Raw genomic sequence first — 288,358 nt, 5'->3', positions numbered from 1 at the left:
TTGATGGTCTGCATCATCTCTACCTCTCATTGGCTTCCTATGAGCACAAGGAAAAGCCACCTAACTACAGATTTCTGCCTCTATCATCCTATAAAGTGAACACTTTAAAATGTGTTTATTTATTTACTGTTTTGTGGACAACTTCCATATGGGTCTGGGTACTAAACTCAGCATCAGGCTTGGTGGCAGATGTTTTTACCATTTAAGCCATCCTGTCTACTCAGTCACACTCCCTTGAGTCTCTTGGGCTCCTTGCCTAGAGTTTTATTTCAAAGTGGGACTTGTCCTGACATTGTGCTCATGGTTATTTAGTACTGATCACCTTTCTGCCTGAGGGCAGGGACTCTTAGCTGTTTACATCCCTGCCCTCTGTCCAGCCCTGAGAACAGTCTCAGCATAAAGAAGCTGTAGGAAGTAAGTAAGTTGGACAGCCTTTGACTGTTTTTTTTGTTTTTGTTTTTGTTTTTTTGTTTTTGTTTTTTGTTTTTGTTTTTGTTTTTTTGACAGGGTCTTACTGTGGGTCCCTAGCTGACCTGGAACTAGGGCTGTAGAACTCATAGGGATCCACCTGCCCCTGTCTCCTGAGTGCTGGAATTAAAGGTGTGTGCCACCAAGACTGGCTGGTTATGAGCCTTGTAGAGCAGTTAAGTGATCTGAGTCACTCTACATAGCCCTGGCTGGCTTTAAATCTAGAAATCTGCCTGCCTTTCCCTCTCTCATGTTGGGATCATAGGTGCGTGTTACCATGCCTAGTCTCTTTTTAGAAAAAATTTCCAGAAGCCCAGTGTGGTGGCTCACACCTGTGTAATCCCTGCATTTGGGAGGCAGAGGCCAGAAGGTCATTGGAAGTTTAGGGCCATCTTGGACTACATAGTGAGTTCTAGGACAGTCTGAGCTACAGAGTAAGCCTCTATCTTAATACCCCACTGCACCCCTAAAAGAAAAAAAAAACAGGGAATGAGTTTTCGGAAACTGTTAAAGACAGGAACACAGGAGCTGAGGTCGAGCATTGTGAGGCAGGGCATCTGCTGTCCTCTTCATGAACGGCTTCCACTCTTTCTATACATAGAAATGGATGCTGGCACTGAAGAGAGACTCAGTGGCAAAGAGCCCTTGCTATGGTGTTATGAGAACTGAAGATTTGATTCTAGCACCCATGTCAGGTGGATCATAAATGCCTCTAACTTCAGCTCCAAGAGTTTGACACCCTGTTCTGGCCTCTGTGGGCACCTACACACACACACACACACACACACACACACACACACACACACACACACACACACACGGATATCTACGAATACACACATGTACACACAAAATTTAAAAAGAAAGAAGTTGATGTTGAAGTGACATCTCACCTTTCCCTTCCTTCCCCTGTTCTTCCCAGGTCTTCTTCTTTCTTCCCCTTATCAGTTCTATCATGCTCAACATTCCTCCATCCAGGCCCAGTGGAGCTATGAACTCACTAGTGGACTCATTCATCCTTATAGGTAGCACACTTGTGATCCAGTCGTCTCTCAGTAGTGCCAACAGCTAAGAACGAAGTCTTCAACACACAAGTGGGGCCATATTCTATCTCAGTCACAACAGGGGCATTTTACTAATGCTGCACACAGAGAATGTGAGAGCATGGAGAGAGCCAGAAACAAGCAAGTAGAGAAGGCATAGCCATTTCTCCCATCACCAGAACTTGTCACAGGGGGAGGTGGCAAAAGTGGATTTGTTTGGAGTTGTTCAGGAACAAACAAGGAGAATTTCTGATAGAAAAAGGCCCAGAGGGAGGACACAGAAGAATCCCAACTTGCAGAGGGCAAGGTGTTCTCCACGGAAGGGTTAGAAGTCTGGGCAGTGAAGTCTTAGCTGACCTACTCTTGTGGGGTATCCACCACAGGAGATTTCTCAGGCACATGTTCAAGCCAATAGAAAGTCTTTATTAGTGGCCTGGGGACTACACTGGGTATTCAGGATCCCAGGATAGCACTGTTTTAGTTGAAGTTTTTACTGCTGTGAACAGACACCATGAACATGGCAACTCTTATAAAGGAAAGTCTTTAATTGGGAACTTGCTTGCAGTTCAGAGGTTTAGTCCAAGATAGACGGGAAGCATGGCGGCATGCAGGTAGACACGGTGCTGGAGAGATAGCTGAGAGTTTTACATCTGTATCCAAGGACACCAAGAAGAGATAGTGAGCCACTAGGCCTGACTTGAGATTCTGAAACCTCAAAGCCCACCTCTCCCCAGGGACATACTTCCTCTAGTAAGACCACACCTACTATAAGAAGGCCACACCTCCTAATAGTGCCACTCCCTATGAGCCTATGGGGGCTATTTTCCTTCAATTACCACAAGCCTTTGTCAGGGTGAGATTTAAGCACAAAAACCATGTTCTGGCTTGTTATACTTCAGTTAACAAGGACAGTTAGCCAGAAGCAGAACTATAGAAGCAAAAAAGCAAGATTGGTATCTTTAGAAACTTTCCAAGAACTATGTGCTTTGATGGATTAGATCTTGAAGGGACCAGCCTCCTGCTTTAGCAGCCATGACGAAGGGACCAGCTCCCCTTTCTGCAGTCGTAGCGGCAGAACACATGCTTGTATGACCTTGTCCTGGACACTAGAAAGTCAGATGCCTGCCTCATGACAAGGAACCAATCAGAAGTTAGCTGGTGGCACTATGCTTTACGCCCCTGGGTGTACTTTACGGACAAGCACACAGCAATGACGCAAAGCATAGCAACCACCCTGGGAGGACCTATGGACCATAACAACCAGTTGACCAATTAACACAGGGCAAGCCTTCCAAGGCTGGAGGCACACCAATAGTGAGCCTGTGCTTACCCCTAGACACTCCCCTTATGCTGCCCTACAAGATTGGTACGAAGCGGGTTCGAGCTGTCTTTTGCGAGCCATCCGCCATGGCGGGTGGGTGAAAGACCCGAGCTAACATGGGGTTAACTCGTTAAATTAAAATAAAGCATCATGTAGTTTGCATCAAGCTCTCGAATCTGCCTGGTGATTGGGGTGACCGTGGTCGTGGCCTGGGACCCCAGATACCTGAGTTTTCCGGGGGTCTAACAATGACAGGCTATAGAAAAGACTCAGCATGTGCTTGCCTGATCTTGCTGGGCCTGCCCCAGTCACTAGGAGATCAGATACCTTCCCCATGGCAAGGAACCAATCAGAAGTTAGCTGGCAGGGCTGTGCTTTTGTTAGACCCCCGGAAAACTCAGGTATCCAGGGTCCCAGGCCACTACCGTGGTCACCCCAATTACCAGGCAGATTCGAGAGCTTGCTGCAAACTGCATGAGGCTTTATTGTAATTTAACGAGCTAACCCCATATTAGCTCGGGTCTTTTGTCCACCCACCATGGCAGTTGGCTACATAAGACAGTTTTAACTGGCTGCCTAGAGATCTTGTAGGGCAGCGTAAGTGGAGTGTCTAGGGGTACGCACAGGCTCACGATTTGTGTGCCTCCAGGCTTGGAGGGCTTGCCCTGTGTCGATTGGTCAACTGGTTGTTATGGCCCATAGGCCCTCCCAGGGTGGTTGCTATGCTCTGTGTGTCATTGTTGTGCGCTTGTCTGTAAAGTATACCCAGGGTCGTAAAACATAGCGCCACCAGCTAACTACTGATTGGTTCCTTGTCACGAGGCAGACACCTAACCTCTAGTGACTAAGACAAGGTCATAGCGAGCATGTGTTACTGTCAAGGCTGCCGAAATGGGGAGCTGGTCCCTTCACTTTACAGCTCTGGGTGTGCTTTATAGTAGAAGTGCACAACAGTGATATGCAGAGCATAGCAACCACCCTGGGAGGGCCTATAGGCCATAACAACCAGTTGACCAATCAACACAGAACAGGTTGTCTAAACCCTGAAACGCACCAATCCTGAGACTGTTGTGGACCCCTAGACACTCCCCGTACTCTACCCAATATATTTCCCACCTTGCGGCCCCTTGGGGTCCTTCTCTAAGCATCCGCTGCCATGAATGGACGAAGGGCCTGAGCTAATGGGGTTAACTTGTTAAACAACAATAAAAGACTCTTTGCTTTCGCATCGGATGGGTATCTTGGTGGTTTTGGGGGTTCAGAATTTGGGTACAACAGTCTTTGCTATTCCTGTTCTTATCCCATTCCTTGTTTGAACTGGTAACAGTCACAGTCACTCTAGCCTTTATCATGAGACATACAAACTTTAGAAACTAAGTAGGCAGCTTGATTGAAACCTAGAGGCATTAAAAATTTTCATTCCTAAATTAAAAGGACAGTTAGATTCCCTCACAGAAAGTGGTCCTACAAAATCAGAGAGCCTTCTAATTACCTCTCAGGAAATAAGGAGGGCTGTGAATGGCTTTGGGGAAAACCTGTTGCTTCTATGCTAATTAACCAGGAATTAATTAGAGAAAATCTTGCCATGGTTGGGCAAAACCTCAAAAAGAGAAAGAGACAAAGAGGTAAATCAGATAACTGATACCAATCTCTGTTCTCTAGGTCCCCCTGGCTGACTACTCTGAGATCAACACTGACTGGGCCTTTAATTCTCATTCTGATTGATTAACGGAGGGCCCTACATCTTAAACTATTTGGCCAATTGTGTGAAGGATGAATCATGATTTGACTCATTCACTAACACCAGTGGGGAATGTAACAGGGCCTGAGACCTTAGCACAACTGACTCCATGATGGAAATTCAGTTCATAAAACTCAGCAAAAACTCAGCTGCTAAAACAAAATCAAACACCTAACCCATAAAAGTCTATAGTTCTTGGAAAGTCTCTAAATGTACTAACCTTGCTTTTTTACTTCTGTAGTCCGACTTCTGGCTAATTGTTCTTATTAACTGAACTGTGCCAACCTAAAACATGGTTTTTGTGCTTAAAAGCTCACAATGAGAAAGGATCAGCTAGTAAAGACTTTCTATTGGCTTAAACTTGTGTCACGCAGTCTGCTTTGATCGCTACCCCACAAGTTTTGCTTTTGTAGGATATTTTATCACAGCAGCAGAAAGGAAGCTATCCCAGAATTTATAGACAATGACATCATGTCACAATGTCAAAACATTGGGTACCTTTGTCTGACAGCACTGCTGCTTGTGGGAGGCAAGAGGACAAGTTATAGTTTTTGCAAACAGGGCTTGGCACTTTTGGAGACCTGGCTCACCCTTAATTTCTATTCCCCTCTCATGCCCTCTCAACTATTTTCAAAAATCTTAAAATGCCACATATGAGAGTCTAGCTTTTCCCTTCATAAAATATTTGATGTGATTTCATAATTTGCTTTCTAGCTGCAATTAAAAAAATCTGTTGCTGCCTTTCTTCATAAGAATGCTTGTTTGCAGCAATTCCACTCCCAAAAGAAGCACATTCATAAAACAAAGACATCTGTTCAACCATGTTCATAGCAGCATTATTTGTAACAGCCAGAAACTGGAAGCAGCCTAGATACAACTCAACCAAAGAATGGATGGAGAAAATGTGGTACATTTACACAATGGAGTACTACTCAGCAGAAAAAAAAATGGAATCTTGAAATTTGCAGGAAAATGGATGGAATTCGAAGAAACCATTCTGAGCAAGGTAACCCAATCACAAAAAGACAAAGATGATATGTACTCACTCATATGTGGACCTGCTTTATGACACATAGTAGTGACCGTGCTTTATCAGAGCTGTTTTTAATGATGCTGCTCAGAATGGTTTCCTTCCAGATGATAATTGAGAAGCTAATTAAAAAAAATGGTGCCAGGTACCACAAGAGTAATAGAACTGTGCTATTTTCTAGGATTTTGTTTTTTACTTTTTTTTTTTTTAAATGGAGAGTGCTGGATGTCTCTACAATTTTGTTCAAATGACTGCAGAACCTGGAAAAGCTATTGCTGCTATTGATGCATAACATACTGCCATTATTGGTATATATATATATATATATATATATATATATATATATATAATTTGAATTTTTGGAAACTTTAGATGTGCTGTCAACTTTGGAAAAAAGTATTCCAGTTTACTGTGTTGAGTTGGCAATTAACTGCCATATTGGTCTAGAAATGTTGAACTTAATTTTTTTTTCATTTGTACAGGGGTAACGCACTGTATTAAATATGTAAGGTCTTAAAAAAAAAAGAAGGGATTTTGAGAGCCCATCCTATGTGAAGGGATGCTCTCTTGACCTGGACACATGCGGAAGGGCCTAGGCCTGGCCCAGGATGATGTGGTAGACTTTGGGGAGCCCCTTTTGAGGGCCTTACCCTGCCTGGGGAGTGGAGGGGGGATGGCTAGGGGCAGGTGGGATGTTGGGGGGGAGGGGAGGGAGAGGAAGAAGGGATTGACATGTGAAACAAGCTTGTTCCTAATTTGAACTAATAAAAGAATAAAAAAAAGAATGCCTGTTTGCAACTGCCTGCAAAGTGAGAAAAATATCTGATCTGTGGTTTTTTTCAGATGCAAAAATATTTATGAATATTAAATTTGGTAACAGATGAGCCCAGCATAAGATATTTGGTAGAACATTTAATTAGACATTTATTGACTTCATATCCATAATTTTATTTTTAGTTTAAAGCTAAGCATTTTCCATGCCTGGGTCTATTTTAAGTGTTTTTTTTCCAGATACCGTGGTCCTGCCTCTTTGGCTCTGGGCCCTGTTCCTATGGTACCTAGTGGATGAAGCAGCTTTCTCACAGACCGCTGACTTGATGGCTGGGCTGCTCCCTGGAACTGTCAAGCAAATGCTTCCTACGCCTTTGTGAGAATTCAGGGCAGTGTCCATCCAGGAAAGACAATATGGTGGGAGGAGGCAGCTTTCTTTCCATCATTCTTGGGCTATGGACATTTTCATTAGTCTACAAAACTCCTAAGTAAAATGTAAAATGGGAAGGCTGAAGAAAGGGTTCAATGTTTAAGAGCACTTGCTGCTCTTACAGAGGACCCGGGTTTGGTTCCTGGCACCTACATGGCAACTCAAAGCCATCTGTAATTCCATTCTGACGCCTTGGTCTGTCCTCTGTGGGCATTGCATGAATGTAGTGCACATGCATACATACATGTAAAATAAAAACCAGTAAAACTGACTTTTTGATAACATTTATGTATTTTTTGTGTATATATATTTCCATGTGCAGCACATCATGCGTGTGGAGGTCATAGAACAACTTGTGGGAGTCCACTCTGTTCTTCTACCATGTGGGACCCAGGGACCCATCTCAGGTTGGTCAAGTTGGCAGTGAGAACCTTTACCCTGCTGAGCCATCTCACCAGCCTCAGACCTCAAAATTTTGGTTCCTTCTCAGAATAATTTTTGTTGTTTTTTGAGACAGGGATTCTCTGTGTTGCTCTGGCTCTCCTGGAACTTGCTCTGGAGACCAGGCTGGCTTCAAACTCAAAGATCCTCCTGCCTCTGCTTCCTGAGTGCTGGGATAAAAGGCATGCACCATTACATTTGGCTTAGCTTATTTCATTATTTTGTTCATACTAAACCACCAGTGGACTTCCTTTTTGTCCACCACACAAGCATGTAGCTACACACTTAATAAAGAGGCCGTGGAGTGAAGGTAAGGGTGGAACACAGTGCTTACCACTCACTTACCCTTCTCCCAGAAGGGAGAATCAGCCATTTACCATTCTCCTCAGAGGGGGAACAGTCATGCCATTGTAAAGGATCACTGATGGCCAAGCTAGTCTTGGGAATTTCTAGCACAATTGGAGCACATCAAGTCATTTCCCTGTGCAGAAGAATTTGTTTTGGGGCTAACTTGAGAAACGGTCAGGTTGTATTTGGTTTGTGTCTCTTAGATGGAGAATGTTTAATTCTAACCAGTTTCTTCTCCCATGTGTAACTGTGGGCACAGTTCACATGGCTGCTTGTGTCTCATTCCTTTTCTTCCCTTTCAGATATAGATAAGAGTCATGATCTATATTTCCTATTCCTTCTGAAAAACATGAAGGTGGAATCATTTGTGTCTGATGTGGGATTCCTCTATTGTGTTCTAGGCCCGGGTATAACGTTTTGCAATGTACTTCTGAGTGGCCAGTTCTGGGCTTAAATGAGGACATTAGAACTTGGAGGAAGTGTTGTTCTTTCTCTTTCTCTTTGTATAATACCTGCTTTGAAACACATTTCAAATCCTGCACCCCTTTGCCTTGTGGCCCCTCAATAAAGCCATTACCTTCAGGACCCAGCATCCAACTTGGAACTTGCCACAGTGCAAGAATCACAGACACGGAGTTACTGACTCCTCAGGGATCCATGGTGTCCTCCTAGGGGCTTTGATTCCTGTGTATCATCATGGTGAGGGCCCGAAAAGTTGAGAGTTCATGACATAATCTCCAGTGCCTGATTTCTTGGTGTGGGCACAGTGTGCAGCTCAGAATGGTGGGCTCTCCTCACTCCAGGAGCTCCTGGGAAATCTTGAGAAAACTAGGTTGTCTGGGGCTGGGGACATAGCTCAGTGAACAAAGCCTTGTAAGTCTGAGAACCTGAGTTTCATCTCAAGAGCCTATGCGTTGTAGTTTGAATGAAGTTGGCCCCATAAACTCTTAAGGAGTGGCACTACTAGGAGGTTTGGCTTTGTTGGAGGAGTTACGTCCTTGTTGGAGGAAGCGCATTACTGTGGGGGCAGGCTTTGAGTTCTCAGATGCTCAGAATACCTCAGTTCATTTCCTGTTGTCTACTGATCAAGATGTAGCCAGCGTTATGTCTGCTTGCATGCTGCCATGCTCCCTGCCATGATGATAATGGATGGAACCTCTGAAATTGTAAGCAGCCACCTCAGTGAAATGTTTTCATTTGTAAGAGCTGCCGTGGTCATGGTGTCTCTTTGCAACAATAGAAACCTTAATTAAGACAGATGTTGGTACTAGGGACTGGTATTGCTGTGATAGGCTGGACCATGTTTTTGTTTGCAGGAATTTGGACTTTGGTACTTTGGGTTAGGAAAGCAATGGAATGCTTTAAGCACTGCTTAATGGGCCATATTATGAAAGCCTTTAGAGATGCCTATGCCAAAGAAAATAGAGAGTAAAAAACAGTGTCTCAGTCCTGGAGGAATTGCAGAAGTGAGTGCTACCATCAAGGACTTGAAAGATGCAGTAGTGGTGGTTCCCACCACATCTCCCTTTAGCTCTCCTATCCGGCCAGTGCAGAAGACAGATGGCTCATGGAGAATGACAGTTGACTATCAAAAACTCAGTCAAGTAATGTCTCCAATTACAGCTGTTGTACCAGATGTGGTATCCTTACTTGAGCAGATTAATGAATCTCCAGGTACATGGTATGCAGCTATTGATCTAGCAAATGCTTTTTTCTCAGTACCTGTCCATAAGGATCACCAGAAGCTATTTGCTTTCAGTTGGCAAGGCTAGCGTATACCTTTACAGTTTTGTCTTAGGGATGTATTAACTCCCCATCCTGGGGTCATAACTTAGTTTGAAATGTCTCTTTCATAAGGTACCACATCAGTGTGCTATATGGATGACATTATGCTGACTGGACCAAATGACCAGGAGGTATTGACCACTTTAAACTCACTGGTGACACATATGCATATCAAAGGATGGGAAATAAATCCAACCAAAATTCAAGATCCTTCTACCTCAATGAAATTCTTAGGAGTCCAGTGGGGTGGGGCATGCAGGGATATTCCTTCTAAGATGATGGCTGAGTTATCACACCTGGCCCCTCCCACCATCAAGAAAGAAGCACAATGGTTAGTGGGTCTATTTGGATTCTGGATTTTTTTTTTCCTTTTCAATAATCTCTGTGGTTCAGGTGACCCAGGCAAATCATTGTGAGTTAATAGCAGAGTCAAGACCCAGGAGGAAGAAACACTGCGCTTCTTCCAAACTCTGTATGCTGTCATCTAGTGGGCTTCCTTGTGTGAGAATAGCTGCTGTGACAATAATGGCCTCGGTTGCCCCACTGTAGAAACATACATTAGTGCCTGCCTTCACATCCTCACATGACAGCCTAGTCAGGTGTTGTGTGTCGCCTGTTTTCTTTCTGTTGTGGCACTGTCATAATGTCACTTCCACATACTTGGAAATGTATTTGTCTCTGCAGCACATCTAGGTCAGGGTTTCTTAAACTGTTTTATCTAGAAAGTTATTTGTGCCTGAGAAAATTTTACCTGACCCTGGCTAGATAGGCATGTGAAATAAGCATACAAATTAAATAGTCACTGATATTAAGTGATGAATTTATTTTAAGCTGGTTGTAGTGGCACTGTCTTTGATTGTTTCCTGAGACAAGGTTTCTCTGTGTAACCTTATTTGTCCTAGAACTTGCTTTTAGACCAGGCTTTGTAATCCCAGCTGCTTGGGAGGCTGAGTCAGGAGGATCACAGATTCTGGGCCAGTCTGTACCTCAGAGCAAACTGAGGACAGCTTGGGAAACTCAGTGAGATCCTTATCTTAAAACAAAAAAGTGAAGAGCCTGGGGTGCACTCGGTAGTGACAGCTCACCTAGCATACACGAAGCCCTGGGCTGAATCTCCATTACCACAAAAACTGTTTTGGAAAAACTATTAGGTATGCGTAAGATGTTACCATTTATTGAAGACTAAAACAAATTTGCATCCTAATGAGATGGATGCATTTGTTTGAATAACACCATCCAATATATAGAGGTACTAGTTTGATGCTTTTACATTGAAGAATAATAGTGAGAAAATATTCAACATATTTCATAATAAAACCTTCATGTTTCTGTATGAGCAAAAAACAGTACTGTTTTTGCTGTTAAGCCTGATGACCTGAGTTTGATCCCCAGAGAGAACTAATTCCTGCAAGTTGTGCTTTGACCTCTACATACAGTTAAAAAGTAATGAGCATTAGGTTCAAATTTGAGTGGAGGTGTTCCGGCAGAGTTCACTGGTGTGACCTGAGCAGTGCAAAGTGCCTGTACTGTGTGTTCAGAATGAAACCTGCAGTGAAGACACAAGGCAGTATGGATAAGTGCTTCCAGAAAATATCTCAACTTCATTATACACCTGATTTAGAAAAAAATGTTGGTCGGTGTATGTTCAGAAACATTTTACTGTTGCTCATTTTTAACCTGTCTGTCTGTCTGTCTGTCTGTCTATCTATCTATCTATCTATCTATCTATCTATCTATCTATCTATCTATCTATCTTCCTCCCTCCTGTCTTCCCCGTGCCCCCTCCCACTCCTGTCCCAATTTACTCCTTCTCTGTTTCTGTTTCGGAAAGGACAGGCCTCCCATGGATATCAACGAAACAAGGCATATCAAGTTGCAGTAAGACCAAGCACCTCCCTGTGTATTAAGACTTGGCAAAGCAACCCAGTATGAGGAATAGGGTCTCAAAAGCTAGGAAAAAAATCAGACACAGCCCCTGCCCCCATTGTTAGAAGTCCCACAAGAAGACCAAGTTATACAATTGTCACATATATGCAGAGTGCCTAGGTCAGATCCATGCAGGCTCCGAGGTTGTTGGTTCAGTCTCTGTGAAGCCCTATGAGCACAGATTAGTTGATTTTGTGGGTTTTCTTGTGGTGCCCTTGCCTTTCTCCCCCTCTTCTGCAGGATTTCCCCAGCTCCACCTAAAGTTTGGCTGTGGGTCTGCATCTGATCCCATCAGTTGCTGGGTGATGCCTCTCTGATGATAATTGGGCTAGGCACCAATCCCAGTCCATCCCACAAGCAGGACAGACTGTAGGTGGAAAGTCATGTGGCTGGGTTGGCCTCTCACTCTCTCCCCTTGAAGTCACAGGAGACTGCCAGTTCAGACTATCTGCTGTTGCTAGGAGTCTTAGCTGGGGTCACCTTTGTAGATTCTTGGGAGATTCCCTTGCACCAGGTTTTTTTTACCTGGGCCCCAAACGCCCCCCTTTCCAGTAGTCTCTTTTAGTACTCTCCTCCTCTGCCCTTAACATGCTCTCTCATGTCTCTATCCCCACCCACCACCAGTCCACATGCAATCTCTTCTATTTCCCCTTCCCAGGGAGATCTGGGCATCTTCCCATGAACCCTCCTTGTTTCAGTCTCTCTGAATATATAGATTGTAGTGTAGTTATCCTTTATTTTACAGCTAATATCCACTTATGAGTAAGTACATACCATATTAGTCTTTCTCAGTATGGGTTATCTCACACAGGATGATTTTTTTTCTAGTTCCATTTGCCTTCAAATTTCATGATGTTATTGTTTTTAACAGCTAAGTAATACTCCGTTGTGTAAATGTACCACATTCTTTTATACACTCCTTGGCTGAGGCACATCTAGGTTGCTTCCAGGTTCTGGCTATTACTAATAATGCCACTATGAACATAGATGAGCAAATGTCCTTGTGGTACGATTGAGCATCCTTTGGGTGTGTGCCCAAGAGTGGTATAGCTGGGTGTTATAGATTGATTCCCAGTTTTTTGAGAACCACCATATTGATTTCCAAAGTGGCTGTACAAGTTTGCACCCCCACCAGCAGTGGAGAAGTGTTCCCCTTGTTCCACATTCTGACAGGTGTAAGATAGAATCTCAGAGTCATTTTGATTTGCATTTCCTTGATAGCTAAGGATGCTGTGCATTTCATTAAGCATTTCTTGGCCATTTGAGATTCTTCTGTTGAAAATTCTGTTTAGATCTATACCCCATTTTTTAAAAAAAGATTTTATTTATTTATTATGTATACAGTCTTCTGCCCGCATGCCAGCAGAGGGTACCAGATCTCATTCAAGTTGGTTGTGAGCCACCATGTGGTTGCCGGGAATTGAACTCAAGACCTCTGGAAGAGCAGTCAGTGCTCCTAACTGCTGAGCCATCTCTCCAGTCCTATACCCCATTTTTAATCTGATTATTTGGTTTGTTGATGTCTAGTATTTGAGTTCTTTGTATATTTTGGAAATCAGCCCTCTGTCAGATGCAGGATTGGTGAAGATTTTTTCCCATTTTGTAGGCTGCCATTTTGTCCTATTGACAGTGTCCTTTGCCTTACAGAAATGTCATAGTTTCCTGAGGTCCCATTTATTAAGTGTTGTTCTTGTGTCTATGCTATTAGTGTCATGTTCAGGAAGTTGTCTCCTGTGCCAATGTGGTCAAGGTTATTTCCCACTTTCTCTGTGAATGTTGAAGATGCTTTCTTTTCTCCATAGTATATCTTTGGCTTCTTCTTCTTCTTCTTTTTATTTTTTATTTTTTGGGTTTTTTGAGACAGGGTTTCTCTGTGTAGCTTTAGAGCCTATCATGGCACTCTGGCTTCTTTGTCAAAAATCAGATGTTCATAGGTGTATGGGTTTATGTCAAGGTCTTTGATTCGATTCCATTGATCCATGTGTCTGTTTTTATGCCCATACCAAACTGTTTTTATTACTATATCTCTATAGTAGAGCTTGAAGTCAGGGATGGTGTTCCTTTATTGTACATGATTGCTTTAGGTATCCTCAATTTTTTGTTTTTCAATATGAAGTTGAGTATTGTACTTTAGAGGTCTGTCAAGAATTGTGTTGGAATTTTTATGGGGATTTCATTGAATCTGTAGATTGCTTTTTGTAAGATTGTCATTTTTTTCTTTTACTATGTTAATCCTACCTATCCATGAGCATGGGAGATCTTTCCATTTTCTGATCTCTTCTCCAGTTTCTTTCTTCAAAGACTTAAAATTCTTGTTATATAGGTCTTTCACTTGTTTGGTTACAGTTACCCCAAGATATTTTATATTATTTGTGGCTACTATAAAGGGTGTTGTTTCTCTGATTTCTTTCTCAGCCCATTTATCTTTGTATATAGGAGGGCAACTGAATTTTTTTTGAGTTAATCTTGTATTCAGCCACATTACTGAAGGTGTTTTTCAGTTGTAGGAGTTCCCTGCTAGAATTTTTGGGGTCAGTTATGTATACTATCATATCATCTGCAAATAATGAAAGTCTGACTTCCTCCTTTCCAATTTGTATCCTCTTGATCTCCTTTTGTTGTCTTATTGCTCTAGCTAGAACCTCAAGTACTATATTGAGTAGGTATGGAGAGAGTGGACAGCCTTGTCTTGTCCCTGATTTTAGTGAAATCACTTTTGAGTTTCTTTTTATTTTAATTTGATGTTGACTGTCGGCTTGCTGTATATTGCCTTTATTGTGTTTAGGTATGTTCCTTGTATTCCCATTCTCTCCAGAACCTTTATCATGAAGTGGTCTTGGGATTTTTGTCAAAGGCTTTCCAGCATCTAATATGTGGTCTTTTTCCTTCAGTTTGTTTATATGGAGGATTACATTAACAGATTTTCTTATGTTGAACCATCCCTGCATCTCTGGGATGAAACCTACTTGATCATGGTGGATGGTTTTTCTGATGTGTTCTTGGATTTGGTTTGCCAGTATTTTATTGAGTATTTTTGTATCAATGTTCAGGAGGGAGATTGCTCTCTCTCTCTCTCTCTCTCTCTCTCTCTCTCTCTCTCTCTCATCTTTGTTTGGTTTGGGTATCAGGATAATTGTTGCCTCATAAAAAGAATTTGGCAATGTTCCTTCTGTTTCTATTGTGTGGAACAATTTGAGGAGTATTGGTATTAGCACTTCTTTGAAATTTGGATAGAATTCTACACTGAAACCATCTGGCCCTAGACACTTTTTTTTTGGCAGGGACGGGTAGTTGGGAGACTTTTAATGACTGTTTCTATTTCCTTAGGGGTTATAGGTCTGTTTAAATATATACATATGCACAAAAACTGTAATTAAAAAATTAAAAGGCAGAAGAACTGCAACAAAGACAGACAAACAGGCCAATTTTTGTTCCTTAAAACTCTATAAAAAGTTATTGTCCATATATATCATATTTTCTTTGTAGATTAATCTGTTGATGGGCATGTGGTCTGATTCCATGAGCTTGCTATTGCGTGGAGACACAATAAACATGAATGTGAAGGGGTTTCTACTGTATGCTAACAGTATACAGTATTGTGGGTTTATTCCCAAGTTGGCATAGCTAGATCATACAGTAGTTTTACTTTTAGTTTCAAGAAACAATCTATGGAGCCTCGTGTGACAAACTTCTCTAATCCCAGAATCTAGGAGGTGAAGGCAGAAGGATCACGAGTGTAAGGTCATTCTATTTATGTAACAAGATTGAGGGCAATATAGACTACAAGAGGCACTGTCTCAAAAACCTTAACACAAGCAATGAACAGTTGAAAGAAACATCAGAATTGGACTCAGACATGACAAGAATATTGGAATTATTAGAGCAGTAATTTAAAATAACCACAATGAATATACTAAACACTATAATAGATAACACGCACAACCTAGAAAAGCAGAGGGTGACATGAGAAGAGAGATGGGAATTTTAATAAAACAGAAATGGATTTCCTTGGAGTTCTTACCCTTGAGCTGGACACAAGAAAAAAAAAGCCCAAATCAATATCTAGATGTATCATTTTGAAGCCACAGGCAACAGGTGAAGGAACCTGGGTGTGATTGTGTATACCTGTAGTGGTAGTACTGAGAACTGAATACAGGAACTTAGGAAGATGTGTTTAGGGAGAGATCCTGCTGTAACAGGGCCCCAGACCTTAGTAGGCCTTGAGACCTTAGCACAACCGACTCCATGTGCAAGTGGCATTTAAGCTTTAAAACGCAGCACATAGATAGTACTATCTGTCAAAACTAAATGACCTAATCTACCAAAGTCTATAATTATGGGATTTTTTGGGGGAGGGTTTAGAGACAGGGTTTCTCTGTGGCTTTTGGAAGTTGTCCTGGAACTAGCTCTTGTAGACCAGGCTGGTCTTGAACTCACAGAGATCTGCCTGCTTCTGCCTCCCAAGTGCTGGGATTAAAGACGAGCACCACCACCCGGCTTAATTATGGGAAAGTTTTTAAATGTACCAATTTTGCTTTTTTATTTTTATAGTTCTGCTTCTGGCTAGCTGTTCTTGTTAACTGAAGTATGTCAACTGAGGATATGGTTTTTCTGCTTAGAAGCTCACCCCAAGAAAGGCTTGGGGCTACACTGAGATCCTAAACACCTAGTGTAGTCACTGGCTACCTAACAAAGACTTCCTATTGGCTTAAACTTGTGTCTGAGCAGTCTTCTCTACTGAATATGTCACATTTCTGGAGGCCCCAGTGAGATCCCAGAGACCAGACCTTGAGGCATTGGAGGTCTCAGAGCCCCTTGGAGGGAGGAAGAATGCAGTGGGCAGGGAACTCCTGGGGGATGTAAAATATTTGATGTTATTGGTCCCCAGGGCCCCTTTTTATCAACCACTGCCTAATTCTTCAGAAGGGTCTGAAGAATTCCTCCACTCAAAGGAAACAAATTAGAATGTTGCCTGGTCTGTCACCTCCAGAGGTGAATCTGGTTAAGGTGCCTTCTATTTGGACACATAGGAGAGGTTGAATGTAGCTGCAGATCCAGTGTTCGGGATCCATGTGAGACATCACTGGATCACTCTGTTCAGGTGTATGAATGTGTAGTGGCCACCCCTGGTTGTTTTACCGCATGTAAAACATGCGGTGTTTCTCTCTCTCTCTCTCTCTCTCTCTCTCTCTCTCTCTCTCTCTCTCTCTCTCTTTCTCTCTCTCTCTCTCTCTCTCTCTGTGACTTTCTATGTGTCTCTGTCAGTTTTATTTACCTGTATTGACCAATGGCTTTCTCTGGTGTAAGTCTTTCCCCCCACTTGGCTTAAGACCTATGCTCCTTCATGATGGGGATCCAAATCCTTTTGGCTTTACCAGGTTGCCCAGAGAAACCCCAAATCCTCCATCTGTCCCACTCCAGGGCAGAGACATGTTTTTGGTTTGTTGCTTGACTCCTGCTCATAGTCAGGGTTGGTCCCTGTGTAGAGGTGCAGAGGAGCCGGACCTCTCTCATTCTTAGCCCAGCCATCTAAGTGGAATGTACACCAGGAGGTGGAAATAGTTTCCCCAGGACAGCATTCACTCTGCTCTGCTCCATGCCTGCTCTAAGGGGTCCCAGGGAAGGGGGTGGTTTGGCCTGGGCTTAGTCAGAAGGAAAAGAGGTGGCTGAACTTGTTAGTTGAGTAATTACAGGAGCTTGCTATTGGGACAGTCCTGAGGCATTGGTTTCTTCTGACAGAGGGTGAATGCCTTGTTGGGTATCTGTAATTCTTTTTTTTTTGGGGGGGGGGTACCTGTAATTCTAACTACATTGCATCATCGGAGAAGGAGATGGAGGCTTTCAGTTTATGCAAAAGTTCTCGTCTCTCAATCAGTTCTGTGTTGTTAAGCCCCCTCAATCTACCTGCAGCACCTGGGACCTATTTATACCTTTTTGTTTTTTAAACTTTCCTAACTTTCTTCCCTTCCTTCCTTCCTTCCTTCCTTCCTTCCTTCCTTCCTTCCTTCCTTCCTTCTTTCCTTCCTTCTTTCTTTCCTTCCTTTCTTTTCTCTCTCTTTCTTTCTTTTTGTTTTCTTTCTGGGACTGACTGCGTAACAAAGGAAATCTTTATAGCAGCTGTCTTTAATCCTTTAAAAAGTACTAGCAGAGATGTTTAAAACATCTTCAGTCAGTGTTGGACAGAAGAGAAAATCCATTCTGTCCAGGCTACATTGTCTGAAAGTGATCCCCCACATAGCCCTGGTAGATTCACAGTGACACACTTCTTCCAACTGGAACAAGGCCATACTTCCTAATAGTGCCATTCCCTTTTGTGGACATTTTCTTTCAAACCACCACATTTCATTCCCTGGCCTCCAAAGGCTTGTAACCATATCATAAGGTAAAAATGCATTCAGTCCATCTTCAAAAGTCCCCATAGTCTATAACAGTCTCAAACTTATTTAAAGTCTAAAGTTCAAAGTCTCGTCTGAGATTCATTCAATCTGTTAACTGTAATTCCCTGTAAAATCAAAATCAAAAAGCAAATCACATACTTCCAACATATAATAGCACAGGATATACATTAATATTCCACAACTTAGAGAAGAGAGTTTAGTGACGAAATACTGGACCAAAGCAAAACCCAAAACTAGCTGGGCTAACTCCAAACTCTGCATCTCTATGTCTGATGTCAAAACAGTCTTCAGATTTCCAATTCCTTTCATCTTTGTTGACTGCAACACGCTTCTTTCTCTTGGGCTGGTTCCACTTGCCATTAGCAGCTTTCCTCAGCAGGTATACCACTCTGGCATCTCCAACATTTTGGGTTCTCCAAGGCAATCCAGGCTTCAACTTCACAGATTTACACAATGACCTCTCTAGGCCTCCATTCAGAAGAACACCTGTCACATGCCTGGCCTCGGCAGCTTTCCTTAGTTGTGGAGGCAAATTCCATAGCTCCTTTCATCTCTCCTTTACTGTAGAACGATGTGTCTAAAGTTGCCAAGTTCTGCTTCCTGAGGCTGGAACATGGCCCCCTTGTTCAATTGCATCTTCACCAAAGTTCTGTTTTTGATGATTTTTTTTCCTCCACTGGCTAAGCTTAACTGTTTTGGAACTTGCTCTGTAGACTGGGTTGGCCTCAAACTCAGAGATGCATTAGCATCTGCCTTCTGAGTGCTGGGATTAAAGGCATGCACAGGGGCTCTAAGATTTTCTTTTTTTGAAACAATCTTATTTTACATACCAATTCCAGTTCCCTCTCCCTCTCTTCCTCCCTCCCACCATCCCTACCTCCCTCTCATTCTTGCCACCATCTCCCCATCCACTCCTCACAGAGGGTAAGGCCTTCCATGGGGATTCATCAAAGTCTGTCACATCATTGGGGCAGAACTGAGGCCTTCCCCCCTGTATCTAGACTGAGCAAAGTATCCCTCCATAGGTAATGGGCTCCAAAAAGCTAGTTAATGCGCTAAGGTTAAATACTGGCTCCACTGCCAGAGGCCCCATAGACTTCCCAAGCCTCTCAACTGACACCCACGTTCAGGAGGCCTAGTTCAGTCTTATTCAGGCTCCCTAGCTGTTAGTCTGGATTCCTTTTCACAAGTTGGAAATTTAGCTGGGTAGGATCTTGCCTTGAGGCCACCACTTCCTTTATTCCTTTTCTTAATCTATTTATCTCCTTGAACACAGGATTCCATTCCATTCCCAGGTGCTTCTTTTCTCCTCAAATCTTACATTTTGTAATTTACCCTGATCTGCTTGCTCCTTTTCATTGTAAATCATCATTAGAGTTACCACTAATAACCACATGACAGAGTCTATCAGGATGTTTTGAGATTTCCTCTGTCAAGGGAATTAATTCAAAACTCTTCACTTTGGCCTCAGGCAGACTGTTTGGACAAGGCCAAAAGGCAGACACATTTTTCAACAAAATATCATAAGACCAGTCTCATACTAACATTCTTCTCCTCTGAAACCTCTTGAACCAGCCATCCACTGTTCAAATCACACTCAGCACCACTGTCTTCCATGCTCCTCCTAGGATGGCCCATTAAGCAGCATTTAAAATGTTCAACTGCTTTTCTAATCCATAATTCCAAGGTCCATATTCCTTCAAACAAAAACATGGTCAGGCCTATCACAGCAATACCTCACTCCTGGTACTAACTTCTGACTTAGTTAGGGGTTTTTATTGCTGTGAAGAGACACCATGACCATAAAAACTCTTATAGAAGAAAACTATTAGGATTAATAACTAATATATAGCCTGTGATGGTCAGGATATATATTTATTAGGTAGCCAACCAGCAGGCAAGCAGAACAATCCAAAACAGCAGGGAAAAAGAGAGCTACCATGTGCATTCCCTAGCCCTTTAAACCTTTCCCACATCATCCTGACATCACCTTGACCACACCCTGACTGGCATGGTTGGGGACACCTGTAGCCAGCCCTTAGGAGGTGTGGTTCAGGTGTCTCCCTACAGAAAACATTTAATTGTGGTGGCTTACAGTTCAGAGGTTTAGTTTATTATTGTTATGGCAGGAAGCAAGCCAGCACCCAGCAGACATGGTCCTGGAGAAGTATCTGAGACTTCTTACATCTTGACTCACAGGCAGCAGAAAGTGGGCTGAGATACTGGGTGTGGCTTGAGCATATATGAGACCTCAAAGCCCACCTCCATAGTGACACACTTCCTCCAACAAGGCTACACCTACTCCTACAAGGCCGCACCTCCTAATAGTGCCACTCCCTTTGGGGACCACTTTCTTTTAAACCACCACACCTCTCAATTAATAGCTAAAGCTTTTAGATTTAGATTAACAACTTCATTTTTTGCATTTAGACCTCAGAGATCTGGCCAGGTTAAAAAAATAAATAAGACATTAAAAAAAACTTCAACAAAATTCTCAATAGTGTCTACAAAAGATGAAAAGGCCTCCCTCCTTTGCTATGGGCCCACTTCACCCATATAGGGAGGGATTTGCTCTACTATGAGATTATGTGTGAAAGACCAAAATTGCTTCCCTGGCTCAGAGATATGTAGTTGGAAAAACTTTCTAGCTATTCCTTTTTCAAGTAACTACAGACCCTCCAGTTATCCACACAGTCTATTCATTAAACTATCTGAGAGACTCACCACCAGTTTCCACTTATTAAGTGATATAATCTGGGTCAAGAGAATAGCTAAAAGGATGCTGGAACTAACCTGGAAAGAACCCAACAAGGTGATTCTCTCTACTCCTACAGTGGTGAAGATATACCATGGTTCCACCATACCCAGGTCATGAAAGTGGAAGCCACAGACACTGATGCCAAAAGGCTGTTTCTGGATTATGGACACATTGAAATTAAGGTTTCATTGGACCCAGGGTTCTTCCACTCCCTGGCCCTCTTGCTCCCCCTGACTCTTGTGTTTTGTACTGTGGATATGAATACAAGGTTTTGGTCCAGTCCCTACTACCCTCAGGAATGGTCAGGAACCTGAGAAAGACAGACACAGGGAAGGTATTAGCTAGTGTGACTACAGGCCATCAAACCATATCCATCTTGATCTTTACTTACTGGTGCCCTCTTTGAGTGTCTGGTTGTATGGGAAAAAAAGCTATAAAAGTTTATCTTTAGAGATAAGAATATAAAGTTTATAATTCTATGCATGCCCTGTGACTGGGCCCCCTAGTTGCCAGAAACAAGGAAGTTTCCATTGCAAAAACTGGTGTTGTAAAACTGAGGCTTCCTGAAAAATTCCTTTAAAATATTCTGGCCTTTGAAACCCAGAAACAAACAACAAACAAAACAAAACAAAAACTAAAAAATACAAATAAACCAAAACACAAAAACCTAAGGAATCAGACTCTATGCCACAGGAAGGGACCCTGGGCATAGAGTTAATCATTCCCTACCAAAAATCAGCCAGGATTGCTGGGTATGCTTAGACACCTGGCCCCTGTACTATATACGGATAGGAACTAATCAGACTATCTGCCCACTATTAGTCCATCTGGCAAATAATGCTTTTCTTTTGACTTAAATCTACATCCGAACAATCTTCTCTGGTGACTGCCCCATAGGACCTGCCTAGAATGAATAGACCAAAAGTAATAGAGGAGGACATCTGTGTCCCCTTCTGGGCTTGTGTGAGCAGAGGCATACACACCTTCCCCCTCATGTGTGCCTTCATAGATGTGCAAACAAACAAGCAAATACTTTATCAAAACACAGGAATGGGGATGGAGAGATGGTTTCATGGTTAAAAGCATTGGTTACTCTTCCAGAGGACACTGTTGCAATCCCAGCCCTATATGCTGGCCAACAACCATCTGTAACTCTAGTCCCAGGGGACCTGGTACCCTCTTCTTGCCTCTGCAAGGGACACCTGTGGTGCAGAGACAAACATGCAGGAAAATACTCATACCTGTAAACTATAATAAGTAAATCTAAAAATAAAACCGAGTGATGCTTCTTCCAGACATTTGCAAGCTTGAACTGCAGGGGCATTTAGCTGAACTTGCCTTTGAGGAGTCAATTTCTATTTAAAAAAAAGATTTATTCTATTACCTGAAATATTATGTGTATTTGTATGTTTTCTGTGTGGTATTTGTTCACATGAGTGCAAGTGCCCATGGAGTTCAGACAATAGCATCGGATCCTAGGGAGCTGAAGTTGCAGGCCGTGTTAAGCTGGGAACTGAATTCTGGTCGTCTACAAGAGTCCAGTTAAAAACATCCAGTTTTTAACCACTGAACAATCCTTCCAGTCCCCAAATCCCCCTAGCAGTTCTGTGAAGTAGACAACCAACAAAGAAGCAGGCTGTACTGTTACTCTTTTGGACCAGTAACCAACAGCACTCCAGACTGTAGATGTTCACAGTAACAAGACATCAGCTGAGCTAGACCAGAGTCTCCCAGGAATCCTATTGTCCCAGGAATCCTATTGTGCTGGTTGGAGGAAACTGCAACCTGGTCTGATGGAGGCATGAATCATTTGTTTTGTAGGCTTTCTGTCTGCAGAAGCACAGATGTTAGAAGTGGGGTCACCTGTGTAGGGCTAGAATTTTGCCTCTCAATCTCAGTCAGCTGACTTCTTGATGAGCTACTCCTGGTCCTTGGATGTTTCTGAGAATCAAAGATAGAGGTCATTAAAGGAAGAAGAATTTCTCTAGTTAACTTGTCAGATGGCTGCAATGCCAGCTCTGGCCTGGCTGTCCAGCCTGCTGGGTCCTGCTGATGCAGACTTTGGATAAGCTGGCAATCTCTGTGGGCACGTGGGGTCAACTCCTCAAAGTAAGTCTGTTGCCCTCTGGGTATTTATATACTCTGGTGGTTCTACCCTTCTGAAGCACCCTGGCAAATTAGAAACAAGCCATGTTTTGAGAATTTTGTAAAAGATGGTACTCGAAGGGAGAGGCTCAGAAAAACCTTCATGAAAAATGTGCCTGACTGATCAGCATCAGGCAGTATAGACAGACTGGGCCTCTCTCTCATGCATGCTTTTGCTGTCTAGTTGATTGTGCATTTGTGTTCTCAACACAAGGACTTCTATAATCACCCATTCTTTGCCTTTTCTCCATATCTATGAAGTCTAAGTGCATATATACATGTATATGTGCATTCACAAATGTATATATAGAGAGGGATGGAGGGAGCCCCTCAATAGAATTTCATGAAGAGCTGGTATTAGGAAATTCATGTCATAACTTGCTATCCTTGTTTTTGATTGAGAATCACATAGCCCAGGTTGACCCCAAGCCCGCTATGTAGTAGTGCATGACATTGAACTTCTGATCCTTCCATTTCTACCTGAGTTCAGGGATCACAGGTTATACCACAGCCCCCTGGTTTTATGTAGCACTGGGGATTGAACCCAGGGCTTCATGTCTGGGTTCTACCAACTGAACTAGAGACCCAGCCTACAACTTGCACTTTCTTTTGGTTTTGTTTTGTTTTAGAGACAGGGTTTCTCTGTGGCTTTTGGAAGTTGTCCTGGAACTAGCTCTTGTAGACCAGGCTGGTCTAGAACTCACAGAGATCTGCCTTCCTCTGCCTCCCAAGTGCTGGGATTAAAGGTGTGCACCACTATCGCCTGGCCAACTTGCACTTTTTTAAAAGGGAGAATCAGATAAAGAAAGTCACGGAAATATTTTGAGTCCTGTTGTTGCACTTTTGTAGTAGCTCCTGCAGAATCCTTTCTGCCCTCGTGGTTTGCAACATTCAGGTCTAGAATGTCGCCCTCTTCCATTGCTGTGTGAATCATGTTTCTGAGAGAAACCTGTTTTCCTGGTGGCTTCAGGGGATTTCCCAGTGACCTATAAATTTTATGATCCTAACACCAGGGTCCCAGTTGATGATGTTGCCTCAGGAGAAATGAAGACCACACTTGGACCAGCAGCAGGGGCAGAACCAGCTTCAAATGCCGGATGAAGCTTGGGAAGGCTCTCTGGGGACAGGATGTACAAGATGATGGTATTTGGAGGGAAGCTGTATCCCCTCCCCACCCATGTACATAAGTAATGCTATGCAGTAGAGTTTGATTGAAACCCCAGGATGGAAGAGAATACAGAAACCATCCATCTAGTGCAGGTAGAATACAGCTTTTGCAGTTGGATCCAGCAGTGCCTTGTTGACTTTCTACGAGACACCTCCTCGGAACTGGGTCAAACCCTGTGATTAGAGTGGAAAACAGACTCCCCTGTCCCAGGGATGGCTGCTTCCTGCTCTTCCTGCTGCTCTTCTCCTATTTCCAAATGACAGCTGTCTGTCCTGATGCATAGAGTGCAGTTAAGTGTTTCAGGCCCACATGGCAGCTTGGAAAGCCAGATGTTCATACTTTGGTCATACTCTAAAGGTTCTCACTTTATCTTTCTTTCCTTAAAAAAATAGTTGAGGCACTAACAGAAAACATCCTGCTGCATGATGAGTTTTGAAGCTAAATTTGAGACTTATAATAGTAGGGGATTATTTAGTCTTTGCTTTTGTATATTTAGGTTAATTTCAAGAAAACACATGGCAACTTATTGCTTCATTATCATTTATTACAAAATTAGAATTAGCTATGGAATTTTTTGTTTTTTTTATAGTTTTTGTTAAAATATTTCTGAAGACCTCCTATGGAAGGCCTCACCCTCCCTGGGAAGCAGAAAGGGTATGGGAAAGGTAGGGTTTTAGTTGGGGGTGGCGGGGGAGGGAGAGGGAACTGGGATTGACATGTAAAACAAATCTCATTTCTAATTCAAATAAAAATGGAAAAAATATTTCTGAAATGTTTTTGCAAATAAATGTTTTGTAATCTTGTATGCACTAAAATATTCTAAAAATTTTAATAAACAACCCATTGAAATAAAAAAACAAAAAACAAAAAAATAATTGATTTCTATGTATATGACTGTTTGCCTGCATAGATGGCCATGCACCACATGTGTGTACCTGGTGCCTGCAGAGGCCAGGAGAGGGCATCACAGGCCTGGAACTGGAATTACAGACAATTGTGATTCCACACGTGAGACACCTGGGCTCTTTGAGGAGGAACCAGTCCTCTTAACTGCCAAGGCATCTCTCCAGCCTCCCCACTTTATTTTTCCTTGAAGAGTCATTATTAGTCCACGGAGGTGATAGAAATGTCAGTGTAGCCAAGGCAGGGTAAACTATGTTTGTGTATGTAGAGTTGGGGATCAAACTCAGGGCCTCGTAAATGCTAGGCAAGGGCTCTGCTGCTGAAGCACATGTCCTACCCCAAAGAGATAATTTTGTGTTCAAGCTTCAAGTCAGAGGTGTTGGCAAGGCCACATATGATCTCTGATATCATCTATTCTTGGAAAATTGTTCCTCCAGTTATCATCCTATGTAGTCTTGCTATGGAAACATCCTTATTTCCATGTATGTGACCCTTCAGGGTGGGTACAGCTTCTGGCCTCACAGGAGTTATTCCCTTCATTCCTGCTTCCTTCTGTATTGTGACTCCTTGTGTCTTTAACCAGGAAACAGGTTATTTAATTCAGGCCTTAATAAACCATCGTTAGCATCTCAGGAAGACAGTGAGAGATTGAGTCACGTGTGTGTGTGTGTGTGTGTGTGTGTGTGTGTGTGTGTGTGTGTGTGTGTGTGGGCGCGCACACTTACGATCAAACTCTTGTGCATTCTAGGCAAGCACCCCACCACCAAGCTCCATCTATCTTCATACCTACCTTTTGGTTTTGTTTTATGGTACTAGGACTGAATCTAGGGTTTGTGTATGGTGGGCAAGTACTGTGTTGCTGAGTCACCCCAGCTTATGATTTATTGTCACTACATATGTAGCTCAGGTGGGCTTTGAACTCATTATCCTCCTGTCTGAGCATCCTGAGGGCTGGGATTATAGGAATGCACATGGTTCTCAGCCTACATCTACTGTTTTTAAAGTCTTCCATTTAAGCCTTGTCTTAATCTTAGAGAGTAGGGATGGTCTGCTCATATTCAAAAAGGATCCTCCTGGACTGGGGAAATGGCTCAGTCAGTAAAGTGCTCATTGTGAAAACACGGGGGTTTGAATCCGAATGCACAGTACCTGCCAGGTATGGTGGTACACATCTGTAACCACAGCACTGAGGGAACAGGATAGGCAGGTTCTTAGAGATCACTGACTAACCAAGCTAGCTGAATTGATGAGCTCTGGGTTCAGTGAGAGACCCTGTCTCACAAAAATAAGATGAAAAGCATCAATACTTGATGTCAACCTCTGGCTTCACTCATACACTCACATGAACATGTGCATCACACACACACACACACACACACACACACACACACACACACACACGCACAACAGAAGCATCATCCTGAGTCCTTTGTCTAGGCCACATATCATTTTGTAGCCTTTCAATCAATGCGGAATGGACAAAAAGACTAAATTAGAAAAGGGAAATTAAAAAAAGAAAAAAATGCTTAAAAATTATTCTGTATTAATCAGATGAAACCCTGGGGACTCCAAATGTTGTCTCCAAAGAGTAGAAGTTATTCCAGGAACAAAAGAAAATATTAGATAGACTGGAGAGAAGGGTTAGAAACATTGTATTAGAAGACCGTTGAGCATAGCATAAAACTGTCCTTTTAGTTCAACTCCCATCTGAGTTTGTCTTTGAGAACCTTCAGGAGTAAGACACTTCACTATTTTGCTATTTCATATCTGAATGCCAAATATGTCCATTTCTGTGTAAATCAATAGATCTAGTTGCAGACTGTCAATAAAGTTTTATTAAATCAGTAACTGGTAAGAGTCAGTAGAGAGAACTGGCTATATCAACATAGGCTCTCTGGATGGAAGGAACTTGATAAATGTTCATTATTGCAACAAAGATATTCATTTGGTATATGTAGTTATTTATTTTCATATATTCCAGGCTGGTCTTGAACTTCAGATCTTCCTGCCTTTACCTACTGAGTCTTGAGGTTACAAGTATACACTACCATGCCTGGTTTATGTGGGGGTGGGGATTGACCCTATGTCTCATGCATGCCAGACAAGCATGCTACCAACTGACTCACACCTCCAACCTAGTGTGTGTGTGTGTGTGTGTGTGTGTGTGTATGTGTACACATATATGTTTCTTTTTGCTCAAGTGGTGTTCAGCAATGCAGTATTTATACATTAGCGAATATATCCCAGTGACAGGTTTTGGCAATTCAATGTTGGCACAGTAAAGAGAGAGAAAAAAGAGGCGTGTTAGTGGCCCTGGACTTTACCTCCTTGATTGGAAGTTACTATAGTAGCAAGATGGCTTGAGAGATGGATCATTAACACTAGGATCAAAGGCCGGAAGTTATGATGTTTAGCTTTTAAAAGTCAGCTCTGCCATGACTGTCGTAGCTTGCAACTTTCAGCTGAAAGCCACAGAATGGATGCCTGGCATCGGCCTTGGTTCCTGGTTTTTGCCACATTCCTCCTGGTTTCTGGCTTGGTAAGAAAATTAGGAAAATTGGGGGCCCACTGATATCAATCATGTTTTGTTTTATGTATTTCTAAATGTTCATCTTAAATGAGCATTTCTTTCTGGTGGACAGGAGTCAGCAAGATATTGGGCAGAAGTCACTCTGCCAGAGAGGTCAGAAGATTGTGACTGAAAATTATATTTTCCTTTCAGTTTCTCTGTTGTGTGACAGGTTTTCTTTTCAAAAGACAGAGAATGTGAGCTTTGAAAGCCATTTTTGTTGCTGAGTGACATATTGATTGCTACTAGAGTAACTTGACAGGGGTCAAGACTGACAACTGTCAGATGCAATGTCCGCACTTACAAAGCTTAAACAATATGGGGTTTCTCTCCTGCATCTTTGTCAATCTAAACTATTCTTCCAGCAGTGATGGGTAGTTTGTACCCCAAGCTAATTCAAGGTCTTATACAAAATGTCTAATGGCCAAGGAAACCTTTAATTGGAACTTAAAATACATTATATTGAGCTGATGGTGAACAGATAAGAACTACTGAATTAAGATGTGAGGTGCTGCTTCACCATGTTCAACTGTGGCTTAGAGTAGCTCGTAAATCTCTTCTTCCATGCATGCCGGGATCATCTGTGAATGTGTGCTGTGTGATTACTGTGTGAAGAAACTAGGGTGCTTGCCGTAACAAGAGCCACCTGACCAGTTCATCCCCATGTCTTGTCAAACATTTCAGAGTATTCTTTATTTCAGCTCTTAGCTTGTCGTTGAATGAAATTCTACTTTACACCAGTGTGACACAGATTTCATTTTTACAACACGTTTTTTCCATGGCCTCATATAAACTCATGATATTCATCAATTCAGGTGGTGACCATGTCACACAGATCATTCGAGACCCAGGACGGTGAACTAAATTGACTTAGAGAACCCACGTATAACCCACACAGACTGTCTACCAGTCCTGCTGATTTCTTTCTAGATTAAGATTAAGGAATAAGTGATTAAGGAATTTCTCAGAAGGCCTGGGGGAGACAGCCTTCAGTAAAGCTCTTGCCACTGCAGGCAAGAGGACTTGAGTTTCACTCCTAGAATACATGTAAGAAGCCAGGTATGATCGCCTGTGCCTGTAATGCCAGTGCTGGGGAGGACAGAAACACAGGGCTTCTTGAGGCTCGTTGCTCAGCCCTCGTAGCCTAATTGGTGAGCAATGGGTTCCAGTGAGAGACTCTGTCAAAAAGTAGGTAGATGACTCCTGAAGAATGACACTTATGGTTGATTTCTGACCTCTTTAAGCATATCCTCAAACACACATGTACCTGTGCATAACCCACCCCAAAATAAATTTATGATGTTGATTTCACGTTTTGATTTAGGCATTGGGTATGTAACTCAGTTTTTTTTTTTTACTACCCACTTGAAATATATATGTAGTTTAACCAGGTGGTAGTGGCACATGCCTTTAATACCAGCACTTGGGAGGCAGAGGTAGGTGGATCTGAGTTCAAGGGCAGCCTGGTGTACAGGACAGCCAGAGCTACACAGAGAGACCTTGTCTCAAAAGCAAGAAAGCAAGCAAGCAAACAAAAAACATAAAAGGAAAAGAGAAATGTATATATTTTTAAAAAATCACAAAATCTACTCATTGGTCATTTGCTTGGATATTTGGTATTGCAATTTGAATGTAGAGTTCTGGGAGAGACATAAAGTAAACATGGTTATAATGAGGTATTGGGGAAAGTTTATGTTATTAATTGGAAATAAAATTTTAGCTTTTCCAAGCATTGCTCCACGAGTCTTATAGGAGCTTGTGTATAAAGTGAGAGCTCATACGAGGGCTGGAGTCTCGTGCACTGCCTTCTTTTCAAGCTTTGAAGTAGATTATTTTTGGTCTCTACCTTTAAACTCATTGAACAGGAAGGTTCTATATGAAATAAGAATAATCTGTATGGTCAAGATGTCATGTAAGCTCCAGCTTCCTTGTCTGGAACACATGGAAGAAAATGATATATCATTAATAAAAAGAACTGCCTGGTTGTGAATTAGAACCACTATGATTCATGCTGAGGCAGGAGGATTGTAGCAAGTTCAAGGTTAGACTTAGTCTACAATGTGAGTTCCAGCTTAAACAAGGGAGAGACCTTGTGTTCAAAAATAAACACAAAATTGGGGCCAGTGAGATGGCTCAGCAGGCGACTCAGCACTGGCTACCAGGCTTGATGACCTCAGGTCAGTCCTAGGAACTCACACAGGACACAGAGAGACTGACCACAAGTTCTCTGTCCACTACACATGGACACCATATAAATAAGTAAATAAACAAAGAAAAAAACCTTAAAAATGATTATCAAAGGAATCCAAAATTGCAACAAAAATGCTATTTATACTATGGGCATCATAATAATATCTTTTGTGTGTGTTTTTGTTTTACAGCCAGCTCCAGAAATGTTGGGTGAGTCTATTTTGAGTTTTACTCTAGATTTCAGGCCAAAGAATTTATGTGGTAAATCAAAAGGATAGAAGCACTGAGGGTATACTGATGGTGAGTGGAAGGCAACCAGCGCAATGAACTTTGATCAAACACTGGCTGCTTTGTTCACCAGGGAACATTCCAGAACCCATCTGCCCATCTGAAAAATAGAAATACAAGAAAGGCTAATATGGTGGCTTTCTGGGTTGAACAATTTTAGACATTCATTTCCTATTTAGTCACCTAGTCCCACCTTCCAAGCTATATTTACTGACATACTGAGTGACCAATGTCTTATTCCCAAAGTCAACTGACACTCAAGGTGTGGAGAGGACAGAGTGCACATCAGAAGTCCTCTGTCTAGTCCTTAGTCTGGCTCACAGGAGGCTCTCAATTGATTAGAGTCCCAATCAATTAATCTATGCAAATTAAATTAGAATCTGAGGCAACAACTTGTTTCCTTCTGATTGTTTGATTAATGAGATTATTTTTCCTCTCATGAACATAATGGTCAATGTTGGTTTTTTTTTGTTATTTCAGTCAAAGATATAGATGAGGGAATTGAACGAGACATATTTGATATCAATGAAGGTTTGTGGATTTTTCTTCATTCTTTTTTATTACCATATTTAGATAATTTTAGTATTTGTATGTGTGTGTGTGAGGGGGGGGGAGAAAAAGAGGGAGAGGGAGAAGGAGAGGGAGAGGGAGCAGGAGAGAGAGAGGGAGAGAGAGAGAGAGAGAGAGAGAGAGAGAGAGAGAGAGAGTGATTGTGGAGGTCAGAAGAGGCCAAACTTGGGTTGTCAGGGCTTGGTGGCAGGCGACTTTTACTACCTGAGCTATCTTGCAGGACACTTCTTAATTTGTTTTATTATCATGTTTTACTTATATATGATGATGACTTTCATTATGGCATTTCCCGCATGTATGTAATGTATTTGGTCATAATGTAATGGGTCATATTGTCCCACTGCCCTCTTTACCCCCCTCCAATTTCCCTAGACTCCCATCCATCTCTACCTCTTCTCAACTAGTCCCATCTCTACTCTCATGTTTGGTTTTGCCTCCTGTGAATAGATGAGTGTTGTTAGGGTTGCTTACAAAGCCTGGGTGGGGGGTCAAGAGCACGGGCAACTTAACAGTGGCTAATCCACTGAAGAAAATGTCTCCCCCACCCTAAGCAATCATTAAACTGCCCATAGATCTTTGGGGGTGGGACCTCGTGAGCCCCTCTTCCTTTGGAATTTTCAAAGCATCCTCCATTATGTGGCATGGGAACCCAATGTAATAACAGGCATTTAATTCTTCTTTTAGCTTTGGGACTGGACCTTTTTGAGGGAGACATCAGACTAGAGGTGAGTTGCAATGAGGCTTGCGTGATGAATCACAAGTTCAGTGGTGAGTAGCTGAGGATGAATGGGCAAAGGCTTCTTGTTGAGACACTGTCTCTGAACTCATTCAGTGAGCATGCTGTCCTGAAGGACTCATGTATCTGCATCTTCATCTTGCATCGCTCAGGTTTCTGTGTGGTAAAGTCCACCATCACTTAACATATGTGTGGTGCTCTAACTGATTCTATGATTGCAGCAATAAGGAAAATGTTCATTTAAAAACAGCCTCACTGTCCCACCACCCAGCCCAAAGTGTGTGTGTTGGGGGCAGCTTCACTGGTTTAATCTAGTTGAAGTAAAATAAAACTGAATTTGTAAAGCTCACCAATTTTTTATCATCATCATAATAATGTTATTATTATTTTGCCCCACCCCCACATCAGCTATAAATAGTAATGTCAAGGAGGTGTTCTCCCAAACCAGTTTTTAGAGTGCAGATCCTGACCTAGCTGTCATGACATACAGATGAACATATGTGTAGGTGTATATGTGGATTAAGGAGGTATAAAATGTCACTGTCTTACTGGACATGGTGTCTTGTTACACACCTTTGATCCCAGCACTCAGCAGGCAGAGGCAAGTGGATCTCTGATGTCAGGGCCAGCATGGTCTACATGGTAAGTTCCAGGACAGCCAGGGCTCCTCAGTGAGACCCTGTCTCAAAAAAAAAAAAAAGCAAAAAAACAGACAAACAAAAGTGAAGTGAAGTATCCTAGGCACTTTTTAAAAGAAAATCAAGATATGGTTTCTTTTTTGTTTACCATATTTTTAAAAATTTAAGAACTTACCATCTTTTTGTAGGTGTTAGAGACAAACAGAGATACTCAATAAGATGTTTGTGATTCTTATGTTGAGAAGTTTATGTAAACTTAAAAAACAGAGAAATTAACAAGATCACTCATAATTTAAGATGAATTGGATAATGCCCTTGGAAAAGGACATTATCCAGTAGAACTTTTTGATCTACAGAATTCCACAATTCCACAATTTCCCTACCACACTTACTTCCTTACACTCTACACGTCAGAGGCTCACCTCTCAAACCCTCCTTGAAGAAGCAGAGCTGTGAGATAGGACTTGTGGTCTGCTATGTGGCTGAAGCAAGAGAGCTACAGGTTCAAAGCCTGCCTGGGCTACAGAGGAAGCCCCAATCTCAAGATGAAAACTCAAAGAGAAGCTGGGAATGCAGTGTAATAATGAGGGTCTTGTTGGGTCTTATCCTAATAGCACAAAGACAAGGGGAGGGGAAAGGCAGAATAGGACAAGGAGAGGGGAAGAGGAGAAGGGGGGGAAGGCAGAGAAAGTGTAGGGAAAGGGAGAGAAAAAGGAAGGAAGAGAAGAAGAAAAGAGAGGGAGAGGTTCGGGACCCAGACGGATGAAGGAAGGAGGAGAGAGGGAGAAGGGGGAGGAAAGAGAAAAGGAGTAATTGAAGGAAGGGATGAAGAGGATGGGGAGAGGTAGGGAGAGGGATACAAGGGTAGGAAGGAGAGAAGAAAGGGAAGAGGGGGAGGAGTTACCATCGAAGGCTTCTCCTGGTCCCGGAGCCTTCTTTCTCTCTGCCTCCCCGTCTCACCTGAGCCAGGGTGAGACACCTCCTCTGTACCAAGGACTGCCAGTGGGTGCCTCTAGTCCTGCCTTGTCCCCAAACCACAGGCTCCATTTGTACACTGCATGTAAGTGTCTACAAGACACTGCAAATCTGAGGCATCCTCTGACTCTTCCCACTAGCCCTCCCCACCAGAGCCCTCCCCTAGAGCCGTCCTCTCCAGCTGTTCATTGTTGCTTCACTTATTTCATCTCAAGGAAATGCATAAAAATGTCAGGTGTCACCTTTGCTCCTAACCTGTCCCCACCCTTTGCCAACCCATTAATGTACCTGCCATCCTCTCTCCAGCAGTCCTGAGTCATACACTTCTCCCCAGCATCATAATTCAAGCCCTGTCACTTGGTTCTTTGTATGTTTCTAATTCGTCCTTCAAATATTGCATTTCTTTCTCCAGAATCTTTCTACCCAGAAGCCCATTTCCCATAGCAAAGTCATCCTGTCGAGAGGTGACTGTGGGCTGAGAGATGGCCTTGGGGATAAAGCACCTGCTTTTCGTGTTTTTAATACTTAGACATCTACCAGTATTTATAGTGTTGTTTCCAGAAATCTTTTTTTTTTAGTATCATTTCTTCTTTTACTTCATGTTAACTATAGAAATTAATTATTTATTTCTGTAAACTTTATTAATTTATGGTCAAAATTCAGACCCATGCCACATTGGTTTGAGCTAGCAAGAATAACTGTAAACTTCACTTATTTCCAGATTGACTATTGATTGGTTTTGACGAGTTCACTTAACTGGTCCTTTTCACATTTATTTTTGACAGACACAAGGGAAGAATTCCATCATTGGAGACAACTATAGATGGCCACATACCATTCCATATGTTCTAGAAGATAGCTTGGGTTAGTACACACTTTGGAGTGTCCACAGCTACTGTGTGTTCCTGAGATGATAGATTAACGTGTACCAGAATGGCCTTGTGCCGTGTTAAGGATTTTTGTTGTTGTTCCTCTGTGTGGCTATGTATGTTTACTTAAAAAAAGCAAAATGAAGAATTAAAGATCTTATATAATTCAGCCTGAATATATGTTGGGTTTTGACCAATATAAGGTCAATTCCGTCAACCTTGATGGAGAGCTTGCTTGGTGTGGAATTCTCAGGGCATAAACGTTAGGGAGACACTCTTGGTTCTAATAAGGTTTGTTCTAGACTTTATTGCTTATTTTTAATCCATAGTCTCTTTCTCCTTCACTTCCCCTTCCCTCTCATTATCCCCACCCCCATGTGTCTGTGAGAGCAGTGCCTGTGGTAGACAGAGAAGAGTGCTGGATCCTCTGGAGTTGGAGTTACAGTCAGTTGTGAGCCACCTGACATGGTGCTGGGAGCTCAGGTTGGGTCCTCTGGGAGACCAGCAGACTATTGGGGCTGGTCATCTCTCCAGCTCCAATAGTCTTTATTTTAAAGTAGCATTTCTTCATGTTTAGTTACTTATTTATTTCTTGCAGAGCTGATGATGGAATCCAGGGCCTTGGGCATGCTAGGACATGGAGCACCTCTGATCATTTACAGACTGTAAACAGTCTGTGATTAAACAAAAAAGGATTCATTTTTATTATTTTTAGCTTTGTGTATGTGTGCATGTCTGATGAGTGAGTACTACATGTGTGCAATGCCTGCAGAGGCCACATGAGACATAGAGTGCCCTGGAGCTGTTTGGAGTCATTGCATGTGGGTTCTAGGAACTGAATTCCAGTCCTCCAGAAGAGCAATATAATAACTTAACTACTGAAACATCTCCACAACCCTAGCCCCAGCACAGGGTGTAAATAGGAACAAATCCCACAAAATAACCAATCAAACCGATTTATAGAAAATGGCATTGCTTTGCCAAGATTTTATTTTGCCAGGTCCAGATGCTAACAAGAGTCCTCTATCTTTTATTTTTTCAGGAAACAAATAAAATTCCTAGTTTAGTATTAAATCATTAAGAATTCAGAAGAGAGTTGTGGAGACTGCGAGCATTAGGATGAAATTCAGATCTTTAGGACCCACATAAATGCTGTCTGGTGTGGGAGGCAGCTGTAATTCCATCCTCCTTGGTGATAAGGATCCCCAGAGCAAGCTGGCTATGGAGACTAGCCATATCGGAAAACTCGGAGTGTTCGAGAGACCTTCCCTTAATGAGTAAGGTAGAAGAGCCAGGGAGGACGAGACCTGATATCATCCCCAGATTCCACATGTTGTGCACATATGTGCATGTGTACCAGTGAAAGTGCACCCTCATGCACACATATGCCACATGCGACACACAGCACACACACATGCCACATGCACACACATGTGTCACATGCACACACACATGCCATATGCACACACATGTGTCACATGCACACACACATGCCATATGCACACACATGTGCCACATGCACACACACATGCCACATGCACACACACACATGCCACATGCACACACACATGCCACATGCACACACACGTGCACACACACAAAGGAAAAGGGTGGGAGTAGTCAAAATAACCTAATAAAAAACTAAGAAAAGCTCCTCATGTAGAACAAATTTAGACTGGGTGTTTGTTGGTAGTACACACCTTTAATCCCAACACTTGGGAGGCAGAGGCAGGCAGACCTCTGTGAGTTCGAGACCATCCTCCAGGTCCAGAACAGCCTCCAAAGCCACAGAGAAACCCTGTGTCGAAAAACCAAAAAAAAAAAAAAAAAAAGAAATTTAGTTATGAGCTAGGTATAGTGGTGCACATGTCTTATCCCAGCAGTCCTCTGGAAAGAAAGGCAGCATGACCCTGAGCCCTGGGCCTGACCAAGCTATGAGAGAGAGGGAGGAAGAGGGAGAGAGAGACAGAGAAAGACAAAGACAGAGAGAAGGGGAGAGAGACAGAGAGAGGGAGGGAGAGACAAAGACAGAGAGACAGAGACAGAGAAAGACACAGAGACACAGACACACACACACACAGAGACAGAGACAGAGAATACAAGCCAGCCTGGCTCATTTGGGAAGAGCTCATTTCTCTGTGGACTGGTGAAGCAGTGCCTCTGACAAGCATCAGTTTGAAAAATATCCTTTGGGGGAAATATGAAAAATAATGTCTCCTTAAGAATCAAGCATATCTTGGGCTGGGGATGTGCCTCATTTGGTAGAGCGCTTGTCTGGCATGCATGCAGCCCTCCACGTCACACACATCATGGCTCTCCATAGACAACTGGCTCTTAGTGAGTCATCAAGAAGAAGGTATTGAGTGAGGAGATGGCCAAGGATGCAGCTCAGGTTTGAGGAACAACTGTTTTGAGAACATGATAGGCTAAGAATTCAGCCTATATTCTCCAATTCAGATTATCAGATTTTTATATAATTGTAATTATGGTGTTCTAAATTTTTCTGTTTCTTTCATTTAATGGATTGCATTTTCAGGTTGTGTCTTTAAACTACATTAATAATTTATTGTGTGTTTGCACATGTGCCATGGTGTGAAGGTGCAGTCAGAGGACCTCTCCACATGTAGGTCCCAGGAACTGTACCACTGTTGGCTGAGATCCTGGCATTTTCAGCCACTTCCCTCATCCTTAAGGTGACAAGGATGACTCGCATGAGCCAGGCCAAGATTTCTACAAACGACCCTGTGGTAGTAAGGCCTGTGGTAGTAAAGGCACATGGTAAACAGATAGCTTAACTCGGCAGAGGTCTCTACCATTTGTGATACTTTTACTCATAGTCTGCTTCTCCTCAGAAGGATGAAAAGTCTCCTCTCAAGACTTTACAAACAGGTCCCAATCCATCCCACTCTAAGGCAGTCATGTGGTGGCCACAGTGTCTTGCCTAACTAAGGATGTGTTAGGCTTGAAACAGAGATCTCAATGCACACTTTTGTCTTCTGTCAGAGCTGAATGCTAAGGGAGTTATCCTCAACGCGTTCGAACGCTACCGTCTTAAAACATGCATTGACTTCAAGCCGTGGTCTGGAGAAGCTAACTATATATCAGTGTTCAAGGGCAGTGGGTAAGTTCAAGGGTTATCTGATAAGGTTCAGAGGAGACTATTGTTCCCCAGGGCATCACACCACAGCAATGGTCCATGCTCTGTCCTTTGCTATTTGTGCAGATCATGACCTTTAGACCTGGTTTCTCTGGCCATAAAATAATGTTTTCACAGTAGTAGAGGGTCTGTCTGGTATGTGCAAGTCCCTGGTTAGGTCCACTGTACTATGAAAAGGAGAGAGTGGGAAGGAATAAAGAAAAGGAGAAGGAAGGAGGAGAGGGAGGAGGAAGGGGAGAAAGAAAAAAGGAAGGAAGGAAGGGAGGGAGAGAGGGAGGGAAGGAGGAAGGAAGGAAGGGGCAGCCAACTTGGTGCTGGAAAGATGGCTCAGTCGCTGAGATTCTTGCTGTATAAATACGAAGACCACCTGAGTTCACATCCCCAGCACCATTTGAGAAAAAAATTGGTGAGACCGATTTTCACTCAGGGAGGTAGGGGAAGATTCTTGGATGTTACTGAACAGCTTGCCTAACCAAATTGCTAAGCTTCAGGCTTTGTTAAGAGACTCTGTCTCAAAAGGTAAGGCAGAGGGCAACTGAGGAAGACACTTTTCTGGCCTCCACATGTGTGCACACCTACATAAACATGTATACACAAATGCAAATACACTAAAATAAATAAGAAAATAGAAAATGTTTTCATGCTTGCAATGGTGCTGCATGCCTTTAATTCCAGCACTCAGGAGGCAGAGGCCAGCAGATCTCTGTGAGTTGGAGGCCAGCCAGCCTGATCTACAGAGTGAGTGCCAGGACAGATTCCAAAGCTACACAGAGAAACCCTGTCTCAAAAAACCAAAAAAAGAAAAAATTGTTTTCTTACACATATTTCATACACAACCAGACTACCAATGTCAACATATAGTAAGCATGAATGGATGTCATTTATGCTATAGCCTTGTGAATTTCATCTTGTTTACAACTGAATACTCTTTATTCTCCCTTCAAGTAAAATGTATTGTAGATTGTGTGTGAATTCATTTTTAACTCAGTAAGTCTTATTACTCGAAAGGTGGCAGTGTCATTGACCTTAACACAGTGATTCTGAGTGATTGCTGTCCCTATAAAACTCTTGTTTGGTAATTGAGAGATAACTCAACTGTTAAGGCACAAGCTGGTCTTGTAGAGGAACCATACTGTTCCCAGCATCCAAGTTGGATGACTCACAACCACCTGTGATTCCAATTCCAGGGGTTCAGATCCCTCTTCTGACTTCTGGGATATCCAAACACATGCTTGTACCCAGACAGACACACAGAGATAAACAATGAAATCACAAAACAAAACAACTCCTGGTGATGGGCATATCAATGACTATTTAAAAAAGGTTGTGATTCCCAGGGATGAGCATGGGTGACTTGTCACTGTGCATTTTATGGTGCCAAGGTAAGTTCTCTAAAAATTCTCTGTCCTGCATGGTTTTTATGCTGAGAGCAGTTTCGTGTCCAGGCACAACAGAAGGACATATGCAGTTAAACAAGTGGGCTAAGCAGCAAGGTCTCTGTCTTATGACCTTGACATTCCTCATGCAAATGTCCTGTTCCTGGTCTGCAAACTCTCCATCAGGTGCTGGTCTTCAGTGGGAAACAGGCATGTTGGGAAGCAAGAGCTGTCCATTGGGGCAAACTGTGATAGAATAGCGACAGTTCAACATGAATTCCTCCATGCCCTGGGATTCTGGCATGAGCAGTCACGTTCTGACCGGGATGACTATGTCACTATAGTTTGGGACAGGATTCTGTCAGGTATGTTTCTCTTACATCCTTAATTACAGGTCAAATTATGGAGGAGCCTTGCATCAGTACCAGCCTGGTAATGGGTGTCTGTACTTTGAGACCAGATATACTTGTTTGTGTCTACAAATTCATCTGATATCAAGTTGCTATCAGTTGTCCAGTAGCAGGGTACTAAGCAGCCTGGTGTCTTCTCTAAATACACTCAATTTAATGTTTTAAAATGATTGTCGTTGGGGCTCATGATGGCTCAAAAAATAACATTTTAAATTTACAATTGTAATGATACATATTTATGGGCAACAAGGTGATATTTTTCTATGTGCACATTAATAAACTAGCACATTTATCACCTCATTTAAAATAAACTCGATCAGCATACCTGTCACCTTATGCAGCTTTTTTTGTGATAAGACATTGTTAATAAGACACAATCTTATTTGTAATTTTAAAATACAGAATACACTACCATAAAATATAGTCAATGTGATTTAAATGCATGTACAAGAATCCCAGTAACCTTTGGGTCCTCAACTATGTCCTTTTCCAATGACTCTTGTTCATGTTATCAACGCAGGGTCCCATTTTAGCGAACTCCCTAAAGTCCCGCTTTTTACCTGATTTTCTGAGTTTGTGAAACCTTTACCATTGTTGGTCGGTGACTCTGAATGTTTCCACATTGCTTTGTAGAACTTTCCTTTAGCAGTTGGTGGAACCTTAGACTTGTGGCAGTACTGGAAGTGCCGATGTGCTAGTTTGATTGTTGTTATCATAGTTATGAATGGCACCAGCAGGTTCAAAGACTGGAACACGTATCTGGAACACGTGACATTCAGTAGAGAACTCATACAAAGTTTGCTCTATTACACTTTGTATTTTTCATTTAACAGTGTTTAGTAAGAACAACTTAATTTTGTGAAGATAAAATAATTAAAGTTTTAAAATTTATCTAGGCAGGGAACACAATTTCAACATCTACGATGACAGTAGTTCAGATTCCCTGAATGTTCCCTATGACTACACCTCGGTCATGCACTACAGTAAGACAGCTTTTCAAAATGGAACAGAGCCCACCATCGTCACAAGGATCTCCGACTTTGAAGATGTGATTGGCCAAAGAATGGACTTCAGTGACTATGACCTGATGAAGCTGAACCGGCTGTACAACTGTTGTATGTGATGGGTACCTTGATGACCTGTATTTCCCTTTGCCTTGCAGGAAAAGGGATGCTCTGGACACCTTTGGGGTTTCTGAGATTATGGAAGTTTGATTTAAAAAAAAAAGAGCAGAGTAGCACCCAGGTCCCAATCTACTAGCCACTTGGAGCACTTTTCTTCTTACAAAGTTTGCCTTGAGATTTAGTAAAGCAATCCGAGTTCTTGCAGAAATGTGCCCCGTACAGATTTTTGAAGGCTTTACTAATTGCAATGTAGACCATTTCTATATTCAAACATCTCTTAGGGTATAATGAAATGTGCAGTTGAACTGTGAGACAAAATAACCTTTGCTGTGGCATTAAGGTTTAACTAACAGGAGGAATATTGACTCAGGTTTCCACAAATATATGAGAAAAAAGGAGTTGGTGTAGACTGTGAATTCGCACGCACAACGCTAAGTTTATATTGGGCTTCTGCAGACAGAGAAGTAAGTGTCTTCCCATCAGCCAGTGACACAGCCAGACAGATGTTGCCTTTCCAGCGATGCTCCCCAGAGCTCTGTGATCACAGGTTTCTCCCTTATGCCATCCTGTTGTATGAGTGCTCATGTCTTTTTCATCTCTGCTTTCGTAGCTTCTTCCTTTAGTTTTATGGACTCCTGCGATTTTGAGTTGGAAAATATCTGTGGCATGATCCAAAGTCCAGGGGATTCTGCTGACTGGCAACGGGTTTCACAGGTTCTGGGGGGTCCAGAGAATGATCACTCCAATATGGGCCAGTGCAAAGGTAACAAGTTTTATGATCAGTGGCTCCAGCCCTCTTGTTTGGTCTGAAAGACCAGTGTTTTTCTCTCTCTCTCTCTCTCTCTCTCTCTCTCTCTCTCTCTCTCTCTCTCTCTCTCTCTCTCTCTCTCTCATAATTATTATTGGTTTAAAAATAATCTAGTTTTATTATTCCAAATTATGTATATGTAGGGGTGGGGGTATGTACACGTGTATATGGATGCCCTTGGGTGGGGGCATGCACATGTGAGTAGACATGTTCTCAGAGGCCTTAGATCCTTTGGAGTTACAAGCAATTGTGAGCTGCCTGACATGGGTTCTGGGAATGAACTCTGATCCTTTGCAAGAACATTAGGTGTGTTAATCACTGAGCAACCTCTCCATCTCCTTTATCAGAATTATTAATGATAGCCCATTCAGTTTTTCAAAGGAATGAGACTTACACACAATAAAGGAGTGCCATTTCCTTGTTTTTCTTCACTCAATGTTTTTTCTTCTACAGATCACAGCTTGGTTCTGTGAGAACTCCATCAGTATGTTTGCAGAGCAGGATAGAATGAACCTCTCAGAAGGACTTAGATTTGAGGGGCCATTTGTCTTTCCTAGCACTTCACAGAATGTAGGAAACTAGTGAGCATCTCTGGGCTGTTAGTTACTTTATTCTGGAATCGTAGCTGGATATAATTGTGTGTTCCTGGTACCAAAATACCTACAATGAAGACAGGAAGTTCCCGCCTAGGCATTTCCAAGTTCTTCCTAATTTTGGAAACTGTAGTAAGAGAAAGGGTGCCTAAGTATGTCTCATTTATGAACTCCCTGGTTATAGAACTGTGTCTTAATGCCCAGTGCAATATCATGCTTGGCTTTTTTTTTCTGTTGCTATAACTTGGCACTTTGTTTTTTAATATTACTGACACTTGGAAGTTTAAGAGCGGGGTACCTGGTCTGCTTGTCATCTGCAGAGTGACATTCTCTTCATCACAGGGCAAGAATCACCACATGGTCACATAGAACTTTCTACTGTCTCATCTCTTCTAAAAAGGCCACAAATACTTAGATGAGGGCTTCACACTCATGACTTCATGTTTTCCTAATCACCTCCAAGGGTCTTAACATATAAATTTAGAAGTTATTTCCAATGCATGAACTTTGGGGGCCACAACTAGACTATAGCATTTGTGTATGGTGGGAACTAAGCAAACACTAAAGAAAGCAGCCATATGATCAGAGCTCTGCTGTCTCTTGGTTCTGCTTCTGTGCCCTGAACAGATTCCGGCTTCTTCATGTATTTCAACACCAGCTCTGTAAATGAGGGGGACACAGCAATGCTGGAGAGCAGAATGCTGTACCCCAAGAGAGGATTCCAGTGTTTGGAATTTTATCTGTACAACAGTGGAAATGAAAGTGACCAAGTGAACATCTATACCCGGGTGTACACCGCAGGCAATCCAGATGGTGTTTTAACCCTTCAGAGAGAAATAAAAGGTATGGTATCTAAATTCTTACAGTTTGAATGCAGGTGAGGCATTCTCTTCAATTAATGTGGCAACCGGCAGTAGAGCAGGGGCCGATGACACATGACTTCCAAATAGAACTTGATCTGTCTTATTCAATTAGGAAGTTAAAATGAGGGTCTTTTATTATGTGATACTTACTTAGAAAACATAGCTGGTCTCTGGAACTGTGGATTTCAGTTTGTATTCAGTAATAAAAGTACACTGTAAACTATGGGCAGCACAGGGAGGGTTAATGCATAAAGAAACTAAACTAGGGGATAGATGAAGGAAGGACCGGCATCAGGGAGGAGTGGGCTTGTCCCTACATAAACACCGTTGGGACATTCATTTTATCTCACTATGGCCTGATCTTACCAAAGTGCTATTCAAGTGGAAAGGGAACTCTACCTAACTTCCAGCTTAAATCCCTGTGAAGGCGTCTGCTACGGTTTGAAGTAAATGCGACTGAGAGAGCTTTTTTTGTGTGTGTGTGGGGAGGGGGGTTCCACATTGCACGTCAGCAGGTATTAGAGAGGTAGCCAACTGACCACATATTGAGGCAGATGGGAAAGGAAGGGATGTGGGCCATTGTACTAGTTACTTTCCTCAGTGTTAGGACAAAATACCTGACAAAAGCAAGTTAAGGAGGGATTCATTTTGGACCAGTTTGAGGGCACAGTCCATCATGGCAGGGAAGGCATGGGAGCAAGAGTGTGAGGTAGCTGCTCACATGGCATCTGTAGCCAGGAAGCATAGAGACCAGAGTAAAAGTGGTTGGCTCATTTTCTTTTTTGGTGCAGTCCAGGACTCTAGCCCAAGCAATGGCTAGAGTCCTGGACTGCACCAAAAAAGAAAATGCATGTTTAGGATGATCTTTCTATTTTAATTGACCTCATTTAGAAAATCTCTCACAGATGTGCACAGGGTCTGGTCTCCATAGTGGTTCTAAACCCCACCAAGTTGACACTCATGATTAACTAGCATCAGCAAACAGACTACTCTTTCTTGTTGTACACACTGACCCCTTAATTTAATGGACAAAAACAAACACACTATGAACTGAGTACACACTGCCCTATATGTCACCACACCCCTCATTCATGACAGCCTCTGAAATACAAGTGCTGCTTGAGTTTGTGAGCACCCATGCATAGTGAGGTTTTTAATCTCAGAAAAAATCTGCATGCATTATATATATATATATATGTATGTATATATATATTCCATATAATTCTCTAAGATAGATATTAAATTGTATCTTACCTTTGTTAGTATGTATTATGCATCAATACGTATATTAATGCAAATATTAAAGTATGTATATGCCATTGTCCATGTTTGGGATGGAGATCTGCCCCATGAACAACCTGTGAGTCTATTATAGACAGTAAGTAACACAAGATTCTCAGGAACCCGCTTATGAGTCCATCTGGGTTTCATGGGTAGGAAGGACCATAATGAGGTCAGATCTGCAAATGCAGATGGAAAGTTTTTGTTCAGTGTGTAACCTACCCACGGACAGTAGCATGTTGTATAATCTGAATATTTATCATTTATTCCCAGGCAATTTCAATTCCCATGAAGTGCTGATATAGTCAAATTTCTGGTCAGTGTTAACTGACTGTTTGACTGTTTTCTGCCTTGTTGTCATGGGGGCTCCAGAGGAATTTTCAATGCCGTTTCTCACTGGAGTAGGGGGTATATGGTGGTTTGACTTTCCCTTCCCGGCTTAGCTCTTACCAAAGACACCATAGACTAAAAGAGAGACTCTCCCCTCATTTCCAGCTTAAATGAGCTGAAAAGTCTCCCATATGCAGTGAGCTGGATGTGAATGACAGGAAGGAAGTGGGTTGTAGGAGAGAGGGTACCACTGTCAGGTAAGTACTTTGAACACTGAGTTCCTGGGAGTGGACACGATGTGGTTTCCTGGGTTTGTAGATTCCTGGTTAATACTGCTAAAATTCCACTGAACTTCAAGTATTCCAGTTATGTTATACATATATAAAGAAGTCTTATTGTGAGTGCTAACAAATGGAAGGTGATAGTATTGCTCTGCTGTTAACCAATACAGAATGCCAGGTAACTCATAAGCAGAACATAGCACTAAGAGATTGGGTGCTTACCCATCTCTGAGAAAGGGTGAGCTATCTGAGAAGCAGGTATGTAAACATTAAACATCCCTGCGAACAGTCCAACTTCAGCAATGCCCTGGGATAAATAACTGAAAAGACCCCACATCCAGAAGGATCAGGGACTATTGTTGTCTTTGAAGGACAGAACTCTAATGCTGACCATGTCAGCACAGCATTCCTAGTCTTCATCACCCTTGAAACAGTGACTCTTTCTACAGAAATACCCACTGGGAGATGGCAACTTTACTACGTAACACTGCAAGTGACTGAAAAATTCCGAGTGGCATTTGAAGGACTGAGAAGCCCTGGTTCATCATCGGGTGGTCTGTCTATCGATGACATCAATCTGTCAGAAACCAGATGTCCACATCATATCTGGCATATACAGAATTTCACACAGCTTCTTGTCAGCCAGAATGCAGAAATACACAGTCCTCCATATTATTCTCCCAAAGGCTATGCTTATCAGATTTACTTGAAATTGAATTCCTTGCCTAATGTAGGGATTTATTTCCACCTGATCTCTGGTGCCAATGACGATCAATTACAGTGGCCGTGTCCCTGGCAACAAGCTACAATGACACTCTTGGATCAAAATCCTGACATCAGACAGCGTATGTCAAACCAGCTGAGTATAACTACAGACCCAACGATGACCAACGGTTTGTAGCTTGTTTTCTTTATGGCTAGGGACAGGATTACTTTTCAAGGAGGATGGTAATTTGGGAGTGAGAGATTGCACAGTTGGTTACTTAGGGCATGTTCAGCCTTGAAGTGAAGATAGTCAGCTTCAGGGAAAGGATTCAATTGTGGAAGACACAGTTCCTGAGCAGAAGGCTGTTAGACATGTCAGCAAGGACCGGGACACTGGGAATTAATCAACTTCGAATTCTAGGTATTGGCTAAAGAGTGTTGGCTTTGGAGGCTGGCATGCTTGGGTTCAAATATAATATTTGCTTCTCACTAGCTATGTGATCCTGTATAAAAACCTTCTTCAAGCCCCACTGTCCTTGGCTGTTAAACCAAGGCAGGGAACAATAATGCCACAGATGTGTTAAAAGAATTAGAAGAGATCAATACAGAAGCCTGTGGAGAGGGAGAGCCCCTCTGATGTTGAGTTTCTTTTGCCCATGCTGCCCTGTCACACTACTGACATTATGGGAAACAATCAGCTTTTGAGATGAGGGCTTCCAGTCAGAGTGGAGATGCTGGGATACTGGTGGCAACAGCATGGAAGTGGATGTGACATCTTATTAATGAATCTTAGAGGGTTTACCCATGGAAACAGCATTCCAAGTCTCAAAAAGAGCCATCACCCAGGGAGCTTCAATAGCCTTTTGTCCCTGGAAACTGACTAGAGGGAAAAATAGAATTATGGGAAGCTGAATATCACCAAAGGAATTTTATAAATGGCAAGGATGGACCAAAGTGACATAGGAAAAATAGAGACTGAATCTGATGGAGAAAAAAACTATCACAGAAACTGGAGGGTTTAAACATTCAGATACTTCATCCTTTTCCACCATGTTCCTTGGGGTAACATCGAAATATCACTAAGTTCAGTTTATGAGAGAAATTGTTCTTTGCTCGTATTGAAAACTCTCAGCAACTTACTGCCTTAGCTCAGTTAAAAGGGCCAATTGCAACTCAGAAGGCTGTTGAGGCTTGACCTCACCAGACAGAAGGGTTTTTGTAAAAGGCAGTGTTCATAGGGGTGATATCCCTACCTGGCAGCACCCCATTCATTGTCTAGAGCAATAGTTCTCAATCTGTGGCTCTCAACCCTTGTGTGGGGGGTCGAATGACCCTTTCACAGGGGTCACCTAAGACCATCAGAAAACACAGATATTTACATTATGATTCAAATAGCAGAAAATTACAGTTATGAAGTAGCAATGAAAATGATTTTATGATTAACAAGAAGAACTGTATTACATTAGGAGGGTTGAGAACCACTGCTCCGGAGTTTGGGCCTCACTGGCAAGCAATCTCATTTCCTTTAGGACTGTGTGAGTGAGCAAGCTCCAGCGACTTGCCTAGGAATACATCATAGATCAATAGCATCAATTAATCCTCTTCAGCTTCATCCTAATTGCGTCTCACTGTCTGAGTTTTCCTACCACTGAAAGCTACAATGATGCTAAACACAGACCATCAATATAAATTGCTTTTTCAGATGATGGAAGTTATTTTTGGGACAGGCCTTCCAAGGTGGGAAATGTGGCTCTTTTCCCTAATGGAACTCAGTTTAGAAGAGGCAGAGGCTATGGAACCAGTGCCTTCATAACCCACAAGAGGCTGACCAGCAGGGAGTTCATCAAAGGAGATGATGCTTACATCCTACTGACTGTTGAAGGTATAGAAAAAATAGTAGTTTTATGTGAGCTTGCTCCTTGTTGTGGCCATTGGTTGTCTGCCATGTCCTTCTGGGTTTTGTTTTTAGATATGTTATAGGATATGGGAGGAACTGGACACAAATGGCAATTTTTTGTATGAATGATTAGAAATATGAAAGTAGTTTAATTTGAAACATCAAAAGTGCTAACATAACATAAAATAAAAGTTAAACATTTATTTAGTCTATTGTGGGACAACAGCAGAAACCTTGAGGCTGGAAATCTGTTATCTTACTTCATCACCCAGGAAACACAAGCCTGGGTAGGAGATTAGTGGGTGTGGCCCTCAGAGCTCCAACTGCCAGTCAAGCATGGTGATTGTCACCCAGTGCCCCCACCGTGTGTGTGAGTATACAAGTGTGTGTTTTGTGTGTGAGTGTGTGTATGTGTATTTGAGTGTGTATTTGTGTGTGAGTGTGTGTATGTATATTTGAGTGTGTGTGTGTGTGTGTGTGTGTGTGTGTGTGTGTGTATGTAAACCAGTGGACAACTCTGGCTGCCTTAGGCACCACCTGCTATGTTTTTTGAGATAATCTCTCACTTTTGCCTAGTAGGCTGGCTGGCTGGTCTCTGAGCCTGTTACCAGCCTGTCTTTCCAGCTCTCCAGTGCTGAGATTATAGGCAGGCACCACTTCATATGGCTTTTTTTTTTTTTTTAAACACAGGTTCTGGAGAGTGAAGTCAAGTTCTTAGCCGGTAGCCATCTCCTCATCTTTGTCCAATTGTTATTTGACTGCCCATGAATGCTGCTCCATCATGCACCAAGATACATGCTTTAGTCTTAAGCCTGAACTCTGAGTATTATCTGCCTCCAATGGCAAGTAATGCAAAATCTGACTTCCACCATGCTCTCTCTTTCCCTCTGCAGACATATCTCACCTCAACTCTACAGGGATCATCCCAGATCCTGTCCCCCCCTCGACCAGCATTGTCCCAGATCCTGTCCCCACCTCAACGGTCCAAAATGCCTGTTCTGAGGTTGAGTGTCAGAATGGAGGCATCTGCACTGTCCATGATGATAGAGCTGAGTGCAAGTGAGGGCTCACTTGGGATCTTCCACTGTCTTACTCTCTCATTAGATATGTTCTTGTTCTGCTGGCAGTTAGATGCTGATAATTCACATGGATGAGATTGATCAAGTCTTGTTAGGGTTTCTATTGCTATGATGAAACACTGTGACCAAAAGCAGATTGGGAAGTTAAGGGTATATTTGGCTTATGATTTCACATCGTAGTCCATTTGACTGAAGGAAGTCAGGACAGGAACTCAAACATGGCAGGAACCTGGAGCTGATGCAGAGGCTATGGAAGGGTGCCGCTTACTGGCTTGCTTCCCCTGCCTTGCTCAGCCTACTTTCTCATAGCACCTAGGATCACCACCCCAAGGATGGCACCTCCCACAGTGCGCTGGGCCCCCCAGCATCAGTCACCAATAAAGAAAATGTGATACAGGCTTGAGTGCAGCCCAATCTTACGGAGGTATTTTCTTAATTGAGGCTCCCTCCTCTCAGATGACTAGCTTGTGTCAATCTGATACAGAACTATGCAGCACAATTACTCTTTTGAACTCCATCTGGGTCTTTGGCTAGCCACCATAACAATTATTTGTGAAGAAATAGTGTACTACAGTCTAATTGCAAAATTATATATCTTATTATATTATATATCTTATTAAATCCTCACAGCAGTCCTGTCCCTTGACTCTGCTGGTCCCCATTTTCTAGATGACTATGCTGAATTGCTGAGTCCTTAGCCAAGGTGTGGTGCTCACAATGGTGGACCAGATACCCACTTGGCTTTCTCCCTACTCCTGGAGCTGCTGTCTTGGTATCAGATTAGTTATCATGGTCTCCCTACCTTGCCACCTGGTGCTATTTTCACAGCTTCAGGTAGTCTAGGGTCAAATAGTTATGAACTTCAGCCAGTGTTCAAATATGCTAGAGGTGACCGGGTCCTTTAATGATGAACATGTCCACAGTTAAATGTCACCATCTCTCTTCATGTAGGTGTCCTGCAGGGGAAGACTGGTGGTACATGGGAAAAAGGTGTGAGAAGAGAGGGTCCACCCAAGACACCATAGTCATTGCTGTTGCTTCCACTGTCACTGTGTTTGCGGTGATGTTGATCATCACTCTTGTCAGTGTCTACTGTACCCGGAGGAAATATCGTAAGAAGACTAGTTCAAACACGGCAGCCTTGAGTCTAGAAAATGTAAGTCCAATGTAATGTTTGGTCATTCAAAGTTTTGAGAGGCAGCCACATGAAGAAGAGATGACATTTTAGTAGACTTCTTCATTTTTAACCTTTTTGTGTCTTGAGCTAAGTTAACTGACTTGAGACTATTTTGCACTCCTGTTATCACCACTGTGAATTTGAGAGTCTGAATTTTGGGTCTGCAGAGGCTTATTTGAGGGGCCTCATTATACTCTGGGAGTTATATCTGGTTGTTCATGCTTTTCTGGGGTGAACCACTTAGCTCAACCTCACAGCTGACTTTGCCTGTAAGTGTCCACCTCCCTAGCAAAGGGGACATGGTTTATCAACGTCTTTGTTCTGAGGGTTTTGCATGGCTGGGTTCGGGAAGTGGGTGGAAGTATGTTTGGGAAAGTGTCTCCCTTAAAAAAGGCTCCAGTGAGAAACTCATGCCACAAAGGCCAGGACATCTTCCCGAGGACAGAGCAGACACTGCATGCCAGTCAGGAGGGATGCTGGGAGACTGTGATGAGGGCTTCATTTGAAACCTGGACTGTTGCATTGTGATCCACTGAAGTGGCAGCTTTCATATTTTGGAATTATGTCATCAATTGTTCTTTCTCCTTTCAGCAACATGCTTTTTGAACATCAACTCAATCAGACAGCCAGCAAGTGAGACGAAAGGGACTCTTCATCACGGAAGGATATTTCACCTGAGCCGTATGACATTTACAGCTTTCCAAAAAAAGACAATATCTGTAAATAGCTGAATTATAATAAATCATTATTTTGGCAAAAGTCAAATTGGTGATCTCTCTCCCTCCCTGCTTCTCTCAGCAGTTCAGGACTTTTTAGGTTTATAAGAATGACATTAAAAGGGAGGAAAACAGAGGCAGCTTTCCAAATTATTGTCCCTTCTAATCAGGGACAAAATATTGGACCTCACAGCAATTACCCAGTATCATCACAGAAAATACACTGTGGGAATGACCCCGGGCTAGCATCTCAGCTGTTTCAGTGTTGTCCTGTCTCAAAGTAGGGATGGACAGTTGGCATGTCCTTCCTGGCTTCCCTCACATGTTCTTCCAAACTGGCTCCTTCCTTGTTTTCTCCTGTGGTCTTTGGGGGACTTGAGCCTGCCTTAATGTAAAACTGAAGCCATTAGGAAAACTTTTAGCTCATAATCTAGAGGCAGAGGAACCTTGGGAGCTTTACATTATTAAACATTACTAAGGATTGTTAAACCTGAGACTTGTGAGACAAAAAACTGTTCCATAATTGTGAGCCAAATTTGAAGTATGCTTTAATTAAATACTGGCTAGGATAATGGACTCTGGCCAGGCCCATCTCTGAGTTCCCAGGAAATGGCCACAAGTCACATTTTGCAGAGGCTTAAAAAGGCAAAAACCATAGAGCCTCTGTTTTTTCCTTCAGGTCCAACCGAGGGCAAGCATATATCCTGATACACTGCCTACATCCAATCATGGGCAAGCATACAGCTTGACAAGTATTTCCTGCTGATGTGCCTCCCACCCACAAGTGATCAAACGTATCTGGTTATTGATCAAACAAATTTGTTTAGGGAAATGAAAACATGTGGCTTGTTACCTCCTATAAGCAATAGCCTCCAGCATTTCAGGAAGTATGCATCCTTGGGCCAGGAGCTTACAGGTTACTGTTGGGATAATCTTTTTATATACTGTGTGAAGATGTGTCTCTGTCCTTTCTTGCCTGTCTAAGGCACCTTCTGATTGGTTTAATAAAGAGCCAACAGCTAGGCAAGAGAGGATAGGTGGGACTTTTGGGCTGAGATACGAACACTGGGAAAGAGTCTGATGTAGGATATTCACCAGCCCAAAGTGGAGGAAGTCCGACATACAGTACTGAGGAAAGACGGCACAACATAGATGAATATTAAACTGGTTAATTTAAATTTTAAGAGCTAGCTGGGAACAAGACTGAGCTAAGGTTGTTGGAGGTGATAGTGTGCTGACCGCTAGCCCTGATGCTATGAACAAAGATGAGCTGTCCCCATTACTCATCTGACATGTGGTAGCATGGGCATCAGAGAGATACCCTCTCATCCACACCCCCTCCACTGCCACCCATCAATGCCTGGGACAGGTGGGGTCATAGAGCAGGGGGGCTGTCCTTACCCCTCACTCAGAAGAATGGCCCCTGTAACTCATCTGGGCAACCAAACAGAGCTGGCCCTAATGGTGCAGGTAAGGGAGAGCTGCCCCTGAGGGTGTGAAAGAAGGAGAACTGGCCCCACTCCTTGCTCATTGCTGCAAGAGGTGAATTTACTGGGGCAAAGCTAGAGCTCATGTTGGTGGTGAGGACAGGTGAGACCTGGCTGGAAGACCAACCCTAGAGCTGATCTAGGGTCCCAACATCCAACCAATCTATGATCTGCTGGGGCATGTGAAGTGACCGGTCCTGCAGACCCAAAACACAGGACAACAACAACCTATCCAGGAAGAGTCCTACTGAGGGTCCAGCATCAATAGTGTAGCAGAAACCAGAGGCCTCTAACCAGACCAATGACTCTCTGCAATGAACACTTGCAAGTAAAGATATATGGACAGGACAAAGGGGTTTACTGCATCACACTGTCACACTGCAGCTTCCATGATGAGATTTTTAAATTTTTCCCTTTTTTTCTTAAATTTTGCTTTATTTGAGGGGGGTTCAGGGGCAGAGGTCAGATGTGAAGAGATGGGGAAATAAATGGAATCAAGGTACATGATATAAAAGATGCATAGAATAAGTAAAAAGAAAGAAAGAAGACAGCTGATTTCTTGCTTGCTTATAGCTGGATCTTATGGAGGACTTTTGTCAGTTGAGGTCCTCTCCTCTTCAATGACTCCAATTTGTGTCAAGCTGACATAAAAGTAGCCACCACATCCTCCACAGGCTCACATATTTAAACTCTTGGTCCCCAGCTGGTGACACTGTTTTGGAAGGTATGGAAACTTAGGAGATATACCACAGCTGGTGACTTCCTGTCCCCATTCTGTTGCCTGACTGCAATGTGGGTGGCCACCTCACACTCCCATTACCATGCCTTTCTTGCCACGATGGGCAGTATCACTTCCAACTACACCAAAAAGAAAAAAAAAAAAACTTTCCTCCCTTATGTTCTTCTTATCAGATATTTGGTCATAGCAACAAAATATGTAGCTGACATGCCAGGCAAAGTGACACTGTTCTGTGAGAATGGCACAACCTTAGTTTTCAATTAGTATGAATTACTAAAATGATGCGATTCTTAAGGAATTTTAAATGTAAGGTATTGCACATTATTTAAAATGTTGCACATGGGTACTTCATGGATGTATTCAATACTATGCTATTTCAAGTTAAAAATGGTTACATTTTACGTAGGATTTAATCACAACATGTTTCCCAGGCAAAATCCTTCTGTTATAGTTAGATATTCAAGGGAATCACACACACTTTCAGTCCCTCTTCCAAGTCTCCCAGCTCCTGCAGAAACAAAGCTAGTGTGCTTTTGTAAGGAAGAGACTGAGTATGATTCAATCCAAGGCTCAAGATAATCTTAAAATTCTTGTGTTTGTTCTAACAATATCACCAGCCTGTGGGCCCTGCAAAGAATGGGGTTCCATTCGGATGATTTCAGCTCCCCAATCTATGTTCAAATGAGAATGTGGAATGTGGACAGAGGAAAAACAGGTGTTGACATCTTGAATTTTCACATAAAACTAAATTTTACCACCTAAGTCAAGTCTGACTGCTAAGGCCATTAGGTTAACACTATATATGTGTGTATGTATGTTGAAGGACATTTGTTTACACTGTGTGAAGATGCGTTGTTGGGAATGGTTTAATAAAAAGTGGAATGGCCAATAGCTAGGCAGGAAAGAATAGATGGGACTTTCAGGGAGACAGAGAAACTGGGAAGGAGAGACGTGGAGAGGTGTCAGTGAGACACAGAAGTCAAACATACAGAATGATCAGGTAAGAATGACAATTCCCCCGTTTTTGTCTAAATAACAAGAAAAGGTTTTAACTCTAACACAGTAAACCTATATATAATAAGAACAATTATCAGGTAAGAATTGCATTCACAATGTGCAGTTCAATTAATTGCCAATTAGTATTTGGCAAATTCAGACAAAATACTCTATTATCTATTCTATCTTGATGAGTTTGAAGTTTTATACACACGCCACTTTCTATTTTAAGTTGTATTACCAACCTAAAAATATCTTTTTAGACTTTAAGACATTTTCTTAGATAAACAACTTAAGCTTTTATGTTTCCCAATATTATAAACTTTACACCTCTTATGTAAGTTCCTTTTCTGAATTTGGTAACAAGGAAAACTAAGAAATTATATCTAGTCTTCAACCCCATCAGAGACCCAGAAGGATATAGTATTACCAGAGTATATAGGAGGTGCAGAGCCAACAACTTCCAAAACTATAGACATGATGGAGTCCCCAGGAGTGGCAGCCAGCTGTCGTGACTGCTCATGGAGAGGCCCTGGTGGTGGCTGCAGCAACACCAGCTGGCATCACTCCTCTGTCCATGTGGTCGTGCCACGTGTCAGATACCAAATGTAGCTAGACTTTCTTCTGGGACTACCAGCCCCCCCAATAATGACATGGAGACTTACTATTAATTATGAAAGCTTGACCTTAGCTTAGATTTGTTCCCAAGTAGCTCTTATACCTCAATCTAATCTGTTTCTATTAGTCTATGTTCCATCAAGTGGCTTTTGCCCCTCTTTCATTTGAATGTTCGACTTCTTCTGTGTCTCACTGGCATCCCTCCACCTCTCTCCTTTCCAGAGTTCCTCTCTCCTGCCTATTCTCTCCTGCCTAGCTTCTCTCTCTCTCTCTCTCTCTCTCTCTCTCTCTCTGCTTTGGAGTCTGTTCTGGAACTTTCTCTGTAGACCAGGTTGGCCTTGAACTCACAGAGATCTGCCTGCTTCTGCCTCCCGAGTGCTATGATTAAAGACATGTGCCACCACCACCCTGCTCAGCTTTTTCTTAACAAATAACAATGACACATCTTCACACAGTGTAAACAAATATCCTGTTTTGTATATATGTACATAATTCTGCATGTATGTGTGTATTATGATCAACATGGACACGTGTGGAGATGTATCACACATGGGACAGGTGAGACTTGCTATCAGGAAAGCAACAGGTTACAGGAAGTTGTGCTTAGAACTCTCAGGCGATTGGCAAAAACTGTTTTAGAAAGATCTAACTAACCATTGACTAACCAGCCATGAGATTTATTCCACTGTAGCCTGAGAGGTGGGAGCAGACCACATGAGATGGATAGTGCGCTAACTGTGGGACACAGAGGAATATCCCTAGGGAGCTAATGCTCTGTTGGCAAGAGGCGGCACTTGTCCGCTCAAGTCTAGGCTCCCTGTGAGTAATCTTAGGTGTTATTGAATTTTCTTTGATCTTTTTGTGGTAGGTCATAGCTTGTCTTGAGTTTCACCATCACGTGTGTAGTATCCCAGGCAGGGAAGGCCACCCTACTGAGGGCGGCAGATGGGACCATTTGCCTGTCTTTTCAGTACAACTTGTATGGAACTTACATGAAGGTTTTGTGATGGTCAATTATCGAGCAGGGCCAAGCCAGGATAACAGGAAGGGATGGTGTGATGTCCACATAGGAAGAGAGGTGAAGCACCTGCCTGGCTGTCTGTGGAAACTACAAGGACAGCTTCTAGCAGGGCATTTGCTTTGCTAAGGGGCTCACTTAAACTGCCGATTGGAAGCCTAGGCCTTCAATCTAGGGCCTTCCTTGTTTCTGCTTCTAACGGCTATTGTAGAATGTCATCTTAATCATAATAGCAGTGCCTACTTGCAGAGATCTCCAAGATCAGGCTTTCTGACTGTAGACAGTCCCTCACAGAAGAAAGGGGTGGAAAGGGTCATCGAACCTTTACCTGTGACTCACAAGTTCCCTCCTGCACCTGCCACCCATATGTACATAATGGTGCCCTATTTCCATGTGGCATTGTGGTCTCAGGAGTTGCTGGAGTACAAGGGTTGTGGAGGGTTAGCTGAAGTGGAGAACTCCAGGAGATGGTCATGAGTGCTGGGGTGAGACCTACCAGTGGTGTGGGCACTATAGGGTCCCCCTCGGTCTTGTAAATAAATCTCTTTTCGTGCTCTGTAAGTGAGCCTAATAAACTCATTGGTTTTCCAGGCAGGACTTTGGTAGACTTGGACTTTGGTTTATTGTTGGTGCCCTATAAGGAAGGGGTATAAGTTTGCTTTCATCTCCCCAGGGGACATAACAGTCTTTGACTTCCTTAAGACCTAAGTTGAACATTAATGCTATAAAATCAGCAAACTTCGTCCCCATTCTGATGACCGTTCCCACAGGATATCTTGTTACCTGCCCACCCATATATTAGTACACATAGTACTCTGAGGGCTTAGGGACTCCAGATTCCCATATGGACATAAAAGAAAAAGCAAGAAGGGGGCAATACTTCCTTGTTAGTTTTTTTTAAGGTGTTTTACATGACTAAATTTATTACTTATTTCCTATAGCCATCTAGGACAACTAAGCTGGGAAGAGGCGTTGTTGTAAGAAATCCTACTTGTACGTCATGTATCAAATTTGTATTTCAAGTATGCACAGGTTAGATAACATGTAGAGCTAGCTAGCTAGCTACCTGGTTTGTTTGCTTTAAAAAAGGGTCTTGCTACATAGCCCAGGCTAGCCTCAAATTCACCCTCTCCCTGTCTCTGCCTCCCAAGTTCTGGTGTTACAAGTGCTCCTACCCCAGCTGGCTGCTGGTTTAAAAACAAGTGTTTCTTTTTCTGGTATTTCTAGTATGGCATGCTCTTTTGGGGTTTACTCTACTGATTATATGAAGAGGTTTTGTATCTGACTCCTTCCTGATCATTGTCCGTGAAACAAAATAAAACTCATTCCAGGTCCTACCTCCCTTTAGGTCCAAGGTGGCCCCTCCCTGAAAGTGACTCAGGCGGTCCTCAGCCTGAATAAATATGACTTGGTAAATCCCGGAGAACCTAGGATGGTGATGTTTTTCATTTTAGACCATCCTGGAAAACTCAAGAGCAATGGGACTATGTTGACTATGCTGTCATTGAGAAGGTAGAGTCATTACTGGTTATGACCTCGCAAAGCTTCCGGGCCAGGATCGGAGCAAACAGGAAACAGAAAGAGGAATGACTTCTCTACTTTGGTCAGTTCAAGGAGATCAGCTATTTTCTAGTTGTTGCTGTTTGGAGACTTACCCAGGCTAGCTCTAACTGACAGCCATCCTGCTGCCTCAGCCTCTCAAGAGCTGGGATTATAGGTGTGTGCCACTGTGCCCAGCTTTGAATTTCCTCCTCCCCTCTCTTCCTAGACAAGGACTTGCTATGTCCTATGCAAGCCTTGCACTTGGTATTCCCAAAGCTAATCTTCCTGAATGCTGGGGTTTTGTCCTTGTGTTAACACAGCAATCCTTCAGCCTTTGCTTCCTCCATCGGGTCATGCCTTTCCTGGAGACTGAACTGGATTATGAAACCTTCCAGGCAAGCACTGTACCACTGACTCACACTTGGGCTATTTTCTCCCCTTCATCTCTCTCTAAGTAGCTTCTTTTGGTTGATGCTGCCTCTGCGTTATTCTATCCTTAGGTTTTAACTTGGATCATTATTTAATGACAGTATAAGCAGGATGGGGAAGGAAGGACACATTAAAGCCCGGAGGTCTTGACAACAGGAATGCTTTTGAATCCCATAATGGGTGACATTTATAAACTGTGATATGCCAACCCTCTCACAGCCCACAAGAGAGAGAAACACGGCTCTTCAGGATTCACCCACAGAAGCCACTTCCTCCAGGTGTTACAGGCAGCTTTTATCACCCAGCTAGTGACAGCTGGCACTGGGATTTGACAGGGGATTTTAGACTCTGTCTATTCATTTATAACCACTGCTTCCCAGCAGAATGATAAGAAATAAGAGAGAAAACACAGATGACTTTAAGGGAAGTGTGAACACTTCTGGATGGGACCCAGAAAAGCGAGAAGAGAATATGGAATGATGCAATTAAAACTGGACTCAGGGTTGTAAAATTCAGGAACCTTTGGATCATAGATGAAGAATTTACAAACTTGCATAAATAGGCGGACACTTTATTGACTTCAGATCTGAACTTTGAGAAGGCTGGGATCCACCAGTGCTGACAGGAAGCACAAATAGCCATGTCATCAGGTCACCCGGGGTCCTGTCCTCTGATCTCCCTTCTTGTCCCTCTCCATCAAACCGGCTCCATCTCTGAGCCAGAGCTTATGGCTTCTGGTGGGACCAGACTGAGGTCCCAACGGCTCTGCCACAAACAGGACCTGGTTCTTCCTCCTAGCTCCTGGTTGAAACTGTGTAGGGTAAGATTTGCTTGTCCTGGCTTAGGTTATGTGCACTTGTGAAAAGGGGTGTGGCATTGTGAGTGGTATAGTTTGGCCAAGAAGGGGAATGGAGACAATGCCCTTGGGAAAAATCACTGTGGAAATAACTGTTTTGTTTGTTGTAAATAACTGATCTTGGAGTGACTTTTAAATGATACTTTAGGGGTTGTCTCAGTCAGTAAAATGCTTGTTGTGCCTGTGCAAGGACCCAAGTTTGATCCCTCAGTTCATACATTAAAAGACAACAAGAAGTTGCAAAGTTGGCTCAGCATTTAAGAACTCTTGTTGCTCTTCCAGAGGACCTGAGTTCAGTTCCCAGCACCTAAGGCCAGCAGGTTACAATTGCCTGTAACTCCAGCTGGCTTCCAAGGACACCTGTACACACATGGCATTCATGTACACAGACACACGAACATAAATAAAAATAAAATAAATCTTGAACAAACAAATCTAGGTGCGGTGTAATTCCAGTTCTGGGAAGATGTAGGCTGGCAGATCTCTGGTTCTCACTGGCCAGTCAGCCTAGCTTAATTAGTGAGTCCTGGGTCAGCAAGAGACTCTTCTCATAAAGCAACATGGATGGCAACTGAAGAATGACACCCAACTTTGACCTCTGGCCTCCACATATGTGCATGCACACACACTGTCACCTGCTGGATCCCACCTGCACACACATTCACACCTGCATGCTCCCACCTGTATATACACTCACACCTGTGTACACACACACATATGCGCACACAAATAAAAATGATTTTTTAAAAAAGCGAGATGACCGTGTTTTTCAAATTGTTACGCGATAAGAGATTCCATTCTTAACCTGCCATGGCACCTCACTAAACTTTCATCTTCTCTATGTCAACACCACAGTCTCCAGGGTGGGAATAGAAGGTGATTTTCTGTTCCCTGTTCTTCCACTGGGTGCAATGAGCCCTGACCACCAAGTCCTGGTGACCACTCTTCTGTATGACATCAGGTAGAGAAAACAGCTAATGACTCAAAGCTGGCCCATGTTAAAATTTATGGAAATCAAAAAATATTGCTTAATTTAGCTTTAGAGACAGTTGAAGAGAAAACAAGCTGTCACTTAAGGATTCTCATGGTTGTTGAGAAGAAACACAGTTATGGGTGGAGTCAAAGAGTCCATATTTCACTTTTTGTGGGTGTTACCATTTGGAAAGTCAAAGGGATATATAAAAAATTACCAGATGCAATAGCTTCTAATTATAAATCTGAAATGAATCTGTGAGATTTATTGTTATTTATATATGTGAATACCATAATGCTGAAATATGGAAGAATAGTGAGTCCCTTTTGGGTTTGTGCCAATATTGAATTGCTGAGAGTTAAATCAGAATATGCAATATTTAAGAAGCTCATAAAATACATGAAAGGTAAGAGGATGAGATAAATAAGGAAATATATACCATTGCCTGCTGAGAATTTTGAATAAAGAAGACTGTAATTGTCAACTAACTATACAACACAGAGGCACAAATTGCTGATGACTTATCAGTTGATTCAGAGCCTAATACAAAGTAGACCTTGACAATTTGACAGTCACCCAGGGACTCAGGCACCAGATATGAAATCATAAATATGTATATGCTTACATTAAATTTCTCTCTGTCATGCCTGAACTATTTTAGGAAGAAACCAAAAGATTACCCACGCTTGTTGTGCCCAGATTTTGGAACCCCAAAAAAACCCGCCAACAAGGAGATGACTCACCGAATGCAAGGATAAAGGTTTCTTTATTGACTCAAGGATGCAAGCTGCAGCAAGGACCCCATTCATTCGGGAACAAATGGAGTACCCACTTTTGACTGAGGGGTGTTTTTATAAGGGAAAATTGTAGGGCTGGAAGCCCCAAGATGACAAAACTTCTGTGGTTACACAGACAGGACAAAGATTGTATGCTTCAGGCAAGGTGAAATTAAGCAGGATGCTGCAGAGGAGATGAGTTTGTTAATTGTCTCCTGGGCTGGGAACTTCTACAACTGATAACTATCTGATCCTCTTTGGACCAGAGGAATGTAGACACGTGGGGAGGGAGATGATGGTGTTGGTGGCTCTGCTCTGGTGGCCTCTGCTGCTGGGTGTGAATCTCTCCACATACTTGGGCGGTGTGTACTCAGGCCTGCCAGCTGTCTTTTTTTCCTCCGCACACACATCTAAGGTGTAGACTGTTTCATAATACATTGGCTTAAAAAAATAGCATTAGCTTAGGATTTGGGTGTTGCTCGGGTCATATAGGGGTGGAAGGGATTGTAATTTCTTCCTGAAAGTCAGGGTCTTTAAAATCAACCCCCATCCTGTTTGCGTACCTACTCAGACACACACAAACACATACACACATACACACACACACACACACACACACACACACACACACACACACACACACGTGTGCACCATGGAGTGTGTGTAGAGACCAGAGGACACATGCTCAGTGTTGGTTCTAGCCTTTCACCTTGTTTGCAACAGGGTCTCTTGTTTTCAGATGCATACACTGGGCTAGTGGTGTGTCTCCCCACCCCTCCCTCTCTTAGTTCCTGGGGACCCACTGTCTCTCTCTTCCTCCCATCTCATTCTAAGAACTCTATGATTATGGATGCATACTACTGACTTACTTGGGTCCTGGGACTCCAAACTCATTCATGTGTGGCAAGTCCTTTACCTACTGAGTATCTCTTCAGCCCATAGTTTAGGTCCCAGTTGTGTGCTCTAGCCCAATGACCCTGAACTCTTGATCCTAATGCCTCCACCTGTCCAGTGCAGAGTTTAAAGGTGTGCACCATCACACTGGATTTATGTGTGCTGGGCACTGGTCTCTGCACACACCAGGCAAGCACACTACCAACTGAGCCGCATCCTCTCCCCCAAAGTGATATTTTCTTATTTTCTATTTCTTTCAAATTTTTCACGAGTCTCAGACAGATGGAGCGGAATGTGGCTAAGGGAGCCATCCAGTTTTATTTTAATGTAATATTTGACACCTTCATACATGTCTATTCCCTCCCCATTGTCCTCTTCCACACCAATCTTCCCACTTTGTTCATGTCTTTCGTGTATACATTTAGTTAGTTAGCGTTGCTTGCATGAGCATGAGTGGGAGGTTATTTACTGGCTCGTGGGCAACTTACCAGTGGCTACATTACTGGAGAAAGTGAGCCCACCCTACCAGCAGCCATAACTGCCTACTGCCCCTTAGGAAATGGTGGGCCCTTATGAACCCTTCCCCCACCCATGATGGATTATTGGGAAGGTATCTTGTGTTTTTGAGGCAACTCTCACTGGGATCTGGGGCTCACCCAGGTTAGGTTAGGCTAGGCACGGCACATTGTAGGAACCCTGTCGCGACCTCCCCAGCACTGGGATTATGTTTGTTTTCATACTGGTGCTTTGGATTGAACTTTATGCTTTCTAGTCTTCATGCATGCATGGTAAGCATTTTACCAGCTGAACAATCTCCCCAGCCCTTCACCTGCACAATCTTATCTGTGTCATTTTACCAGAAGCCTAATCTCTTTTTGTAACATAGTAAACTTAAGGTCTGTGACATGGCTCAGTGGGTAACAGCACTTGCCACCAAGACTTACCTTGGATCCACATGGAGGGAGGAGAGAACTGATTCCTGTTAAGTCATTCCCTGATTTCTACACATGTGCACAGACACACATGCATACAGACACACAGATACACATATACGTGTTTGCACACACAGATACACACACACACACACACACACACACACAGATGAATGCATAAATGTGAAAAAATCAACAGAAAAGACTTAGATAATCTTCAGAAAGAGTCCATAAAAATATAGGTTACTGATGTCCTTAGACATGAAACTGCCTAAGACTTCCCTCTCTTCCTTCTGTTCCAAACCAAGTGTCCATCTCTTTCGCATTCCCTGCTTCCTGCAGCTCACTTTGCACCTTTCCTAACTTATTAGTCCTTGTCATTCAGGCATCTGTTCTTTCTGATCAGTTGTGTGAAGGACTAGCTTAATAGCAAAATGGCTGGCTATTCCTCTGGCTTCCAGGCTGCCTAATGTGAGCAGTCTGAAGCCTTCTGGCTAGTTACTTTAATTCCATCTTTCTGCGGATTTATCTCCAGAAGTAGCAGAAGATGTTTCTGTTTTGGGGCGCCAAGAAATGGATGATCACCCAGTTTTCCCACAGAGAAGGAAGCAGGTGGAGCAGCCTTGGTGGGTGGGGGTTAGATAAGGTTCCGTGGGCAGCAACAGTAGCTAGTGCTTTTGAGCCCGAGTGCAGCTCTTCTGATCTCAATTCCATTTTGACTATTGGGAAACACACAGTGAAGAAGACAGTTCTGCCTTTAGATATCCTAAGGCAGGGGTAGAGCACTTTCCTCACATGTACAAGGTCCTGGCTCTCATCCTCAGCACCCCAATAAAAAAGAAGGAAACCCAGCATGATGGTGAATGCCTGTAATGCCGGCACTTGGGAAAAATGAGGCAGGAGGATTGCTGAAGGTTGGAGACCAGACCGGGCTCTAATCTTGGTCAGTGTTCTATTGCTGGGAAGAGACACCATGACATAGCAACTCTTATGAAAGAAAGCTGGCTTTTAGTTTCAAAGGTTTAGTCTATTGTCATCATGACAGAAGCATGGCTGTACACATGTTGCTGGAGAAGTAGCTGAGAGTTCCATATCTGATCTGTAGGCAGCAGGATGAGAAAGGGATGCTTTTTGAAATCTCAAAGCCCATCCCCAGTGACCCACTCCAACAAGGCCATACCTCCTAATCCTTTGAAATAGTGCCACTCTTTGGTGACCAAGCATTCAAGCCTATGAGCACACGAGGCCATTCTCATTCAAATCAGCATAAAGGAATACAGTACCTAGTCAGTCAGGGATACATAACAAGACCTTGACTGACAAAGCCAAGAATAAACAACAACAAACAAGTTAAATTAATTATCTGTAGGTAATCATTCAAGAACAGACACAAAGATGCTAGGTTTTAGTATTTTTTTAAAAGTTTCTTATTCATGTTTACATTCCTAATGTCCACAACTCCTCCACCCCTCTTCCCACACTTCCAGGTACCCCAAGTGCCTGGGGTGGTCATGTTTACAGAAGCGAACTGAATGGTGCACAGAGGAAGGCATGGTAAAAATAAAACGTATATCGCAAAGAATGACTTTTTAGAAAGAAGGTTTAAAGCAGAGGTAGTATCTCACTTGAATTCTTAATTATGTTATCATGCTATTGACTTAAGTAATAGTCAAAGGAAGGGCTGGGGAGAGGGCTCAGTGGGTAAGGGTGTCTGCTGTCAATCCTGATCTGAGTGTAGTCACTGGGACCCACCTGGTGGGATGAAAGAACCAACTCCCACAAGTTGTTCTCTACATGGTGCTGTGAAAGCCATGCATCTCCACCTCCATCCATACCCATTACTCCATACACACAAATAATTTTTAGTAAAAAAATAAAAACAACCCAAATAACAAAACGGGGACTACTTCGTTCCTGGAACTTTTTGTTCATGCTTCCCGTTAGTGTCTGCTTATCCTTCTCCCTTGACACGTGACTCATTCCTACGAACTGACTTGTGTCCCTGTTTATCCCCTTTCTCTTCCTTGAGCCCCTTGAGGACAAGCTGGAGGTCCATACAAAAAATACAGCTGTCCCCTCAAGGAGTAGAAGAGACAGTTTATTCTGCAGTGACCATGACCCTGAACAGATTCCATATTCCAACCTGGTAACAGAGTCATGAAGTGTTTATAGTAACAGAACAAAGAAGTCATAAATCAATATTATCTTTCAATTATGTTGGCAAAAACATCAGGCAGGTGAGTGGGTCACAGCAGGGTGGGGCAATCTTTGCTGGAAGTCTCAGGTGCCATCAGGTGACATTCTTAGCCTTTGGGCTGGTGGAAGCTTGGGTTGTGTTTGTAGAGTACAAGAGGACTTCCCTAAGGATGTGTGGTCACACACAGAGGTGGCTGTTTAGGGGGCAGCAGAGAGCTGAAAAAAAAAAAAAAAAGACCACAAACAAAAACAAAAAACCAAAAACTTGGCTACCACACTGTAACAATCCAGCTGTCTACAATCACAGGTTTTAATCTGTCGATCATCTTTAAATGCAGATGTGCCCTTCACTCCTGTAACTTTAGTCCACAGTGTCTCTCACTTCCTGTTTTGTCAGTAGCAGGTGGTACCTGGCCTGCAGTATTTCATTACTGCATGTGACTATATTTGATTTGTTCCTACAACTAAGCAGAATTAATCACATGTTCTTTTTATCTTTCTCCTAGCCCCTTAGAGTGCCCAGCATTGAGGACCGAGTAAGCGGCAGGTAGAGATTTGACGGTTACAAGTTCTTAGATGAAAGTGCCCCAAGTCTTCAATGAAGCTCTGCTTGCCTTGGGAAACCTCTGCTCAAGGGTAACTAGGAAGACTGGAAATCCTCCCAGTTAGAAAAAGACTCTGACCACAAATCCAGCTGTTAGAATTTTCAGTAGATCAATAGTCAGATTTGGTGCAAGATAATGGTGGGAGCAAGGGACCAAGTGGAGGAATTTGGGGTACCTGGATGATGTATAGGACATGACATATTTATGCAAAAGGTCAAAGGATGTCCTCACAGATAAAAGACATCTCCAATAAAAAGCAAACACATCTTTATGCTAGAAAATGATGACACAGTAATTGTGCTAGTTTGGCCTTTTGTTTTTTTGCTAATATTACATCACTGAACCACACAAGCATGGTGAGGAGGGGACAATAAAAATAAGTTATCAATGCACTATTAACTCAGCGTGCTCTTACCTATTAATAAGACATTGATGTCTCCTCTTAAGCGTGTCCCATTGAGAAGCACTTTCTCATTACCTCCAAGCAGCATACACAAAATGGCTTTTTTAATATACTCACGTCTGTGGATGCTTGGTGCTAAAGACTTGCTTAAATGGTCAAAGATATCCTATTTAAGAAACAGGAAACACTTACATTGCACATTATCAACATTAGAATAGAATCTCATTATCCATTAGCTGGTATTTGTGCGATTTACAACTCTCTTTAGATTGAGTTTTGCAGAATTTCATGATCTTTGCCACATCACCAGCTGAACACGTAGGTGTGATGTCTTTGCTCATCAGTTTGGTATTATTAGCCAGGATTATGGCTGGAGAAATCTTTTAAGAGATGCTTCTAATTAACTATTAAATAAATGCATGGGTGACGTTATCTTCATAACAGATAAGTTACTTGGAAATTGCTTTCCATAAAACAGAATGAGTTAATTTTTTTTCTTTGTGTTTTCCTTAACCTTTGCCTGTCTCCTCTCAATCTTGGGCAGAACACACTATGATGTATTGTTTCTAGATATGGATTCTCTTAAAAGTTTTCAAAGAAAAAAAACTGGAAAGAGAAACTCTGAAGTGGCCTTTGCGAATTAAAGATGCACCAAATGACTTCTGCGTTCCTTCTGCTTTGAGGCGATCCAGTAGACAGCATCTGCTTGTTCACACAGGGAAAGAAGGAAACCTAATAGAGGCAAACCTTTCAAACCATAAAAAGTAAATCACATTACAATTTAGAGAGAATTATATATCCATTAAGTTGAAAACTTTTTTGTATCATTTTGAATGAGAAAGGATGAATACAAATGAAAAGAATCTAGAAGTGGCTGTCTTGTGTCTTTGAAAGCAGACATTGGATTGAAAACTAATTGTAGACTTCAATTTTGGGCACAAAAAGAAATTTTAAAGTAAGTACAGATATTTCAACAGACTTAGGATTTAATAAATATTAATCTCCCCACAAAGAAGACAAAACACTGAAAGAATAATTTATTTTCATAAGCAGAATTTAAAGCATACTTAAATCTACCAACCTAATGATGAAAACCTTTGCTGACTATTTCCTATGGGGATAGACTGGACACCAGGAAGATGGAAACATGACTTACCATCTGGTATTTAGATGTTTAGATCTACTGTTTATGGAAGGGCATGGACCTGTGGTACTGATGAGGGTGATGGTGATGGCTGCCTGGCAAGGCATCCTGCCATGGGGGCCAGGAGGAAAAGGCTGCTATAAAGGGGAGAAGAAAAATTACTTGCTTGCTGCATTTAAATTCACCAGGGCTGGAGATTGCTCAGTGGTTAAGAACACTTAGTGCTCTTCTAGAGGACCTGAGTTTGGTTCCCAGCATCCAGTAACTCCCAGCATCTTCCCTGTAATTCCAATTCCAGGGGGTCCAATGCCTCTGTGCTCACACTCACAAGTACATACTGCCTCCCAATTTAAAATGTAAGGTGGATGTTTTAAAAACCCACCAACACAGTCATTCACCCACTTATCAGCCCACCCACTAAACAGTCAACAGATGTTAAATTGTCCATCACGAAGTGAGGCATTAGTTGTGGAGGAGCATAAAGCCCAGATAGACTAGTTCCTGATCTCAGAAAGAGAATCTAAAGGCTAGCTCATTCTTGCCATCTAAAGGCTGACGTCTCATTACCTTGCCAGCTTACAGGACAATGACAAAGAGCCCCTTTCCTTCCTCTGCTGACTTGTAAGCCTCCCTTGCTTTTGTTTTTCCTTTGAGATTCCATTTCCCTTTTCAAAGGAAATGAAGTCTTGCTTTTATTTCCTGAAGGCTATTTTATTCCTTCCACACTACTCCAAAGACTGTGAGCTTGTCAAAGTTAGGGTCAGAGAATAAACTATTCTAGGTTGAGAGATCCTTTGTGGAATTTATTCCAGTTTTTTGTTTGTTTGTTTGTTTGTTTGCTTGTTTTGTTTTCAAGAAAGGTCTGCAATATCTTTGTGTTCCACTCATGGGTTGTAGGGATGTCCTAATTTATTTTCTGGTACTGTGATAACACATGCTGACCAAAAACAGCTTGCAGAGGAGAGGGTTTATTTAGCTTACACCTCTGGGTCACAGTCCATTATCGAGAGAAGTCAAGGCAGGAACTCAAGCAGGGCAGGAACCCGGAGGCAGCCACTGAAGCAGAGACCATGGGGAGCTGGTCACTGTCTCACTCAGCCTGCTTTCTTGTACACCTGGGGACCATGTGCCCAGGGGTGGCACCAACAAGGGGCTGGGCCCTTCACATACGTCATTAATCAAGGATATTCTCCCTACAGGTATTCTCATAGGCCAATCTAAGGGAGGCAATTCCTCAACTGAGGGTTCCTCTTCCCAGATGACTCTAGTTTGTGTCAAGTTGACGAAAAAACCAACCAACCCACCAACTACAAACAACGAACCACCCAGCCCAGACAATAATGGTTGGCAGTAAGTGTATAGTTTATGCTGAACGTGGCAGAATGGTGAGGAAGGACATGTAACTCTATTCGATATTCTTAGCACTATAGGCAAAGAAACAAGTTTTGCTCTATTTGCTTCAGAGTCAATCTTGTGGGAAAGTATGTGTTTTCATCTTTTTTTTGTTGTTGTTGTTGCTGTAACACAATACCTCAGGCTGAGTAATATACAAAGAACAAAAGTTTGTTTTGGTTCATGATTGTCAGACTGAAGTATCCAAGAGCATAGCTGCAGGATCTTCCTGGTTTCTTGTAGGCAGAGTTTCTCTGTGTCCCAGTAGTAACTCCCAAATAACTACACAGAGACTTAATATTAATTACAAATGCTCGACTGATATCTTAGGCTTGTCTCCAGTCAGCTCTTACAAATTAAATAAACCCATTTATATTAATCTATGTGCTGTCCTGAGGCTTCATCACCTCATCTATGAACGCCCATGTTGCTTCTTCCACATCTGGCTCCATACTCCTCAGACTCCACCCTTTTTCCTCGCATTCTCTCTGCCTGAAAAATCCTGCCTAGCTATCAGCCAATCAGCTTTTTGTTATCAATGAGAGAAACATATCTTCATAGTATACATAAGGATTTCTGGTGAGAGTTTCTCACTGCTCACGGTAGAAAGAGAAAGGTGTGTATGTATGTGTGTGTGCATGCATGTGTGTATACGTGTGTGTGTGTGTGTGTGTGTGTGTGTGTGTGTGTGTGTGTGTGTGTACAGTCTTTGTAGCACACTTGGGCCACCATGAACTGAAGTGCTCAGCTGTACCTTTTCAACCACAATGGATGAAAACCTTCTGAAACTGTAAGCCCAACAAACCTTTCTTCCTTCATGTTGTTCCTGGCGGTGTTGTTACAGCAGTGCTAAAAGTATTGGATACTGAGGCTGTGGGTGGGGAGTCCTTTGTGGTCACAAATTATCTCCTAGTTGTGGGCATGGGTTTAAATCCCCAAGTAAATTTTCTGAAGAGATTGGTGGGAGTTATAAATTCAGGTTCTGGTGTTCTCCAGAACACATGGCAGGTGGCTATGTGCCATTTGGAAGCTTTTCACTAATCTTCAGGAAGATCTTGTCAAATTTCCGTCAGGCAACTGGGCACTTACTGTAAATCAGATCTTGAACTGTATGTTCAACATACATAAAGCAATAAACATGATTCTCTTCTCGAAGATACTTTGATCATTCTGCTAAAAGAATCATTTCAAAATCTTTCCCTCCCAACTGTGATAGCAAAGTAGAAACCACCTGATAAATACATCTTGCTGAGAGAACACTCCTGAGAGATCTTTATGCAGTATATGTTGATAAGATTCCCATGTCATGGGCTGGAGAAATGGCTCAGAGGTTAAGAGCACCGGCTGCTCTTCCAGAGGTCCTGAGTTTAATTCCCAGCAACCACATGGTGGCTTACAGCCATCCGTTATGAGATCTGGTGCCCTCTTCTGGTGTGCAGATATACATGGAAGCAGAATGTTGTATACATAATAAATAAAATCTTAAAAAAAAAAAACATTCCCATGTCATTCCTGAACTCAGAGGTCAGGATTTGGCATCGATTCTGACCTGAGGAAAGTCTGTTTGAGCAGCTAGAACAAAATGCCATAGACTGGATTCTTTATCAATGTCTTGGAAGTTGGGAGTCCACATACGGAAGACTAGATGTCTGTGAAGGCCTGTCTTCTCACAGATGTTGCCTTCTTAATCATGTCTTCCACATGGAGAATGTGGCTAGTTAGCTCTCTGAGGTATCTTTTTTTTTTTTTTTTTGTAGTTTTTCGAGACAGGGTTTCTCTGTATTGCCCTAACCCTGAAACCTTTTTTTCCTTTCTTTTAAGAAAAAAGATACCTCAGAGAAGCCGGGCATTGGTGGCGCTCACCTTTAATCCCAGCACTCAGAGGCAGAGGCAGGAGGATCTCTGTGAGTTGGAAGCCAGCCTGGTCTACAGAGCGAGTTCCAGGACAGGCTCCAAAACAATACAGAGAAAGGCAACATCAATTGCGTGTGAGGGGTGGGGTGTGGGAGATACACAAGTGAGTACAGGTGTTAGTGAAATCCTGAAGAGGTCAATGGATCTTCTGGGGCTGGAACTATGTGAAGTTGTAAGCAGCATGGTATTGTAGAGTACTACTTAAAGATGAGTTACATTTGTTTATGCTGTGGAAAATGTGTTTAATAATGCAAAGATTTGTTGAATTCTCTCATGTTTCATCTGTTTAACTCTGTGAAGCTGTGTTACTTTGCCTGTCTAGAACCCGATTGGTCTAACACAAAGCTGAATGGCCAATAGCAAGGCAAGAGAAAGGATAGGTGGGGCTGGCAGGCAGAGAGAATAAATAGGAGGAGAACTCTGGAAGGAAGAGATGAGGAGGAAAGAAGGAGAGGAGGATATTAGGGGCCAGCCACCTAGCCATAGAATAAGAAGGAAAGAAAAGATATACAGAACCAGAGAAAGGTAAAAGCCCAGAGGCAAATGATAGAGGGGATAATTTAAGAAAAGCTGGCTAGAAACAAACCAAGCTAAGACTGGGCATTTATATGAAAGAATAAGTCCCTGTGTGATTTATTTGGGAGCTGGGTAGTGCCCCCACCCCCCACCCCAAAGAGCAAAGAGTATAAGAACAACCAACTACAGCCTGGTGTGCATTCTGGAAACTGCACTTTGGTCCTCTGGAGAGCAGTAGGGTGATGAGTCATCTGAGATGGAGATGAAGTCACTCCTGCCTCCCTTTAAATGACTTTTCAGGTATTTGTCACAGAAACAAACAACAAACAAACAAACAGACAACCTGGTCGGTTTACCTCCCTGACAGAGAGTCACAGTCAGGAAGGCTCAATGCCTGTTGAATGGAAGATGGGCTCTGTGAGTACTGGCAGCATGCTGAGGCAATAAAGAAATAATCCATGCCTGTCAAAGAAGCTGCCAGGGCTACTCACAGCGCATGTCCCTTGGGTGATAGTTCTGAGAGATAACAGAATAACAGGAAGCACTTCATTTTCCTACCGCTCATCTGCAAGAGAGAAATTAGCTGTCTCCATGTTCCAAATTCGACTTTATCAGGGATTAACTGAGTGGCAGGTGGATCACAGTTCTTCACATGTGGCCATCACAGTGAGTTCCAGGACAGTCAGAGCTACAAAGAGAAACACTATCTCGAAAACCCAAAAATAAATAAACAAAATTTAAAAAAAAGTAGTGGAGCAAGCCAGCCAGCAGCATTGCTCCATGGTCTCTACTGCTCCACACTTCTGCCTTGGCTGTGCCCATGATGGACTGTCACCCGTAAGCCAAATAAATGCTTTTCTCTCCAAGATGGTCTTGGTCAGCCTTTATCACAGCAACAGAAAAACTAGGGCAATAGGGGTACTGTGGAAAAGGCACATGAACTCAGCAGCCCTCGGTGTGAGCTGTGGGTTCCTCAGAGCAGTCAGGTTCTTCTATGACCCTCAAACCCAGATCGCCAAAGTTCAGAAAAACTAGTTAAGTGTGACTATTCCAAAACATGAATCATCAATCACACCATTTAAAGACAGAAATCTAAACTATGAAAAAGCAAATGGTTTGTAGTTTTATAAAAGTCACTCAACCTCTGCAAGAGTTGTTTTTTTATTATCTTTCTATTTTTTATTATTATTTTTTTTTATTTCTAATTGTCTGCATTATGTGGGTATATACATGTGAGTGCAGGCTAGTGGAGGGCAGAAGGGGGCAGTAGATCCCTGGAGCAAGAAGGAGCAGGCCCCGTGACAAATCAGCTTTGTGTTTTGAAATCCTTGGCTTGTCATTGAAGTCAGGAACTGGCTGGTACCATCCTGGGGCAATCAAGGGTGGAAGAGTCTTCCACCTAGTGGCCATATTTGGTATTACAGTTTCTCTCTCCATAAGCTCTTTCTAGTAGATAGCTGGGACACAGCCAGATGAAGTGTGTGTACAGGTTGGTTATCTGAAAACTGTTTACATTTTAATGTTTCCTCTGTCTTATTTAGTATCTCCACTGAGCCATCACTTTGGATAAAGTAGCAGAAGATGTGCTCAGAGCCTTTTTAGAGAAAAAAAGAATTTTGACTTGTGTGTATATGTCTACTGTGGAAGCCAGGAGGGTGTTGAGTGCCCTGGAGCTGTTACAGGTGGTGTGAGCTGCCCAACATGGGTACTGGGCACTGAACTCAGATTGTCTGGAATAGTAACAAGCATTCTTATTGGCTCAAACACCTCTTTAGCCCAGAGTTTCTGTTTTATAAGCAGACGTTTCCATTTTCCTTTCTTTTCTTTTTGGATGCAGCGTCTTTGGTGTGCAGTACAGGCTGGCACTGAACACAGAAAACCTCCTGCCTCAGCCTCTCAAGTGCTGGGATTACAGGTGTGCACCATCAAGCCCAGTTGGCAGTTTCCTCCATTCTAGCTAGCATCACGTGGGGAGGGCGGCTTGAGTATTGTCTTCTGTTGACTTCCAGCCTCAGAGCAGAAGGTAGAGGATGTGCACAGGGCTTGCCACATGTACTTCACAAAGCCACTCCGTCACTTGCGGAAGGTAATGGCAGGGGAAACTGGGATACAGTTGGGATGAGTACAAGATGGAAGGCCAATTTCTAGTTCTATCCTTCATTTTAGTACAGCCCAGGTGTGTAGGGGAAGCTGTAGCCAGCCCCTAAGTAGGCGTGGCTATGTCACTTAGGATAGTGTATATACCTAGTTAGGGATAGCTTCCTATTGTTTATGGTTGGGATTGGAAGGAGGTGTTCAGGCTTGGATACCTCTCTCAGATGACTTTAGGGTTTAGTTAACATAGATAGTTAGAATGTGACATAAGCAGATTGTTGTATCTTCTTATATTTTACCTTTATGATTGTTAATTTTGGATACTTTAAACTGTTAAGTTTTAATCCTCTTTTAGACTAAAAGGGGAATTGTAGGGAAGCTGTAGCCACGCCTACTTAGGGGCTGGCTACAGGTGTGCCTGACCACGCCCTCGAAAGCTTTCGTGGGCGTGGTCAGGGGATGTAGGGTGACTGCGTTTTCGCTTTCGGTTTCTCTTTTTGGGCTTGCTTACAGACTGCTGCCACTCCGGCTGGCTAGGTCACTCTGTAAGTAAGGCTTTTCCCTATTAAATACACTTATATTTCTACCTGACTCCGTATTGGTAATTTCCCACTATACAGGTGTGCTCTAGAAGGATTGACACCATGCAAGGTTTATTTCTAGGAAGTTTAGAGAGTGGCCTTCTAAAGTCCCATTTTTAAAGCTCTGTTGTGCCATGTCTACAGGGTCATTGCATCTTGGAGGACACAAGCGTGTTATCTTCCCCCACTAACTCTGGCCAGAGCACACCTGTAGCTTAAACATTCCACCACATGTACTATCTTTCAAGGGCCTGTATCTCTTGGAGCTAATATTTGTGGCCACTTGTGGCACACACTGCTCTTGGTTCAGTTTTACATCTATCCATCACTAAGGGGAAATCACTGCCTCAAGTTGTAAGAAAAATGTACTTGTAAGAAATTCTCAATACATCTATCAGCAGTCATGACACAAACTCAACCTGGGATCACCAAACAGGTGTATGTCTCACTCTTACAGCCTGCTCTTCTGTTTTACAGTGTGAGCGCCAATGAGGTCATTGGCCTTTGATTTTGGGTGCTGAAGATTGAACTGAGGGTCTCACGCATGCTGAACCGGTGCTCTCACACTGAGCTGCATCCCTTGCACCTCATTTGACTCAACTTCATCCTGTTATTCTGTGACTGATGTCTTGATCCTCATGTCACAGTAACCGGCCACCACCAGGAATGTCAGGGTGTTTACACTGCTGTTCAACATCTACTCAAGTATCCTGACTTTGAAGACTCTGGAAGCCAAGGACTGGGTAGCTCACAAAGGGTGGTTGCTATCTCATCACAAAGAGCAAAATGTACACAGCCTGGGGATGCTGCTTAGCAGCTCCCAAAGCATATGGATGAACTATCTAAACAAGAAGGGGCCGAGGTGAGCCAAGCATCATAAGAGGAAACCAACTGGGCAGAAGTAGGCTATATTCTGTACTTAATATTTTTAGCAGATAATGTGTTTTCACCCATTACACATCAATCAAAGGACATGTGATCCTAACAATTTATTTCTAGGTTCAAATTTCTTAGCAATATCCAGTTTGCACAGTGTCCTAGTATTCCTGAGGTAGGCATTCTTAGGACCCTGACTTAGGGCTTTGGAAATTTTAGTCATGTGTTTGGTTCTTCTAGTGTCTGGCTCTGCAATGCAGGGGAGCAGACACTTGTCCCCGTGGAATGGGAGAGTGGGACCGAAGGCTTAGGAAGTGGTGGCATGAATGACTCTGGGACTTGTCTGATTGAGAAATAAGATGCTGGAAGTGATTTTATGATAAGTTGAGGACAACAGAAACTCCAGTCAAACTCTGCCTGCCTGTGAGGCATACTGACACAGCAGGGTGGACATGCCTGCCTCTTCTCCAGCACCTGGGAACACCTCTCTGGATCTTCATTGCATCAGCGCAACAACACGGACACCAAAGACAGGAGTTTGCATTAGTTCCCTTCTCACTGGAACATGTATACTCTCTCTTCAAATTAAAAGACATCTGCACTTGTCCTCACCTTTTGACCACACAGGTACTGGGTCCTCTTTGAATGTCATGGGGTTGCCTGGTTACCAGATTCTATGAAACTTCAGGTTGTGTCTTAAATCTCTCAATTCTGAACGGGGTTTACAGTATTAGGAATCCCTATGCCTGAGGGGCTAGAGAACGAGGCCTTTGAAAAGTCAGTACTAGGTCTGACTCTCTCAGGAAAAACTGCAAGAACAACCTTGAAAATTTCTTTATTTATAGACATTTCAGAACCATTTAAATCAACAGAGAATGGATTTTTTTGACATAACATACGGTGTTTATCTTGAGGTACACATTGGGCCCACTAGATAATGATCTGGAAAGCAACTAACTGCTGACGTCTACTTAGCAGCCCACTGTTTCCCCAGCCAAGAAACTGTACAGACACTTGCAAAAGTCTTAGGAAACACAATTTCCATTTAAGTGAAGGAAAACTCGCCAGGTTCTTGAGTTTCAATTTTGTTTGAGTCACAGATGAAACAATATTCCAAATGGAGCATCATATGAAGACAGGAGGGCAAGTTTATGGCTAGGGGATTATCTAAGCCCTATCCTACAGGAGACTGGAAACCAAGGGACCTCATGACCACTAAGCTCTGTTACAAACCCATGGCTTCCAAGTTGGACAGAGGAGCACAACTCCAAAGGAGGTTTGCACCTAGCTTGAAACACATGTTTACTCGTTCCTTATTATCACAATGAGGCAAATGGTAAAACAAATCTTGAAAACTCAAAAAAGTGACGACATGATACGGTCACAAGAATCCTATATTACAAACCCACAGTATAATAAAAGTCCTGTTTCCCCCATTTGCTCTCTGGACTTGATTCTTAGCAGCTTCAGATTTCCAGAAAAGCAATGGAAATTGATGTGATGGACATGTTTCTGAAAGCCTCAGGTGTCCAACAGATCTAAGTTTTTGGTAGACTGCAACTCAAATTGACTGGGTTCTTTGGAGAAGTACTTTGTTTCCCAGTTTGCTATTTAGGGTATACACTTCTAGATGTCAGGCACGAAGAAAGCACTGGGAAAATGAAGGGCTCTCCATCAATCCACCCCCACCCCCTGAACTTCTCGAGGAGGCACACAGAGACACAGAGGCTATGCAGGTGGCTCGGCAATGTGACTGGGGGTTGTTTATGCATGTATCTGATCAGCTGGAATGGACTGTCACATTTCCCATAAGGTTGTGGCATTTCTGTAAGATAAGAATAAACACTGCAATTTAGCTGAATGGGCAGTTTGGTACAACTTCATAAATTTGGATGGTGTATGTGGGCTGAGAGAGAGTATACACGGACATTTCACAGTTCATAAACTTGAGCAGTTCAACTTAAAGACAGAACGTGCAGGCGGTTAGGAGACTGTGGGCAGGATTGGTGGGTGAGTGCTTGAGTTTTCTCTCCGAATTGACTTTGTATTTTACATTTCAGCTGCTTGGCTTGGTTTATTGCTGATGCTCTTTCCCGACGGGGAGGGGGCAGGAAGATTTTAGGCATGAGTTTACGGATCCCCCATAGATCCTGTGTAGACAGTACTTCTCCACAAGTCCCACAGCCACTCACTGGGTTGTAGGGAGTCTGCCACAAAAGGAGGTATTGTCTTGACCTGGCTGGTTGGAAGAGGTTCTGCTGTGAGATGTGGCAGGCGAGGGCTGTTGCTACCTTCTGTTCTTTCTTTCTGCTGGTTTATGAATTCCTTGTCTAGCCAGCATCCTCCACAGACAGGTGTTCAGCTCAGAAGTGGCAATTATACTTATTTGTGGCTTTCAGAAATGCCAGTACTGATTATCATTAAAAAAATTCCAAGTCAGTATCAGAAAACAGGAGACAGTGAAAGACAGATGCATTTTTTTTTTTTCCCGTTAACACATTCCAAGCGTTAGTATCTTGGGGTGTTTACTGTATGTTTAGAGGAGGCTGTCATTGTTTCCATCTGTGGGCTCTTAAAGATGGGACACTACTCTCCACAAACCCACCTTCCAGGAAAATTTCATAGTCTCGCATGCACACATACAGTGTTAGCAACTGTGATTAAGTGGGCAGGGGTGAGGTCTTTCCTCAGCCTTGGGTCTGACATACAGAAAGTGCACAGTGAATGTCCGAAGAAAGCATGACTCCAAGGCCTATCCTTGCTCTCAGGGAGGTTCCAGGATCCCGATCAATACAGACTTGGCATGAGTATGCCAGTACCAAAGCAAACGAACTAAAAGCAGATGGACGATCCTATTTTGTTAAGGTTCTTGCAAAAGATGGATGAAGGCGGTTGTTTATATGGGGCAATCTTCATAGTAAACGCAAGCCAACCCTGCAGCTTGCAGCTGAGTTTGAGAATCATGGTCAAGCGCTGGTGCTGAAGAATGGATGACCTGCAGCGTCTCTACTGCAGGCTGTCTGTTTTTATTCTCTAGGGAAGTTAATGTTCTCAGGCTAGGTTAACTTTCTAAGGAGTTAATTCCTCTCAGAGAGGACTGTTTCTGAAACAGACTCCATGAGTCTTGGCTGTGAGAGGGCAGTAGGGAACGTTACGCATTCATGACTGACTCCAGCTGCCCATTTTAGAGGGGGTTCTTTTGACTTACAGTGCAGTATTTACATCTAGGACGCATGTTAGGCAGGGATAAAAGCTTTTTCTTCTTTGAATGAGATCAGAGACGAGAAACTAGACTAGGCATCAATTCATCTCAGCTCTAAATCACAAGATAGAATTAGGTAGCTTCCTAATGGCAAGAAACAGTGACATACTTCACAGGACAGCAAGCCCTAGCTGTTGGCTCTTGCCTTTAACAGTTATTTCTTTTTTGGTGAACAGGAAGACATGATAAAATATGGTCAATCCTTCAGGATACTCTGTCTCCTGGTGACCAGACAACCTCACCTGAGAGGCTCAGATGTGCATCTTGCTAACAGGATGTCTGCCAAGTTAGAATCTGGGGACAGACTAAGGGACTGTTTGGAGGATATACTTGTTGCTTAGAAAAAAACAGAAACTCTTTGAGGTTATATGCCTTCAAAGAGTCAAGAGTTAGGGCATGATTCTATATTTTGGAGTATTTAATCACATTTAGCAAAATTCTTAGACATGTTCTGGAATTCTCAGAATAACAGTATGGTAGTTATTATTATTATTAATAATTATTATTATTTTAGAGGTATAGGCACGTACTCTTATGGACATTTTAGGTATCAGTGCAGAGATGTGGCGTATATAACAGAGAGGTGGTCTGTTTGAGTCACAAGCTTTCCTAATGCAAGAGGCATGGTGAGAAGAACTCACATGTGGAGAAACGCTTTTCAGATCTCTCATTGGGACACACAGTGTCAGCATAGGTACGCAGGAATCAAAGCAGCTGTCATTTCCCCCAGTGTCAGCATGGACATGCAGGAATCAGCCTTCACATGGGTTGGGTTGAAACATTAAATTCTTCACTTGACTCTTGACTGATCGCTTTTCTGAGTTTTCAGTGGTGGAGTCTATGAGGCCGAGCTTCAAAGGTTCTGAGACTCTGGAATCATTCTGCCAACTGTTCTTGAGAAAACCCACTCAGTTAAAGGCCCCTAAACCCTGACATTAGAAAGGAAACATGTTATTTAAAATATAAGATTCAAAAATTACATTTAAACATATCCGTGTGTGCTTCGTACACACACATACATACCGATTTTTTCCCCCTCTGCTCAATAAAACTAGCAGCAGTTACAGATCCAATGTAATGGTCACGATTTGTGTCATTTCTGAGGATGTCAGGTATCTTCCATCGAAACATGATTTTTGGAAAATGCCTTTTGATAAAGAGATCTCCCCCAAGCATATAACATTAAAGTGTCATGTCACACTACTAACATTGTCAGGCACAAGAGTTAAACAATTGGCATGAAGCGAAGCAAGCCGCAGAACACAATTAACTGCCGGACGCCGGCTCCCCGAGGAAGGGAACTGCTCACAAGTGTTTATGTCTTTCAGCTTTGGCTGTTTTGTAATAAATACCAGGCCTTCTTGAAAACCTACTGGGGTAAAAATTAGTTCTCTGAACATGCCTTTAGTTCTTTTAGCAGCTGTTGAATGTTGAGTGACGTACAAGGCACACCTCTAAGTGTTCTGTACAGCGTCTTTATTGATGTACAAAATAGCCTGTTCACCATTCAGAAACGGAATCTGCATAGTAAGACGTTCTCTATCTCTATTTACAGAGAAGGGTTTTTTGTTTTTCGTCTTTTTTTTTTTTTTTTTAGTGCAAAAACATGGATTTGTGTCCCAGCCCAAACCTTCTAGCACACGTTTCTCAGCTCTGTCCCATGCTGGCCACAGCCTTTTGGCTAGATCTTAGGCCTCCAGCCATTAATAAACTGCATTATTTTTTTCACCTGCAGTTTGCTTAGTTTGAAATCCTCTGAGAGGATTTCTTCCGTTAACTGAACAAGCAAATTCCCATCGATCTTTTCAGTGACAAAGAAGGCTATGACGTCTTCAGACAAACCGATGAACCGTAAAGACTTGGACACTTCCTCTATAGAGAGTCCTGATAGGTCGGCAGGTGGCTGCCATGGGGAACCATCCCCACAGGATCTGGGGGCCAGCTGGAGGTGGAGTGGAGATGAGAAAGGGTAAGAGACAGAGAAGATGTCCTGCACGCCCTTTCTCACAAAATACTGGTCCTCGGAGAGGTCCAGCGACCCCACTGAGGGGTCCTCCTCAGCACCATCGATTTTCAGAGGCAAAGGAGATGTTTCAGGGGCGGTTTTCTGTTCCGCTGGCTTTGGGGCCCTTGGGGGTAAGGCAGGGCAAGAGATGCTCTGCTTGGTCATGCCAGCTGCAAGGGAGCTGTCCTCGGAGTTCTCCAGAGAGTAGCTGGCGGACTTGGGGCAACTGGAGACACCGCTGCTGCTGAATTCTGCAGAGGCTGTGCTGGGTGGGCTGCCTAAGAGCTCACAGTCATCAAAATCAAAAGGGGCCGGGCAGTTTCTCTTTGGTGTGCCAGGTGGCTTCTGTCTGGGGTAGCTGTAACTCCTGCTGGCATCGAGCAGAAAGTCACTCCGGGTCTGGCTCTCCGATGCTCCCGAGTAATGGTTGGGCCATGAGAGTCGAGAGGCTAGAGCTTCGGCAGAGGGACTTCCAAATGGGGACTTGGGATCCATAGAGTCACTTTTCACTCGGTTGCAAGGGTAGCAGGAAACGGGAGCACTGTCAGGAGGACTTGTGTCACTTTTTGTGATGCTGCTTAAAAAGCAAACAAACACAGAAAAGGAAATTAGTAAAAAATAATTTAACCCTAGCCCTTGGGAGGTAGATACAGGTGGATCTCTGTGAGTTCTAGGCCAGCCTGGTCTACAGAGTAAGACCTTGTCTAAAAAACAGTCAAACCCCAAGCTTTTCTTTATCATTATTCACAGATGTTAATTCTAAGGTGAAAGGCAGTAGGAATATATAATTATATATATAATATATATAAAATAAATATATAATCTTAAATTCAATAAATTACCTGTTGACTTTTTTTTCTTTAAAAGAATCTATAATGTTCTTTGTACTTGTGGATATAAATGATTTAAAATGGAGTGGAGGTAAAAAATAATATATGCACATACATAAATATGCATATTTTAGCTAATAAGAAAGTACTGTAAGTAGGTGCTGGCATCTTCACATTGGTCCAACACTGAAGAGATAAGTCTGCAGTGGGCAAGGGAGAGGGACTGAGTGGTGGTAAGTGTCTCATACAAGCATGCAAGAGACAATGATGTGACCACATCACCACTGTCCATAACTCTGAGTTCTTCCCAATGTCTATTCAGAAGAATTGCTTCCAATAAAATGCCTATCCTTGCATTAGTGTCGAACAATAGGGTTATATATAGCATAAGGATTTAATGTCCAGAGGACAAAAACAAATAAAACAAAACAAAAAACAGGCCTGCAAAGACTTTAAACTTCAAGAGCACAGGTTGGGGCCATATTTTCACATCCTAAGATTGACAGTAGAACCAGACTAAGCTGAAAGGTGGGTGAGCAGGCTGTGGGTCATGTCAGAGGAACAGTAGAGGAAATGGGCATTTTGTTTTGCAGAACTTAAAAGTTTTCTAAGGGAAATGTTTCTCTAGACAAACTACAGTTGAAAGTTACTTAGAGACAGACGTGTTATAACTTGAGAACACAGAGAGTTCTTTAGAAAACAGCTGCCATTTGCAGCAGTGAAGCAGGCTATGTCTGGGAAGAGCTCAGAGCTCCGGAGAGACCCAGACAGGAGCAGCTTTGCAGCCACAGCCAAGAAGGGATTCCTGCTGGACTCAAGCTCAGAGCAGAAGGCTGAGGGAAGCCTCAAGGTCCTGGTAGAAGGTGTTGTCTGCTTGTATCAAAGTCAAGATGAAAAGAACCAGAGCCGGTTTTTGAGACACAACAGAAGCCCACACACTGCTCCTAAAAGGAGTGGCCTGGCTTCTCAAAGACCCTTGCGGCATCTTTTCTTATCAAGACACCGGCTCTTCCATCCAAGGTCAAAACCAGCAAGGGTCCAACTATGCTCTTCCTATACCCTTATTTTTAAAAGGCAAACACAAAAGCTGTCTCTATGGTGCAATCAGTTAGCGCGTTCAGCTGTTAACCGAAAGGTTGGTGGTTCGAGCCCACCCAGGGACGCTCATGCTCACTTTTGGGCTGGAGAGATGGCTCAGCCGTTAAAGGCTAGGCTCACAACCAAAAATTAAAAGGCAAACACCATTTCCTCTCCCACCTGCTGCTAGATGATATTCTCAAGGCCTGTGAGCTGCCTGGTGAGGAGATGGGTTGCTGTGAGTTCTGATGGGAACACTTACATGTTATGCAGCCCTGAAGAATAGTAGGACAGGGTGGGGCTGGGAGAGCGAGTCTGTTGCCGAATGGGCTTGACTGTGCGAGGAGGGATGGAGGGACTTGTGGATAAAGGCTTTGAGCTTCGGGGTGGAACAGGTGGGGCGTTCAGGAGCCGGCATTCTTCCCTGACCTGGTGTGGGAAAAGAACACTCCAGGTTAGCAACAGACGTGGATTTGGAGATGGGGGTGGAGGGATGGGGGTAGGGTTGGGGAGCACTGCTCCATCTTGCAGGGTCAGGGAGTTACTTTAATCAGTAAAGGTAGTAGTGGGTAAGCAGGAGACACACAAGAGAGAAACATGGGCAAATAAGAATGCATACACACACACACACACACACACACACACACACACACACACACACACACGGGATAAAACCGGTGGGAACAGACTGATCTGGAAGAAAACTGTGGTGAATGTCAGTTTCTGTGGATATGTAGCAAGAAATGGGAAATACAGCAAGCTTGAGGGACGCAACGAGGGTGTCAATCATCAATAAGAGAGGATCAGTCTCTTGAACCTGTTTATTTCCCAAGTGCCAACCAATTTGACCCAAACATTTGGCAATGTGGACTTCGGTTTTTTTTTTTTTTTTTTTTTTTTTTAAACAATGACTGTGTGTGCGCGCACACACACAGAGATATGCATGTGCATGTATGAGCTGTCCCATGGCACCTGTGTGGAGGGCAGAGAACAACTTATGGGAATCTGTTCTTTGCATCAACCATGTGGGTCCTGGAGATCAAACTTAGGTCATTAGGCTTGGTTGCCTTTACTCATTGAGCCTTCTGGGCCAAAATGTGGGCTTTCCTCAGGGTTGAAGCTCCATTAAGAGCTATGTCTGGTGCCTCTCAGATACCGATGTGTGTGAATTCACAGTGACCTGGTTAAGATGCAGAATTAAATTCAGGAGATCCAGGCTGGGGTCTGAGAGTTGATGTTCCCTGTCCTTTTTTATGGTGCTGAACTCAGGGAACTGTATATGCCAGACAAATATTCTAGCTACTGAGCTATGACCAGCCCTTCCAAAAGTTATTTTTGAAGCCAGACATGGTGTTGCATATCTGTAATCCCAGAACTCAGAAGGCTATAGCAGTAGGATTGGCATGAGATGAGGTTAACCAGGGCAATATAGTGAGATAGATTCTGACTCAGAAAAGCTCCACACCATTCTCTCTGTCTCAGTTTGTCTCTGGCAATCTTCTAAATTGACCATGCTGGCCTGGGACTTGTGACCCACTTGCTGCAGTCTTCTGGGTACTGGGGTCACAGAAAGGAGTTACTGAGTCTGGCTGGTCTGCATTTCTAACAAGCTCCAGGGTGAATGTGATGCTATGGGTCTATGGACCACATAGTTGCAGAGGGAGCAATGAGGTAGTGCTCCAATTCCAGAGTAGAACTTTTACTGATTAAAAAGCTACCCAGTCAGATGACCACACTGGGGATGATCCAGGTGACCCAGAGTGCCTGGGGCTTCAGTCAGTGACTGTCCTTACCAAGCTGGCTTTCCGGTCCCTGTATTTTCTCAATACCATTCTTATTCATGAAGTGTGAATTTGGCCTGCCCTTCTCCACATCAGGCAGCAGGGGGCACTTGATGCCTGACTGTGCTAGTCCACCCTGAACCTCGGAGACTCTGAGCTATCCCCACTTGCTCTTGGGCTGTGCTCCCAGCATTTCTCGCACCTCCTTCAACAACTTGTCTCAGGGACAATGGAAAAGCAAGTGCCCACCAGCATTGGTGATGAGGATGCTGAAGACGAAATGAGCGTACACTTCCTTTGTGGACCAACTGGGCATCCAACTGGATTCCCAGCCATGATTCACTTGCTAAGGAAAATCAGCTGGAAAAGAAAGGCAGGCGATCATGAGTGGTACCCCGAACCTTGATTTAAGTGAGATGGAAGCAATTTTATTTTTTTGAGATGAATTGTTTTTAATGATTTATTTATTTTTATTTGATGTGTATTAATTGGTGTTTTACCTGCATGTCTGTCTCTGTGCGTGAGGGTGTCAGATCCCTTGGAACTGGAGTTACAGACAGTTGTGAGCTGCCATGTGGGTGCTGGGAATTGAACCCAGGTCCTCTGGAAGAGCTGCCAGTGCCCTTAATCACTGAGCCATCTCTCCAGCCAAGAGACAGAATTATTATGTAGCCCAGTTGGTCTTGAACTTGGCATGTAGTGGAGGATGACCTGAACCCCTCTTTCTGCTTGCACCTCCCAAGTGCTGGGATTACAGGTGTACCCTCCCATACCTATTTCTAGTGATCTAAAGAGCAACATTATTGCATTTCATCACATGCCCAGGGGTTCCTGCTCCTGCCCACAGAACCCTCAGCCCTGGGACTGGGTTGGGAAGAAGGGGGCTCTTCATTCACGCAGCTCTACAAGCTAAAACAAAAATACTTTGGTAAGAGATTTCCTTCTCAATGGCTAGAGCAAGTTGTCTCTTTTGTATCTTTTTAAAGAAGGTATATTGCAGAAAAGTAACCCTAATCAAAGGTGTCTTTGCAGCAGATACAGCCCACTGCAGAAAACCACCACTGGTCACGGTGCAGAGAACAACTGGTCATGTAGGGCGATCTGCAGCACAACCCCTGCAGGAAATATTTCAGAAGATGGGGTGGAAAGATTATGGGAGCCATAGCACCAGGCCATCTGCTGTGAGATTGTCTCCTAGAAATGACCAGGAAGTCAGACCATGATACCTCAACAAGATGGCTGCCTAAACAAGGATAACACCACAGACATGCTAATGTGGAAGGGGAAAACACCGAGTCCCGCCCTTCTACAAAGAACTACAGGAAGCTAAGTGTGGGGAGCAGGCTCTCCCCAGGGAGGAGTCCCTTAATTGATTATCCAATACCAAGATAGCAGCTCTGAAATCATGTACATGCAAGCAACAGTGGAAGTAATCAGTGGGTTGTATTTATATATTTATGTGCATATATATATATATACATACATATGCATACACACATAAATACATACATACATACATATTTGTAAAGAGGCCATGAATTTGAGAGAGAATGGGAAGGTTGGAAGAAGAAAAGGAATGGAAGGAAACAATTATATTTTTATTTATTAGGTTTAGTCATGTTTATTTTATGTGAGTGTTTGGCCTGCATGTATGTATGTGTACCACATGTGTGCTTGGCACCCACAAAAGTAAGAATAGGGCATGATTCATCTAGAACTAGAGTTATGGATAGTTGTGAACCACCATGTAGGTCCTAGGAATTGAACCCAGGTCTCCTGCAAGAGCAGCAAGTGTTCTACACCTCTGATCAAGCCATCTCTTCTGCTCCATAATTACATTTTAACAAAAATTAACTTAAAAAATTAAAAGGTGGACTAGGTGTGGTGGTATACATTTCTGATTCCAGGATTTCGAGGCAGAGGCAGGTGATTTCTGTGAGTCTGGTTTACAGAGCGAGTTCCAGAGCAACTAGGGTCACATTTTGAGACCCTGTCTCAAAGCACCAAACAACCCTTCTCAAACAAACAGGTCATAGTGGTGCGCTGGGGGAGAACAAAAGGAAACCCATCAACAATGGGGTCTGTCGAGCTGGCAGGACTGCTCAGTTCTGACACTGGGGGAGGGGGACCTTCTTTTCTTAAGAGGAACTGGTTAATGTTTTTATTTTTAAAATAAATGGCTTCCTCTTAATATCAGAACCAAGTGGAATGTGAAGAAAAAGATTAGTGATGACTTCAATTTGGAGTACTCGCCATTTTAGAATCAGTCATTAGATACGATACTTCATCAGGGACAGCTTACCTCACATCATGCCAACTGCAATATTTTGAGATGCCCCTTGCAATGTGCATTTCAATTTAACATATCTGGCTGACCTTAATCTTGGAACTCTGAAAATCAGCCACTTGCAACTGAATGTGAACTGAGGGGTGTCCCCTTTACCTGTTTTTATGGCTAAAGGTACCTGGGGTGTTCGGACAGCACCTCCATAGCTGGGCAGTCCGGAGGGGCTTCCCCTGAGCAAGGTGAAAGGAAGCATTTGTAGATGTCAGGGCCTGACGTGGGGGAAACTGTGGTTAATGGAGTGTTTACAGCTAAACTTCAAAATGGAATCTGAGACACAGGCCTGGCTGGGACCTTCCACAGGGCTTCTGAGTGGAGTGTGGGTCTGACCCAGTTCATAAAAAGGCCAAGCTTCCTTAAAACGTACTTTGGAAAAAACGGTAGTATTAAAAGCAACAACTAATCCCCAACATGGGTTCCAAGCATCTTTCTGCAGAGGCACAGAATGAGGGGCTCGTGCTATTCCAGGCAGGAAGGGCAGTCTAGAATGCGGTAAGGTGGCTGGCAAGCCACAGCCCCACAGCTCTGTGGCTGGGCACTTTCAACTTGGGCTGCAGATATGGCTTCTCTGATGAAGTCTTATTTCACGGCATATTATGGGAAAGATTATACACTTTGGTGGGATGTACACACAAACAGTGAGGGTTAGTTGTACCATCTTATTTCCTGTCTTTCATGTCAGCTACCAGTCTACTTTTCTTTGCCTCTTGATTCACACAAGACATTTATATTCAAGAAGAGGGTAGCTATACTGTAAATGAATTTTATCTGGCAATAAAAGGCAGCTGATAGGGCAGGATGGCCAAGCAGCCTATTTCCTGCTGTCTCTCATATTCATCTCACTTTGACATGTTACATGCCCAGCACGTTCCTTCTGGAAGTGTCTCCATGTGGCTTTCATCATGTTCTTGCCCAGTAGATAAAGGCTAGCTTTGGTTGGTCTCCACTGAGGCCAAAGCAGACAAGCACTCACCTATCTTTCTGGCTATTTCTCAGACTCCTCTTCTTCCCTCCTCCTGTCCCCCACCCAAGCAATTTCTCCCCCTCTTCCTCCATAACAATGGATCTGCTTGGTAGATCCAGTCACCTAAAGCACCGTGAGCTTTCCCGCCTCTCCTCTGTTTTCATTCCTTACTGCCCATCACACTTAATCGACCATTCCTACTACCTTGTCCTAAAGGTCACATGTTCTGTCTAGCCACCAGGTCAGACCCTGCTTCTGAAAGAGGCTAACATGCTGTCACTGTTATTCAGAGATGCTCCCAGCACCAGCCTCCCACTGTTTAAGCAAAGGCAGAGGACACGCTATGGATCTGGGTGACAGTATGAAAGCTGGCTCCTGTCTGGCCACCTTGACTCCCAGGAGTCGTTCCTCCTCTGAAACCCCAGCATCTTAAATCTTATGATGGGTCACTTGTTCTTGGTATTTACATAGATGACAGCTAGGGCTAAATATAAAGTTAATTTAGGTAAAGGCAGAGCTAATGAGTTGTTCTTCCACAGCCTATGTGGCACAGGGAGGTACATTCAAGTTCCTGCAGTCTAACCCACTAAAACATCCAATAGTGGGAATTTGAAGAAAACTGAAACAGGTTTCTAAGAGTCCAATGACTTCCTCCCTACCTATTGTTAAGTTATTTTTTCTATTAGACATTTAAATGCGTGTTGAGTGTTTATCATTGAGGTTCGGCTGAGGATACAAAAATAAGTCAACTCCCAGAGTTAGCTGTGAGGAAGGGAAACAAATACAATGAAGATAAAAATTGTTTAGTGTATTAATACAAGTATGTGCAGAGGTTTGTGGGAGCAACATGAATTTACTCATGACAGCAGCAGAATAAACTCACAGGATGCTTTAATGGGGAAGTCTTGGGGAAGCAGAATTGAGGGTGCAAGAAAGGCTTAGAGGGCATGGTACTTCTAACAACCACATCTAACAGTCACAGCACCAGTTATTAGAGATTGAAACTCAGAAGAGGGCAGGCAGAAAGTACGGCACTCAAGGCTGAAAATACTGTGTGGACTAGACTTTATACACGTTGATGGAATCTGAAGTTCTGATGGCACTAAGTGAGCCCCCAAGGGAAGGACAGGAGAGGAGAAAAACAAGTGACAGCTTCATGCTGTCCACAGAGCAGAATCATGGAAAGATGGAATGAGGGGAGCCAAGAGAGAAGACTGCAGACAGAGCAGCAGTGTGAACATGGACAAGTGTCACGTGAGGATTTGAAGGTGTCAGGAAGCCAGAGAAGGTGACAAGAGAGGACACCATAGGGCACTCAGTGGGTCACTAACAGGCTTAGCAAATGAAGTGTGAGTTATGTGAAAGGGAGAGAAGGCACATTCCAGTGAGTGGAAGCCAGAGGGAGAGGAGAGAGCTGGGAATCAGTGAGATATGCCACTTGCTTCTGGTAATGACCAGGAAGGAAGGAGTAGCAGACACAAGTTAGAAAGGGGCTTTGGATGGGAGGAAGCTTTTTTTTTTTTTTTTGGTTTTTCAAGACAGGGTTTCTCTGTGTAGCTTTGGAGCCTATTCTGGCACTCGCTCTGGAGACCAGGCTGCCCTTGAACTCACAGAGATCCTCCTGCCTCTGCCTCCTGAGAGCTGGGATTAAAGGCATGCACCACCAACGCCAGGCTAGCTTTTTTTTTTTTTTTAAAGAACCTTGAGAAATGTCCCTGGGCACGTGACTTGCACCTCTGGGCCTGTCTGCTGAACTCTCTAATGAGGTGGAGAGGAGAATAAACATAAACTCTCGATGTTGCCCTGTCACTGCTGGCCACATCCCAGTAGAAAATCAACGTATGCTAGCTTACCCTCAATCAGGTAGCGTGAGAATAAACTGTATCTAACAGCACGGAGGGCTTCATGCTTTAAGCAAGCAAGTCACGAAGAGGTCAAACACAACTTTGATCAGTGGGCTGAAAAAAAAGGGCATCATGGGATTCGGGCACTTCCTTGGCTTCTTCTGAAGATGGACTGGAAAGTTAAATTTGATCTCCTGTCTCCAGGGAGCAGGCTTTTACCTGTACCAGGGCTGCAGCTCTGTTTAGCTGTGAGAATATCTGCCCAGGAACAGGGTAAAGAACCAAACATTTGGGAAAAATGAGTAACTTTTTTTTCTTGAAATGCCCACATGTTAAGAATAATTTATGAGAATTAAATTGTACAAATTGGGTATTTTATACATATGACGAAAGTTTTCTTTTTCCTATTTCATATTTTTGTCCTATACTTCCTGGGATTAAAAGAATACACAAGATAAAAGTCACCTCAGGTACCTATGGAGAGTGAGACTTTGATTACATGACATTTCTTAGGAAGCCTTGGTTTCTGGACACTCTCACTCCCTGCTCTTATTCTAGGGTGAAAATAAAACACCTTCCATGACTGACTAATGAGACAGCTTAAGAAAAGAAAACAAATCATGTCACCATGTTGTATTCTTTGCTCAACAGCCATTAGATGTCCTTCTGGGAAAAACTCAATTTCATAGCAGTGGCTGCTCAGCCCTTAAGAGAAGAGAGTGGGTGTGGAGACGCACCCGCTGAGGCCATGCCCCTTTAGAGTTTCCATCTGAGTCTACTGCACACACTGAGAGGTGGTGGGGATGGGGCTGCAACCTGTTGGAACTGTGAGCGTAGTAGAGAGACCTTGGACTCCTCATTTGGGTCCGAGTCTTCTGTTTCCACATTGACAACACAGAAAATAGATGTTGCTGTTGAGGTTAATCGAAAATCGGGCTCACCTTCATCACAGATTTTCTTCTCTAAAGAGTCAAATTCAAGACAATGTTGGCAATCCAAAGAAAGGAGTTTTGTAACTATGCTGCCTTGAACTTTGTAACCTTGCCTTCCCCGCATGCTCTCTGCCCCGTGTTTCACATTTCTTCCCACACTCCGTCTCCCAGATAAACAAAATCATTCCAGCCTTAAGAAATCTTATTTATAAAGAGGCTTTTATACAAAGAGTTCATAACCCTGTCACATAGCCATAAGTGGGTATTTTCAGCCAAACAGAAACACAAGTTTTATCGTATCAAAATGCAATGAATGAATCTCCACTAGATTAATTACACCAGGCCAACTTAAACAGTCTGAGTCCCCATTCTTAGATGTGGTGTCTTATTATTTTCCTTCTCTCATTGTATATTGATAACAAGGACCTAAGACAGACCCTGCTGGGAGAAAGCTTCCAATATTCAAGCCTCGGGCAAGGGCGACTAAGAGAGGGAGCTGCAGTCACTCAGCTGGAGGCAAGAAGGGCAAAGTGGCTCTGAAAAGCAGCCGTTGTTTAAGATCTAGGGTGCCACTGGGGTCTAGGATAAAGACTTTCCTGAGAAAGGAGTAGAATATATGACATATATCACTCAGCATATAGCCTTCCTGTCAGTGTGACTTTACACAAATGGCACTTGCATGCATGTCTGAAACAAGCCTTTCCCACCAGGACACAATAATTATCTTTATTAGTATATTAGTGTCCTCCGAGTGTTCCAATGGACATAGGAGGAAACAAAGTCTGGGTTTACAGAGTTTCTTTTAAAAACAGCCTACCTGAAATGGAAGGCAGTTAGCTCTAGAATGAATAGAACAACATACTAATTTAGATGTCATTTCAATTAATGAATGAAAGCCCAGGTATGGCTTGCTTACAAAGTATTCCTCAAAAGTTGTAATTAAAATTAATTAAATGCCAAATGTTCTCGGAGACCTCATTAATTAGTGAAATCTTGAACGGAGGCTATTGTAGAGTAGTTAGCTTGATGCAAATTATCACTTCCATGCATTTTTTTTTCCCTCACTGGAGGGTGAAAACCAGGGCCTCATGCACACTAAGCAAGCATTTCCATACTGAGCCAAATCCCCAGGCTCCAGCTTTCGTTTTTTAATGGCTTTCAGTATTTAAATGAATATCAGTACATCTGATATCTTTAGGAAAACCTGTGTTTTAATGCCTTTTTTAGTCCTAACATTTTTTAACAATTAAAAACCATAGTATCATTTGCATGCAGTGTATGTGTGTGAGTTCGGGTACACGCATGCCATGGAGGGGATGTGGAAGTCACAGGACACTGTATGAAGAGTTGGTTCTCTCTTTTCTGCCATGGGCTCTAGGAAATGAACTCAGATTGCCAGGCTTACATGTGAAGCACCATTAGCCATCTCACTGGCCCCTACATTTGAAAAAGTGTGAATATAAAATAAAAAAAATGGAGTTGAATTGTTTCTCATGATTATTTTCTTAGTTTACAGACAAAACCTTTTTATAGAGCTTTTTTAACCTGGGTAGTTGTGAAAGGCCCTAATTTGGGGGTGGGGGCACCCAGGGTTCCAAGGGCTGGTGATGCCACAGCCTGACTTGGCTGCACCTGGGGAATGGAGAGATCCACTGTAAACGTCTCAGCTTTGAGACAGCTGTGCAGGCAGGCCTGGGAATACTAGTTCCTTGACGCTTGTTCACAAACACATGTTTCACAAGCACCTGCAAGTTTTCCATGCCCCTTAGCTCCCCCTCGAAACGACATTTGCTACTGGGGTCCTCAGAGTACCAGGTGATACTGCAGTTTCTTACTGTTTGGTTTATGGTCCAAGTTTACGATGACTCCCTCCATTGCTAGGTAACTATGATAGACACTTAGCCTGTGAAGTATTTTCTTTTTCTTTCTCTTTCTCCATCTCTTTCTTTCTTTCCCTCCCTCCCTCCCTCCCTCCCTCCCCCTCCCTCCCTCCCTCCTCCTCCTCCCTCCCTCCCTCCCTCCCCCTCTCCCTTTCTCTTTTTTTTTTTGGTTTTTTTGAGACAGGGTTTCTCTGTGTAGCTTTGGAGGCTGTCCTGGAACTAGTTCTTGTAGACTAGGCTGGTCTGGAACTCACAGAGATCTGTTTGCCTCTGCCTCCCAAGTGCTGGGATTAGAGGCATGTGCCACCACTGTCTGGTTATAAAGAAAGTCTTTTCAAAGGCAGGTTAAATATTGCTCTGGTTGTAAAATCAACACCCCTTTGAGTGTTGAACTGCCTCTCAGGATTTAGCTGTGAGGGTGCACATGTCCATGTCCAACCTCCTGACCCTTTGAGGGGCCTCACTTCCCCTCTCCATTCACTGGTCAAGGAAGGATGGGATGTGTGGGACAGAACCTCAGCTATCCACTCATCCTCCAAGTCTCACTGTGGCTGGCTTCTTTAAGGGCATTAATGGTGAGCTTCCCACCTACTAATGATGAGTGACTTCATTCTTCATGCCCACACCCGCCTCTCAGGAGCTGCAAGGGCATCCTGTCTGTCTGAAAGGGCAACATCACCTTCTATCTGCTGCAAGCTGGAATCCATCCTACATTCAATTATAGCTACTCTTCATTTTGAATGTTTACTAAGTGCTAAGGAGACGTGCCAAGTCCTTTGTGTAACACAATAACACAGCGAAGAACTTATCATCCCACGGGAACTGACTTGGGAAGGCTCCATGTTTTGCCCAAGTGTGAAGCTGCTAAATCGAGTGGAGATGCTGCTCGAGATGGGGCTCTCAGGCACGGCTGCATCTAATGATCTACCTGTGGTTTGGACACAGTGCTCTCCTGAGTCCCACCAGAGGGGAAAAGACTCTAGGGACCTAGGTATATTCCATTCCCACTGAATGTTCAGCTTGCCGAGCCCACCCAGACACTAACTTAGAGCTGAAAGCAGTCTCTTAGGTGCCTGCTGCACTGGGGCCCAGTCAGCCCAGCTTTCCACTCATCCTCTATGTCTCACAGTGGTGTGCTTCCTCAAGGCAATATTAATGATGGGCTTCCCACCTTCAATTTTTATTCTACAGCTCAGCTCTCATGTCCCGCCTCTTAGCAACTGCAAGATCATCCTGTCTGTCAGAACGGCTACCAAATTCACAAATAGTGCAGTAAAACTGGGTGAAGTCAGTGGCTCGATCCAGAGCTCACCCCAAGTCTTCCTTTTGCCAGTATTACAGATTGGGCAATGTTAACATGCAGCTAAGGGTGAATGTACAGACAGAAGATGCTGGTCCCAGACAGGATGCTGCTGCCCAAATGCATCAGAAGGTGGAGACCTGGAAGTGCTGCTGGTTGTTTTGGTGCTAGGGATCGAAATGACACTTTGTGCATGCTAGGCAAGTTCTCTGCCTCTGAGTTTCACACCCCTGGACATACCATGAACTTCACACCTCCAAAGAGACTCTGAGCTTCACACCTCCAATGAGACCCTGAGTTTCACATCTCTGGTCAGACCCTGAGTTTCACACCTCTGGTCACACCCTGAGCTTCACACCTCTGGTCACACCCTGAGCTTCACACCTCTGGTCAGACCCTGTACTTTCTTGGTATTTTTTTCCACTTGAGACTTTGATATACACATTCTGTTTGTCCTTCTGAGACTGGCTAATTCCCTTAAATGATCATTTCTGGTTATATCAAATTTCCTGCAAATGATGTGATTTTTGTCCATCATAGTTGCACGGATTTCTACAGTGTACAGACAATACAGTCCCTTCTCCATCCCTCCGTTGTTGGACACCTGGGCTGCTTCTGTAACTGGCTACTGCCAATAGTGCCATTGTGAACACTGACGAACAAGTCTCTGAGATGCTGACTTAGATTCCTTTGGGTAAACACCAGGCCCTGCCCTTTTGATAGCCACTAGAGGTGAGGACAAGGAGAGGGAGAAATAGGGCACAGGAAGACACAGAGAAACAGAGGAGTGTTGTGGGAACTCATTCCATCAATGGCTTTGGGGTACCAGCCTAAGGGCATGGCTTCTGGTCTTTGGATAAAAGGAGAGAGGTCGCTCGCTCACTCTCTTGAGGGGTCAAGTGGCATGAAGCAGGGTGTGGTTGGTCCCCACCTCCCTTGGGCAAAATGGAAGGACTCTGTAACTGGATATATCTTGTCTTATATCTGTTACTCTGTTTCCCCATAGCATTCCCTTAACAAATTGATATATATATATATATATATAATATATATATATATTATATATATGTGTGTGTGTGTGTGTGTGTGTGTGTGTACACATACACACACACACACACACACACACACACACACACCTATACACACATACATACACACCTTTGTGGTTCACGTTACACAGGAGCTCTTGAAGACTGTCACTTGTCAAGTGTCTGGGTAAATGTTTTAGAATATTAGGGGATAGAGCTCAGCAGTTATGAGCATTGACTGTTCTTCCATAGGACCCGGGTTTAATTCACAGCACACACATGGCAGTTCCAGGGGATCTGACACCCTTACAGAAACATGAATGTAGGTAAAACATCAATGCACATAAAATAAATTATTAAAAAGAAATACTAGGCAGTAGCTAGGAATTAAAGTGATGAATAGAGGCCTACAATGTTATGAAATGATGAATGTACTCACTATAAACATATGATCAAAGGATAATCTACTTCAGAGTGACTGCCAAGTCAGGGAGCCTTACAAAATTCATCAAAAATCATATTTATTACATGTGTGTAAAAGTGCATCCATGCATATGCACACATGCCATGTTGTGAATGTATGGGTCAGATAACTCACAGGTGTTGGTTGTCTCTTCCTGCCATGTGGGTCTCAGCTATTGAGATCAAGTTGTCAGATTTGGTGGCAAGCACATCTTGCTTGTCCTCCTTACAAACCCTGAAAGTGACAATGGCTAACAGTGAGCTTTGCATGTTTCTTAACTTGGGCTCCACAGCAAAAGTTCTAAGAGATAAAAAAGTGGCAGATTTCCTTCCTCCCTAGACACCAGTTCCTGTTTGCTTTTCCTTCAGACACTCCTATCAAGAGGAGTATTCTGCTCCAGAAAGGCGAGTGGTAGCATGTTGTTGAAAACTCCTGTGATACCATCTTTACAAAGAGGCAATGTGATTACAGTGTAATTCTAAGTGACCATGACTGTTGAGGGGCAAAGATTTATTCTCATGTTCACACAAGGAAACAAAGGCCATCACAATCCACTAGAGAAAAGGCACAACAATGTCACAACTTAGCAGCCATGGGTAGACATCTGAGACACAAAGGATGAGCAGATAGGCACCACAGTATAGCACTGTACCACAAGACCTCACCACAGCTGCAGTAACAAGCCAACTTGCTTCCTTTCTGTGGCATACACTCTTTCTTTGACTGTTCTACTGCCCTAGCAGTTCCTGGTGGGATGGTCAACTTCCCAGATAAGTGCTCTGCTGGCTTTGGTTATGGTTTAAATGAGACTTGTCTCCCAAAGGAACATGTGTTTAAACGTTGGTCTCTAGCTGGCGGAGCCATTGTGGGATGTTATGGAACCTTCAGGAGGTGGGGCTTAGTTGGAAGAAGTTGCTAATTGGAGGTGGGTTCTTCATGTCACTCTCTCCACTTCCTGTCTGGCTGCAGTATGGTAGCTGCTGCATACTTTCTATGCCACAGACGAGCCCCAGCAGTAGTCGTGCCTTTTCACCATGCTGCAGTCCTTCAAAACCATTAGTTCAGATAATCCTTCCCACAGGTTGCTTCTGTCACCTTTGTTTTGTGACAGTGATGAGAATAGTAACTAATGTAGCTGCAGTCGGGAGCGCACCACCACCTTGTGATTGGGTGGGATGACTGCTAGACACAAGGCCATCCCTCTCCCAGCACTCTAACTATCCTAAGCAGGATTCTGATTTAACTCTATGGGAGCACTTGAATTTATGCCACATTAAAGCTCCTGTTTGAAAATTATAAGCTGAAGCCACATCTAAGAGTCATGATAATCTCTGGTTTCCCCTCACACACTAAAAATGGAAAATTCATTCCATGGTCACAGAACCGATAATTTAAAATATCTAGACTTTCCTTACAAAGTAAATGCTTTCAGGTGTTTCTAGCAAATCCTTTATGTTTATAGTGTTTTATAAACACTGGGCATGCTGAGAAGAGTTTCTTGTATCATGAGAAATTATAGTATGGATTGGAAGTCTAGGGCTTTCTCTGTGACATTTGCTTTTAGTTTCAAATTTAGGTCTGATGTTTTTCTTTTAGAACCGAGGTCAAGATAGGATGACAGCATAGTCATTTTCTTTTTAAATTACTGTATCATTAAGATACTTAAATCATTATAAAAATGCTAAATCTTATGCAAATGATTTGAAACAGAGTGATGAAACAAATATTGTATTTTATAAAAACTGTGTAATGAATGAAAAATATCTTGTTTACAAATTCCAGTGACTCAGGTAGTCATGTTCTTGATACAGATCAATATCGATCATGAGGTCACATCAAACATATTGCTGAGCTCTGACATCTAAAGGTGTCTAGCACTTGCCCTGTACATGTTAGTTACATATTTATTGAATATCCTTTGGGAACTTCTGACATGAATATAAGGTTTGAGGACCTCAAGTCATCTAAGAATTCTGCAAATATTCTAGAAGGTCTCTGGAAAGTTCTGTAGAAGCATAGCACAGTCTGGTCCTATGGTATCTGGGAAGCCAAAGCGGGGAATCCTCTCTTGGGAAACTTCTGTAGCAGCAAGGACCCTTTGTGGGCAGCCAATCAGCTGTCTGGGATGACCTAACGTCAATCCTCATGCTGTCTACATCCTGGCTCCAGCCTTGTGAACTGCCCTTCATGCACCACCACCTGGCTTCTCTGCTCTTCTAATTTATGCATATTCATTGATCACATTTAAAATGCCATTATCTCCACTGAGGCTTTTCTCATGCATCTCCCACTAGGAGTTTCTCTTTGTGCTCTGAATTGCCCCACATGCTATCTGTCTTTTTGACTTTCCTCATCTTTTAACTTGGATATCTGCATCTCTTTTCATTTGTTATCTTCTTCTAAAACTGAATAGTACTGGGGCCACAGTCCTGGTCTTCCTGACATTCGTATTTCTAGCAGCTGTCTCAGTAACTTCATAAGTAGATTAGCTCTAGGGTCTCAGTGAGGTGTCCAAAGACCAGTTAATGGAGTAAGTGTGTGGAAGGGGTGCCTTTTTATTTCTCTGTTTTATAAAAACATTTATTAAAAAGAAACAAAAAAGATTAGTGTATGTGTGTGTGTGTGTAGGCTCAAAAGAGTATTGGATCTCCTGGAGCTGGATTAAACCCTGAGCCACAGGCATGCTAAGCTTGGTCTCCAGCACTGAAGTTACCACCCCAGCCCCTGAACCAAGCTTTTACACTAAAATTTGGTAGGCACCTCATGAAGCTCTGAATTACACTCTGCATATAAGGAGAACTCCAGGGCACCTGGTTCTGCGTTGTGTGTGTACACCTGGGGTGGTCCCCACATTCTGATCACAGTGTAACTCCAGGGACACAAGAGTGCGTTTCCGGAGATACTGAGGCCTCCTGTTTCTCCTGCTTCCCGTCTCAAGCACAGAGGTTGTGCTGTCCCTTCAGATACAGCACTGGTCTCCGGCTCACTCTTTCCTCCTCTTGCCATACCCACTTTGTCTGTGAATATTGCTGGCCCACCCACAAATCATATTCTGAACCTCATTTCTTCTGGTCACCCATCACAGACAGTTGCTATACTTTAGACACTGTCACTTATACCTGTCATGCCTGCCCCTTTCCTGGCCACCCAGAGTCCCCTGTCTCTTCCCTGTAATTTGTTTTCTAGGCAAAAACAAGTTTAAAGATCCACTGTTAGAAGCTCTCAGAGCTTCTCACCTAACAGTAGTACAGGCCTATCACCTGCCTACTTGGCTAGCACCCATATTTCACTTCAAATCAAGTATGTTTATTCATTCTGACGATGTTTAATTAGGAACTTTTTTTTTTTTTTAAAGCAAACAAATGAGTTGATGACTGGGCAGAGACAGAAAGACTGTCACACCATTCACACAGAAGTGACTTACGGCTTCAGATTTGGGAGGCACTGGAGGTGGAGGTAGGGTGATTTCTGAAGACTTCATGGTGGCTCCCAGGGTTGCAGGGGCAGGAAGAGAAGTTGTTGCACATTTGGATTGTGTGGAGCCTCCCAAGGGGTCACACCTGCTCTTCTCACTGAGTGAGCGCGTCAGAGGCTGGTGGCTAGGCCTGCCTTCCTCCAGCCACAGCTCTTCATAGGGAACTTCTGACTTCCCCGGGATGCCAGATGACTCTTCATTAGCTTCCGGGAAAAGGTAGTCACTCCCACTGTCACCAGAGTCTTGATAGGGAAGGATGTCATGGGGAAAAGGGGCCCACTCTCCCCCAAGGTCCCTGCAGCCATGGAGGTTCACCTCACTGTTGCCATGAAGATTGTTGCCGTACACACACACTGAGAGCCGGTGGAAGGACTGGGTGAGCTCATCTCGGGCATAGCTGAGGGAATTGGGTAAATGGCTGTGGCCAGAGCAACGGCCCTTTTTGGGGCTCTTGCAGTCTTCATTCCAGTCTGTTTTCACATCTCGAACAGCCCGTGAATACTCATCAATGTCAAACTGCTCTTGGCAGATACCAAGCCAGTGATGGACTAGGGTTTCCGGCCACACCTCTCCCTTCACCAGGTGTTCCGGGAGGCTGAACTTGGGGACAGTCAAGTGCAAGGGGAAGTGCATGGGGAGGACCTTGTTGTTCCGGAGAACACAGCAAACCACCACGGTCTTGGTCTGGATGTTCACAAACTTGTAGCGGTGTCCCTCTCGGATGAAGTGGAGGTCATAAGGGTTTCTGGGTGGGGGGCTGGGCACTGTCACATTCACAGGGAGCCTAGTCTTCTCCACGATGTTTCGGATGGTGTGCTCCCCTTCCTGCATCTGAAGCTCCAAGGGACTTCGGGTGCTAAACCTGCCCTTGCATTGGAATGGTAGGCTGACACTTTCATTGGTCCGGTGATTCATGCAAATGAGGCAGGGCATTTTGCCTTTCCCCAGCTTGCTGATGGAGTTGAGCTTCCCAATCTTTTTGAAAATTGTATTGAGTCGAGACTTCTCCTTGAAGGTCTTTGCATAAAGGATTTCTGCCTGCCCCATCAGGGTGAGTTCATCCCCAGTACACAGGGTAATGTTGTAAACCTCCGTGTCTTCATTGCATTCACCGGATGCAACCTATGACATGATAAAGCGAATTCCACATTAGTGAAGACACACACACACACACACACACACACACACACACACACACACACACACACACACAGAGGTGAATGCTCTGCTTCACTTTAATTCTAAGTGTGCACCATTCATTTTTATTTACGTGGCTGACAACAGCCACGTTTTTCTATTTGTCACATATATTTTACTTTGGAAGAAACCTGAGTGAATGCTGCTGAAAGCCTTGTGTTAAGAAAACTTTATTTATTTTCTGACAGTTTCATACATGTCTGTACTATAGTTTGATCAGAATATTTTCCTCTCTCAGCCCCTGCCCTCTCTCTAGAACTGGTCTTCTTCTCAATATGTTCTCTCATACTTTCTTGTCTTTTTAATTTTTAAAATAATCTACTGATTTAACTGGGTTTACTCGAATAGGAATGGGTGTGAGATTATTTACTGGATCATGGATGATTTGACGAATCAGTGACCATACCCCTGAAGAAAGATGACTCTCCCTCCGCTAGAGCCATTAACTGTCAAATAGCTCCTCAGCTGAAGAAACACTCTTTAGACAATATTAAATCAGACTTTAGTTTGTTATTGTTTTTTTATCTTGCTCTTTTTGAGATATGGCCTCATATAGCTGGGGCTGGCCTTATACTCACCAGGTAGCTGAGGTCACCTCCTGCCTCTAGCTCCCAAGTGCCCAGATTAAAGGTCTGTGCTACCACTCCTGGTTTTACATCAGATTATTAAAATAGCTTTACCCCTATAAACAGAGATATCTACTTGATGGATAATTATTTTAGAATATTAACATTATCCTTTTGCCACTATAACATTTCCATAAACACTGTAGAATTTTTTTTCTATTTACTAAAGTTTTGCCTTTTAAAAATTTCCTAATTAAGAAGTTATCAAAATTTGGAACTGAGACAAAGGATTTAAAATATTTGTGTGTGTTGTTAGGTACTTAACTTTGAGCAAGCTAGACAAGTGGCCTACCACCAAGCTATACACCAAATCCCTAAAATGCTTTAGTTCCCCCTTTAAAGATTACTATGAAAAGTATTCATGTTCATTGGAAGAAATATAAAAAAATAAAAATAACACAAACATTTATTACTGTCTTGCTTCATATCATCTGTCAAAAATTTATACAAATGTAAAAAAGAAATGGTATGTATCAGTTATTTCAGAGATATGTGATGTGGGATGTCTTCTGCATGCTGCAAATCTGTGTTGCTTAATTGGTTGATGAATAAAGCTGTTTTGACCAATGGACAAGTAGAATTTAGCTAGGCAGGCAATCTGAACAAAGGGGCTGAGAGAAGGAAGACAGAGGCAAGGAGACCCCATGTAGCCACTGGAGAAGCAAGATGCAAGGGCATCACTGGTAAGCCACAACCACATGGAGATACACAGATAGGTTAATATTTTAAGAGAGAGCTAGCCTGTAAGAAGCCTAAGCCATTAGCCAAACAATTATATTAAGTCTCTGAGTGGTTATCTTATAAGTGACTGCAGGGGACCCAATGGGTGGAGAGAAACCAGTCTCAGTGAGACTAGGTTACACAGAGAACATTTTTCATCTACAATATATAAAGCCATACTCTCGAGTTTTCAACTATACTGTCCATTTTCCCCTGTGTACATACTCCACTAATAATAATCATCATCAAATATATTTATTACCACAAAGATGGGCTTTTGTTTTGAGCAGTTCCCTTTTTGTTAGAAATGGGAGTTTTTCCTACATTTAGTAATTACAAATAGTATTCAATGAAAATTTTCACAGTCCAGTGATTTCCATAGGAAGTAGCAACAGAAACAGAATGGTGGGGCCACAGCTTTGTGCATCTGAGGTGAAATAGTACCTTTGCTTTTCACCCATGCTGTATTTATGTTTTACCAACCTGAAAGAACAGCCTACACCCTTAGTTTATTTATTCTTGTATTGTGTTAAGAGCTTTGACTATCAGGAAGCTGATGTTCAGGCATTAGCTCTTTGGGTCTCTTCTTAGCCACTCATTCTATGGAAAGTAAATGACTTTCATATTGTAACGTTTTTGACTTGTCCCTCAGTTTTAATTTGGTAGCTTCTCTAAATGATTTTCTCTCTCTCTTGCTCTCTCTCTCTCTTTTTTTTATAAAAATATAGACAGCATTTCCAGAATTATCTTTTGTGATTTATTCTAGGGTGCTATGCTTCTAGCTGAGGAGACGGAGACCAATGGTTTTAAACTAGGGTGATTTTACAACCACCCCAGGAGATGGGTGGCAATTTCTGTAGGCATTTTGGTTGCCACGACAAGGGGAGCTGCTTTTTATATCTCTGGGCACAGTCCAGGGTACTGCTAAGTATGAACACGCAGAGCAGTCCATTGCCTTGCCCCCAGAAAAGATTACCCAGTTCAAAATTTCAATTGTACTCAAGTTGGGAGTTGTGGGTAGAATTACCAACATTGCTATCCGGCATGTGAACGGTTTCACTTACTACCAAATTTATCTAACTGAATTCCCTTTGGTGGATTATGTAATATAGGGATCTAACTTTATTTTTAAAGTTAATGTAGTGTCTAGTATACCTCCTAAATAATATTCCATTCATAGCTGAAGTGCCATCCTTAAATATGTGCTAAATCTCACAAAGCAAATACTTAAAGGTTTATGCACACATACCTATGTTGAGGACATACATCATAGTTACCTGCCCCACCATAGTTATACTGCTTAAATTTCTGTATCTTTATAACCACTGTTTACATTTGATAACAAATCTCTTACTATTCTGACTCCAAATCCCCAATGATGTTAACTAATACCCTTTCCTGGATCAAGAGGGCTGTCCTCTCTTCAATGGTTGTGATCCAGGGTTGTGTATGTGCATGTGTGTGCATGCATATGTGTGTGTGCATTGTTGTTGTTTGCTAAATGAACAGGGTGTCAAGCATCTCTGTAAATATTTATGTTTATACTCACAGATTAGTGTTGCTATTAGCTTTGGTCAGGGAAGCTTCTGTTTGCAATGGGCACCAGTTAATGCATGCTGAGAATAAGTAACTGTTGAGTACTCGGCCTTAAATGCAGCATCTCTAACACTCCATCCAACACTTTGGAACACTACAAAAGAGTCAAGTGGGAAGACTGTAAGAACTGGAGTGTGGGGAGGCCATCACCTTGTTCTTACATCTATGAACTTACAACAACAGTGGCTACCTGTAGAAGACCTGTTCAAGACAGAGCCCATCAACTTTCCATCAGGGATGGGGGGTATATATAGCCTTATCCCTTTCTGAGGAGCAGTTAAAAGACTACAGGGGCAAAAGGGGTCGTGGTCCTGGGTGGTGAAGCCACTGGCAAGTTGCCTTTGCTCAAGTAAACATTACCTGTGATCATGTAGGCACCCTTAATCAAATGCAGTAGATCAAAACCACCAGAGTCACAAAGAAAGAGTCTAGTGCAAGGGGGGGGGCAAGAAATAATAATGGAGAGAAATCATCAAAATATATTACATGGATGTATGAAATCATTAAAGAAGAATATGGACATTGACTACTCAGTGAAGTTCAACATGGCTACAGCCAACGGAGGAGAATCTAACCCACACCCAGTTGCTCTGGCCACTCAGAGAAAGTCAGGAGGCTGTTTCAGTTGTTACTCCACAAACTAATAACCCTAGAAGATAGTATTTCTACTGTGATAGTTGCTCCAGATGCCCACACCCATGACTGCTCGAAGAGGATGCCTATCCAGACTGACATGACTGTGCAGAAATGTTGTGGTTAGCAAACAGAAGGCTGTGCACATGTGTGACTGGATATATAAACAGTCCTCTGCTCAATCTCCTGAGGTCAGTTAAGAAGACCTACCTCTTCTATGCTGCCTCTCCAACCCCCCTATCCACCCCAAACTGGTCTTGTGTTGCAGGCTAGATCTCAACAATTTCTTTTGGAGGAGTCATTGCCGACTGTGGTCCTTTATCATGGGTGGACAAGACGAAACTTGTGATAGAATAAACTGACAACTCCTGGGGCCTGTAGTCCTAGACAACAGATAGGGAACAGAGTGCAAAGACCTGAAACAAGGCTGAGGGAAGTGCCAAGATGTCCAAAAACTAAGGAAGGGGAGCACTACAAGATAGAGGGCTGTACAAAACAACTGGCCCCAGCAGCTGGAAAAGTGCTGGGTAGTGGCTGTAAGTTGAGCAGCAGGAATGGCTGCCTGGGCTCCTAGGATTAGCTGTTGAGTGTTGGTCTGCTGCTATTCAAAACCAGAAAGTGGCTTACAGCAAGGGAGATCCACCCCACCTACTTGTGATGCCTCAAACAGAGCAAAAGAACCCTTTTCTGACTGGTAGAGAGTCCAATAAAGTCCACTGAAATGACATAGAGAGTGCATTCAGCAAAGGGAAACACAAAGGTTTATGTAGAATATTCTCTTTTGCATAGAAAATGATGCTTGTATTTTCTGCTTATTCATTGAGTTATTATTTTTTCTTTCTTTTCTTTTTTTCATGTTTTTAGAAAAGAGGAAAAAAAGGAAAACAATAATATGAGTAACTTTCCAAGAGGGGATGGGGAGAAACAGGGTAGAGGAAGCAGGAGAAAAGTCAGACCTGTGGCAGCCTTGCTGACCTTTGCCCTTTAGATGTTGCACATTCAAACTGGCTAACAAACACTGTGCTTCCCTTAGAAAACCCTGCTCTTCACAGCAGAGATGTGGCGCAGAAGCCAAGCGAGCTGACTTTATGTGCATCGTAGAACAAAACAAATAAGTATGCGGATGTTTGGGAGTCATAGCGTTTCTGATTGGTTTCATGCCTCAGTGGGTTAAGGCACTTGCTATTAAGCCTGGTTTGATCCCTGGAACCCATGTGGTGGAAGGAGAGAAGTGACTCCGGCATGTTTTTTCCTGATCTCCACACATGCACTGTGGCGAGCATGTCCATACACACACAAATAACTTAATGTAATAAAAACTTAAAGAAGAAAGCTTCAGAGTTTTACTATGGAAGAAGAGGCAGAAGTAACATCACGAAAAACAGGAAGAATAAAAAAAGAACTCTTTGTGGGCTGGTTTGGAATTGGAGCTATCAGAAGACATATACCTATACATACTCTGATGAAAGAAAATACAGACACTCACATAGACAGACAGACAGATAGACAGACAGACAGACACACACACACACACACACACACACACACAGGCATGCAATATCTCTGTCATTCTCTCTCTTTATGTCTCAAAGCCAGTGCCCAACAGGAACCAGGGCTCTTTGAAGAAATAATGACTTTAGGGTTAGCTGGATGAGCGTGGGACATCCCGTTGGGCCAGGAAACAGTACTTATAAGATGTTGAAGATGCATCCAGAGAACAGGAGATGGCCTGACTTAGCTCCCACTGACAAAATCTGGGACAAATTGAATATCACAATAAATATAACATAAGAAATTACAGCCTACCAGATGAAATAGGACAAAAACTACAAACAAATAAAGGTAATGAGATGGTGGAAAAGTCAATAAAGGTAGAGGAATGGTGGGAATGGAGAAATCTCCATTTTGCCATTACCACCTCACAGTCATTAATGGGTGGGTGATAAACTTAAGTTTGAATAAAGAGCAACTCATCCAAGGAGCTACTGCTGGTTAACAGCTGCTGGGAGGAGGAGACATTTTCTGCAGTGGTGTAGCCATTGGTGAGCTGCCCACAAGCCAGTAAATAACCTACATCCATGCTCATGCAAGCAACTGTAATTAAGTACAGTGGGCCATCAGCAAAAAGACTGATATGAAAGTAGGAAGACACTTGTTAGGAGGTTGAAGAGGTCCAAGAGGGTGGGGGAGGGAGATAAGAGAGGGTAATGGCTGGGGAATATGGTAAAAATACATTATATACAGGCATGAAATTATCAAAGAGTAAACAAAAATACTTTAAAAACCAGGTCATAGGTATGGATTTAAACATCTTCCTCTAGAATAGTGGTTTGGCAAACCTCTATCTCCAAAAATATCTACACTACAATTCATAACATTAGTAAATTATAGTCATGAAGTAGCAATGGAAATAATTTTATGAGGACCTGTAGTAAAGGGTGCAGCATTGGGAAGGTTGAGAACTACTGCTCCAGAATGATTATAATGACAAGGAGGAACACCTGAATAATACTCTGAAGAAACTATTGCAACCTTGACTGAAAAATCAGAATAACACCCAAGAGATGTATATCAGTTCTGCATCCCGGGATGCTCCTGATTTAGTATTCCAAGCTATTACTGGAATCTAATCATGAACTATGAGACACACCCAAACTGGGAAGAATTCAGGGTTCTTCCTCCACTCTCTGCTGTGCAGGGACCTAACGCCGGGGGTCAGCCAGGCAAGTGCTCTTCCACTGAACTATATCTCAGTCATTCGCCTGAGGGACAGAGAAAGACTGAAGGACTGTTTTAAAGTGAATTAAAGAGAAATAAATTAAAAAATAAATACAATTTAGTTACTATTTAGTTGGCTGGAATACATTTTTTTTTTTGCTGTTTTCTATGTCTCACTACATAGAAACTTACAGAATTAAGTCTTTTTAAAAATATTTTTTGTTTTTATTTATGTGTGTCTATATGTAGATGTATGCATGCAAGTGTCTGCAGACCATAAGAGGGTGTTGCAGGAGTGCCAGGTGCCTGTCAGTCCCCTGATGTGCTGGGACCCTGATAAACTGGTCCTGTGGAGGCATAGCGGGTGTTCTCAACAACTGAACAATCTCTCCAGCCCCAATTTTTTTTTTTTAAATTTTAACTTTAATGTTTTAATTTTAGAGGCACTCATATTTACATATCCATTCCCCATTCCCTTGTCCTCTCATCCTCCCATGTTCCCCAATGAGACCCCCCCAATCCACCCACACCTCCTCCCCAGAGATAGTGAGGCCCTCTACGGGGACCATCAAAATCTGTCATATCATTTGGGGGAGGGCCTAGACCCTCCTTGTCCAGCCCCAATCTTAAGTCTCCCTCCAGCTGATTCTCCTGGAGTTTTGAGAGTATATCTTACATAAATGATGAAAACATTCTCTTCAACTTTTCAGTCTTCACCTGCTCTTCCTAATGACACAAGGTTGGGGACTGAGTGTTTTATGCTGATGGGGTTTCATACGACTGGGCTCAGTATTTTAATATTCAACTATGAGAAATACACTGGCCTGAGACAGTTTTCACCACACAAGTAATTCACTTTCCAATTTTGGTTTTCTAAATCTTCTACATAGAAATTAATTTTTCAATCAATTGCTATTTCAGCATCCAGGAATATGGCCATGGTTCTTTTTGTTTTTATTTCAATGCACTACTTTATGATTCCAGCAGTAGATTCCCAAATTTCAAGATGACTACATGCTTGAAATAATTTATAGATCATGGTGTATCTATGGCAATACTGTACAATTCTCTTCGACAGTGTTTCTTTATGGTTTATAGACTTTAGTCACAGGAGAGAACGGCCTATGGCTTTATTAGTCTGTCTCTATCAGGTCTGGCTATCAGGCTTAACGTTCATGGAGACTGAACTTTTTCTTTGCCAATAAAAAGTGTCTGCCTGAAGTGATCAATGATTTGCTTCCCGAGTAGTAAATGCCAGTGTGCGTTTAGAGAAACTAGGCAGAGACATCGCTGTAAATAACTTCTTATCATTACAAGTCATCTCTTTGTAATTTTAATCGCTAGAATAAGCAATTTGTCAATCAACATTAGTACCATAAAAAAAACAAACAACTCTGGTGTTTCCATGGTGAAGCAGATTTTCCAGGAGTCACTGTAAATACCTGATGCCAACACAATCTTATTTTAATGGTGCTTGACTCGGGGTTTAAAGTCCATTTGGGGTGACTCATAGGAGTACTGCTATGTTTTAAAGACTAGTGTTGTTTTCTTTCCGTCGGTATTCACCAACCTTCACTTGATGGATTCTCAGCTTCTATAATGGTGTAAGGGAAGAAGATTTATTTGAAATAATTTCTGAGTGTTCAAGAAGCTGCATATGACAGTTCCTATGGGTCAGACACTAAGTGTCTGCTAACAACTGATGTGACTGTGCCACACCTGTGCTCATGGACAGGGGTATGTGTGTATGCCATGGATGCACATGCATGTGTGGGTGCACATTTGGAGACCAGAGGTCAGCCTCAGGTGTTGTTTCTGAGGAACCTCATTGGTACCCGAGGCTCACCAAGTAGATAGACCAGGCAGGCTGGCCAGCAAGCCCCAGGGATCTTTGCATTTTGTCTGTCTTCCCAGGGCTTGGAGTACAGCATGTGCCATCACGCCTGGCTTTTTACATGAATGCTAGGGATCAAGTTCAGTTCTTCATGCTTGCACAGCACATACATGACTTACTGTGCCATCTCTTTAGCCTCAACTTTCTTTTTTTTCAGGATCTGTAGCTTCAGGGCTCCAGTCATCTTATTTGCTTGACTTTGGTCTCAGGAATCCTCCACTATTCATTCGAATTTTTAACATAGATCTTTAGCTTTTAATTTCAGCTAGCACCTAGTTAAACTTACAACCATACATGCAGATCAAAGGTCAGCAAATTACTACTGTTCATGGTGGAAAGCCAGCCTACCATCTGACTTCATGAGAACATTGTCACACACATGAACCTAGTCCAGGGCTGCTTTGTCCTGACAAAGGCAGCGTTGAGTATTGGCAAGCAGCTACATTGTCCACAAACTCTAAATATGTATCATGTTCTTTTCCACAAAAATCTTTCCAATTATGGAAGAGACCATGGCCTTTGGAATTTGATTGGTACAATACTACTAGTTAACACAACCATGAAACCACAAGTTGAGTTTGAACTCTTCCTGAAACAGGAAGTAACTCAAGACAAAGTGCTTAACATTTTAGTGCCTTTTTCTTCACCTGTATTTATTCTGCTGGCTAAATGAACACAACTGAACAGCTACCCATAGTTCTTGGCATGGGGAGGTACTCAATAAACAAAGGCAGCAGAACCATTCCTTTTTTCAAGAACACTTGACTTCTTCTGCATCACATTTACCTTTCATACAGGGGTATTTTCACATGGGTAAGTTTCCATCCACAACTGTTTTCAAGCTCCAACACCTATCTCTAAGCGTTATCTGGATTGAAGAGAGCTCAAGTTGTTATCATGTGTTACCTCAGAATAAAACTTAATGTCAGAATAGAGCCTGGTGTATCATTGTAGACATATCCCAGAGGAAATGAGTCAAAATTTCCTGATTTAGAACAGACTGGTGTGTGAAACTCTCAGCTTAATCGTTACACTTCCTTCTTAGTCTTGTGAAAAACTCAGGGGTTCTGAAGATGTGGTGTTCATGGTTTTGAGGCGCTCTCTATGTGTTTCTCTTTCACTCATGTAACAAACCATCTTCGGTTAGTATTCAGGGAATCAGCAATGCCCCTCAAACACAAAGAAATAAAAAACCTTTCTCTCTCTATTTCCCGTCTCCCACCGTAGTGCAGAGGACTGAACCCACAACTTTGTGTATGCTAGGCAAGCATTCTATCAAGGAACCCCTTCCCCATCTGTAAAACATATGTTCCTTCCTATGCAATTAATCTGCTGCTTCTATTTTTTCCTAATTTAACTTTATAACTAGAATGAAGAAATTACAGGTGACAAGTGCCACCCATGAAATGCACTAAAAGAAGATGTCAGCCAGCGTCCGAGACATGGAGCAGACAGGACGTGCACAGATTAAACAGAGTGAAGCTTTCCATAGTAAATGTCACTATCTGGGCACACTCGACACTTCTGCCTCTACTGTGTCTGTGTACTCAGTAAGTCAGTCTTCTTTCCACATATAAACACATAGAGCATGTGAGTAAAGACTGTACTTCTGTGCCTCCAACTCTGATGCCACCATGAATGCTGGCAATTGGTTCTGCTTAAGTTATGACACTAACAGACCTGTGGTCACTATCTGGGACAGGGGAGGAATCTCACAGAGAAATACTCTTCCTATGGCCACTGAGTCTGTGGGACTAAGAAGCAAAGTCCCTTCTTAGGTTTCCGTGCATTTGATTTATTTGCCTAATTTCTTTCCTTTAATTTTTTTTTTTAACTGCAAAAGAAACCGTGTGCTCTGTCTAAGTGCTTTGGTATGTGAGCCTGGTTAACATTTCCAGTTTCAATGTTTCCTGAGAGGAAGTAATTCAAAGTGTGTTATCTAAACAACTCTAATAGGTCTAATCCAGGAAATGAGCAGGCTTTTACTGCTCATAATGCCACTCAGAATTAATACCCCACATCACTCTAAACCACTGATGTAAAGTGTGCACACGGGTACAGACACATACACATATTCTCTCTCTCTCTTTCCCTCTGCAGTAGGCAATGTGTCTCTAATAACCAAACAATGAAGCAGAAGTGCCAGAACAGCAGCATTAGAAGGTCAACTTAACTTGCAGTTTCTTAATGAAGATCTAAGTTAAGAGAGACAATGGAGTCCGAGTCTTTTGAAGTTATGCTTATGAAGCAAAGTCCCTTCTTTGCTTCAATAAAGTTATCATTGTGGTAAAATAAAAAAATAAATTCCAATTCTCAGTAACAATGATTGATCTCATAAATAATGTGTAGATTAAATACAAAATGTTTGCTATCCAAAACTACAAATTCGATTGTCTGCTGGGAAAATGGCAACCAATGCTTTAAGAGTTAAGATAAGTCTTGATCCTGTGTGTGTGTGTGTGTGTGTGTGTGTGTGTGTGTGTGTGTGTGTGTGTGTGTGTACACAAGGACTAGGAGAGGGATGGCAAGCACAATGGCACTGGCTTAGTGGTGACGGCATGGCAGACAGCTTGCCAGCTGGCAGTTTCCCAGAGCAGCTCACAAAGCCTCAGCAAACAGAAAGAGCATCAAGTGGTCTTCAAACACTGAAGTAACCAAGCCCACAACTGTACCCACTTTATCATCCTCCACTAGTCTTGACAATGTATGTCATATGACTCATTCTAAGGAAACCATGTGATGTTTAAAACCAGCAAACAAAACTTGGCCGTGTTTAAAGCTTACTTTTTATCTTAGAATCTGCTCTTTCCACTGGACAAAACCTACGTCAAAAGCATAGCCATCCCTTCTAACCTCTGTGGTGTGGAGCCAAGAACAAGGCTGTGAGCTAAGGAGGCTCTCAGTGACCACCAGAAAGGTGTGTCATTCTGTGAGGTTTGGTAGAAAAGCCAGTGTGGTCTTCTGTGTTAATCCAAACACTGTCCAATGTGGTTCCCAACTCCTGCCCAGCAGATCAGAGACAGGAAGAAAAACTGGACAAGGGAGTATTAAGGCAGGTATTGTAACAGACACAGGGGTAGGTACCACATGACTTAGATGGGACCGTAAGATACTGAGTTATCAATATGGAGGGGCTCCCTAAGTCAAAAGTCAAGCATCTCAAGAGAGTGTAACAGATTTTAAAGCAGGAGATGAAGGTAGGTTTAAATTTCCTAAATTTTAAATGGCAGAAAAGGCTAATATATGAGACTGAAAGGGAATCTCATTCATTTTGGAAAGCACTTTGTTAAAATTCACAGTTACCCTGAATGTTGGTTGTCTAGATCACCCAGGTTCCAAGAGTCTGGAGAAAAATGCTGGAGCAAATCAGCCCTAACATATTTAGAACAATCCCATTATCAGATGCTTAAAACACAAGGGCATTAGGTCTCTGAATTATCCAGCCAGTAACCTGGATGCCATTTTAAATTAGGAACAGTGAGCAGCACTGAACTGTTCTCCAAACAAAGTGACAATCAGGTTGTCCCCAAACTCACTAGGTAGCTGAGGATGACCTGAACTCATCTGGTGTCTCTGCCTACATTGGCTGTGACTACAGGTGTGTACTACCACATTCAGCCTAAAAGAAAATGGATCCAGTGCACGAGCTACTGGGACAATGGCACACATGCTCAGATTACAATCGAGTTCTACCTCAAGCACACAGACAGCATGAGGCAGAGCACAGGGGTGGCTGGGTGGACTAGGAGACCTGGAATCCATTCTAGATGTTGTTGACTGAGTCACTAGAGTCAACTAAGGCATTTCCTTCTGTTTTTCTATTTGCTAAAGGGAAGACCCTAGGTGATGTCTAAAGAACCACCTCCAGACCTAAAACCTATGCTATAAAACCTCAAACTGCTCGCCCTGTTGGATTGTTTACCGTATTTTAATATTTGATTCTTGAGCACATGCATCAGTATCAAGAAATGATCAATTAGTTCCTATGAGTCTTACATGATTATTTACCTATGTAGAAAAGGTGCCCCTGGATGGCTTATCATTAAGAGACAAGAGAAAAGGAAAGAATCTGTGACAACACAGACAATTCTGGACACTGCACTAAGTCAAATAAGCTGGGCACAGGAAGGCAAATATTGCATGTTCTCACTTTTATGTGGAAAACAAGATCAAACAAGTAGAGGGGACAGAACGGGTCATTCCCAGAGGGTAGGGGTTGGGGATGCTACATTGCAGCTGGGTAGGAGGAAGAAATAAAAATGTGAGTGGCAGATGCTAGCCAGTTTGATTTGATCATTATATGCTTATCTAGCACCACTTGCACCTTATAAGTAGATGTAAGTATTTGTACCTTAAAAAAAAAAAAAAAAGAAATCCCAAGATCCTCGTCTCCACACTATAGCAGCTCTGTTGCTTGGCAAGGACCCCTCTCCTGGCTAATTTGTCAAGCTGACAAAGGCTAGGGAGGGACTCTCAATTGAGAAAATGTCTTCATAAGATATGCCTGTAGGCAAGTGTGTAGGACATTTTCTTGATTGATGTGGGAGGGCCAAGCTTACTGTGGGCAGTATCACCCTTGTGCTGGTGATCCTAGGTGGTATAAGAAAACAGGCTGAACAAGCTGGGGGAGCAAGCCAGTAAGCAGCCCTCTTCCATGGCCCCTGCAAGAGCTCCTGCCTCTAGGTTTCTGCCTTGAATTCTTGTCTTCAATGCCTGGGTGATAGACTACAAGCTATACGAGGAAACAAACACTTTCTTTTTCTTCATTAAAAAAAGAAAAGAACTGTCTCATGGCAACCCTCCTAGCCCTGCAGCTCTTACAGTCTTTCTGCCCCCTCTTCCATGATGTTCCCTGAGCCTTAGGCATAGGGATTGTGTTATAGATGTACCAGTTGGTGCTGGATATTCCTCGGCCACTTATTCTCCACTTTTTGACTGTTGTGTACCTCTGTAGTAGCCTCTTTAGAAAAAGGCTTCCTTTTTTGATGAGGGATGAGAGCTATACTTACCTGTGGATGTAAGGATAAGTACAAAGAATACAATTAAAAACTATACTGATTTTGGAAGTGTAGGTTTCTTCTTTAAGGTCTGGGACCTCTCTCATCATAGTTTACAGAACCAAGCAATAAATCAATAAATTCCCTCCATCTCATTGAGTGGATCCTAAATTCATTTAGACAGTGGTTCATCATCCCCAAGAATGAATATATATATATATATATATATATATATATATATATATATATTCAACTATTTGTTTTGGATTTTTAAAATTTATTTATTATGTATACAGTCTTCCTGCCTGCGAGGGCACCAGATCTCATTCAAGGTGGTTGTGAGCCACCATGTGGTTGCTGGGAATTGAACTCAGGACCTCTGGAAGAACAGTTAGTGCTCTTAACCCCTGAGCCATCTCTCCAGCCCATATATGCCACTATTACAGCACTGAATCTATCTTGCCATGTTGGTCACTGTTATGGTTCACAGGCTTTACAGCTTATAGGAGTATTGATTATTTCTCTGCTTGGCAGCTGGCATAGCTCAAGTTGTTTTTGATCATGGTGTTTCACTACAGCAACAGAAACCCGAGCTAAGATACCTTTGATGTAGCCAGTCCTAAATGCAATAATCAGAAGATCCTTCTACGAGGTTTGGGCAAGCAGAGGGGATGACTGCCTACATCTGACCAAAATTTCACATTTGGTCTGAGTAGGTCACTTTCCTTATTGAGGTAATGCAAACTCGTATTTTGCCTCTGGGGAAATGTCTGTTGAGACAGCTGGATTTCACCGGCTGGAACCAAAAGCAGGATAGCATCCAGTTTAGAGCAGTAGTGCCCTCTGAGACTTGAAGGACGTCATTTTCAAGCTTTTGGGGGCAGCAGTGAAGACAGGAGAGCTCAGATCCAATGTCAACTCAAAGCTGCCTTTCTTCCTGACCCCCTTCTCCAGATGCCGCAATAAAGACAGAGCTCAAATTAAAACGTAATTGGTTAGTCATTATTTTGATGGCAAGAATGCATGTGTGGGAAAATTTCTCATCAGCACTGGGCTGAGTTTGAAAGGCTGAAGATATTTCAAATAATTCACTAGCTATTAGTGTAATGTCTCCTAAAGATATTGGAATAAAGGGGTAATTTTGAGTATGTGACAAAAACTAGCTTCTCTATATGGAGTGCTAATGAAGACAATGGCTATGAAGTATTAAATAAAGTGGAAGTGAAATCATGTGCAGGGGAATTCTTCTAAAATGAGAAACAATTTAGTATGATTGAATGTTCTGCAACAGCGACTGGCAGGTTTTTTCCTATGGGATTTGGGAGCCACGGGGTCTCTGTGGCACTGCTGCTGGGGTGACACAAGCCATAGCCAACATGTAAACAGACAGGGCTGTGCTCCATACATTATGGAAACATATATAGAAACATGAACCTGTCCATCACCCATGGCTCACTAACCCCCACGCTAGATACTGCATGGCTTCATTTAATTCTGACAACACATATCTAAGGTGGGCAGTCTCACTCCATTGTGCACGTGAAGATCCTGGGAGCTCCAGGGGTTATGCAATGTGCCTGTGGTTACATTTACTGTCTGTAGGTCAGGCTCTAAACCCAGCCCCTGAGCAACTCCACAGCCTCATAGGTCTTGAGATCACAGTGGCTTTATTTAAAGAGAGACATGTGGGCTGAATATAGCCATGTGGCTGTTTTATTTTATTTTATTTTTTAAAGATTTTTTAAAATAATTTTTTAATTTGAATTACAAACAAGATTTACATGACAATCCCAGTTCACCATGTGGCTGTTTGAAAAGAAAAGATTTATTTATTTATTTTTTTAGGTGTGTGTGTGTGTGTGTGTGTGTGTGTGTGTGTAGGCAGGAGCCCACAGAGGCCAGCAGAGGATGCTCAATCCCTGGAGCTAGAGGTCCAGGTACTTCTAGCTGCTTGAGGTGGTTGATTAGAACTGAACTTGGGTCCTCTGCAAAAGCAGTGTGCACTCTTAATTGCTGAGCCATCTTTCCAGCACCAGGTGTGGCTGGTCTTATTGTAAACAGATAGAGGAGAGGCTAGAGAGATGGCTCAGCCACTTAGAGGCCTTGGTGCTTTCCAGAGGACCTGGATTTGGTTCTCAAACCCTACCGTTAGCAGCTTACGATCTCTTGTAACTTCAGCTCCAGAGATCTGACTCCCATTTCTGGCCTCTCTTGGCATATGTACACACATATACATAAGTAATAATAAAAATGTTCATCATGGAAACCTAAAGCTGATGGATAAAGGAAAAAATGTGATAAAGGCAGGTGGGAATGCTGTTCTAAAAACATTGGATGCTGTAGCTCTTTTGTTTTCGAGACAGGGTCTCATGTAGCCCCGGCTGACCTTGAATTTACTATGTAACTGAGCATAATCTTGAACTGCTGATTCTCTTGCCTCCACCTCTCCTGAGATGAGATGACAGGTGTGCACAACTATGTCAGGTTTTGTATGGTTCAGTTGCTCATTTGTCCTGGAAACCTTGCTTTGAGGACACCACAGTTCCCTTCTGGCATTTACCTCATTGAGGGCTCATTTCTTTCTGCTCATTTGTGTGCTCTGGTGCTCCAGGCCTCAGCCCTCTGCTCTCTGTTGTCTAGGTTATGGTTTCTCAGCCTGGGTCCTCACGCGGTTTTGGGATGGACAACTTTTCATTGCTGTGCACAGTGAATGGTCAAGAGCATCCTGGCCTCTACACACTGGGTGCCAGGAACATCCTCCATCCCATAATCATGACAAAGTTACATATGGACACTGCCAGTGTGCCCCAGGAACAAAATTATTGGCCACTGAGAGCAGCTGTTGCAGGTCACCTAGACCCAGAGTTTCAAATACCCTTCAAAGGTGAGGGGCCATACACATATACCTCAACTTCATCCTTTCTCCAAGCTTGACATCTGTGTAGCCACATTTTTACATGGAGCTAGGATAAACATTTTTGTCTTCCTCTCCTAGGCTGTCTGCCAGAAGACAGGCACTTGTATACCCATTAAGAACAGTCCTGGATGGACAGAAGGAGTTCAAAATACATTTGCTAGTTAATCATTTAAATACTGCATATGAATTCATTTTGTGCAGTTCACCAATGATGGGCAATCAGGTCAATAATTTTAAATGTAGCACGGTACCTTTTAAAGACAGTGTTAGGCTAGACGAATGCTTGGCGAGTGTGGTAGTACACCTATAATCCCAGTCTGCCTGAGACTGGGATTATAGGTGGGAGAATTGCTGTGAGCTCCAGGCCATATTGGGCTACATCCTAAGACCTGGTATCAAGTATAAAATGAAACAAAGACACTTCATTTCTAAGTAAGTGTGGATAGCCATGATACTATCCACTACACTTATTTAAAATTTTACTATAATCTTAGACAAAAGACAGAACTAAGGTTGCTGTTCTTATGAATTATTATTTTTTTGCAGTGTTGAGGAGTAAACTTAGGGCCTAATACATGCAAGGCAAGACTCTACTACTGAGCTATATTTCCAACCCCATTATGTTAATATATTTGGTATTACTTCAAATTATTACAATTCATTTCAATTTTGGAATCAATAAAATGCATATTTATTTATGCAATAAATATGTATGTATTTGGGCAATTATGAAGCCAGTTATTCATGAATTCATAACTACAAAATTCCAATAGTGTTTCTTATTGGCCTAGTTTATGCCATTCTTTTTCCTTTTCTATTTTCATGTATGTGTATGCAAGCACACACGAGAATGCATTTGTACATATGGAGGCCTGAGTTTGATGTTAAGAATCATCTATGACCATTCTTCTACCTGTTCATTGAGCCAGGAACTCAGTCAAATGCAGAGCTCACTGATATGACTAGTCTTGATAATCAGCTTGCTGGGGATCAACTGTCTCTGTCTTCTGAGGCTGGAATCACAGGTGGGCTGCCATGCCCAGCTGGCATTTATGGAGGTTCTAGGGTCTGAACTCTGTCAAGTGCTTTAGCCATTGAGCCATCTTTCTAGTACCTGTTTCATTTTGAATTGGAAAATAAAGGGCGAAATTTTTCTATGTAGGTTTAAATTTATTGAAAAGCAACCCTGCCCCAAAATTCTGCCTCTTGGGAAACAGCTTCCATCTGAGCCTAGACAGTGTTATTTTCATTTTGTCCTTTCTCCAGGGGATGCAATAACCAAACATGGCATTCTTTCTCACCCAAGTCTGCACACAACACTAATATTATGTCTACTGTCAGTTAAAAACCATGATTCCCAGCACTGAACTTCACTTTGGGTAGCAGTCAACCTTCCTGCAGCTGTCCTCAGTTCATTCACTAAGCCCATCAAGTCCTGTATATTTCATTATACAACTTTCCCAAGATTTTCTACCAATGGTCCTTTGAATAGAAGTGAACTCAATGTGATGGTTCTTAAACTCTGTAAGTATTAAATAACTCTATAAGTTATCAAATATTGATGCTTATACAGCTTGGAACTCAATCAAAACCTACTTAGCTCATGTTTCCTACACTCATCTATCTGTGCCCTCAAACTTGTAGGTGGAATCTCTAATACACACACACTTTTTTTGGTGTTGTGTATGTTTGCTTGTATGAGTGTGTGATGGGGGATGTTCTTCAGTGTGCTGTGGATATATGTTTCTCTTATTGGTTGATGAATAGAGCTGTTTCAGCCAGTAGTCAGGGAGGATGTTGCCAGGCAGGAAGTATAGGCAGGGCTACCAGACTAGGAAAATTTTGGGAAGAGGAACTGAGGGAGTGAATGGCCATCGAGCTGCCATGTAGCTGCCAAGAAAGCAAAAGGCTTGGGCATCACTGGTAAGCCAAGACCATATGGAGATACACAGATGAATAGAAATGGGTAAATAATTAAGAGAGAGCTAGCCAATAAGAAGCCTGAGCCATAGGCCAAACAGTTTATAATTTATATAAGCCTCTCTGTGTTTATTTGTGACTAAATGGCTGTGGGACTAAGTGGCACAGAAACTTTAGTCCGTGTATGTATGTGCGTGTGCGCGCGCGCGTAAGATGTCAACATTGATTATCTTCCTCTGTCTACCATATCTTTTGAGCCAGGATCTCTCACTGAACATGGAAGTTGCCCACTGGCTAGGCTGGCTAGCCAGCAAGTCTAGTAATCCTTCTGTCTGCCTCTCCAGCACTGTGATTACTGGCATGCACAGCCATGCCTAGCTTTTCTAGGTATACTAGGGATCAGATGCAGGTCCTTATGCCTTCACAGCAAGAATATTGCTGACTTAGCTATCTCTCCTATGTCTAATAATTTACCACAAAATTTTAAAAGAACTTCTAGAAAGATATCTTTAAAAATATTGTACACAGGCAGGATGGACCTCTGTGAGTTCAAGGCCAGCATGAACTACATAGTTAGTTCTAGACTAATTAGAATTACATAATGAGACAATGTCTCATAAAATTTTACATGAGCAATATGTGACCAAAAATAGAATGTTAATCTTAAAAGGCATAAAAGGTTTTATGCCTGACTTGTCACCACTTAGGAGATAAATTACTTTTAGAAAAGAATTTAAAAGTGTTAGCTTGACTTTTATTTTTTCATTTAGCTAACTTTAAATGGAAGTTCTAAGGGGAAGGTTTATACTTATTAAAACACGCAGGAGTCAAGGTCAGCTTTCTGGGGGCAGTTCAGTGGCAGCACTCAACTGGTGTGCTTAGAGCCCCAGTTTAATTCCCAACTCCACAAAACTTCAAAAACAGAACCAACCAACAACAAAAAAACCTAGATTTAATATTTTATGATTAATGAATCTTAGTTAAAAGACAAAAAATATACCCTCATGAATGTGCAAATGAAGGTTTGGGACACTGGAGGAATTAAAAAAAAAAACAGACCTTTTGTATATAAGTAGATTTCATGTAGTATAGAACCTCACTGACTCTAATAATAAAACTACAGAGAGCCGACTACAGTGACTGTCTTTCAGACGTGGGGAAGAATGGCGCACCCTAGCCATCGTCATAGGCAGAACCATTTGTTTGCTTGGGAGCTACCTGGTCCTGTGTTTCCTGCGGAGTGTGGTTAGGGTGACTCACCCACAGAGACAGGGATGCTGTCTTAGGCCAACCCCTCACGTAGCCTGCTGTTCCAAGAAACAGGTATGCTGACGCCTAACATTTGACCTGTTCATAGAATCTGACTTAGTTGACTTCTGTGTAAAAGGCTAACAGGAAATCCTTTCAACATGGACATTTGAAGGTGTTTGAGTGAGACTGTGGGTGTTGATGACAAAATGGGGTAGGTGTGTGAATGGTGTAATTGGATCCCATGTGCAAAGGCTCAGTTCCCCTAGCAAGTCTGGCTAGAGGAGCTTGCTCATATATGGAAGCACACGTCCCTTTAAGAACAATAGGCAAAGGAAGCATGGCCAATACTAGGCTGTCTCTGGGCAGGGTTCTGAACATCAGGTTTCTTTGTACACAAACAGTCCACAGAGAATGGAGGGGATGTGTGCTGATCTCAGTGCAGGCACTGGAAGTGGGCTTGTGAGCTCTCCCATTCCTCCTTGATTTTTTTAAATGAAATGTTGATATTTGGTTCAGTATAGGTCTTTTGTATCTAAGAGTGGAAAACCCAGCATATCTGGTGAAACAGCTATTGGAGATTAGAGGATGAAGTTCAAGTTAAAAACATCTTTTCTTTTCTTAGGAATTGTGATGCTTAATATTGACTATGAACACGACAGGATAAGAATCAGCTAGTAGACAAGATTCTGGGCTTGTCCAGGAGGGAGTTTCTACATCGGATTAACTGGTTAATCCGTGGGCTGGGATCCCAGACTGAATGAAAAGAAGAAAGGGAGCAGAGCATGCATGGGAAGTCATTGCTCTGTCTGTGTCCTGCTTGTGATGTAATGAGGCCAGCTGCCCTGAACTCCATCCTGTTGCCATGACTTCCCCACATGACGGGACTGCCCCCTCAAACTGTGAGCCAAAATAAATCCCTCCTTCTTTAAATTGTATTTGTCTCAGCCATGAGAAAAATAATTATAGCAATTTTACTTCTGAAATTAACAGTTTCAGTTCTAATAAAAGATTGTGGTGATAAATACAGTGTGTGGATAGATGTTGGGTCATCCCTACCACATGTAGTGTTTCAGATGCTAACATTCATCCACTGAGAGGATGGAATGTTCCTAGGAGGAACAGATGCACATCTAGTGTATTAAACACTTGAATGTTACAGCGTCTCAGTGAGGGGTAAATATCTGGTTCCTCTGAGCTACCTTCACGTTGAATGTAATTTCCTCCATGACGTATACACGTTCAGGAAATGCTTTGGCCACTTCCTCCACGCTGTTGAAATATTGCACCGGCTCCTTTATATCCCGGTCTTGTTCCAGCAGCTTGAATTGTCCTAGAACACATGATAAGCAGAAGAGATGTAAGATGTTTATGCTGGACAGCTGTCACTGTGGCAACAACATCCTCTTCCTTTATGCCAGCTCTTCTCTGTTGTAGATTGCTATTCATTATTATGTTAAAAAAGGATGATCACATCTGAAGGTTTTGTTAAACTTGAATCTACACAAATTTAGAAAATCAGTGTGAAAATGAAAACAAACTGAATTTTATCTTTTTCTGTTCATATTCAGGGTTTCTTATCAGGGCTCTAAAATTACTGTAAATGGATGTTTCTATGTCATTAGACCTACAATGAAGTCTGTTATATACAGTAGCTTCTTTTGTTTTTAGCAGTAAACTTTCTTTTCATTTAATTTTAATAACTATTAATACTACTTTCTAGAGCCAAGGCCCTGTACCATGGCAGAATTAATCTTTTGAAGTTATTTAGACTAGAATAAAATCAGGGCCGGGGTGTAGCTCAGAGACAGCATCTGACACAAAAAGAAGGAGCCACTCCAGACAAGGCTCAGGCAGGCCACCATCTGCTACAGCAGGGGCAGCAGTGTGAGCTGGACATAGTTCCCTACCTGATTCTAGATTTCCATCCAGCTAGAGTTGGGGAGAAGGTATAGGTTGAGAGCAAGGTTGAAAGAGGAGGTGCTGGAGGTTTAAAGAGAGAAGACCATTACGTGCCGGGTGGGGACTTACAATGCAGTGTGACTGCTCAGCAACATTAAGTCATCACTGGGGCTTCCTGGCTGAGAATTAAAAGTGAAGCCAGACAGCACAAAGCAAGGTCAGGGACACAGGCTGAAATGGGAAGAAATTTAGATTTAGATTCTGCCACTGCTGTGAAACTGCCAGTGTGTAGGAGAAAGGGTCAGGGAAAGACTCAGGATATATACAAGGAAGGGACCTTTAGGTTGGGAAAGATACCAAAGTTCTTGGTGGGAAGGCAGAGGGACAGTGAAGATATAGATGGCTCTGATGTGGATAAGTTTGGACTTTGGAGGGAATTAGTTCAAAAGCTACAAAGGAGACTGGCCTACTTAAAATGAATCCCTTGGATGCTCTAGACAAGCTCAAAAATGACTTTCCAGGAGCCAGCCTAGCCAAGGGATAGATTAGATACATACTTGAAAGCATAGACAATCTATGTCATGGGATGGTGAGGCGACCAAGGCAGTTGTCCACGGGAGTTAGAATGCATATTCATTTGCCAGTGATCTACAGAACATCTGACAGAGACTTCAGGTATCTGCCAATATTCCCAACTGCTAGAAATGGTGATTTATATTTTATAATTTATTATATGGATAAGAAATTACAGATTTAAGCCGGGCATTGATGGTGCATGCCTTTAATCCCAGCAATCGGGAGGCAGAGGCAGTCAGATCTCTGTGAGTTTGAGGCCAGCCTGGTCTCCAGAGCAAGTGCCAGGATAGGCTCCAAAGCTACACAGAGAAACCCTGTCTCAAAAAACAAACAAACAAACAAAAGTCACATACTTATTTCACACTTTCTGTATATGCATGTTTGTATGTGTGTGTGTGTGTGTGTGTGTGTGTGTGTGTGTGTGTGCCAGAAGAAAACCTCTGGTGTCTTCTGGTACCATTCACCTTGCTTGATACACTGTGACCTGGGGCTTACCAGGTGGCCCACAAGCCCTTGTCTCTGCTTCCCAGCACTGGGGTTACAAGCATGCGCTATTTTATCCAGTCTTTTATGTGGGTTCTGGGATTATATAGGCCCTGGTGCAGGGCCTCTAAGCACTGTACCAACTGAGCCACCTCATTAGTGCTTGCATTAAATCTCTTAAATCCAATGTATGTTTTATATCTTGACAAAGTAGACTATTTTCTGCTCATGAAATAACAATGTTTTCAATTAAGATTTCCTCCCTCCCTCCCTCCCTCCCTCCCTCCCTCCCTCCCTCCTCCTCCCTCCCTCCCTCTCCTCCTCCTTCCTTCCCCTCCCTGCTTGCCATGATACCTAATATTATGTTTTGTATACGGGTTGTATGTATGTGTTTCTGGGAATCAAACCCAGGGACTCCTGTATGCTAGGCAAGTGCTCTTTGTAGAGGACTATCCTCAGTCCCTTTTTAATTCCTTATGGTTTTGGGAACTGAATCTAGTGTGCATACATGCCAGGCATGAGCTTCTCTGCCAAGCCATATACCTAGCTATTGGTTTCTTCATATAACTTCCTCCATCCATTTCTCTCCCAACATGGCTCTTGTTCTTCAGGCATTTTTTTTTTTTTTTTTTTTTTTTTTTTTTTTTTGGTTTTTCGAGACAGGGTTTCTCTGTGTAGCTTTGGAGCCTATCCTGGCACTCACTCTGGAGACCAGGCTGCCTTGAACTCACAGAGATCCACCTGCCTCTGCTGGGATTAAAGGCGTGCGCCACCAACACCCAGCTCTTCAGGCATTCTCGAGTCATTCTTCTATGGTGTCTATGATTTTGTAAGACTAATCTTCTCAAGTATAATTTAGCATTTAAGCACCACAGCCTTGCCTGTGCTTGTTACCTCATTGTTCAGGAAGGCCAGAAATGCATGAGTGTGGAGTTCTGAGACCCAATACACACACACAGATGAGAGATAAGAAGCAAATACAGCAGCAGACAAATACTGCAGAGCTTTTAACATCTGAACATCCTATATACCAGAAAAGGATTTTAGAATGCTTTTCAGATCATTGTGTAACATTCTGAATTTCATGTTTGTCTCTGTATATTTTAAGTACTCTCCAGTGATAGGCTAAGTAAATTACTAAAACCTTAATATGCCTTCTTTTCTTCTTCAGTGTTATTTTTGAGACAGAGTCTTGTGTAGCCTAGGCTGGCCCTGTAATCCTTTTGCCTCAGTCACCTGAGTGTTAGAATCAAATCTCCTCTTCATGTCCTGAGTCACAGTATGCATGTGACTTTCTATTGCAGGGGTTGGTGAACTTTTTTTGTAAATATTTTAGGTTCTATTAGCTAAGTGGCCTCTGGTGACACAGTGTAAAAGCAGCCACAGAAAATTTACAACGAATGAGAGCAGCTGGGATCCCTTTGGACCACACTTACAAAAGCATACAACAGGTCAGAGGTGGCCCTGGGGTCTGCTGACGTCTGTCCTACTGGATAGAGCAGAAAGTACAGACCAGGATGAGTCGCAAAGTAAGACATCAGAATGAAAACGACCAGTCTTCTTATTCTACATCACTGAGTAGTCATACTAATGTCTCAGGAGATCTGAAACATGTCCTATGTTGCCAGAATCTCAGAATGGCAGTTTCCCTTTACATGGGTAACTAAAATCAATATCCATGAGCTGTAGAAGTGAACTTGTACTGGGAAGATGACGGAAATTGTCAGTCACAGGATGCCTCCACTTTCTGCCTGTGCTTTACAAGACTAGAGTTCTGCAGTTTTTACTTGGCTCCTACTATTTAAAGAATGATATTATGATGGTGTCTGACTAGTTAGCCTGACATTCTCTAGGGAAGATGCTAGGCTATGTCATCGGTCTACATCCTTTGTGACTCTGGGGCCTGAAAAATTGGAACTTGCTAGAGCCCAACCTTGCAGACTGGATGAGTTAAGGGCCCATCTCCTGCCAAAAGTAAAATCAATTTATACAACACATATTCCCACGACCCCCACACAGGGGAACTAATTCTCTAACAGACCATTTCATGAATAACACAGTCTTTTGTGCCACCAAATAAAAACATGTGGAGGCTGTGGAAACATCTGTTCCGAGATGTTACTGTCAAGCTCTGTTCTTGGAGATGGAGGAAGCTGCATTGTCTTTCAACAGCTTTGATGATCTCATAAAATGTCTCCATTGTGAGACGTGGTCCATCTGTGGTACCCTGAAACTCCCAGGAGCAATCCAACACCAAAGACATACTCATTGATGAGAGTTTAAATGACTCTAAGGTGATGTTTAGAAACAAAAGACTCGTGCTTTAGTCCATGTGTTATTCCTAAAACTCCATTTCATAATTAACATGTTGACTAGGAGTATCATTTAAAAAATACTCATTTAAAAAAAATGTCCCTCAAGGCAGACATACTGGATGAACTTCACAATGCATACTATATTAAGCACAGCAGAGAGGTCCCAAGTCCTTCCCTTGACATCTAAAATCTAGCGCCCTTGTAATACCAAGGGACTATCCTATAATAACACTTCTTTCCTTCCAGGGGAAGGTTGTCCCAGACATGGAAAACAGACACAAAACTTGCTGATTAAGGAGAGGGAGCAACAGTGCTGAGCTGTCGCAGGGAGAGTGAGAGGGAAGGGGTGAGCATCTGTCAAACGTGCTATGGGCTGCAAGTTATGGGCGCAATCAATCATTAGCAGGAATTCATCTGTGCTTAGTGAGGACCAGATTCCATTCCATGGGTCCCCATCTCTGTGGCATGGCCAGGAAATATTTTGTTTTTACAGTGATGTTCTAACTAGTTGCCATCCTGTTAGCACAGAGGTACACCTAATGTGTATAAATAAAAAAGAGCGAGGTTGGAGCAGAGGCTTGTAGTATCTATCACGTGACCAGCATCTCACTGATGTCCCTACCCCCACTGTGGGAACAGCAAAACACAGCAGAAACTGTCTCAGGAGAATAACACAGAGAAGAATGGAGGAGTGCCACGAATGGATTGTAATGCAAGCACAGCCCATGAAGGCTAGCTTGAGCCAAAGCTCACCAAAGAGAGCCCTGAATGTTGACACGCTATGAAGGGACAGGTCTGTGTTTTTCATGAGGTTGCTACATTGGAATAAAGAAGCAGGTGCCTTAGAAACAGTGAACAAATGGACCAACTCCTCACCTCTTTCAGAGACAGACCACAGCATGAAATTGGAAAGACTTGAGACCATGGTGCAGAAATACCTTTTAGTTGGTTAACTGATTAATTGATTAATTTTTGAGACAGGATCTCATGTATCCTAGGCTGGGTACCAACTTGCTATATAGAAGATGACCTCCTGCCCCAGCCTCCCTGATAATGTGATTCAGGCATGTACAACTACAGCTGGCTCAGTGATATATTTTAAATGGCTCAAAATATCTGAACCCTTGAACCACTGGGCCATTTCCACAGGTGAAGAAAGAAATGAGCCATTCCCAATGAATGAATCAACAAACCAAATGCCACTTTCCAATAAGTAAATAAGGCTGGGCAGGAATCCTTACTTATGATCAAGCTCTCACTAGCAAAGCAGTCTTGTTTTTTTTTTTTTTTTTTTTTTTTAATCTGTATACATAGCAGGTTAGGGCCTCTCTAGGACTGGAATAAAAAGCAGGACTTCCAGGTAGAAGATACACACCCATCACTGTCAACCGCAGCAACTATTGCATGCATGTGTGTACTCCCACCAGTGGTGGGAATTCATTCACTTACATTTTTCACTGAATCTAAGAGTGTTTGACACAGCCCAGCTATGTGCTAACACCACTCTTCCTCAAACGTTGAGCAGACAATGAGCAGTATTCTGGGTAGATAGCTCATCGTGGTGCACAAACCATCTTGTTCTCTGGAAGAGCTGCATAGAGAATCTTACTCCACACATATGTCATCACTCATTCAAACAGCTTCCTCCGGGTGGGCGTCCAGACTTATTCCAGTCTTTTGTAGCCACAGTGAAGTCAGTCAGTGTTCTTGCACTGAAGGTTCTGAGTATTTAACCCAAGTACACTGGTGGGAATTGCCTAAATAAGAACTTGCTGGGCCAAAGTGCAAGCACATTTTAATCTTTCACTTTGCCAAACAAAGTACAAATTTATGCCCCCTCACACTTCCACCAATCTTAGGTTTTCCTTAATGGTTTACTGGAAAACCTTTAAAAATCATTGTTAATCAAGTCTCTCACTGTGATTTGAATTGAATTTTTACTATAAAAGATGACACAATTATTTTTAACTAATTACTATTTAATATCTTGGGGATTGAAAAATTCATTTTTTATTACCAATTATGAAATTTGTACCAATCTTAAGCATATTTTTAAAATAAAAGTTGGGCCAGGGAGATGGCTCAGGCTCTGAAGTGCTTGCTGCACAAGCATGAGGAACGAATCTGCACACCAGAGTCTATCTAAATGGGCAGTCCTGTATGTGCCTATATTCTTCATGCTGTGGAAGTCGAGACAGGGGTGTCCTCGGAGTTCACTGGCCAAGCAGTCTAGGTGAACCAGAGAGCTCCAGGGATACTGAGAGACCTTGTCTTAAAAATAAGGTAGAGAGTGTTGCAGAAGACACTCAATGTTGACCTCTGGCCTCCACATGCCCATGCATGTGTGTGTACCTGGACACACACGCACAAACATGTGCAAATGCACGCACTATACAAACATACACAAATAAAATAAAAGCTAGCTTAAGCTGGAACTTCCTATTTTAACTTTGATTCTCTGAATCAGTTCTAGTTAGTTTCTAAAGCTATGGTTTAGGGGTAAAAGAAAGAAGTTCCTTACAATCAAAGATAAGGAATGGACCTCAACACAAAGGCCCTTACCACTGCCAAGAACAGGGATTAAAACAATACAGAAAGAAACCACCAGCCAAAAAAACAACTATCCCACAAAAGAACACAGTAAAAAATGGATTATTGTAAGTCATTTGTGGATATTTCTACTTATGCTTCCATGGGGCTTACACAAAACAAGCCAGACTACCAATGTCCACCCTGGCATGTCATCTTTGAATGAACCCAGATCTGCCTGGAGTTAAAACTGCATCGTAACTGCATAATTCTGGGATAGAGGTTTCAAATGGTCAAGCTAGTCTATACTCTGAAAATGGTTTCCCTATTTTTTTTTTCAAAAAAGGGAAAATTATAATTTTCATGGTATCTAGTTCATCATTTATTTCTGGGGCAAATGTTCCACTAAAAGGATGGACCTAATATGAACTTAGAGTTGAACATGGCTGCTAACCCTTCATAATTGGAATCTCAACATTCTTCATCCCTCTTCTACTGAATTCAGGCTCCCTCTAACTCTTTCATGTTCTTTTCTTGGGATCTTTTTATCCTCAGCATTCACTGAGTCTATTTGGCTTTCTACACCATTTTATAATGGTATTACAGCTTCAAATTTTAATCCCATTCCACCTTTCTCCTTCTGTCACTACATTTTACCTTAAAATACACTCTAAGCTAAATCTACCTCACTTGAGAGCCAGAACATCCCATAAACACCATACAATAAATGACAAAAACCAACACAATAGCTCTCTAATCTCCAAGTGCCTTCCATGATCTGGCTCTGCTCTGATGGCTGAAGTATGCCCATGCCAACATGGAGAAAGATAATCACATACCACACAGGCATCTTGTTAGTGTCTCCATTGGCTTTCGAAGACAAAATGGAAAGCAGAGCTGCCATCTCAGGATGCTAATTTACAGCCAGTTTGGTTTCCCACCCAGTTGTCCCCTTCAACAGTCCAAGGAAGGGTGGGCCTATTAGAGACTGAACTGGCAAGGGACACTGGAGCCTGTAGAGATTAAAGAATTTGCTTTGGTCTGGGCAGGTCAGGAGTAAATCCGGGATTGTAGCTGTGCTCTGACCCAAATCTGTTGATTCTGTGAGGCTCCCAATGCACCAGCAGCAGATCCTGAGGATGGGAGGGGCAGCTCCCAGTGTACCAGCAGCTACCGAGAATGGGAGTGGCGGCATGAGCTACCTTACCTCCTGCTGGAAAAATAGAAAGAAAGCTAGTAGCAAGAGCAGTCATTAACATTAGTCAATGAATTCCCTAAGATCATCTCATTTAATAACCAAAGTGCCCTGAAATTGGGTAAATGATATGGCCATATTTCACTTAAATATGCTGTAGGGCAAGTGAAGCATGAAAAGTCCACAGTGTGCCTGGGATTGACCCCTTGCTGTGAGGGTAGAACCCGGCCCCCCTTTTATAATGTCTGGCATGGTGGCTAGTGCAGACTGGATGAAGCGGCTGCTTCTACTAAAGTGCAAAAACATAAATGAAAATAAAGTCGGTTCCAAAATATAAAAATCAATTTTATTTGAGGTAGGTTCTTAGGAAAGAGAAATATAATGAAATGACCTATTATCTTCATAAAAATCAAGAGAACTCAAAATAAAACAATTTATTTAATTTGAAGTTGGATTGTATGAAAGTGAAGGGGAAAACAAAGGTAAGTAGAAAATTAGAGTAGAGAAGAGGTTGGGAATGAGAAAGACAGACAAGAAAAAGACAATCTGTACATAGATACAATTTCCACTCAGGAGAAGGAAAGGGACATCCATAAGTCCAGACAAAGTGTGTGCATGTATCACACAGGCAGGTGTCCACGCTTCATGGTCACTTTACATTGACAGGCAAGAATGAGAGCGTGAGTGTGGAGTCTACGTGGAAGTCTAGAGGTTTGTGTGGTACGTGCTTCCCCTCCACGCCTTAGAAGGGCATGTAAAAGGGAAGCAGAGCAAGGGTGGTGAGGAAAACACAAGGACTTCAGTATCCTATCACTTTCTTTCCTTCTACTGAAACACGATCCCACTCTTGGCTTCTTGCTTGCTCTCTTCCACAGCCCAACAGTAAGCTCCCACACATGGGTGGGACTAGAGGAGAGACAGTGAGACAAGCGGCTGCTTAGGCTGTGGCTCTCTTTTAGGGAAAAATGTCTTGATTATAGAAGATTTGGTTTTTAAACTCTGTGCTAAAACTAGAGTGATTAAAACTCCGTGTACAGAAACTCGATGTGTCTCAAAAACACACTGCACAGCGGTTACCTCACGGGCTCAGTTCCTCAAATATAGCAACAACAGAATAAAATCATGTTGTAAAATGTTGTGTTTCTGGAAAGAGAGAGGCTACATTTCCACCAAACTCTTTAGGTAGAAATAGTGAAGCACTCCTGCTCTGAAAAGTCAAGGAGGAAAGCTAAATCCATATCACTGTGTGAGATATGCCAATCTGAAAAGGCCACACTGTGCAAGGGGTATACTGATCTGTGGTACGGGGGCGGGGAAGGGAATAGAGGCCTGGTGGTGGAAGCACTCTTCGTGACAGAATGGTGGCTTCAGGTTATTCTGATCTGTCCAAGCACACAGGGTGTCCACTACCAAGAGAAACCCTAAAGTAAACTATGGACTTTAGGTAATGATGTGCTAGGCTAGGTTCGTCAACTATGACAAATACTCCATTATGGTGTGAGATGCTGATAACAGAGGAGGGTATGTACACATCAGTGTAGGAGACCATGGGAAATCTCCCCAAAAGTGCTCTATAAAAAAATCACAGTAAGACAGGACTTTTAAGTGCTTCATTTGCTAGGGCAGAGCTATGGGAGGGCACCATCAGTTAGGCATGTTCTGTTCTCTTGGCTCAGCACAGGTTCAGCTTCAGACTATGGCTGTGTCTCCATCTTGGCATAGCAGTTAGTGTGTGGACTTCTGTTAGCCAAAGTCTCTTCTCCCAGTGAGATTTTGGTTAAGTCATAACTTTCTAGACACATCTGTTCCCTAGTTCCATCATACAGGTCGGAAACAGTCACATTAGATTTATTAGTCTGACTAGATATATAGACAGAGCTCAGCACGGTGACAGAAGATAAAAGCTCAGTGAATGCGTTTGTTAGCTTGGGGTCAAAGTGTGGGAAGAAGATACAAATGTTATCAATGGAAACGGGAGTAACCATGCTGTTATTCTAGCCTTTCTTATGATACAAGCTTTCTTCGCTCTTCACAGTGATCTGGGAGAAATTCCTGCAGGGTCTGTGAGTTTGACTTAGATGAAGAAATGACAGTTCCAGGTTAGATGGAGAGTGGAGAGAAACAAACTCAGAAGTGTTTAGGGTGGCTCTCTGCTACAAACCACACCAAGTGTAATCTGTCTTGATGACTAGCTGCCAACTAAACCCTCTGCTCACCTGTAGAAGAGCAATTCCAAACCAAATGTCTCATGCTTAAAATACATTTGTGACCACAATGTCTGTGGCCTAGAGTCCTAACCTTATTAAGAATCAATCATAGCTGTGGAAAAACTTAAAAACCACTAAGATGAAAAGGCCCTGCTTTATGGAAAGCCTCTTAATTCTCCCCAAATCGTTTTCTTTTCATTAAGGGATGGAGACCTGAACAGTCCTGGGGCTACTCTGCTGGCTCACAGCTCCATTTTCTTGAAAGTGCTTAGTTAGCCAGAGCTTCTGAGCAGCAAACACACACCTTACTCCTCCTCCCAAAGCAGCAAATGGTTTCCCCTTCCACCCTGGCCAAAGAAGGACTCCCTCCTGTCTGCTTTAGTCTTTGATGATGAAGACGGCCCTGCTCTTGTTCCAACTCCCTTTTCCTCCAAATGCCTCTGCCTTTGTTCGGGAAAGAATGAGCTTGCTGGGCCTTCCCTGGTGCCTTTCAGGTTCAGACCCTGTTCCATGTTAAACAGGATGACTTCGTGTGCATGACAGGGCTCTGTAAAATATGCTCTCCGAGGAGGACAGTTTTGTGAACAGGGCTGCTGGCAAGATGTCTGATGGGATCAACAAGGCTCAGGAGAAAAAGCGCTTTTAGAGAGGACAGAATCTGTCAGGGAACAGATACATTTTAAGCAATATACTCTTGTTCGTTCAGGCCCTCCCCTGCTCCCTCCTCTCCCCTGTTTCACTGTGTAGTCCAGGCTGGCCTTGGAGCTTAAGATCCACCTGCCACAGCTAGGACTATAGTTAGCATCACCACACTGAGGATAAAAAGCAATAATCTTGTTTCCAACATAAGATCAGGCGCTTTTTGTTTGTTTGTTTTTTGAGACAGGGTTTCTCTGTGTAGCTTTGGAGCCTGTCCTAGAACTCTGTGCCACCAACACCTGGCAAGATCAGGCTTTTAATAAACACAAATCACCGGGAAATTTTTTTAAAAAGTTAATAAAGACCTAGTTGGCCACTGTAATTTCTGATATTATCAGAGAGAGGCAGCAGCTCCAAAGAATGACCTGACAGCATTTAGTCAAGCTAACTCTCCATATTTCCAACTCTCAGAAATTCTACTCCTATATGTAAGTGCCAAAGACATTTACACAGGGTCATAAGGGGAGAGCCTCTGGGGTCATTCACTGCAGCATCATTTTGATAATCCTTGGGTGACCATAGGATGCAAACATACCACAAAAATGGGATTTAAAGCAAGGCTGGATCTTGCTGGATGAAAAAAAAAAAAAAGAAATATGAGATTTATAACACTACTCAATTTATATCAATTAAGTGGATGAAAAAAAAGAAAAGAAATAGGAGATTTATAACACTACTCAATTTATATCAATTAAAGATATTTGTGGGCTGGGGAGATTGCCCAGTGGATTGGAGTATGTGACAAGGATGGTCTGTCTACAGAGCTTGATGATGGGGCCTGAACTACGTCTACCATTTGACAGGCACATCTCCTAGCTGCTGCTCTGTGCTTGCAATCCCTCACATAAAAAGTTGGGAAGGCAGCACATCTATCTGTCCCTTATGACGAAGTCAACTGCTTATCTCGCTTTCAGAACACTTACCATAGTTTCTGTGGACACAGAAGTACAAAGCTTTTCTCCAGGTTGTACATGGGAGCTGGGGCTGGGCTGGGTGTCTAGTACTACCCACTGAACCTGTATTTACTAAGGAATGCCACCATGCAAAGCTGCAGAGACAAGGTGTCAAAGTCCTCCTGGTGCCTTTTTTCAGTCTTGGAAAACCTAATGACAAAGCCTACGCTGAGCCTTAAAATTCCTACTCCTCTAGGCAGAGCCAAAGGTGGATCCCAAATGGAACCAAGTTTTACCACTCTGAAAAGAGAGGAGAAAAGAGGAGACTCAAGATCCCAAGCACAGACTCTCCAAGGGAATAGCCCACTGGGCAATCTAGATTATAGCCATTCAGAGAGTGGTGCAGCATGGTCCTAGGTCCTGTGTAGAAGCCTGGGCCCTCCTGTTGCCAGCTGTGGCAGCTAGTTTTATGTCAGCTAGACACAACCAAGAGTCACCTGAGAGGAGGGAGATTCAATTGAAAATGCCTCCATAAGATTGGGCTCTAACACTAATTTAAGTGAAAAACATAAAAGAAGATAGTAAAATAGAAGATTTGTTGAGAAGAAGGATTCCAGCAGGAGAGAGGAGGGATGAGAAAGGGGAATGGAGTGTGAAAATTACCAAATTTCATTATAAAATGTGTGAAACTCTCAAACAAAAACATTTAAAAATAAATTTACTGCTTTACTGCAAAAACAAAACAAAGCAAAAAAAATGGCTGTAAGCAAACTTGCAGAATATTTTCTTAATTAATGATTGGAGGTGGAGGGCTCAGCCCATTGCAGGTGGGGGCATCCTTGGTGGTCCTGGGCTCTATAGGAAAGCAGGCTGAGCAAGCCATGAGGAGGAAGCCAGTAAGCAGCACACCTCCATGGCCTCTAAATCATTCCCTTCTTCAGGTATCTGCCAGGCTTAAGTCCCAGCTGTGCCCATCTTCCCTTGATTGACTGCCATTCAGGAAGCATAAGCTAAATAAACCTCTTCTCCCCAAATTGCTTTTGGTCATGACGTTTATCACAGCAATGTAAACTTGAACCAGGGTACCATCTGAGAGCAGATGGAGTCCATGAGGGTCACACAGGGAAAGCCTACTGTGGCAGACAGCACTGTGCTCAGTACAGAGTCCTTCAGAGATGGAACCTATTATCTGAGGTCTTTTTTCCACCCCGTTTTTACCGACAACATATTTTATTGATTAATGACAAACTTGAACTAATCAAACTATACTGCATAAAGAGCTTTGTGTAAAAATGTAGTCATTTTTTGATAATAAGTCCAGATCTGTACAATTAGAAAATCCAGGACAGCAACACATAACAAAATAAGAAGAAAATAGATCCTGGGCCCCAAATCCAATAACTAAACCAAAGAACAAAGTTAAGGGTACTTCTAGGTTTCCCTCCCTAGGGAGTCATGTTCTTTATACAATTCCTTCTTAAAGACTCTTAAACGGGTACTAAATATAAATCCTTTACCAGGAGATCTTATTATGAGTCTCGGAGTGTCCAGGTGTGGCTCAGAAGTCCACCTGGGCTCTATCTTGCCTGGAAATGCCACCACAGTGATAAACATATGAATGATTAGTATGGTCTAGCGCATAGACTACAGTGACAATGACAATGACAGTTGTGTTTTGATGCTGCTCCCTAGCCTTGGAAACTATCTTGGATCTCATCTCTGGTGTAAATAACATGACTGGGTAGATGCAGATCACCGCCCAGGCTAGATCTGTAGAGGGAACTGCAAAAGCTATTTGGGCCCTATTGAAGTGTGACAGCCACCACCACTAGGGCCACCCAGGGAGTGCTCAGAGGATGTGTCAGGCCAGAACTCATCAGCGATTCAGACAACCACACTGGACAAAGAAAGAAAGAGCCCTGCAAAATCGCAGGTAGAATGAAGCTGGTGTCTGGAGAGAGAGGGGCAGAATCAAAAACCCACAAGAAGTATAACTAAGCCAAACGCTCAGATTCCCAACTCAAATTAGTCAACTCCTCACCAGAAAAGTCTATAGGCTAGGGCTCACAGAAGGCTTAGTCAGTCACAGCCCAAGAGGGACGCACTTCCCAGGTGGGTCTGGTGGGTGATAGGAAGTTTAGAGGTATATTTAGAGTCGGGAACAGCTTTGAGACACATGACATCGGCAGATGTCAAAATTATTATTTCTGTGGAAATAAAATCCACTGTCAAGATTTTTATTTACCAAGATTTCTCACCTTACAGGAAAAAATAAACAGAGAAGCACAGAGCTCTGACACAGCCCCACACAGGAGGGGTGGGAGGCTGGTAGGGCAAGAGCCAGGATACTTTTCTTGCACAATAAAGAAATGCTGAGAAAAATTACAACTTTATGTGGTAGAAGATATTCTCCCCAAAGTAGTGTTCCACCCAGGAAGAGGACAAAAGATACAGAAGATGGGGAGGCTTGGGGAGAGCAGCACAACCTGGCCCTCTGCTTGTGTTAGTGGTCGGGTTTTGTACTAACACTGATGCCAATGAGTGATACCTTCATCCCACTCTCTTCCTCCCTAGGACATCTCTTGGAGTTGAAGAGGGAACGTTATGTGATACCCATGGGCCTGTAACTTCTACCATTTCTCAGTGAAACTCCCATCATTCTATCCATCTCTCTCCTCTTGGCAACAGTGGGAGACAGGTCTGGGTAGGAGAGGCATGTGAACTATCAGGAGGGTTGCACAAAAATATCACAGACATCTGAGCCAGAGCTGGTGTCTGGTCCCATCCTACCATCAGCAGTGGATGCCCTCTCAGACCCTGGAGCTTTAGGAGAGACACCTCTGCCCACTCCTTCCTTCCTCCTCAAATATAGACACCTCCCTCCCTTGCCAATCTTCAGATTGGCACAATGATTAATGACCCAGGCAAGAACTTAATTTCCTGTCCAGTAGTCCAAGGCTGATTTCCAATAAAAGAACTCACTCAAGACAACTATTTCCTCTCCACAGCTCCTAATCTTTTATTCAATCGTGGGCATTCTTTTCTCTCAGTGTGAAAGCAGAATCAATTTTCAAACCTCTGTTTGGTGAATATTCTAAGGAATCACTGAATGCTAAATCTTGAAGGAACCTTCAAGGCAGTGTAATTGAGCCCCCTCTCTTCTTGCAGTTCAGACAGGACTGAGGGTGAAGGCTGTGACTCACACCATTCTTCGGGCACATGGTCCAGTGAAGAGAGAAGTGAAATTTTTAAAGGACACAGCTTGGGTTCCTCACTGGACTCATTATGGAGTTACCTTTAATGAAACAGTCAATTTTAAACTGGGAACTAATCACCATGGCAGAATGTTTTTGCAATTACAGGCTCAGGCAAAGCGCAACCCCAACACAAGCATCAGGGAAAACCTTCAGATACCACAACACAATTACTATGTCCAATTACCTCCGGACTCCTTAAACACCCAGAGCAGATGTAATGAACTGTCTTGATTTGAACTACATGTATCCGTCTCTTGTATTTATTTCTCAGAAACGCCTGATAAATAAGTAACTCTACTGCTCTCTGTGAAATTAATTCTGAAAAACAGAGGTTCCTAAATGAGATGCTAATGACTGCATAATAGAATACCTTCTTTAGATGCATGACTTACCCTAGACAATTCCAGTTACAACTCAGGAAATGCTTTCAGTGTTGATGCCTAAGTGCTCTGAAATTCGCAAGTACAGTATGCAAATGATAAGCAGTGGGCTGGGCTGATGCTGGGTTGAGAGGCAGGCATAGTGCTCACAGAGGCAGCTGAGTGTTTTGTAGGCAGTGGCTGGATGAGTGCCCCACCTCAAGTAACTGGTTCATTCTGAATGTTTGTGCAAGTGTGTGTCACATGTGTACATGTGTGTACTGGGTGCTGAGGTCAAAAGATGATCTCAGGTGTCTTGGTCTATCACTTGCTGCCTTATTTTCTTGAGATAGTGTCTCTCACTGGACCCAGGGTTAGGTTGACAGGCAGCAAGCCCTACTGAGCCTCCTGTTCCTTCCCACATAAAGTGCTATGGTTAATGATGCATGAGTGGCCATATATGACTTTTTATGTGGGCCCTGAGGATTTGAACTCAGGTTCTTATGGTTGGGCAGCACAAACTCCTATGAATTGAGTCATCTCTCTAGCATAGGCACTGTTTCTTTATCTGTAAATGAGCAACAATTAAGTCTTGTTGAAATATTATTAAAAACTAAATGAATAGCATGTACGAAGGTACCCACGATATGGTGTGATATAACTACGCGTTAAATTTAAGTCTCATAATTGTGTTTTCTTCCGGAGTGAGACATCACTTGCTATAAAATACAAGTGCAGGAGTTAATGTCATCTTATAATTAAAGTAGATTCATAGTGGTTATGGGTTCCAACAAGTCAAATCCACATCGGCTATGACCTGTTTTCCATTCCAGTGTTACAGTGGACTGACAGCAGAATATGGATCAGTCCTGGAACTGAACACCAGGAATCTATCATGCAATGAGGTGAAGCTTGTGGACTGCAGCCCTGGTTAGTCTTCTAGTGCTGGGATAAAATGCCCTGACAAAAGACACTTAAAAGGAGAAAGGGTTTACTTTGGTTCACAATTGGAGGTACCAACCCTGATGGTGGGGCAGTCACCATAGCAGGAGCTGGTCACATTGCATCCATAGTCAAGCAGCACAGAGCCATGAATACTATGCTAGAGGTCATCTCCAAGGACCACAGGCAGGAAATGGCTTCACCACAGCCATTAAACCATCCTTCATAGGACTGGCCAGAGGCTTGTCTACTAGGTAATTCTAGATTCTGTCAATATGATAATTGATACAAACAACTGCCAAATCACAGGCCTTGGCCAGGTGGGCTCTAAGACCCAATGGAAAGGACAAAAACATATCTTCTTGATCTGTAAAGTGAGATGTTTTATTGATTTCATAGGCTATGATTAATTAATGTTAGCAAATATATCTAAAGCAGCTAGCAAAATTCAGACCCAGAGTAAGTGGCTAAAAGTTGTAACTGTTCAAAATTCTGCAGTCTCTAGAGGGATGCAGTGTGTTTTCTGTTTTCATTTATTTTATATAACAGTAATAGCATTAGTCCTTCTACGTGCTGAGAAGACTTACTATGGAAATCCAATGTAAGGGCCAGCGTTTAAAGTGCTAGATATGAATGAACACATTTAGACACACTGTCTGCTGGCACTGGGCTGGGGACATCAATCACTATAAAAATAGGGATACATATGATGGCTTGGTCACAGCTCTAAGAAGTTTGAAAAAGTGCCAGAAGTGGGGCTCAAAAAGCCAACTGTGTTTCCGGTGAAAGACCAAATGGATCTTTGGTTACAGACCTAAACTTCACCCACATGGGCAGGAGTAGATCAGAATGGATCTGATATACCCTAATCCTTTTTAGAATATGCATATATGCAAATGGGAGTGAAGATACACTATAGTTCTTGTGTGGTCCTGTGTGTCATTACCTAGCTTATGCACTTATGGGTGAGAAGGCTGCCAGTCTCACTGCTGCAAGTTCCATTAGTGACATAAAAGGACAAGCTAAGCTTGCATGACCTTTGAGGTTCAGATGATCCAGTGCAGAAAGATAAAAAATTCAAAACCAAACTCTTGACCATACTTAATATGATAATGAGTGAGGATTTGAGCCTTTAAGATGGCCAAGAGCTGGAGAGCCAGAAGTTGGTTCCAAAGGCTATAGAATGTTGAAGAAGGGCATTATGTACTATGGAAAACTCAATTTATGCTCTAAGCTCTCCCAGCCTAAAATTAGTGGGTGGTTTGTTCAATCATTACCCTGAGAATTCAGCAAGCCTGCCACTTGTAACTTGGACAGCATTTCTACCTTTGCTGGCTTTCAGAGACAGTATTTTGAATTGCCTTGGTTGAATGCAAAACACATTAGCTAACTAACCACACACGCTGGGAGAAGCACACCACAGACTCAACGCTGGCAGACAGGATGCCTAGCATCAGTCTTAAAGGTCATGGGGCGGAGACAGGGTGACCTAGAGAATTCAGGACATGGTCTATGTAGTTTCCAGACTTACTCATCCATAGCAGTCACTGAAAACACAGACCTAGAAAGGAATGGATCTAATTCCAAATCTATCCCCCCTTCCTTCTCCCCTCAAATCTGTCTCACTATGTAGTCAAAGCCCAGGTTGGGCTTGAACTCAGGATCCTGTTGCCTTTACTGTCTGCATACTCCCTGCTTCTTGAAGCTGTTCCCATTGCTCTATTTCTGTTGTCTAAGATCTTGTCCGAAACAATTTTCAACACATTACTCAATTATAGTCTGGCCTTGTTTTCCACCCATTCACACACTGGTGTTAACATAACAGCTCTAATTGGAACGTATTTCTATAGGCATGGTCCTAGCTGGAATCCTGGCTGGGTTCCTCAGAACTCTGGATACAATTCAAACTCTGAGATCTAGCAGAATTGTTTGTCTGATTGTCTTTGTCTCTGTAGCAGACTCCCCGAGGGCAGTCTCTTTGTCAGGAATCCCAGATCTCTTTCAATCTCTTAATACACACTAATTGAAGTGAAAAATAAATAATTGAATAATATATACTTAGAAATGTCTGCTGGATAAATGAAGCAAGTGCTGTGTGGACAAAAGCTTAGGTTACTGTAACAGAGAAAGGGGGATGCCTACTGTCGTCATGGTATGTCCACCAACCCATCCTGAAGGCAGTTAGCTTTGCCCATCACTGTATTGTTTTCCCATGCTTCTTCTGTCCTAAACTATTTGGCATATAGTGTTACCTACAGATGTAATAACTTGAGCTTAGCCAGGGGAGTGTTTATTCAGAGCCTTGAAGCAGTAGGAACACTGTGCTGAGGTTTAGTATCTAGCTCCCTAATCTCTGAGTCAGTCTGTACAAATACTGCTAATTTACTTCATCAATGTCTATACCCCTGGATCACATGACCCAAGCTCTGATGTTTACTGCTGACTTTTCTATTTTGAAATACACATACAAGAAGATTATCTAGGGGATGTAGCTGAGTTGTAACAATGCTTCCCTAGCATGTACAAAGTCCTGGGCTCAATCCTCAGCACTATTTAAAATTGGGTGTGCTGGTGCAAGCCCGTAATCCTAGCAATTGGGAGGTGAGTAGGAGGATCAGAAGTTCAGGGTCATTCTCAAATACACTCTCAAATGATGGTACACTATCCAGAAAATGCCCTCGGGTAGCAAAAAGTGATAAAAACAGATGGCTGGACAGGTGGGGAAGAGGCACTGCTTTTGAGGGTCTTTACATGTGATTTCTGAAAAAGCCAGAATGCTTTCAAAGCCAGCCAGTTCAACAAGAAAGAGACCCCATGCTTCTTACCCCAAGATAGGTCCCAGATCATAGCATTTGATAAAATACACTAACATTTGCCTAGCATGCATTTACACTAACTATGGGAAATAGCAGTTGTCATTTTGAGCACTGTCTTGGTCCACCTGAGTAGCCAGCAAGTACATCTAAGAGGCAATAATCTGCCCACTCTTGGCAGACTTGGCCCAAGGGTAGAGTCAGGCTATTTGCAAGCACCCTTTCCTCCACCCTTTCTGTCCCTGCCTTGGTACAGAGGCTGTGCCTGTGTTCCTCCTACTGCAAGCTTCTCCTGTCCTATCCCAGGCTCCATGGCAATCAAGGTTTGCTCCCCCTGTTGCTGTCTAGGTTCAGATCTCCAGGTGTCTGTAAGCTTCCTGTCCATACCCAAGCTGGAAGGTCACTGTGGACACGGCCCATCCACACAGCCATTCACATCACCCCTGTGTTACAGTCACAAACCTTAGTCCTCAACACTCAGATTGTTTATATTTGTGCAGGACATCTTTTTATATCCAACTGTTTACATTCCTGTTAAAACTAGGTCTTATTGGCCTTGTCCCTAAAATTGAGCACCTTTGAAAGTCTCAAAATGAGGCTAATGTTGACCAATTATGTCATTTCTGCTTAGGCTTGGCAAAAATATCTATTGATCTGCTAGAAGCTTGTGTAGCCAACCAGGACTTGCAGAGATCCAGGTAATACACCAATGTCCAGATTTTTAAGGAACAGAACAGATTATACACAAGGAAGTTATCAATGGTTATGTCCTCTCGTGCAAAGTTAATGGCTCACCATACTAAGTACAGAGCAATTTGAATGATCCTTTGGAAATTAAATCATATGGGTAAAATATTAAGCTTAAGGATTTCTAGTTTAAAAAGCTTCTCAAAACAAAATACTGCCAAATGATAAAACATATGCATACACTGGTACACACATTTTAATACTGGAGGGTCAGGTCAGAAAGCTAATGAGTATCCCATGATAAACAGCTGATAACAGCTAATAAACATGATAATCTATGAGCAAGCTAGACAAGTACAATGTCTCAGCAGCACAAGTCTTCATAGAGGGCATTAAGTTTTGCATGATCCAGGGGACAAATGAACCGAAGACTACAATGGAAGGGATATCTACGCACTAGAAAATCAGTGTTAGGAGCCCAGTATTACCACTGAGCAAGGCAAGGCTTCTCCATCAACTGCATGTCACTAGTACACTACTGAAATCCAACCCAGACTGTAATATTGAAAAAAAAATGAACTGATAACCAGAGATGTCACTCACTGATAATGTCATGATACAAAAATTTATGACACAGAGGAAACTAGAAGGACAAATTAATTCCACTGCCTCTGCACAGAATCCTTCATGTAGACTGAAAATAAGAACACAGTGGAAGATGAAGGGGCCTTCCGGCCCCAGTCCTGATGAAGTAAAATTTATTAGTTCAGCATATGAAATTAATATTAGCAGCAAGCATAGGAGATGCCCGTTCCTGGTTAATTCTGTTCAAACAAGCAAGTGTTTATTTGACCCTCATGATGAAAAGCAGGTGATGAAATTCTGGCTGACAATCAACTTGTCACCATGTTGACAAAAATGACACAGGGGACAACTTGACCCAAGTTTGAGTTCTGAAAGGTGATAGCACTGTTGAAGGCAGGGTCCTGCCAGCCAAATGCAGATGGTCGGCAGTGTAGCATTTAATCATCTTCATTGTCTACAACTGGATATGCCTTTGTTTCAGAACAGTCTATACTTTCGGCTGGTTTTATTAACTGACTAGAGCTTAAACCTGCAAGTTCCCACAGATACTGCCATGTTTATCAAAAGCTGACAACATCATTTTCATCATCATACTCATCAACAACATAGTTGGAAAAGAGCCCTAATTTCACAAATTGATAATTTTAAATGTAACAAGTAGACACAGAGATTCTAGTATAACTCCATATAAAATTATTGAACTTTACTGGTTTAGTTCTACCAATACAAATGAGCCTCACTGGACTTAATAATAATTTAAATTCAAATAGGAATTTCCTTACACATCTGATAAATGTTTCATCAACAGAAAGTGAATTTTCTCTAGGGAGAGCAGGCTCTGCACCTTGCCTGGACAGCACAAAGGAGGTGACCCTGTCATATGGTGGTGTGAGTAAGGGGAAGATGTCTTCGCCCTCCCCCTTTGCCCCTTACCACCTGTGGTAGGTGGGAGATCTGGACCTGAGATCATGAGAACTGGTGAGCTGGCTAAGCACCTTACCAAACTGATCTTGTCTCTCACCAGCTGCAGCACTTGTCAGAGTGGCCTTTGCACCTTACCTGGACAACACAGTAGAGCTGGTCCTGGTGGTATAGGTGTGGGTGAACCAGCCCTGAGGGTGAGCCCTGAGGCACCTTGCCCTGCTACTTACTAGCCCTGCCCCTTGCTCCTTACTGCATAGGGTGAGCTAGCCAGGGTGATGCTGAAGAGCTCACCCTGGTGTTGAGCATGAGGGAGTGATGGTGGGCTGACCAACCCAGCAACTGCTCAGGCCCAGAATCGGGGCTATGTGCTGACCCACCCCAATATCCACCCCATCTATGATCTTGTGGAGCATGTGAAGGGGCTGGCCCTACAGTCCCAAAGTTGTAGGATCTCCATGACACAAGACAACAGCAGGATATGTAAGAGGAGACCAAATGAGGACCCAGTATTGATAATGTAGCAGAAACCAGGGTTCTCAAACTAGACCAATGACTTACTGCAATGAACACTTGCAGTTAGATGTATAGACTATAGGGCACACTGTGTGACTCACTGGGTCACACTATAGCTTCTATGACAAAATTTTTCTCTTATTTTTTCTTTTCTTTTAAATTTTGTTATTATTATTTGTGTGGGGGAGGTTGCAAGGACATCGGGCAGATGGGAGGGGATAGGAAGATGACCAAGATGCATGTTGTGAAAGTCACAAAGAATCAATAAAAAGTTAAATAAATAAAAAGAAAGTAAATTTTCTTAGAAACTGAGAGATTATCATAAGTAAACTACAATGTGAAAAAGTTTCTGCATGGTAGCTAATGGTTCTTTTGTTTAAATTTACATGTAAATGTAAAATTTCAGGACAGCCCAAGTATTAGGGCTTTTTTCTTCTGGTGGGAAGAGAATGAACAGCTCATTGTTCTGTTAATTTTAAAATACATTAATGTTTTAAGCATTAAAAAAGTCAAATTATGACTCCTTGATATACAAGACACCGGAGAGTGAAGGGGTACAGAATTCTGTATTTTGAAGAATTTTAGAGAACAAGATTTTAAAACTCTTAACAAGTTTCTCAAAAAGCAAATGTGATGGTTTGAAAGAAAATGCCCTTCCCCCCAAGGGTATGGCACTATTAGGAGATGTGGCCTTGTTGGAGGAGGAAGTATGTCATTCTCAGGGTGGGCTTTGAGGTCTCCTATGCTCAAGTTACATCCAGTGAGACAGACCACTTCCTGTTGTCTGACAGCTACTTCTCAGGCACTATGTCTGCCTACATGCCACCATGTCACACCAGGATGATTATGGACTGAACCTCTGAAAATGTAAGCCACCCCAATTAAATGTTTTTCCTTTATAAGAGTCACCATGGTCATGGTGTCTCTTCACAGCAATGGAAACCCTAAGACAGCAAGTCTAGTGTTAAAAGCTACAGATCTGCAAAGAACTGTCTGCAAAAGGGAAGAATGGATCTCCAGGGCTAAGACAAAGGGGAGGCAAGCTGCTCAGTTTAACTCAACCTTCAGGCTCTGCTTTGTTCATACTGTGTTTCTGTTTGAAAATGGACTCTCTAGAAGTCTGAACATAAACCTGCCACAGAGCTCTTGATTTACAGTGCATATGCATACTGTGAGCTCAAGTGCTAGCTAGCTCTGTACACATACGGCCGAAAAGCAAGAGATTCTTAAGATTGTTAAGGACAAAGAGAGCAAGTTTAGAGAATAAATGATTAATGCCTTAGTAACAAGACCATTAAAAAGACAAAAAGAAAAGGAAAACCACGGGCGAAGAAAAGCAGTCTTCTGCAGCCAAGGGAATCAACTCCATGTCTTTGGTGAACAAGGATTCTACTTGGCTGCTTGGTAGCAAAGGCATACCCTGAGGCTCATGGTGGGAACAAGAATCTGGGATACAGTACTTGGAACCAAACACAGAAGAGTGGTCTTTTAAAACAGTGATCCATGAGAACTGTGTTAAAGTTGGGCAAGGGAGAATGACTCAGATCAACCAGGATACCTGCCTGCAGGGGGAATGATCTTTCTTTAGGAAATGTTGTAGAGTACACAATACCAACAGCAATTACCGAGTACCAAAGCCATGCCAATATTTACGTATTTTATGCACTCAATGAAGGTGAGATAAGAGAGACTAATAAGGTTTATGAGCACTCCCTTTGCAAAGACAAGAGCACATCCGCATGTAGCGCAGCAGACTCATCTTGTCCTTTCACTCTAAGTACCTAACCTTATGCTTCCTGGATGTTTCAATGGATGAATGTGCCCCAAGCAGCCCCTCGACCTGTCATCCCCGGAGTCCTAAGAAAGCTTCATGGAGGAAGGATCTAGCCTCTTGACACTTCCTGGAACTCGGAACCTTTCCAGCTCTGGAAACTGCTAGAATTCTAGATAATGCAGGTAGGTGTTCTCAAGCAGGGATGAAATGTTCATCGAGTCCTTCTTGCTAATTTGGAAACTGCTTCTAGAATCTACAATTATTTCTTAAAATAGACTTTTACAAATCTCTGTCTTCAACTAGACTTTAATTTGCCTAGTTTAACTTGTTTTGAAATTTCTATAAAAAGACACAAAGGAACACTCTAAAAACTACCAAAAAGACACATTTACCAAGAGCAGTAAGAGGAGGATTAAACATAAAATTCACAATGGTTTAAATTTATGAATTGGAACCCTGTCAAGAGTCATTATACCATTCAATGAGAGCAGAGGACAGAAGGCAAGGGTTCTGTCTGACTGACATTATGTCTCTGAGTGTCTGGGTTAGTTTCTGCCTCAAGAAGTTCCATTATTCTAAATGAATAAAAACTTAATGATTAAAAGACAGCTATTCATAATCCTCCTTATCCTAAGAGAAATGGAAAGTAGGCACTACTTAAAGTGAGTCTCTGCCAACTAAGGTTCAATTTAAAAAGTAACAGTCACAAAAGTTCTTGCTTTTCTTCCTTCCTTTAGGAATGAAACTTTCCTATTTAAATGAGAACATAAAAATTAAATATACTTACAATATAAGTACACACTGGCATTTTATTTTATATAAAGGTTAATCAGGTCTTTAATGCACATCAACTAACAAGTTTAAGCAAACAATATTTATTGGGCATTTACAAAGGATTCTGAGGACTAACACAGTTCACAGAATTTGTAATATTTAGCTCAGCTTAACTCACACTATCCACAATCACTCAGGGAACCAAAACTTACCTGAGAAACTTTAGTCAGACTCCACGTTCTGTAAGAGTCATGGCAGAGCTAGAATCACACACAGGGCTTCTAATTACACGGGATAATTAGTTCAGATGCAACAGGTGTGAAAAAGACCAGGTTTTATCTTAAGGCTTTGTTCTCTAAAAGCCCGTAAAATTGAGTTTACACACATTTTAAATGCTGGATGGATTCAACTCCTCATGGGTCTTACAACGCACATTAGACATCTGTTGAGTACAGTAAGGTATGATAGAAAGTTCAACAACTACTTCCAATGACAGTTGTCTCTACAGACAGTTTTCAATAATTATCTGGGTTTAAAAAATACTTATGACTTATAGATCAAAATTGTTAAATGACTAGAAATAATCACCTAGTGGTTTCCAATGAGCTGGGCAAGAACCAAGAAATGTAAGTTGTGTGAGAATTCTATTGTCCTGTGGACAATATCCTACAACAGAAATGACTTTCCTCAATTAAGCATATGGTATTGTGATTAAAAAAATTAAAGTCAATAGAAATCTATTATCAGTATTGATGTATAATGTCGTTGAATGAAAGAATATTGAATTTTTAAAAATTCAACTTAGACTAATAAAGCCTTACTGGTTTGAAAGAACAACAAACTTCTGGTAACTATTTTCTTGATTAACAAATGCAGAAAGTGTTATGTGGGTTTATTAATTATCAAGCTGTTTAAAAAATGGATTCTTAATTTTGAAAGGTAGGAAAGGCAGGAGTGCAAACAAGTTGTGCTTTTCTGCTCTAACCCTCCTTCAGTGAGCTCTAAAAGGACATTTGCTCAAGTCAGAGAACGTGGAGCAGAGCAGGAGAAATGTGAACATTCCTGGTCAACTGACATCATCATGACAGCCCTGGCCGGGCTCCAAGGGGCTGAAGCAGAACGGAGTCTTGTTTTTGAAGTGGGAGAAAGAAGCCTGGGCTTTCTGATTTACACCTTGGCAACAGCAGATACTTGGAAGGGGCACTTCTTATGTGCAGATACTGCAAGTGTCGAGGGGGGGCACAAGAGGGGGAAGGGGACCAACTGAAAAGTTAAAAAACTGCTCTCCTTCAACTCGAGTGAGTCACTTGGAGTCTCTCTCTCTCGTGTGTGTGTGTGTGTGTGTGTGTGTGTGTGTGTGTGTGTGTGTGTATGTACACAGTCTATTTACAAAAGCAAGAGAGCTACTTTACAGTTAGGAAAGTAAGAAATTAAAATTGTCCAATTAAGTATAAGCATCTCTACTTAACCTCATGGTATTTCTGATTGTACATGCAAGCTATCCCATACTATTTCAAACTGAAGAAAACACCCTTTCTCCGTGGGGTATATGGAAAATGCATTTAGATACAGTTTTAAAAGTAGCCAAGTGAAACTCCTATTGAAGTGAATTGCTTTAAAGAGTCCTTACTTGGATGACAAATTGATATTTTCACTTCTACTTAGTGTGATAAAAAGATAGAGTTATAGAGACATAAAAGTGCAAACTGTAGAAACAAACCAAACATCAGCCTGCTGACCTCAAAATACACATGAAACCCAAATGGCCAGAGCTTTGCATTTCTGTTCCACATTAAATTTTATGGCCCATTAGCAATGTAAAGAGTGACGAATTAAAAAAATTCAACTTAATAGATAAGTTTCTACCTTTTGATGAATATGCCATGCTTTTCTTTAGTAGTGTGGCCATGTTTATTTAATACTAGGAAATAAAGGAAAATATGAGTGGGGGACACAGAAATTTCTCTAGGAAGCATGTACTAAACTAATTTTAGTATTCTGGTTAAATTTCTGACCCTTCTCTTTTTTTTTTTTTGAATCTACAGATATGCACCCTGACATCAGTTAAGAGTAAAGTAATTAACAATCCTATGGTGAACCAGAAAGTAATTTTCATCCAATTTCTTTAAACTAGAAAAGACGACTGTTCCATATGAAATGTGTTCAAGTGTCTTAGTCATGTGTCCTTTTAAGTCGTAATTATATATTCACTTTCTTGGCTCTCCAGTAGTTTTAAAAGGTTATCTTTAGATTTATTACTCACTAATCTGAGTCAAATTTACCAGTGGGTAAGGCTGATGTAAAATTACTGATGTAAGCAGAACAACAACAATGGTAAGCTCTCAGGCCTTGCTTAACACAGAATAACACATCTTCCGCAAAGAGCATTGAAGAGTGTCTTCAAGGCTTGCATGATGGGGGAGTCACACAGCTCAACCAAGTTTCCGGGTACACATAGAATCCAGTCAGGTTTAACCAAGAGAAATTTGCAGAAAATAACTAGAAGGAGGGCACTAGACATCTAACTGCTGTAAATACTCAAAGGAGCACATGGGGCAATGAAACCATCAGAACCTCCAGCACCTTTCCACGTGGTTGTATTTTACTGGGGAAAGCTGGAAGTACAATTCCTTTGCCTGCTACATCATGATTGCTCAGCGTCTTTGCAGAGGAAAGGAGAGGAGGGGGGAGGGAAGGGAAGGGAAGAGGAGGGGAGGGGAGAGAGCGATTTCCTGTTTGTCCCTGCTTATACTCTGATTCTGCCCAGCTACATTACTTCCTGGGATCACATGATGACTCCTCTCTGCCTATACTTTCCAGAATCCTCATTGTCTCCTAGTCCTACCTATCATCCTGCCTGGCCAAATAGTGTTTTATTCATCAACCAGTAAGACACACATATACAGAAGAACATTCCCCATCATATTACAGTCTGAATAATGAAACCATTTATCATCATCCCCAGCACCACAGTCTGAACAATGAAACCATCATCAGCATCCCCAGCACCACAGTCTGAACAATGAAACCATCATCAGCATCCCCAGCACCACAGTCTGAACAATGAAACCATCATCAGCATCCCCAGCACCACAGTCTGAACAATGAAACCATCATCAGCATCCCCAGCACCACAGTCGGAACAATGAAACCATCATCAGCATCTCCAGCATCACAGTCTGAACAATGAAACCATCATCAGCATCCCCAGCATCACAGTCTGAACAATGAAACCATCATCAGCATCCCCAGCACCACAGTCTGAACAATGAAACCATCATCAGCATCCCCAGCATCACAGTCTGAACAATTAAACCATCATCAGCATCCCCAGCACCACAGTCTGAACAATGAAACCATCATCAGCATCCCCAGCATCACAGTCTGAACAATTAAACCATCATCAGCATCTCCTGTACTACACTCCGCCTCCCCATCACCCTCTGCCCCCCTCTTCTTTCAACCCCTACTTGGACAGAAAAATCACTAGAAAAAATATGAAAAATCAAGTTTTGTTCATCATGATTTAACCAGTCACCCTATACTCAGATTCTCTGTCCACTCTCTGAAAACATGGCTTAAAGTATTAGTTCCATGCCACAAAGAAATGCCTGCCGAAAGTGTCTTTATTCCTCCATGAAGGTACACAGCTGCTGATATGTAGCCTTAGGGATTTTATTTATGAAAAATAAATGTTTTCTGAGAAAATTTATTATACCCAAACTTAAATGGAATAGTCACATGCATTGAAATGATTACAAAGTGTTTTTAGAATTTCAAATTCTCAAGTCCTCTTTCCCCCACCTTCAATCCCAAACAAAGCCCTCAGCAGCTGTAGGGCACAGCCTTATCAGAAGTGGGCAGACACCCATGCCAGACGTATGGTATGTTAAAGTTCCCTTCTTAGCCAGTTGCTTGAAACTTTAACACTTTCCCAGGGGCACAGAATTACAATAGAGGATTAAGTTGCAAGATCAGCACAAAAGCCCTGATTGGAAGTACAGTGCACAGTACCAAGAGTCACAATAGAGCACTGAGAACTGTGCCCATAGTTAAGTCCTGTCAGGGTAAGAACTCCTCTTGTGTCCTGAGAAGGAATCTTTTCACAGCTTGTGTCCACTGAAGGCTCATGAGTGGTGTGGACCACAGGAGGGCTAAGGGTGACCTCTAGAAGGGACACAGTTTCAGGTAGCCAGGGCTGAGCCAGGGATTTAGGGGTGAAAAGCTGATTGGGATCATGGGGTGGGGAGGCACAGCTAAAAGCAGGGCAGAGAGAGGTGTTTGGGGAAAGAGGGTGAGGGCTAACCGGAGCCAGACTTCACCTCTGACTGGATACATCTGGTTCTAAGTACCATCCGCAATGTCAACAGAGGAAATGCCACAGGGGATGTTCCAGGCCTCTCTGGAGTTCAGAGAGGAGGGACATCTATCTGTGGTCAGGGACACAGAAGTCCCCAACACTCACTCCTGCTGTTAATACTAAGATGCACGTAAGTGGTCCAAACAGAACATGGAAGCACTTAGGTTTTTAGTACAGAGGGGCCAGTGCAAACGACATCTTCCAACTGTGACTATCCATGACTATCCCAATTTCAACTACATGGCTGGAGAATGGAACTTTTTAATTATAATTACTAATGCCTATTAACCATACATATTAATGTTTCACAGTGACATTTCACACAGGCATATCCCTACCCCACTTCTTACATCCTCTCTTTGGTGACAGAAGACTGAGTTCTTATAAGGGTCAGGTGTCAATATTTTAACAAAAGAATGAGTACCTGGGTGTACACTATTTTGTTATTGACATTTATTCTATTTGTTTCATTAATATCTTTAAATGTTCCTATAGTAGGAAATGTACCAAAAGTTCTTATCAGATGATAATGTGGCCAGAAACATTTATTTTCAGAATCTCTTCTGAGGGCCCACTACAGCTGTGTGCATGCTGCTGCTTCATAAGATAACACCTTAGTGAACATTCCTCCATGTAAAAGATGTGTCTAGCCTTGTGATTACTATTTACTGATGTGACAGGTGTGTAGCCAAAGTATGTATGTGCAGTATATAGAGTCTCTCGCTGAACCTAGAGCTCTGTGATTTGGGAAGACAACTTGGTCACGGAGCTCTGGGGATCCTCCTGTCTGTGGCTCTGCAGTGCTGAGATTTCAGTTGTGCACAACTGCATGGCGCTTTTTACATGCATGCTGGGATCTGAACTCAGGTCCTTGTGCTCAGATGGTAAGCACTTTACCAATCCAGCTATTTCTCTAGCCCCACAACCAAGCCCAAGTACAAGGGCTGAAAGACTTGTGTCAGATGTCAAGTCCTCCAGTCACAAAAACAAAGCAGTTTGTTTAGGACTTTCTCTGAGGACGAGTTGTAGGGCAAAAGTACATTGAAAAGAGTGAAAACGTTTACCCTGTGTAAAGAGAGAAGAAACAAGGTGAGTCAGAAAGGGTAAAGGGCTTTAACTTACTGAATCACAGTGCCTGTGCTGAGTGGCTTCAACAGAACTTCATGGAACAGTTCTGTGTGTGGGGTCACCAGTTGGGAAACCTGGACTGTTCTGACCTGGAATTGATAGGGCACTGGAAGACACTTCAGTGGGGACAGTAAGTGAGGCAGTGAATGGGAAGAGAAGGAAGGACTAAAATTCTCAAAGTGAAGAAAACAAAGCTACCCTTTGGAAGGATATCTGAAAATCTTTTAGCAGAGAGTTGAATAATTAGAATAAATGATTACAAATAAACAATGTCCACTTGGCTGATGCTGGTAAGCTAAAGTTATGAATACTGGCCAAGCCAAAAACACCACACATAACATATACAAATCATTTTGGTAATCCAAACTGACACATTTGTTAGCAATATAAGGCTGTGACAAAAAGTAACTTAGTACTAGAGTTTATAATCTGCGTGTCCACATTTGTTTCTATTGCCTATGTTGAAATCTCATATGAATGGCAGATGAACTACTTAATATTATAAGAAAGACAAAATTGGAGTTTTTCTAAAAAGATTTATTTTTATTTATGTGTGTGAGTACATATGCTCTATATGAGGGTGTCCATGAAGGTACTGGATTCCACTGGACCTGGAGTACAGGCAGTTATGAGCTACTGGGAACTAAACTTGGGTCCTCTGGAAGAGCAGGAAGTGCTCTTAATTGCTGAGCCATCTCTCCAACCCTGGCGGAATGGACATCATGATCATAAAGAATGGGATATATGGAGGCTGTGGGAGAGAAGAGGTGAGAGAGAGAGAAAGAGGAAGAGAGGGAGAGAGAGAACATGCACAGACAGCCTATTGTCCCCACCTCCCACCATGGTTCAACTGGCCATGCCATGAGGTAGAATAGTAACTAGTCCTTTTGACATCCCTCCAGTGTCTCCCTCCAACTCCCACTATTCCTCCCTTGTCAACATTTTGTGTATGTTGCACTAGCCTCTATCCCTTTAAGACCTCTCTCCCCTTACCAGTCTCTCTCTCACGGGCCCTTTCTAGTTTCTGGGGCTCTACAGATACTCCAGATTAAACACACAAATCAGCATCCTCCTCTTTGTTGACTTTGTGTTAGTGAGTGTTTGAATGTTTTGTGAGAAATCAGAAAAGTAATGACACTAGAAAGCAGAATGAAGAGGGAGTGACAGAAACACCTGTGGCATCTGCCTGATGATAATTAAGACATCACTGTGTCAAGGACTCAGTTTTAGAAAATTACAAATGAAAAATTGTCTTTACAATGATTAAAAACTGGGTGTGAGGTACAAAGACATTTTATAGAAGTTGGTCTTATGATCATTATTAATAATGAAGACCTCATGTTTAATTACAGCATTCTTTTTTAACCAAAAACTATTAAGTAAATGAACAGTTTTACAAATCTACAATTCTTTTAAAAGTCACAACAACTTAGAAAGCAAGATCTAGGGTAGAGAACAAAATAGTGCCTAAAACCCCAACTTTGGATAAGTAAATGAAACTTTCTTTTGTGACAAGATTTTGTAAGTACAGCTAAAATTTTGTGTATATTTTTATGATAATCACTCAGAAACTTTACTTCAGGGAGTCAAGAATGGAAAATAAAGTATTCAAAACACTAACAGCATTTCAGCTACTAACAATATAGTAAAATGAAATCTAAAAAACACAACAGAAATGGCTTTCCTTTTCCTTCCTTTCTCGTGAACCCAAGACCCACCAAGCTACACTCCCAGCCTCTTACTTCACTTTCATCTTTTGAAATAGTAAGTAAAAATTCCTGATTTCACCTTGCTATTTACAAATGTGGGAGAGGGAAGGACCTTTTTCTCCATTATCTTGATATTTAAAAATTTGATTAAAATCCACAGAAAGAACATAAAGGAGTGTGCTGGAAGGAAATACTCTATGAATGAAATTGGGGGATTTTTAAGCAAACATGTTGACTTTAAAGGTTACAAGTCTACCAGGGTGAATACTATTTAGGTCAATACAATCAGTGAAAACTAAAGAACATTTGGTACACTAGAACAGGAAAATTCCATGTACACTCATCACAGAAGGCTGATTTGAGGGCATTAATGTCTACAAGTGCTCTTTGTTGCCATGAGCAACACTCCCGCAACCGCATTCAAATGCCTGACTCGGGTCACGATTACTTTCTGAGGGGACTTCACAATTCTGGAGAGGCGCTTGCTCTTTCACTCACGATCTCAAAGGAAACAGCTTTCATCTCAGGCAGCTGAACATCTGGCTTCTTGGTTTGTTTTAAGAAGCAAAATCGGAAGAGAATGAATTACCATGAAGCAGGTCAGGTTAGCAATTCCTTTGCTTTTTTATAACTATATGTGGAGATCTTTGACTGTCTGATGGCCGCTCACACTTACACCCCAGTTTGCTCTGTGAAGTCTCATAGTCATTCAAACTTACAACTCCACAGAGTAAAAACACCCAGAATAAAATGAGTGAAATCATCCGTGTTACTACTATAGTGTTTGAATATTTTTAAGATTGCAAAATAATTCATAAACACATGTTTCTGGTTCTTGGAACAAATTTTTCTATTTTTTCCCACTTACTGATCAACTTCTTCTCCTCTGTCCACTAATACCTACTTAAAGTCCTCAAATATGTAAATATGGCAACATCTACTCCTCCCACCACTGAGAATTTACCAAGCATTAGGTACTATATGAAGGTTTTAGCTGTCCATCTCCTGACATGTACTATCAGGCCAATTGGGATGTGCTGGACTGAAGGCTTTTGGTCCAAGTCACAAGATAAGCAATAAGAAGACATAGGATTTGAACTTAAAAGGTTGTGACATCTACTTCCTAAGAGAACCATTTTTATAAAAAAAAAATGAAGATCTAGTATGTCTACTTTCAACATTTAAACCTGAGCTTCCTGCTCTATCAACAACTTCCCACTGTGCATAAAATATTTTCGCATCTATGCTCATCACAGAAATTGGTCTATGCTTTAAATTTCTGAATTATTTTTAAAAATTAGCATACAAAGCATTAGGTTTCACTTTGGTATTGTAAAATACAATTGACTTTGTTGATTTTCCTCCCCTGGTTCTTCCTCACTTTTGTGCCTACTCTTGAAGCCTTCTGCCCCAAGTACCCACTTTGGCCTTTCATGTCATATGTGTTCAATCCTCCTCCCTTTTCTAGTTTCATGACCTACAACCACACCAACACACACATACACATCTATAAGCACTGAGACTACAGTTTTATGATGAAATTTCCAATGGTGTTTTTAGTCTGGGCAGCACAGTCCAGCATGACCCCACTCTGATCTTTCTATTCTGCGGAGGGACCTGGGCTTCTGGGAACTCCTCCACTGTTGTTACGATCAATCTTGATTCTGTTGCTTACAGTTCTCTTTCTCAATACATACCATTTGGCTTACAAGTTACTCCCACAAACAGATCTGTCCTGAACACAATATACATTTACTCTAACTTCTGGACCCTCGTGACACCTTGAACTTTGCACTTACAGCCTTTATCTCAATGTGTAACCACATTCCTTGCTGCCTGGACTGTGAGTTTTGTGATGATAGAGACCCACGACTCTACCCTGGATTCCTGTGTCTTCCTCAGGGAATGTGAAGGGCATGTGACCTGAATGGCTATCAAGAGCCATTGCAGACAGAAAGAAGGAGCCTTGCCTTGCCTCATTAGCTTGACCTAGTGCTTCATGGTACTGTGCTGTAGATATCATCCTCTATAGAATGGCTTTCTCCAAACCATTCTCAGAGAACTAAGTCTTCATCTAAGCCACATATTCTCCCCTACAAAACAGAGCTATCCCCTACATACGGCAACCTTAAGCAATTTCAGTGAGTAAGTCACAGCTACAAATAACAAGAGAAGCAGGAACATATGCTTCCGGGTGAGTAGCACCACTTAGACACAATGCTCTGTGGGCAGCAATGACTTCGGTTAACATTAATACTTTAACATTTTTCAGGATCTCTTTGGCAACTACCTTTCAAATGAATTAACAGACCATATCAGAAATCCTGCCTCCTGTCTTCTGGCCACTGTTTCTAGTTGCCATAGTCTGACTCCTCCCAGATCTCTACATGACTCACTCAACTAAACGGTGACCACAGAGATGGAATGTCATCCACTCCTATGTGAAGACCTTTGACAGTCTGGCTGTAGAGTGCAAAGACTGGCATAGGAAAGGTCAAGGGCTCATTCTGTTCATTCAGGAAGACATGATGCAAGGAGGCTTGCATGGTTTCTGTCCTGGCCACCTCATGGGTGTGCACCAGGGAATCAAACCTGCCTGCAGGGGGCGCTGCTCACCACAGGAAGTCAAAGGACGCTGGGGTTCTCCAAGGGGCAGTGTTCTGGTCCTGGGGCCAGATGCCTTGACAGCCTGGTTTTCTAGTCTGGTGCTCCCTCTTCCCCCGGAGGGTGCTGCAAGTTGAGCTTTCCACGTACTCTCCCCTCCCCAGCTCCAGGAACAGGATTTCATTTAGTATATAGTTCACAGTAGAGAATGACCTTTTCCATGTCTTCTTTAAAAGACGACAGCATTGGCCCATAGGAAACACTGGAAAAAGCATCCCAGGGTCTCACAAGGTGCTACTTCCAAATTGCCTCAGGAAGAGAGTCAGTTTACACCAGTCATTGCGGTCTTACCAAGGTCTGGCTGTAGAAGCAACAGGTCATGAGCAGGTCAGGGCCACAGGAAGGAGCAGCAATCTCACTCAGGACACAGTCAGTGTCCCTTAGCTACAGGGCCTGAGGCCCATGCCTACCCCTTGTCTGTAAACTACTGAGAATCTGGAAACAGAAACAGCATAGCCCCAAATCATCTACAAACTATACTTTGCCTTCTCCCTAGTGTGACCCTCACAGGCTGTTACAAAACCTGTGTGGTGCTTTATTAAAATGAAACCAAAATTTGTCTTCTGCTATACCTTTTAAACGAAGCATTCTCCAGGCTCTAATAATAGTCAGATGGCGTTTGTGTCAGTCAGTTCTCTGTTACTATGACAAATACCTCAGCTAATGAACTTACGAGGAAAAAAGGTTTGTCTTTGGCATTTACATTTGAAGGTTTCAGCCCAGAACTCGTTGGTTCTTGCTGCCCTGGGCCTTGGAGAGGCAGTGCATGAGGGTGGGAGAGGCATAGTAAAACCCCAGCTCTGTGCTCAGGGAGGAAGAGGCTGGGTTCCACAACCCTTTCCATAACCCTTTCCATTTGGTTCATTTCCCAATAACCCAAAGCGCCCCCTACCCCACTCCATCCTAATGGTACCACCAACACCCTAGAATGCCAGCCACCTAGGGACTCCATCTTTAATATTTGTCCTGGGGGGGACACTTAAGATTCATATTGTAGGTGTTTAAGGGTTATGATTCAAAAAGAAAAACAGAAGTCCCTTCACACCTCCCAACCTGATTCTTGCTTCTAAGGCTAGGTATGATGGCTGGAACTTCTAATCCCAGAACTCAGGGGATTGGAGGCAAAGGCAGGCAGATCTCTGTGAGACCAACCTGGTCTACACACAGAGTTCCAGGCCAGCAGCCAAGGCTACATAGTGAACCCTGTCTAAAAACACACAAACAGACAGACAGAGAAAAACTACTGATTTTCTGCACATGGATGGGTTTACTGTACCACTTGTACTTATGCATACCCTATTCTCCCCTCCCTCAACTCTTGAAGCCTGGTTCTATGATTACTGTACTTAAGGTGTGAACTGTCTCCACTTGCTTGTATATCATCATCTGGTCCCCACTGGTGATGCTATTTGGGGAGCCTGTGGAGACATTAGGAGGCGGGACCAGCTGGAGGAAGTGGGGGTCTTAGGAGAGCAGTTACTGAAGGTAACACCTGGTCCTGGGATCCCTTCCTTGTGATGTGTTTCCTGGCTGGCCAGAGTTGAGCAGTCCTATTTTACCACATGGTCCTCATCATAAAAAGCCAACACCTATGAAACCTTGGGCAAAATTAACATTTCTTCCCTTATACTGTGGCCACAGCTATGTAAAGTCTAACACAGAAAACTGCTGCTGTGACTAACCTTATTTATCTCAAAAGCTGGTGGAAATGACTTGTTGGAGGAATTCGGAAGCATCTGGAGAAATGTGCTAGAGAAAGCTTGGAATACCACAAGCAGAGCTCGCTTCATGGTTGATTTTCGTAGGCACTATAAGAATGCAGATAACATGTCTTTAATCCCAGCCCTTGAGGGAGCTTGGTCTACAAAGTGAGTTCCAGGACAGCCAGCCGGCCAGGGCTGTTACACAGGGAAACCCTTTCCCAAACAAACAAACAAACAAAAAACAAAAAAAACCATACAACCAAAAAACAAAAACAAACAGAAAAAGAACGCAGACAGCGAAAGGCAGGCTCATGAGGTTTCAAATAAGATAAGGACTGGGAATTGGGAACTTTATCAGAAGTCACTTATGCTACACTGTGGCAAAGAATTTGCCTATATTATTATGTCCATGTCCCAAGACCTTGAATGAGGCTGAATTTGCAACCAATGCCACCAACCTTTGAGGTCCAGCGGCAGACTGATGGATGGAATATGCCCAATAGTTCCTGTGCAGACTGAAGGCCTCGTCCCATATTGGTGGCATTATGCTAAGCAGCTGTAGAAACTCGGGGGGAGGGGGATGAGTCTAATGGATGAATTAGTTCTCAGAGAGAGTGGAATTGAAGGCTGTTCTTGATCCCAGAGGTTCCTCCCTCCTATCTCACATCCTGTCCATCATAGGGTGAGGAAGGTCTATCCCAAGCTCCCACAGACCAGATGATCTCTACAGGGGATCAAAGAGCACAGGGACAGAACCCCCTGAAACAGGGAGCCCAGCCAAATCTTTCCTCTGTTAGGCTGCTGTCAAGTCACCGTGACGATAAGACAAAGGCATCTGCCTTTGGGGACTGTGAGTAATACTAGGTGTTTATCCTAAACAATTCCCACAGGAGTCAAGTGGATCATAGATCCTTTCCGGTGTGACATCCAGTCCCTGTGGATGAAGAACCCCCTACCTCCACAGGGGTCTTCATTTTTTTAAAGTAAAAATTACTAACTCCTGTTACCCTAATATACAAAGCCTCTCAAAATACTCAGCACATTGTGTAATCTCCTTACTTCCCCTGTCCCCCATCTCTCTTTTTCTTCTGGAATTCTTATTACAAGTGCAGATTTGATGCTTTCCCCGATTTCATACACATCCCTTTGAAAATCTTACTTTCTAGGGAAGTCCAATGAAACAATCGCCTGACTATCAGTTTTTAAAAGGTGTTTCCATATTCCAACTGCTTCAAAAAAAATCCTGATTTTAAGCATCTTCTCTGAAATCAAGGATTGGGGACCACCCCCACCCCCTTCCTGTATGTTGCTGCTTCTCAAGCTGTTTTTTTGGGTGGTACTAGTGTGTGTCTTGCTCTTAACAGTTGCCCTGCAGGCCTTGATCACTGGTCTTACCCTGTGCATGAGTATGCATTCAAGAGGTCTGGGAACACAAAGGGATGTACTTGATGCTTGGTTAACTTCAATGTAGGGTGATGAGCTAACAGCCTACTGTTTCCTTGGGGGAACCCAAGTGACCATCTACTGATCCTTTTCAGGCAGACACTGTCTTATTTATTTAGTTTGTTTCCAGAAAAGATACCCTCTGCCTAGAGGAGTTTTGGCAGGTCAATAAACATTCCAACGCCAACCAGCGGACTTCCACAGAATTACTATTTTTAGTACTGGCAAAGTAACAGGAAGTGGAATGAAAACGTATTACTACGAAATGGATTTTACATTAGTATTTTGCAATTTCCCAATAACCTAGCCAATCATTTTAGGAAAGAATGTAAACTGCTTCCACCTCCTAGAAGAGCTTATAAAATGTGTTGTTTAACTCATATAAAATCAACACCAAGAAGTTAAACTAACAGGGAGAAATGAAGTGGAATCTGCTTAGTTCAAATAGATCCAAGCTAGTAATTAAAGCATTGGTGCATTTTTATATCTGTAGTACTCTAGGCATGATCATCGACATGCAGTGGTTAGAATAGATAATTTTCAAGCAACAACACAAAGTAAAAGTTTGCAAGACCCTTACCACCTTCAGAGTTACTAGAAACTATGACGGATCTGGCATGAAGAGCAGCACAGGAAAACAAGGTCAGACACAGAGAATGCCAATAGTTGACTATGTAGCTTTGTCTTCAGATCTCCTACAGCAGTTGCTCTAGTGTCTGCAGGACAGTGTCTTATTCACTCAGCTATCCACCAGTGTCCTTTTTCATTCCCAGCCATGAACCTGTGATTACTAACATGGCCAATCTCTTCATTATCACTCCTCCCCCTAAGCCTCCCAGAACCACCCCCATTTGTGTCTTCCTTTCCTTTTTTAAATAACCCACCAAGTCAAATCTGTGCTGCTCATAGACCTTAATGAAAAGTGACTCTCCCTTCACCAGAATTCGTCAAGGTGCAATTACAGTTTATTCAATTAAGCAACCTTAAGTCCTTCCTCCCTAAATTGTTTGTGTCAGTAATTTGGTCACTGTGACAATAAAAGTCAATAAAACAAAGGTACCCAAATGTGCTGTCTGGATCAACTTATTTCCTTTCATTGTCACTATTTTATTGAGATAGGGTTTTACACAGTATCCCAGAGTAGCATTAAGCTTCTTCAATGGCCCAGACTAGCTTCCACTTTGAGCTCTTCCTGATTCAGCTCCTGAGCTCTGGGATTACAGGCAGAGCCCACTACACTTAGCCTAGATTGGTCATTTCCTAGAATAAATCCTTTATATGTCTTTGTAGAGAACTTTTAAGAAAATTTTAGTGTGTTAATAATCTACCACATCTATAAATTAAATATATTTTGTCATAGTTTACTTCAATTGTCATATACTTATAGATAAATATAACAGACAGATGGAATGTGATTTTCTCAGCTTTCTATAGATCAGCAAGTGCAAATTATAGAAGAGAAAAAGATAGACTATCAAGAACCATGCAAATGTCAATAAGGAAACGAATGAGACAAATGTATTTACATTTAACCAAACGATGACTAAGCTGGTGTTTCCCTGGCATTGTGCAAGGCCTTGGTGATAACATAATCATGTATTTACACTTTCATCTGCCCTTCCAGTTTTGGTTTCATAAAAGTTCGCAGTATTTTACTTAGTAAAACAAGAGTACATTGAAATGAGGAAATGGGATGTTAATAGACATGCATATGCTTTAAAAACAGTAATGTTCCTCTATATACTTGCATACCTTATTGTAAAAGTAGAAATTCAGCTCTATCATAGATTACTTTGACTAGCTAAGATTTATCTTCCAAGGAATCTTATGACAATCATGTCAATTACATAATGATTTAATTCTTAAACTTCCTGTTTGTATTCATTTATCAAGTTTGCTTAATTAGATAAACTGCAATTTTAGCTGGTAAGTAGTTTTGTCAGTAGGTTGCATGAGAAGATTAGTGCCAAGTCCATACTGACTGCTGCTTTAACAAAACAAAATTACTCTTGAAAACTGAGGTCCATTACAGTTTCTTCAGTGAGAAAAATTATTTCCTGTTTCGGGTAGAGGAGGAGTTAATGAGATATACAGTATACTTTTAAAATATTAATTATTTTAAGGAAATTAAAAATAATTGCCTAGCCAACGTCATAATCTGTGCCTCCACTCCTTTCCAAAGGCAGGTGCTGCATTTGGTCCCCTTATGACTCTTTATGAAATGAATATAAATTCACAGTCCATTATACACCTGCACGGTTAAGTCAGAGTATTAATGACCATCTGCACACTGAACTAACATTTCCTTGGCATTTTCCTGGATCCCAAAGTTCTTTTGGTGAGGGGTCCCCTGTGACCTGGACAGGAATACTTGCTCTGTTTCCAACCAGAACAAACAGGCCCTCAGAAGCTACTGAGTGCTTTAGCTAAATCACATGAGGGGTCAGACCCGACTGTGGATTCTTCACATTCTCTGTTCAAATCTGGCACCAGAAATTGTTCTGTAGTATTGATTATTATGACTTTTAATTTACTTCACCAGGATCTTACAGTAGGTTGCGGGGGGGGGGGCAGGCGGGGGAAAAGGAAGCAAAGTATCTTTCTAGCTTGGCCAGCTATTGAAGTACTGGGAGGAGAATCCAGTAAAGACATCATATTGTAGTAGTCTTAGCGCCCTCCTCCTCCTCCTCCTCCTTCTCCTCCTCCTCCTCCTCCTCCTCCTCCTCCTCTCCTCCTCTCCTCCTTCTCCTCTCCTCCTCCTCCTCCTTCTCCTCCTCCTCCTCCTCCTCCTCCTCCTCCTCCTCCTCCTCCGAGTTTGCAATGGAGACCCTGGATCAGGGTAAGTGAAACTCCTCAGCTCTGATAGAAGGAAGCAAAGCACTGACAAAGCAAATCTCAAATCAAACTTGGCATACATGGCATGTAGATGTGAGTGTCACACAGTAAACACTTGGCAAATAGATGTGGGTACCACACAGTGGGCACATGGCAGACAGATGTGGGTGCCACACAGAGGGCACATGAAGAGATGACTCTCCAGACTGCATCTCAAACACTTGGGGAGGGAAATGTGTCCCTTCTGGGGTATCAGTGTCCCTGCCTCTCCTGCTGGGAAGGTGGATTGCCAACTGTATAGTTTCAAATACATTTTATTCCCAAGAGCCCCTGCTCACCCATCACCTCTTTCCCACCTAGCCCATCCTTCTTCCCTGACCACACAATCCAATAGAGTTGCCAGCAGAAACATCACCCCACAGTTCCTCAGGTCTACCCAGTCTGGTTGCTTCTCACAGCACGGTGGGTGCCTTTTCTTTCTGCTTCTCCTTGGTGGCTTATGCTGTCAGGAAATGCCAGATCCTTCCAGGAGGGCTTAGGATTTCCCTGTGTCCCAAGACTACTCCAGGGCATGCCATGAAGAGGCCTCAGCAAGGGCTGAATCAACTAATGCTACATCAGGGGCAAGCACAAGAAGGGAGGGCAGGGAAGCAACAGGACCTTCCAGCAGGGTACATTTGCATAGAGTGGAGAGACTCCCGGCAATCTGAGACCTAGCTACTGAAAATCCAATGGGTTGCTAGATTAGAAGGCTACAACAGTGAACTTTAAATAATTTGCCTTCTCCACTTTTCAGGAAAATCTTACCACCACATAATAATATGAGATTAACTCTGGCTAAAATCATTAACTATAATTTAGTGCCAGAGTTATACATGGTTATGTAACACAGGAGTGATTTTAAATTAAGTTTGGTTTCCGGCTAGCTGGGAGGTCTACATACCAAAACTGGGTTGGCAAACTCGCAGCTGTTGAGAAAGTACTACAAATATTCTGGAAAAACCAGTGGTGGAATGTAGGTTCTCATTAACAATGTCTTTGCTATCAATAGGTGAAACATAGGGTTGATAAACCAATAAGGCCACAACTTCACATGGAATGCTTGGTAAAAAACAAAACAAAACACTTGAAATAACAAGGTTTCTTAGTTATTTAAATAAGGACTGATTGATGATACACTACATGACCAAGGATGAGGTATAAATACAAATGCTGATTGCCTACTAAGCCAGTCTCTCTTAACTCACAGCGTCTTTCAGCAGGACTCATGGCTTCAGGGTTTAATCTTAGGAATCTAATTTGCTGCTTCATGGCAAACAGAAACGCTAACAAAATAAGATGAGATAAAGTTCTAAGATACATCTGCCAGTCCGTCAATTTTTTGCAAAGCCCAAGAAGTTCTTGACTTATAAAATGGACCAACTACAGTCTCCAAACAGTACTTTTAAAATATTATTTAAAGGCGAGCCATGTATACAAGTTTGTTTAAAACCACTTCTTTTGTGACTGGAGGGCAGAGGCAAGAGGGTCATCACAAGATCCAGGCTAGTCTGGTACAGTGAGTTCCAGGCCAGTCAGACTTACAGTCAGCGCACCCGTATACCAATTACACTTGCATTATGGATGTGTGTGTCATAATAGATAACACAGGTGTTATAGTCTTTACTACAAACTCACAGGTAACAAACATGTTAAGACTAAAAGACTTTATGCCAAAGATTTAAATTTGATATTCTCCTAACACATTTAGTTACAGACATCTAGGCATCACCCAATTTCCATCAATTTACAGAGGATATACTCCTTTGAGAAGTTTCTCTTTTTTCCTATTTATTTACTTATTATTGCTCTCTCTCTCTCTCTCTCTCTCTCTCTCTCTCTCTCTCTCTCTCGTGTGTGTGTGTGTGTGTGTGTGTGTGTGTGTGTACACAACTATAGAGATCAGGGACAACTTACAGAAGTCAGTTTTCTTCTTCCACCATGTGAGTTTTGGAGATTAAATTCAGCATTTGTCAGGTTTGGTACTCAGTATCTTTACTATCTGAGCCACCTCGCCAGTCCCTTTGCTCCTTCACATATTCTTTTCACTTCCTCACAAACAATCAAAATGAACAAGGCTGTTTGGGATCTGTATTTAGATTAAGAATCTGGGCCAGGTGGTGGCACATACCTTTAATCCCAGCCCTCAGGAACAGAGGCAGGTGGGTCTCTGAATTTGAGATCAATCTGGTCTACAAGTTCCAAGACAACCAGGGCTACACAGAGAAACTCTGTTTGGAAACCACCTCCCCCCTTTAAAAAAAAAAAAACTATAAATTACAGTTTTCTGTAAAATAAAATAAACAAAAGGTAATACCTAACATTTATTTTAATGCAGCCTAGAAGAAAATACTCTTTGTGAGTTAAACAGAAAATGCAAGGTAAAGCTCCAGGCACACCTGTGAGGAATTTAGATTGGTTAGCCTTTGAGAATGTGTGTGAGGGATGATTTTGATTAGGCTAACTGATGTGGTACTCTCCATCTTGACTGTGGACAGGACCACTCCTTGGGGAGGGCTCTTGGACTGTGTGAAATGTACGGCGTGAGCTCAGCATCAGCTGTCATTGGTTGTTGCTTCCAATTGTGAGCACATGTAAACAACAGCTTCAAGCTCTCACCTGTTTGATTTTCCTGCCATGGTGGCTGTGCCCTTGAACTGTGAGACACAATAAACCGGCTCACACTTGATGCCACTTCTGCAAGGGCATTTTGTCATAACAGCAACAAAAGAAGCAAGCACAATAGTCTTTTCCAGTGACAGGTTGGATAGTTTCTGGAACAGACTTTAGAGAGATGGAGACAGAGTAGAGATATAGGGAGAGAGCTAGCTCCACAAGCAAGGTCCCACTTCAGAGCTCAAACGCTGCATCCAAGACGTGGAACTATTTTCCACACCAAGACTCGAGATGGGAATCCAAAGGACTTCACATTTGCCTGGAAAATAACTTTCACCTGGAGTTTTGAGGACAGAAACTGGCTCTGCATAGTGTCTTGAAGCCTAAGCTGTTTACAATAGTAACATATCTCAATTTTTATCAGCAATGCAATGTCATAAATAAGAGCACTGGTTTTCAAATGTACTGTCTTACTAAAGCCAGGTCCACAGACAGACACGGGAGGAGCAAGAGGAATTCTTTACCAGCCTTCATGTACCCATCCACAAACACCTCAGGAGTGGCCAGGGAAGGGGACCATCATAGAGAGATCATGAATGTCAAGGATGCATCAGAAAGGCTTCCTAGGGAAATCCAGGTGGAGAAGACAGCACGACCACAGAGAGGATGTGACGATGACGCAGAGTGTGGCAGATTCACAGGCAGGATCTAGAGGGAAACACACTGCATAGTGTGCCTAGCTCTCTGCTAAGACATTCTCTTGGCCTGGAGAGCCATGCTAGTGCTTAAAGGGGTGAAGACATAGGGCAGGAAGGTTTTAAATACCAACCATCTCTGGCTACACTGTGGGTGGTAGAATTCAGGGGAGTGAAGCTGGAGGCAGTTAAAAGGCTGTGGTAAGTGAAAAATGCAAAGGGTTTGAATGAGGGCAGCAAGGAGGATTTTTTTTTTTAAGGCACATTTGATATGCAGAGAAGATAGAATCCCAGGGACCTTTCATCACAGGATGTGGAGGATGAAGCCGTGGGAAGACTACTAGTTTTCTGGCCTGGGTGGTGATGCTACCAAACAGGATGCAGGAAGAAGAACAGGTTTAGGGTGGGCAGGAAGTTTGGAGGGAACTGACATTGGACATTTCTTCAGACACAGCTCAGGAGGGGAAAGGAAGGTGCCCAAGATGGCATTCGAGATGACACCAAGTCACAAGGGTGGTGACTTTATGGGTCAGGGAGGTTGGAAGAAGAGAGAGCTGAAGGTGATGTTCTGGAAGCCCCAGAAGCTCACAAAGGTCAAGGAGAGAGTAGTGAAGGAAAGAGGGGGGACTGAAAACCCCATTTGCACTAGGATAGACTGAACACATTAGAGAAAGCTTCTGGAGTGAAGGGATGAATGAGAACGATTTAGATCTCAGTGGCTGGTGAAGCCAAAGAGAGGGTAAAGAAGAGATGGGTGCTCAATCAAAGAGCTGTTGGAGGCATAGGGGAAAGGTGGGGTTAAGGTTGCTGTGCTCTTTAAATTACTCACTGTCTAGACATAACCAACCTAATATTTTGGTGGCCAACTTTTTCTCCTTCTTGTGTGGGTTTATGTATACATGCACATACAATATAGAAAAAAAATGTCAGGTTCTAATACAGGGAATTGTATGTCTATATCTAAATCTCCCTTTAGGTTATCAGTATCACAAACATATACAAAAAGGAAATACTATTTATCATCAAAACCTGATCCTTCTACATGACAAACATGACCCCTTGACAAAACAGGCATGTTTCTTACCTCTGAGAGGTACAAGGTAGGAAAAAGACACACCCAGTCCCACTGAATCCCAGAAGAGAGAAAGTAATTACCCTCTGGGAATGCTTCCAAAAGTTAGGAGGGAGCTCTTGTTGCTACACCTGGAAGGCAAAGGACATCTGAGAGAGAGCGCGTTAACACACACCCAAAGGAGTGACACCCAGTGAGTCACAGAGAGGGAGTCCCACCCCGTGAAGCTTCCACGCCTGCCTTCTGTTTCACCACCATAAAGGTAGCAGCACATATGGCTCACCAGAGCAGTGTTGCAATGTCTCAGGAGCGGGAAAGACTGGTTAAACTGGCCTTGTCAGCTGAATGGCCACTGGACTTGGCTTGGGTTCACTCTCCCAGGAAATGGGGCGAGAGGTCAGAACTGTGGCACAGAAAAGTGGCTCTTGGAGATTTCTGGAGCGGAGAGCTGGACCAGGCACTGCTGTTATAGAAAACTGCATGCCTGGTCCTATTTATTCATTTACTTATTTACTCAGGGTCTCATCTAGCCCAGACTGGTCTTGAAGTCCTTTCATGAGCTTCCTGGGGGCTAGGATAATAAGTGTGAACCTGTCTTGGATGTTTTGTTTGTTTTCCAACAGAGGGACACCAGTCGTTCCTAAGCAGCTTCATTTTGGCCATAGCTTTCTCCCCTCTCCCTCTGAATGTAACTACTCTTACACCAATTTCCATTCCATAGACACTATGCTAGCAGATGCCAGAGGAGCATGTGGGATAATGCTTTCCTGGACTACACACTCTACTCTACACAGACTGAAAAGATTACTCTGACTCCTCTACTGCCTCAAATAAATCTGCTTTTGTTTTTTAACTGCAGAGCAAAATGCCAAGTAGCAAACAAGCCTACCAGGAAGACATTAAGAGAGCTACTCTATTAACCTGGAAGACAACTGCTTCCCGATTATAACAGGAAAACCTGGGCTTTTCTGGGCATGCAATGAAATGGAGTACCACACATAGGCAGAACTGGGTTCCATGTGGGAAGAGGGACTTGGTTCATTATTTAGTCTGATGTGGCCTCCCCACACACAGACAGGTTGAGACCCAATGTGTCACATGATAGGAGGTAGTGCTCTGGGTGGTGATCAGTTTATGAGGGTGCAGCCCTTGTAAATGGGGCTAGTGTTTTTAGAGAGACCCCTGAGAAAGTGTCACTTCTCCATCATGTGAAGACACGGGGCAAAGGTGCCATCTGTGAACCTGTGCTGTCATTAGTCTGCCTGTTTTAGGACTTCCCAGAACTCTGAGACATTTCTATTTTGGTTTTCTTTCTCTTTTTCAACGTAGCAGTTTCCATGGACTGAGAACCACCAAGGAACAACAATGGCATGCAGCTGATAGAAGGCCTGAATACCATAGACGAGACTCTGAAAACACAAGGGGCAAAACTTTTCAGTGGTTTTCAGAGGGACAGACAGGGAGGGATGGACAGGTTTATGGGGAAGAGCGCTTCTTGTTCAGCAGGGCTTTCCCAAGAAACAGCAGAACCCTCCCTTAGTGGCTCCTCTACTCATGCTTACAGACCTAAAGGGACATTATAGATCACACATAGGTTTTTTGTTTTTTAAGTAATAACCTACTTATGGCTACTGTTTATACCAAGTAAAGTAGTTTTAAAAATATGATTTTTCACCACATTTTCACAAGATTCTGGCAAAAAATAACCACATGGTGACTTTCTTACATTTTCAAGGATACCTTTACAAACAAAGCCACTTGAAAACAAGGATTTAGAAGATTCTAAGCAGAACAGCTGTCACACAATACCCTCCAGTTGCCATGAGAGAACTACTAAAGTTGCTGCTATGTGCCATACAGACTCCCCAGCCTGCAGACATAAAGGAGTCTCCCATCTCTTGCTTTACTGCATACTAGATTTACTGCCAGTGGTGTCAATCATGGAAAGTCTCTTACAATCATGTTGGTAAGTCAGTCTTGAGTGAGTGTATATGTGTGCCTATATGTATGAATACATGTCTGTGTGCATGCATACACATCTGTGTATATGTGTATAGAAACCAGAGATCAAACTTATATGTTCTCCCTTGATGCCATTCATTTTGTCACTTATTTTTTTAAAGACGGGGGTGATGGGGGAAGTGCTTCTGTGTATGTTTTTGTCTTATTGGATGATAAATAAAGTACTGTTTGGCCAATGAGGCAGCAAGTTAGGCGGGACTAGGAGTCAAGGAGGATTCTGGGAAATGTAGTAAAGAAGTGGTGATCCACAGGAAGTGACATAGCAGGGAGGCTCATATATAAACAAAGGCAAGAAAGAAGTGGGCCCCTTCTCTCTTCCTCCAGAGTCACCATATGATCCCGGAATGAGGACACCAATGGAAGGCATCCTAAATAGGATAAGTCTTATAAAATATATAGATTTATGATAATTAAGACTGAGCTAACAGATGAGAAATCCTAGTCATTGGTCAAGCAGCATTTGTACCTAAGACTCTGTGTATTATTTGGGGCCCTAATGTAGTGGAACTCAAGCGGGTGGTGGAAAGATTTATCCTAACATGGGGGCTCTTCATTGGCCTGAAGCTTGCCAATTTGTCTAGGTTGGCGGGGTCTGCAAACCCCAGAAATCTACTCAATTCCACCTCCTTAGCACTGGGGCTACCACTCCCAGCTTTTTACATGAGTTTTCAGGACTAATAGGTCCTATGCTTGTATGGCAAATACTTTACTGGCTAAGCCATCTGCCCTGTCAGAAACCAGTCTTTAAGACCTTGTAAAACTAGGGGTAATATCTCTGGCAAGTTGAATATAGTAGCTCACTTAAAACCCCAGCACTGGGGAGGCTGAAGTAGATCACTTCTAAGTTTGAGGCTAGCCTGGGTTACATATCAAGACTTGATTTAAAAAAATTCTGGCAAAACAAAAACATAGCATTTCATCTATGAACTGTCAACATGGTGTTTGGTGCTGACATCCCACATCCAGATTTTACTTCTCCAGTGCACTGATTGGGGGCTTGAAACCTGGGGTACAAGTTCAGCAGCTTTTCTAAACAACAGAGCTATGACTTGCTGGTTTCTCAGGTGTGAAGTCATTGAGCATTCAATGAAGACCACGGACTCACATTGACACTGCACATTTCCTGTCAAATGTTTCATGTGTGGTCTTTAATGGCATGAGGGACACCCAAGCAAGAGTGACACTCTGTGAAGGTAAAGTGAGGACATGGGGTCATAAATGCCTTCTCTGGGCAGGCAGCCAGCTTTCCCCCACCACATCCCGTCATTTTCACAGCGCCTTGTCTTGCTCAGGATAACTGACAGAGTACTTCCTCTAATTTGCAGCTGGTTTTCTAGATTAAGTCTGTGTTCCTGGGTCAGTGAATGAAGTCCTTATGGCCCTTGCTAGTGACCTTCTCCTGGTTGACACAGACCCCTAGGATCATGGTTGAGCACCAGCTAAAGCCACACTGACAGTAATCCAGTGTTTGAGATTCTGCTAGAGCTTTTCTTGGATTCAGGCAAAGCAATACAGCACCAATAAACAACTGCTCTGGGCTTTGGCTTTAAGCAGCACTCTAGAGACATACGCTCACTAAGATGGTAAAGGGAAAAGGGGTCATAAGAAAGGGAAGAGGCAAATGTTTGAATGGTAATAAAAATAAAAGCTGCTCTGAGGATGAGGAGCACATGCTTCCGAGGACAACCTGGCTTGGTGGATAACACATATGGTGATTTAATGACCAATAGTATTTTCAGCCATGAAGGAACCTACTACATACCATGTACTGTGGAGAGGAGTGCTACATTAAATGAAATCTGCCTAGGAGTTTATAAGAAAGTCACAGACACATGTGATGGACATTTTATTCCCTACTATGCCAGACACAGCTCCAGTAAAGTGCCGTGTGATTCACAAGTAAATTCTTCCAAGTCATGGGGACTGGAGGCATTTAGGATAACAAAGATCAAATGACATTTGTTTTAAGCACTAAAGATACCCACCCACCTGTTCCAAAAGAAGGTGTTAAGTCACCTTCTTTTGGCAGAGTCGTGGACACCTTTACCTACTGAAAGCAATGCTTTGTAAAAGAATGGCCCTTTATCATTTATAAAGCTCCTACCACCACTTAACTATTCTAAGTACTCAACAATCAAAGCTTCACTATAACAAAGATTTAGGAGGAAGAAGTATTTTTGAAGTTGTAGAGCTGGAAATGTCAATTACAGTAACAAAGACTAGAAGCAAGCAATTTTCCCTACAGCCTCCTGAACACCCCCAAAGAACAGCACTAAAAACTGCAGGGACCACAAATCCACCAGAGAGCTGCCAGCTATACGGACTGGCATTTTCAAGTCACTCTTGGCTCACCGAGCTCACTATGAGCACGAGAGATACTCCCGAGCCCAGCCATCTGTCTAAGTGAGTGGGACATGGACATTACCCCAACTCACAGTAGCCCTGGAAAGACCCATGGAGCTGGGGCTTTGTGTGCATAGAGATGCCCCACACTGAAATCTCTTAACTAGGTATAATTGCTGTGTAATAATTGCAAATGAAAGTGTATTTGAAAAAGCAGTAATGACAGCTGAGAACACTCACACATAGCTGACTGCTAAGTGCAGTCAGCTATGCCCCTAAGTGTCTTTTAATCCTCATGACAAGTGGATGAGATCTGTGTTGTCATGCTCATTTTATAAATGACGAAGGTGCGCATAGAGGGACCATGCATCAAGTAGAAGAGCTGTTGAGGCAGACCACAAAGCTCCAAGGTATTGCCCTTTTCAGAGAGTTCTTACAGGAGCTGGAAAGAAGGCACAGTTGTTGGGCCACAGAAGGTCTAGGTGAAAGTGGGACCCTTCTCTTGTTTCTGCTTCTAAAGGCACCAGTACCACCAGACTGCTTCAAGCCATAGGAAGATATGCAGTGGAGTCATTGGAAGGCATCACTGGGCTGACTCAAGTAATTCCTGCCACCTGGACATCCTGTCCAGAGTGACTTTCAAGCTGCCAGCCAGAATGACTGGCTTTCTCACATGGTTCTTGACTCCAGTGTCATTACAACGATGAGAGGCGCTCCTGAACCCAGTCAGTGATACTGTAGCACGACTGGCCAGTGTGGCACTATCCAGATGTCAAGTTACAGACAGTTCTCAGGGCACCTGAGTGTTGGTGTCTTTCTCAGGCATGGCCAGCCTGTGACCCAGAGGCCATATGTAACCCGAGATGAGTACGAACAAAGCCCAACACATAACTGTAAACTTCCTGAACACATTTTGAGTGTGTTATTTACTTACATTTATTCTATTTCTTTGTGTGTGTGCTTGTGCATGTGTACACACACCAAGGCACATGTGTGGAGGTTAGAGGACAACTTATGGGGTTCAGGTATCTCCTTACATCATGTGTGTTCCCAAGGCTAGGTGGCAGGTGATTTTACTTACTGAGCCATCTCATTGTCCTCAGTAGGAGGGTTTTTGTTTGTTTGTTTGTTTGTGGTTTTTATTTTTTGGTGTGTGCACGTGTGTGCACACGTGTGTGTGTGTGTGTGTGTGTGTGTGTGTGTGTGTGTGTGTGTGTCTATGTGATCTTCTTGTATGGCTCAATTGCAGGTTCTTGAGTACAGCTTGTAGACCACAATGTCTGCCACAATGTCAAAAGTTCAAATACCTCTTTGTAGAAACAAGTTCGTGGGCCACCACATAGAAATTTGTCAGAACGGCAAGAGAAAAGATAATTTCTGAGTGGCTTCCGTAATAGGTAAAGTGCACCATTTAATCTTCCTTTTTGCACCTCAGAAGAGACCCTTATTTCTTCTACACCAAAGGAGGTAGCAGAAGAGCAACAGAGGGGAAGTGAGTTAGAAAATGCCAGGAGCCACTCTCCAGCATCTAGCTCCATCCCAGGTCACTGTACATTAGGAACACATGAGAGGCCTTCCTGTAGGATTCTCTGACCTGAGAGGAACAGACATTCCAGTGTTTGTGAGCCTTTCCTGATGGAAGAGCTCTAATGAAGGGCACTCCCCGTGAACACTGACAAGAGGGTAAAAGGGAAGGGTGAGGTGGAAAAACAAAAGGAAGAATTACGGCCTCAGTCAATATCCTGTCAGCCCTCGCCATGATTCATAGAACCCAACCTGCGCAAGAGACTGGGGCAGCCTCTCCACAGTCCTGAGGCTAAGGAACAAAGCAGGTATTATCTGCTACTTCCACTTGACTTGCACAGTTTGCTAGTCACAAAGGGCTGTCCTCACCTGCTGCACAAAACCAATATCGTGAGGATGAGCTCACCCTTACAGAATGGAGACCAAGCCAAGAGGTTCATGAGAACTCTGAGATTTGGCTGCTTCAGTAGGTTGGCTGTGGTGGTTCCATAGCTGCTTGGCTCTGAGTTTGAATCTCAACTTTACCTCTTTACCCTGGAGGACAAGAACCTGAGCTTCCATAGTTAGGAAAGCACAGCTTCTATATCAAATGAGACGGTCCCACTACCACGTGGCAGACTCTCCCTGAGTGCTCAACAGAGGACTCAACTCTCACCATGGCCGATTGTTGGTCCATTCCTTACACCTACTGCCTAGCTTCTAGTAGGCATCCAATCATCTGATAAATATCTGTATAGATCTACAGACCTGTAGCAATCCCATTGCAATGGCATCTCTCCTTCCTAGATCAGGTTCTCTATGCTGTTGCCTGAACTTAAAAGCAAAATAAAAGACTTGTTGAAGTGGCTGGGAAAGGATGAAGAATCAACAGTAGAAAAAATGATACATTTGTGAGGAGTACCAGGAGGTGGGGGGGGGTGGGGGGGCAGGGTCTCAAATTCTTATTTACTACATTAAATTCTTCATTTGTCAGATAGATGGCTCCTACACTCTGCAACAGGTAGCCCTGGTTTGCTATGTTTTCATTCTTTTAAGAGACAGGCATGTATAGGCACACCCTCTCCCTTTTGGTAAATAAAGGGAAAGGGGGAAAAAGTTAAGAACAATTTGTTGGATGGTAAACAAAGCTTTGCAGCAGAAGGGATTGCTCCACCGAAGCCCCCTGAGTTTTTTTTGCCATGACACGCTTGGCTGCTGTCAGTCTCAGGCAGAGTGTATGCAAAGTAACATGAATTCACAATCTGTTGAACTAGTTTTTTTTTTTTTTTTTTTTCCTTTTCTTTCCGGTCTGGGCAACAACTGGTTGTTTTAGAAATCAACTCTGACACTGATTTTCCAGACAATGTCTGCCTGACAGCCTGCATCTGAAAAGTGAGAATTTTTGATATGTAGCCGAATATAATATGGATGATGATAATGGTGATGACGATGATCTGGCTATTTCTACTGCAGCACTGCTGATGCTGGTGACTATGGCATCCTATGCTGCAGCAGCTGCCACATGCATGAAAGGACTATAGGATACTGGGCCGCATCTTTGGCGTCTACCATCAGATTATAGTAGCAGCCTTCCTCTAGCGATGACAATGGAAAATGTGTCCAGACATTGGCAGATGTTCCCAGGGTGGGGAAATAGATGCAACTTTAAATCTGTTTGAGAACTGCTGGTCTATATTAAACAAAGGAAATAATCATTCTTTCTTTAAATAAAGAGTAACACATTTTGCTGTGTGTGCATATTCATGTATGTATGCATGCACCTGTGGAGGTCAGAGGAAAATCTTGGCTATTGTTCATTCTTCAGGTGCCATCCGCACTTGGATTTTGAGACAGGACCTCTCATTGGCCTGGTGCTTGTCAAGGTTAGAGTGGCTGAGCAGTGAGTTCCAGGACTTGACAGACCCTGTCTCCTCAGCACTGGGATTCCACTGTGAACCATCATACCTGTTTCTTGTTTTGTTTTTAACCTGGGATCTCGGGGCCAAATTCATGTCCCCATGCTTGCAGAGCAAGCACTGTACTAACTGTGTCATCTCCTCAGACCCCCTTGACAGATACTTTGGTTGTAGTAAGCTGACCTATATTATATATTCTCCTTCATGGAGAAATGTGTTTAAGCTTGCATTAAAAAATATGTGACCACAATAGCTCATGCAATTCATCATTGTCCTAGATTTTTGCATGTGGGATGAAGAATTCCTATAGAATGCAGTTAAGAAGTAAGAGCCAAATATAGGTAAAATTATCAATTTTTGTAGATTAATCCTGACAGCATGAGGTTTTCATACCCCCCCCCCTCCGCACTTTATCATCTGACCCTTCACTGAAAGCAAACTTTGCTATGAAGCAGTCTTGGCTGTCACACACAGGGCCCAAGCATGAAGAGACAAGTATGTGCTTTCCACTCCAGACTCTAATGCCTGAGACCTTGAGACATTTGGATCAGAAGGCTCTTGGCTTCTCAGCGATCACAGTGTTTGAAAACAAAATCATACTGTATGATTAAAAGACTTAATAATGTTTAATATTCCTAGAATAATCCTATTAAAAATTTTAATTATATTTAATGCTATAGAAAGATTTCATCTTGTTGCCAAAACTTCTTTAAAATTTTACATTTATTTATTTACACACATGTATGCATGTTAATGTGTGGGTGTGCACATGCCATGGCATATGTGTGGTGGTTAGAGGACAACCTTCTGCCATGTGGGTCCCAGGGATGAAGCTCAGCTTGCCAGGCTTGGTAGCAAGTGCTTTATTCGCTGAGCCTTCTTGCTGGCCTAGCAACATTTATTTTAGGCTGAGAAGCTTTTAGCAACAAAGACAATGACATAGACATAAACTAACAGACATAGAAATAACAAAGACATAAATTACGGCCCTTAGGAAGAGGTGTGTGTGTGTGTGTGTGTGTGTGTGTGTGTGTGTGTGTGTGTGTGTGTGTGTGTGTGTGTGTTTGTAGGAGGGCAAGAGAGAGAGAGGAGAGGCTGAAGGGTTTCCTTAAAGCTCAGGCAAACATCTTAGATTTGTCTCCCTCTCCCATATCCTTTTCCTTATATCTAGGTATCAACTCTCACCTCCATCCCTATACCACCTGGCTTCACTATCCTCCTTTGGGTTTATTCCAACAGCTTCCTGACTGGTACCTGACTACTACCACTACCATAGCTTTGTTCACTCCCAACCCGTCTCACTCAATTGTCTAAGTGGGGGCTTGGTCCCCATCATCTTAAGAGGATAATTCTGACAGCTCCCCAGCCCAGGGTTTCTGCACCTCCTATTATATACCTGGAGTCCAAGCCCTTGCATGTGCTCTGCCTAGCTTCCTAGCTTAACCTACAAAGACCCCTTCCCTTCTACCCTACAAAGCACAGATCTACCTGCTGTCATGTCCCAAAGCCATGTTCTAACCAGTAGATCTGCGGTGCCTCTTCTGCCTGTGATTGCGGAAGGCCCTCATCACCCACCCCTGGAACAAAGTTCTCCTCCTTATCCTGTGGTTTATAAGAAGTTGTCTTGCACCCCGGTGTAGCACCCCTGCCTGTTGTAGTGAGGACATGCCTCTGTGTGTTCCAGGGCATCATGGAAAGTGGCGGAAAGAAGTCCTGTCTCTGAAAGGTGAGTCAGCTTCATTTAGTTAAACTAATTCCCTGAGCCTTTACACTGCTCAGGCCTGTGCTAGACACTTATAAGATCATGAAATATACACAAGAGCGGACTCAAGGAGCTTTTAGTAATGGGAGAATAAGCCGGATATAGTGGCATGTGCCTTTAATCACAGCATTTGGGAGGCAGAGGCAGATGGAGCTCTGTGAAATCAAGGCCAGCCTGGTCTACATAGTGAGTTCCAGAACAGTCAGGGATATATAGTGAGATCCTATCTCAAACACAACAACAACAAAATGAACAAACGAAGAAACAAAATCCCTGAAATGGGCATTAAGAGTCAGAGAAGTCCTGGGCACAGACTGCAGGGATTCTGAATAGGAGGGAAGAAGATGCCCCTAAGTGTGTGGGAGACTGGGAGAAGGTGCCGGAAGACAACAGAATTCGAGGAAGGACTGCAGTTGGAAAGTGGCCGGGATGGGTGTGTCTTCTACACAAGAAACAAGTCAGCAAGCCGTGACACAACCTGTATGAGCAATGTGAGCTTCATGGGGGACCTGAGAGTCAGTACTAGATGGAGTTTGTATTTACATGAGAAGGAACACTGGTAAAGTCGGGCCAGCAGTTAGGGTAACTAGAGCAAAAGTAACCTGGCATTCACATAGAACATCGATGAGAAGGAAAGCAGGGTCTCTGGAGCAGGTGACATAATCAGGTGGCTTGTGCTGGGACTGAGGAAGTGACACTCAGACTGGGCATGCAGGAGCTTTGGGGCAAGAAGGAAAGCCAGGGTGGACAGGACTGGAATTCTCACACAAGGTGTCTGTTACAAACAGGAAAGGCTGAGTTGGTGAAATGGTGTGAAGGACTACTGGAAGAACAGTGGCCATCAGGGATGGCAACTCTCGGCTGAAGGACTAAAACAGTTTACATGTCTACGTCCTACTGTGGTTCACTTCCTGACAGCGGTTTTTAATGTCCGAAGATAAAAACTCTGTGTTTGTTTTGCTTGCCTTGAGTCACTGTGAGGGTCAGAGCCCAGGATGTTCTGTCAACCCATTCTGACGAGCTGGAGGAGGCTCTGCGTCACACACACCTACTGAAAACTAACATGCTCGTGTCTGAATCATCCCTTCTCTTGCATCACACGGCAGCAGTGTGCATGCTATGCCTGGTTCATTGTTGCTCTGTGTCTACTGACAACTACCAGGAGGGTCAGTCTTCAGAGAAAGCCAGCGCTCCAGTCCACTTCCCTGGGTAGTGAGTGAGTCATAAAGTCATGATTCTAATCCCAGGAAACGGCGCCCAGCCACTTCAGAAAGTTTTCCTAGCAGTGCAATTGGTCTGGAAGGTCTGTTTTCAACAAGAGAAAAAGCTCAGATTTGTTCCTAGGAGCTAAAAGGGAACCTTTGAAAAGATCAGAGGTATAAATCCAAGGTGGAAATCAAATTACGAAGTGAGATGCGCATGTTCCCACCCGGGCTATAAACACACCATTAACAGCGTGGTCACAGGCACCTTTTCAAACTTTCTACCCATATTAATCACATTATCTCATAGGTTACATTAGACTGGAACTGGACTCAGCCCCTTCCAGCACCAACTTTCCACTGAATAACTGGACACAAGTAGAAGAGTCAGAGAGCAGCAGCCTCGGAGTTCTGAACTCCACATGCCACCCCTGTTCTGAACCATGCATTCCATCCCTGTTCTGAACCCCATGTGTGTATACCCCTGTTCTGAACTCCATGTGCCATCCCTGTTCTAACCTCATGTGGATATCTCCCCATCTTGAACCCCATATGCTACTCCTGTCATGAACCCCACATGCCACCCCTGCTCTGAATCCCATATGCCACTCCTGTTTTGAAGCCCTCATGCCACTTCTGCTTTGACCTAGAAGTGAATTTCTTTTGATCCTGGAGTTTCTGTTTGTAGATACAGTAGACAACCCACAGGGAGAGCAAGATTAAACAATCTGAAATTGGGAAACAGCAACCAAGTGATTCTATAGCTTGTATTAAAGGTATTTTATTAGTATTTACAGAACCACCATATGATGCCACATAACTATGAGTGTGTTGGCTCATAGTCTCTTCCATCTCTTCCATTAAAAAATTATACATATTACCTTTTAATAACACTATCTTACGAAAACAAGGATAATTCCTATCATAATTGGGACAGCAATGGCACATCTAACAAAATCAGTAAAACACATCAATTTCCTTGGGTCATTATGACTGCTGTTGAGGAGCAGGCACTGAAGCCTGAGCCCACTGCCAGTGCACCCTGGGTTAGTATTTGAAGCAAGGAGAAGTGCATTAGCCACACTGAAGCTCTTTCAAGGGTTGGTGGCAATCTTCAATTTGCTGTTTTAGGAATGTTTGCATTGTTGCCTTGAGTTGAGTACGAATTTCTCTCTGGCCAGAAATAAGTAGAATAGGGTGGGGAGCATGTGAGGAGGTGTTACAACAGGGTAGGCTTTGGTGTACTGCTGTTTGAACTAAAGAGAAGCAGAAGCAGCTTTTATTAACCTCTGCTTGCCACTTTTTTCTCTCCAACCTGTTTCTCTTCAGAAACAGAGAACTCCACTTTCCCAAGGAGGGTCCTAAAAACCCCTCTTTTCCAAAGCCACTCAGAACCCTAGAAGGAACTCTAATCTTCCCCAGGCCCTTGCTTCTGTGTGGGAGATGGCACAGTATTCCTCTTTGTGTGACTCTGGCTTGTTGACCCTCCTTCTAGCAGGAGTCCTGCCCTACTCTGGGGAAGAGGACAGGCCACCCAGAAATGCCAAGAGTTAAAACGGACACACCTTGCATGCCCTCCTTCTCAGTCCCTACCCTTCATAACAGTCATATCCATCCTGAATCAAACACAAAAGTGGACCGTCTTCATGCCCTGAGCATCTTCACTTTGAAGGCTATGGGCTGTGTAAAACTAGAGAAAACAAACCTATTAGCTTTTCTTTTATCAACCTGTCTTTTGCTAAGCATGTCAGTGTGACTTTGAGGTGTGAGGAATGGATCTCCTTGCTGGACAATTTGCCAGACACCAGGCAATTGCATTACTTAGTTTCTTTCTCTTTCCCTCGAGTTATTCCATTTAGCCTAGTAGAGTCTTGAGATTGCTTTATTTTCTGAAAATGAAATAATAAAAGCTTTTCATTCCTATGTTCTCTTGTGTCCCTTTAGTACAAAAGTCTTGATGAAAACCACTGATCCTCACTGCTGTCTTCAGTGCCCACTGGCTGCTAACTCCATTACCAGTTAGCTTTCCTAGTTTCAGTCCTCGAGAATACCCTGGTGAGGACTACCTGCTTCCTTAGTTGGTAGGCAGAAGATTCCTCCAGTAATGAATGGGACTCCAAGCCCAGCAACTGTCCACTCCACTACGAGAAGGAGGGTTGACTACTGATAATGTGCACAGCAAAAAGCTAAAAACCAACACTATCTACTGACTTTTCCTCTAAGAACACGGGGTGAGCCTCAAGGAAGCCAACATACCAGCTAGTTCTAACAGGTCTAGGATGTATAGATGACACAAAGTGCCTCTACAAACTTCCCAAGAGATTACAGTGAGAGAAGCCCTGGAGCCATGTGTCCCAGCTTCCAATCATACGTATTGGCTGTGTTACATCAGAGACTTAACATCCTGGAACCTCATTTGTATTTTTGCAAAATGTGAGGAATGAGAGAAGAGGCCTTAGTGAGTTTGTTGTGCTAGTTGTGTGAAACAATACAAGGCTGGGTGAAAAGACTAGAGAACAATGAGCACTAGCTGAAGTTTACCCATTTACTGTGGCCAAGCAATGCAATCATGGATGCTGCTTGCTTGCTTGATGTTAATAATTAATAATGGCCAGCCTGTCTGGGATAAGTGTTCTTTGGCCTAAGATGTCAGTTCCCAGGACTTCCCAAAGGCAAGTTTGTGACTTTCCATTTTTATCACTGATTGTATGCAGAGCAAGTATGAAAACTGTGGTTCAACACTAGCAGTTACTTTTGCAAACTTATGATTCATGCTAATTAAACTTGTAACTCAGGAGAATGAAATCATTTGTTTCAACATTTCCCTTTGTTCAGTAATTACAATTCAAGGTTATATTAGATAGCACACTATTATAATTTTGTCGTGAGCTAGACACTGCACATGTCACATCTTTAGAAACAGGCACTGCCACATAAACCCTGGTGCTTTGCTGAGTAGGGGCTGTGCAGACTGTATAAGTCTACCAAATGTGTATGCCAGCATCCCTTCTTGTTACATGGGGTGCAGCCCAGGGAGAAGGCACTGAGATAATCTTAGCTTGTTAGAGATTGACCGGATTCACAGGAAGGTGGGAATTTAAAAATAGAAGCTAGTGAGGCTGGAGTTTACCTCAGATACTTATGTCCCAGGAGCAATCTGTTCATCCACAATGATAACAAGCAGTTCATGGAGTGATTTAAATTCTCATGAACACACTCAGAATTTTATCACCTGCCAAGGTGGGGGAGCCTAGACACACAAGCATCTTAAATTCCAATCCATGTCTCAATTCCCTTTCCTTCTCCTCCCCTCTGCTCCTCTTTCCTGTCTGCAATGGGGATTGAAGCTATGCTTCACACATACTAAAAAATGCTCCACCCTGAGCTCTAGCTATTTACTTTCTGCTTTGAGATAGGTTCTTACTAAGTAGCCCAGTCTGGCCTTGAACTCTGTGTGCACCCCAGCCTGACCTTGAATTTGTAATGTTTCTATTTCTGCCTTCTCTCCTAGTTGCTGGGATCACAGGCCTTGCCCACCAGAGCCAGGCTCACCTCTTTGGTTTCTTAAAGCCATGTCTTGGTATGTTTTTGTTCTATTTTTGGCTGTTGTTGGTGTTTAGAGACAAGGTATCACTATGCAGTTCAGGCTGACCTGGAAATTGCTATATGTGATCAGGTTGACCTTGAACTCATGAACTTCCTACTCAGACTCCTCTACAAGCATAGGCCACCATGCTAAGTTGATAGTTTCCTTCCTTCCTTCCTTCCTTCCTTCCTTCCTTCCTTCCTTCCTTCCTTCCTTCCTTCCTTCCTTCCTTCCTTTTGAGAGGTGAGCAAGAAGAATCCCTTGCTTCAAAGGCCTCATGTTCAGTGGTACTTAGAAAGTTAGATCTACAGGCTGGGTGTGGTGGTACACACCTTTAATCCTGCACTTGGAAGATTGAGACCAGACTGGTCTATAGAGTGAGTTCACTGACAACCAAGGCTATGTAGAGAGACCCTGTCTCAAAAAATCAAAAACAAAACACCAGTGACCAGGAAAAAAAAGTTAGATCTATGGCAACCTCTACACATGGTCTCAGGAAAATCTCCATTACCTCGGGGATTCAGAGCTTGGGACGATAAACACAATTTCCAATGGTATGGCATAGCAAGGTCTTTGTGTGTTCCTAAGGATGGATGCAATTTAAAGAAAACAGATGTCAAACTGTGAACACTAAATTGGATTTAAGGCCCTGAGTGGGATGGGTCACACAAAGGAGATGTACTTTCAAGGTAATAATCAGAGTCTGTTGGAAGACAAATGCAATTGTTACATAGCCATATAAAGTGTGAAATGAAAACTCCCTCATCCTTAGGAATCCTCAGCTAGAATTAAGCTGTCGAAAGGCATTTAAAAACTTTTAAGGACAGATGTGTTCAGCTGGGTAAGTCAGGGAGAAAGAGGGGCAAGGGTGGGCACGTGAGGTGACTGAGCAGGTCTGAATTTCCAGTTAGTTGTCCTGAAGATGCAGAATGCTGAGAAACTGGGTTCTGTGTTGCACGTTTCTCAGAAAACCTTGGCCAATCAGGTACTGATGAGAAGTTAGAAGGTTAAGATAAAATTCATCTGTGATGCCTTTTGAATGCAGTTGCAGGAGCGTGGCCACCTCTTTTCTGAATATGACATAGCACAAAGACAGTCAAGGAATGGTGCCAGATGAAAGCAAGCTGGAGAGACTTGATGAAATGCACTAAGTGGCTTGACACTGTCCTGGATAGGACACTAGTGGGACTAGTGGCCACACTGGAATATGGGCTGCAGGTTAAAGTGTCAAGTGTCCTGAATTTGCCAACTGTATCATAGTTGTATTAGAAATGCATAGGGTGTGTGTGTTGTCTACTCCCAAATACTCAAAGTAAAGATATATGTGTGTAAGTCTGTATGCACATTTGGGCAGGGCAAGAATGATAAAAACAAGTGAAAACATGAGATCAAAATGGGCCAAACTGAGTAAATGATAGAAGGATGAGGTCTCAAGACAAAGTTTAGAAGAAGTTGCATCCAGAAACTCCCAAAATACAATCACCCAAAAAAGACTAGCAATAATGACAATACCAGCTAACATGGCAGTGTGGATGGGGGAAATTCCACATGGCCTCATTTCAAGATGAAGAGCTACAGGTGGCCAATAGCTACCGAGAGATGGAGAATCAGACTACTCTAGGAACAAGCACCCACATAGGTTGTCCAGTCTCAAGAGGTCAGCTCTAAACACATGTCCACAGAGCAATGCTAAATGGACTCAGTAGGATGAAAATTCACATGTGCACACATATACACACAGATATTCATATGCATATACATGTAACAATAACTAAAGATGGGAACATAAATTTGGGAGGGGGCACATGGGAGGAACTGGAGGGAGAGGAAGGGACAGGAGTGATATAGATACAGGACTCATGTATGAAGTTCTCAAAACAAAGTTATTTTTAAAAAGCAAAATGAAATAGACAACAGAGAGAGAGGGGAAGAGGGAGGGAAGGGGAGAGAAAGAGGGAGAGGGAGAGAGAGAGAGAGAGCCAGGACAATGTTGAGGGGTGCTGGTGCTCATCTGGCTTCAACACCAGAAGGCAAGTCATTTGCCTTTTGATTAGTCCAAGATAGGAGCAAGGGATTTGGAAGCATTTTATTGGGCTTGCTCTGGTTGGTGATCGGCATGGTTAATGTCTGTGGAGTGCTCAGAAGGTCTGAAAGGTGTTTCACTTGCATAGCCTCCATGCTTCTTTGGAAGAAAATCACTCTATCCCACTTGTACATTAAGAAACCAGGATTTGTCCAAACAATACAGAGAATGAGTAAGTGGCAGAAATCAAACAAGGCTGATCACGAGGCTGGTGGGCTGTGCTACTGCTGCTGTGCTGAAGGTGTTTGTGAACTACTTATTAAGCCTTCTCCAGGAATGGAAGATGAATCCCAACTTAGATGAAATCCTGAAGCTAATGACACAATGGTAATACATGCCTGGGTAAGTATATTCCCTACTAATTACAGCCGGAGCTCAAATAAGCAAGAACAATGAAAGTGACAGCTTCTATTCCCACACTGTGCTCTAACGCTCTTTCTTCCAAGGGCTGAACTTTTCTAATAAATCTCCTCTTGGAAACAGACTATGCCATTGTAAGGTAAGCAGGCTGCTGCATGCATATAACCCCAGAAACTTGGGTAGGCTGAGGCAGGAGGATGGGTTAGGCCTAAGTTTGAAACGAGCCTTGGAAATAGTGAAATTTTGTCTGAAAAAACTAAGAAAATGGTTTATAACTATGCCACCAAAACTACGTAAATGATTTACCAAAATTCACAGATATGTCTTAAAATGTAACTAAAATAAACTGCATTCTTGCTTACCTGTTAGCATAGAAGATTGAAAGAAAAAAAAACTAGGAAAATCACTAAACTTTTCCTGTAAACTTCTTTTTCTTTGTAGAACTGGGGATTAAGGTCAGGGCTGTACACACTGGAAACAAATGTTCTACCAAAAGGCAAGAGAGCCAGCCCTTTGCCTGTAAACTCTGAAATGTAAATGCCTTCATGTGTTAAAAGATGTGGAGTCCCAAACAAAAGGCCAATATCTATGTGGACCTCCAAACTTCTACTCCAGCTTCTTGCTGAAGCAATTCAAGGAAAACAGCTCAGAAAACTGGGACTGACACCACCTCCTTCTTGCCTAATGGGAAATGAGATCATAAAGCACTTGGCTTTGTTTCAGGTTTCTCTTTTTTTAATCTGTTTTCTATTCGTTAATGTAAAGTTGTAAGACTTTAGTGTCCCTACTTCTCAGTTTAGCATTGGTGGATCTATTTCATTAAAGATAATCCATAACTTTGCAACATGTGGCTTTACAGGGACCATTGGTTACCTGTGTGGCATCATTTCTTATACAAAGAGTAAGCGTCTGAACATGCCATACCTTTCTTCCCACTGAGAGATGGATGGCTATCGATACAAAAGCGTAAGCTCAAAATACTTGTGTCTGTTGTTGATTTCGGGGGAAATCTTATCATTTGATACTGGTGTCTTTCTCCGACTTTAATTGTATTTTTAACCATGGAGAAACCTTGAAAATCCTGATGCCCATCTTATATAACCATTTAGGCCTATGCAACCATTGAGACCAACTGAACTAGAATCTGTGCAGGTAGGACTCAGCAACTAGTCTTTCCAGAACCTTCTCTTTGATTCCACTGTACAGCCAAGATTACAATCCTTGGACTGAATACCCATTTCCACAAAGAAATTTATCAATTGTAGAAAGAATGCCTAAGAAATTTTAAACATCTATCTTATTTGTCAAGAAATGGTCAGCAAAGGGAGGTATATGTGAGCACAGGAAGTAATAACTGCATGAAGAGTCATGAAATGTGTCGAATGAATATGACGTGCAGACCCAGAGCCAATTTGTGACGGAAGGCCCTCCCTACCAGAGAAGCTGCATGGCTGAAGGAGGCAACTCCAGCAGGGTGAACAGGGCAAATGGGAAAATATCCAGTGCAGTCAGGGAACGAGGAGGTGACTGACCCTGCTACAACAGAGTGTCCACCTGTTAGAGTAGAAAGATGGGATAACAGGCTAGCACTCTGCAGGTCTAGGACACTGCAGGATGGAGTCTCCATCAAAAGCAGCCCTCTGGGAAGACTGATTTCACAGAGCCAATCACCATGTTTTGTAGACACTTCTAAAACTTAAGTCCACTGATAGAGCACGGCCCAGGTAGAAACATACAATGGACTGAATATTTTTTAGTTTTCCATAAGGAGAAAAACCAGAGTTGAACTTGCAGAAAATAAAGTAGATCTTGTTTCTGTGGAATCTCTTAGAGGGGAATGTGGGCAACTTGAGGGCTTGTCAAATTTCCTACTCATATGAACACTGCTCCAGTCACCTGGCCCTAACCTCATGAACACAGCACCTTCTATGGGTTCCACCTACTTATTTTTTCCCATAAAGCCTACTCATAATTGCTGTGTGTAAGGATGCAGGCATTATGCTGGCCTGCCCATCACCTGGCAGAATGCACTCAGGTAGTATCCTGGTCAGTCCAGGGTTCCATGATTGCTTAGTCTGCAAGCAGGTATAAAGGACCCTTTTAAAAGAAAGACCCCACCCACTTACACTCTCTTCTCTTTCCTGCTCCTCTCTTTCCCGCTCCGTCTTTCTCCCTCTCTCTTTCCCATTGTTCACCTGGGGCAGAGAGGACCTTTCCAGTCTCCCCCTCTCTTCTGTCCTCTCGTTGTCTCTGTGTCTCTTTACCTCTTTTCTCCCCTCTTCCCTCCACTTTCTAATAAAACTTCTCACAAAGCTCTGGCTGCCAGGCACGTTTGTCCTGCCTTGTTCAACCTCGCCTGCCATGGAATTCGCTACAGTTCCTCACACTTTATCATAACACGGAGGAACAATCTTTTTGCACACTGAATATTTGTTGCTCTCATTTGTCTAATAAAGGGCTGAATGGCCAATGGCTGGGCAGGTAGAAGTTAGGTAGGATTTCTTGGATGGGGAAGAAGAGGGTAGAGTCACAGGAGTTGCCAGGAAATGCAGAGAGAAGCAAGATAAACATGCTGTGTGAGAACAGGGGCCACCACATGATTGAGTGGAGATAAAAAAAAATATGGGTTAATTTAAGTTGTAAGAGCTTTAATTTAAACAATATAAAGTCTCTGTGTGGTTATTTGGGAGCTGGCCAGTGGTCCTGATGAAAAACTCCACCTATATAATTCTAAAGGACAAAGTTTTAAGCCACAAAAATTCTCTTTCCTGTAATATTTTTGAAAGGTTTTTTTTTTAAGTTTAGTGAGCATCTGAAGACTTCTAAGAACCAAAAAGGCTACCAAAGCATTTGTTCATTCATTAAATACTGTTTGAACAAATACCATTTGCTATCATTCTAGAACACGGCAAGATTCCATTTTCAAATAAATAACTTGCCCAGCATTGTAGACAAATTTGTTAAAGCCAAAACAGCAGTTGAGGTCTGCATAATCTATAGTTAGTTGGTTAAAATATCCTGCTATAACTTTTTAAAAAGTACAATAACACATAAAAAGTTAATAACCTTATGTGGCAAACTTTAAAACCCAGAAGATAGTGAATTATAACATGTTTGTTTTTAAAAAACTGATTTATAAGCTACCCCTACTTAAAGTTTATTTAAGCAAAGTTTATTTATTTATACATCACAAGTTCAATTCTCACCACAGAATTCACTCAACAAAACCGAGTGCAATGACATCCCTAAACTAATGGAGTTTAAAAGTGACAAGGTGGGTATCATCCATGTTTAACTAGAGCAATGAGATCATGCCAGTGTTGTATTCTGAAAGACTAATTGAGAGGAGTAGCATGACCAGGCTATGTGAACTTTTAAACAGATACTTTTAAAACCAGAGTACTATGCTCACTTATGAAATGGCACCTTGTGTAGTTGCTACATCCTAGTCATTCACAAAAGCATTGCTCAGATTGTACTTAGGTTACTCAGATGTACACAAATGTGGAGCTCACTGATTGGCTACATATAGAGCTCCAATTCCAAGATCACAGAGAAGTTTTTCATGTAAAGTTTTCATCTTATAAACACCCAGCCCCATTACTTACAAATATCTATCACAAAATGGAGCCATCACTGATTAAAAAAAAATAACCACACAGAAATGTTTAGTTCTTTTAGTCAGTGTGCTCTCTAGTTGGTAGTATAAGAAATATTCCTATTTCTTGCTGCAAAGACAAGAAGAAACTCAGCACTTTAAATCCCCTCCTCTCTCTGCTTGTCTTGCCAAGTCTTACCTGCATAATGTACGGGGATCTCTATCTTTGGCCCAATGACGTAGTGACCTTCTTCCAGGCTATGAGCAGTGATGGTGGTCCACTGCCGGCATGAATGGATCAGCAGGTAGTCATTCTCCCGAAGTCCTTCCACGCATTCTCCTAGAAAATACAATTTCATATAGGAAAGTTGGAATTCACATCTGCTTACTCCACCTCCTACAGTGAAATTTCTTTAGTTTAAACTGGTATGGGTTTGGGAGATGGCACAGCCTGAAAAGAACTTGCCACCTAAGTTCAATCCTCAGCATGGGGAGGCAGAGGCAGGAGGATCTCTGGGGCTTACTGACCAGCCAGTCTAGCCAATGAACAGGTTCCTGGCCAGTGATAGATCTTGTTTCAAAAAATATGGTGGTGTCCCTGGTTCCAGTGGAGCTGGAGGCCATGGTAGCCAACAGCACAAGGATTTAGGGTTTAGTTGGCCCTATTTCTCAAACAAACAAACAAACAAAAATGTTTAACATAAGGGAAAAAAAGGTGGCACTACCTTCCAGACACACACACACACACACACACACACACACACACACACACACACACACACACTAAAAAATTGACAACTTATAACACAATATAAGATCCTTGAGTCTGAAAAAGAAAGAAAGAAAGAAAGAAAGAAAGAAAGAGAAAGAAAAAAGAGTTTCTATATCAACTTGAAAATTATACACAGGGTTCCATACAGGCGTTTTCCATTTATTTGGCATAATGTTATTCACATACATTATCTTATCTAAATGGCATGGCTTGATGACAAACATCATTCAGTGCCTACAGCAGGCACTGCTCAAATGATGTATGTGTCATTTCATGTAAGACAACACTACTAAGAAGGCATTGCACCTTCCCAGGTGAGGAAAACCAAGATCCAAAATGCAAAGTGATGTGTCTAAACTTATAGGTTTAATGAGTGGAAAAGTGGGATTCAAATGTAGACCAGAAGGGTGCCAAAGCTTAGCTCTTTAGCACTACAATAAAACTATCAAAAATAAACTTTGGTCTGAAGAAGGAGTGCTTGACACTAAATGCATATATTTCCTTTTAAGTCCCACGCATCCATTCGACAGTTCTCTCTGGCCTGCCACCAACAATCCCAATCAATTAAACGTAATGAAGCTTTATAGCATCCAAATGAAATTATTTCTCATTTTAATGCTCTCTGAAGAACCTTTTTAAGTCTTCCAAAATGATGACAAACTATTTCAAAAAGGAAATCCACTCCTTGAAATGTAAAACATGTTTTTCAGATGCTGACAAAATCCAGCCCATTAATTCTGGGTTAGTCATTTCAAATGTCCAATGAAAATATCTGCAGAGGTTAATTCCTTCATAAGGAAGATAGCCTTCCTCATTTTTTATGTTAACTTTACTACAATAATTAAGAGTTATTAGTGATGTAACTGCATGTTTTGAAATGGTGCTTGCAGAGCTCTCTAAAATGAAGAGGTTCAGTACTTTTCCAATCACTAATGAAGGCAGCAGTAATGACGGCTCGGTTGTCCCAACCATAAGCTAACTGGCCTCTAAACCAATACCATGATAATCTTTAAAACAGTCTTAATGCAAGAGTATTTTATCTTTGTTAAATACCTTACTTAGAGGGTGGGAATGACCTGGAAGTAGTGTTCATTAGCAGATGGGAAGGTTTGATTCAGGGTTGGGTGGGGTTCCCAGACTCTCTTGCACTTCATGCTTCGGGAGGACTAGGCTATTTTATAACAACACCTCCTGGGGCCCTCTTTAGCCCTTTGCATTTCTCTGGCATATGAAGGCAGGAAGGAAAGCTCTAGAAGCTTCCCTCCAAAGGAGCTAATCAGTATCTACTACATTAGCCCCCAGGAAGGCGGAGCATGCAGCGGATGTGTTCAGCAGACCCACTCTCCAGCAACGCTCTGCCACCTCCACTGTGTGGCCTCGGGCAGGACCTCTGCTTCTCATTGACAAGATGAGTGACACAACCCCTACTTCTCGAAGAACACACAGTGGCAGAGAATGGAAGGTATTATGACCAAGTCTGATTGAGTAGGACTCATCAAAGAACATCAGCCATTAACTTCTGGGCTAAATGTTAATCCAACAGTATAATTTTAGCTCATGCTGTTCTTTAGTAGGGAAGGAAATGACCTTCAGAGCAGTCAAGGATTTTGCTTGGAGGTGTACAGCCTGTGAGTGGGAGACTCTTATTTTGGAGACTCTACATTTCTTCCCAATCTGCTGCCATGACATTGGCCTTTACCTGAAAAACCACTGGCAGTGACCCAGACAACAGGGAGAAGCCGCCCGTGGGCTTCCAGGTTCATTCATTTACTGAACAGCACAACCAGCATCCTTCTGAGCATTTGGGATTCTCACATCAGCGAACAAAACAAAGGCCTCGGTAGTCAGCAGGGAGGAGACAGCCAATGCCGTCAAGAACTGTGAATACTTCATCACCAGTGAATGATATGAGAGGAGCTATGAAAACAGAAAAAGTTCACTAAAGGATCATGAAAATATTAGAAAGAGGTCGTGAATGTCTGAGGGGGAAGTCTGCAAGCTTCTTAATTTCAAAGTGTTCCTTATCCATTTGTCTAACAAACTTTTATTTTTCGTTCACTTATTTATTTGCTTAATTTATTTTGTGTGTATTTATATACGTTGGTGCACATGTGCCATGATGTCTGTACTCACTTTATTTGTATTGTTTTTTTTATATCTGGGAGCAGGCAATGGAGGAATTGGTGGAAATATAAAGGAGATTTGGTAAGAAGCCCACAGTGTGCTCCACAAGAACTATACTTGTGGAAGAGATACACAATCTAGACTGGACCTGGGACATCAGTGGAGATGAAGGAAGTGCTAAAGGGAAAACAGAGCCACTGGGCTTTCCCTGGGATCGATGAGCTGGGCTTAGAGGGAGGAGATGGGAGCCTTCCAGGAGCTGGGAATGAACAACAACACTCAGGGAACATGGATCTGGAGATATTACGGAAGAAGCATTGGCGAAGGGAGAAAACGGAGCCCTGGGGCCCACATGGGAAACTCAGGGAGAGCACATTGCCACTCAGGGATAGGAGAAAAATGCCATTTTCAGCAAGTGAATTGTTGTATCATAAAGAATGTTTTAATTTTATTCCACAGTGTGCTCTAAAGTGGCGCCCAGAAAACCAACCGCAGTCAAGTTAATCAAAATGGAAACATAATGCTCAGTCCTGCCGCTTGCTGGTATAGTAAACACTACTAAGAGGCTCACAATGGCTTTCAGAGCCATAAAGTAGGAAGGAAGCAATGCCTATTTTTGAGCTTATGTCTTATTTTTTTTTTAAACAACTGATCTGTGTGCCTGCTTTAGGCAAAATAACTTTCATGAAAGTTGTCTGGAAATAAAACAATACAATAACTTAGAATATCCCAGGGTAGGTCACTAATAAAAATATGGAATTAAATGAATTCATAAGGCAAACATCTTTCGTAAGGCAAACATCTTTTTGTGATATAATTATCCTGGTGCTTAACAACTATGTATAATGTACTAAAATTTAGCTCAATGTTGTAGTAATAAGAAGCCTAAAGGAAGTAGGTGTTAAATTCCCAAATACTCAAATCCTGAAATTACTCTCCCTGCTTCAGGATACACCCCATTTGATTGCTTTGACCTTGCTCCCCTCAACAGTAATCCATATATTCCTTTTACGATATCCATTCTTTTTTTTCTTTTTTAAACAGTGGGTAGCTTCAAAGTAAGTCTGCTTTAAAATAAGGCTCAACTTCAAAATCCAAAATAATCATTGATGAGTTGGACATTAGAAGTGAGTAATCACCCCTCTGCCTTTTGGTTTATGATACAAAATGGTCTCCCAAATCACTTTTGTCACCTGCCCTCAGTGTCTCCCCTTCACCAACTATTACAGAGGCAGAAGAGGCTCAGCCTTAGCCTGCTCCTCCTCTCCCTTCTTCACAATTCTGCACCAGGGCTCCCTTAGCTACAAGTAGCGCTCCAGCTCATGGCATCAGCTGCTAATTTCTACATGGAACAGCTAGTGTAGGCTCCTTTCCACACCCTTCTGTAGGGATGTCTCTCTGCTGGCCATGTGAGATACCCTACATAGTCATTCAGTGATACTGACAGATGAATATGTTCTATGTTCTAGGTCCTGGCAACACAGTAGTGAATAAGCCAAATGAACAGAGCCGACCGCCTGGGCCTTCTACCTCATTTTTTCTTCTACTCACTTATTCAAATATTCCTATTGTGAAGACGAATTAAAAGTATAGCATCCTATTATTCTATTCATACATCTTCAAAGGTTTCCATTCATCCCTAGGACCAAAACAACCTTATGTCCCTGCCCTACATTAACTCTCAAAGGGTTCTTTTCTGTGCAGATATTTGCTTCACTCTTATTAACTGGTCCCTGTCTTCACTAAATCTTGCCCTATTGTTTTTAAAAAGAAAATAATCCTAACTAAATATAAAGCCTAATTATATTGATTTAAATCAAAATAATTTTGTAGCTTTGCTTATAGTCTATGCTTGAACTGTAAATTTATTTTAGAGATATGAAGTCAACTTTTGAGTGAATGTGTATGAATACATAGATAAAATTATATTAAAGACATTTAAAATTTTGTCTTCTCGGGGCCATGGTGTTATTCCTTCCAGCACTTGGAAGCCTCAGGCAGGATTCTAAGTTTCAGGTAAGCCTTGGCTACATAGTGAGTTTAAAGGCAGCCTATGCTACATAGCTAGACTGTTTTCAAAACAAAAACGAGAGGGTCATACACTCATCAGGTTTAAGGAACCTGTTTTTAGAGGTTACAAAGAAAGATATTCAGGACTATAAACAAAAACTCCCTTGTGGCAGTGCACCTCACCAGATCCCACACAATGCAACACAGGGGCACACACACAGCTTGGGTTTCACTGTTTCTTAAATATTCCAATATGAGTATCTTTATTTGGAATACTGTGCTCTGTGTTGGATCGTAACTTATTATGCACCTCATAACTACATTAGCTTTGAACATCAATATAGCTGAATATATTTGAGTTACAGCACAGGCATCGTCTAGTATCTATGAAGTATTTGGGGTGGTTCTCAATCAGTTCAAAGTTACACAATACTTCCCAGTGTAGAACACAAGTATGTCAGATACTTCTTTTTTTAAACAGGAAAATGAAGTACAGATTAAATATTTTAAGTTATCTCTAATAAAAAAAATTCTGAAATTTGCAATGTTCCAAAATCCAGTATTTTTTTAATGCTACCATGATGCCACAAGTAAAAATTCTACACATGACCTCATATGAGAGCTGTAGTTAAGATATAAGTGAACTAAAATCCTGCACAGTTCCTTTCAGGCTGTGTATACAAGGTATATATAGGTGGAGATGAGTGTTTAGACTTAGGTTCTAAGATCTATCTGCAGATACCACAAAATCTGAAAAAGAAACTACAAGGGTCGGTGTACATGGACTCTCATGACTAAATGTGTTTTAATATTAAATCTATCAGCTTGTGACTTAACAAGTTTTCTTTTAATGTTAGGATAAAGCCAAAATTGAAAAAGACAGATACATGTCCATGTTGGATTTGTTTTTGGCATGTTCCCGTCAAGTAGAACATATCCTAAGTTAACAGAACCAAGAAAAGGCCAAACCCATGTTATTTTAATAATTCCCTGAATTGTGAGAACTGTGTGACAATGGCAAGTATAAAATTAAAGCTGTTTTTTTAAACAAATTTGCATTTGTTTTCTTTGTTCTGGTGCTGTATTTCAGCAGAGTTAAGGGCTGGGTCAGGAAGGGCTGAAACTCCATAGAAAATGCTTTACTCTCTCCAGCTCCCAGAATACCTGACCTTACACAGCAAATACACAACCATGAATGCAGATTCATTTTTTCCTAAGTTTGCTTTTATTTCTGGTTGATTCCATTTGGTCTCAGCACCTTTGCAGAACTCTGATGATGATGGACACTCATACTCATTGACAGATAATAAAGCCCCAATTGAAATAATCTGATTTTTTTAGGTTTTGCAATAAGAATCAATCACTGAAGCTGGAAGTTTCACTGATTGTGGACATAAACTGGTCCTTATGTCTTCTTAAATTAATCAACAATGGGTAAATGAATTTTTTCTATAATTTCCTTTTTTGATTCTCACTATAAATCTAATTTAATAGTTGTGAGCTGTCCTTTTCCTCCCAATATCCAAAAGAAAGCTGGTCAAGTAACAGCATTATATTTGGAGTTTCTCACTATTTAATGAACACTGTGACATTTTAACTGTGTGTTTATTCGATGGTACAGTCTTTCCCACACAGCAGGGAGTAAATTAAATGTCTGCATTTTTCTTACAAATTAAAAATAAAAATACCTTCGATGTCAGAGGCTAACCACCAAAAACGTTTGCTCTTCTTTCTGGGTGTACAAAAGAGTGAGGCGCCTCATTCACTGCCCTGACAGCCTGGTCATACTCCTAAGTCCTAGCCAATGGTGTGTGAGCAGACACGACACTGCCTACTTCTGCCCTGGCCACACCCATAAAGGCAGTTCACAACCCCTCTGAGAAATACTGATCTCCAGGAGCACCTGGAGCAAACCAAAGATAAGGCAGTGCCAGCTGTCTGGCCTCCTTAATTAATACAAAGTAGAACAAACCATCTGTTGCATGGCTGAACACACACACACACACACACACACACACACACACAGCCTAAGAAACAGGCTTCTACTGGGCATTACACCAGTGTCAACTCCTGTATTCCCTTCTTGTTACCAGTTAGCCTTCCTGAAGCAAAGCATCTATCAGCATGATCTTTGACACTGGAAGTCTCCCGATTACAGAAAGGCTTGTTACCAGTAGCTACTCTAAGTGTTCTGCATAAATATAAACTTCTCTGCACTTTGAAAAGGTAGTTGATTTCATTCTATAAATTGAAGAATATAATCCACTATGAGCTAGCTAGCATCCTTGAATATTTTGAGCTAAGGAGGTCTTCACAGCTTCCCGGTCTTCAAGACAAATCGGAAACTATAGCATGAATCTGTGATATTTCTGTCCCAAAGGACTGTATGCCCAGTGATGAATAGACACCCGCATGGAGGGAGAAGAGGTGACGACATAGCAAATGCACCAGAAGAGTCCAAGAGCAATCACAAAATTCAACACTAAAACGCTGTCTTCATCAAAAAGATAGTAAAGGGCTCCAAAGAGGATGCAGCAGAAAGAGAGGGGAATCCTCAAAGAAATAACTAATTGGCAAGTAACCATCAAGAGGGAAGGTCAGAAAGCAGTCGAGACGAATGTGGTCACAAGAAACCATTGGAGCACAGGTAATAGTCTGAAATCAATGGGAAGCGAACAAACCAAAGCCCAGAGAACAAGAGTCAGCTTTTAGCCCAATGGCTGACTTATTATAAGAGTGCTAGAGCTGAAGGAGTGAACTGACACAGTATTACTCAGACACAGGGACATGTCTGGGGCTGCTGGGGAAGAGATCGGGAATGCATCAGATGAGTCAAATGAACTTTTTTTTTTTTTTTTAAGCCTTTGTTATAGATACCATGTGGGGGAAAACCCAACATGAAACAAACCAGTATCCTAGATTTAGGAGTCTAGGCAAACACAGTAAGTGGTTTTAGTATCTTCTAATAAAAGTCCCTGATAATATTCTGGACTCTCAAATGATCCTCCAAGGACACGTGAGCACGTGCATTTTTTAATGACTTATTTGTATTTTATTTTTTTCTATTTCTTTTTAATTTAAATTAGAAACAGCCTTGTTTTACATGTCAATCCCAGTTCCCTCTCCCTGCCCTCCTCCCCTGCTTCCCACTAATCCCCTATTCCATCCCCTTTCTGCTTCCCAGGGAAGGTGGGGCCTTCCACGGGGGATCTTCAAAGTCAGTCAGCGTTTGGAGCAGGGCCTAGGCCCTCCCCAGTGTGTCTAGGCTGACAGAGTATCCCTCTATGTGGAGTGGGCTCCCAAAGTCCATTCGTATACTAGGGATAAATACTGTTCCACTACCAGAGGCCCTATAGATTGCCGAGGCCTCCTCACTGATATCCATGTTCGGGGGTCTAGATCGGTCCTATGCTGGTTTCCCAGCTATCAGTCTGGGGCCCACGAGCTCTTCCTTGTTCAGGTCAGCTGTTGCTGTGGGTTTCACCAGCCTGGTCTTCACCCCTTTGCTCATCACTCCTCCCTCTCTGTAACTGGATTCCAGGAGTTCAGTTCAGTGTTTAGCTGGAGCACTTGCACTTCTATACCCACAGATATCAATCTTGACCTTCAACACTGTGGCCTGTTTCTAGCATTGTCATTTTGTGAACAATGGTCTCTGGGAAAAAATGATAACAGGCAAGTCCACAATAGAACTCTTCGACCTTAGTGGACATCCTGCTCTATCTGTTTCCAAAATAAGCACCTATCTGATTGTCCCAGGGGCAACTGTCCCTTGTGTGTGACAACAGGACCACGAAGCCCAGAGGGAAACTGGGCTCAGTTTTGAGCCCAGATTGTATGCTCACTGTAATCATCTGGAGACCCAAAGGATCTCCGCTTCTGACCAATGAGGTAAGAAATGTTGGTGTGGGGTCTCTGAACCAGCAGGCTCTGAAATCTTCCCTGTGTGCTAATTTGCAACCGGCATTTTGAAAGAGCCCCAGAGAGACTGTATTCCACTAGATGACTCAATCCTTGAGTTCTTCGGGAGATTTATTTATTTATTTATTTATTTATTTATTTATTTATTTATTTATTTATTATGTGCAATGGAGTTTTGCCATGGGTGTTAGGTCCCTTGGAGCTGGAATTAAGACAGTTGAGAGCTGCCATGTGGATGCCGGGAATTGAAGCCAGCCAGGTCCTATGGAAGAGCAGTCAGTACTCTTAACCACTGAGCCATCTCTCCTTGAGTTCTAATGTATTCAAGATTCAAGTCTCTTATTAGATGTATGAGCTACAAATATGTTTCATTGTATAGAGTCTTTCTTTCACTTTCCTGATAGTATCTGTTGAAGAGCAAATTTTTTTTAGTTCAGGTAAAGTCAGATATATTTATTCTTTTGTTATTTGTGGCTTTAGGATCAAACATGAAATTACTGTTGTCTACCATAAGGCCAAGAAGAGCTATGCCTATGTTTTCACAGCTTTATCTTCTACATTTAGGTCTACAACTCATGTTAATTTTTTTATATGTTATAAGTGGGGTCCAAAGCACTACTGTCCATGTGGATATTCAAAAGTCTAACCACTGACTTTGGCAAAGAAGACCCTTTCTTCACTGGATTGTTGTGCTCTCTGTTTATATATGTAGGGGCTTATTTCCAGTCTTTCTACACCATTCAATTATCTCATATATCTATTTTATGATAATATTATAGTGTCTTAATTACTGTGGCTTTATTGAAAGTTTTGAAAATAGGAAATTGAGTCTGACAACTTCACTCCTTTTTGAGACTGGTTGAGTTTTTCTGGGTTCTTTTTATCCAGGATAATTTTAGGATTGTCAGTTTCTGCAGAAAAGAAAGCTATGGTTTTAGTAACTATGTTTAATCTACAGATCAATTTGGAGATTACTATTTTAGGAACAATAGTCTTTCCAACCTATGAACATGTGATGCCTTTCTATTTGTTTTTATATTATTCAGTAACATACAGTTTCCAGTGTGCAAATCATGTAATGGTTTTGCTAAATATACGAGCTTGCAATACATTCTTTCTGATAGCATTTCAAGAAAAATTATTTTGCAGTGCCTGCTACTAACATACAGATGTATACTTAATTTTTGTATGTTGATCTTATATTCAGCAACTTTGTTGAGCATGCTTCTTAGTTCTAGTACAATTTGTAAAAAGTTATGTACTCTTTAGGATTTTCCATTCATAAGCATAGGTCATCTATGAACAGAAGTTGTTTTACTTTTCTCATTCCAATTTGGAAGCTATCTTTTTTCTGCAGTACCTCTAGCTAGAATCTCTAGTGGAATGCTAAAGCAAAGCAGCCACTAAGACTCTCTTTGGAGAGCCTTATGTGCTTCTTTTATTCTTTATTCTTCCTATTCTTCCTGAGAGATAGAATTTGATATGATTACTGGATGTGATCACTTCCTTGGTAGCATCCATCTCAAGTTCCAAGGAGAACTCTGGATTAGAAGCCTGGACTGGAGCAAAGAGAAGAAACTCTGGTTCCAGGTATCCTGGCCAGCACACCAGCCTCAGGTCTCCTATCTGGACTTTTTATTTTGGTGTCTCTATGGCTTGTAGCTGAATCCAAGCCTACAATGACACTAAGGAGCAAATGAAATACATTATGGAGCACGGTGCCTGCGTAACTCAATTCAGATATACCATACTTTCAAAACACTAGAGTTTTTTAATTAATTTACTTCTAAGCTAATTTTAGTAGAGATGCCTACTTAAGGAAATGCTGCCTAAGACTCCTGGTTTGCCTAATATCTAGAGGTATTTTGGTGTTTTTAAATTTGAAAATAATGTCACAGAGCTTAAAGCATCCATCATTATTTTGATTCTGATACATTCTTTCATGCTTCTTAACTAGCTTATGATTATAGAGGCTACACTATTTTTACTCACACTTATTTAATAAAGACCAGATTATCCTAAAAGTCACTAATAATATGTCACACATGTTATAAAAATTCTTTCATTGTATCTACTTATATATGCAGTTTTTATTCAACCTTAAAATGTAAAAGGTTCAATCCATAAACCTTAGGTTTAATTCTAATGTATTTATGAAAACAAGAGGCAGAACTCTGCAAAGGGTGATCTTAAATACTCAAATGCAATCAGGAAAAAGAAATAGCTAAAAGAAAATCATTAAAAACACAGGTAAGCTATGTTTTCGAAGAGAGCACTAACAGGAGAGTTTACAATGGTGAGTAGTGACATCACAGATCGAGTGCTACAAAGTAAGGACACTCCATCCCCACATTCCATTTGATTGTAACTAAGAATGACCACACAGGGCTCTGGCCATGAACCTGCAGCACAGAAACTCTAGTTTAATGCAAAGCTTGGGAGATCCCTATTTCCTGAAAATGTGTAAGAATTCAAAGAAAAGAAATTTAATTCTTTGGAGTAGAATCTATGATGATATGCTAATCAAATCAGGAAACTTTTATCCCTCGGTCCCGGAATACTTCTATTCTTGGAGGACATTCTGATTAAGTATGCATATGCTGTCATGGCATGCTGACTAACTGAAGAGTGATTTCTAGTTCCTTTGCTGATAAAAGTATCTTGTGTTTAGGAAGTTAAGACAAATGGAGGCCAAGATCTCCACAGACAGACTTTACTTTGAGTGCATACACAAGACACAGCAGAGCCTTGGGTCCCCAGCTAGCCCATTATCAATGACATCTCTAGGCCCAACATAAGGTGCTGCTGTTCTGTTGCATTCCACAAGATTTCTAGACAACATAATGGGTATACAAGAATTCGAATGCATTTCAATGAAAAGAATCTTGTGTATAAAGTCATCATTAGTTCCATAAAACACGTCTACAGTGAAATTAAGCACTCTCCTCTTACTCAGCCCTTAAGCCTCTCAAGGAAACCTAAGGACTTGTTCAAGCATCTTCTATTGATCTCTGCTACCTTCATAAACACCAAGAAACCCTCATCACCCAGGGGCCTACTTTCAGATGAATACTTTATTCAAAGGCCCAAAGATGATAAACTTGAATTTTAAGCAAGTAAAAGCACTGCATTTTTCACATTTTATTCTTTATTTTAAAGAAAAAGAAGGAAAAAGAGATGAATTTAGTCAAAACATTAACTAGTATTGTGCTCAGAGAACCATCCTCCTAGTGAAATCCAAGCAAAAAGGAATGCATGAAACAAAGGAAAAAAAAGGATTAGAGATATACTGTTACTCTTTTTAAATAAACCCTCAGAGAAAGGAATCCTTTGTTAATGGTAGATTTAGCAGCTATGGTACCTAATTCCTTCTGTATGAAATAGTAGTATGCCGAAGTCAAACTCCAAACTCTATACTTTGAAATGGCAAGCTGTAGCTAACATTTTAAAGATAAGAATTCTACAGAAGGGAATTTTTAGAAAACAGCAGGTGAGCAGTTGGGGTTTTTACATTTCTTCAGACATTCAAAACCATAAACCAGCATAGAGCCCAGCGGGTGGTGTGGAATACACCAAGGAGCAGCTCAGATTCACAGGAGAAATATATTCACTGAAAATCCACTGAGCTACAGCAGTCAGGTCTGCTTCAGGAAGCCTGATATATCTAATTTGTTGCCCCTCCCACCTAGTGCTGGATACTGACCATCAGTATGATCACTCTTTTAGTTTGAGTGCTGTGTATCTGAGAGTGTGAGAAGATGCTCACACCACAAATGGTACACAGAAACTGAGACCCACAAGTACTGGCTGGTGTCACCCCATGGCTCCACCAGGCACATTCCAAAACTCTAGGGTTCTATGAAAATATGATGACTCTACATGGTACATGGGAAATGGTGAGGCATCTCAGAAATAGCCAGGGACTTCACAGGCAGCTTGACCTTAAATGGCAGTTATTTACTGTATATGTGTCTATGAGTGTGGCATGTATCCATATGCATATGTGCATGTTTGGGGAACTCACGTGAGTGCAAGTGTACATGCATACAAACATGAGCATGTGGGAGTCTGAGGCCGATGCTGGGAGTCTTCCTCCATTGCCCTCCACCTTATTCACTGAGGCAAAGTCTCTCAACAGAACCCAGAGCTCAACAAAATTCCTAGTAAGACAGCCAGTTTGCTTCAAGGGTTCCCTGTCTGCCTTTCTGGGGTGGAATCACAGGTGGGTCACCACACTTGACCAGTATGGAGGTGAGTTCTGGGGATCCAAGCTCTGGTCTTCACATGTGGCTGCTTTCCTTGCTGAGACATCTCTCTAACCCTAGAGGGTAGCTTCATTATTCATGTGACTGTGGCACTGTCTTCTTGCTATGGAGGCCGAATGAGTGAGACTCTAGTCACAGGGGCAAGAGACTCTCCAGGTCTGGTTTGTTTTCTTGTTCAGCCAGTTCTCTCCCCTATCACTGGCACAGTACATCCTGTGGATTCCTTGTCTGCTGAGGAAAATCATTGCTAAAGTTCAATGACCACATTTTTCTTTTCATTTTAACAGAGGTGATTTGCTTCCAGTGTAAAATCCAAAAATTTTAATGTGTGTGTGTGTGTGTGTGTGTGTGTGTGTGTGTGTGTGTGTGTGTGTTTGTTTGTGACTATGTGTGTGTGTCTGTGTGAGACTCTTTTTGTGTAGGGGGGACAAATGTTGGCACTGGGTGTCTTCCTTGACTCATCTCCACTTACTGAACCTGGAGTTTATTAATGGCTAAATTAGTTAGTTGGCCAGCAAGCCCTAGGGACCCAGCCCCCGACCCCCTGACTCCCCCCCCACACACCCTAGGTTACAGATCACTCCTGTGCTGTTTTTACCTTTGTGCTGGGGAAGGCAGGCATTTTACAAACTGAGCCATCTCCCTAGCTCCCCCAACAATTTTATTTCAAATGGATAAATTGAGTCACAGATTAAATTTGAGAGATGTCAAACGTTATCTTGTTTCAACTTAGGCTTAAGTGTCTCTTGACCTCCATTATATGACAAATAACATGAAATATGAATGAATGAAATCTTAAAGTTCACCACATAAAACTTACATCAGAGAAACAGTCTTATGAAAATATCTAAATTCCATATTTGATAACTTTAAAATGTTGCTCATATTAAGCAGCTTTCCGAAAACTACAAACCAGCCTTAAAAAACAAATCCAAACAAAATATAAACAAAGCCTCACACATATTTAAAGAAACATAGGTCAATGTTGAAAATAATAACTCCTGTATCCTTGTACAAATCCACTGAATACATATAGCTTTTTATTACAGTGTAGGCGCCAAGGAGCTGTGGAAGGTTTTCCTTTTCTAGGCGAACTATTCTTGCAGGCAGCAGCTTTACAGCACTCTACACCCCTGGCTTCCAAATACACACAACTGACAAACCCAAATGGGAAGGGCTATTATCTATCTATCAAACTGTCTATCAATATGATGGAAGTAGGCAAACACTTTAAAAATCAAATCAAACTTTACAGACAGATAAAGGTCACAAGGGAATAAAGGTAGACCGGAAGGACACAATGTCCCAGGTAAGGTGCCACTTCTCAAAGCATAACAAGAAAGTGAAACAGGAGCAACGGCATCTCTTTCTAAATATGCAAAACTAAAACAAGGCAACAAGGACACCAAAAAGGAAGCTGGAGAGACATCAGTGGAATGTTATGAAAGGTATGTGCTGTGCGAGTCTGTAAAGGTGTAAGGCTAGGCTCCACAGAGTTGTCCTTTTACATGCTGTGGCATGCACGCCCCAAACAACATATACAATACAAAAATAATAAAAAAATTTTTAAGAGTTTACAAATATTAACTGAACAGTGTCAGTTAAATTGGTACAATAGTTAGTTATATTTCCTAACCAGTTTAATTGCTTATAAATTATCAATACAATTTTCTTTGGTTAAAGGTACCAAGAGAAAAGTAATTCTGAATTTCTGGTCTGAGACACGGACTATCTGGCTTGAGGTGAAGCAAAATACATTGTGCGGGTACTTACCCTGGTGCACATAGACCTTTCTAAAAAGGTCTGTCTGAATGACTGAAAGTCTGTCAGCAATTGTGGATATAGGTTGCTACTTGAAAAGTTTAAATATGCCAAATTTAAATAAAATTTTAAAAGATTTCTCAGACATGGGCAAATATGGACAGGTGGCTGTGGGCTCAATAAATGTGCTGGTGCCCCCCCCCCAAAAAAAAAACTCACTGAGTTCCTATATTTTCTTGATCGAGAGTGTTTTAACTTGCCCAAAACCCAGATAGTTTATTGTAATCCAGGCAAACCTGGCCCTGCCTCTCACCCACCTGAGCATGGCAGGTATATGTACCCTGGCTCTTTAAAAGAAAGGCTCCACCCACTTCTGTCCTCCCCCTCCTTCCTCTGAAGAACAGACAGGATCTTTCCTATCCCCCCACCCCCATCCCTTTGGTCCCTTCTCTGTGTCTCTTTACCTCTTTTCTCTTTCCTTCCCTTACTTTCTTACCTCCCTCTCAATAAAACTTCCAATACGAGCCATATCTACAGGTCTGTTTCCCCATCCACCCGCTGTCCATCACCTGGACCACAGGACCATGGGCCTGCCACACATGTGGTTCCATCCCATTACACTTTATTCCTAACAGTTATGATTTAGATGTTACATGATTACAATAATTACTCTAAAATTACATTGTGGGGTGAAGGCCTGGTCCCTGGTGCTAGCGAGAGGTGACTGGATCATGAGTGTGCTAACTTCGTGCTAGGTTAATTATATTAATGAGCCCATAGCTGAATGGGCTAACTGGAGGTGGAAACTAGTCTGAAGGTGCTATTGTGTCCTTTGCCTCTTCCTGAGTTCTCTCTCTGCTTCCTGGCCACACATGCCCCTACTGTCACCTGATTGAAACCTCTGAAACCAAGAACCAAAAACTAAGCCTTTCTTCCTTTAAGCTGTTGGTTAAAGGGATTCTGCAAAAGTGACAAAAAGCTGATTAAGAGACCAGCTGACTTAGGGATCAAGCAAGAAGGGACAGTTAGCCAGAGAGTTAAGTACAGCTAAACCTATCAGGCTGAAATCCCTGTTGGCTGGCCACACTCTCATCTGATCTGGGGTCTCAGTTGCAGCTGATGGCTGACAATGGTGTTTTCTAACTACTGATCAGAGTCTGCTCCCTAGCCAAAGGTGGGTCTCAGAGCCTAGTCTGTGACTCTCACCCCATCCCAGCAGCACAGCAACTGTCTCACAGCAGAGCCCTCCCATCCTCCAATCCCCCTGACTTCCTCTCTGTGAACTGCTAGAGTGCAGCTTGACTTTGAAAGGGCACGCTGAGTAGGCTGGGCCAGTCTTCCCCCAGTGCACTGGCTGTCTGTGTTCTCCTGGAGATCCTAGGTCCTAGGTTTATAGGTTTGAAGAGACCGTCACATGCTGAAGATAGAGCCTTCCAAAATAATAAGAGAGTCTTTATGAAAGGAGCCCAAAAGCTCTCGTTCTTTTCCTACCACTGGAGGGCACAAGGAGAGGCCAGCATGCTGCAGTGAGAAGACCTCCCTGTCCCAACCCAGTCATGCTGGCCACCTGATTTCAGATTCCCATCCTCCAGAGCAATGAGATGTAAATTCCCATTAACATAAGCCACCTAGTCCATGGCATTTTGTTGTTCAGTCCAAATGAAGACATCCCTTAACTTAAAGGCTAGGAGACTCTACTTGTTTCAAAGTAAATTAATTAATGGTCCCAATTACATCTATACAATCTCATTTGGTATATATGTATATATAACACTTGGGGACTAAGAGCAAGGGACCATCTCAGAATTCTGCCTATCATGGATGTTAATTCATGAGGAAATCCAGTTGTTCAAACGAGGCAGATACAGAATTTAATGAGTATTATGGATACAACTTTATGTTTACAAGATAATTTTTGAAGTGACTCCATGCATACAAATCCATCAAAATCAATTAATACTTTGAGACATGATGCTATGCAAACATTGCTTCTTTGCCTGAGGTGAGAGAGGAGCTGAGAATGAGGGTGACAGCTTCATTAGCATTGCAACCAGGCCAAGAGGATGCTCCTCACTCCGACTCCAGAGACAAGCACAATCTTGACATCAGATAAATTTAATTGAGAGATGAATGAGGCCAAAACCAATTAGTTTATGTATAAGAATGAAATCTGAAGTGATTTTCAACAATTTCACTTGGCTTTTTTAAAGCTAATTGTGCATAATTATCAACATTTCAAATAGTTTTAGAATTATTACTGTACATGTCATGCTTAAGTTGTAAGGCTTCCTTGCTTTGCTCTTTTGACTAGTTTTCAACCCTAGTCAGGAAGAAGGAAGACAGAGGAACAGTATCTGGGGATCAGGGGTCAGGGTGTGCTATACTCAGAGACTTTTAAATCCTGAAAGTACCAGGAACTGACATTGGTGGAAATGAACATTATTCCCTCTAACACACTTGTCTTCTGGGTTGTATCCAGAGTTTAACCTACCTGGAGGAACTAACTATTTGTTGGAATCTACAGTCTAGATTCTTAACTGCCGTCCCAGCTAGGATTAAACCTAACCAGGGGAGGGGCTCAGATTTCTCCTTGTGGCATTCATCTATCACCAAACCATACAGCTTTTGGGTGAGGAAAGAGCATGAGGATCATTTTCAGCAGTTGGAAAGACGGCTCAGTAAACTGCTTGACTCAGCCAGCATGAGTGGTTGAGGTCAATCCCAGGAACCCACTTTTTAGCTGTAAAAAGTTGAATGTGCTTGTGATTCCAGCACTGGAGAGACAGGGACAGGCCGAACCCTGGGACACTGCTGGCCATCTAGACCAGCTGACTGGGCAAGCCCCATGCAAATGAGATATCCTTCTAAAAACCAAGTAGGGCCTGGAGACATAGCTCACCCTAGTGCCAATGCTCAGAACCCATGTAAAAGGCATGGAGGCTCGTCAGTATTTCCAGCACATACAATACAGAGACAGGGTATCCCTGGAGCAACCTGGCTAGCCAGACTTGCTGTGTTGATGAGTTCTGGGTTCTGTTAAGAGACCTTGCCTCAGTGAGTAAGACAGAGAATGACTGAGAAAGACTCCTGTCAGCCAATGGCTTACACATACATATATGTACACCTCAACACACAGAAACAACATGCAAAAAATCCACATGCACCCACACACAGGGAAGCCAATTGTATACATATCCTCCCCATTTCCTTTTACCTGGCAAAGGGTAGACTCTAAAGCTGGACACAGGAGAGCTATACAATACTTAATTGGTTTCATAGACATGAATACTTTGTATTGTGCAGCTGTCTCCATGGCAGTCTTACAACCTTGGGGCTTAAACTGCTCCCATTTCCATAGACAAAGGCTGCAGTTCCCTATACATTTTGCTGTATATATGTAATTTCTGCAGAGCTGGGAACTGAACCCAGAATCTTAGACATGATAGGCAAACATTCTGAGCCATACCACAACCCTCTATCTACCCATTTAAGAGAAATTCTTACAAATACTTCTAAGGAACTATACAAAGAGCACACACCCAGGAACTATACAAAGAGCACACACATCAGGAGGCATCACTCACAAAAGATCTCCTGGGACTATGTTTATGACACTATTAGCTGTTGTCAGCAAGTGTATTTAAAGCTACGCACACTGTCAAACCTTTTCACTTCAGTAATAAAACATCACAGTCTGCACTTCAGTTTACTCTTCTATAGAATGCAGATGCCTGTAATAAAAAGGCCTACTGAGTAGGCTGCGATGAGGATGAAATGGATTTATATACAGAAAGGCACAGCAAGTTTGGAGTCAAACTTATGACTTATCTTTATTTTTAGTACCTCTCATCTCCCATTCCCTCGTCCATGCTTCTGCTCTTGACATCTGCCTACCCTCTAATCATTTCACAGCTCCTGGATTCTTCTGGATTCTTCAGATTGTTTCATGTTATTATTACCTGGCGTGGAAAGCCTTGATGACTCTTCTCTGCTCAGAAAAAATTAGCCTAACTCTGTGAGGTGTAATATGAAACCCCCCATGACCCACCTACAGCCATGTAAAGTACAAAGCTAGCTAGAGTCAGAGTAGAGCTACTGGAAAAGACTGGTAGAGTCCCCACCCTCACTCTGTGTCTTGCTAACTCAGGAGGAAGGGTGTTTCTCACGCTCATCCAGGTGCCTGAGAACTCATTCCCTTTCTATCTGCCCAAGCAAGCAATTCCAGAATCTCATCTGTCAGTTCCACAGGGATCTGCTCTTCCTCATCTCCTTCCAAGCCCCCTGGGGCACACCAATGAGATACAAGCTATTTCCTTCTGCCTAAGATGATGTGTTAGCCATTTGCCAGTCACTAAAGCCCATTCCTGGTGAAGCCCTTGAAGGTATAGGTCCCACCATCCTACAGATGGTACCATTTTCTTCTCTTGACAAATATCTTTCCCCAGAGTCCTTATAACTTAAGGCTCAGCTGCCTAAGTACCTTGTACCAATGTTCACTATATGCCTATGGAATAAACTCCCAAGTAACTCACTCTGCTTCATTTTCCATATTTAAAAATACAGGATGAGAGCTTCCTGTTATAATATAGCATAGAATTTGGTGGGGAGAAAGGCTTGCCTGGGGACATTATAAAGGGGTTTGGTTGCTACACATCAAAATGTTTCTTCTTCTTCTTCTTCTAACTTTAGAAGGAACATAAACATCTAGGCTGACCATACAGCGCTGACTTTTTTATTTTTCTTTAAGCAACAATTTTGAGAGGAACAGGAGCAATTAAATTTGGAGTCAGAGAATTTTAGAGCTGAAGTGTTTTTGTTTGCTAATTGAGGAAATGTAAAAACTCCTCATTTGTGACACCAACAAGAACAGAATTCAGCTTTCTGCTTCTTAGGTGCAAACCTGAAGCCCCTGGCAACCAAACTGCCTGCTCCAAAAACCAATGAGGTGTTCGGTTCTCACACATGCACCTAGATGGTTCGCATAAATTGTATATCTCAATGTGGTATCATAGTTGCCACATGTAGAGCCTAGTGAGTATGAGGGCTGGTCTTCGTGCTGAGTACGAATCCTAGCCCAACCTTGAAATGTGTACTCCTAGTTAGCCGGGAGATCCAGGAAGGAGGTCTCCTAATCAGAAATGTGAGAGTACTCTTTCCTAATCTGCCCTGAGGATTAGGGATGAAGGATGGCAATTGTGTTCAATTAAATCATGAACGCCACACAGGTGCTGGCTGGTGATGAAATGAAACATAAGAGACACTAGTTTACTCTACTTGCCTTCAGCAGTACATTAAACCATTAGTTGATGACTGTCCTGACTTCCTCTTTTTCTGACTTCAGCATTTATCGTGCTCCACACAATTACATCAGTGTGTGTGTGTGTGTGTGTGTGTGTGTGTGTGTGTGTGTGTGTGTAGGGGTAATGTGGTACTGAATATGTGTTAATTCACATTTCCTAGTCTCTAATGCCAGTGTACGCAGTCACAAGTTACTACTGCTGTGTGATATGACTCCTACTTTTAAACTTAGAGGTAAATGTGACTCAGATAAGCTTACTGTGTGTTGGTAAAGCACTGAGCCTTTTCAGTTAAAAGAAGTATAAGGATCTAAATCTTATCTTTTAGCCAAAGGAGATGTAAAGCAAAAGCCTAATTCAAGGAACTCCCCCTAGCTCCAAAGTTATAGTACTTTTTACTTCATCCTATATTGTTTCCTATGAGGTATCTGACTATAGACTGTAAATTATCCATTAAAAAATGGAAGCAACTTTCAACACCCCACAGGAGGCTTTTCATATGCTAAAGAGCGATGATTAAGTAAAGGCAAGATAAATGCTTTCCTTGTGACACTAAAATAGAGTACAGAAGTATTTCACAGTTATTTCCCCTTCCAACATTAAATGTCACTGATCTTTGTAGGACCAGATATGCACTGACACAAAAATATAAGAACACAATTTAATTTTCTCGTGGGCTACATCTCTAGCAGCAGAGTTAATTATTCTTAGACTTCAGGTAAGATACTAACATACAAGTCAAAGACCTGAGAAAGGAAACAATCAGAGGTGTGTCCCTGGGTGTAATCAGTACTGTCTGAGCTCCGGTAAAATAAAGCAACTTACCAGGGTCTGATACATTTCAAACCAGAAAGGAAAAAGATCGGATTCTAAAATAGAAGTAACTCTGAGAGATTGCATATATTTGGAACCAGATGAAATCATTCGCTCTCCACAAATCCATATGTGTTCAGTAAAATCTTTAAAGGGGAGCTTAAGCACAGCTTCCTGACGCTATCAACTTACATCTAAACAGAACTTGTAAACATCAGACGGTTTGCCCACTTTCCTTTGTCAAACATCCTCTAACATTCTCTTAGTTCAGCATGTTGTCAAACAGTACTGACTAGGCACTATTCTCAGTAACTGAACAGAACAGGCCCTTGTTCTGTGCTGTGATTTGGCACAGACAACATCCACAGAGGCCAGCCTTCCGAAGGGTATATCAGAACAGTTCTAAAGAAAGATCACAACAGCAAGGCCCAAGAAAAGGGCACTTAAAATTCTGTACCATTCCCAATTTAGTGTTTGCGATTGAGTGAAGGGTCATCTCCATGAGTGCTTGGCTCCTTGTGCCACTATTTTTACCCCAGTGGGTTGGCATACATTAATTAGTTACGGCTTGATTGTATCTTCACTCATTGTGCTGAGTGTATTCCCTATAAAGTTAGCTTTTAAACTCTTGTTAACTAAACAGCTCTTGTTTAAGAAACGAACATTCTCCCATATATGGTAGGTGATAGGAAATACAATTACCACATTCATTTGTAGACTTACCCATTAACAACTGTGCATAGTTCCTAAGGAAGGTGTTTGTTTTTTAATGTAATTTGCCATTATTTCAGGTAAGCAGTGATTCTAAATACATCCATAAACAGAGGGGAAACTCTGCCTCCATTGTCTGCTAAGCTATTAGGTCAGAGAATGTCTCATTTGATGGTCACAGAATTCATTTTCTACTCTTTACTACCCTACAATTTGGAGCAGGAAGTAGGGAACTTGAGAAAAGAAGAATTAACATTCATGAAAGAACCATAATATAATCACATACAACTGTAATCTCTACTCTCAAGCGCGAAATGGGAATGTGAGCTTGAGGACAGCCTACTATGCTGTAAGTTCCAGGAGAGCCATCCAGAGCTATCTAGGAAGACCCATGTTATATAAAAAAAAAAAGAAACAAAAGTAAAAGAAATAAAAGATAAAAATCAGTGCTAATTTTGTGGTCAAGTGTAAGTTAGCAAACATTTGGTGAAGGCACAGTCCACCTACTAAAAACACAGATGTCAGTCCAGTCTACACCCCTCTCTTCACAAGAGGTACTTCTCAGCATTCTTTTTCATGGGAAGTCTCGAATTTCTCTTTGAAACAAAGATTCACAGCTTCTTGTGACTTTAGTAATTAGCATTTTCCGATTACTTCTATTGTCTTTTATGGATCATTACTATTTTCCCCAACTAAAGACCAGGCCAACAACAGACAAAGCAAGATTACTTAAATATTTTATTTTTTACTATCATTAAAATATGAATCTAGGATCTAAGACAAAGGAGCACATGATAGTTAATTCTTGTTTTTGTATTCTGGTGGTACTGAGGATTGAACCAAGGAACCTATACATACAACACTAGAGGCTGTAACATGAATAATAAAACCCAGAGGCAATAATATTGGGGTTCAAACTGAAGATCAGAGAAGCAAGGCAGCAAGCCACCAGTGAGCACTTACCTCTACTGAAGCTGGAGGAGGGATACTGTCCTCAACGTGGCTGGAGACTAATTGCCCAAGACTAAATACTGAATGTCCTGCTCTTATCTCATATGCCTCTCTAGTGCTGGGATTAAAGGTGTGCACTCTGTTGACCTTTTAGACTGATTCACTCTCTTGTAGCCCAGGGTGGCCTTGAGCTCACAGAGATCCATCTGCCTCTATCTCCTGAGTCCTGGGATTAAAGGTGTGTACCACCACTGCCCAGCTTCTATGACTGTGGCTAGCTTAGAATATAATCCTTCAGGCAACCTTTATTATATCGTAAACACTATATCACCACAGGAAAATGTTCTACCACTGAGTTACATCCAGCAAGATAGCAATTCTGGGTTCAAACTGTGCTTCACTTTACTATATGTAGTTTTATTCTCTCAATTTCCATTCTCTATTTCATGTCTCCAAATATATCACTACCATTTTTATTCTATAGCAATTACCCTTATAATTCTACTTTAGGTGTTCATAAGTTTCATCCACTCAACCAGTTTATCACTGGAGTTGTTAGTAAACCTGCCACCAGTTTCATCTGTGGACTCCTAATTTCGTTATTATTCTCATTGACCTGATGTTCCCTTGTAGCTTCTGAGAACACCGAGAAAGGAATTCAAATAAAGTTGCATTGGAAGCCTCAGAGGACACTGCAGATTAAGCAGTGTGGGGCTTCTCACTGGTGAAGTTATGCTATGCAAGAAACACAAGCATGTTAACTAAATGATGACAGCTGCAACTATGCACTGTGTAGCAATTATTTTCCAAGAATAAGGCTAACTTGTTTTCAAAGGTCTATAGCTATATAAACTTTTTCCAAGTTGATATGTGAGTGAAACTCAAGTTCCAAGAGGCAAAAGAACCAGCCCAAAACCACCCTGCTAATGAGTGACTGAGCTGGATAGAAAGCCAGAGCACCTGCTTCATTTGACTCGATGTGGACAACCAGAGTTCAATTCTGAAATGTGGAAATGTGGCTGTAGTCTGTGCACAAGGGATTGCATTATTATATCCTGTCACATCCTCCAAATTAAAATCAGACATATGCAGATAAGTGATACTCTGCATTTAAATTTAAGCATCTAAACTTGGAGAGAAAAGCTGGCCTTAAATTCACTTAGACAATTCAAATGACTCATAAATATTTCCAATTTTCCTTCCAACCATAAAAAATTCGACCTTACAAAAAATGCCACATCATTTATAGCTATATAAAAGCTATACTTTCTAAAATTGTAAGTTAACGTCTTTTAGGTCTACAAAGTTCCAACACAACAGAAGGAATAAGGAAAGGCAAGGTCTGGTGCAATTTAAGTAGCACTGTGCAAGATCATGACTGCATATGGAAGTGTGTACTATACAGTTCTATAATGATGATGGATTATATAGTGGGAAATGAAGTCGTTTCTTTAAAAACACATACAAAACTACTGGAAATGCAGTAATCTCTGAGACACAGAGCAAACACCTGGGTGAAACCATTAACACAGTTTGGCTGCTTTTGAGTAAAAATGGTTGAAAAGCTGAACTTGCAAGTCTGGTGGAGGCTGCAGGTCAGGAAAGGCTTTAATTCTAATAAGATGGTGAACTTGAAGACGGGATCAACGCTCTTGGAGAGCTCTGTCTTGTTTGGTCCTCTCATTTTTCTATCTCTTCTCATGCCAGGGGAGGAACTTGGGCCACAACCTGGAGCAAGGGTGCCTCATCTTCCCAGATATGGCCGATGGCACGGGGATGGACATGTGACCCTAGATGAGAACTCTGACCACCCTCAGTCTTCTCAATCCCTTGCAGATGTGTCTGATTGCTAGATACATGAAGCCAAAGAAACAGGAATTCAGGCCAACATGGAATTGCAAACTAACAATTGAGATCTTGAGATCTTTCCCTCTCTCTCTCTCTCTCTCTCTCTCTCTCTCTCTGGCAACACCATTGCTCATTCTCAAATGTACATTTTAGAGATGACAACATCCTGCTGCAATGTCAAAGGCCAGACTTGCCTTTGCCACCCCTTGCCCTTGAATTCCTGGGTGGCCCTGTATTTTCCCTTTTTCATGAAGCAACTCAAGTTTTCTTTGTACAATTTGCCAAGTACTAGCAAAAGTATGGGTCTTAAAAAGCATTTAATACAATATGTCTTATGCTTCTCTGCATACTGCCTCTTCCTATCAAGAAATGACTCTTTGGATTGAAGATGAGAGGCTGGGATGATGACTCAGTGGGTAAAGGTTCTATTTCCAGGACCTACATGATAGGAGACAACTACCTCCCATAGTTGTCCTGATAGCCACAAGAGCACCAGGGGATACATGCCTCCTAAAGCATGCACACAAATGAAAGAATGAAGTGAAAACAACTTTCAGGCAAAGACGGCAATGATACTTGCCTGTTCTTTGTGATAGGGATAGGGAGGAAGAAAAGCTAGCCAACTTAAGAGTCTCCAGTCTGACATGGGGGTGGGCCTAGGCCCTATTCCAAAGGATACAAAAGACTCTGATGACACCCTATGGAAGGCCTCACCATCCAGGGGGAGCAGAAAGGATATGTGATAGGTAGGGTTTTAGTTGGGGGGGGTGGTAGGGGAGGAGGGGAGGGAGAGGGAACTGGGATTGTCATGTAAAACCATCTTGTTTCTAATTAAAAAAAAAAAAAAAGTCTCCAGTCTGTAGTCCAGGCTCACTCTTACTCTGTCCATCCACATATAAGAGGAATGCCATTTAAGCCCTGTTGCACTGTCAGACTTCTTTCATATTAGTTATAAGTGACTTAGTAAGAGAACACATCATTTTATACCAGCTACTGGAAATTTACTCCTTATTTCCCAGTGATAATCTAACTAATTTTCATCATTTTGGAGCCAGTGATCTACCTGTTGGGATTATGCATCATGAAGACCAATGTAAACAGTTCATAAAATAACTTCAGCACTCTAGCCACTGATGCCCATTGGGAATATGTATCACGAAGACCAAAGCAAACAGTTCATAAAATAACTTCAGCACTCTGGCCACTGATGCCCATTTCTCAGAATGTCATTAATAACAAAGCCTAGACTACCCCTTTGCAACAAAACAAGTCCTTTTTCCCCCGCTGCAGCCACTTTTACTTCAAAGACAGATGCAAGCCATTCTGAATTCTGGTGCTACCATGACATTTTTGAACCCCACAGCATGGTACTTTGGCTTCTAAAAGTGAATTCATGCTGTGAGGATAGGAAGTGAGGAAAACCAGACAGTTCCAGTTCATAGGCTATGTTTCCGGCTTAGGTCTTTGATAGTATTTTAATCTACAATGATCAAGGACACTTGACTTCTCAGTGAAAAGCAGTGATCCAACTGAGGTGAACTTCATTCTAAATGAATGACCCTTCTTTCCAGCTCATTCCTTCCCGGTACAGAAGAATGTCATTCTCTTACTCTAACTGCTCCTGGCCCACACTGTGCCTATAAGAGAGCAGGCAAAAACACCCAAAGAGAGGCAAATGCTTGAGCACTCTTGGCACATCAAACATCAAACTTAGTTAATGGAGACAAAGAAGAATGGGTATCATATTTGTCTTAGACAATCCAATAACACAAAACCAAAGGCTATGACAGAGCAACAATCTGGCTTCTGCTGTTTTCATTTGAATTCTGAAATACAATCACTGTCATGTGAATTTTTTTAAAGGCTTGTCCCTCGAACTTATCAAGAAAATGACACGTGAAATTTCATGACACAATTACCAAGAATGTTGTTCATATGCTAATATCCCAGAACATCACTGCCTCTGACCCAGTAAATATTCTCCACAGCCCCTGGGGTTGAAGCTAGCAGAAGGAAAGAGTCAGTAGGACAGTGGTTCAGCTTCCTTCAACAATTGCTTTCAGGACAGCAGTGGTCACCAATCCACACTTAAAGGGACTAGTCTGGAATAAAGGCTCAGCCTCTCAAGGCAGTAGATCTGGAGAAGCCATTTTCTCCAGCCAAAGCTGCAAGGCTTGGCTGGGCATGTGAGGGTGGAAAGAGAAGCAGCTGGGCCTTAGCTTCTGCCTCTACCCCATGTCCACAAGTAAAGCATGATGGCAGAAGATCCTTACTCTAGTTCCTCATCTACATGACAGCCACCAAAGTGAGAATGTGAGAGCTTGCCAAGCCCTGGAATTCTAAAGCTCACTTTTAATAAGAAGAACTAGAGAAGAAAGCTCTTGCTCAGAGGGATACAAAGGAGAAAAACCAAAACCAAACAAACCACCCATAAAAACCCAGAATTGCATGAGAATCAGAACAGTGGTTTTAAGCAAGGCTCACATCAGGTAAACATGCAACTGGCTCTCAGATAAGAGCCCCAAGCAGGCAGCTGTACAGGGAGAAACTTCTCATTATTACTGGGGTTAACTGACTTCTGATAAGGTAACTGCTTCTGGAAGTTTCTCTAGTCCTATAAAACCGCTCCAACTGGGAGGCCAGTGGGTTTACAACCTGAAGACTGCCCTTACTCCGAGTCCTTTCTTAAACAAAAGATATTGAGGAAGCAGGTAAAATGCTTTAGCTGCAAAAAGAACAGAGCAGCCAAGAGATAAATCTACCTTTAAAAGGGGGTTCTTTTGAGTAAGAACATTTGAGGTTGGTGGCTGATGCAGCTAAGGAAGGGAAATGCTGAGTGGTGGAGCCTGAGCAACTACCTTCCTGTGGTCTCTACCAATCAGCAGATTCCAATAGCATATACACCAACCATGTATATGGGGAAAGTTCTAGATAAACAAAGTATAAGTTCTGCATTCCACTTTCTACTCTTCATTTCCCCGTGGGATTTCAAGGTTGATCTCCTCTAGTAGGGAAGGAGACTAGTTTAGAACATTCCCTGTGGGGAGCAGAGGAAGCCCTTAATGAATGTGTAAAAAGAGGAGAACAGAGGGAGCCCTAAATGAACATGAAAAAAGTGGGTTATGTCCTCAGAGAATGGGTATTATTGTCCTGGGCACAGCCATGTCAAGAACATAATGCCTCAGACCCACGGGAATAGCGAAGCGAGTATGACAGGCTTGGAAGTGGCAATGCCTTCCTCTGGTTACTTTGAGAAACGTTGTCAATGTACAAAAACTACAAAAGCAACTGCAGTTTCCAGGATGACAGCAACCTGAGTCAGCTCTCCTATGAAGACTCCCTACCAGGACCCAGGCATGCTGGATGTGGCCCATGGACTCCCATGGTTAGGCTCCTCCAGGAGGCAAGGTGACTCCAGTGTAGAGCATTCCTAGTCTGAGTGTGGTCCCTGGGGCAGAGGGCCCCTTCCACAGCTTCTGTCCAGCTCTCCTCTCTGCTGGCTGGCCTCCTCCGCTTATACTTTGCTCTCTACTTCCTGATGCTACCAGTCATTATCAGTTTACTAATTGATTGAGTACTTACCACCATATTAAGCAACAGTTTAAGGCTCTACAGTTATCAACTATGAAATTTAAGAATCCCTGAGGTGGGAACTACCGTGCTTACTTTCTTAAGTACTGAGAAGTTAAGTACGCTACTTTTGCTCACATGGCTTGTGCCTGGCTCTAAGAGCTTTGGGCACCTCTCTCCATCATGGTATCTTGGCTTCTGATCCCACAGCTATTGATGTTTCTAGTTCAAATTCTCAAGAGAGAATTAACCAAGAAGCTATGTTTAACACTGTAATGGCCACACCGTATACTGTTGTGATTACTAATAATGAGCACAAGCACGCTCCGGGACCGTATCAGTGAGACCAACTAAAGGTGAAGTTAAGAAACCTGGGCTTTGGATTTCATTTCTTCTCACAATATTACATTATGAAGTTTGGATTCTGGAGTGAATCTCTCAAATTGGTACGTATGTTACAGTCATTGCTGGCCAAATGGCAGCTGCATGTGTCTTTGTTGTATTTGATGCCCACTGTAGGGGCTATCAATAACTGGGAAGAAAGTCCTAGAGGCCACATCAGCATCTCTAAGAAATGCTTTATCAACAATGCTCTTGATGGCAGACAGGACCCTGTGCTGTGGAACATGGGCCTCTACGGCTGAGCAGAAAAGCAATACTTTGTTTTAATGCACATTCTTATTTTCGTGGGTCCAAGAGTAAAAGTTTGTCTGAAATAACTCAGAGACTATTTAACAAGCATAAAGTAGAATTTTAGTGAGAGGCACACTGTTAGGGTAAATTTGGCAACATGTTCTTTGATGTATACAAAATCTTTTACCATTAGAGTTTTTGTAATAGGATTTAATAAAATTAATAAAAAATAAAAATAAAATAATAGATTTCAGGATTTCACCTGAAAACCAGCACTGTGTATCTCTAAAACATAGGAGACAGCAGGACTACACAGTCCATGTGTTTTCTCTCAAAGATAAAAATGGTTTCAGTGTGAACTGTCCCCAGGTCTCTGAGCACTTGGTGCCTAGCTGGAGGCACTGTTTAGGAAACCCGTGGAACAGAACCTCAGAACACAGGGCCTAGCAGGTAGTTGCAAGCCATTAGCAATAAACCCTAAGGGCCATAGCATAGTACTAGTTCTGGCTCTGTCCTTTTTTCCTGTTTGGCACTACAGATTGGTCTATTCCAGCCACCATACCTTCCCTGCCATGATGGCTCATCTCCCATGAACTAAATAGTGTTTATATTCTAATTGTCATGCTGTGCTCTGTGACACCCTTCCTCCATTAGGTTCATTATAGTAACTAATGCAAACTTCTGAGGCATACTGAAGAGAGGTGCTTGGACAATATGCATGTTAAGATGTGGAAACAGCATCTAGTTTGGCTTAGAATTGTTTTTCTGCCATTCACTAAAGAATCTGGGTTGTGTAGATTGTCAGTTAAATCCAACAACCATCTCTGGCCCTCTCTGTAAAAGATAATCACAAGGGTTACTCAAGAAAGCACCTTGCTTGGTGAATGACACTCAATAAATATGAGCCAGTGCTAGTGGCTGACAGCGGAGAAGACAGAGTTTGGCAAAGATGAATGCAGCAGCCCAGTGAAGCTGCTCATGTCCCTCCAGCTCACGCTGGAGCTTCCTCCCTGGCTGTGCTCTCTGCTAAATGTCTGCTCACCCAGACACAACAGCTTTCAAACACACAGAAGCCTTCCCTTGTGTCCAGAAACAAAAGCTGGCCTGCTCTGGTTTTATTCCCCTGCTTTGCTTGGGTCCTCAGTGCCCAGTATAAAAGGGCCCCTTCTTCGGACACAAGCCAACCCACTCAGCAATCCCCCCCACCCCAGCCCACGCTCTCCATCCTTCACAGAAAGAAAAGTGCTGGTAAAGTCATCTGCAGAAACAATGTGCTGATATTTTTGCTTGCATTCCAAAATATAGCAAACTTCCTGTCCCTGGTGCAGCTGATGGAGTCCCTGGGAAGGTCACCAACAAGTACTGGGAGCAGTTCACAACTAGCCTCCCGAATGTAAGCCCTGCTGTGAAAGCTGCTTCTATCACATTCAAGGTGCAAATTGTCTTTTCTTTTTGCAGAAGACTCTCCGAAGTGTTGAGAGCAGCTTTTCCAAGACCAAAGTACTGAACTGCTTCGCAAAAACTATTATTGAAATTGTAAAAATAAAGATTACATTGAAAATGTTATTCTTTTTAACCCTGCTAAGTAAACTATATAAATTTACAGACTCTAATGTCTATTGCTCTTTATAGCATAATGATAATGTATGTAGCAAATAATCCCCAATTTCTGTATTTAGTGCTATAAAGTATACAAGTCCATTGTTTAGGCTGAAATAAATATCAAACACCTGAAACACTAGGCATATCCAAAGAATATAATGCACCAACAGGAACCCATGCATGTGACTTCAATGGAAGACTTCCACCTTGGCTTCACCGTGCAGTGGTTCAGCCAGGAAGGAACTATTCTGAGATACAGATCCTGACATCCAAAAACCTAAGAGGTGCTGTGTATACAGAGTGGCATGGCGAATGCTGAACTAAGCATAGAAAAGAATAAGAAAAAGCCAATAGGTGACTTTCTTAAAAGTCTGCTTGGAAATCTGGAGGAGACTAGGCTGGGAAGTTACAGAAGCTAACTTGATAATGGATGTTAATTCCCAGCCTTTACAGAAGAGACAGTAAGAGGGTTTCCAAGTCACCTGCATGTCCTCAGCTTCTGCCCTTTGCCCAGCGGCTCTGTTCATTGTTAGACAGGAAACTGATGGGAAGAGAGATGCTTTCAATGAAATGTCCCAAACAAATGTTCGCAGAAAATGAAGAGATTGTTCTAGAACAGAGGCCAACTGTTCAGGTTAACGGAGCAAGAGCATTCAGAAGCACAGTGCACTTGCTACTGTAGAAGAGAAAATGTGTATTCTTCATACATAATAGCACTGAGCTTAAAAACTGAAATTAATAGCTATGTCGTTAAAGGGGTCCTCTGCCCTCAAATAAGCAAACACAGGACAGACATGTGAAAGACTTTGCTAAGACTTTTCATCTAATGTCAGGGAACTGAAACACCAGAGATAATTTAGAGGGAAAACAGTTGGACAATGCAGACAATTCAGTATTAAATAATAATTTATATGAAAATTAACTCATTGGATAAAGTTCCAAATGTAAGACCTACAACTCTAAACTCTAAAGGGAAAGTCCATGAGCAAACTCAGTGACCTTGGATGTACCAATGTTTTCTCATATTTGACACCCAAAGTATAAGCAATACAAAAGCAATATTTAAGACTTAGTGACATTTGTGCTTCTAAAGATATCATCAAGAAAAGTGAAAAGATAGCCCAAACAGTGGGAAAAACACTTGCACAACATTTAGCTGACATTATACCCAGAATCCTTAACAATTTTCCATAAATAAGAGTCCAATTTGAAAGTAAACACACAATTCAAGGAAACATTTCTCCAAAGAAGATAAACAAACATCAATGGGTACAAAAGGTAGTCTAACACCCTTGGTTAACTGGAGAAATATACATCAAAGCCACTGTGAGACACAGCACACCTGTCGGGAGACAAGAGACAAGTACAAATAATATAGAAATTGGAATTGCCATACATCACTGGCAGGAATGTAAAAGGGTGCAGACATTGTGGGAAACATTCTGCCAGTTCTTCAAATGACTCATCACAGAAGTGCCATATGACTCAGCAATTCCTAAATGTGTATCCAAGAGAAATGAAAACAGATGTTCACACAATAACTTGCATACAAATACTTGAATCAGCAGTGTGGATGATAGCCCCAACCAGAAACAACTCAATGTCCATCAATGTGTTCGATTCAGCCAGTGGAACTCCAGCCTAGGTTTCTATGTGTCACCTATTGGCTGGAGTTCGGGCATACAAGGTCTTTTCTGATTCTAGAGGTCTTTCTGCAGTCACGCCGCCATATGGCGAAACCTGGCAACAATCCCACTGCACTTTTGGGGACTGACAGAAATTTAACGTTCCCTTCTGGGTTGGGTAGTCACTCTGTGAGGACAATCATCAAGAAATCAAGTTACAGCAGAAGTGGGCACAGTGATGCCCACTGAACCACACCATCTCCAGCAGTACCCAGTCCCATCATGACCTTTCCAATTGGCCCAGACACATACCCAGCACTGGAGAGGAAGACTCACTTCCCTCTGCCTAGGCCAGCTGTTTCCAAAAATTGAATGCATATGCTCCTGGGGAACTAACACTGATGGGTTTGGCTTTCAAAGATTGAGAGAGGGTTACACATGGCAAAGAGGAGAGAGAGAGAGACAGAGAGAGAGAGACAGAGAGAGAGAGTGGGGGGAGGGAGGGAGGGAGGGAGGGAGAGAGAGAGAGAGAGAGAGAGAGAGAGAGAGAGAGAGAGAGAGAGAGAGAGAGAGAGAGACTCTCTTCAGCTGGCTAAATCCTGTATGTTTTTCAAGGTCAATACAACCATACACTTCCTGCTCAGGGGGTATGTCCTGCCTCCCATTCTGTAATTGGATCTGTCTAGATCTGCTGCTAGTCAGAGATGGGGCTTATGGAAGGGTAGAGGTGGATGAAAGAAAAAACAGCCACCTTTAGTCATTCCATCTGGATTGCCACCAACAAGTCAAGCTCACTTCTTCCCACTATATCCTTCATCTCTCTTTAGCCCACCCCAGAGCTCTGAGATTCTTCATTGGGGAGAAGGGCAGCTCATTGTAAAAGGTGACTGGATGCAGTTAATCCGCAGTTAATGGGTGAACTGCAGAATGAATCAAAGGTATATAGCTTTCATTCAGGATCACACACACATAGAGGCCAACAGACCATTAGGCCTCTCGAGTCTCCTTCGTGAACAGAAGAGACATTCTTCTGTTAATTAAGTAGTAAACTAGTGATCTATGAGTACAACAGTGCACTGGACACATGCAGCAGCCACCAGCTGCACAAACAGAGGTGTGTATTCCTCTAGAGCAATTTACTGAGTCAGCAGAAAAGACACAGCCCAAGAGAAGAAAGCGTATTGTAAAGTCTTGTCACAATTACGGCATATGGTAATATCTATCGATGAATTAGTAACTTCTTGCCTTTGAATATAGGCCAGATATACCTAATAAAAGATGATGAAACCAAGCTGAATGGCTGAAGGCTAGACTTCCAGATTAAATAGCCAAAATTGTGTATGTAATTTTTCACTTGTTTCATAGGATTCTAAATGGAATCATCTTACTGTTAGTGATATATTATGTACACAGTCTAAAAAGTTGGAAATACCTAGCAAATCACAAACATTTAATTAGTATATATAATAAGCCCAGAACCAAGCCATATGGTATTAACAAATTCATCTATCAAAATTGTTCACTGAATTAATAATAGAATAAAATTACTTTCACATTATTTCAGTAGCAGAGCCATGTATACCAGAAAATATAAACACATTGTTCATTTTTATATTATTTAATTTCATCACTAAAACATGATGAGGCTAGAGGTATTATCTCCACTGTCAATAGAATTCCTATGTATTGCCTAATTCAGGACACTAGTCTTTGCATGTGTATATTTAATATGCATGTTCATGTGTGTTTGTGCAGATGGACATGCATGTATGTGCCTGTGTGTGTTGTGTACACCTGACTTTGATGCCAGGTGTCTTCCTCAGTCACCCTCTACCGTACTGAGGCAGGGACTCTTGGTGCCTGAAGCTCACAATTCTGGATAGTTGGGTAGCCATCTTGGCCCAGGAATCCTGTCTATGCTTCCTGAGTACTGGACTTCCATGTGCTGGAACACTTTTCTGGTTTTCACATGGGTTCTAGAGATTCAGACTCTGATGTTTTATCTGCTGAGCCATCTCCAGCCCCAGCAGGGCACTACTGAGAGTGAAAGGGAACTATAAATAATTGCACCTGCACCAGAGATACAAACTGGGATGATCTTGGACAAAATGGGATGCTGAAATGTTCTAGGAAAGGAGGTAAGTTTAGAAACGTTTCTTGACTTTCCAGGTTCACACACGGTGACCAGAGAGAATGAGGATTGAAATCCATACCTGAGTGGTCCAAAACACAACTCCCACAAACAAACAAAAATGGGAAAACTGATGCACAATAGCACCAGTCTTCCTGTTGCCCTGATTGCTGTCATTGTGGGCCCAGCAACATGGCGTGGATGAGGCTTCCTAATGATGATCACTACACCCATTGACACTATGCCCCAACCTCATGCAATTCCTCTGATGATTCTAGGTATAAAAATAGGGATTAAATGCCCAAGCCACTGAGATGATGAAACTGTGTGTATAGCACAGACACAGCAGTCTAGCCCTGGTGAGTGTTCCCAAGCGTGGTCTGGAGTGGGCAGTCCTGTCTTGCTAAAGGATGTTTACTGTACTCATCTTTTCAGGACTCAACTGTCACAGCTGTCAATAACCCTGGCTACAATGTCCACCCAAAGAACACCAATTATAGGCAGTTTTGCTGCTTTTACTTGTATATGCTGTTCCTAGACAAACATTCACAATGCAACCACCACCACCGATTTACACTCAGTAGGAAGTGGTTTTCCCTGAGGACTCAGAATGAGAATATATATCTGTTACCAAATTTCAGAATTTCTTTCAGGTTGGAATTTAATACAGATAACATTAATAAATATCACTTTTCTATACCAAATTCAACTAAATTCTTGGGTTTTGAATTTTCCTTTTGTATATTTAAAAGCCTATTAATCAAAGCCACACATTGTATGTGTGATCTGCAGCCCTATGGTATACAAACCTTCACCTCTGATTGTATACAAATTTCCTTGGCTTTATTGAAAAGTAAGCCTTTTGAATTATGAAATATCCTCCCCTTCTCCCTCCCTCACTCCTTCCCCCTCCCTCTCTCCTCCCCCCACTCCTGATGGTCTTATGCATGATTCTAAATGGAGTGTCTACCCCTGAGCTACGAAATCCCCAATGCAGGAGCTGTAGCATAGCAACACAATTTTTTTTACACCAATGGACTGATGACATCTATAAACTTTGACCTATATGTTTTATGGCAAAGAAAAATACCTTTTGAGACAGCTACAGATTCAGATTTCCTTCAGTCTTCTAAACCTACAACAGTTGTAAAATATGATGTAACTCAATAGCAGATGTACAGTATTAAATTCCAACATTTCCTGAAGGTGGGGGCCTTGTATTTCTTAGCTCCTCCCACCTGCCTTCTCCACTGCAAGCATGCTCTCAATGTATTTCCAGTTTTCAGTCACATTAATGAAAACTTAGATAACCTGAGGAATTTCATGATTTGCTGTGTTAAATAGGGTGACTCTGGCTCTCTGGTTCTATGCTCTGTGGTATTACATTAAATAATTTGGTTTGTCTCATCTAGGTATCTCATGAGAAGGTATGTGAAAGCCTGGTCTGTGAAATTATGCCATTTTACAAATAGATAAGAGTGACATGGATAATAAGGGATTGTAATACTGTACTCCTAAATGGGCTTATTTTAGGATCTCTTTTGTTACATACCTATCATCTACTAAACGAGCATGAATGAGACTCATATATAAGCCTGTCAGTCTTGCAATATCTGCAGACATGTAACCACTATCCATATAAATGAACACTGAAGTTAAGTAGCTAAGAACAAGTAGCTTAAGATGAGGGTTGGTCAATTTGTTCTCTCAAGTGAGCAGATGGTAAAGATTTTAGGCTTGGTGGACTCTCTCATTGGGCTGTGTAATTTCTATTCAAATCTGCTACAGTAGTGCAAAAGCAACTTAGAAAATATGTGCACGAGTGTGCTTTCTTCTAGTAAAACGCCTTTTACTTTGACATCGGCAGGAAAGAGTGTGCCGGGGCACCTAGGTGCTAACCTCAGGCTTATGACAAACCCACTGCTACTTGGTAGGGGAGTATTTAAGCAAAGTGAGGTGAGACGGATGTGAATTGGCTCCAAATAGTCCCACTTCTGAGAAGCTTTTTATAGCAGCCCTGTCACAGGGCACTGCTAATACCATGGCCCAACACACATATAACAATAAAGTCACTATCAGTGAATGCTATCTAATGAACTAAAGACTTCAATGTAAACTGATAAAGTGAAAATGAATGAGGTAAGCCTTTCCAATCGTAGTACCATCTACTGCATGGTGATTTATCCCATCATGAGGTGGTGTTCACATCGCTCAGAACACTCTAGCCTAGGGTCTGAGTCCCTGGCTTCAGACAGGAATATGTCTATCTATGAACAATTTAACATTATGGGAAGAATTCTAAAGTCACCTGCTATCTTACAACTTTAAAAAGCCTGGCAAGATTTAATCCCAGCACTTGGGAGGCAGAGGCAGGCGGATCTCTGTAAGTTCAAGACCAGCCTGGTCTACAAGAGCTAGTTCCAGAACAGCCTCGAAACCCTGTGGGGGTGCGGGGGGAGAGCCTGGCAAGAAAACCCACTAATGTTATAATGGCATAGAAATGGCTGGTCCTGATGTGTTTAGGAAAGGAGGAATCTATTGATTATTGAAACTAGAAGCTAAGTGTGATCACATGCCTGTTCACGACATATCATTGTTCTTGTCACCTTGCCATGCCAGTTCTTGTCACCCCTGCTGGTACCAGTCTATTTCTGCTTGGTTTCCACAATGTTTGCTATTTCTTTCTGTAATGTAAAGCCTGTTGTCCCTCAGTGAGAGAAGAAATCTGACAACAGGTTTGAGCTATAACACATGAAACTAGAGGGAAGGTTCACTAGGAAGAAGGCTTGCATTTCTTCAAGTCCCATCTCATGGTAAGTGAAGGATATCACCGTACCTATGGGTTTATGTGTAGACATTACAAATATACACAAATACACAGACCATTGAGGACAATTTGGGAATGTGCATTTTAAAAGCCAAGAATGAAAAATGAAAACTATCAATATTGTTATGTGCTGCCTCCCACTTCTTCATTATTTTGTCCTTACATGCTGCTACTTTCAGTCCTGCTGTTGGGAAGGATGGACACAGATACTTCAAACATTGGGATCCTCAATGTTCGCCTCAGTTCCTGTCCTCTGAAGAGAGTTCTATGGAATCCTTGCAGTTCTTTCCAGTGGTTACTGAGGCAGTCCTACTTTTGGTACTTTTGCCTAGAAAGGTTCAATTTTCACAAAGACAACCCACAACAAACTGTCTCATTTTGCAAAGTACAACACAAATAGGGAGGGATGCTGGTCAGCATGAGAACTGGGAGAGGCAGGCTTGAACTGTGTTTGGGTTTTCAAAGTGCCTCCAGCCACTGACTTCACTTTTCAGCTACATGACCTTCTGCAAATTACTCCTTATGTCAGGGTTATTCTAAGTTACTGAGATCATGGATATAAACTAAACAATTGCCAGCACCATAATTAGTCCTTAATAAATGTGAACTGTAATTATTACACAGGTATAAAAACCAATGCCTTAGCTGACTTGGAGAACATGCAACTGTTGTGTTTCACAGTTTTCTCATGTCAAGAAGGTAAAAGCTTGTGTTCTTAAGCTAGTGGCAGCCTTTTAATAATGTAAACACATTAATTAGCACTCAGTTAACATCTCAGTGTCAGTATCAGGATTTCTAAGGGCCATTATGGGTCAACACCCCTCCCAGAACAGAAATTAGTGCCTTGATATCCAGGGAGAATTTATCAAGGGCTCTATCAGTAAGCACATGAGGTTGTATGTTGGCAGGGCAACGTTAGGAAAATGGCCCTATTCTCTTCTTCCCTTTGTAAGCTGGAGCAAGCTGATACACTTGCCATCAAGTATCAAAGGAGAATTGTTTGTGTATATCCCATTCACAAGGAAACACAATTAAGCTGCAGAAAAATATTAACATTGAGATTAAGTTTTAATTACATGTAATAGAGATAAATGGTTAATGAAGCAGTTCTTATTATCCCTTCCTCACTGGCAAGGTATGCTGATCTGTTCTAAAGACTACTTTTCTATTCTAAAGGCTACTTTTGTACTTCCTATAGTATATATTCTCCTTCCAGTTTGTCTTCTTGATAGATCAGTGTGGTAACTATAAAAGTTCAGTGTGTAGAATTTAACACTGATTTTCCTATTTTGTGTTCATGTGAATCCTGTAGTGAATGTCTCTTTCCATAGTTATTCCAGCATATATATATATATATATATATATATATATATATATATATATGAGATGGGATATATGTGATGCACATATATGATATATATGATGCATACATGTGATATACATATATATGATACACATATATACTATGCATATAAATGATACTGTGCATATATATATATATATATATATATATATGCACAAAAGGAAAAAGCTAGCTTCCTACTTAACCTTCTTTCAGTCACTCATAGTGCTATGAAAAGTAGAAAGTTAATGAAACACTGACTCTGAAGGCTGGGATTGTCATTTTACCATTACTGCTATCACAGTACTTCTAACTTTCCAGTAAAAAGATAATGGTGGGCTCAGGGTGTAGCTCAGTTGTTAGAGTGCTTGTCTAACATGTAGGAAGCCCTGAGTTAAACAGGATCAGGAGATTGAGGTCATCCTTGATTACACACTGAGTGAGTTTCAGGCTAGCTTGGGCTACATGATACATGAGAAGTTGTCTCAGAAAAAAAGAATGGAGGCATGCAACAGGCCAGGCTTATTTCTTCATTTTTCTGATAAATACACAATTTTGAAGAAAGGAGAGTTAATTTGGTGAGAGTAATTAATTACATATGTGCACCCAAAAAGTTTTAAAAGTGAATACTCTAGTGTAGACCCCCTATGGAGATCAGGCAGGCAAATGTGTAAGAACTCTTTGAGAGAATGGAAAATAGGAGAAATGCAAGTCTTATGTCTGATCCCAGGCCAATGGGGAAAACTGCTATTAACTACCTCCCTCTGCCAGTAATTGAAGCTATAAAAAGAACATCATTACAGCAAGGATAAGCCTATCTTGCTGTCTGAGGCAGACAGGAAAAAAAATGAAAGCATTCTAATTTTCTGAGTGCTCAGTGATCTTGGTAGCAATCAACATATAACCGAGCTTCTTCTGTTCCAACTGACAGTAGCCACCCTTTACAAGGCATCATCTTCCCTGCTGGTTTAAAAACTGGCAGAAGTCTTACTGCAAAATCTAAAGGCACCTTTTCAATCACTAAATTCTCCAGTCAGCAATTCTGGAGTCTACAAAAGCCACATTCTGTTGAAGTGATTCATGCAACCCTATGGCAACCATTAGATAAAATGTAAAAGTTATAACCAGCTGCTACAAAACATAGAGGGTTTAGGTGTTAACAACATTTGTATCCACAAGCTTATTAACCTTGATCTTTTCCCACCTCTGAGCTGGCTCTAATCCAACCTGGTCAATGTTATTTATTACTATGTTTACTTGATTTATAGCTACTACATTCAATCTCCTATTACCATTTCTCTTGTCCTGGACTCTCAAGTTGCAAACTCTCCAACTTTGCAACACAACTTCCCTAAAATACTTGAGCATGTCTGCAGATATCATGCTGTCTTCCCATATCTTCCACCATAACAGATACTGGAGGCATCCTTGACACATGCAAAGATGGCATTACTCTTAAAAGTTAAGTGTGGCCAGGTCACTAACAAGGACATGTTACTGGGACCTGCGGTACATCACTTCTGGGCAGAAGCTTTAAGGAACCCAAGTGAGACATGCCTATTTATTCTCAGGATTCAACAATGTGGACACAGAGTTCTGCGGACTCCAAATCTGATACCTACAGTAAGAAGAGGGAAGGAGGAGGCTATGGGGTAATCAATTTGTGAGGCATACATAAGCTTGTGCTATTTTTCCTTTAATTTTTCATTCAGGTATTTGAAGCGCTGGGGACTGAACTCAGAGTGGCACAAGCTACCACATGCTTTACTTTCACTCGTGTCCACAGACTAACCTTTTGTGTTTGGAAACCGCCATTTTGGAGTTGTCTGTCACCAACACTCACCAGCAGCCTGCTTTTCTGTGAGTGGTCACCTTGGCTACAGTATTGGCACCAAAGCCAGTAGCCTTCAATCTAGCTAAAGCTCCCACTTCCCCTCTCACACAGGCAACCATTTATGCTGCAAGACTCACCAGCAAGTCGGTGCCATTCACGTTCTACACATTTCCCCACACCTGGTTTGGGCTAATGGCTTCTTTCTCACCCCTCGTCTTTTATTGTTCTAAGTGATCTTCCACAATGATGAAAACAATCCTTATAATAAATTAATCTAGATATCGCCTACACTTGTAGCCCTTTAATGTTTTTCAACTACATTTGGATACTTGTTTCCAACCTGTGTGGCTTGCCTAGTTTTTATAATACAGATCACTGTATTTGCAGTTTTGACATGGAAAGCTCATCACAGTTAGGGACTCCAATTCATCAGTGGTCACAAGTGTTTTGGAAAGGAGTCCATGAATAAGGGCTACTGATGCAGCTACAGGTGAAGTGCAAACTTCAGGATGTAATAGCTCTTCAAAATCTCTTTCCAACTTGTCTTTGGGGCCTCATTTTGTATTTCCAATCTCAGATGCTGCTCAGAACCTCTGTCAGGAACACAATTATGCCTGTTCTAAACAGGGCAGAATTCTGTTCATACTTCAATGACTAGCTTACTGGTCAAATGATGCTTTCTGAAAAAGCTGCTCAAGAGTCCTTGGCAAAATTAACTGACCTCCAAGAAGAGGTTCCCTTTCTGTGTATCAAAAGTTAACATTTAGCTGTCTAAGATTCTACCTACCCAGAGGGCCTGGGAGCCTCTTGAAGATCGGGTCGACATTTATTTATCTTTGTGTTCCTGGCTCTTGGTACTGTGTGTATCAGATAGCAGGCTCATGATCCATAGTTTGTAAGTGAACAGCATTGTGTAAACCACATACCATACTCCTACTCACACATCCTATTGATGGATGTTAGGGTAAATTCTATGTGCTTCTATATTTATAACTTCTAATTTTAAAAACCTAGCATTTTACTTAACTATAGGCCAGCAAAACTCTCTCTGTGTGTGTGTGTGTGTGTGTGTGTGTGTGTGTCCATGTGCTTGTGTGTACATGTAGACACAGAAGTTTTCTGTGAATGCTATAGTAAACTAGCATGAACTGGGTAGTCTAAAATAACAGAAATTTATTCCTTCCCCATTCTAGGGGCCAAATCCAAGTTAAATACTGAGCAGGGGAACACTCTACTTCTGTTTTCAGCTCATTTCTAATGGCACCAAGGAAATCTTGACTTACATAGCCATCTCTCCAACTTCTGCCTTCATGGTCACACTGCCTACTCCATTCTAAATCTCTCGAAGCTCTCCCTCTCCCTCCTCTGAGAAGGATGCTTCTGATGGTTTTACAGCCCGATCAGGTGGTGCCTTCATCTCAGGATTGCCAAATACATTTGCAAAGACTATCTAAGTAAGGAAACACAAATAGGGATTTAGACATAGATATGTCACTTGGATGGGGTGAGCATCACCTAGCACACTACATTGTTAGTATGTTTGTGTGTGTTATATATTATACCACAGAAGGAGTCCTTGGGCTGGTGAGATGGTTCTGAGGGGAGGGGCATTTGTGCACAAGCCTGAGCACTTGAGTTTGATACCTGTATCCCACAAGTTAGAACAAGAGAATCAGCTCCCAAGAGATGTCCTCTGACACACATACATACACACACACACACACACACACACACACACACACGAGTGATATAATAGTTTTCCTCTTAGTCTGTTTTCTGTTACTATAAAAATACTTACTTGAAATAATCAATTTATGCCAGGCAGTGGTGGTGGTACACACGCCTTTAATTCCAGCCCTCAGGAGGCAGAAGTAATCGAATTTCTAAGTTTGAAGCCAGCCTGGACTACAGAGTGAGTTCCAGGTCAGACAGAGCTTCAATGGGAAACCCTGCCTCAAAAAAAAAAAAAAAAAAAAAAAAAAAAAAAAAAAGAAAAAAGAAAAACTTTGTTTACAGTTTTGGAGGGTTTAATCTATCCATTCCCCTGTTGCTCTGGGGCCCATGGCAAGGCAGCAGCATATCATGGAACACAATGAATGAAATCATTCACTTTGTAGCCAGGAAAAAAGGGAAAGGAAACTGGGTCCCTATATCCCTCTCAAAGGCACAGAACAGTGACCAGAAGTACTTTCTAAGTCTTTAAGAGAGCCTCTGGGAGACTACTCCTTGACTTCAGCTTGGATTATATCCTGTTCTGCTGGGGCATTCACACCTTGTTTCACGTGTTTGCTCTGAATACTGAATGACTTGTGTGAAAGACATTCCATTGAACGACCATAATTCATGCCATCTGAGATGTTAATATCCAAGATGTAAGATAATCATCATTTTGCAACAACCAAGACAGAATAAACACTACTGATTAAACTATGCCACACCATTAATTATAAAACACATTCTAATTAAAACATGCACTTTAGAATCAACGAATATGTTGATATCCATTTTGTAATCTATTCCCACAACACAGAAAAGTGAAAACAGCTTTCAATGAAAGAGTTTAGAAAAATCTCAATGATCTACCAGCAAAATTTCAACATTATGTTGGCTTCATCTATCCAATTTCTTTCCATTAGGCCAATACATATAAATAATCTCAGATACTAGGTGCCTTTTAGAATTGAGTGTGAAAAATCAAGGCCTTAGAAAGACTCTAGAAATTTGTTTGTATGAACATGACTTATGTAAAAAAAATACATAAAAGGAATAGATATACAAGGAAAGTTTTTAAAAGTCTCTAAATCCTTTGTGCTCTAGCAGGAAAGAGGAGGTTCTAGAGTCGAGATGTTTTCCTTTCCCAGAACCTGGTAGAAGATTGTAAGGTGAAGAATTAAGTGTGTGTACATGGGTACACATTATAAAATCCCAAAAAACCTGGAGTAGAGTCATTCACCTGGATTTGGATCTATCAAGTGGGACATCAATAGCAGTCTCTGTGTCACCTATGCCAGAATGAGAAGTTTGAATCTCTGCCTTCAGCCTAGAAGTACAAATATAGAGTGAAATAAAACATTTAAGTACATACTATTCCAGCTCTATAATTTCTTCAGCGAATCCAGGGTTGAATTCTGCTGAAATTTTATACAAGACACATTCAATAGACAAAGTTTCAGAGAATACTCTAAGTTCCCTTTCATTATTTATGCAGCCACTCTGAATTTTGAACCTGAGGTATGAGGCCCACATTTTTCTACATCTTTTCTGAAAAGGATTAATTCTGGCCTCTGCAAGAATTTGGAAGAAAATGATTTGGAGGGAGATAAACAAAATGTAAGAGAAATTTAAAGTTTTCAAACTAGACAAGGGTAGGTCACTATGGAGTCTGAGGAAAGTAAACGCACATTAAGAATTGTGTACAAAAGTGTGCCCCTTGTTTGTACCAAAAATAACAGAACTGCATACCTAATTATAGAATCTAAAAGTGAGAACAACTTGCAAACCCCCTTAAACCCCCTCTTAAATTATGATTTCTTGCCTGTCCTTTTCTCTTACACACACACACACACACACACACACACACACACACACACACACAGCAGCAGCAGCAAGCAGCAGCAGCAGCAGCAGCAGCAGCAGCAGCAGCTTAGTAGAGAATCAATGTAAAAGAAACTCTTCCCCAGAGAAAGCCTACTGCCAAAGCATCTGGATTCTGCTTCCAGACGGCATTTAACAAGTTCCTATCACTTCCAGACCTCACCAGGGCAGCCCTGCTTCAAAAGGAATTTAATTTTTCTTTGCACAAACAAATACTGGGTTTCCCATGGCCACTGGATAAGAAGAATACATCAATACCAGAGAGACAGGTCTTCTGTGACTTTTCTTTAGGGAATAAAGAGATTGTTTTCAGATTTCATTAACCTTTTATGCTCTTGGATCACAGCCCATGGTAATCTCTGAAAGACAGGTGTGGCTCAAGTGTGTTTTCCTACTGTTAAAAAGCAAAATATTCAACGAAGATAGTTCACATCAGTGGTAAACAGACTTTTTTAAATAACTGGGCTCACATAACAGCAGCCTGTAAGAAAATAGAAATCTTACATCATAAGCAAAAATTAATTCCAGATGGACTGAAGACAAATTTGAAATTTTCAAATCTTTCTAAACCATCTAAAAGACTACACACACAATCTATGTTTCCGGGTGGGTTTTGTTCATCAGGATTAAAGACATGAAAAGGAGACTTGTCTATCTGTATAAAAGTTCAAATCTGTTAAATGGAATAATACAAAGTCAGTAGACACAATAAATGTAAATAAAATGTTCCCAAAGAATACAAATACTATCTAGAGGAGCGGTGAGATGACTTAGTGTTTGACAGTGCTTGCTGCCAAGCTTGATGATCTGAGTTCAAACCTCAGGACCCTCACTGTAAAAAGAGAGAACAGATTACTACAAGTGGTCCTCTGCCCTGCACATGTTCACACCATAGTATATATGGACTTGTATACACATACACATGCACACAGGTTGATTCATAGAAGAAAAATGCAAATTTATGTATCAGTAAGACCTTGTTTCATTCACATCCATTAAGCTGGCAAGAACATCACAAACTAAGGTTGACACAGACTTGGGGAAATGGCATCCCCATATGTGAATGTGACAGAAATAAGAATTGTGATGGACTTTTTGGATTCCATCTTATCTGTCCTCATTAAAATAAACCCACTCTATCAACTGGACTTTGAATCTGACATAAGACCCATTCTTTCCTCCCCCTACTCCAAAGTTTGCTGTTTAACTGTGACATAATTGAGAGGAGGAGACACAAACAAGGCAATCCTGGGAAAATAGTGAAATCAATGATTTTATATATAGGGAAGTTTGGTGTGCTAATTACCAGAATTGCCAATCAAAAACAGAATGAAGCCTGGTGTGGTGGTGAACACTTTTAATCTTAGTACTCAATTCTTATTAAACAGTGACAGAATTCCATACATGTTTGGGTAAATTATGACATGGGTAAATACAGAGCAAGTATGAAGAACACACATTGGATTATTTTAAGTATATTGCAGTGTGGTGGTTTGAGTAAGAATGGCCCCATAGATATATTTGAATGCTTAGTCACCAAGGAGTGGCACTATTTGAAAGGACTGGAAGAACTAGGAGGTGTGGCCTTGTTGGAGTGTGTCACTAGGGGGTAGGCTTTCAAAAGCCCATGCCAAGCCCAGAGTCTCTCTGCTTGTAGATCAGGAAGTAGTTCTCAGCTACTTCTCCAATACCACCTGCTGCTGCTATGCTCCACACCATGATCATAACAGACTAACTCTCTGAAACTGTAAGCAAGTCCTCAGTTAAATGTTTTCTTTTATAAGAGCTGTCTTGTTCATGGTGTCTCTTCACAGAAATAGGACAATGACTAACACATACAGAAAGATTTCAAGGGTGGGAAGGCTTGATATAAAGGATGAATTAAGCTAGGTGAACTATTCATGACATCAGTCAGTACTTAGTGTATGCATGTCCTTCCTCACTCCTCTCTAGGCTCCACTTAGCCTGAAAACTCTTTTGATATCCGAGTATTAAAGCAGATAAGCCATTCAGATTGCTATCTTCCAGTTGGGTCTAAGAAAAAAAGAGGGTAAGGATGGAAGGAAAAACAAAAGGAGAGACACAGCAAGGCTGGGATACGCTTCCTCATCCACAATGAGGTGAACTTGAGGCTTTTCTTCTGGCAATAAAAGATTTCCCTTCAGCAACTGTCACCTCTACATGCTGATAGATACACCTGCTCATAGTCCTTCAGTGCAAAGTGGGCAAACTGAGACAATATTTTATTTCCTGTCAATCACTGGCTGAGCGAACTGAGCCAGGCTCTTCTGACTCCCTTCTCCACAGACAGCATGGGGAAGACATTTGTACCAATGTTCACCAGAAGACAATGACATTCAAGCTCATGCATTTGCTCCTCCCATGTCTTGAAGTGCCCTGTGAATTTCTACCATTCATCCTCAAGTTGCAGTGCTTAGGACTCACAGCTGTAACACTCAGAGCTATGTTCTGACTCACCCAAGTGGCCCAAACATCACTTTGGGGTATGTTATGAATTACATGCAAAAAAGAAGGCATGCAGTATTTTTAAATTAATCATTACTATTCAATTACAAAAACAGAGGTAATGACTATTTAATAACAGAAAAAAAAACAGAAAATTTAGAAAGTAATTAACTCCTAATAAACTTGACATTACCCATGAACATCCCATAGAAATCAATATAAAGTACATTAAGATTTTTGTTATTGTGATTACAAGGTTTTTGCACAAAAAATTTTAACTGAACAAAAATCTCAGGAAATTCAGATAAAAGTACATTATTGAAGCTAATTTACCGGTAAACAAAGAAACACTAATACAAATGAGAAAAAGTATGATTTTTTAAAATTATCTAAATTAGCAAAGACTAAGAAATTACTATGACAGTCAATGAAATACAAAGTGACAGGCTTACTCATCATGATCTAAACCAGTGGTTCTCAACCTGTGGGTCATGACCCCCTTTGGTGGGAGTCACACCAGATAACCTGCATATCAGATATGTATATTATAATTCATAATAGTGGCAAAATTACAGTTACGAAGTAGCAAAACAATGGTGTTTGGTTAGAGGATCATAGCATGAGGAACTGTATTAAATGGTTGAAGGACTAGGAAGGTTGAGATCGACTGGTCTAAACGTTCCCAATTGCACCTGTGAACAATCGAAAAGCAAGACTTTTGCTTCTAGGAGCCTCAAATGATGATATAAAAAATTGACTAATTTAAGTAAAAAGATGTTTTCAAAAACAGCATACTCAAAAGGGTGTCGTACAACAGGAAAATGGCTAAAAAAAAAATAATGATTTACTGGTAAGGCAGACGTCCATTAATCCTAATAATTCTACCTTCCAGCAATAATGAAGTAGTGCAGCAGTGTGCACAGCTGAGTTATGTACAGTTTGGTCCCACTTTTATATGTATTTTCTTTGCATTCCATATCTGCCTAAACCAATTGTTATATAACAATAAACTCTCTGAGCTTAAAGCCGATATTCACTCCACCTTCTTTTTCTATATTTTCTAAATTCCCTGTAATGATAAAAATAGAAAATACTGTTTTAATTGCAACTATCTCATATTTCTGGCCAATGGATTAGAATGGGGGAAAAGCTTCTCTCAAAGATTGTACAGCTATTGCCATGAATGTATCAAGTCAGAGAAAATGTGGAAAGTATACAAACTGAATAGCAAAAATAAGGTGAGGCGTGCTGTTCAGCCACCATTCCCTACAAGAACATAACTCTATGCGGCCTACTTTTGATACAGAACTTTCAGCTCTAATAACGGGTTTCTTGGCTGGACATATAGCTCGTGGCAGATTACTTGCCTAACATGTATAGGCCCTAACAATCATCCACATGTATAGGCCCTAACAATCATCCCCAACAGACAACATTCTTTATTATTTATTTATTTATTTATTTATTTATTTATTTATTTATTTATTTTTTTGGTTTTTCGAGACAGGGTTTCTCTGTGTAGCTTTGGAGCCTATCCTGGCATTTGCTCTGGAGACCAGGTTGACCTCGAATTCACAGAGATCCGCCTGCCTCTGCCTCCCGAGTGCTGGGAATAAAGGTGTGCACCACCAACGCCCGGCTCTAGACAGCATTCTTAAACACAAGGGAGATGTTAGGGAGCTACTGCTGCTTTAAAAACCCTTCTGGGTAATAGGTGGTCCCTAATACCTAATGCCCCCATCTCCTGCCACAGGAGCCCTCAGTCACAGATCAGACTTCAACCCTGCCTTCTGGTGCTTCCATGCCAAGGTGCCAAAGTCCTGACCAATGATATGTGAGTGAGATGTGGTAAGGAACTAGAACACACCCCCTTGGCCCCTCATGCAATGTGAGATGCAGACAAAATAGCTAAGGCTCCAGTGGCTACTCAGAACCATGAGGTCACATTGACAGTGACAACAGCTTCAAAGGGGCAAAAACAGAAAGACAGAACAATGTTAATCTTCAACTCTGGACCTGGTGGCATGTAAGTCCTGGACAACACACCAACAGGCTTCTCCATGTTGTGTAAGTCACTCTGTGTGTGTGTGTGTGTGTGTGTGTGTGTGTGTGTGTGTGTGTGTGTGTATTTCAATTTGTGATGCATGACTGAAATTAACCTTGACTGATATACATAACCATGATAAATGAGCCTCTGAAATTACTGCCAAACCTATCTACTCTGGCTCCATCTTAACTGGCCAAAACACGGGACCAAAATAAACAGAAAAAAAAAATAATAAGGACAGCCTCTTAATAAAGCTTTCTGTTACTTGTTATTTTTAAGTAGGTAATTTGAACCTTCCAGAGCACTTTGCTCTCACATATGCACATGTGCCTCTCTTTCAACTAATTAAGTTGCTTTTTAACTTGGGCCAAGAGCTTGGCTGGTTCTGAGGGATGATGGTCCCCAGGAAAAAATGAATGCTAAAAAATTCTGAGTGTGAACACCCTGAAACAGTCTGAAGTGAAAGACCTGAGAGTATGAGACTAAGGACCAGAAATGACAGTGGAGAGGATACATGCTAGTTCTGTGTTTCTGACCATTTTCACTGGCCCACTGTGACTACAAGAGAATGGTAATCTAAAGTAAACATTACTCACAGAAAAAATAGCATCTGCAGAGATAATGTTCATGTGTTACGAAAGGTTTTCTCAGGGAATTCTTTAACCCTCTTATGAATGGATGGCAGCCTCTTCAACAACCAGTGTTTGTAACTGCCTACATGGCAGTAGACATGACTGAAAACAGCAATGCCACAAAAATGGCGTGACTCTTGTCTGTTATTTTGAGATATGTAAGTCTAGTCCCCTGATAGAAAAAAGAGCAAAGCTTCATTTCCAACATTTTTTAAATATGGTATTAAAGAAACTGTCACCTTAATAAAGAAAAAAAAAAGGTTTCTAGCTGAAGAAATTGTTCTCTATTGAGTTAGGAAAATTAACCAGCAGGCACAACTTCTCTTAAATCTTTCCAGGGATACATACATAAGCACTGCTCAGAAACAACTACATTCTGCTCTATGCTATAACTAGGCCCATTCCCAATAACTCTGAGTGAGTGCTCAGTATTACCCAGAATAACAAGTATCTCCATAGTGCTACAGAATTTATATTGCATTTTAAATTCAATACCATGGTATTTATTAAATAACCATTAAGCCATCAAAGCCCAAGTGGTGTTTAAATACTTCAATCTGGGTTAACAATTAGTAGAATCAATTAAAATGACTTGCCCTGTAATTGTAAGGCAATTCATCAACAGTACTGCAAAGGGGCTTGGAAATGTTGTTTTTCCTTCCTTTCCTACAACAGAATATTCCTTCAAGGGCATTAAAGGAAACTCATTGTCTGGGATTAAGACACTACAGTCAGTCTTGTGGCTATTCTAGGAAGAGACAACTGCATCAAATTGGCAATTATAGTCTTGTAGAATATTTGAACCAAGTGGTTTGCTTTACTAAGAAATAAAATTGCCAGTATCCACGATGAGATCCTGGGCAGCTAAACAGATGGCTACCTCACTGGGCCTTTCTTGAGATAAGAGATGACTAGTCTCAACATTTTAGTGTAAACAGGGGGAATCACATGAGCAGTATAATGACATCAAAGTTTTAAAATTCAAAGGCATATGTCCCAATGCAACATGTACAGTAGTCACCTTTAGCATGACAGTTGGTTTATCCATCCAGCAAATTTTTATTAAGCCTGAAAATAAATTGCAATTTCTAGAATGAATGTATTTAAAACATTATAACAGCCACATAAACCACTGTCTTATAAATCATGATGGTCTATGAGTTTCTTATTTTTCTTATTGCTTGCCTGGAAGGTTGGTTCTGATTTATAAACTTAATAATATAATGTCTGCCTCATATGGGACAAGGTGAACTCCTATTACAGGCCTGCAGGTGTCTGAGGCCACACAGTTATTAACACTGAGATTTGCTCATTCATTTATTAAATGCTTACTTGGAGTCTCCCATATGATGGGATCTGTTAGAGGAGCTGAGAAATAATAAAAATACTTCTAGGTAACTTTTACCTGAAGTTGGAGTAGAAGTGGGTAGGGAAGTGGGGGAGGCTTTTCATGTGGGGATACTCTGTGAGAGAATTAATCTCCAGAAATGTAAAATGCTTTAGCAGATATTTTGCTATTTTGCATCTTCAGGAATGACAAAATATGCCAACCATGAATGGGAGTTACTTTTCATTTTGTACACAATAGCTGGTGTACTAAAGATGGGGATCCTACTAAGACCAGACGGGAGTTTATGAGTCTTCCACAAGCTGTGGTTTAGTAAGTGAAAAGACAGGTCCCTTAGCAATAGCCAACAAAAATAAATGAGTTTACAAGCTGGTCTGCAAGAACTGGCTATTTTAGTAAGGCAGCCAGTGAGAGAAAGAGACCCAAAATACTCCCTCTTTAATTGATGATGCAGAGGGTCACAACAACCAAAGCATTTTCTCAGATTCTCAATGCCAGTGTGGAAATGCATTTCATGTAAGACTTTCAAAACAACCATGATACTTAAATGCAAAGACACTAAAGTAGCCATGTCCACCCTCGCCTCATGGGTCTAAATGTTTATTACCGGCCACAGCCTAAAACAACATCCTCTCCCATCCTGACTTCATCACTTTCAGACGTGGCCAATAATCAGAGTAAGTGAGAACTAGGAGAACCTGGAAGTATACAGTGTAGAGAGAACATTAGACTGACTGTCTAACCATTTACCTTACACACAAAAGTAACTACAGGCACTGAAAAGATCACTAGTAGCCAAAACCATGTAAATATACACTCAGATGTTTAAATGTCTCAGCTCATTACTTTGGTACCACGTGACTCTGGATTCAGTTAAAAATCCCTTCCTGATTTTCCTGCTCTAGCCTCTCTCGGCCCAACCTTGAGTTAGTTCGTAACACTTTCTCGCTGATAAAGACTTCACTCCTTTTTATAACCTGCACATGTTTATGGCATCTATACTTGACAGAAGCCACCTGGAGCATTTGTTTGTCTGCCTCTAGAAATGTACTAAAATCTATCATTCTGACTCCCGCACTCTCAATGACACATACAGAAGCCTCCCCTTGAAAGTATACAAGCATCTTTATACCAAGCTTAAATATGTATATACACTATTATGCAATATACATGTTATCCATACATGCTATTACATTAATGCCCTAAATAAGCAGAAACACAAGACTGCTGGCTCTAAAGTTTTTCTCACTACTATAATTTCTACTATCTATAACAGTATCTATGGGCCCAATGAATATTAGCCAATATTATAGGACCATTTATAAGACATATCAGAGGCGAGTATGTCTATTTTTCCTCCATGAAAAAAACTACAAATGAAAGAAATGAAGAGAGCTGATCAAAACTGTACAGTAGAGTTCTTGACTCCAAAGTCAACATCATTTAGCATCATTTTTATCTTCCCTATCTTATAAATGCACCCTTTGTGTTATAAATACAGACTGACAGGGAAAAAAATGAAGCCATAATAGAAGCATAAATATCTTCTGGGGCAATACATATGTTGTTAGTCTAACAAAACGCACATGTGTGTGAGTGCACTCACACACACACACTCACACACACATCAATCACAGAGCACATTTTCAGAACTTAGATGAATTTCAAAGACAAAACATGGATTTAGAAGGATCTCTAACATTTGCAAGCAGCCATATGGAGCCCCTTGGGGGTCTAATTGTTCATATTTCTGCATCTACAGTCTCCAGGTGCACAACCGATAAGGCCACAGAACACCTCAACATAAGGCAAAACCCAAGTTCCCACAGCTCAACACCCCAGGCATAGAATCAGAATGGACTTCCCCTATAGCTAATACAATAGTTAATTTCAATTGACAGCTTGATTGGATTAAGAGACTTGACCCCAAGTTATTACTGAGACACACTTGGATGTATATGTTAGCTTTTTTTCTGGAAAGAATCAGCCACAGGCAAAAGACTTACTTTGAATGTGGGTGGCACCACACTAGGGTTTTAGGACTTTTGCAAGATGAAGTAGAAAATGGGCAGCTCCCTCAGACCCTGCTGTGAGTGTGGACTGCTGGAGTGAAGCAGGAGTTACTATTCTCTGTTCTCTCCCTGGTTCTGAATGAATTTGTGGAATCTGATCCTACAAACAATTTATAAGCCTACACTATTTAAAATACCTGACAGTCAGAGAATCAATAACTAGGGTTGGCCTCTGCAGCCATTCTATCAACTCTCCCAGGGAACTACTATCCAGGCTTTTCCTTTGGGTTCCCCAGAAGGATTGGGGGGCAAAACCTAGGAAGTCTCATCAACTGTATTTACTACTCAAAGATCAATTTCTTCACTGGAGAGCTGGCAAGATGGTTCAGTGGGTAAAGGCACTTGCTGCCAAGCGTGATGACTTGAATTCCATCCACACACGATAGAAGGAGGGAAGTGACTCCCCCAAGTTGTCCCCTAACATTCACATGTGCACTGTGGCATGTTAATGGAAAGAATCTATGATTTGGCTCTTTTAAAGTCTACCCAAATTAAATTGTTAAAATAACTTGTCCCTCTTCCCATCAGATTAGCAAAAACTTCAAAAGCAAGCAAGGAGCCCTACAATATAGTAAGGATGTGGGCCCAGTGCTGTTCCCACAATGCCCATGTTTGCATGAGTCTAACCTTTGGTCTCTAGGGCAATGACAATTGTGTCACAAGTTTAAAAAGATTCACATGTGCTCTCAGCAAGGGAGGAACACATTCTCATCCCCAAAACAAGCCTACGTATAGGAATGCTCATTATCTCGGAACTTACAGATGAAGTAGGGTAAGTGGCGACTTCATGTCCACTAATGAGGGAGTAGATATAAATACAATTTAATGTCCACCTATAAGGGGCCAGATAGATATATGCTATAGGCATTCCCACAGAATATCATGCAGCTATTAGAATCTATGCTAACAAAAAAGAGATGGGACTGGTTAATGAAGGAATCAGGTATACAGTAATATTGGCTACAAGTATGACTTGGATTCTCAAGTGGTTAATCACAAGAGGAATTTATGATAAAGAACTAGAATTACACATGATGATCAAAATCCATCCCAAGGCTTGAAAGGACACAGTGTTAAGACTTGCAGCCCACATCCCAATTTGAAAAGAAGTGTGGGGTGAGCTCAGTGCTGATTGAGACCCTTTTAATGAATGACAGGGATAGGAAAGTAGTTAGTAAGACTGAGAGTTATGTCTAAGGCTGATGCACAGTCTCTCTGCACTTTGAGTTGGAGGAAGTCTGAGCAATTTGCACACCACGTGCACCAATGCTCTATTGCCTCGCTGAGAAGTTTTGGCAGAGTTTGCAGAGATGAGGGAAGGTCTGGAAATGGAAAGGTAAAGACTCACAACCTGCCAAAACATACAATTTTGCACATTGGAGGAAATGAAACTGCACACACACACACACACACACACACACACACACACACACACACACACAGTTACTTATTAAAGCACAACACACTTTGCCACCCCCACGCTAAGTAGAAATGCCTCAATATGCCTCAATGTCCTCCCCTGGATTCAACAGTTATTACCATCACATACTTCCTTCTTAGTTTTAAAACTTCTAGTTTATTCCCAGTAACCACCACAACCACCACCACCAGCCAAAGACAGCAAGCATGCCAATGTTGTTTTCCAGCTTTCAAAACTTTCTCATTTATTAATTCTCTTGTCAGTGTTTCAGTGTCTAGTCTAGCCTTACAGACAAGCAATAGAATAAGACCTCTTTGGGGGCACTTACACATCTCATATGAAACACACTTTACTCTAGAAAGCAAGACATAAGGCAAGTGCCTGTGACTTGAAGAAACGGCATCCTTCTGTTCAGACCAGTTTTGATCTGGCTTGTGTGTGACCACAGCTCTATCTATGTGCCTGCCTGGTGCCAGCCCGCCCGGCTGCCCTACAGCAGAGCAGACTTCTTCCTACAATCTGAAGTCCCAAGAAGCTTAACTGGGTGAAGTTACAAGTGCAAAAAAAACAGACACAACTTAAACTGTCCCCTCCAACATCTCAAAACTAAAGGTGTCCACTTGACTGACAGTAGCACATCTACATATTTGTTTGCATATGTCACAGTGCAGAATAATCAGTGTGTGTGGTGGGGGGCGGTGTTCTTGGTTGTTTTCTTGTGGTCAGTTTCAGGAAATACAGGCATTTCTTGGTTCAGAGCTCAGATTGCAAATCAATATGCTTTAGCGGCTTAAAATATTTTTTCTAAGCTGGAAGCGCGCTATGCTAATAATTAACCGTAAGCATACCATCACTTCTGCTAAAGACATTTTCTGCACACAACCCTAAATCACTCGTTGTTGTGTTAAACAGAGTAGACGAGCTGTAATAAAAGATCTCCAAGAAACGTGATCGTTTTCATTGGGTCACCCGGGAGCTTTTCCTCTGAAATCTGCAGTTTCTTGGCAGACATAGGGAAGACCGGTTGGAGAGAGCACCCCAAACAAGATACCACCCAGAGCCCAATTATTTTCGTCAGGAAGTTGCCTAAGACAACTTCAGGGTTCCCAGATTGAGTAATTCTTGCATCCAAGGTTACTATCTGCAGGTTTCCACGATGTTGATTTTTTTTTTTAAGGTGCCCTTATTAACTGCACTGCAAGGGTTCTGATTTGCACCTCTCTGGCGACGGCGGCTGCTGCTGCTGGGGGGGAGTGGAGTGCCGCGCCAGGGCTGCGGCAGCCCTCGCAGGCCAACTAGACAGCCAGGGGCGAGCACTGCCCCCGCCCCCCCCCGGGTCCCACCCTTCCTGGCACCCGCGCGCCCCGCCGGTACTCACCGCTGTCCAGCCGCGCGATCTGGGGCAGCCGGTAAGTGCTGACCAGCAGGTCGAGCGGCACAGCCACTGGGCTCCACTTCACATCCTTGAGGCTGCAGCCCAACGAGGGCACCGGGTCCATCTTCCCCACCTCCTCCGGCCCCGCGCTCCCGCGCCCGCTCCACCGCTGGCTGGCGGGCGGCTTCGCTCTCCCGCCGCGGGCAGCCGGGCAGCGAGGCACAGCGGCGGGGACGCCGGCACCCGCCTTCAGCGGCCACACCGAGGCATGGCTGGCGCCCCGCGCCCTCAAGCCAGGGGAGCGCTGCAGGCGGCCCGGCTGGCTGCGGCGGCTCCTCTCCTCCTCCGCCTCCCCTGGCCCGGCTCTGCAGCTGCGGCGGCCGGCCGCCCGCCTCCTCCTCGGGCCCCTCCTAGCCTCCGCCTCGAGCACAGTGTGAGGAGGAGCCGCGGGTCGGAGGAACGCCATAGCAGCGCTCCCGGCACTGACTAATCAACAAGGGGCATGGGACGCCTGCGCAGCCCGCCCTGGCACCGCCTCCGTGCCCGCCTCCCACCGGGGACTCCGCCTCCCTGGGGCACAGGCTCCGCCTCTCCGACTCGGACCTCGCCTCTTTTCCTCGGATCCCGCCTCCACGCCACTAGCTCCACCTCTCTGGAGCCGAGGCTTCACCTCCCTGGAACGCGGGCTCCACCACTAGCTCCGCCTACCTCCGAGTAGGCTCAGCCTTTCACAGTTCCCGCCCACACATAACCCCGCCTTCCTCTGGCGCCGCCTTCCTTAACCTAGCCCCGCCTCCTCAACCACAGTACCCATAGGCCCCGCCTCCCTAGCTCCGCCTCCTACAGGCCCCGCCTCCCGCACATTTCTCTAGCTAGGAGCTCTGCCTCCCTCCGAGGCGGCTCCCGGGACTGTGGTACCCGCTCGGCTGCGCTCCGCAAGCTTTGGCTCTCGCTCCCCCGTCCGACCGCTCGCGCGCCCTGCAGCCTCGCCCGGCGCGTCCTTCCCGGTGCCCGCGGTGCAGCCAGCGCTCTTCATGGTCGGCAGTGGCGAACTCTGATGTTGCCTCTGGCAGCTACAGCAGGTTTTCCTGGCTATAGGGACCGGGGCGGGAAAGAGCCAGCCCGTGGAGTTAGCCATCGGTGGTGCTTCCTGACTCCATGACTCCATAGACGGAGATGAAAGTTTCTGTGATCAGTTCAAGTGTGGCTGCAAGGCAGGATGCAAAAGATTCCCAGACGCAGAAAGCTGTGGAGTGTCAACGTCCAGGAGGTCATCCTCCTCCAACGCGCAGAGAGGTTCTCTTCTGATAGATAAATCCCCTTTCCTAAACATGCTACCAGAACTTTCGGGGATGTCACAAAATGGCACAACTCTTGGGAAGCGGTGCTAGCATTTAACCCACAGGTTGCTTTCCATAATAATGTTGCCCACAGTCTTGAAATAGGGTTTGCTTGTTGTGGCCAGAGCTCAGATAATAGAAGGGATTACGAGGTCCCTAGTTTCCAGGCAAAGCCCGGACTTGTGTGTTGCTTTTTTTTTTTTTTTTTTTTTTTTCATGAAGTTCAGCTAGAGAGATGAGCAGCTCCTGAGGTGAACCTGTTCCATCAACACGCTTTCAGTATTAGGTGTTCAGTCTATAAGAGGCAGAGCAAGCACCCAGGGGCCATGAAACAATCCCACTGCTTCTTAGAGGGCTGGTTTAAGAAAAATCTGTTCCCATAAAGAAGCCAGTGCGTTTAGTTTTGAGGAAAAACACGAGATTATTTCACACTTCCTTCCTGGGCCTCTCACTTCAGAATATTAGTTATAGTATCTACTAAACGCTTCGGCTAAAGTTTTGCGTTCTGTGTCATTCATGACAATTTTTTTCAGGTGTGAAGGAAAAAATACATCAAAGGTCCATAACTCACATGTTTCAAAACCATATAGTGCTGAGTACCATTTTTTCTAAATAGCTTAAGTCATTTCTGAAAATAAACCTTAGACTCAAAAAGAAGAAAGATAACAGAAAATATCTACATTTGGGTAAGGCCAGGGGTCCTTCATCTGACCAGTAAGTGGATCCTAAATCTTTATGTGGTGAACTGACTTTTTAAAACACATCACTTTGTGTTTCTATTCTATTCTCCTTAAAAGCTTTGGGGAAAGTGAAAAGTAGTTCTCCCTCACAAAAAGGACTGGTGACCTATGACCTAAAGACAAGACAAAAAATAAAATGATTAATGTAATCAGATTTGCTTTTAAATCAAGAAAGGTCCTACATTCAATTTGCTGTTGTTGCTGACCTGGTAGAAAAGATTTTATTTCAATCCTAAGTATTAAGGGAAGAAGTTTCAGTGAGCCAGTTCCTGGTGGTTTTACATGTGGAAGAAGTCCTTAAGAAGAGTATTAAGGATGTGGTGGCTCTCTGGCAAGACTGTAAGAGAATATCCACTGAACTGCCAATATCCCAAACATGTTTTGAGGATTATTAAACTGGTACGGTGTATGTAAAAGCACAAAAGCAGGTGCGGGGGTGCTGTTGTTTGGATCTTATATATTTTCCTGAAGTCCGTGGATGAGATGATGATGGGGCTGCTCAGAGGCAGGGCCACCTGTAAAACATGGAGACTGAAGAGAGATCTCTAGGTTATGGTGTGGGATGCTCCTGAGGAGGATAAACTGGCTTCTTCCTTTTGCTTCCTAGATGTGATGAGGTGAGCTGGTTGATGGTGGTGAACACCTTTAATCTGAGCACTCTGGAGGAAGAGGCAGGCAGAGTGAGTTCAAGGACAGCCTGGTCTACAGAATGAGTTCCAGGAGAGCCAAGGCTACACAGAGAAACCCTGTCTCAGAAACCAAACAAACAAAAAAGTACCTAGAGGTGATGAGTTGAAAACTCCAATCCATCTCATAGAGGCCCCAAAGCAAAGAGCCCAACCCGTTATAGACCCCACCAGAAACTTTAAAACAGTGAGCCAACTATAAGCTGATTCATCTAAAGTACTTGTTATAATAAAGAAAGCCTATTAGTACAGCTGGTGAAATGTACAGCAGATTCTTTATGAACATTCTTTGTTTATTTAATGAGCAGGAAGAGAGAAAATATGCCACATGTGTGCGGGTACCCACAGAGGCCAGACATGTAAGTAGTTGTGAGATTCCTGATATGGGTGCTCAGGACCAAACCCAGGTCTTCTAGAAGCATAGCAAGTACTCTCAACCATTGAACCAACTCTCCAGTCTCATAGCATATTTGGATGATTAAAAATATTAGCTTCAAGGCTAGTGAGATGACTCAATGGATAAAGGCATTTCCTGTCAAGCTTGATAATCTGAGTTCATTCTCCAGGATTCACATTGTAGAAGGAGAGAACTGATTCCTTTTTTGACCTCCAGTTGTCTTTTGACCTCCATATATATGAAACCCTTGAGTTTAGTCAGCGGTGTTGCTCCTGTATAGGATCTTGGGAAGCTATGGCTTCCTCTTCTGAAAAATATAAGTTGATAATAGTATTCATCTCAGAAGGCTTGTATGAGAACCTAATCGTTTAATACATACTGAGAAATTAGCATAAATATCTGATACATAGAGAGTAATTTGCTATTACAGTTCGAGTATTCCTTATCTGAAATGCCTGAGACAAGAAGTGTTTCAGATTTACTTTTGTTTTTGGATATTTGCATACATCTAATAAGATGTCTTGAGGAATGAGATCCTGGTTTAAGCATGAAATCCTTTCATTTTTATACATACCTTAGGTATATACTATCTTATGTATCTTATGTATACCATTTATATTTCATACATACCTAAATAACATAGTGGACATGGTTTTTATTTTATTGTGGGTGCCAGGGCTCGAATCTAGGGCTTGGCATGTGCTAAGCATGTGTGCTACCCTTGAGTTCTGAGAAGGTAATTTTACATGTTTTCTGTGTGCCCATGACTGTCCTTTGAGGTGATCATGGAAATTTTTATTTATCCTGTCTGTAGCACAAATAATGAAAACCCAGAGACAGATATTGGGATTCAAGCTGAAGATCAGAGAAGCAAAGCAGCCAGCCAGTATCTCTTACCTCTACCAAGGCTGAAATGGAGATCCTGTCTTCCCTGTGAGTGGAAACTGAATCTCACATGAGATTCTTGGCTTCTTCCTTCTCCCTAATGCTGGGATTAAAGGCATGAACTCTTTTAGACTGATTCATTCTCATGTAGCCCTGGGTGTCCTTGAACTCACAGAGATCCATCTGCCTCTGTATCCTGAGTCCTGGGATTAAGGTGTGTACCGTCACTGCCCAGCTTCTATGGCCAACTAGTGTGGCTGTTCAGCCTGTGTTATTAAAAGTGCTATTGGGAGGCTCTGTTTTAGAGGACAGATGAAGAGACAAATTCAGACTGAAAGGAGGGCTTAGAATTAGGAAAAACAGCACACAGTAGAGGAATAGTCCTCAAAAGGAGACCTGATATAATAGGGCTTCCCTCTCTGACTCTAGAGTCTATGGAATGAAAGAGCCACAGTGAGCCTGGCAGAACTGGCCTTGATGAGACCAAGGGTGAACTGGACAGGAAATACCTAAAGACTTTGTAACTGACTCATCTAGCCTCCTAACTGTGCCCATTGTTCACAAACACACAGCTTGTCCATTCTCCAAACTATCAGCATTGCAAGATAAAAACATTACATGTTGCGCTTCCCCATATCACAGTGTCCTGGAGCACATAACAAGCTAGCGGTCAAGTGTAATAACAAAGTTCATGGCCTTAGTGATTCTCTGGAACCTCAGGCTTCTTTTCCTTTTCGTTAAATTTCCTTTTCGTTAAATTCTAGGTTATCAGGGATAACCTAGAAGTCCAGAGGTAACCTAGAAGTCACTCCCTAGCTAAATTCTTATACAGTGTCTGTGCCCCCCTCCTTGTCCAAGGAATAAAGTACAAAGCCCTTTGTGCAACCACATATTCCCATGTGTGGTTGCTCTGCCTCCCACAGCCTCACTTCTGTTGGCTGCCTTCTGACATCATATGATGCAGTGTCCACTTTGTTGTGCATGCCTATGTAGGCACCCTCTCAGACTAGACTTTCTTCTTTTCTCTTCCTGCGGAACATCTCTTCTAGCCTAGCTTCTTGTATTCTGCAAAATGTTATCACCTCTTCGAAAGAGAACCCAGCAATGCACCCTCTTCTACTTTGTTGTCCCACTAATTGTTGTCTGTTTTCATGTTCGCTTTCCCTACTAGAAGCCAAGTAGCTGTGTGCACAGATGTATTCAATTCTTTTCTATTTCTCCAACTCCTTGGTGCAGGGAAGTGATTTTTGTTGATTTGACCAATCAATAGCCTGGGTCAGCATATTCTGTGTTATTTCAAAGGTCACTAATATCTTTATCATAAACAATACATCATGTCTAGATGTTACCAAGATTTTCAAGATCCAAACTCATATGGACATCGTTCCCTGCCATTCATCTGAAAATTTGAGCCACGGCCATTGAGATCTTCACACATTGCAGAGTCAAGATTATGTTACTGACTAGAATTGTGATAATTATTGTCACGGTTAGCATGTTTATTGCTAACTTACTTGTGATCTTCCTTGCTCTGACTGTCTTTCTAAGGGATGGCCTTTGTTGCCCTTCCTAACTCTTAGCACATAGGAGGCACTACAGATGGATGATATCTGTTGATATCTGTGTGTGTCTAAAGGGAGTGTATATCTCCCAAATGGACACCAAGAAATTTACTTTTGTAATCTCCCTCTTCTTCACTTGTGATACAGGCTATGGCTTTCCTAAGTAGGCCATTGAATAACATAGATGTTATAGTGCCATTGGAGGATCATGAAAAAAAAAAAAAAGCATTACAGCTGTTGTGCATGTATGTGGAAGCCAAAGGAAATTTTGTAGGAGTTGATTCTTTCCTTTCACCATGTGAGTCCTGGGGATAGAATTCTGGGAAGAGAAAAGGGAGTCACCAGCCAGACATGGAGGAAACAAGATGGGTAGTATGGAAATGAAGTAATGAGCTTCATGGAAGAACACAGATTAAAAAACATGGGCTAATTTAAGTTGTAAGAGCTAGTTAGGGACAAACCCAAGCTAGGGCTGAGCTTTTTATAATGAATAATAAGTCTCTGTGTCGTTATTTGTGAGCTGGCATTCACAAAAGAAAACACTGACTACAGTAGTTCGTGACATAATTTAGATTTTTTTTCTCAATGAATTCATCTAATGTTACAAAGTAAAGGTACAAGACATTTCATTTTGCTTTAATTAGTACCAAAATAAAATGATTCCATTATTAAGCTATTAGTGCCAAAAATGTTAGACTGTGTGAGTCTGTGGTTCTGCTGACTCCAAGTCTCAGAGGCGTTTTTTCTGTCTGAGGGAGTTATAGATGGCTTCCAGTAAGTCTCTCCCTAGAAAGATAATGTGATTTTTAGCTCTGCTGAAACAGCTTCCCCAGGACGTCTATCCCAGCAGCATTTCTAAGTTACACATTTTCTTCTGTCTGTAGTGAGCACTTCAAGAAGGCTGAGTGATGGTGGACCCCTTTGTCAGATACATGCTCATGCTCCTGAAAACCAGACATTTTCCTCCTTAACCCTTCTCAGTGTGGGGTGACACCACAGGGTGTCACGTTAGTTTGCTTTCGATAATCTAATATCACACTTAACTTTTCTAGTGGATTTTCTACTCATTCCCAAAGCTATGTCTTAAAAAATAATCATGCTTTATTCTTACCTAGGAAGCAATGACAACTTTCCCCATCAGAGCTTTTTTTGTTTGGTTTTGGCTTTTTTGTGTAGTGTGGCTGTCCTAGAACTAACTCTGTAGACCAGGTTAGCCTTGAACTCACAGAGATCTCACCTGTCTCTGCCTCCCAAGTGCTGGGATCAAAGGCATGCTCCACCACTGCCCTGCCTCAGAGCATTTTTAATTTAGTTTAATTTTTGTAGTATAATGGACCAATATGGTTTTTTTATAGTCTATATCATAAAATATTTAAATATATATGTGTGCTACAATTCCATCACCCTAATTAACTATCTTCCACTGTTTGTACTTGGCATACATACCACTTGTGTGTGTGTGTGTGTGTGTGTGTGTGTGTGTGTGTGTGTGTGTGTGTGTGTGTGTGTGTATGGACCTATTTATGTATGTATGGACCTATTATGAATGTATGTACCTATTTATGTATGTCTGTATGAATGTGTTTCTCTGTTTAATTTGGGTCAAACCATAATAAAATTTGAAGCTCACCTTTCTCATTTAACAATGTATGATGACAGTTTCTATGTTATTATATATTTCTAAATGTGCCATTAAAATGACTGTGTAGTAGTTCATCATATCATAACTTACTCAGCTGTCTGATTTGACATTTTAATGATTTATTATGGTTCTGTTATTAGTAATCCCTTTATGACCACCCTGTAGACAAATCTTTGGGTATAGCCAGGACTTTGCCCCCTTACTAGAAATTCTTAAGTGGTTAATTTCTTTATTAGAATATATAAATATTTTAAAAAACTTTTTATAACATTATTTTATAAAGCTTTACTGATGGTACTTGAAACTGGGTTGACATTATTTTTTTTTCATTGTTTGCCAAATAAAAGAGGACATTTATCAAAATATTTGAATAAGTAAGGGCTGGGATATAGCTCAGTGACATGGTGAGTGCATATCAGTGGTCAGTGATACAGTGAGCTTATACTTAGTGCTTGGGGACACAGTGAGTATGTACTGAGCATGCTCAAAACCAGTGTTCTTGTGCCAGAACTCTCTTCCTGCTGCAGTGACTATCTAGTAACCAGCAGTAAAACCTGGGTATAGTTACTGATGTGTGGTTCTACAAAGGGCAAGAATACTTACGAAGATTTACAACATGGCTCTGTGGGTGAAGGAACTTGACAACTTGAGTTCAGTCCCTGAGACCCTGTATTAGTTACGTTCCCATTACTAATAAAAATGCCATGATTGAGTGGGAGAACTAGCCCTGCCCCTCACCTGCTGCAGCACACAAGACAGCTGACTCTGCACCCCATCTGGCCAGTCACTAGAGCTGATCCTGTTGTAGGGGATGCAGAGAGCCAACCCTGAGGGCATGAGAGCAGCAGAACTGACCTGCCCCCTACCATTTGCCATGTGGTGGCATGGTTGAGGGAAAGAGGCCCTCCACACTCTACCCCTTGCTACCTGTGGCAGGCTAAAGAGTTGGCCCAGAGGACCAGAAGTCACTAGAGAGGGAGAACTAGCCCTGCCTCTCACCAACTGCAATGCGCTGGAGAGCCTTCACCCAGCCTAGACATCACACTAGAACTGACCCTGTTGTAGGGCAGCAGGTGAGTGAGAGCAGGAGAGCTGCCCCTGCCCCTGCACCCCTTTGTATGCCCCCTACAGCAATCAGGAGAGAGGGCCCTGCACCTTGCCTGGACAAAATCAGTATGGCTGGCCTTGGTGGTGTGAGTATGGGTGACCCAGATCTGCGGACCTGAGAACAAGAGATCTGGCTCCACCCCTTGCTGCAGGCTGCATTGGGTGGACAGACCTAGGCAGTGCTAGAGAACTCATCCAGGTGGTGACCATGGAGGAAGGCCGGTGGGCTGACCAACCTAGTGACCACCCAGGCCCAGAACCAGGGCTATGAGTTAGCCCACCCCAACAGCCACTACATCTATGAACTGTTGGAGCATGTGAAGGGGACGAAACTACAGACCCAAAGCTGCAGGATCTCCACAACACAGGGCAACAGGATATCCAAGAGGAGCCCCAGAGAGAGACCATTCTTGATAGTGTAGCAGAATCCAGAGGCTCCAAACCAGACCAGTTACTCATAGCAATGAACAAGCAAAGATGGGTGGACTAAAAAAAGTAAACTGTGTGACTCAACAGGCCACACTACAGCTTCCACTATGAGATTCTTCTTTTTTTGTTTGTTTGTTTGGTTGGTTGGTTGGTTTGGTGTTTAGGTTTTCTTTTAAATTTTGTTTTATTGGTGGGGAAGGGGGTGGGTTGCATGGGCAGAGGGCAGATGCAAGGGGATGTGAAGTCACAAAAAAATCAATAAAAGTTAAAAACCAAACAATAACAGCAAAACGCCACAACCAAGGCAACTTATAGAAGGAAGGTTTCTTTAGGCTTGTGGTTCCGGAGGGTTAGAGTCTGTAATGGTGGGATGGAAGCAGCCATGAGGCAGGCATGCGGTTGGAGCAGCCATTGGGAGCGCACATCCTGAACTGCAAGTCCAAAGCAAAGAGAGTGAACTAGAAATGTCTGGGATCTTTAAAATATCAAATCCTCCTTCGAGCGATGCACTTACCACAGCAAAGCCACATCTCCTAAATCTACCCAAGCAGCACTACCAAATGGGGACCAAGTATTCAAATGCCTACGACTATGGGGGACATTATTACTCAAATCACCCCAGACTCATACAGTAGAAAGAAAGAACTGGCTTCTATAAGTTGTCATCTGAGTTCCATACATGGGCTGTGATACATGCACACACATACACGGAGGGAGGGAGGGACCAAATAAATCAATATAATAAAAACTACTGTGCCTTTAAATAAAGGGAATAATTAATGAGATCCACAAGTCTGGATAAGTTCTTCCCACATTTTGTATTTTTGGTTGTGAGTCTAGCCTTTAACAACCAAACCATCTCTCCCGCCCTCTTCCTACATTTGAAAAGAACATATATAAGCAGAAAATAAGATAAAAATGTAACATACTGGGGCATAGTACGAACCATCAGATGTCAAGAGTGAGTAGGGAACACTTACTTTGTAGAGCTGTGAGGATTCTGTGACTTACTTTTAACACCTCTGTCCAGACCTATGTTTGTGTTTCCTCCACAAAATAATCCAGACTTTTGACACTTTCCCCCTTTTGACTTTATCAGTAAGATGCATGTCTTTAATTCCCCTGCATCTTTACCATTAAATGTTAAGGGAAGATAAAACCTATGAGGAGGTATCTAGCTTAAGTTGATCGGTGCTCACGGTCTCCTGGCATTTAAATGGGCATTGGGGAGTCATGGGGGGAAGAGACCATTGAGTTTCACTTTGCTCTAACTGTTCTGCTAATGTACTGGAAGATGTGCCATTAACGTGATTATGCAAACTCTCCTTGGGTCCCGTTGAAGGGTCTGACTCTCACATAAAATACCATCTTTGCTTGCCTCCTATAAACTCACATCCAAATTCTATTTTAAGATACTTTTATCTAGCACTAGATGCTTAAAATATCTTTTCCTTTTTTTACTACTTTAATGGTAGTGGAAATATAAAATTCCATCTATTCTTTCTAAATATTTTCTCATTATGTTGCTGAATAGTTTAGATTCACACTTATACTTAACACTGTTCATTCTTTTCCAAGGACTCAAGTCATTTGCCGAATTTTTTAAAAAGTCAATATGATGAGAATGAACTCTCTAAAAACAATACAAATTGATTAAATATTAACAGAAAATCCACTCTTTTACATTACTTTCTAATACCACAACTGTGTTATACCTATCACTTAACAAATGTAAATATACTGAGTTGAAAATATTTATTATGTCCCAATTTAATCAATTACATTTTTTTGAGACAAGGTTTCTCTGTGTAGTCCCCTGGCCACCTAGGACTTGCTCTGTAGAACAGGCTGGCCTTGAACTCAGGGATTTGCCTGTTTCTGCCTTCCAAGTGCTGGAATTACAGGTGTGTGTCACCACAGACAGGCATGAGTTACATTTCTAATTTGTCAGAGCTTAATAAGAGAAAAATGAAAGTATCAAAATTGTTGAAACAACAAACAGATAAGTTCTATGGTTGGTTTATTTATCACAATAGTTAATGCCCTTCCAAAAGGGAAACAGACAACAATGTGTCCCTCTATCCTTTGACTAACTCTTTAAGTACACTTGGATTAAATTGCACTTTACCCACTCTTCATCCATCCAGCTATCAATCTACCCACTTATTCAATATAAGTGAGCCACCCACCAAGCCAGTGGGGACAGAAAGATGTGTTCATGGGAGGGTCAGAAACACTGTAATAACAATTATCTAGGCAAGGGTAGGGATAAGAAGTGTGGTATTGGGGAGTCTCTAGCCTGCTGAGAATTAGGAAAGAAATCCAACTTCTTTGGAAAAGATGGCCTGCTAGAGAATCCTGCTACAGTACAAGGCTCCAGACCATGACAAGTCATGGGAAGAGGACTAGGAAGGGGCCAGTGTGTGGAATACCACCGAGGCTAGAGCAGACCATTGCATGGGAGAACTATTGAAGTTAGGTTGGTTTTGATGAGTCTTGAGATGTGAGATAGGGAGAGGCTGAGATGAAAGAGAGAATTAGACAGGATTCAGAGCACAAAGGGACATCCTGTGAAGGGATATAAGCTTTATCATAGAAGACCTGTAATAGATAATTTACAGTATAAAGGAGGGATACTGGAATACCATGCCAGGGGAGTATCAAGATCAGGTCTGAATTCTGAAGAGAATGCACAAAATAGATTTGAAGAAGCTGAGTCTGAAAAGATGGAGGACAAGTCAGGGGCATGAGAAAAATCTGGAGACTGATCACAAAGGGTTTAACCAGGACACTATATTCCCAGAAGTGGAAATAAGGGAACATATCTAAGGTGCTTATTAAGGAGCTGAGATCCTCAGAACTTAATTAATTCATTCCCATCATGGGTGAAGCAACTCTACAAAATGATCATGACTTTATAGGAACAAAAGACAGATCCAACTGGAAGACACCCAATGAGTGTAGGCATGTAATTAGTACATAGGGGCATATATAAAGACTGAAAAACAATTAACATCGAATTTTTATGTCAGTCTATGATAAATCAGACTAAGGGTGAAGCAAAGTGACTTTGAAGGGACAGATCAACTTCCAGGCAAGTGGGGGGTTTTATTGACAGTCTCATCACCAGTAGTCTTATCTACTAGGCAACATCATTTATCTCAGCCTGCTACTATTAAATTGACTTTGTTCTGTTGACATGCCTGACTAGCAATGAGGATCCTTTATGGATTTCTTGTTTGGAGCCCTGGTAGTGATGATCCCATTAACAGCTGGGAGGAAAGAAGGGTCTAATGAATATGTGATGGAGAAGAGAGAGAATGGATTGAATATGGGCACTTTAAATTTGAGTCACCTGTGAAATACATCAGACAGACAGCTGGAAAGAACAGGTTAGAATTGGGAGTAAAAATGCAGGACAGAAGTGCATATTTGATAGCCAAAGTCACTGGAGTGTTACCAGTCGGCAGTCTAGGATCTTTTTGCTCTACCTAGTTAGAAATCATGAATAGGTGAGAGAAACTCTCCTAGTGTTGGTCTTTGTGTTCCTTAGCAGCTGCAAGCAGGTGGGAGCCGCAGTAGGTGGTACCGTCTAGTGTATTACAGCTCTCACAGGACTGCAATCCTTGGGACATCTTAGTTCTACAGATGTTCCAGCTCTGTGTAGACACAGGGAGGGAGTCAGTGCTCCTCAGATATTGGTGGAAGCTGTCATTGTGACCTGCAGACCTAGGCTCTGCGATTGCTCAGTTCCTAGGATTATCTTATATTACAGCTTCTAATCCTGTGGCATCCAAGACTCCTGTTCTTTACAGCCATTGCTGCTGCTTCTGATGCTGTCATAGTTGATGTCATAGCCTTTCCTTTAATGGTTACCCCTGCCACTCTGTTGTCACCTTCTGAGACAGTTCCCTAGCTCCAACTCTTTGGTTGTCAAGGCTTGCATAAGCTCTGTGGTCCCTAGGTCCCCCCAACTGTCACCACAGTCAAGGTGGCCTTTGTTCCTTCTCACGCCCCCACTTCTGCAGGCCCAGTGCTCTCCATGGAGCCTCCTTTTATTCAGCTGCCAAGCCAGGATTTTGCTGCTTCTACAGCTCAGGCTGCTAACCATTTGCTCAGTTGCCTCTGCTTCCACTTTCTTAGTGTCACCAACCTAGCCTGCTCTGCTAAGCAGAGGACACTGGAGAGCTTTTTATGAACCTGACATTGCAACACAGGAGCTTGTCTCCTATTCGGCTCAGCAGGTGAACCAGCAGCCTGCTTAGGGATCTAAATTGCTTAGTGACAAACAAACTTCCATGCAAATGAAGGCTCCCAATCATGCCATTGTTCCCTTTGCACCAGTCACAGAGTCCCTCTGCAGGGCTCTCAGGAAAAGTGTGCCCCCTCTGGTCTGTATGAAAATGGTTGCCTAGAAAGTTAGACCTAAACTTGAAACAGTCCTAAGTGAGTAAATAATCCAAGAAGTGGCTCTGATAATCATGTAGCTTTATCGAGCTGTCTGAGGAGAGTGCAAAACGGTCAGGTCAGGTATAAGGGAGGGTCATCTGCCTATTTGAATGACAGCCCTTGTTGCTCAGGGCAGCAAGAACAGTAAGGGAGAGTCTGCTAGATGCCAATCATGGCGTCAAATCACCCATCACACAACATCTTTGCTTACTTGCAGGAAATTAAACATCAGAAGGATTCCTTTCATTAAGAACTTACCATCAGCACTAATAATGATTTCAAAATTTGTTAGCAGTGTCTAACACCTGCCTGCTGCCATGGGAAGAGATGGCTGTCCCTTGTCTGTCTGTATTAATTACTCCTTTTCTTATTGCTATGACAAAATACCCAACAAAACCAACTTAAGGAAGGAAAAGTTTGTTTCTCAGTGTGAATGTACAACCCATCAGGATGGGCAAGGCAGGGTGGCAGCAGTGTGGACAGCTGGTCGCATTGCATCTGTGGAGAAGGAGGAGGGAGTGGGAATGCTGATGCTTTGTATCCCTTTTTCCTTTTATTGCAACCAGGATCTCAGTCCATAGGACAATTTTCCAACCTCAGTTAGTCCAGTCTCAGAACTCCCTCATAGACACATCTGTGATAATGAAAAAGAATTCTCAGAGAAATAGGAATCAATTTGTGACACCTTCATGCCTTCCTCTTCCATAAAAATTCTCTCCTCTAACTTGAAAATTCTACAGGGTTCATCTTAAACTGCTTATATATATGAAATTATTTCTTAGCCAGAAATAATTTAGATCCTCTTTATAGTATTTTGGGTACTTTTAAACCTCCTTATGCAGTAGTACTATCAAGCACTATTAAAAAAACAGAGAATTTATCCACTTGTTAGCTCACTACTCAGCCTACTACACTTGTAAGGAGGTTGTCAAAGGGCAAGACACACCTGGACCAGAGACAATGGCGGGCTCCTTTTGTCATTACAGGTAGCAAAGCTTCATGCTGCCATCATTTCTTCCGACCATCAATCCAATGTCTCAACTTTCTGTTTACAGTCTGATAAAGATGGTCCAGGACTGCTGATGTTTCTGCTAACAAGACAAACAGATGCTAGGGATTTGTGGAGACTGTCAACCATTAGGCATACTTAATGTCCTGTCTGCTTTTAAAACCGTTTATTCTCTCTCTCTCTTCCTCTCTCTCCCTCTCTCTCCTCTCCCTTCTTTCTCCTCCTCTCTTTTTCTCCTTCCACTCTCTCTCTGTATGGACACACTTATGGCATGCTTTCAAGTGGAGGTCAGAGAACAACTTGTGGGAGTTGATTCTCTCCTTCTACCATGTGAACCCCAGGGACTGAACTTGGATTGTCAGGCTTGGCAGCAAGCACCTTTATGCTCTTAATACTGCCAACCTGCCCTCTTTGTTTTTACGTATGCTTTGAATCTCTCAGGTCAGTGATTGTCATCCGGAAGTTATTAATAGTCACTGAGTAATTATTTGAAGTAACATCAATATCATTTGGAGGATCTTTTGCAGAATTATTCAAAAAGAGACATCTATTTTGAATTTTGTCTTATGCTGCATAGAAAAAGACTTCGCTCATAGCTAGTAAGAAGAACAAAAATATGTATTAACCCATTCTGATTTTTAATGGAGCCCAGAACACTGCAATTTGTCCACAAAATTTAAGTAAACTTGATCATGTGGATGTTTCCATAGATCTCAATGGTGCAAGGTGAAGTCACCCCTGAAAGCATGTGGAGGAAGGAAGATGAATGCACAAGCTCCTGCTAACTGATAGTGACTTGCAGGTCACATCTAAGCAGAGTTTTTTTTTTTTTTTATAACATTTTTTGTTTGATTAGAAATAAGATTGATTTACATGACAATCCCAGTTCCCTTCTCCCTCCCTACCTCCCCTTCCCCCCCTCCGCAACTAAAACCCTACCTATCACATATCCTTTCTTCTATTCTTCCCCTGGCTCAACCTTTCTGCTCCCTCATGACCTCTGCTTCCTTCCTCTTCCCTTCTCGTTCTTGTAGCTCCCTCCCTGCTCTTCCCATGCTCAAATTTGCTCAGGGGATCCTGACCCTTTTCCCTTCTCCAGGGGACAATGTTTATCTCTTTTAGGGTCCTCCTTGTTTACTAGTTTCTCTGGCAGTGTGGATTGTAGGCTGGTAATCCTTTACTCTATGTCTAAAATCCACATATGAGTGAGTACATATCATGTTTGTCTTTTTGTGATTGAGTTTCCTCGCTCAGAATGGTTTCTTTGAGTTCCATCCATTTTCCTGCAAATTTCAAGATTCCATTTTTTTTCCTAAGCAGAGTTTTTTAAAATTAACATTAAGAGTAGTCTTGCAATGGTGGCGCATGCCTTTAATCCCAGCACTTGGGAGACAGAGGCACGCAGATCTCTGAGTTCCAGGCCAGCCTGGTCTACAGAGCTAGTTCCACAAAGAAACCCAATCTCAAACAAACAAACAAACAAAAATACAAACAAACAAAAGAGTAGTCTTGATGTCAAGGGCATGATGAAATGGGATTTCTCAAACTGTAAATAGGTATAACCTTTGTGTCTGCAATGGGCTATTGTCAGGGATGCTCTAAATGCCTACCTAGCAGTTTACTACTGAAAAGAACACCCTAAGCAAGTTATTCTATCTGCAGAAAAGAAGTTTTATGCACAAATATGTCAAACCCAGAAATGTATTTATAATAGCATACAATTTTAAGATTCCTACTTGAAGTTGAGGCGTTCTACCATAGTGTGATAAATCACTTCATAGACCATGGAAAGACATCATTACCAACTTCTCTTCTGCAGAATAAATTATCACGACCCCTAGACAATTGAAATATTGGTGGCAGGCATCTTCCTGGGGTCTCTTCCATGTCATTTAGTTATGTGAGTCACATGTGTATGAAAAGAACAGAATGTTCAGTTGCTTTTTGTTTTCATCTTAAGGTTGCTGTCTTAGTACAGTGATACTCAATGGAGAAGACAGGGAAGTTTTCTGGGCATCCCCACCGGGCCAGTGAATATTGAAGAAACTGCCCCAGGTAAATTATTCTAAGTATAGAAAAGAAGCTTAGCGAACAAGTTAAACTCAGAAATGTACTTATGAATGTATTCAATTCTTGATATAATGAATAAATCATTATCAATTTGATACTATAATATTTTGTATTTCTAACAGTGAGAGGAATTACTAGTTTCAAAACTCTTTCAGGTTGATAAACTGAAGTTTTATTTTATAGACAACTATCTGACACTTTGTATTTAACATGATTATATAAAGCTTCGACTAAGGAAGTCAGATTGTGCCTATCAATGTTAGCCTGTTATACCTCCCCTAAAAGTGTCAGTCAGGAACATCAAGTGAGCAACTGGGAGGAAGGAAAATGACAGGAACACTTACTTAGGCTTTAGTTAAAATGCAAATATGAAATCCTCCCAAAACAGTCAGAATTTTGTTAAGTGCTGTTTGTTGACCCTGGGTTTGTGTAATGTCAAAAACCAAATAGCACATCTGGAGGAAAGATGACAGGGCTTAATGAAACATGTGACTTTTGTATATTAGTAAAAATAATACCCATGAAGAGTCAATACAGTTCTCTTTATTGGTGAATCTTTTTGATGCCAAGATATACATTGGCACACTTAATTTACTTTTATCTGAAATAAGAGCTCTTGGATCTCACTGATGTGAAGGCGAGATTTAGTGCCTTTGATTTTGGGGGGAAGGCCCCCTGTAAGCCATTACTCTGTTCTTTTCTGGATTAAAGAAACACAGAAAAGTACAGTTGTCCCAGTGGGTTTAGCATTGTTTTCTAAACTTCTATGATCAGGGTATAAATGAAACACTGGGAAAGGAAACAGTAATGATCTGGGGGGGGGGGAGGTGAATTCATCTCAGGAAGATGATAATGCCTTCTCTATTACATTTCCCATTAAAGTGAACCAGCAAGAAAAAGGCAGGGGAGGAGCTAAGACTGAAAACTATAAGTGGGAAAGAGGATGGGGAAGGCCATGAAGGAATAGAGGAGACAAGGAAGGAGCAGTGGGAAAAGCCTGTGGGACCAGACTGAGCTGTGCCAGGTGTAGGTAACAGGGACAGTGAAAGAGAACAGGGCTTCCCTAGGGGGCTGGAGGAAGTATGAAAGAGGTTGGGGGTGGGCCTTCAAAATTTGACAATAAAATTGACTTTGTTTTCCTGAAATGAAAGTGTTGGAAATATAAGATTTCCTGTGTACTGAGGAGCATTCATTATTTTTATGTTTGTTTTGCTTTTTAAGACAGGGTTTCTCTGTGTATAGCCCTGGCTGTCTTGCGACTTTCTCGGTAGACCATGCTTGCTTCACACTCAGAGATCCACCCACCTTTGCCTCCCAAGTGCTGAAATTAAAGGCATGTGCCCACACTGCCCAGTGCATTACTTGTTTTTGAGACTAGTAGCCAATCTTCTTTCAATTATCTATGATAGGTGTCCATAGCAATTAATGCTTTATATGCATATATATGCAAATTTAATCCATCAAAGTCTCTGTGTTGCTTTTAAAAAACTATAATAGGAAAAGTAAAAGACCCAGAGATAGATATTGGGGTTTAAACTCCAAGCTGAAGGTCAGAAAAGCAAAGTAGCTGGTCACTAGCTCTTACCACTACCTTAGGCTGAAAGGGCTGATCCATGCACGAGCTCTTCACCAAGCCTCAAACTGCTGCCTCTCCTCAGCGTGCCTGAGACTTCAATGCCTTCCTATTCCCCTTGATACTGAGCCTTCCTATCTACAGTATGACTGGAGAATCAATGCCTCTATCCTCAGTGTGGCAGGAGAACGAATACTTGATACTGAACACTGACAACCCTGCTTCTATCTTTTATACCCCTCTAGTGCTGAGATTAAAGGTGTGTGATCTGTTACTCTTTTAGACTGATTCAATCTCATGTATTCCTGGGTGGCCTTGAACTCCCAGAGATCTGTCTATCTCTTAGTCCTGAGTCCTAGGATTAAAGGTGTGTACCACCACCTCCTAACTTCTGGCTTCTAGAATTAAAGGTGTGTGCCTGGGTTGTGGCCGACTTTGCTTTCTGAATCCTCAGGCAAGCTTTAATAAATCATAAATAATATGTCACCACAATAAACTCTTTCTTAAAGAATTTTCCTTGTATGGGTGTTTTGCTTGTATGCATGTGTGTGTGCCACTTGTATTCCTGCTGCCTATGGAGGCCATAACAGGGCATAAAGGGTATTTGATGCCTTGATTGGAGTTACAGAAGTCTATGGGCTGCCATGTGGGTTCTGAGAATCACGCCTGGATCCTCTGGGAGAGCAGCCATTGCTCTCAATAGCTGAGCTATCTCCCCAGCCTCCAAATATCACATATTCCTCCTCTTCTCCCCTCTCCTTTCCTCCTCCTCCTCTCCTTCCTCCTTCCTGTTATCCAGAGTGGCCTCAAACTTACCACACTCCTCTTTCCTTGTCCTCCTGAGTGGTAGGAGAGCTGGGATCACGAGTCCCACAATATCTGACTTTTCCTTTTAGTGAGTGCATCTCCAGGTTCTGATATCAACATGGATTCACTGTATCTTTTGATAACACAAAAATATTTTGATGTAGACTATCTATCCTTTGGTCCTAAAGTACTACCTATATTCTGTCATGAGAACATCTTTAATTGATGAGTTATTGGGCATATACTTGAAGCCATCTGAGTGTCTGGATTTTTGCCCCGATTATTAATTTCCAACTTTGGTGTTTTGTGGTGAGGGAATGTATTAATTCTTCACAATTTACTGAATTCCTTTGTCACCTGTTTGTAATCAATTTATGTGACTGAGTCATGGGTACTTGAAAATGTAGTGCCTGATAGGTACTTTTTATTTATTCAACTTAAGGAGTAATGTGTATTCATTACATTTACAGTGGAAACATTCTCTTCCTACTCATGTTTTGTTGGTTTCTTTAAGTGTCTGCTTCTTGTGTAGGTATGTTAAAATTGCTGCCCATGATTTGGACTCCTTCATTTGTTCTTGCAACTGACTTATTATTTCTGTTTAGATGTTTTATTGTTAGGCTTATGATTGTCACACCTCCTTGATGGCTTGTTCTTTTTATGTCACCTGTCTCTTTACTTATTTGCCTTATATATTTATGTTCTTTTTTGCTACTGTTTGTCTAATGCATCTGTTCCATTATTTTTCTTTTTATATTTCTGTGCCATTATGTTATAACACTGTCTCTTAATATGTATTGCTAGAGCTGAAAGAAATACAATCTGATCTGAGAAACAGGAGAGCTATCTATGGCTGGGGAGCGTTAGGGCTACTGATGCCACCCTATTTGTCTACTGCCTTAATCTCCTTTGTCTCTTTGTTATATAATTTCTCAGTGAGAAATACAAGATGCCTCTGACAACGGTTGCAAGGAAACAGACTTAGGTTTACGCAGTAGATGTCAAGATGCCCAAAGCAGGCAATAAATCCAAGACTTAATTTGGTTTTCTTGTGCGCCTGTGGAAATCAGGACAGAAATGATTGTGCAGGTACAATAAAAGAACAATTTAATAAATTCTACTTTGCTTTCCATTATTTCTCCCCTTAGGTTTTCATGGATGAAAACTCTTGGGAAGGCATTTTACCGTGATCTATGCAGATAGATACCATCACTTTGAAGGTGGGTGTGTATTGCTTATGCTTATATAGTGCACTTCAGAGTGGCCTGACCCAAAGCCTTAAATTATATGCAAGAAAAAGTGCATTTGCAAAGTGACACTTTTCTTTAAGATTGAACACTTCTGAAGGATGGCAGTGATGCCAAGGTTTCCTATTACATCACTTCAGATCTGAGGTTGTCCTTAATGAGTATTTTTATAAATGAGGCCAATTACACTATTAACAACTTTAAAATGATAAATGAAAAGTAATTTTACACTGAAAAATAAGTATGCCCTTGCAAATGACTGCACTGAGGGATGTATCATATTGTCTCTCTAGAACAGTGGTTCTCAATCTGTTGGTCATGACCCCTTTGGGAGGTGCTGAATGACCCTTTCACAGTGGTCACCTAAGACCATCAGAAAACACAGATATTTACATTATGATTCATAACAGTACAAAATTCCAGTTATGAACTAGCAATGAAAATAATTTTATGGTTGGGGGTCATCACAACATGAGGAACTGTATTAAAGGGTTGCAGCGTTAGGAAGGTTGAGAACCACTCCCTAGGGGGGCGGTAACAACAGTACCTGGCACACAGTAGGTTCTTCCATGTTTGAATAAATAATGATGGATGACACATTAGTTATTTTCCTCAATGGAATGCCTGGCAAGAAACTGATTAAGATAAGAAGGAGTTGATTTGGCTACATTTCAGGGGAATGCAGTCTGTCATAGAGGGGAGGGCATAGCTGCAGGACCTCATGGAGTTGGCTAGTCACATTGCATCTGCAGTCAGGAAGCAGGAGTGATGGACGTTGGCCCTCAGCTTGCTCTCTCCTTTCATTTAATCCAGGACTCCAGCTCCCGAGATGGTACTGTCTATAATTAGGGTGATTCTTTCTACATCAATCACCATAACCTAGATCATTCCTCACCGAAATTCCCAGAAGTTTGTTTCCATGGTGATTCTCAGTCTTATCATATTGACAATCAAGAATAAGTATCATAAATGTCATGTAGATCTCTCCTCCACAACCTTGTCTTTACTGAACACTTTCCAAATTTACACAGGTTCTGTTCTTGTAGCCAAGTACAGGTTGTAACTCTACTACTTTTGCTAGATTCTGACACCCTGAAGGAGTAAGTCTTTCTTAGTGTTTCCACTTTGTCAATCCCATCAAGTAGCACTTTTAAAAAGTGTGTTTTTGTATGTGTTGTCTTATTCATAAAATTATTTATCTCCCTTTAGCTCCTCCCAGATAATCTCCCTTGAATCCCTCCAATGCCCCTCACTTTCAAATTGATAGCCTCTTTTATTTATAATTGTTGCACAATATATATGTACATATGAATGTGTATGCACAAATACACACATTTTACATCATGTTGCATGTGCCTCTTGGCACATCTATCCCCTACTAGCTTAAGGTGGGATATTTATTTTTATTAATATTTTATCAATTCTTGAGAATTCCATGCAGTGCATTTTGATCATATTCACCCCAGCTTCTCCCGCTAACTCTTCTCAGATCCATCCCCACTCCCTACCCCTTTGCAACTTCATGTCCTCTTTTTTCCTTTTTAATAATCCATTGAGTTTAATTCGTGTTTTCTGTATGCTCCTGGGTGTAAGGTTATCCACTGGAGTGTAGCCAACCTACCAGGGGCCACACCCCTTAGGAAAACTGACTTCCCTTCTCCAGAACCTATCACCTGTTAATAACTTCTCAGCTAGGAGTGGGGGCTCATGAGTACCTCTCTACTATATGCTGGCATATTGACTGGCTTGACCCTGTGCAGGCCTAGTGAAGGCAACCACAACTGCTATGAGTTTTGAGTGCAGCAATCTTGTTACGCCCAGAAGTCACTGTTTTGCTCTGATCCTCCTGACTTCTGGTTCTTGCAGTCCTTTGCCCCCTTTTCACGATGTTTGTGGGAGCCTTGTGGGAAGGGAGCAGTGATACAGATGTGTCATTTGAACTGAGCACTCTGATGACACTTTTTCTCTGCACTGTGACAACTTGTGGTTTTCTGCATCAGCTACTGTTCACAGCACGAAAAGCAGTTCCAGAGCAGCTCTCATCTGTGAGTAGACAGGAGTTGAGGAGTAGCTGATGCCACAGTAAATCATTTCCTTAATACCTTTAAAATCTATTTTGCACTTGTGAAATTTCAGCAAGTCTTTCTTTTTTATTGCTGTTTACTGTTGTTTTATAAGAATCCCAGCACTCTGGAGGCAGAGACAGGCAGATTTCTGTGAGTTCGAGGCTATCCTGGTCTACATAGCAAGTTCCAGGACAGAATCCAAAGTTACAGATGAACACTGTCTTGAAAACAACAACATCAACAAGAAATTTAAAACAAAAGAAGAAGAATATTAAAGTACATGCATATGTTGTAAAACTCAAACAATACAAAAACATAGAAAGTCAATGGCTGAAGTTTCATTTACCTCTCATTTTCCCCTCCATTACCCTTCCATATACAGGTAAAAATCACAAATCCCATTTGACTTTCTCATACTCATTTTGTTCACTAAATACATCTTGGAGATAATCTGAAGTCAACTTAAGAAAGGATACTCACTAACAAATCTTTCTTAAACTGGATGTTTGGAAAGCTAGTTAATTCTCATGGAATATCTACCATGTTTTAGAAGCTTTGCAAGGAAGTTTAAAGAAGGTCTTCCTTGGGGTCATCATAATTATTCCTTGAAGGATGTATCATCTATCCTGCTTAGTATATAAAAACACCAGTGGTAGTGAAGTTAAGCTAATCCTCCTGGGCCAAACTTTGAGGAAGTAAGGACATTCAAATAAACCCATATGCTCCTCTCACCTGACCACACTACTCTAATTCCTGGGACAGAACAGAGCTGACAAGCAAGGCTACACATGTTCTGACTATATTACCAACTTCTGAGACATATCACACAGAAAATAGGACTTACCTGATTGTTACTGGTACAGTTGTAGACTCCATTTCCTTCAAAATGTACAGATGCTTGTACATGCCCAGCTCTGGGAGCAATATTCTTCCTAGGATCCAAATACTTAGAAAACAGAGTTTATACTTGTTTCTACTAAGTGATCATTGGAGTGTCTCCTCCCTCCCTTCCTTATTTTTTCCCTTCTCTCTTCTTTATTTCTGGTGTGGGGGGCAAACGGGCAGGACAACATGATCTCACTATGTAGACCAGGCTGGTATCAAACCTTCTGCCTCTACTTCCCATGGCTGGGACTTCAGGTGTGTACCACCGTGTCCAGTTTTGGAACATGATGTCACAGATGGGGTATGGATCCACTGTTGAGGTGCTTATGAACCAACAAGACAAATCCAAGGTCCACAGTGAACATTGATACAGTTGATGCTACTGTAGATAGAGAATAATCTTCCTGCTGAGGAGCTTTGCAGTCCTGTGTGTATGCACTTAAACTTGTCCTCTACTCACAAGCACTGTGCATTGGGTAGGCTGCTTGACTTCTCACAGCTCCTTCAGATATAAAACACAGATAAAAATATCACCTGTGCAAGTTAACTAGAACAAGGTTCATCCTGTACGTGGAAGCCATGATTGCTATTATTACCCTAGAAAAGCATTTTTCTACAAACAATAAGCAAATTGTATTTGTCTCTGTGTGTTAAATGTCTCTAGCTGATACCACCTGTTGGTCTCCAGGCCACTCTAATACCAACACAGAGACAAATGGGTGGAAGAATCCCCTCTGTGGATGTAATGCTTGAGACAGAGATTAAAGGGAACTCGAATGTCATCTCTTCTGTTCTTGTGTGGCAGTTTATAGGCATATTAGAGTGGGATGGGATGTAAGTTTTTCACACACTACCTTAAATATACACAGCCTGCCCAATCCATAATCACTGCCCCATCCATCATGATGGTTACCTGCCAGTCACGATTCTCTAAACTAAACTGGGCCTGTAATGAAATCTGAAGGTGGCCTTCTTTCTATAAGCCGGTGCGGAAGTCCCATGGTGACCTATTAGAGACTTTCTGCATCCTTCCCCTGCCCCTTCTGATCCTTTTAGTCTCTTATTAGCAAACCATTGGTCATGACTAAAAGCATCTAAGTGCTTGCTTTCTTGGTACTTAGCAGTTTCTCTGGAAGTCAGCAGGCAGTAATGTAGCTCCTAATATAGGCTCAAGTGGAGGCAAGAGCATCATGCAGGCCTTTCAGGAAGACTAGTGAAGACAAATGTTTTCAGGGTAACTAGCCTTCACATCACATGGCCATGAACTTTTTCCTCCACCAATCACTTCTGAACCTCCAGATCTGTAGGGAAAGGGCTGAAAGAGATGAAATGAACTCATTGTTTAGATGATAGGAAGGTGGGGGAGAGCAAGTTATGTGTTGTGAGGTCTAAGTTTGTAAGAGGTGAGAAAAGTGCCTTCTGAATTCTGGGATAAAAACAAGAGTTAATTCTAAACTCAGTGTAGATGGAAATTCTCTTCCATAATCTAAGCCTCGTTTTTGTTTTGTTTTGTTTTCTGGTAAGTCCATTAATTTTCTGAAGGGTATTCTTGGTTTTTTCTACTGAGGAGCATCCATGCTGTCAGCATAGTTGTCCTTGATGGCTGTGTTCTAAAGAGGCACATGACTCCTCTCCTTAGACTACGGTCAACTGACCTCCACCCCTCACCCCCACAAGAGCTTCATTGCTCTAGCTTAACTTTAGAGCATAGAATTATGAAATTAAGGGGCTGAAAAATGTCAAACCTATGTTAATATTTCTTGAAGTAAAGGTGTTGTGTCTGAATTTTTGATGTTATCCATTAGAAGAAAAATTATGTATTCATTTGATAAATTAATTCTGCTCTCTAATATTAAAAATTGCTGTTCCCATAGAAACAGCACACAGCTAGCACCTTGGGCCACAACATGTAATGGTCTAAACCTAGAGCTTACCACATTTTGGGTACAAATCATGCTACATCCAACTTGTCACTTCTGCTTTCTGTTCTTTTCCCTTTCTTGTTCTCATGGGATATTTAGCTTTTCAAAAATCATTCCTGGCAGTCCCCAAGGTGTTCCTTAAATGTACCTATGAGATATTGATACCCTAATTCTTATTTTGTTTGTTAGTGTGTATCGTGGGATAAATCAAATAAATACGATGCTTATGTTATTTGGATTTGTGGCATGGGGAAAGGGAATATACAGAATTAAGATGAAAGAGTTTAAATGAAAACGTCACGGTCTTGGTTTTGATGAGAAATATCAATAAGACTTTCTAAATGTATTTTTTCTAATTCCATCCTAGGAAACCACTGAGAAACTACCATGGCTGCAATACTGACAAGATCCTTAGGACTCCCACATTACCTCAGAATACTACTGACCCTGAGAAGGAAGCACACCTCCTAAAGAAATGGCTGATTATACACCTGGGGCAAGAATTCTGGCAAATTAACCCAGAATATTCTTTTCTAAAAATTGTTATTGATTCTTTGACATTTTCACATCATGCATTCCAATCCCACTTGTCTCCCTGTCCCCTTGCTTCTGTCCTCTGCCCTTGTTACCCTCCAAAACAAAACCAAATTTATGAGAAAACCCAAAACCAACCAAACAAACAAAACAAAACAACAAAAACAAAACAACAACAACAACAAAAAAGAAAAACAAACCAGCATGGGACTGATCCAGACCCCCTGAATGTGGGTGTCAGTGAGGAGACCTTGGAAATCTATGGGGCCTCTTGTAGTGGATCAGTACTTATCGCTACCATAGGAATGGACTTTAGGAGCCCATCCCTCATGGAGGGATACTCCCTGAGCCTAGACACAAGGGGGTCGACCTAGGCTCTATCCCAAAGAATATGACAGACTTTGAAGACCCCCCCCCATGGAAGGCCTCACCTTTCCTGGGGAGCAGAAAGGGTATGAGATGAGTAGGGCATTAGTTGGGGATGGGCAGGGGAGGTGGGGAGGGAGAAGGACCTGGGATTAACATGTAAAATAATTTTCTTTCTAATAAAAAATGATAAAAAAGAAAAAGAAAACAAAAAAAGGAAAGAAAAAGGATCCCGTGGAAGCTGTAGTGTGGCCCTTTGAGACACACAGTTTACCCTTTAGTCCATATGTCTTTACTTGGGAGTGTTCATTGCCACAAGTCATTGGTCTGGCTCCAGGCCTCTGGCTTCTGCTACCTCACTGATAATGGGCTCTCCCTGGGGTTCCTGTTGTCCTGTGTCATGGACATCCTGCTGTTTTGTATCTTCAAGTTCATCCCCTTCATATGCTCCAACAGTTCATGTTGGGGTGGGCCCTGGTTCTGGGCCTGGGTGGTAGTTGGGTTAGTCAGCTGCCTAGCTTTCCCTCATTGTCACTACTCTGATGAGCTCTCCAGCACTGCCCCAGTTAGCTCACCTAATGCAGCCTACAGCAAGGAGCTGGGGACAGTTCTGCTCTTGGGCCCTCAGATCTGGGCTCCCTCACTCATAGTCCAGGGCCAGCTCTACTGTTTGCCCAGGCAAGGTGCAGGGCCCTCTCTCCTGATTGCTGTAGGGGGCATAAGAAGGAGGTAAGGGGTGGGGTCAGCTCTCTTGCTCTCCTATTCTCACCTGTGTCCCTGACCACAGGGTCAGCTCTAGAATGCTTCCCACCTGAGAAGCATGCTTATGATGAGGGGTGGGGCAATCTTTCCGGAGTGGTAGAGGACAGGCAAGCTCTCCCCTGAGGGGTAGGACAGCTCACCTGCTGCAATATCCAGAGAGGGGTAGAACCATCTATACCAGAGCCAGTGAAGTTAGGGGTAAGGGGGAGTTCAGCACAGCATGGTTTCAATGACCCCAGTGCTAATACAGGCCATGGACAATCACCAAAGCCCCCAGCTACAACAGGACAGAGCCAGACATGGCCCTTGGCAGCAGCTCAGGCCCGGATTCCACCAAAGCCTCAGTGGCAGCACAGGTCCCTCAGATCAGCACTGCCCTGGCTGCAGCATGGTCCTTGGGCATCAACATGGTCCCAGGTGGCTGACCAGACCTCAGGCACTCCTACAGCCCTTGGTGGCAACAGGAGCCAAGACACCACTCAAGACTCCAGTCTTCTAGGAAGCAGACAGCACCTGGATGTCTCATGGTTCCAGGTGGCAGCCCTGACCTCCCAGATCAGCATGTCCATTTATCAATTTTTGACCTCAGTGTCTATTGAGAATTGTCTGTTTAGTTCTTTACCCCACTTTTTAATCGGGTGGTTTGGTGTTTTGGAGAATAGCTTCTTGAGTTCTTTGTATATTTTGGAGATCAGCCCTCTGTCAGGTGCGGGATTGGTGAATATCTTTTCTCAGTCTGTGGGCTGTCATTTTGTCTTGCTGACTGTCTTCTTTGCCTTACAGAAACTTCTCAGTTTCAGGAGGTCCCATTTATCAATTGTTGACCTCAGTGTCTGTGCTACTGGTGTAATGTTCAGGAAGCAGTCTCCTGTACCTATTAATTCAAGGGTATTTCCCATTTTGTCTTCTGATAGGTTCAGTGTAGCTGGATTTATGTTGAGATCTTTGATCCATTTTGACTTAAGTTTTGTGCAAGGCGATAGGCTTGGGTCTAACTGCAGTCTTCTACATGTCTGCAACCAGTTATGCCAGCACCATTTGTTGAAGATGTTCTCTTTGTTCCATCGTATAAATTTGGATTGTTTGTCAAAAATCAGGTGTTCATAGGTATGTGGGTTAATATCAGGGTTTTCAATTCTATTCTATTGGTCTACCAGTCTTATTTTTGTGCCAATACCAAGCTGTTTTCAGGTCTATAGCTCTGTAATAGAGCTTGAAGTCAGGGATGGTGATGCCTCCAGAAGTTCCTTTATTGTATAGGGATGATTTGGCTATCCTGGGTCTTTTGTTTCTCCATATAAAGTTGAGCATTGTTCTTTCAAGGTCTGTGAAGAATTGTGTTGGGATTTTGATGGGGATTGCATTGAATATGTAGATTGCTTTGGGCAAGATTGCCATTAACATTCAATTCTTAGTGCTGCAGATACTTTCAAAGAGAACTCTTAGTTCGTGGAGGCACAGAATGAAGGCCTTACAAATAATGGTCATGAAACACACACACACACACACACACACACACACACACACACACACACACACACACACACACACACACAAATAATATAAAATGCCTGTGGTTTGTTTTTAATTCTTTAAAAAAATTATGTGTATTGATTTTTCTTGATTATATGATGATGTGCATGTTGTTTGCACCTCGTGTCTGGTGTCCACTGAAGACAGAGGGTTTCAATTCCCTGTGACTGTTGTTACAGATGGTTGTGAGCTACTATATGGGGGCTGGGAATTGAACCTGGGTCCTTGGTAAGAGCAGTAAGTGTTTCCAATCATTAAGCCTTACCTCTAGCTCCGTGGCTTGGTTTTAAATAATCAAAGTTAGAGTAAGATTTTAGATTCAGATTTAAATGAAATAAGGCTGATTGACCACAAGGTGATAAGTTTTGAAGTTGAGTCATGGATATGTGGGGGGTCAGTACACTATTCTTTCCAATCTTCATATGTGTTTGCAATATTTTAGGATAAAAGTGAAATTATTTTCATAAGTCATTCTCTGTGGACAATGGACATGTAACAGCTACATTTTTGTTTCTTTTTTTACGCTTAGTGAAAGGAAAAGTATCCATCCGGTCAGGATGCACAAGACCAAGTTCTCTGCACAAAGGAGATTTATTTGCCACAGAGGGACAGAGGGCAGGGATAAGGGACAAAGACAGGAGATAGAGGAAGAGTGAGAAGGGGAAGAGAACAATGAAAATAGGGCAGGGATATTTGTCTGGGAGGGACAAAGACTGCCTCTGGGTAGACAGGAGACTGACAAGGCCCAAAGGAAAATGGTGGTTATAAAGATACAAGGGGAAACCCCATGTTAGGATGAGGTGTTTAATTTCAATTGGGAATGTTAATTAGGTGAGCCAAAGCGGGCTTTTGGTTGCTGGACTTCAACAGTTTGATAGCTGAATATTGTAGTTAGCCTCGGGAGGAGGAAGTGTCCAAATGAGGGAATAGACCTTGGGGCTAGATTTAGGAATGCGATCTAATGGTTTTTAGCAAGGCAGAGGGAATGGGGGAGAAGGGCAAGGCCTGGAAGAGCCACTAGGTTGGGTGGGCTAGTGTCCCTTCACCTGGGCTCTTTCCTTTGCATTTTGAAGGGTCTCTGCTACTACTCATGTAATTGTCAGTCACAATGGTGCTACATACCCACCATAAAGACAATGCCACTGTCTCATGTGCAGTGCCGAGTCTTGATGCTTGGCTGCTTCCTGGATACTTACACGCTTATAGATTTTGCAAAACTTATATCACCAGTACACCCACACCATTCTGTATCCTGCCATGGTTTACTTAACAACTTTCTGTGATGTTTAATTTGAATAGAGACATTTTCATAATACTTCTAAATGGTACTTGCATATTCTTTCTGTGTCTGTGTCTCTGTCTGTCTGTCCGTCTGTCTGTCTGTCTGTCTGTCTGTCTGTCTGTCTCTCTCTCTCTCTCTCTCTCTCTCTCTCTCTCTCTCTCTCACACACACACACACACACACACACACACACACACACACAGAGTAATGGCCGTCTGATTGTCAGTCAAGGTTTCTGATACTGTTTGGCTTTCTCTCTTGGCTTGTGTCAATTCAGGCCTTGCTCCAATTTCATTCAAACTGTGAGAGAAAGCTACCTCTTGCATGGGAACTTCTTCCAGGAGCATCTATTTAAACATATCTTAAGATAATTGAAGATTTTGTAGTGAAATGGCAACTGCCATAGCAGGGTAATTGCTTCTTTATATGTTTTTATTTTCAAGTAGGATTTGAAGATAAAGACAGAGAGACTAGATGGAGACCCTTTTGAAGCTGCTCCTGAATCTGGAAGAAAGATAGGTGTCTGGTGAGAAAGGATGAATTGTACTCCATGCAGTAGAGTGCTGGATCTGCGTCATGGAATCTCATGAGGGTTCACTGTGTACAGCTCTGCCTGGTTCTGTGTGCAGTGGCACAGAATTAGTGGTTTGAAATTAGGCGTGGTATTTACGCCATGGAAACAGGCAAATGCTACGAACCAGGGCTCTTTTTCTTTTCCTGTGAGAGAGCTAGTTGTTAACTGTCCACATGGCTCTATGATCCCCCTTCTGATATCTTATTGCACTGCCTTGTGCTGGGCCAGCACTAGAACAGAGTGAGACATAAGCCTGGTTTCTAGGATGGTGACACATGCCTGTAGTACCAATGCTCAGGAAGTGGATACAGAGGGGTTACAAATTTGAGGCTAGCATGGACTATGTGAACCTGTCGAAATTCCCACCTACTACTCCCCAGATAAAAGAAAGCAATCAAGCTTAGAGCTAGTTTGAGCTGACAGGCAACCGTCTCAGGAGGTATAAACAATAGACTTGTACAGTTGTTTCTTGCTGTGTCATTTTAAATATTGCCAGTGAACTCCCTAGGATGTTAGTGAAGCGTGTATTTATCTTATGCTGTCATCGCTCCCACCCTATGCTCTCCTCCTCCTTCTCCTCCTCCTCCTCCTCCTCCTCCTCCTCCTCCTCCTTCTCTTCCTCCTCCTCCTCCTCCTCCTTGAAGCAGGGTTTCTTTGTGTAATGTGGTGACATCTCAGTGTAACCACTCTGGCTGTCTTGGAACTCACTCTGTAGACCAGGCTGGCCTCAAATTCACAGAGATCTGCCTGCCTCTGCTTCCTGAGTACTGGGATTAAAGGCATGCATTACCACTGCCCAGTTCCCCATACATTCTTTTTTTGTTTTGTTTTGTTTTGTTTTGTTTTGTTTGTTTTTTAGAGACAGTGTTTCCCTGTGTAACAGCCCTAGCTGTCCTGGAACTAGCTCTGTAGACCAGGCTGGCTTCGAACTCACAGGGAACCACCTGCCTCTGCCACCCGAGTACTGGCATTAAAGGCATGCATCATCACTGCCTGGCTTTCTGGCTTTTAAAATCTACTGATAGTCACTATTTTACCATGCAAATACTGTTCATAGTAGAACCACATGTCATGCCATGATGACATTTCCTTCCATGAACAAACAATCTTTTAGTTTTTTCACAAATGATTGATTCATTTTATCACACACACACACACATGCATATATATTCAGTATATATTTTCTTAATTTTATTCATAATCATAAACTTAACTCTGCAATCCAGCTAATCTTGGAGGGGAATAAGGAACATATGGAACCTGAAGAAGGTCCTTGAGAACAGAGAAGTCAGAAGCATTAGAATTGAATGCAGTTTGCAATGATGATCGTCTTGTTAGTTTTGCTGTTCTTGAACCCAAAACGCTTCAGGACTTCCACTATGCTCATGCCTTCTTTCAATTTCCCAAAGACCACATGTTTCCCATTCAGCCACTAAGTCTTGGCAGTGCCCATGAAAAACTGGGGACCATTTGTGTTTTGTCCAGCATTTGCCATGAGCAGGATGCCAGGACCTGTATGCTTCAGGATGAAGTTCTCATCTTTAAATTTCTCCCCGTAGATGGACCTGCTGCCAGTGCCATTATGGCATGTGAAGTTGCCACCCTGTCAGATGTATCCTGGGATAATTCTATGAAAAGAGGAACCCTTATATCCATATCCTTTCTCTCCAGTGCTCAATGCGTGAGACTTTGGTGTTTGAAACTTTTGTCTGCAAACAACAGCTTGAAGGAGATGTAGCCCAAGGGCTTGCAATGTCGAAGAATACAGTGGGGTTGAGCATGGCTGCAGCAAGTAGCAACAGGATAGAGGTGTCTGCAAAGCCCTTATCCAGCATATTTACAAGACAGCTCTCTATATAATATATTTTTGTTCAAAGATCAGAAGACTATCTGTTTGTGCCACTTCTCTATCCTGCATCTCTTCCTCATTGAGAGCATCAGGCTCCAGTTCTGATCCTACTGGCCACATGTGAATCTGCTGTACAGATGTTGCCCTGGGACTGGCCTCTGCTACTTCCCAAGGATGCACACCATTGTCTCCTGAACCATGGTTTATTGTTTGGCCTAGTCTCTTTTCCAATTTTAAGTATGCATCTTCTGTTCATCCATTTTTCAAAGAGGATGCAGGTGAAATGAATTGGATTTTTTTTTTTGGTTCTTTTGAGACAGGGTTTCTCTGTGGAGTTTTGGAGCCTGTTCTGTAACTTGCTCTGTAGACCAGGCTGGCCTCGAACTCACAGAGATCCATCTGCCTCTGCCCCACGTGCTGGGATTAAAGGTATGTGCCACCACTGCTTGGCCATGAATTGGATTCTTTAATGTCTGAAAATGCCTGCTTTTGAAGACCAGTGTCTTCTAACTTCCAATATTGCATTTGAGCAGTTCAGTCCCATTGTGGCTTCAGAAGCTTTGGTTTTATGCTGTGAAAGACTCTGCACAGAATAACTAATATTTTGAGATTTTGTGAAAATGTTCTTTGGCTCTGATTCCCCTATCCCCTATAATAATCACCCTGAAAATGAGGTTCCAAAGCTCTAGAGAGCTGAGATTTTCACTCCTTGTTAAATTTTCTCCTTTCTTTAAATTTCCTCTAATATTTTTTTTTTCTACAGAAACCAACATATTGTACTTTAGATTCTTTAAATTTTTTCTCATCTTCTCTTTTGTCCTGTATTTTCTTCTGTTCTATCCTCTGGACATTTCTTTGCTATTATCTTACAGTATTACACCTAGACTATTTTGAATGCCATTATTTTTTGCTTTAATAGCTATTTATTGTTAAATGGTTATGACTTTTATTCTGCTTCAGGATATTGATAGTTTTTAGAGGTTGTTTTCTTGAGGCTCCTCATTTGTCTCTAAATCCTCTACATTTTCTTGAAAGTTTAAAAACTCATTGTGATGTACATGTATAATACATGTATACACCATGGAGCATGTGGGGGGTCAGAGAACAGCCCTATGGAGTCTATCTTCTCCATCCACCTTTATGTGGCCTTGGAGGCTAGGACTCAAGGTCACCAGGCTTGTGTAACCAGCACCTTTGCCCGTTCAGCTGTCTTGCCAGTCCAACATTCTTTTTAAAAATTACCATACTTTTTATTATTTTTTTAAAATTTCATACATTTTCATCAAATTCTTTCCCCTCCCCAAATCATCTCCACCACCCTACTCATCCAATTTCATATTCTTTCCCCTCCTCAAAAAAACAAAAACACAAAACAGAAACAAAACGGAACAAAAACTCAAGGTAACAGAACAAAACAAAAACCAAAAGACAAAACCCTCCAAATGATAAAACAAAGTACACAAAAATACATGGATTCTTTTTTGTGTTGGCCATGAGCCTGGAGTGTGGCTGATATATCCAGTGACAGTCAACTGTAGAAAGCTGATCTTCTCTTCTCCAGCAAGTATCAATTGCTAATAGCTTCTTGCTTAGGAGTGGGACCAGGCATTCATTTCCTCTTCTCGATGCTGGGATTTTGTCTGGCTTGAGTTTGTGCAGGTCCTGTGCATGCTGCCATAGTGTCTGAGAGTTCAAATGTGTGTCAATCTTGTTGTGCCGGCAAGACACTATTTCCTTGGCATCATCCATAACTTCTGGCTCTCACAATCTTTCCTCTGCCTTTTCTACATAGTTCCCTGGACCGAGCATGTCAGAGTCTTTTGTTCTCTGCATATTGTCCATATGTTGGTATTTGTGCTAGTTTCCATGTGCTGCAAGAAGAAACTTCTCTGATGAGATTTGGGCAACAATGCTAATCTGCCCCCCCCCAGTGTCTCTTTTTTATTTTGAATTATTATTTTCACCATGGCTATTTTTCTTTTGTCCTTTATTCTTTTTGTTTGTTTTAAATTTATTGAATGATTGTTTGGTCCATCCCTGACCTTGAAGGCTTTCATTATTGTAGTTTCCTGTTAACAACTGAGGCACTAGGAAATGACTCGTCTTTGTAAACAAAGCTTTTCTACATGTTCACTTTAGGGTAACTGGGCAACAAGCTTACTTCTTTGCTAGGAGATTTTTAGAGCTCTGGAGCATGTTACTATGTCCTGAGATAAAATATTATCATTCAATCTGCAGATTTGTATATTTGGTGTATGTGAGGCAGTACATAGTTTACATTTGTCTCTTCTCTAATGTACTTTTCATCTTTTTTTTTTTTATCCTGCTCTTTACTTTTGGAGGCCATCTGTACTCATTGGAGGATGTTATTTCTACATTAACGAGCTCTTTTCCTACTGGCTGTACTTGAGTTGACCAATGGCCATCCTCAGGAAGAGAGGAATTACCTCCCTATATTCCTTATGGCATCATCCTCTGGGCCTGTCAAGTTAATACTGGACACTACATCTCTACATGACTCTTTGATGGTGTCAGGTCATACATACTCCTTTCTCCTTGGGCCTAGAGGTCACAGAGGTTCTGTGGTGATTATTCTTGTAGTCTTTACTCATCATATCCTTGTTTTTAAAAATAGTTCCTCCATCAAATCCTCTTAGAATTACTCTGAATTTTTTTGTGCCAATAGTTTCTGGCTTGGACTTTGATTCTGTGATTGGCTCCATAATTGTCACAAGAAAAGATACCTTTGAAGTAAGATTCTGGCATCTGTGTCTCATATTTTAAGGATGCAGGAATAAATGCATTTTCAGAAAAATACAGGATATGAGTAAGCCATCTCATGTGGTTCCATTATGACATTCAAATTTTCATAGGTGGTACCCGAGGATGGAGAACAGTGAAAGTTACAGGGCTGTAGGAAAGAACTGGCTGAGGTATACAGTTGCTATGGCAACAGTAGTGAGTCACTTGGCTTCTCCTGGCCTTACAAATGCTTCATGAGGGGAAAACAGAGCTTAGAAGTTTTGAAAACTCAATTATGCATATTTATGGGGAGCTGGATCCATTGTGGTATGGGTTAAAACAACCTCTATCCTATTGTCATCCAGATGAAATGGTTGTGAAACCAATCTTGGGTACAATGGATATAAGGCCATTAGTGAATTAGAATAGAACACCCAACAGAAGAAAAATATGTGTTCAAACTGTAACTGAGTTTGTGAAGTTGATCTTTCAGCTCTTTCTGAAGTCCACAAATGCTAATTCTCCACACTCACTCCTAAGCCTAGAATGAGAGTCACATCCAACAGAACATGTACAAGGAAAAATGCATCTTCAAGGAGGAAATGCTCAATGGATTGAATGAGTTTTCTAACAAGCAGAAGCCCAGAGAACATACACTACAAAGAAGTGCTAGAGCAAGAGACATGAGTTCATTCACACAAGATTTTGGATTTAATGTATCCTGACTACTTGGAAATCACATTCATTGTGACTTAGATAGGTGGGTGGTTGGATGGATTACACACACACACACACACACACACACACACACACACACACACACACACATTCATATTTTTTTGAGATTTCTGTCTAATACAGAATGACACTGAGCTCAGTTTCAGCTCTAGGTGTGGCATCTGTACTGGTGCAAATAGATAGTATTTTAGGGTTCAAATACTTTTAAATTTTTCACACGTGAAAAAAAGATTGTATTTACATATCAGGGTCAAGGATATGCCATTAGATTCAATCTCCAGGGAATCACAAACTGAGTTTTCAAGGAAGCAGTCTTGGAGAAGAATGTAGACATGGTGCAGTGTATGCTCCCAGTGAGTGAGGAAGAAACTGAGAACTTACAAGTTTATAGTACTAGGACATCCCTCCTGACATGGGAGAGAACAAGGTGCTGTCTCTTGTCTTTCTTGAAGTGCTTTACAGCCTTCTTTGGGCTGTTGGGGAAACATATGCCATAAGCAGGCTCTAACAGTTCATTGAATAGGTAACTTCATAAGGTTACCTATTTAGTGGGACCTGAAGCTTAAAATAGCTATAGGCCAAGCTAACTTAGTCTTATGACATAGACCCTGTTACTCCAATGGCCCCCCTGTCAGTGGCAGATAAAAAGGCTATACAGAATCCTTGCAAACTACAGCAGAAACAGCACAACACAGGCCCTGGGGTTTGAGAATGAGACTACATCACACTCTGACAACCACTAGTCATTAGAAAGGGAGACCCTGACTGGCTCCTGGTCTTGGGACAGATTGAATTCTTGACCATGGGATATCCAATTGCCAAACTTGTGTTTTCCAACCCACTGAACTATAAAATTAGATGTGCACAGTGCATTCCATTATAAAATGGAGTAGTATATATAAGGGGTCAGAAAATTTTATCCCTCAAGGGCCAGCAAGTAAGTAGTTTAGGTATTATGGGCCATATGGATTCTGTTGCAACTATTCAGGTCTATGGCTATAGAACAGAAAAGTCTGTAAAATGTGTAAAGAGAATAGGGCAGTGTTTCAATAAAACTTTATTTGAATCTCAGATAATCTAGTCTGAAATATTGTTCCTGTGTGCATGAAATTATATGTGTGGTCTCTCTCTCTCTCCCCCCCCCTCTCTCTCTCTGTCTCTGTGTGTGTATGTGTGTGTGTGTGTGTGTGTGTGTGTGTGTGTGTGTGTGTGTGTGTGCATGCACTTGAGAGCATGAGTGTGCATGTTTGTACCTTTGTATATACATGCGTGTGCCTGGGGAGGTCAGAAATCAACCTGAGATTTCAATTCTCAGAACCATCCACTTTGGTATTTGAGACAGGGTCTCTCACTGAGACCTGAAGCTCACTGACTAGGCTACACTGGCTAGCCAATGAGTTCCAGGGATCCACTTGTTTCTCCCTTCCCACTGGTACTACAAGTACACATCACCACTCTGTTTTTAGCATGGGGGCTGGGGAATCAGACTTGGTCTTTATGCTTGTGTGGCAAGTAATTTACTGATTGAGTTATCTCCTGGTCTTCTACTATGCTTTGTGTGTGTGTGTGTGTGTGTGTGTGTGTGTGTGTGTGTGTGTGTGTGTGTTTCATGATCATTTAAAAGGGAGACCCAGCATTCCCTTTTCTTGCATTCCTTGCTTGTCATGACACACCCATTCTGCCCTGCCACACCCTCTTGCTATGATGGCCAGAATCCTCTCAACCATGGTCAAAACATAGCTTTCCTTCTTTTAGTTGCTTCTGTCAGGCATTTTGGACATAGTGACAAAAAAAGAACAATCTATAGATCTATTTCTTTGGTCATTTCTTCTGCCATATAGAGTGTACAGTCAAGTGAGCCAGTCAAAGTTGAGTTCACTGGAGGTGGGTTGGGCTGTAATAGCCACTCATGCCTTACATTTGTCATATTCCGGGCAGCTCCATGTGTTCTCCGAGCTCCTATCTTTCTCTCTTCAGTTATTTACTATAGAGAAGAATAAGGGAGACTAGTAGGAGTCAGCCAGTCTAAGCACTACCCCTTCTTTGGCAGTATATTGTTCCATGGACCTCCTTGGATTTGGATTAATTTATACCAGAGACTAAGAAACTTCAGTCCATGGGCCACATCTAATTCTCCATCTAGATTGCATTCCTTGAAACCTAAAGGCGGTCTTTATATTTTTAAACATCTTTTTTTCCCATTTTGCTTGGACTCCCTGTCCATGGGATGACACTACCCACATTCAGGGTGGGCCATATCCCCTCTGTTATATTCTAAACATATTCTCATGGACACACCTAAAGGTATTCCTCGATCTAGTCAAATCAAATTGACTATGAAAATTAACTGCCATTTGTCCAGCTCTTGTCAACTTGATGCCAAAATAAAACACTGTACTGTGAGTACCAAACCCTAACCATGGTCACCTCATAGTGCAAAAAATTATCCTGTCTAGCTTCAAGACTCTCCATAGTCATAATAATTCCAACATTGTTCAAAAGTTAAAGTTCAAAGTGTCCTTTGAGATTCAAGGAAAACATCGTAGGTATGTGCCTCTGTAAATATAAAAAAATATGCATTTTAAAATGGTACAGGATGAATCTTTCCATTCAAAAAATGGAAGAATAGAAGAATAGATAATCAAGGATCAGATCAAAGCAACAATGACTCATCTTAGGGAACATTATAGGGAATCCTGCAGCTTCATGTCTGGGGACCTGGGGCACATGGCTTCTTACCTGGACTTGCTCTATTTATTCCCTGCAACTTTGCACAGCACACACTCCACACCCTACAGTCGACAATATATTTACCCTTTTCTTGCATGGCTTCACAAGAGCATTGCCTTCTCAGGGACTTCTGCAGGCAATCTGATGGTGCTACACATTGCGTAGTCCTACAAAGTCTTGATGGAAGCTTCCACAACTCCATAACTCTAGAATCCTCCATGCCTGCAAAACCAGCACCACATGAACAATGCAAATGGCCTCTACTAGCTTAAGTTGGGAATGCAGCTAGAGTGGTCATTACTGAGTGACTTGACTTCCTGAGTATGGACACCATGCCTGCACTCTCAGGGAAGTCTTTCAAGTGACTTTAGAACTTTACTGTCTGGGAGCTGTGATGATGCATGAGGACTGGCCAATTCCTAAAGGATTGTCAACACATCTTCATTGGAGAATATTTAACTATGTGGATGTGTGCTATATTTGCTTATGATCACAGAATATTACTTTAACTGTGTAAAGGTATGTTACATTTGCTTCTGCTGCCTTTGTTAGTGATGTAAAGGTGTGTTGCAATTGGTTTTGTCTGATGTATTTGTTAATTAAGAAAAGATGTGTTGCTGTTTCACTTTGCCTGACTAAAGGCATGTGATTGGTCAAAGGTGAATGGCCAATAGCTAGGCAGGAAAGGGATAGTCAGGGCTGGCAGGCAGAGACAACAAATAGGAGGAGAAGTCTATGCAAAGGAGGCAAGAGAATGAGGGACACAGAGGGAGGTGCCCCTGGTCCAGGCAGCCATCAGCCAGCCAGACACAGAAGAAGAAGGACAAATATGACACACAGAAAGAAAAGGTAGAAAGGTCCAGGGCCAAAGGTAGATAAAGAGAAACAGATTAATTTAAACTGAAAGAGCTAGTCAGAAATGAGCAAAAGATAAGGTCAAGCCTTCATAACAAATATTAAGTCTCCATGTGGTGATTTGGGAACTGGTTGGTGGTCTAAAAGACAAGGACTGGTCCACATCCTTCCGTTGTTACAGTGCAAAGCACTTGGTTTCATCTTAATGGTTAGCATCTCTTTAACAACCACATCCTCATTATCCTCAGTTTGCTCATTTTCTGGCCCAACCACACATTTTTCAGGCCATCCTGCCTTGCTTTTTGTTTCTAATTCTGACTTGTGGGCCCAGCTAAAGGCAGCCAGTAACACTCGTGTCATAACCTAAATGCTACACTGTCTTGAAGCTTCTTTTGCCAAATTACTTAGCTTTTCATGTTCATACTCAGAACAAGGACAATGTACAGACAGATACTTTGTTGGAGTGTGACATGAATGGCCATAGTCTATTCCTAAGTCCTGCTTCTCATCTAAAATCTCATGAGCAGTCTTCATCATCCATATATCCATTAGCGATTTGGTCTCCTACCACACTTGCCCAGACTTTTTGTCTCTAGTTCTTTGATTTAGCTCTGTCTGGATTCAGGCCACCTAACTCAACCTATTTGGAACTACCACTGAGCCCATATATGCTCTTATTTTGACTGTTTCTTTCTCAAAATGTGTGCCTACCATGGTATTTTTTTATATAGTTGTAGCTTATCTTCTTCCTTCATGAGTCTACAATATAATAACAATCTGTTTTTGCCTCATACCAAACTATTGAGTAATCTCATCTATTAATCAACCCTGGGTTTTCTTTCCTTCATCGGATGGGCATAGAACATCCATGAGGCTACACATAAAAAAGTCAAATTTCTGGATGCAATATTTATGGGTTAAATGTGGTTGTAGGCAGCCCACTTTGTTTAGCTTACTTCAACCTTGTAGATCTGCCTGCACTTGATGAAAATGTTTTTTTTTTTTAATTTTTTTTATTAGTTCAAGTTAGGGAACAAGCTTGTCTCACATGAAAGTCCCTTCTCCCCCTCCCTCCCCTCACCCCATCCCTCCTCCCCAACTCCCAACTTACCCCCCACCCCATCCACCCACCACTCCCCAGGCAGGGTAGGGCCCTCAACGGGGGCTCTGCAAAGTCCACCAAATCTTCCTGTTCTGGGCCTGGGCCCTTCCCCATGTGTCCAGGGCCAGAGTGTATCCCTTCACGTGGGATGGGCTTTCAATATCCCTTCTTACACCAGGAAAAAAAATACTAATCCACTACCAGAGGCTCCCTGGAGTGCAGAGGCCTCCTTATTGACGTCCATGTTCAGGGGTCTGGATCAGTCTTGTACTGGCCTCCCGGACAGCATCTGGTGTCGATGTGCTCTCCCTTGTTCAGGCCAACTGTTTCTGTGGGTTTCTCCAACCTGGTACAGACCCCTTCGCTCTTCATTCCTCCCTCTCTTCAACTAAATTCTAGGAAAAATGTTTTTTAATCCAGAACTGTAGAACTCTAAACTTCAACTTCATCTTAGAGCTTCTCAAATGTGCCCTATGGCTTATCTATTAAATGATAACTAAATATATCCTGTAGTTCCATAGGGTCTGCCTTGCAGTTGGCACAGAAACCAAATTTCTCATCCTGAAACCTGGCTTGTGCTTGTACTACAGTCTCTTTCCATATTACCTTTTGGGTCACATGATGAATGCTTTGGAACAATATTTCCAAGTGAAGCATATTGTTTCCCACAACCAACCAACCAACCAACCAACCAACCACAACAATAAAAAAGCAGCAACTTGGGGAGTTGATTCTCTTTTCCACAATGTGAGTCCCAGGGATTGAACTCAGGTCATTAGGCTCAGCAGCAAACACCCTTATTTGCTGAGCCATCTCACTGGCCCTATTCTATAAATTTCAGTGGGACTAATATCCCATAATTTGGAGCACCTACCATGAAACATATATGATGTAAACAACACAGGAGGATGTGCTCTGAATGTTCAGACACTCTAGGTTTATCTGAACCATATCACAATGAAGGATAGGAGAACCGTAGAACAAGACTAGGAACAAAATCTTTGATATGCCAGTTAAGGCTGAACAGCTTCTGTTTACATTTTCTTGTGGATATTGATGTCCTAATCTGTTCATTAAACATTAGAGGCTGAGACTAGAGTTTGTCCTTTGTCATGTCTTGATAGTGCACTATCATCTGGTCTGGCCAGTTTTTGCAACGTCTGGGAAGGTTAAATAACAAAGTGTGACAGCAGAACTAATTTTTCCTGATCTCTCTAGGAAGTAGCATTGTTTTAGGATTGTTATTTTAGCAGAGGCTGGAGTATAAACTGGAAGCAGAGGTTACTTCATGATTTTTGTTTTCTCGTTCTGTCTCTGGATAGACAAGGGAGGAGCTTATTATCATGATGAGAGATAGAGTGATATATATATATATATATGTATATATATAGATATGTATATATCTATATATATACATATATATATATATTATATATCACTCTACAGATAGATAGGGAGAGAGAGATAGGGAGAGAGAGAGAGAGAGAGAGAGAGAGAGAGAGAGAGAGAGAACCACTATATATTACAATGGTTCCTTAAGACAGTAAGCCAAATTAAAGATAACATTTGAATCTTTATTCACTAACTTACTTTGACAGTATGAACAAGAGGATAAACAGGTAAAGCTAGCTGCTCCCAGGGTCACACACACCCTTCTCTCCATGGAATGGCACATAGCAAAAGTCAGACAGACATATCTGTGTAAAGAGAGACTATATCATATGTATCCATGAAAATAGGGTCTGTCTCAGGTTGTGTACTCTGGGTAAAAGGCACCTGGTATTTTAGCTCCTAGTGCTAACAGAGAGAAGACAAGATGGGGTATGAATGCAAAAGTTCACATACCATGACTGCAGACAAGGGTTTAGAGTCCCCAGTAGAGTTCTTCACAGAAACACCTGAGCACCCAAAGACCTATTCCAATAGAGAGGATTCTAAATGGGTTCTCCGGGCCTGGGCCTTTCATTACAGCCTTCTCTAGAGACAGCAGTGTGCTGTCTGCCCACTCAATCCAGTGGGAAAGGTATGTTCCACCACTACCTACCCGCTTCCTGAGGCATGGAAGATAAAGCCCTTCTTTTTAATTGCTGTGCAGCCTGGGAGACCACACACAGGATTTTGATTTGAAGACCAACTTCTCAGCCATTGTACTGCATGCACAATTGACTGATTGATAATTGAGGCAGACTGGATTGTTGCTACGCCATGGAGCAAGGAGGACTATGCGTGGGATTCAGAGGACATTCAGGAGAGGCTCCTGCTTGCTTAGCAGCCATTTTCCATTGGTCTTTACCAAGTTAAAGCTGAGACAACTTAATAATAACACCTAAGAACCAAGGCTCATACTAGAGAGAGGAGGTTTGGGGGTCACCCTTTCCAAAGCATTTGTAACTAAGGTGCTGGCAGAGAGCAGTAGGAGCATGGTGTGGGTGGTAGAAGGAAGCTGAGGATTTCTAGCCCTGGTCACACATACCCTGGGAGAAATTAGGCTTCTTTGGTGGAGTGGTTTCTCCTGTTTCTCTTTACTACCTTCTTTGAAAACGCCATTGATTTGGCCATTTTGAGGTTAGCATGGAACCTTATTAGGATTTAGGAGTTGAATAGGGACATCCATGCTTTCAAATGCCTGATGGGGCAGAGAGCACACTGAGGGTCAGAGACAGTGCTCTGACCTAGACAGCTTCCATTTGATACCATGTCCACTTGCCATGATTTCTACCCTCCTTTGCTTAGGAATCAGTTCTGTATGGATCATACAGAAATTTCCTCTTGCCTTGGCCAATGAGGAACCTGTGACAAGGAGGTTGAGGGAAAGATGTGTTTTCCAGCTTTCCCCTTGCAGGTTTGGATTGGGTTGGTTGTGACCATTGCCTAAGGTCATCACTATTCTCCAGAAAGTGATTTAAATTAGAAACAATCTTATTTTACATATCAATCCCAGTTCCCTCTCCCTCCCATCCTCCCATATCCCCCAATGACCCACCCATCTCATCCCCCATCCACTCCCCAGGAAGGGTGGGGCCTTCCATGAGGGATCACTAAAATCTGTCAAGTCATTTGGGGCAGGGTCTAGGCCCTTCCCTGTCTAGGCTAAGAGAGTATCCTTCCATGGGAAATGGACTCTCGAAGTCCATTCATGCACTAGGGATACACCCTGGTTCCACTGCCAGAGGTCCCATAGACTGCTCAGTGCTCCTAACTGACACCCACGTTCAGGGGGGCCTGGTTTGGTCTTAGGTTGATTTCCCCAGTGCCAGATTTCTCTTTAAACCTACAGTGGCTCCCTCTATTGATGTGTCTCTTTACTTGCTCTCCTCTATTCCTCTCGTTACTCAATCTTCCTGATCCCTCATGTTTTCCTCTACCCTCCTCTTCTCCCCTCCTCTTTCTCCTACATCCCTCTCCCTCCCCCATACTCCCCATTTGTTCATGGTTTCTTGTCCCTTTCTGCTTCACTGGGGGACGGTGTACGTCTCTTCCACAGAAAGTCTTTTATCCACTTCCTAATGCTCCGCTTTGGGTTTCCAGCAACTGCTCTCGCCCTTCAGACCCAGGGTGGTAACAGCCACACCATCGATAGACCCTGGGTGCTGCTTGTCCTTCCATGTTTTGAATCCTTCCCAGGACTTTGTTATTACTCCTTTTGTCAAACTTGCCTTTAATTAACCTCAGCAATTGTCTTGGTTACCATTGCAAACCTAGTTTGCAAAGTCTCCCACTGCCTTCCTTTTAACTTGAGCCCACTGTCCTCAGGACTGAAAACTTAAGAGCAATAAGTTGAGTGGTGAACAGTCCACATTAACACTTTTTATGAAGATCAGGCATCACCTTCCAAGCTGCTTCCTGGCCCACTCTCCCCAAATAAACAAAACCTTCACATTAAGTCAGGGTATATTTCTTCTAGGCAAATTGTAGAGGACCCCTTGTTTTCTTAAAATTCTTAATGGTAGGGATGAACAGGTAGCTGTTGGGAACATGTCTGTCTTTCAAGTATGAGGACTCTTAAATCAAGGCAAGAATAGGTGAGTTTGGTAACCTCAGCACTGGATTGGCAGAGACAGGGGGATTGGTGTTTGTTAGCCTGATTGGTAAGTTCCACGATTTAAAACAACAAACAAAAACAATACAATAAAAACAAACAAAACAATACAATAAAAACAATAACAACAAAACCCTGGGTGGTTCCTAAGGCCAGGGTTTTCCTCTGGCCCTCCCCACATGAACACCTACACACACACACACACACACACACACACACACACACACACACACACACACACACACACACGCACACACACGTAAATTCTATGGCATGGTGTCTTACCCAGTAGCATGTCCGTTTACCTCCTAGCTACAGTCAATCACATGCAGTTCCCTGGATGAGAATGTCTCCTGGTCCTGGAAGAACAGGTTCCCCACTTGGCTTAATGTGCCTTACTTAACTGTTCTCCTTGCTATGCCTACCTGACATAGCAACTTAAGTGAGAAAGGATTTATTTGGCTTACAGTTTAAGAGGGGACAGTCCATCATGACAGGGAAACATGGAGCCAGGTGGCCTTACGCTGGTCAGAAGACAAGCTTGCTCCAATCTTAGTGGATCAGCAAGCAGAGAAAGGAGAATGCTGCTGCTACATGGCCAGCTCCCCTTCCATTTCTGTTCAGTTCAGACCTCCAGTCTGGTGCCACTCAAATTCAGTTAGTCTTCTCTATTGAAGTTCTTATGGACATGCCCAAAGATGTGTCTTGGAACCATACTTTTTTTTTATGGGGACTGCCAGCCCACAAATAATAACATGGAGACTTATTAATTATGAAAGCTTGGCCTTAGCTTAGGTTTGTTCCTAACTAGTTCTTATAACTGAAATTAACCATTTCTATTAATCTATGTTCTATCTGTGGCATTACCTCTCTTTCATCTTGCACCCCCTGTTTCCTTTCTGTGTCTCCTGGTATCTTTTACATGCCTCAAATATCTTCTCTTTTCTCTGCCAGAAGTCCCACCTATCTCTCCTGCCTAGCTATTGGCCATTCAACTTTTTATTACAACAGTCACAGCAATACCTCTTCACAGTGTATGAGTATCCCACAACAGTGTCTCATTAATGACCAATATGCTTATAAATACAATCAAATTGACAATTGAAATTAACCATCCCAACTGGCAGTGATCCATCTTGTCTACCTCTGCTGTGCTACTTTTTGTCTTTCAAGACTCACTTGGTTTTGTCCCATGGGATTATATTCAAATTTTGTTTAAAAACTGAGCACATCATCTTAAGATTGCATGTTTAACTATTCTCAATACATACTCAGAACAGAAGTATCTCTTTTTGTTATTAAAGCATAAGTGTCATGTAACTATTGAGTGAACTACTTTAATTTTATAAAATGTTCTGGACCCCTTAAATATCTATAGTCCTCCTCTTTCTTGGGCCTCAGAAGAGCTGGTCTCTTTTTCAATTCTCCCTCTGTTGAAATAAGATCTCCTCCCTTTGGATGCATTTGTTTCCCCTAAGTTTTAATTCTTACTTTTTTTTCCCTGTAGGAAATCTCCCTCATGAGAGGGAACAAATCTTCCTCTGAGTCTCCAAATTGTCATTACACACTAGAGACTTGAAGTCACTTAATTATTCCTCTGATTCCAGCCAGACCCAAAGGAAATATCAAGTAAGTAATTACCAGGGTGGCACTGTAAGCTGCAAACTTATTTTAATTTACAGTAATTTAATTAAAAGTTAATTTTGTTCACATCTATAACATATGAAGCTAAACATAATTTTGTATATCATTTATATTTCTATGAGTTAAGCTAGTTTTCTGGAAAGAAGGTATTCATAGAACATAGTGATTGACTTGGGGCCAAATAATGTAGACATCCACTATATATAAATTTGATACCTACATTTTATGTGTGTGTATCTGGTTTAACTTATAAAAAATTAAGGTATAAAATATAACATGCATGGGGCTGGAGAGATGGCTTAGCAGTTAAGAATATTTTTTTAGGGGAAATGGGCCCAAAGATAGGTATAGCATACAGAGATCTTTTTACCTTTAATTTTTATTTTATGTATATATGGGTGTTTTGCCTGTGTATGTCCGTGCACCTCCATGGAGGCCAGAAGAGGGAGTGGGTCTCCTGGAATTGGAGTTAAGGATGCTGTGAGCTGCTTTAAGTGGATGGTGGGAATGGAACCCAGATCCAATGGGAGAGCAGCCATCTCATCTTAACTTGTCTCTCCAGACTACAAAAGCTCCTTTAGTTATGTTACAATGTTCTATTAGAAAAGCCTCTGAATATTTTTCTCTTATTTCTGGACAATAATAGCAAAGCTACAAAACAAACACAGAATATGTGACCAGAGTTTATAGTCTTTATCATAAGATCTGCAAAGCTTTTTAGCCTAAATTCTCAAAAGAGTAAATCTAAGCTTGCATCTTTTCTCTCGTTTTCCATTTTATTTGGAAACTGAAGAAGATTGAATTTTTTTCTGGAATTCAGGAGTGGGTGGGGATGATGTCAATTTAGCTTGGTGCAATCATTCAATATGATTTCTGTACTGAGAAAAAACGACATAGCCTACTCTACCACTCTATTCCAAGTAATATTTAATTGCCTTCTGAACCTCTCCCAACTTCAATTAGTGTTAATTTAGTGTGTAACTAAATACATTACCCTAAAATAATTAGGAATGGTAGAGTGTCCTCTGGAACACATGTGATTTGTATTAGCAGTCCTGGTTCAGCAGCATCTTAAGCAGTAAACAGATTCAGAAGCTGTTTTTCCAACATGATCTTCCTCCAACGCACTTACATAGGCTTGACTGGCAACAGGTTCTTCTGGTCACTGGGGGCTCAGGCTAGTGCTGGTAGTTTTAGCAATGCCTGAACAAGTGTTTTACGTTGTCACTTTGATTGGATTAAGAGAAACCTAAGAGATTAGTGAAGCACAACTCTGGGTTTGACCCTGAAGGTTTTCCAGAGTTAAGTCATGAGGGCTTAAACAAATAAATGGATTCTTCTCTTGATGGACTTACATTGTGGTTGCATTAGTTGGAGACGGCAAACCATCAGGTAGGATTTGGGGAAGAAGTAGGTCACAGGGCATGCTGTTGGGCGTTGTGTATTGCCTGCCACCTTCCTGGATGTCTTCTCTCTGCTTCCTCCTGGCCATGATAGTGATAACTCTCCCCAAAGCCATGGACTGAAGTCTTTGAAAGTGTGAATCTCAAGAGACCTTTTCTTCTTTAAGTTGTTGGGTTAGCAACAATGGAACTGACAACTGCAAGAAGATACAGCAGCCCAAGCATGACCTGACTTCTATTTGTCTCTGACTCTGTATCCCACACAATTCCATGAAGATGCCTTGTCTCACCCCTCCACCTCATCTGACTTTTCACCTTCGTTGTGATGCTTCCCTAAAATACTCTCCAGGCCTCTGACTGAGTCACACCTGCTCATGCTCTAGACTGTATCATGTGTGAAGGAGCTGCAGTTCTCCACTTGTCACTCCAGTCCTCTCTCTGCCAGCTGCTCTGTGCTCCTGGGCTGATGTGAGAAGTCTCTGTTACCATGTTCCCCTGTACAATGCCTTGCAGCAGGAGGCGCCAGCACTGATCCACCCTACTGGTCCCCAGCTTTTTAAAGTTTCTTGCATATATTATCTCAATTAAATATCCAAATAATTCTCCATCCTCACTTGACAGAGTGTAGAATCTGTCAATATTCAGCCAAAATTATAACAAAAGATGAAATCTGTGTTTCAAATTGTATTTTAAAAAGGCCCATTTCTTTCTTCCTTCCTTCCTTCTTTCCTTTCTTTCTTTCTTTCTTTCTTTCTTTCTTTCTTTCTTTCTTTCTTTCTTTCTTTTTCTCTCTCTCTTCTTTTAAGAAAACCAATTACATCTTTTCTGAATAGTGAGACGTTGACAAAAACTCACAGGGTTTAACCCAAGTACTTGCTTCTTGATGTTTTTTAAGTTACATCCTTCCTGTCTTGACTCACATCCACACACCAAAAAAAAACCAAAAACAAAAACAAAAACTTATTTTGTGGTATTATATGTGATTTTTTATTTCAGCAGGAGAAACTGCAGTTTATACATTTGAGCTTTGATATGTCAAATTAATTAGTTTTCTTTTGCCATGAGGGTGGGGTGATGTGGGATCCACCAATGAATTGGAAGGGTTAGAGACCAGCAATAATCCAGTTAGAATGGAATTCAATAATAGAGTTACAGTTGAAACCACACAGCTTAGACCTGTGCCAATATTTACACAATGATTTGATAGTTGACAAATTGTTTTTTGGTGTGTGTGGGGTTCACTTTGTTCATTAATCCATTTAGTTACCATTTAAATGGAAGGTCGTGCACCTATAAGATGTAGTGGGAAGTGTAGATGGTTTATGTCCCTTAAGTACACACTGTCTTTGAAAAGACTGATTGTCATGGATGTTTAACAAGAGGCCATTCCCAGTGCTTCTTTTTTGTTTTAATTTTATTTTTGTTTTAATTTTATTTTATTTTAAAATTAATTTAATTTTGTTTTAATTTTATTCTCTCTCTCTCTCTTGGAGAGAGAGAGAGAGAGAGAGAGAGAGAGAGAGAGAGAGAGAGAGAGAGAGAGAGAGAGCAAGAGCCCCCAGAGGCCAGAGATGATGTTAGATCCCCTGGAACTGGAGTTACAATCAGTGTGAGCTGCCTAATGTGGGTGCTGGGAACCAAAATAATTTCCTCTATAAGAAGAGCAAATGCTCAAAACCATGGAATCATCTATCTAACCTCCATTGTTTATTTTCAAAGAAACCAAACCAAGAGAAATTAGACATGTTTCCTTAGTTTGAAGACTTTTTGAATGTCCTGGTTTTGACAAAAAGCTTGTCTCAGTGATTTTTCCTGTTGCTGGGCTATGACAAAATACAAGACTAGTGCAAGTTAAGGAAAGGATTTATCATGACTCTGAGTTTGTGAGGAAAGTTCCTCAAGTCACTGATGTCAAGCAGCAGGAGCTTGTAGCACCTGGTCATACTGTAGCCAAGAAGAAGATAATGAGAAAGTCTACCTTTAAAATGCACTAGCTTCTAGTGGCACAGAATGCAATAATGTCATCATGCCATCTGGGACATACAGTGGTGTCTTCACTGCCATGCTGTAACCCATCTACCTGTGGCCCCACTGGTGTGTTTGATAAATGCTTTGGGGTATGACTTTCATTGTTCTGTATCCAATAAAAGCTCATGTGGAATCCCTGGTGGAATGTGATACTTGGGGAAACCTTAATCAGTGTTCTTGGGCCATGATTGTTTTTATTTAGCTCCAAATAGACTATTTCTTATTCTTCTTAAGGTTACAACTATCTTCTTTCAACAACAGTTTGATGGACTAGAACAAAGACAAGGATGGGACTTCAGGGTGTGGCTGAGCAGTGGAACAAGGGTTAGCAAACTTGAGGCCGTTGGTTTCAACATAAACACTAAAAAGCAAATAAATAGGACAATGAAGATGAATAACCTGTTCAAGTCCCTACTCTGCTGGCAGTGTGGTCTTTTGGTTGGTTGCTTGATGATTTTGTTCAATGCCTGGAAACACAGTCTCACATAGCCCAAGTCTGATTTGTACTTGGTAAATCATCAAAGATGACTGAGAATTTCTGACCCTCATGTCTCTATTATAGTTATATGCTGCCATACCCAGCTTGGAGGTGAGTCTCAGGCTGCCCCTCCTCTTTATCTGCATTACTTTCCTCACTTATAAAATGAGATGAAAACATTATGTTAGTTATAAGCATTAATTTATTCTCTTCTGAGATTTTAAAAATTCCTTAGGGGCAAAGATTAAAAATGGGTGGTGGGCAGAGAACTCATTCCTTAGTTGTTCACATGTACAGAACATTTTCATTGAAAATGCACAGATCCACAGGGTGGGTCTGTGACTGATTCCCAAGTAGTTGATAAATGTTACCCTGAAGTAGACAGTCAATAAATATGAATTGAACAAATGAATGAAAAGGCCATTTGTGTCTAATAGTTTAAAGTGCAAAGGTATGTTTAGAAAGATTGTATCATGATAATTTCATTTTATCAAATATGAAGGACTGGTTGTGGTGGCGCACACCAGTAGGATTTGCTGAAGGAGGCAGAGGCAGGAGGATCACAAGTTGGAGGCCAGCCTGGGCTACATATTTTAGCCAGGCGGTGGTGGTGCACACCTTTAATTCCAGCACTTGGGGGGCAGAGGCAGGCAGATCTCTGTGAGTAATTAATGACTTTCAAAGGGCATGAAGTAGTTCATGATCATGTTGACTGTAATCTGGGCTAGTCCATCTCTCCATCATTATGGAGTCTAATCAGCCAACACAGGTATGGCTTTTCTTCCCAGAACCTTAGTTTACAATACTGCTGTTTTGCTCTAACTGGCCTTTAGCCAGACCTCACAGATGTTATATGCATATAGATTCATAAGCTCATTATGTAAAATATCTTGTTCATTTTAGGAATCCCCAAAGTGAAAATCTCTCAGGAGGGAATTACTCATCGTGTCTACAACAGCCCTGGTAAAAATAGGTTTTGTTTACTTTTTTTTTCTGTCTGGTCCCCATTCTACCTGGAATACTAGACATAAAAACATTGTTGTCCTGCCTCACAAAAGCTGTGCTTGCCCTGCACCAAGCTTCCTACCCCAGAACTCTGGGTGATCTTAAAATTTTTAATGTTAAGTAACTTTTCTCTTCCACAATTATCTTGAAGTAAAAAGAATAAAATAAATTAAGTGGTGAAAACTTTAGGTCAGTCCTTTCAAAGTCATTTCCAATGTTGCATTAAAAAACAAAAAAAGCAACCCACAAGTAGAATAAATGAAGTGTGCCATTTAATTCTGGATATTACAGGGAGGCGTAATGAAGCAGGGAAGTGCATTTCCAGAGAAGCAGAGATTAAAGTCTGGAAAAGAAGCTTTACCTGTCTGGGGATTAAAAATAAACAGCTTGCAGAGGTCAAGGAACCTAGGAACCAAAACCAGAAAGCTAACATGTGCTCTTCTCATGCAAGGTGAGAAAGTGTGGCAGAGGATGGACTACCTTAAATAAAAAGAAGTTCCCAGAAAAACTCTTTTGTCTTGAAAAAATATAACTTTCAAATGAGAGATCCAAGGACCGGTCTTTAGCACTCTCTCCAGCCTTGGAAAGTGTTTTCTTGATGGTTGTTATTGATTCTATTAATTTTCTGACTTTTCAACATTTAGCTCCTAATACCATCCTAGCTCCTAATACCATCCCCCCATATATCTTATTCTACTTGGGTCATGGTTTCTGAGCCTCTGAGACTCCATCCCTGCAGGAAATCCCTATACCTTCCACTATTTTGATGTGTCCATGACTTACAACCCTATTCACAGGGAGTTTGCCATCATTACAGTTAATCTCCTGGAGAGATCTCAAGGTCACACTAGTGAAATATAGACTGTTAGTAGTGAGTCTCC

General features: G+C 42.1%; 2 protein-coding genes, 1 non-coding gene and 1 pseudogene across 5 annotated transcripts; 2 read left to right on the top strand and 2 right to left on the bottom strand.

Moving 5' to 3' along the window:
* The first annotated feature begins 27,152 nt into the window (after positions 1–27,152).
* Mep1b (meprin A subunit beta) lies at positions 27,153–49,198 on the top strand. The gene is made up of 15 exons (XM_027400548.2): positions 27,153–27,215; positions 29,627–29,645; positions 30,204–30,254; positions 30,978–31,018; positions 33,428–33,506; positions 36,515–36,632; positions 38,231–38,409; positions 39,351–39,569; positions 40,189–40,341; positions 41,607–41,822; positions 44,184–44,627; positions 46,142–46,321; positions 47,230–47,395; positions 48,367–48,571; positions 49,184–49,198. Exons 1-15 carry the CDS (start codon positions 27,153–27,155, stop codon positions 49,196–49,198), a joined length of 2,148 nt encoding a protein of 715 aa, XP_027256349.1.
* Positions 49,199–73,108: 23,910 nt separating this feature from the next.
* On the bottom strand, positions 73,109–237,478 carry Garem1 (GRB2 associated regulator of MAPK1 subtype 1). Of its 3 annotated transcripts, XR_004768373.1 has the most exons (7): positions 237,001–237,478; positions 182,206–182,346; positions 117,143–117,273; positions 95,424–96,596; positions 79,726–79,892; positions 76,575–78,133; positions 73,109–76,480 (listed from the first exon to the last, which is right to left on the bottom strand). XR_004768373.1 is itself a non-coding variant. In XM_027400549.2 (6 exons), the coding sequence occupies exons 1-6, from the start codon at positions 237,461–237,463 to the stop codon at positions 77,233–77,235; spliced, it is 2,976 nt and encodes a 991-aa protein (XP_027256350.1). In that variant the 5' UTR covers positions 237,464–237,478; the 3' UTR covers positions 73,109–77,232. The 3 variants fall into 3 exon arrangements, 2 of the variants coding, with proteins under 2 accessions (XP_027256350.1, XP_027256351.1); XM_027400549.2 differs by having other exon boundaries at positions 73,109–78,133; XM_027400550.2 differs by having other exon boundaries at positions 73,109–78,130.
* Positions 79,476–79,549, top strand: Trnan-guu. The gene has a single exon. It is a non-coding gene; the product is annotated as a tRNA-Asn (tRNA).
* Positions 237,479–268,161: 30,683 nt separating the features above from the next.
* On the bottom strand, positions 268,162–268,645 carry LOC118238185 (annotated as a pseudogene).
* Between the last annotated feature and the right edge of the window lie 19,713 nt (positions 268,646–288,358).

This window comes from Cricetulus griseus, chromosome 2 (assembly GCF_003668045.3).
Source record: "Cricetulus griseus strain 17A/GY chromosome 2, alternate assembly CriGri-PICRH-1.0, whole genome shotgun sequence".
Classification (NCBI taxonomy): Eukaryota; Metazoa; Chordata; class Mammalia; order Rodentia; family Cricetidae; genus Cricetulus; species Cricetulus griseus.
The sequence above is the reverse complement of the archived record's forward strand: the minus strand, read 5'-3'. Positions and strand labels throughout refer to the sequence as shown.

What these genes read in the sequence shown, in the direction of transcription:
- Mep1b (XM_027400548.2), top strand. Translation starts at nt 27,153, where the DNA reads ATGGATGCCTGGCATCGGCCTTGGTTCCTGGTTTTTGCCACATTCCTC. An exon ending in CATATTTGATATCAATGAAG is followed by an intron (nt 30,255 to 30,977) that starts GTTTGTGGATTT and finishes TTCTTCTTTTAG; the next exon opens with CTTTGGGACTGGACCTTTTT. An exon ending in CAATATGGGCCAGTGCAAAG is followed by an intron (nt 40,342 to 41,606) that starts GTAACAAGTTTT and finishes TGCCCTGAACAG; the next exon opens with ATTCCGGCTTCTTCATGTAT.
- Garem1 (XM_027400549.2), bottom strand. Translation starts at nt 237,463, where the DNA reads ATGGCGTTCCTCCGACCCGCGGCTCCTCCTCACACTGTGCTCGAGGCG. An exon ending in GATCCCCGTACATTATGCAG is followed by an intron (nt 117,274 to 182,205) that starts GTAAGACTTGGC and finishes CATGTGTTCTAG; the next exon opens with GACAATTCAAGCTGCTGGAA. An exon ending in TCTTCAGGGCTGCATAACAT is followed by an intron (nt 78,134 to 79,725) that starts GTAAGTGTTCCC and finishes TTGCTTTTTAAG; the next exon opens with CAGCATCACAAAAAGTGACA.